The following is a 288,358-nucleotide window of genomic DNA, read 5'->3' on the forward strand; positions in this document are numbered from 1 at the left end:
TATTAGAAACTGTGAAAGCTACCTAACATTCAAAACAGATCTAAAGAAATGGCTGAAAGCAAACCAGTCATGTACTCACACTTAAATTCATCATCCTCTTGGGTCACTAAACTTCAGAGTGTCTTTAACAGTAAATAGTCTGTCCCTGTTGTGTTCTTATAGTGTATTGTCTGTCTGAAACTGTAGTCTGTTCAGTCTATGCATTTGTCACGTGTTGTGTTGTAACTGTTTCTGTTTTAACCTGCCTTAGGACAACAGATGAAATTTAGCTATTGTGCTAATTCTGGCATATTTATGTTTAAGCTGTGCAAAAACATTGATTAATATGCACTGTCCTAATTCAAATGAAATAAATAAATGTGCAAAATGAGTTTCTTGTCAGCTGATATCTGCCGAGTTTGTCAAAGTTTTGTGACTGTTCAAAACTTTGAGAAGAAATCAGGTAGTGAGCTTTGTCTTCGACTTTTCTTGCGGCTGTCCGATGGTTCACTATGGGCTTCTGGTCTGGGGTCAGTTCAGCACAAGTGGACATGCAGTACAACTTCATGTCTTGAAGAAAAACACAGCACTCTCTCTCTCTCTCTCTCTCTCTCTCTCTCTCTCTCTCTCTCTCTCTCTCTCTCAGTGAGGTGGCGTGGTGAATTTGCTTGATGTCCTATCACACGAACAGTGAGAAATTATGACATCATGCTTTTAGACCATGGCAAACTCTGATCAAATCCAGCATATATCTTGAAAAATTCTTCTGCTCAAAGCTCCGTGGAAATATATCATCTGCAGTACCCCAACTCCACGGGAGACGACAAGGACACATAAGGGATGCTGAAGCAATTACACCGAAAGGTGTTTTCACATCCCTTCTGTGTACTAGCAAATTCTTAGGAAACACAAAAGACTCCAAAAGGAGTAACGTGGTGTAACGTGGCCTTAAGGAATTATGACCATAGTTCCTCTATTTTCAGAGTAATGATGTAATTGGACAATCACAATGTAAGGATTATTCTTAATACAAATCATCACTTTTTTAAACAGTTTTCAATAGACAGGTCAGGGACATATGAACAGTTCCAAGTCAATGAACTGGGGATGGAGAAAAGACCAGGTACACTGAGTTCAAGTTGAGATCAAGACCTTCAAGGGTTGAGTGTGAGTCAAGACCATGACTTTTAGATTTTGTAATAGTCAAGACCAAAAACACAAGTCAGAACTTACATTTTGCACTGTGCTTCTTTTTGAAATTTGTGTTGCAAATGAAGTTTTCATGATTGATGAAACAAAATTTAATGACCGCGGTTTGTTCACTAATTCTCGCCATTCAGTGGGGCCAGCAGATTCGAGAGACTGTTGCACAATGCACTATGGGATCAATACAATGTGAATTAATTTCTAAATTTTTGGTATTATCATTTTTTTTAATGTGTGTACTTGTTTTGGCCTGAGAAAGAGTCAAAACTGAGGAGAACTGCTTTTGATTGTGAGACGAGATTAAGTGAAAAGGTCTAGATACCAAGACGGACTTGATTACTGCAACACTACACTAAACATGTTTTGGACTTCATTTACCTCAAACACAAAACACAAACAGTATGATACTGTATGGTTAATCTGTCTGGAGTGGCAGCTCTCAAAACGTGAGTGATTGCACAAAATGGAGACTAGTGAGGGAAGCTGCCAAGAAACCCAGGACAGTTCTGAAGAAGTTACACATTTTCTTGGAACACCGGAGAAACTAGTGTCAAGCACAAGTTTTGCCTCTTGCATCTGCCATCACAGCTTTGTGGTGATGGCAGATCTGTGCCATCCCCCTGCCATCCCCTCATTACCCCATCCCCGTAGAGACGGTGCCTGCTCCCAGACCACCAATAACCAGCAAAAATCTATTTAAGCATAAAAATTCAAAAAGAAAAAATAATATAGCAACTTCAACTGCACCACATATTAAAACAGTTAAATGTGGTCTATTAAACATTAGGTCTCTCTCTTCTAAGTCCCTGTTGGTAAATGATATAATAATTGATCAACATATTGATTTATTCTGCCTTACAGAAACCTGGTTACAGCAGGATGAATATGTTAGTTTAAATGAGTCAACACCCCCGAGTCACACTAACTGTCAGAATGCTCGTAACACGGGCTGAGGTGGAGGATTAGCAGCAATCTTCCATTCCAGCTTATTAATTAATCAAAAACCCAGACAGAGCTTTAATTCATTTGAAAGCTTGACTCTTAGTCTTGTCCATCCAAATTGGAAGTCCCAAAAACCAGTTTTATTTGTTATTATCTATCGTCCACCTGGTTGTTACTGTGAGTTTCTCTGTGAATTTTCAGACCTTTTGTCTGACTTAGTGCTTAGCTCAGATAAGATAATTATAGTGGGCGATTTTAACATCCACACAGATGCTGAGAATGACAGCCTCAACACTGCATTTAATCTATTATTAGACTCTATTGGCTTTGCTCAAAAAGTAAATGAGTCCACCCACCACTTTAATCATATCTTAGATCTTGTTCTACTTATGGTATGGAAATAGAAGACTTAACAGTATTCCCTGAAAACTCCCTTTCTGCCTGATCATTTCTTAATAACATTTACATTTACTCAGATGGCTACCAGCAGTGGGGAATAAGTTTCATTACACTAGAAGTCTTTCAGAAAGCGCTGATAACTAGGTTTAAGGATATGATTCCTTCTTTATCTTCTTTAATGCCATATACCAACACAGTGCAGAGTAGCTACCTAAACTCTGTAAGTGAGATAGAGTATCTCGTCAATAGTTTTACATCCTCATTGAAGACAACTTTGGATGCTGTAGCTCCTCTAAAAAAGAGAGCTTTTAAATCAGAAGTGCCTGACTCCGTGGTATAACTCACAAACTGTAGCTTAAAGCGGATAACCCGTAAGTTGGAGAGGAAATGGGTCTCACTAATTAGACGATCTCACTTAGCCTGGAAAAAGAGTCTGTTGCTCTATAAAAAAAGCCCTCCGTAAAGCTAGGACATCTTTCTACTCATCACTAATTGAAGAAAATAAGAACAACCCCAGGTTTCTTTTCAGCACTGTAGCCAGGCTGACGAAGAGTCAGAGCTCTATTGAGCTGAGTATTCCATTAACTTTAACTAGTAATGACTTCATGACTTTCTTTACTAACAAAATTTTAACTATTAGAGAAAAAATTACTCATAACCATCCCAAAGACGTATCGTTATCTTTGGCTGCTTTCAGTGATGCCGGTATTTGGTTAGACTCTTTCTCTCCGATTGTTCTGTCTGAGTTATTTTCATTAGTTACTTCATCCAAACCATCAATCAATCAATCAACTTTTTTTTTATATAGCGCCAAATCACAACAAACAGTTGCCCCAAGGCGCTTTATATTGTAAGGCAAAGCCATACAATAATTATGAAAAACCCCAACGGTCAAAAACGACCCCCTGTGAGCAAGCACTTGGCTACAGTGGGAAGGAAAAACTCCCTTTTAACAGGAAGAAACCTCCAGCAGAACCAGGCTCAGGGAGGGGCAGTCTTCTGCTGAGACTGGTTGGGGCTGAGGGAAAGAACCAGGAAAAAGACATGCTGTGGAGGGGGGGCAGAGATCGATCACTAATGATTAAATGCGGAGTGATGCATACAGAGCAAAAAGAGAAAGAAACAGTGCATCATGGGAACCCCCCAGCAGTCTACGTCTATAGCAGCATAACTAAGGGATGGTTCAGCTTTAGCAAAAAGGAAAGTTTTAAGCCTAATCTTAAAAGTAGAGAGGGTGTCTGTCTCCCTAATCTGAATTGGGAGCTGGTTCCACAGGAGAGGAGCCTGAAAGCTGAAGGCTCTGCCTCCCATTCTACTCTTACAAACCCTAGGAACTACAAGTAAGCCTGCAGTCTGAGAGCGAAGCGCTCTAATGGGGTAATATGGTACTACGAGGTCCCTAAGATAAGATGGGACCTGATTATTCAAAACCTTATAAGTAAGAAGAAGAATTTTAAATTCTATTCTAGAATTAACAGGAAGCCAATGAAGAGAGGCCAACACGGGTGAGATATGCTCTCTCCTGCTAGTCCCCGTCAGTACTCTAGCTGCAGCATTTTGAATTAACTGAAGGCTTCTTAGGGAACTTTTAGGACAACCTGATAATAATGAATTACAATAGTCCAGCCTAGAGGAAATAAATGCATTAATTAGTTTTTCAGCATCACTCTGAGACAAGACCTTTCTGATTTTAGAGATATTGCGTAAATGCAAAAAGGCAGTCCTACATATTTGTTTAATATGCGCTTTGAATGACATATCCTGATCAAAAATGACTCCAGGATTTCTCACAGTATTACTAGAGGTCAGGGAAATGCCATCCAGAGTAAAGATCTGGTTAGACACCATGCTTCTAAGATTTGTGGGGCCAAGTACAATAACTTCAGTTTTATCTGAGTTTAAAAGCAGGAAATTAGAGGTCATCCATGTCTTTATGTCTGTAAGACAATCCTGCAGTTTAGCTAATTGGTGTGTGTCCTCTGGCTTCATGGATAGATAAAGCTGGGTATCATCTGCGTAACAATGAAAATTTAAGCAATACCGTCTAATAATACTGCCTAAGGGAAGCATGTATAAAGTGAATAAAATTGGTCCTAGCACAGAACCTTGTGGAACTCCATAATTAACTTTAGTCTGTGAAGAAGATTCCCCATTTACATGAACAAACTGTAATCTATTAGACAAATATGATTCAAACCACCGCAGCGCAGTGCCTTTAATACCTATGACATGCTCTAATCTCTGTAATAAAATTTTATGGTCAACAGTATCAAAAGCAGCACTGAGGTCCAACAGAACAAGCACAGAGATAAGTCCACTGTCCGAAGCCATAAGAAGATCATTTGTAACCTTCACTAATGCTGTTTCTGTACTATGATGAATTCTAAAACCTGACTGAACCTCTTCAAATAGACCATTCCTCTGCAGGTGATCAGTTAGCTGTTTTACAACTACCCTCTCAAGAATCTTTGAGAGAAAAGGAAGGTTGGAGATAGGCCTATAATTAGCTAAGATAGCTGGGTCAAGTGATGGCTTTTTAAGTAATGGTTTAATTACTGCCACCTTAAAAGCCTGTGGTACATAGCCAACTAACAAAGATAAGTTGATCATATTTAAGATTGAAGCATTAAATAATGGTAGGACTTCCTTGAGCAGCCTGGCAGGAATGGGGTCTAATAAACATGTTGATGGTTTGGATGAAGTAACTAATGAAAATAACTCAGACAGAACAATCGGAGAGAAAGAGTCTAACCAAATACCGGCATCACTGAAAGCAGCCAAAGATAACGATACATCCTTGGGATGGTTATGAGTATTTTTTTCTCTAATAGTCAAAATTTTGTTTGCAAAGAAAGTCATGAAGTCATTACTAGTTAAAGTTAATGGAATACTCAGCTCAATAGAGCTCTGACTCTTTGTCAGCCTGGCTACAGTGCTGAAAAGAAACCTGGGGTTGTTCTTATTTTCTTCAATTAGTGATGAGTAGAAAGATGTCCTAGCTTTACGGAGGGCTTTTTTATAGAGCAACAAACTCTTTTTCCAGGCTAAGTGAAGATCTTCTAAATTAGTGAGACGCCATTTCCTCTCCAACTTACGGGTTATCTGCTTTAAGCTACGAGTTTGTGAGTTATACCACGGAGTCAGACACTTCTGATTTAAAGCTCTCTTTTTCAGAGGAGCTACAGCATCCAAAGTTGTCTTCAATGAGGATGTAAAACTATTGACGAGATACTCTAACTCCCTTACAGAGTTTAGGTAGCTACTCTGCTCTGTGTTGGTATATGACATTAGAGAACATAAAGAAGGAATCATATCCTTAAACCTAGTTACAGCGCTTTCTGAAAGACTTCTAGTGTAATGAAACTTATTCCCCACTGCAGGGTAGTCCATCAGGGTAAATGTAAATGTTATTAAAAAATGATCAGACAGAAGGGAGTTTTCAGGGAATACTGTTAAGTCTTCTATTTCCATACCATAAGTCAAAACAAGATCTAAGATATGATTAAAGTGGTGGGTGGACTCATTTACTTTTTGAGCAAAGCCAATAGAGTCTAATAATAGATTAAATGCAGTGTTGAGGCTGTCATTCTCAGCATCTGTGTGGATGTTAAAATCGCCCACTATAAGTATCTTATCTGAGCTAAGCACTAAGTCAGACAGAAGGTCTGAAAATTCACAGAGAAACTCACATTTTTATCAACATGTTTATTAGACCCCATTCCTACCAGGCTGCTCAAGGAAGCCCTACCATTATTTAATGCTTCGATCTTAAATATGATCAATCTATCTTTGTTAGTTGGCTATGTACCACAGGCTTTTAAGGTGGCAGTAATTAAACCATTACTTAAAAAGCCATCACTTGACCCAGCTATCTTAGCTAATTATAGGCCAATCTCCAACCTTCCTTTTCTCTCAAAAATTCTTGAGAGGGTAGTTGTAAAACAGCTAACTGATCACCTGCAGAGGAATGGTCTATTTGAAGAGTTTCAGTCAGGTTTTAGAATTCATCATAGTACAGAAACAGCATTAGTGAAGGTTACAAATGATCTTCTTATGGCCTCGGACAGTGGACTCATCTCTGTGCTTGTTCTGTTAGACCTCAGTGCTGCTTTTGATACTGTTGACCATAAAATTTTATTACAGAGATTAGAGCATGCCATAGGTATTAAAGGCACTGCGCTGCGGTGGTTTGAATCATATTTGTCTAATAGATTACAATTTGTTCATGTAAATGGGGAATCTTCTTCACAGACTAAAATTAATTATGGAGTTCCACAAGGTTCTGTGCTAGGACCAATTTTATTCACTTTATACATGCTTCCCTTAGGCAGTATTATTAGACGGTATTGCTTAAATTTTAATTGTTACGCAGATGATACCCAGCTTTATCTATCCATGAAGCCAGAGGGCACACACCAATTAGCTAAACTGCAGGATTGTCTTACATACATAAAGACATGGATGACCTCTAATTTCCTGCTTTTAAACTCAGATAAAACTGAAGTTATTGTACTTGGCCCCACAAATCTTAGAAACATGGTGTCTAACCAGATCCTTACTCTGGATGGCATTACCCTGACCTCTAGTAATACTGTGAGAAATCTTGGAGTCATTTTTGATCAGGATATGTCATTCAAAGCGCATATTAAACAAATATGTAGGACTGCTTTTTTGCATTTACGCAATATCTCTAAAATCAGAAAGGTCTTGTCTCAGAGTGATGCTGAAAAACTAATTCATGCATTTATTTCCTCTAGGCTGGACTATTGTAATTCATTATTATCAGGTTGTCCTAAAAGTTCCCTAAAAAGCCTTCAGTTAATTCAAAATGCTGCAGCTAGAGTACTGACGGGGACTAGAAGGAGAGAGCATATCTCACCCATATTGGCCTCTCTTCATTGGCTTCCTGTTAATTCTAGAATAGAATTTAAAATTCTTCTTCTTACTTATAAGGTTTTGAATAATCAGGTCCCATCTTATCTTAGGGACCTCGTAGTACCATATCACCCCAATAGAGCGCTTCGCTCTCAGACTGCAGGCTTACTTGTAGTTCCTAGGGTTTGTAAGAGTAGAATGGGAGGCAGAGCCTTCAGCTTTCAGGCTCCTCTCCTGTGGAACCAGCTCCCAATTCAGATCAGGGAGACAGACACCCTCTCTACTTTTAAGATTAGGCTTAAAACTTTCCTTTTTGCTAAAGCTTATAGTTAGGGCTGGATCAGGTGACCCTGAACCATCCCTTAGTTATGCTGCTATAGACGTAGACTGCTGGGGGGTTCCCATGATGCACTGTTTCTTTCTCTTTTTGCTCTGTATGCACCACTCTGCATTTAATCATTAGTAATCGATCTCTGCTCACCTCCACAGCATGTCTTTTTCCTGGTTCTCTCCCTCAGCCCCAACCAGTCCCAGCAGAAGACTGCCCCTCCCTGAGCCTGGTTCTGCTGGAGGTTTCTTCCTGTTAAAAGGGAGTTTTTCCTTCCCACTGTAGCCAAGTGCTTGCTCACAGGGGGTCGTTTTGACCGTTGGGGTTTTACATAATTATTGTATGGCCTTGCCTTACAATATAAAGCGCCTTGGGGCAACTGTTTGTTGTGATTTGGTGCTATATAAAAAAATTGATTGATTGATTGATTGATTGAAGAAGGGCAGAGGATGATTTTTAATACAGGAACATAGCTCAAATCTAGACTTCAGTCTCAAACAAGTCTTCTGGACAACACTGAAATTTCTTGTTATTTTTAAGAAAATATGAGGGATTTTAAAGAAAATAAAAATCACTGCGTAAGAGATGTACTGCAATTTTAAAGTATGAATGAATGTTTATTTTATTTATTAGCCTCACCACAAAGCAGAAAGACATTACTGAAATGGCTAGGTCTGTGTTTGTGTGTAAAATCCTCAAACCTCAAAGAGCAATTTGGATCAGACGTGGTGGAGAAACTCAGTGGAATGGCCTCTCACTACACAGTCATATGTCTAAGGTCAAATCAGAGCTCATTGTCTACTGTTTTCATCTACAATATATCTTCAATATGCAAAAAGCAATTTCGATGAAACTTCCTGGAAAAAGTGGACCATCTTGTCAGAACACAGGTGTCAAGGTCATAACTATCAGGTCAAGGTAAAATCAGCAGTCATCATCTACTTTCTGTGTCTATATCTTCAAAACACAACAATTTCAATTAAATTTGGTGGATAAACTCAGTGGAGTGTCCTCTCGCTACACAAAGTCAAGGGTCTAAAGTCAAATCAGAGGTAATCATCTACTGTTTACATCTATATCTTCAAAATACAAAGAAGTCTAAGGTCAAATCAGAGTTCATCATCTACTGTTTATGTCTATATCTCCAAAACAGAAACAGCAATTTCAATCACAAATCAAATCAAATCAAATCAATTTTATTTATATAGCGCCAAATCACAACAAACAGTTGCCCCAAGGCGCTTTATATTGTAAGGCAAAGCCATACAATAATTACGGAAAAATCCCAACGGTCAAAACGACCCCCTGTGAGCAAGCACTTGGCGACAGTGGGAAGGAAAAACTCCCTGTTAACAGGAAAAAACCTCCAGCAGAACCAGGCTCAGGGAGGGGCAGTCTCCTGCTGGAACTGGTTGGGGCTGAGGGAGAGAACCAGGAAAAAGACATGCTGTGGAGGGCAGCAGAGATCAATCACTAATGATTAAATGCAGAGTGGTGCATACAGAGCAAAAAGAGAAAGAAACACTCAGTGCATCATGGGAACCCCCCAGCAGTCTAAGTCTATAGCAGCATAACTAAGGGATGGTTCAGGGTCACCTGATCCAGCCCTAACTATAAGCTTTAGCAAAAAGGAAAGTTTTAAGCCTAATCTTAAAAGTAGAGAGGGTGTCCGTCTCCCTGATCCAAATTGGGAGCTGGTTCCACAGGAGAGGAGCCTGAAAGCTGAAGGCTCTGCCTCCCATTCTACTCTTACAAACCCTAGGAACTACAAGTAAGCCTGCAGTCTGAGAGCGAAGCGCTCTATTGGGGTGATATGGTACTATAAGGTCCCTAAGATAAGATGGGACCTGATTATTCAAATCCTTATAACTAAGAAGAAGAATTTTAAATTCTATTCTAGAATTAACAGGAAGCCAATGAAGAGAGGACAATATGGGTGAGATATGCTCTCTCCTTCTAGTCCCTGTCAGTACTCTAGCTGCTGCATTTTGAATTAACTGAAGGCTTTTCAGGGAACTTTTAGGACAACCTGATAATAATGAATTACAATAGTCCAGCCTAGAGGAAATAAATGCATGAATTAGTTTTTCAGCATCACTCTGAGACAAGACCTTTCTAATTTTAGAGATATTGCACAAATGCAAAAAAGCAGTCCTACATATTTGTTTAATATGCGCATTGAATGACATATCCTGATCAAAAATGACACCAAGATTTCTCACAGTATTACTAGAGGTCAGGGTAATGCCATCCAGAGTAAGGATCTGGTTAGACACCATGTTTCTAAGATTTGTGGGGCCAAGTACAATAACTTCAGTTTTATCTGAGTTTAAAAGCAGGAAATTAGAGGTCATCCATGTCTTTATGTCTGTAAGACAATCCTGCAGTTTAGCTAATTGGTGCGTGTCCTCTGGCTTCATGGATAGATAAAGCTGGGTATCATCTGCGTAACAATGAAAATTTAAGCAATGCTGTCTAATAATACTGCCTAAGGGAAGCATATATAAAGTGAATAAAATTGGTCCTAGCACAGAACCTTGTGGAACTCCATAATTAACTTTAGTCTGTGAAGAAGATTCCCCATTTACATGAACAAATTGTAATCTATTAGATAAATATGATCCGAACCATCGCAGCGCAGTGCCTTTAATACCTATGGCATGCTCTAATATCACACTTGCTGGAAAAACTTAGCAGACCATTTTGTCACAACACAGGTCATGTCAGGGTCATAACTATCACATTAAGGTTAAATCAGAGGTCATCATCTGTCTGCATCTATATCTTCAAAACGCACAACAATTTCAATCAAACATGGTGGATAAACTCAGTAGAGTGTCCTCTTGCAACACAAACTCAGAGATCATCATCTGGTGTTTGCATCTATATATCTTCAAATTTCAAAGAGCAATTTCAATCACACTTGCTTTGTATAAGAGACTGTGGTACCAGTGCTATGTAAACTGTAATTTGTGGATTTACGTCAGTTTAATACACCGAAACCTTTCCTGAGTTAAAAACAAAACCCTAATTTTATTTTATTTTAGACAGTATGGCAAGTTTATTAAAGTAAATATTTCATACTTTTCTTGATGTATATTTATCTTCACTTTTGTTTGTCAGTGGATCTAAATGGGTTAAATTTTATTTGCGTTTGAAGAAGCAACAGTTTCACATCATTACTGACATTAATATTCTTAAAATTGACCTCAGTTTAAATTTGCTGATCATTTCAAAAACAGTCAAAAGGTGAATCACATTAAACAAGGTGAAACTACACACAGACACGTGTGTGTTTTGAAAATGTGCACATTAAAATCAGTGATAATGACACACTGCTCACTGACTTATCAAACAGCACAGACACTCAAAATTGATGATGATTTCTTTAATAAATTTATGTAACAATTTTTTTCAGCCTCCCCAGTTACTTCCTGTTGGAACAAACCCCCCACCTCCTTCACCCTGTATGGAGCTAAATCCAGGCCAAAAGTTTTGTATATATTTAAACTGAAAAATATATATCTTACACTTATTTTTATTTAAATAATATGTTTTAAATGATTATAAAATTCAAGAACAAACATTGAATTTTCAGTTTCAAAATCAATTTTTTCAATCTTTTTTTATTTTCAGATTACAAAACGTTTGGCCTGGATTTAGCTCCATACACCATGCCCCCCCCCCCCAACTTGGCTGAGGAGTCCCTCCTGTCATCGTTGTCCTTCAGGGGAGATCCTGGTGTAGAGGATGATCTTCTTGGGGTCACCAGGTTGTGGACAGACGATGTCACAGACGTCTTTTAGTAGATCCAGGTTCTCCAGGATGTCTTCAGGCAGTTTGGTCTGAAAAAGATACAAATATATTACAGTTAAAAGTCCATCAGGTAACTTTTCAGAAGAGTTCTCACAGACACTCATTAAGTCTGTTTTTAATTACGTGGTGTTTTTTAAAGTCATTTATTGATCACAGCTGCTTTGACTGATGAAGAAGGTAAAAGCAGATGGAGTGTTTCAGAATGTCACTTACTTTGTATTTGTCCTGGAAAACCTTTGGCAGCGCCTTGGCCCACAGTCCATGAGGGAAGGTCTTCAGCAGCTCCTTTAGCCTCAGCTTCTGCTCTGGGCTGAGAGCTGCAGGGGAGGAAGGAGGGCTGGAGGAGGAAGACAGGAAAGAATTCATCAGATGATTCTCTCTGTGACACTTTACCATCACTTCACTGTGTGTGACATGAGTTTCATCTCAGCTTTAATTCAACATTTCAACTATTTCACTCCCTCACTGTTCCCTCTTCTTGTTCCCCACAGACGCTGATTTACCCTCAAACATCAGACCATCACCTGAACTTTTGTCCAAACTTGATATGTGGATGACAGTCAGCTCCAGAGTTTGTTTTGGCAAAGGTCAAGGAGAAAGGTCAAAATTTTGTGCAACAAACACAGCACACATTTGGAGGTGGATTCTGGAATTGCTCAGGTCAGATTAAATCGATGAAGGTCATCGTTGTCAAAAGCAAAAAATGTAAGTTTCTCAGTCTGATTTACATGAAACTTGGGACACATTTGGAGGTGTTTTTTGGAAATGACCAGCAAGTTCACATTTTCCTGACTTCCGTCATTGGGGCCGAGCTCATGTCTTCCCGTCATTGTTGGCTGACTCCTCCCAGGTCATTTTACTGATTTCTACCAAACCTGGCATGTCAATGAAAGCTGACCCTGAAATAATTACTTTTTACAAAGATCAAGGTAAAGGAATTTGATTTTCAAATCACAATTGGGTCTCCATGCAACCAAAGTAGGGGCTGTGTCCAAATTCTTGCTACTTCATTGGACCAGTTTCTTGTGGCTGTTGGACCATCCCAGGGCTGTCCCTTCGCAACAATCCTGTTTGTGATTTTTGTTTTTTCTTATGGACAGGATTTCAAAGCTCAGTCAGAAATTGGAGGGTGTCCAGTTTGGTGACCACAGAATCACATCTCTGCTTTTTGCACATGATCTGATTCTGCTGGTGTCAGACTGAGACCTCTGATGTACACTGGGCATGTTTGAGGCCCAACGTGAAGTGACTAGGATGACAATCAGCACCTCCAAATGGTCATGAGCTTTGGGTAGGGACTGAAAGAACAAGATCATGAATAAAAGGGAAATGAGGTCTCTTTGTACAGTATTCCAGTCTTACACTCAGGGACAGGGTTAGACATTTTAACAGTGAGAGAGACTTGGAGTAGAGCCATGGATCTTTCAGACTGAAAGCAGATCACAAAGCTGGTTCAGGCATCTACTGAGGATGCCCCCTGGTCATCTTCACCACCAAGTCTTCCAGGCACATGGGAGGAGGCCACAGGGAAGACCCAGGACACACTGGAGAGATTTTATCTCCAGATGTCTTGGGAACACAGAGGGATTCTCCAGAAGGGGGTTAAAGGTCAGAACAGGGAAGTTTGGGTTGAGCTGCTTCGTCTGCTGACACATGACCCAGATAACTGACAAAACTGAATGAATGAATGAATTTGTAGCAAATGTGAGTTAGACTCTGGAATCGCCTTGCCTAGGTCAGCAAGAGGTCAATGATTTGGGTGAAGTCACGGTCAATACGGTCAAACGTCAGACTGCTGTAGCTGTTATTGTCTTCATGCCCACAATAAGTCCTCCTACTGAGTCATACAAAAAAAAAAGGCACAAGGAACCAATGCAAGTGTGTAAGTCCAACTCTAAATCACATTATTTACTCACTGTGCTGAAGACGGGCGTGAGGACCGGCATTCTGTCGGGACCATTCTGATGTCCCTCGTCATGATGGCACCGGCATTCTCTCTGCTGGAGGTGGACGTCCTGTGAGGGGTCTGATGTTTGTCTGCAGAGAGAGAAACAGTCTTCAGCTAAAGTCCAGACCCACTGAGACAGAGACGTGTGTCTGTCTCTGCTAGAAACTCTACAGAAATCTGATCCATCAAACACAATAATAATTCAATTAAAGGTGGCAACATAACGAGACTCTGACAAAATAAATGTCCACGTCTGTCCTGGACTCAGCAGCTGCACACAAACATTTCCTCAGGTTTAAAGTTGTATCAGGTAAATTTGGCTCAGGGTTGTTTTATGCAAAGCACCAAACCAAAAGATTTACAGACTTTTCCAAACTGTCTAAAAACCTTTGTCATGACTTTGTCATTTTGTATTTATTCTAAGACAACGTTGCACATACAACATTCATACTGTCTAAAAATTAAGAACATGGATATGAAGAATGTTTTGTTTTTTTCCTGAAAAGGGGTTCGAGCCTCAGAGTGACTGACTCAGGAACATCTTGATTGTCTGTTCAGTTCTAATCCAGAAACGTCACTTATGGTTCAAATGGAAAGAAAAATGTAAAATAAACAAACAATCAGCAGAAAGAGCTGGAAAGGAGTTTGTTTTCAGATACGTTTATCTGTTTGTTTGTGAGATTACGCACAACTTTTCAAGAAGTTTCCAGAAAAATTTCAGAAGAACGAGCCCCTCGGCGACAATCGATTTACAATTTCTTTGTGTGCAGCAGCAACAGCAAAGTAAAAGGAGGGTGAATTAACGCACAATCATGTTATAAGTTCTTCACATTTCTCCCTTTGTCCTCGGGTCGTCACAGCAGATCCACAATGGAGCCGCATGACATGGAAAACCAGCTGGGGTGGCCTTGAACCAACAACCCTACGTGCCGGAAACAAGTGCACAAACCGCTTGGCCACCTTCATTTTAAAGAGCATTTTTTGACATTTACTGGGAAAAACATGCACACGCGTACATCCACAGAAAGTCTCTTCAACCAACCAGACGTGTCTGATAAGATTTTCGCTGATTTGGTTCCAACATTAAGGGGTTAACTTTGAGCTTGTCCCGTACCGTTACATTGTTTAGCTGTTTAGCCTGTGATGGTGTTCATGTTCTAACTCAACAATGGAACAGTTAAAATCATTTTTGTCCCAAGTGAAAAGTTGAATCTAAAAACATAAAAATAATGCTCAGGGTGAAAAATCCCACAGTTCCTAACCAAAATTTACTGTTGAATACTTGCGGTGCAGCCGGTCTGACCCTCACACTGGTGTTGACCTGGTGTGGTCGATTCATCTCCTTTGAGACGTGCTGAGGGCTTCTCACCTTGGCAGTTGGGGACTCAGTGGATGAAAAGCACATCATCTGCAAAGAGTCAAAAACAAACATTGATGTGTATAAACAACAATCACGACCAGCAGTAAAATATCAGTATTTGGTGTATTTATATGGATGTTGGATGGTGTCATAATGGCACATATTGTTTTATCAGGGTAAGTTAAAAATCACATTTATTTTCACATGTTGGCTGTAATCTTGATGTGAGACACCAACTGCTGCTTTCAGCATATCAAGGTAATTTGACAAAAGATTTCAGCTATTCTCCATAATTTATGTTTATTTTATGCACCTTTGTGTTATAGATGTTGTAAAACAGAAGCTACAGTCCCAATTTCATCACTTTCCTCTGTCTGAGGTTGGAACCTTCAGCATCTGATGGTTCGTAAAACAAACTAAACTTAATCCTGATGTGAAAAAAATATTCAACAGGCAGTAAGTATAAGCAAATTCACCAGTGTAAAACTAACACTGAGTGGGACCATATGTTCAATGGCAGTGTTACTTTAACACTGGTGATTTTACTGTGTACAGAAATATGTCCACAACATTGGACACATGACAGTTCTTCAGTCAGTCTGTTTTGTCCTCTTTCTTTGGTTTTCCTTTGGGATCTCACAAGATCACTTGCTTAATATACTCAACAAAAATATAAACGCAACACTTTTGGTTTTGCTCCCATTTTGTATGAGATGAACTCAAAGATCTAAAACTTTTTCCACATACACAATATCACCATTTCCCTCAAATATTGTTCACAAACCAGTCTAAATCTGTGATAGTGAGCACTTCTCCTTTGCTGAGATAATCCATCCCACCTCACAGGTGTGCCATACCAAGATGCTGATTAGACACCATGATTAATGCACAGGTGAGCCTTAGACTGCCCACAATAAAAGGCCACTCTGAAAGGTGCAGTTTTGTTTTATTGGGGGGGGGGGGGGGGGATACCAGTCAGTATCTGGTGTGACCACCATTTGCCTCATGCAATGCAACACATCTCCTTCGCATAGAGTTGATCAGGTTGTCAATTGCGGCCTGTGGAATGTTGGTCCACTCCTCTTCAATGGCTGTGCGAAGTTGCGACGGCGAACTGGAGTCAGGTCGAGACCCCGATGAGGACGACGAGCATGCAGATGAGCTTCCCTGAGACGGTTTCTGACAGTTTGTGCAGAAATTCTTTGGTTATGCAAACCGATTGTTTCAGCAGCTGTCCGAGTGGCTGGTCTCAGACGATCTTGGAGGTGAACATGCTGGATGTGGAGGTCCTGGGCTGGTGTGGTTACACGTGGTCTGCGGTTGTGAGGCTGGTTGGATGTACTGCCAAATTCTCTGAAACGCCTTTGGAGACGGCTTATGGTAGAGAAATGATCATTCAATACACGAGCAACAGCTCTGGTTGACATTCCTGCTGTCAGCATGCCAATTGCACGCTCCCTCAAATCTTGCGACATCTGTGGCATTGTGCTGTGTGATAAAACTGCAGCTTTCAGAGTGGCCTTTTATTATGGGCAGTCTAAGGCACACCTGTGCACTAATCATGGTGTCTAATCAGCATCTTGGTATGGCACACCTGTGAGGTGGGATGGATTACCTCAGCAAAGGAGAAGTGCTCACTCTCACAGATTTAGACTGGTTTGTGAACAATATTTGAGGGAAATGGTGATATTGTGTATATGGAAAAAGTTTTAGATCTTTGAGTTCATCTCATACAAAATGGGAGCAAAACCAAAAGTGTTGCGTTTATATTTTTGTTTATTTATATAGCGCCAAATCACAAACAGTTGCCCCAAGGCGCTTTATATTGTAAGGCAAGGCCATACAATAATTACGTAAAAACCCCAACGGTCAAAACGACCCCCTGTGAGCAAGCACTTGGCGACAGTGGGAAGGAAAAACTCCCTTTTAACAGGAAGAAACCTCCAGCAGAACCAGGCTCAGGGAGGGGCAGTCTTCTGCTGGGACTGGTTGGGGCTGAGCGAGAGAACCAAGAAAAAGACATGCTGTGGAGGGGAGCAGAGATCAATCACTAATGATTAAATGCAGAGTGGTGCATACAGAGCAAAAAGCGAAAGAAACACTCAGTGCATCATGGGAACCTCCTAGCAGTCTAAGTCTATAGCAGCATAACTAAGGGATGGTTCAGGGTCACCTGATCCAGCCCTAACTATAAGCTTTAGCAAAAAGGAAAGTTTTAAGCCTAATCTTAAAAGTAGAGAGGGTGTCTGTCTCCCTGATCCGAATTGGGAGCTGGTTCCACAGGAGAGGAGCCTGAAAGCTGAAGGCTCTGCCTCCCATTCTACTCTTACAAACCCTAGGAACTACAAGTAAGCCTGCAGTCTGAGAGCGAAGTGCTCTATTGGGGTGATATGGTACTATGAGGTCCCTAAGATAAGATGGGACCTGATTATTCAAAACCTTATAAGTAAGTCCTACATATTTGTTTAATATGCGCTTTGAATGACATATCCTGATCAAAAATGACAAAGATTTCTCACAGTATTACTAGAGGTCAGGGTAATGCCATCCAGAGTAAGGATCTGGTTAGACACCATGTTTCTAAGATTTGTGGGGCCAAGTACAATAACTTCAGTTTTATCTGAGTTTAAAAGCAGGAAATTAGAGGTCATCCATGTCTTTGTCTGTAAGACAATCCTGCAGTTTAGCTAATTGGTGTGTGTCCTCTGGCTTCATGGATAGATAAAGCTGGGTATCATCTGCGTAACAATGAAAATTTAAACAATGCCGTCTAATAATACTGCCTAAGGGAAGCATGTATAAAGTGAATAAAATTGGTCCTAGCACAGAACCTTGTGGAACTCCATAATTAACCTTAGTCTGTGAAGAAGATTCGCCATTTACATGAACAAATTGTAATCTATTAGATAAATATGATTCAAACTACCGCAGCGTAGTGCCTTTAATACCTATGGCATGCTCTAATCTCTGTAATAAAATTTTATGGTCAACAGTATCAAAAGCAGCACTGAGGTCTAACAGAACAAGCACAGAGATGAGTCCACTGTCTGAGGCCATAAGAAGGTCATTTGTAACATTCACTAATGCTGTTTCTGTACTATGATGAATTCTAAAGCCTGACTGAAACTCTTCAAATAGACCATTCATCTGCAGATGAACAGTTAGCTGTTTTACAACTACCCTTTCAAGAATTTTTGAGAGAAAAGGAAGGTTGAGATTGGCCTATAATTAGCTAAGATAGCTGGGTCAAGTGATGGCTTTTTAAGTAATGGTTTAATTACTGCCACCTTAAAAGCCTGTGGTACATAGCCAACTAATAAAGATAGATCGATCATATTTAAGATCGAAGCATTAAATAATGGTAGGGCTTCCTTGAGCTGCCTGGTAGGAATGGGGTCTAATAGACATGTTGATGGTTTGGATGACGTAACTAATGAAAATAACTCAGACAGAACAATCTGAGAGAAAGAGTCTAACCAAATACGGGCATCACTGAAAGCAGCCAAAGATAACGATACGTCTTTGGGATGGTTATGAGTAATTTTCTCTCTAATACTTAAAATTTTATTAGCAAAGAAAGTCATGAAGTCATTACTAGTTAAAGTTAAAGGAATACTCGGCTCAATAGAGCTCTGACTCTTTGTCAGCCTGGCTACAGTGCTGAAAAGAAACCTGGGGTTGTTCTTATTTTCTTCAATTAGTGATGAGTAGTAAGATGTCCTAGCTTTACAGAGGGCTTTTTTTTATAGAGCAACAGACTCTTTTTCCAGGCTAAGTGAAGATCTTCTAAATTAGTGAGACGCCATTTCCTCTCCAACTTACGGGTTATCTGCTTTAAGCTGCAAGTTATACCACAGAGTCAGGCACTTCTGATTTAAAGCTCTCTTTTTCAGATGAGCTACAGCATCCAATGTTGTCTTCAATGAGGATGTAAAACTATTGACGAGATACTCTATCTCACTTAGAGAGTTTAGGTAGCTACTCTGCACTGTGTTGGTATATGGCATTAGAGAACATAAAGAAGGAATCATATCCTTAAACCTAGTTACAGCACTTTCTGAAAGACTTCTAGTGTAATGAAACTTATTCCCCACTGCTGGGTAGTCCATCAGAGTAAATGTAAATGTTATTAAGAAATGATCAGACAGAAGGGAGTTTTCAGGGAATACTGTTAAGTCTTCAATTTCCATACCATAAGTCAGAACAAGATCTAAGATATGATTAAAGTGGTGGGTGGACTCATTTACATTTTGAGCAAAGCCAATTGAGCCTAATAATAGATTAAATGCAGTGTTGAGGCTGTCATTCTCAGCATCTGTGTGGATGTTAAATCGCCCACTATAATTATCTTATCTGAGCTAAGCACTAAGTCAGACAAAAGGTCTGAAAATTCACAGAGAAACTCACAGTAATGACCAGGAGGACGATAGATAACAACAAATAAAACTGGTTTTTGGGACTTCCAATTTGGATGGACAAGACTAAGAGTCAAGCTTTCAAATGAATTAAAGCTCTGTCTGGGTTTTTGATTAATTAATAAGCTGGAATGGAAGATTGCTGCTAATCCTCCGCCTCGGCCCGTGCTACGAGCATTCTGGCAGTTAGTGTGACTCGGGGGTGTTGACTCATTTAAACTAACATATTCATCCTGCGGTAACCAGGTTTCTGTAAGGCAGAATAAATCAATATGTTGATCAATTATTATATCATTTACTAACAGGGACTTAGAAGAGAGAGACCTAATGTTTAATAGACCACATTTAACTGTTTTAGTCTGTGGTGTAGTTGAAGGTGCTATATTATTTTTTCTTTTTGAATTTTTATGCTTAAATAGATTTTTGCTGGTTATTGGTGGTCTGGGAGCAGGCACCGTCTCTACGGGGATGGGGTAATGAGGGGATGGCAGGGGGAGAGAAGCTGCAGAGAGGTGTGTAAGACTACAACTCTGCTTCCTGGTCCCAACCCTGGATAGTCACGGTTTGGAGGATTTAAGAAAATTGGCCAGATTTCTAGAAATGAGAGCTGCTCCATCCAAAGTGGGATGGATGCCGTCTCTCCTAACAAGACCAGGTTTTCCCCAGAAGCTTTGCTAATTATCTATGAAGCCCACCTCATTTTTTGGACACCACTCAGACAGCCAGCAATTCAAGGAGAACATGCGGCTAAACATGTCACTCCCGGTGTATGACTGAAGTCTGATTTCTTCCGTTTACGGCGAATCATCCAAACTTCCATCATCTAATAAAGACTTCAGCATTCAGAGGTTTGGTTCATTTCTTTCAAGAAGAAACTTTAAAAGTGAATTTATAGGGTTTGATACAAGTTTCATTTCAAGACCATGTAGTTTTTGGATCAGCTTTGATGTAATCAACCTGAAGTGATGTACGTTTGATAGAGAAGTGTGTGTGCACATCGGACACACACACTAGCATTGCAATATAAATAACCCAAATTACTTACTATACATCTTTCCCTTCATAATGTTTTTTCACCGAATTAACAATTAAATTGACATCCTACAAATAATTAATAAAGTGTGTTGTGTGTGTGTTTGGCAGAAATTTGCCTGTTTAAAAAAGTTCTTTCTTGTTGAAATGTGGCCGACAGACACTATTTAAGTCGACCATTTGATCTAAACAAATCACGAACCTCTCCAAATCGATTCTTCTCCATGTGGACGATAGACGGCATGCTGAGGAGCAGCGACATCATTGTTCTGTGTCCCATTTGTCTGTAGGCGATGTTTTCTCCAGTCAGCAGCTTGTATTCTGACTTGAGTCGGGTGAGTGACAGTCGGCCCTTGTTCATGTGGAGGATGGCTTGGAGAGTCTTCTGAAACAGTTTAAGAGCATCCATCTGTGGAAAAACTAATTCAGAGATAAACAAACAAACTGAAGCAGAAACTCACAAATTTAAAGTTGAAGATGGAGAAAGTGAAAATTATCATCCGTGTCATGTCACATATAGAATGTGAACTTTATGCTCCACTGATGGATAAAGTCAAGCTTGAGTAAATCTGCAGTTACTTGGTGGAATATCACTTTAATTTCTCCAAATTATTTTAACATGGCTGAATATTTTGACAAATCTGTTATATGTCGGACGCGGTCGGAGCACCGACCCAGCGTTTGACAGGACCCAGCATAAAATAAGCAGAGCACGGTTCAAAGGATAACACAGTTTAATGAAAGTGAGTGAAGTGATAAACAACTAAAAAGTCCGCGGTCTGGTGAGGTGGAAACACGGCGCGCTCTCAGCAGCGCAAACGGTCCGGAGCCACAGCAGTTCGGACCCAGGGACCCCGCTGACACCCCCCAGGTGGCCGCGACAAACTGAGTCTGTGAAGCAAGAAAATATGAGGTGAGTCCAACACTCTCCACACAGAGAGACACAGCTCAAAAGGTGCACACAATCAGCAAACACTTCCTGGCTTAAATATATATATCAGCTTCTCACCCTGCAGGCACGGAACAACTCAGTTCAAATCTCCACTGCAGCAGAAGCTGATTAGACAATTACCATAACGTGACAGCTCAATACAGCAAGGTGTGAGGGACACCAAATCTACTGTCATTACTTCATAAAAGTCACCAAAACCAAATTACCTCAGGAAGTGTGCTGAAGAGCGTGAGACCTCACCCAATCCTCCTTCACAGACTGTGGCGTCAAACCTGGAGCGGTCTCTGCGTCCGTAATGGTGAGATTGTTCTCCTGACGTCGATCTCACACGTCTGCTCACAAGGTCGAGTCTCTGGCAATCACACACTGTGTATTCAAGGTTTAAATGCAGCAATCTCTGATCAAGACAGAATACACCACAGCTGTGAGTCCTGATGACCTGCACATGAAAACAAGCCTCAGGTGTTCAGGGTGAGGTCCTAATGCTCAGCCACTCAGTCCTGAATGCATACCACCTGGTGGGAGAAACAGAAAACAAAAACAAAGCCAGCCAAACACCCCAGCCCACAACAAAATCCTTTCCATTCTGTTATTTTAAAAATCTTATCATTAAAATGTGACTCAATTCAATGCATTTTAATCAGCAAACAGTTATCTGAATCAATGTCCCCTGTCTGTCTCTGTCTTTATTTACTTGAAGTAAAAATGTGAACTTGGTCACAGACCCACAGACAGCGTCAATTTAATTTAATTTTACCTTTATTTAACCAGGTAGGTCCCAATGGGAGACCTAAAGGGAAAGCATTACCCAAAACTCAGAGAAAGAGACACTGCATGTTCACAATAATTGGAAATAATTATTGAACACATCTGCTGCCCTTGATTTCTTGTTTGATTATTTTTTGTTTTTTTGTTTTTTGAAAGGTTTGATCGGAGGTGCCCAATGACAACTATACATCTGGAACAGTAAATAAACCAGAAACAAGTCGAATGGTGTGAATATTTTAATATTTTTTACTTTGCTGTGAATCAGTCAAGATGTCCAGATGGTTAGTGTTGTTCAAAGCGCATCCAACTACTAACTAGTTTTGTGAACTCCTACCTTGCCTTATAACTGAGTGACAAATGACGTTGGAGCAAGCTGACGTCTGGTACCCATGGCAACCAAAAACAACAACCTAACTATATTAAAATTAGCACTGGTACCACATACTCTTTGGAGGAGTGGAACTAACTTACGTTGTAAACAAAGGCTGCAGCCAATCAGAGAGCGGTGTGTCTCAGCCAATCAGCAAAATGTCAGAATCCTGACTAAAAGTCACATGATCAAATAACCCGACTCCTTTGCCTTGGCTGGAGGAGGGGAACCAACTTTTTTTTTTTAATATTTATTTACAACAATGTATAATACACAAGTGAGGCAGTAATAAACGTCTCAATAACATTACCAAAGCAGGCCGCACAAATAAAAAAATAAAGTGCAATACAACAAAAGAAAAGAAAAAAAAAAAACAATAGTATTCCAGTTGTTATACAAGGGGTTATGCGTTTGTAGAAAGTTTGCTCAATATATCATAAATTGTTTCATATCTATTTGATTTAACACATTTTAGGGATTTTAGATACATTTCAAATTCTATTAAAAAAACTTTGAAGTGTGTGTGTGTGTGGGGGGGGGGGGTGATTTGAGTTGTCTTTGTTTGTGTATAAAGAATTTGACTTGACAGAGGACTAAGTTGTAACACAGTTCAATGTCCTTATTTTGAAGAAGGGTTCCAAAGGTTACAGTGTCTGTTAAAATGTCTGCTGCAGCTAGAGTACTGACGGGGGCTAGAAGGAGAGAGCATATCTCACCCATATTGGCCTCTCTTCATTGGCTTCCTGTTAATTCTAGAATAGAATTTAAAATTCTTCTTCTTACTTATAAGGTTTTGAATAATCAGGTCCCATCTTATCTTAGGGACCTCGTAGTACCATATCACCCCAATAGAGCGCTTCGCTCTCAGACTGCAGGCTTACTTGTAGTTCCTAGGGTTTGTAAGAGTAGAATGGGAGGCAGAGCCTTCAGCTTTCAGGCTCCTCTCCTGTGGAACCAGCTCCCAATTCAGATCAGGGAGACAGACACCCTCTCTACTTTTAAGATAAGGATTAAACTTTCCTTTTGCTAAAGCTTATAGTTAGGGCTGGATCAGGTGACCCTGAACCATCCCTTAGTTATGCTGCTATAGACGTAGACTGCTGGGGGGTTCCCATGATGCACTGTTTCTTTCTCTTTTTGCTCTGTATGCACCACTCTGCATTTAATCATTAGTGATTGATCTCTGCTCCCCTCCACAGCATGTCTTTTTCCCGGTTCTCTCCCTCAGCCCCAACCAGTCCCAGCAGAAGACTGCCCCTCCCTGAGCCTGGTTCTGCTGGAGGTTTCTTCCTGTTAAAAGGGAGTTTTTTCCTTCCCACTGTAGCCAAGTGCTTGCTCACAGGGGGTCGTTTTGACCGTTGGGGTTTTACATAATTATTGTATGGCCTTGCCTTACAATAGAAAGCGCCTTGGGGCAACTGTTTGTTGTGATTTGGCGCTATATAAAAAAATTGATTGATTGATTGATTGAAAATGGGGCTTGGGATCGTAATTTCACTTTGCATCCAGTCCTGCAAGTGTTTCCAAAACATTTGCGTTTTGATGCATTCAAAAAAATATATGGTCTGTTGTTTCTATATTCATTTCACAAAAAGTACTTTTATTGTCATCTATATTAAATTGTCTTCTTAATAAATCTTTAGAAGGGTAAATAGCATTCATAATTTTAAAGTGAGTCTCTTTGACTTTTGGGTGAATAGGCATTTTTAAATATAATGTTCGCAATCTTGCAATAGATTTTTTTGTCAAATTTATAAAGTATGTCGTTCTTGTTTATTGTGCCAGGGAATATGCTCTCAGTGAAACAATGTCTAATGAACTGATTAGTGCATTTCTTTCAGTGAGAGAGATCCCCTGGATCAATATGGAGCCCAATTGTCGATTAATAGGTTGGTATACCATTATATTTTTGGTTTGAAAAATAAATTCTTTAGGTAGAGCTTTTACAAGTCTTGTAAATTCATGAATAGGAGGACTGAAATTATATTTCAAACAGAATTGTTCATAATTTAGCAGCTCACCATTTGTATTCATCAAGTGTACAAGAGACCATATATTCCTATTTATCCATTCTTCTTAAAACAGTAACTTATTTCTATGAAGTATATAATGATTGTTCCATATAATAGTACAGTGTGGTGAGTAATTATGCACAAACAACAATTTCCAATATAATAACACTTGCTTGTGGAACTCCGATAATTTGATGGGCAATTTGTTAATATTATAGTCCGATAAAAGTAATATTTTTAATCCACCCACCTTGTTAAATATGAAGTTTGGGATACAATACCAGAACAAATCAGATTTGCTCAGCCAAGATTTTAACCAATTAATTTTTAGAGTACCATTAAGGCAGTCAAAATTTATTACTTTCAAGCCCCGTCTTTTATGTCTTTGAACATTTGATATTTTTTTTTTAACATAGTGTGGCTTATTTCTCCAAATGAAGTTCAGATTTAAGGAATTAATTGTTTTTATTAAGCTGCTTGAGACAGCAATGCTACAGGTTGGATAAATAAGCCTTGAGAGACTTTCCATTTTTGTCAAGTAAATCCTGCCTAGTATAGAAAGATCTCATTGAAGCCATAAATTTAATTTAGATGTATATACATCAAGCTTATTTTTAATATTCTTATTGAGGTTAGAGTTTGAGTCCTTTGATATGAATGTACCCAAATATTTTATTTCTGATTTGACAAAAATATTACATCTCTTTTAATGGTGTGTCATGAATTGCTAAAAGCTCACATTTCTTTAAATTTAAGTTGAGCCCTGAGGCATCAGAGAAGAGTTTTATTTTTTCGAGAGCAATTGGAATTTGTTTGGCATCTTTTAGGAAGAGCGTTGTATCATCAGCTAATTGACTTATGATTATTTCTGTACCAAAGGGATTCATCTTTTTTAGATCAGCACTATTTTTTAAGTATATAGCCAACATTTCGCTCACCAAAATGAATAGACATGGTGAAATTGGACATCCCTGGGGGATACCAACAGAGACATCAAATCTGGGGGTGGTTCCTTTAGGTAGTAAAATACAGCTACTAATATTCTGATACAGCCCTCTAATCAAATTGATAAATTCTGCACCAAAACCAAAATGTTCCAAAACCAAGAAAATAAATTGATGTTCAACTGAATCAAAAGCTTTGTAAAAATCTAAAAAAAAGTATAAAACCATCATCATTTACTAAATCCCTGTATTCGATAATATCCATTACCAGTCTAATATTGTTATGGATTGACCTCCCCTGTAGAAAACCAGATTGTGAATCTGCAACAATATTTGAAATTCCGGACTGAAGGCGATTTTTGAAAATATATGTCAGTAGTTTATAATCTGTGTTTCTTAGAGTGATTGGTCTTCTTTTTTCAATAACTCTATGGTCTTTGCTTTTGGGATAGAAATAATTACCCCTTGGCGCATTGTAGGAGAAAAGCAATAAGATTTAAAGATACCTGTAAAAACATCAAAAAGTAATTCCTTTATGTCTTCCCAAAAATAACGGTAAAAATTACCAGTAAGGCCGTCTGGGCCAGAGGCCTTGTTCAAAGATAAGTGCTTAGAAGCTTTATCCAGCTCTGCTATTGTTATATTGTCATCACAATTTTCCTTAAATTTATCATCAATTTTAGGAATGTGTGTTTTTATACTTTTCAGAAAAGCATATTCTAAGAATTTGGAGGAATATAGGTTGGTGTAAAATTTGAGCAATTCATTTGAGATTGATTTTTCATCTGTAATTTCAGCATTATTTATTAGAATAGAATTTATAGTGTTTCGTTGCTGTCTTCTTTTTTCCAAGTTACAAAAGTATGCAGTATTTTTGCCTTCCTCTATCCATTTAGCCCTTGATCTAACAAAGGCTCCTCTTGCTTTTTGGATGTACATGTCATCTAATTTTTGCTGAAGACTTTGTATTATTTCCTTATCTTCATCAGTTGGGTTAGGCTTGTTACAGTAAAAATTTAATTGTTGCACAAGATCAAGTTCCTTCATTTGAAGTTCTTTAGTTATTTTTTGCCAAAGGAAATGTTGGGGAAAGTGAGGAACACGGACCCACAACAGGCGGCGCAAATGAACGGACAATGAAGAAGTCAAATAACAAGGTTTTACTGTTGTGAATTCGCACAACAAACACAACAGATCACAATTGTAAAAATAAACCAATTCCACTGGTGTCGTGTGGGCAGGCTCGACGATAGGAGACGTCCGTCCGAGTCGAACCGGAACCACCCGATTTCCTCTGCCACTGAACCCCGGGAATACTGGAGCCGCCAAGTCCCGAACTCCCAGGTGGCCACTGCCTCCGCTCGTCGGATCCGGTACTGCTGGCGAGGAACAGAAACAGTCAGATGTGGGTGCGGCTGCACCCAGCAACACGTAGGGTGGAAACACCACCTCCACCTCTAGTCACAAACAATACTGCAGTGTAGGGTACTTATCCGATATGAATCTAGTACAGTCTTCAGCTGTCTTAAGCACAAGCAAAAAGGTTATTCCTCAGAAATGAGATGACTGGCTGAGTGCGTTACCTTCCTGGTAGAACGATATCTCGGCAATGAGATGGAGATGCCGTCCAGCTGATATACCCCTCAGCTGATGGATGTCAGCTGTTTCAGGTGATGGGTGACGGCTGTCACCTGGGCTGCTCCTGTGAGGCGGCAGCGCCCTCTGGTGCCTGGAGCCCGCACTCCAGGCGGGGCGCCCTCTGGTGGTGGTGGGCCAGCAGTACCTCCTCTTCAGCGGCCCACACAACAGGACCCCCCCCCTCAACGGGCGCTTCCTGGCCCGGGTGGCGGCGGTAGAAGTCGGCCAGGAGGGCCGGGTCCAGGATGAAGCTCCTTTTCACCCAGGAGCGTTCTTCGGGGCCGTACCCCTCCCAGTCCACCAGGTATTGAAAACCCCGGCCCATCCGTCGGACATCCAGAAGCCGGCGCACGGTCCAAGCCGGCTCGCCGTCGATGATCCGGGCAGGAGGTGGCGCCGGACCGGGAGTACAGAGGGGTGAAGTGTGATGTGGCTTGATTCTGGACACATGGAATACAGGATGGATCCGCAGTGAGGCCGGAAGCTGAAGCCTCACTGCGGCGGGATTGACGATTTGGAGGATTTCATACGGTCCTATGTATCGGTCTTTGAGTTTCGGGGAGGCTACTTGCAGTGGTATGTCCTTGGTGGATAGCCACACTTCCTGCCCGAGGCGATACGTAGGGGCCGGGGTCCGCCGCCGGTCTGCATGGGCCTTAGCCCTCGCCCGGGCCCTCAATAAAGCAGAACGGGCGGCACGCCACACCCGACGGCACTTCCGCAGGTGGGCCTGGACCGAGGGCACACCGACCTCTCCCTCAACCACCGGGAACAATGGGGGCTAATACCCCAAACACACCTCAAAAGGGGAGAGGTCGGTGGCTGACGACACTTGACTGTTGTGGGCGTACTCGATCCAGGCCAGATGAGTACTCCAGGCCGCCGGGTGCGCGGCTGTCACACAACGTAGTGTCTGCTCCATCTCCTGGTTGGCCCGTTCTGCTTGCCCATTGGTTTGGGGGTGATACCCGGACGAGAGACTGACCGTGGCCCCCAGTTCCCGGCAGAAACTCCTCCAGACGTGCGAGGAGAACTGGGGACCGCGATCGGAGACGATGTCTGATGGTATCCCATGCAGCCGGACGACATGGTGGACCAGGAGGTCCGCTGTCTCCTGGGCCGTTGGGAGCTTCGGGAGGGCCACGAAGTGGGCCGCCTTGGAGAATCGGTCCACTTTTGTGAGGATGACGGTGTTTCCCTGGGACGGCGGGAGGCCCGTGACAAAATCCAGGCCGATGTGAGACCAGGGGCGATGAGGTACGGGCAGCGGCTGTAGCAAACCCGAGGACATGCGGTGGTCGGCTTTGCCCCTGGCGCAGGTGGTACAGGCCTGGATATAGTCCAGGACGTCGGTCTCCAGGGATGCCCACCAGAAGCGCTGCCGGACGACCGCCACAGTTCTTCGCACCCCAGGATGACAGGAGAGCTTAGAACCGTGACAGAAGTCCAGGACCGCAGCCCTAGCTTCTGGTGGGAAGTAGAGCCTGTTCTTCGGCCCGGTTCTGGGGTCCGGGCTTCGTGCCAGGGCCTCCCGGACGGTCTTCTCCACGTCCCAGGTGAGGGTGGCCACGATAGTGGACTCCGGGATGATGGGATCCGGGGGATCCGACGGCTCCGTTTTGACCTCATCTTCATGTACCCGGGACAAGGCATCCGATCTCTGGTTCTTGGTCCCAGGACGGTAGGTGATCCGGAAGTCAAAACGGCCGAAGAACAGTGACCAGCGGGCTTGCCTGGGATTCAGCCGCTTGGCAGTCCTGATATACTCCAGGTTCCGGTGGTCAGTGAAAACCGTGAATGGCACGGACGTTCCCTCCAACAGATGTCTCCACTCCTCAAGAGCCTCTTTCACCGCAAGGAGTTCTCGATTGCCGACGTCATAGTTCCATTCGGCCGGGGTCAACCTGCGGGAAAAATAGGCACACGGGTGAAGGACCTTATCGGTCTTCCCGCTCTGGGACAGCACGGCTCCTATCCCTGAGTCCGAGGCGTCCACTTCAACCACCAACTGGCAACTAGGATCGGGCTGCACCAGAAAGAGTGCAGACGAGAACCGATGTTTCAACTCCTTGAACGCGGCATCGCAACGATCCGACCAGGTGAAGGGGACTTTTGGAGAGGTCAGGGCTGTCAGGGGGCTAACTACCTGACTGTAGCCCTTAATGAACCTCCTATAGAAATTAGCGAAGCCGAGGAACTGTTGCAGCTTCCTACGGCTTGTGGGTTGGGGCCAGTCTCTCACCGCCGCAACCTTGGCCGGATCAGGAGCGACGGAGTTGGAGGAGATGATGAACCCCAGGAAGGACAAAGACGTGCGGTGGAACTCACACTTCTCGCCCTTCACAAACAGTCGGTTCTCCAACAACCGCTGTAGGACCTGACGTACATGCCTAACATGGGTCTCAGGGTCCGGAGAAAAGATGAGTATATCGTCTAGGTATACGAAGACGAACCGGTGCAGGAAATCCCGCAAGACATCATTAACCAACGCTTGGAAAGTCGCGGGAGCGTTGGTGAGACCGAACGGCATGACCAGGTACTCAAAGTGACCTAACGGGGTGTTAAATGCCGTCTTCCACTCGTCTCCCTTCCGGATCCGAACCAGGTGATACGCATTTCTAAGATCGAGCTTAGTGAATATTCGGGCTCCATGCAGGGGCGTGAACACTGAATCCAACAGGGGCAACGGGTATCGATTGCGAACCGTGATCTCGTTCAGCCCCCTATAATCAATGCATGGACGAAGTCCGCCGTCTTTTTTACCCACAAAAAAGAAACCTGCACCCATCGGGGAGGTGGAATTCCGGATCAACCCGGCGGCTAACGAGTCCCGGATGTAGGTCTCCATTGATTCGCGCTCAGGCCGTGAGAGGTTGTACAGCCTGCTGGACGGGAACTCACTGCCCGGAACCAAATCAATGGCACAATCATAAGGACGGTGGGGGGGAAGGGTGAGCGCCAGATCCTTGCTGAACACGTCGACAAGGTCATGGTACTCCACCGGCACCGTCCCCAGATTGGGCGGGACTCTGACCTCCTCCTTAGCCTGGGAGCCGGGAGGAACCGAGGAACCTAAACACGCCCGATGGCAGGTCTCGCTCCACTGCACCACTACCCCGGACGGCCAATCGATCTGGGGATTGTGTTTTACCATCCAGGGGAACCCTAAAATCACACGGGAGGTAGCAGGAGTCACAAAAAACTCGATCTCCTCCCGGTGATTTCCTGACACCACCAGAGTTACAGGTGGTGTCTTATGCGTGATCGGAGGGAGTAGGGAGCCATCTAGTGCCCGCACCTGCACAGGCGAGGTGAGCGCCACCAGAGGGAGCCCCACCTCCCTAGCCCATCTGCTGTCCAACAGATTCCCCTCCGAGCCCGTGTCCACCAGTGCTGGGGCCTTCAGGGTTGAGTCCTCATAAAGGATCGTAACTGGGAGTCGTGTGGCGATGTGGGTGTGTCCCACGTGAATGTCTTGGCCCACCCCTAGCCCAGTCTCTAGGGGCGGGCGTTGGTGTTTAACCGCTCGGGGCAGTCTCTTACGTGGTGCTCTATCGAGCCACAAACAAAACAAGCTCCGTGGGCCCGCCTCCTCTGTGCATCTGGTGCCCTAAATGTTGCCCTACTCGTGTCCATAGCTTCGTCAGCAGGGGGAGCTGTGGCCCCACGGAGCGCAGGGGCCGTGGAGCGTGGGGAAGGCGGAGCGCGGTCGGAACCAGAAGGGAGAGGGACGGCGCGTGCCCGGCCACGCCCTTCGTCTCGTTCCCGCCGACGTTCTTCTAACCGGTTGTCTAACCGCATGACAAGATCGATGAGCCCATCTAAATCCCGCGGTTCGTCCTTAGCCACCAGGTGCTCCTTAAGAACCGTTTACACATGCGGCGCGGAGGGCAGTGCTATTCCAGCCGGACCTCGCAGCCGCGATGCGGAAGTCGACTGCATAGGCAGCTGCGCTCCGACGCCCCTGTCTCATCGACAGTAGCACAGTTGAAGCGGTTTCTCCTCTATTAGGGTGATCGAACACGGTTCTGAACTCCCTCACAAACCCATCATATGTCTGAAGGAGCCGTGAATTTTGCTCCCAGAGCGCTGTAGCCCAAGCGCGTGCCTCGCCGCGAAGCAGGTTTATTACATAAGCTACCTTGCTAGCATCGGTCGCGTACATAACTGGACGCTGTGCGAAGACGAGCGAACACTGCATAAGGAAATCCGCGCACGTCTCCACACAGCCTCCGTACGGCTCTGGGGGGCTTATGTATGCTTCCGGGGAAGGTGGGAGGGGTCGTTGAACGACCAGTGGAACGTCAATGTTACGCACAGGGTCTACGGGAGGGAGAGCCGCAGCGGCGCCCGGAGGGCACGCTTCCACCTGCGCGGCGAGAGCCTCCACCCTGCGGTTAAGGAGGACGTTCTGCTCGGTCATCAAATCTAACCGAGTCGTGAAAGCGGTGAGGATCCGCTGCAACTCACCGATTACCCCTCCTGCGGACGCCTGCGCGTCCTGTTCTTCCATTGGCCGTTCAACAGCCGGTTGACGCCCCTCGGGATCCATGACGTTGGCCGAGATATCCTGTTGGGGAAAGTGAGGAACACGGACCCACAACAGGGGGCGCAAATGAACGGACAATGAAGAAGTCAAATAACAAGGTTTTACTGTTGTGAATTCGCACAACAAACACAACAGATCACAATTGTAAACATAAACCAATTCCACTGGTGTCGTGTGGGCAGGCTCGACGATAGGAGACGTCCGTCCGAGTCGAACCGGAACCACCCGATTTCCTCTGCCACCGAACCCCGGGAATACTGGAGCCGCCAAGTCCCGAACTCCCAGGTGGCCACTGCCTCCGCTCGTCGGATCCGGTACTGCTGGCGAGGAACAGAAACAGTCAGATGTGGGTGCGGCTGCACCCAGCAACACGTAGGGTGGAAACACCACCTCCACCTCTAGTCACAAACAATACTGCAGTGTAGGGTACTTATCCGATATGAATCTAGTACAGTCTTCAGCTGTCTTAAGCACAAGCAAAAAGGTTATTCCTCAGAAATGAGATGACTGGCTGAGTGCGTTACCTTCCTGGTAGAACGGTATCTCGGCAATGAGATGGAGATGCCGTCCAGCTGATATACCCCTCAGCTGATGGATGTCAGCTGTTTCAGGTGATGGGTGAGGGCTGTCACCTGGGCTGCTCCTGTGAGGCGGCAGCGCCCTCTGGTGCCTGGAGCCCGCACTCCAGGTGGGGCGCCCTCTGGTGGTGGTGGGCCAGCAGTACCTCCTCTTCAGCGGCCCACACAACAGGAAATGGAGAATTGTCTAACTTTACATTTGACAAATTCCCATTTTCTGACTGGTGTATCTAGTCCTTCTAAATTCAAAATGTCTGAAAAAATTGTTCTTATATTTTTACAGTAGATGTCATTATTTAGAAGATTAAAATTAAATTTCCAATATTTGCTTGCTCCTTGTTTTTGGTTTTGAGGTTTTAGTTGTAAAAGAATTAGGCTATGATCAGTCAGTGGGGCAACAGAAATATCAGAGCTAATTTCATAATTTAATAACTCATGCGCAACAAGCCAGTGGTCAATTCTAGATTTATAATTAGAATTGAACCATGTAAATCTAATTACCTGTGGGTTAAGATGCCGCCATGCAGCCACCAGATTTTGTTCACTGTAGAAGGTATTAAAAAGTGTATTTGGGTGACTCAGTGTGTATCTGGAAGGCCATTTATCCAAGAATTCATCCTGCACCAAGTTAATGTCACCACCAATTATAACATTGTTGGTAAGGTACATTAGTTTGAGACTGTCTAGCTGCAGGGATATTTCTTCTAGCAGTGATCGGTTTTGACTTATAGTATTATATCCATATATATTAATCAAAATGATCTTAAAATTACCTATGTCAAGAATAAGGGTTAACCAGTGACCATGTTCATCTTTGTGAAAGTTTGTAAGCAAAATAGCTACTCCTGCTGACTCCTGAAGCCGGAGCACCCGGAGGGAACCCACACAAACACGAGGAGAACATGCAAACTCCACACAAAAAGGCCACAGGTGGGAATCAATCCCATGACCTTCTTGCTGTGAGGCAACAGTGCTAACCACTATTCTACCCTCAAATCAGAAGTCATATAAAATTCATTAATGACCCACATCTCAGGAACAAGATGAGACAATGAAACGCGGTTTTCTGCACTCTTTTTGATCGCATGGTGCTAAGAAATGTATCGAAAAATTAGGGGTCATCAGCAAGACATTGTAATAGTTTGGATGCCTTCTTCATAGTGTGTTTTGAAATGTAAATTACGTCATATAAATATAGGCTTCAGCAGTGAATGAAGCCTTTCAGGTTAATTTCTGTCTTTAGGTATTCCTTTTATGTAAGATCTTTATTTTAATGCTTTTCTTTTTCCTGTAAATAAAAAGTGAGGACTTTCTGTCTTTGGCGCCTCAAACACCGAAAAGTTGACTGTACCAACCGTGTGAATGGGGAGGTTAAATGTGACAAATGCGTCAGGGCGATGTGTGCAAACATAAGTATATTGAGACAATTCAGGATATTATCATAATAATTGGTTGTTATTTTTTGTAATCCTTAAATGTGATAATTGTACTATGATTGCATCACATTAATACATATTTTTAAACCATATTTTATACCCTGTTTTTAGAAAATGGTACGGTCTATTTATCCCGCCCCCGTCGCCATTTTCCTTGTTGTTGAGTTTAGGCGCACGGTCTTTCAGTGCATTTGAATGCCTGTAGTTTACTAATATTGGATTTTGTAATCCCCGACATCTGCACTTTTGTAGAGCGGGGGACATTATCACCAACTTTATTTAAGCTTAATTTCTGTTTGGACAGCAATGTATATCAAACAGGTAAGCTAAGTTGTGTGTGCTGCTGTCCCTGGCCTACGTCTACATTTTATTTTTACTGCGTGCGATTAACACATAATTAAATAACATTAAATCACGTGTAATTGTAGTCATAATTAGCTGATTTGTCAACCTTGCGCAATGTAAATGTATTATCCTAAATGTTACGTTGGTGCGGTGGCTGCCCTGTTTGCTAACACGCTATGCTAACATTAGCCGGCTAATTGAGTGCTCGTTGATTAGTTCATCCGTTCTTGGTGCTGCACATCATGTTATGCGTTGTTGTTAATTTAACTCGTTTTGAACTGTGCGAAATGCAAATCTGTGACAGACATCACAAATAGTCACGGTTAGTGTTATTCAGTGTGGGGCTCGCGGGCCACATTTGGCACACCTTCACTTTGTTTTAATATCAGGCTTCAACACAGTTTTAATTGTCCGATTCCATAGTGAACCTGTCTGATCTTTTATTGACAGAGTTAAATGTTAGTGTCTGTGTCTATTTTACACGTGCAGTTATGTACAAGTACAGATTCAGTTGTTCATATATCAGAATGTATGTAAATGACAAGACCACTTGCTGATGTGCTGTGGCTTCCAGTTTGTAATTCCTTGTGTTATTTGAAGAGTAGATATCAGTAGTCTCTGAGCTGTTAAATGAAGCTTTGATTCATGAAGCTTTTAATGAAGCAATGGCCTGGGAGTTGACATTTAAACATGGCAGGAGAATTTCTGTAAGCACAGTAAGAGAAATATGGGACTTTGAGAATACTTCACATGAAACCTCAAACATATGAATCTCTCAAAGGCAGATAAAAGCTGGTTTTACACAATATGACCCTATAATAATTACTTTGTTTCATCTGGAGTTTACTGTGGATTGCATTAATTTCTTGTGTGATTAGCAGGGCAAGCATAGTCAGTCATTAAATGCATGTTCGACCTGGTCTGCAAAATTTCTGTCATTAAAAATTACTCTGTATTTAGCTTTGAAATTGGGTTGTGATACATAGGGACCAGTGAACCCTTATCGTGGGGCTTGTTTTAATGCAAAGTGTCCACAACATAAAATAAAGACAGACAGGTCTATGAAGCCTTGCTGCTTATAACTATATGAGGTCTGTTAGAAAACTATCCAACCTTTTTATTTTTTAAAAAAACTACATGGGTTTGAATCATGTGCGCTTGCATCAGCCAAGCTTGAACCTTCGTGCGCATGCGTGAGTTTTTTCACGCCTGTCGGTTGCGTCATTCGCCTGTGGGCAGGCTTTGAGTGAGCACTGGTCCACCCCCCTCATCGGATTTTCATTGTCAGGGAAATGGCTGAGCGATTGGAGCAGCGCTGAATCAAATTTTTCCAGAAACTGTGAGAGACAGCCAGGTGGAAACCATTTGGAAGATTCAGACGGCTTTCGGTGAGGATACTCTGGGCGTCACACAGATTAAGGAGCATTACAACTGGATTAATGACGGCCCACAGCGGCGGAGGGCGCGCCGCGCTCCGAGCGGCCATCGACAGGCTGAAACGACCAGATCATTTCCAAAGTGAATGCTGTGTTGATCCGGGACGTCGTCTGACTACCAGAGAAATTGCAGAAGAGGTGGACATCAGCACTTTTTCGGCACATTCCACTGTTACAGGAGATTTTGTAATGAAAGACGTGCGGAGGAATTTGCGCGTCGGGACGGAGCCGCAATGGCGCACAACAAAAAGCACGTCCATGTTGGAAGTCTCACAGGACAAGTTGTGACATGCCCAGTTGTTACACAATTTCTCGGATACTCAGTCAACTGAAAAGCCACCGAAAGCCATCTGAATCTTCTGAATGGTTTCCACCTGGCTGTCTCTCAGTTTCTGGAAAAATTTGATTAATCGCTGCTCCAATCGCTCAGCTATTTCCCTGACAATGAAAATCCGACGAGGGGGGTCGACCAGTGCTCACTCAAAGCCTGCCCACAGGCGAATGACGCAACCGACAGGCGTGAAAAAATTCACGTATGCGCACGAAGGTTCAAGCTTGGCTGATGCAAGCGCACATGATTCAAATCCATATAGTTTTTTACAAAAATAAAAAGGTCGGATAGTTTTCTAACAGACCTCATAATTGCAGGGTCATGTTGCTGAGATGAGACTTTAATTTGCTCACTTTGGGTTGTTTTATAGGTCATTATCCAAGGGTTCCGAAGTTACAGAGACCAAACAGTGGTTGACCCCTTTAGTCCAAAGCATAATGTTATTGGTAAGTGTGTTCTTCTTTTTACCCAACACTTTTACAGTGTGCCACACAGCTTTCACTAGTATATGCTTTTCATTTGATTGATATATGCTGGTTGTGGGCGGTATAGCCAAATTTCTCTATGTACTGCATTTAGGTTTTCAGTGTATTGGTAATTTCAAAAAGTGGGCCTTGAAATGTAGTGGTGTATGATATTAGGAAAAAGTGATGTTGCAATTTTTTTTTTTTTTGCCCATAGCGATATATATTGCAATATATGAATATCTTGTTTTAATGGAAATTTTCAATTAGTCTTCATTTTTTGTTTTTGCTTCTGAAAGAGACGGGATTATTTAAAGGACATGTTGCGTGTGTTTTAACGTTCCAGTTAGCAACACATCAAAGTACTCATGATTGTAAATCTTCCTGCACACATGCGCCCATAATTAGTGGTCTCTTATGTTTTTTTTTTTTTTTTTTTTTTTTTTTTTTTTTTTTTTTTAATTCCTTTCCCGAAGCTAAGAAACAGGTGCATTTCCGGAAAACATCTCTCTCGGTAGTTCTCGGAATTTCTCTACATTTGACCTAGTTAAGAGCAAAACAGAAACATCCCAGACAGATAGAGTAAAACGAATGAGGTTATGTCCGATAACCGGCTTCTGAGCTTTTCTTTGAAAGCAGTGGCTAGGATTTACAGAGGAGATGACACACTTCAGGCCGAAACTCTTAACTTTTTCAGAGTCTGTCGGATTTTGGAATTTAAAGTGTCGTAATGCTGCTTTTTGTGCCACAGCTGCTGGTTTACTGCTGCGGATATGCCTTGACACACAGATGTATGTCTCATATTGGAAAAACGTAGAAGAGCTAATGGACTATCTAATGTGCCGCGATCCTGTCAGAGGTTGAGTTGAAGGCAGAGCTGCGATCGGACATTATGTGGGCGCGCCCACGATCAGAACCTGAGAGCAAGTGGACCTGGCTGACTGGAACTGGGAAATGATCTCTGGCTGTGGATCCGAGTGTGGATGAATGAACCATTATATGGCTGGCGATCGCAATTGTGATTGTGCGCGCGTGATGCATGCGTGGGGGCTTGTTTTTGTTGTGGACTAATTTGGAAATCTTTACACTGGGGTGAGTGCAATGTTTTTTTTTTTTTTCATCTTTTGCTTTGTGTTCTTTTTAATGGAGCTTTCAATTAAAGTGTTTTTTTTAACTTTGAGAGTGTATGTGTATGTGCATGCACAGCAGCTGTTTTACCCCCAATTTAAATGGACTTCTGGCTGAATTTGAACAATATATAATCGGTATTAAGCTTGTAGACTCTCTCTCAAATGTCATAAAACTGTCAATCTCTATAAGGAACTTTATATAAGCTGCTGCTTTTACCGCGACTGCATCAACATGAACAATTATCACTTAAAAACGTGTCATTATAACACAACATCACACTTATGTAAACTTCGGAATTAATCTGTGCCTCAGCTCGTTGAAGCACATGCTGGGACGCTTGTAGTAACTACGTCACCTGTCGGAAACACTCAAGTACTCACGAGTACTTTGTTTTCGGACGTCTCCGTAGCTGTTTGCTGCGAATGCCGTATACTTTGAAATCGCTCACGGAAGTGCACAAAGTAATCCTGGTGGATCATCGGCTGGTCACTAACAGCCTAAATCCAAATTGCTATGATTTCAGTGTGACATGTCCTTTAAGTGAATTTGAATCTGGTCAGAATGCAATTCCTGTTCCACATTCTACTGCAGTGTTGGCAGTAATGCACCCGTAAATTACTTGCCAACCACCATTAAACAAGAAGAAGAGGAGCATGCACATAACAGGTCACTCGCTCACTCATCTTCAACCACTTATCGGGTCCCAGAGGCAACAGCTCCAGCAGGAGATCCCAGACGTCCCTTTTCCGGGACACATTGACCATCTCCGACTGGGGAATCCCGAGGCGTTCCCAGGCAGTGTGGAGATATAATCTCTCCACCTAGTCCTGGGTCTTCCCCGTGGTCTCCTCCCAGATGGACATGCCTGGAACCACCCCCTAGGGAGACACCCAGGGGGCATCCTTACCAGATGCCCAAACCACCTCAGCTGGCTCCTTTCAGCGCGACGGAGCAGCGGCTCTACTCTGAGCTCCCCACGGATGACCGCATTTCTCACCTTATGTCTAAGGGAGATGCCGGCCACCCTCCTAAGGAAGCCCATTTTGGCCACTTGTACCTGCCATCTAGTCCTTTTGGTCATGATCCAACCCTCATGACCATAGGCAAGAGTAGGAATGAAGATTGTCCAGTAGATCGAGAGCTTCGCCTTTCGGCTCAGGTCCCTTTTTGTCACAACACTGTGGTAGAGCAAATGCAATACCACCCCTGCTGCGGAGATTCTCCGGCCATTGTCCCATCACTCATGAACAAGACACAGAGGTACTTGATCTCCTTCACTTGGGGCAATACCGCATTCCCAACCTGGAGTAGGCAATCCATCGGTTTCCTGCAGAGAACCATTGCCTCAGATTTAGAGGTGTTGATCCTCATCCCAACCGCTTCACACTCGGCTGTGAACCGATCCAGTGAGTGTTGGGGGTCACAGGCTGATGAAGCCAACAGGACCACATTATCTGCAAACATCTGATGGGGGACATAACTGGTGTAAGGAGCTAATCAGTGTAGCAGCAGAATGCTAGAACATTTACACAACAGGAGACTGCCTAAATAAAGTCTTTTAATCTGACCTGTTTTGTCCTTTCAGACAAATTAGTCATGATACCCCTGGAAAACTGTTATCATTATTACGATTAACCACAGCCATCCGTTATTTATTTAGCTGTCTGCTTGTAATGAAAAAATATTATTATTATTATTAAATCACACTCTTAACTAGGGATGGGTATTGATAAGATTTTATCGATATTGATGCCATTATTGATTCTGCTTATCGATCCGATTCCTTATCGATTCCCTTATCGATACCTCGTGAATTTTGTACTAAAAGTAGGCTTTACAGGTTTTCTATGTATTTCATTGAGTCTGAAAGTAAATAAATATGAAATTTGTCACTGTATCCTTGATCTCTGGACATAAATAAAAATAAACAAAATGGTGTTTCGCTTTGAAGTTATTAATTCAGACTGGATTCTATCGTTCTAACTTGACTCCTCAGAGAGCCGCACAACGTTTGGAGCCGTGTGAACAGAACGGAGAACGATTCTCGTTTCTTTCTTGCAACAAGACAGGAGTCCCAGTTAGTAACTTTAATCCGCACAAAAGTGACTCACGATTGACATATTCAGGGATGAAAGTGGTGAAAAACAAAAAAAAGCTAAAACCCAAAATTACCCCCCAACACCACCTGCACGAAAATGTTTCAATAAGTGAAGTGCGCATCTCGGGCTGCGCGGTGCATTATGGGTAGGCTAAATTTTTCGACTACCGACCCACAAGCTATGGCGGTGGAAAACAGTGAGGAGTACTGTGATTTGAATCACTTCCACCGCTGGAAAGATGACAATTTAAAGCGTCTTTGTAAGCTCTGCGGATTGCCTGTTACAACCAGGACTACATACGGCAGTGGACAGAAATGGAAAGAAGAGCTGGTTGTGCTTGCATGTGCTGCATCTGTACAGAAAGTACCGTTAGTGCTGACAAAGGAGGAAGAGAGCGCTGCTGTCGAAAATGACCCGTGCTTGTTGATAGTTGGAGAAAAACAAATTTCTGACCCCTTGAAGGCAACTGACGGATGGTTAGGCGAAGTCCAGAGACTGAAACTGTGGATATTGCAGAATATTTGCTAAGCAGGGATGAGAAATCGTGACTCCGCCGGCTTCATAATGACGACAATGACAGTGAGTCTCACATATAACCTCTTTGGTGTCACGTTTGTGTTGATAAGTTGACAGACATACAATGATATGTGCATGCATGCAGTTTGTTTATAGAACATGTCAATTTTACAATATTACGTCATTCATGGCGCGACATTACAGTCATAAGCCGATGCACGAAAACAGCGGAACAGTTTCAGGATATTGACAAAATAAATGTGTGCAAGACACTTACAGTTTTATTCCGTCTTTTACGTCCATCTGGAACTTTCTTTTCTGTGGTGAAATTGTGTAGAATGAACAGAGGTTTACGACCACATTTCTTCTTCTTTCCGCCTTTGTTTGGACTCGGTGGAGATGTGCAGTCGTGTGTTTTCAGCCAACTTTCAAGCCTATAAATTCCATTTGAGCATTTGAAAACAGCACAATGCGCCCCTGTCATTATTGTGTCGCTTAGGGTGGTTCAAAAAAGTAAAAGTTGGAAATTCATTACTCTCACCCCTTCATTTTATGATGCTTTGGGAAAAAAGAAAGCCTGCCAAATATGTTTGTCATACATTAATATTTAGAGGTAGCACATCATAGCTGAAGGTTGTAAATATATCAGTTATCGCTGCCCGAGTGCCCGTGCAATAGGTTATCCATTATCCAGTATCTAATCACATCACTTATAAAGAGGATAGAAGTTAACCATCTGAGTGTAATTAAAGTATAATTTTATATTCAATTTAAAACTATACCTGGGTTTAAATATTTCTTACAAACAACATACTTTCAAAAATGTTATTTTAGGCTACAAGCTGAAAATTTTGCTTCAATTCACAGCTTCTTTTCTTTCAGATCTTTGGTGCTGGTGAATCTAACATGAGATAAATGTAAAAAGAGACACTTGCTGATGCTTAACCATTAACTGGAAACTTCAGTAAAACATGTCAGCTACTAGAAGTAGAACATTTGTATACCTTATTGGTTCCACCGACTGAAATAAAGGGAAACAAATTGCCCTCAAATGGGCAAATACTCAAGGTATTTTTCTTCAAACACACTGATTTGAAGAAAACTGTCCATGATGCTGCTGTGACCTCTATAGACATGGCAATTCCTTTTTGGGAGAGAGCTAGAATCCCACTGAGGGCAAAGCAGCATCTGATCACAAAGTTAGAAAAGGTGTTCGGAAAATGGAAAACATTGAAAAAGACCAAGAATCGCAATACAGACAAGCAGAAGAAAGATGAAACTGTTTTGTGAATCTTTGGAGGACTTGTTTGACATGGCACATCAGGATGTCCTAACAATGATAAAGTTTGAAGATGACAGACAGTTCCTACTTGCTCAGCGAGAGAAAGGTAGAAGGGGATGCATGGCAGGCATAGATAAAATACAAACTGCCAAAGAACAAAGAGCAGAAAAAAGGAAAGCTGCAGAAGCAAAATACAAAGAGAAACTGGAGGAGCCTGGACCATCTAATGTCTCACTACCTGACACTGTCTCCAGCCAGAGTGAAGAGAACACAGAAAGTCCAGATGAAGAATTTGTTATGCCAGTGCCACAAAAAGCCAGTAAAATGAAAGCTGCTGTAACACCAGGACTTGCAGCAGCATTGGATAGGACCAAAACAACAGACAGAAGTGCCACCTATATTCTGACTGAAACGGCAGCAAGTCTTGGTCATGATGCAAGCAACTTAAATATCATTATCATGTAAAGGATGTTCTCTTATGTTACACAGCTGTATAATTGGTTCTTGTGCTGATTCATACATTTTTGAATATTAAGTACTGCAAGGCATAAAGAATATTATTGTTTGGAGCTAGATCATAATATATGTGGAAATATATAAAGCATAGACTTATTTAAATTGATCAATAATGAAACAGTATTTCATCAATAAAATGAAAATGCAATGTTTGATTGTTACAAAATCTTTGCTACCCCAGTATGTAGGTATTGTAGGAGCATGATACATGTACGAGAAGAACTACATCTCACAATTCATGTTTTAGTGTTAACTATTTTATGGGATATGAAAAGATTTGATTTTCCAGTGTATTGCCATAATTTCTGTCCTGACATATCAATATTAAACTGACAGAAATAATTTGGAAATATCTGGAAATGACCATACTATATGACAAAGTTATTGCCAGCAAAATCTTTAAGGCCTGTGTGCTACCAGTAAAAATTATTAGAGTTTTATGAAATTGTACATGATGTGTTTTTATGTTAGGTACAACAAATTTAGAGGGTGAGACTTGAAGTTTTTTGAAAAAATTTTTTTGACCATTTTTATGGACCACCCTAGTGTCGCTTAAGGCTTAAAGCCTTTGAAACAATCCCTGTAAAAGCCTTAACTTTTACAGTCCGCTAATGCTACTGTATACGAAATTCAATGGGAGGAGTGTGAGTGTGGTAGCTGGGATTTTTGCCCCTGTTTGACCCACGCATGCGCAGATGCGATGCGCACGCAATCTGGGACTATTCCAGACAATAAACTGGAGTGAGTGCATCATCCATTTAGGTGAGAAAAAAAAACCAACTTTTTCAAATTCATTCCAGTAGTATTCTGCTCTTACTAGGATGCAGCAGTTTTCTAGCTTGGCAGATAGTTCTGCAGGAAATCACTGAAGAAATTAACACATTGAAAATATGGTTTGACCGAAATAAACAGTCATTAAACTTAAATAAGACAGGGATGAAATGGAGGTGTAAGAGTGACTAGGTGTTCACAGGAAACACTTATTTATTTCTGTGTGTATTTATTTATTTATGTTCATTGTTAGTTGCTTTTATATTTTCTGTTGTGTTTCTATTCAGGTTCTTTTTGTCTCTTTCTCTAAAATAGTATATAATAAGTATATATTGTATATAATAATCATTAGATTATTAATATATAAACAAAAATAAATTTAAGAAATATTACAATTTGAAAACAAATGCACCCGAACGTGATGACAGCTGCAACTGCTTAATGCTAACTTTTAACATTGAAAATGCCATAGGCATGCTAACGCGTTAGCATTGCTCCCGGTTTTAAGTTATAAAATACATCTATCAACTGTTTCAGAAGACCATAACAGGTCGGTTTAACATAGAAAAGGTAAATGATATTCACAGACGTATGCTCTTTAGGGTTTTAGCTGGGGAAAATTAAGCAAAAGAAAGAATAAACGAAGCAATAGATCGAAGCATTGCTTCAATCTGCAAACCACTGCTTCGATTGGTTCAAGGTTCAAAGCAAAGCCGTGCTGCAGAAAAGTTGCTTACGGACCCGCTGCAGGGTCTGTAATCAATGTAGAGAAATGATCATTTTCCTGACAAACACCCCCCAAAACAACGGCCACTCTGAAGGACCGATAACAGAATCGTTAATCAAGAAGCTTATTGATGTCGGTGGATCGAATCATTTCTTAACGATACCCGAAAGGAACCGGTTCTCGATACCCATCCCTACTCTTAACAGCAACAACATGTCATTTATTATGAGCAGCTGAGGTTACAGAGGCAGGGCTATGACATTGTCGTTTCAGAAACGCGTAGATGCGAATCCAGCTTTTTCAAATTTATCCACTTTGGAACTCCTTTTCACTAACTATTGTTTTCAGCCACTGAAAACAAGATGAGTTGTGAGAGAGCAGCCTGGCTTTTTTTTTTTTTTTTTTTTTTGCTGAGAACGTGATTGATGTGTGCAGCAAGGGAGATGGTGCCTGTCAAGAATTTGCATTACCAGCATCCTTTATTTGAATAAATTCAGTGTCTTCGACATCTTTTGTTGCTTAGTCATGAAAAACGAAAGGGATTTTTACACCTATCACCTGACAATGTAAACGTGCATGTTTAATTTAATTATGCCACATCCTGCAAATGTAACAGTTACACACATGCACGTTGTGATGGCGATGCTCAAATGATATATCGTACAGACCTACTTGAATGAGTACTTAAACATTCCCTGAATTAACCCTTATGAGTCTATACAAATTGCAAACCAAATGCAAATTTTGAAGCACTTTACCAGTTCAGTTGTTGTATTGTGAGTATATCTGTTAGGCCTGAAGGTTATGGCTTTACTTGAACGGTAACAGCATCATAGTTCTCCCTAGCATTCAAAATTCAAATGTATTAATTTATATAGCGCCAATTCACGATGATTGTCTCAAGGTGCTTCACACAACATAATAAAAACAGAAAAAACTGAATTAAAAATTTAAAAACACGATAAAAAGACAAAACCATAAAAGAATAAAATCACATCATAACACTAATGATAAAACAAGGAAAACAAATGGGTCTTTAACCATGATTTTAAAAGTCTCCACAGTATCCGACTGCTGTATGTGTGCATTATAACAGAGTAACAGCCTGTTACGCTGCTGCCTGACAAAATTATGCTGCAGTAGAGCCATTATGTTGTTTTCGAGGATGTGTAGCGGGAAAACTATAATTTCTCTGATTGTGGATTCACTGATTCAGAAGCAGCACATCCATAGTTTATTCATCAACCTTCATCAAAGCCATTTAAAGATGTCAGTAGTGACTCACCTTTCTGCTGATTAAAGTCGCTAACCGGGACTCTTGTCTATTGCTGCGGGCAAGAAGCGAGAATCGCCTACTGTTTCACATCACGCAGTTTTTATTCATTCCTCATTAATGTGCCTTTTTCGTGTGGCAGCACACAGCCGTTCTCTGGCCAAGTAAAGTTGGAAAGTTATTCAAAGATTCGACCTTCTGGAATCAATAACTTCAAAGCAAAATGCCATTCTAGATCAAAATGACACCTCTTTCCAAAGGTTGTAATGCAGACAACAAACTACAACTGACCGAAACTGTTTTTTTTCCCCCTCCCCAAAATGAGATTTCCCCTGTTCTTTGTGAATTACATTCAGAGGTGGGATGAAGTCATTCTCAAGTCATCAATCTGCAAGTCCCAAGTCAAGTCTCAAGTCAGCTTGCAAACAATTGGTGGCCATTATGACTTGAGACTTGACTTGGGAGTTACTGATTCATGACTTGAGAGTGACTTGATGGTGACTTTGTCTCACCTCTTACTACACTGATCTTGATGTGCAGCTGGCCGTGAGACCGGAGCTCCGGGACCATCAACAAATTACCGTGGCGAAAGGAAATGTTTTGATTAAAAAAAAAAAAAAAAGTTTTTGTTTGTAGTGCCGCCAAACGCACATCACATCAGTGAGCTCTCTCTGGTTGTACTTAGATTAAAATGAATGTACCATTATATAATTTCAGGATTTTTTTTTTTTTATTGTAATACGTTTGCATAAATTGTAAGCTTTTTATTTCTATCTTGTAGTGCAACCAGACTCACATGGCACATCAGTGAACGCCCTCTGGTTGTACTTGGGGCTGCGGTGGGGGAGGTTCTGATCAGTTGTAGTTTGTTGCCTATATTACGTTTGGAAGAGGTGTCATTTGATTTAAAATGGCAATTCGCTTTGAAGTTATTGATTCCGGAATGTTGAATCTTTGAATATCTTTCCAACTTTCCTTAACTAACAACAGTAATGTGATCATGACGACACACTGACTCACCAAATAAATTATCCTGGCACTGGTAGCTCATTTTACAAGTGAAAACTCTCAATTTCTGTTGAACTTTGCTAACTTCCAGACCATGTGAAGAAAGCGATGTCTGTATATTAAGACATAATGCAGAACCTGGTGGAATTGGCCTCAACCATTGCTGTAATTCCTATTTCAACAGCAGGTGCCTCAATACACATGCACTGTGTCTGACTGTCAGCCCAAGGCTGAGGTTTCAAGTCCAGTGGAACCTTGGTTTTAGAACTCAGTTCCTTCCTAAATGGTGTTCTTAAACCAAAACCAATTTTCCCATAAGAAACAATGTAAAATGGGTTAATCTGTTCCTGGCTCCAAAAAGAACACTGTGTTTTTACATTTTTAACAGCACTTCATGTATAAAAGGCAAACAAATACAAAGAATATCCATCCATCCATCCATATAGTGTGTCTGTATTAATGGAGGTGATGTAATTGCAGGCCGACAATAAATTGAGCTCTCTGCTGAATGAAAGTAGTGCTACATGGTCACCTTGTTTCCACAAGCAATTGATTTTGAATTATATTGATTCACTTAATATTGTGAAGTTGTATCATGTTTAGGGATGCATATTGATAAGTTTTTATCCACCGATGCCATTATTGAATTGAATTTAATTTATTAGACACCCATGCAACAAAATTTCAGTTATTCGAGGTCTGTTAGAAAAGTATTGGACCTTTTTATTTTTTGCAATTATTTAATACTTTCCTAACAGACCTCGTATACAACAACAAAACTCATAAACAGTCAGAGGAAAACAAAGACTAAGGAAAAAATAAATGTACGAGGTCTGTGAGAAAAGTAACGGACCTTTTTATTTTTTCAAAAACTATATGGATTTGATTCATATGTTTTTATGTCAGCCAAGCTTGAACCTTCGTGCGCATGTGTGAGTTTTTCCACGCCTGTCGGTTGCGTCATTCGCCTGTGGGAGTGAGCACTGCTCCACCCCTCTCGTCGTTGTTTCATTGCGAGGAAATGGCGGAATGATTTGGGCTTTTTTTCCATCAGAATTTTTTCAGAAACTGTTAGAGACAAGCAGCTGGAAACCATTTGAAAAATTTATCTGGCTTTCGGTGAAAATTTTACGGGCTTCACAGAGAATAAGGACTGTTACTACAGCTTTAAAGACGCCCCACAATGGCGCGCGCCGCGCTCCGAGCCGCCATCAAGAGGCAGAAAACACCACATCATTTCTAAACGGATCGCTGTGTGGAGTTGGGACCGTCGTGAGCAATTTCTCTGGTTATCACAAGAGCTGGACATCAGCCATTTTCCGGCAGATTTCACTTTTAACAAGATATTTTGTCATGGAAAGCCGCACGGAGGCTTCGCACGTCAGGACCGATTCGCTGATTGAGCGAGACAAAGGAACACCTCCGTTTCGGAGTGCCAGGTCCCACAAAACCGGAACGGAATGAAGGACGACTCTTGTTTCTTGCCAGCAACAAGACAGGAGTCCCAGTTAGTGACTTTAATCTGCACAAAGGTGACTCATGATTGACATCTTTAAATGGCTTTTAAGAGGGGCTAATGAAGAAATTGCAGACCTGCCGCTTCTGAAATGCAGAGAAGCAATAGGTCACAGCACTGCTTCAAGCAGAGCCACTGCAGAAGCAGCTGTCTGCAATTTCAGTTTCAATTTATTTATTTATTCTTTTACATGAGAATATACAGTACAGACACAATACATTCACAGTAAGAACAGGAGTAGGATGAAGCCCAAGTCTTATTTAATCCCTACCCCTTTCTCACACAGAGAATACAGTAAACAATTAACATAGATGGCCACATACAGTATGATTTTTTTTTTTTTACATTGTTTTTACAAATAAGACTTCAACATTTCTATTTTAAATTTATGTTTGAATTGAATAATATTCGAACATGATTTTAATTAGTTTCCCAAAGAGTTCTATAACTTAACTCCAGCATGTGAGACACTCATTTAAGTGTTGTTCTAGAAAAAGGTAATTTAAAATCAAGATTTCGTCTACTATTTTCATCATTCATAATAAAAAGATTTTGCAAAATTTGTGGTAACAAATTATGTCGAGCTTTGAACTTGATTATCAATGTCTGTAAAGAGATAAGGTCTTTAAGTTTTAACAGCCCTGACTTCAAAAAGAGTCCAGAAGTGTGCGCTTTTGGAGGAGCTCTTTGCAGAACTCGTATCACTTTTTTTTGTAAAATAAATAAGGGCAATAAATTAGAATTGTAGGAATTACCCCAGACTTCCAAGCAATACATAAAATATGAGAGAATTAAGGAGCAGTACAAAATTCTTATTGCATTATAATTAACCAAAAATTGTACTTTGCTCAAAATAGCAAAGTTTTTACTGACTTTCTTTTTTTTATATAGGCAATGTGTTGCTTCCATTTTAGCTTCTCATCTACGTATAACCCCAGAAATCTAAATTCTGACAATCTTTCAATTTTAATCCCACGAAAAATAAATTCAACAGTATGTCTTTGTCTTTGATTCGTAAATAACATATACTTTGTTTTGCTTAAATTCAATGAAGGTTTGTTCGCATTAAACCATTTTTGAAGTAGGGTCATTTCTTGCTCAACTATATTAAATAATTTATCCAAATTCTTTCCAGAACAGAAGAAATTTGTATCATCTGCAAAAAGTGCAAACCTTAATATTTTTGACACGTCACATAAATCTTTATATACAAAATAAAACCTTTCGGTCCCAAGACAGAACCTGCGGAATTCCACATTGAATCTTTCTACAATTTGATACCTGTACTGCTGTCAGTTTTCTAAGTAACTTGTCATCCATTTTAACACGACCCCTCTGATTCCATACGCCTGTAACTTGGTTAATAAAATTTGATGATCAAGAGTATCAAAGGCCTTTTTTAAGTCGATAAAGACTCCAATTGTATGTTTTTTGTTGTTAAATTCTGTAGCAAGGTCCTCTGTTATTTTCATTAATGCTAAGGCTGTTGATCGATTGCTTCTGAATCCAAACTGACTGTCATGTAACAGGCCATGTTTTTCAATAAAATAATCAAATTTATCTACAAATATTTTTTCCAAAACTTTGGAAAACTGTGAAAGCAAAGATATAGGCCTATAGTTGGTGAGACTGTGACAGTCACCTGACTTAAAAAGGGGTATGATTTTAGCCACCTTCATTTTATTTGGAAAAACACCAGTGTTGGAAGAAAGATTAATGATGAATTTCAGAGGCTTAGCAATGCAATAAACATATCCAAACCATCACAATCACGTGATTTTTTTTTTTTTTTTTTTAATACACTTCATTTTGGAATCAGTGGCAATTATGTCACACTCATCAACTTCGCCAAGATAGGATTTTAAAACTTTGCTTTCAAGTCTCCAGTTCTCCTCAGTATCATTTGCATGAATGGAATTTGCAAGAGATGGACCGACGTTGACAAAATATGAATTAAATTCTTCTGCCATTTCTGCAGCACTTATTTCTTTATTTTGATCATTAAATAAATAAGGTGGATGAGTATGAGACACTTTGTTACCAATTATATCCCTTAACACTTTCCATGTTTCCTTAATATTACTTTTGTTTTCAGATAACAACGATGAATAATAATCTTTTCTTGCATTTCTCAATATTTGTCAACTTATTTTTATACGCCTTATATTGTTTTTCAGCATATTCTGTTTTGAATTTTATGAAATCTCTGTACAATTTGTTCTTTGTTTTACATGCTTTTAAAATCCCCTTTGTTAACCAGGGTTTGCCATCAAATTTATTTTCTTCTTCTAGTATTTTAATTGGACAGTTCTTATCATACAACATTAAGTATCTACTCAAGAATTCATCATATGCCTTATTTGAATTACTTTTACATACCCTGTCCCATTCTTCTTTCATAAGATCTTTCCTAAATCTAATGAGATTTTCCTCAGTCCTAATTCTAATTATTTTGTTACCTTTTTTATGCTCGGTTTTCTTGACCTGGCAGGAATATGCTATAAATACAGGGAGATGATCAGTTGTGTCATTTATTAGAAGACCACTTTTAACTGTATTTTCTATTAGGCCTACATTTAAAAATATATTGTCTATTAATGTAGCACAGCTGGAAGTGACTTGACTCGGCTTTGTGATGGCTGGATAAAGACCTTTACTGTATATGATATCTAGGAAATTTGAACTATTCATATCAGTAGATACATTTAAAAGATTAATATTGAAATCTCCACAAATTATAATTGTTTTATTGTCATTCAGGCAAAATAAAATTTCATCCAATTTATCTGTAAATGTTTTTACACTACAACCAGGAGTTCTGTATATACATGAAACCAAAACATTTTTTTGCTTCTCCATTTCAATCTCAATAGTTAAACATTCCATAGTAAGTCCCTTTGGCTGCTCCCTTGTTTGCACTCGGGGTCGCCACAGCAAATCCAAGTTGGATTTGCATGTTGAATTGGCACAGGTTTTACGCCGGATGTCCTTCCTGACGCAACTCCACATTACATGGAGAAATGTGGCAGGGGTGGGATTTGAACCCCTAGCCTTCTGAACTGAAACCAAGCGCATTAACCACTTGGCCACCACCCCTGCTTAGTTAAACATTCCATCAAATCTTCAATTGCAGTGGTCATGCATTCGACTTTTTTGCGTTTAAAATCACTGCAAACAAATAAGGCAACACCTGGTTGGTCTGGTTTGAGTTTGGTCCTTTCAAGTAGAGACACATCTTCCAGCAGTCTCTGCCTCACTGCAGCAGTGGGGATGCAGGTGAACAACGATGTCACATCAAATGACACCATAGTTTCATCTGCCTCCAGCTGTAGGTCCTTGATCTTGTTCACAAAATCTTGTGTGTTCTCCACATGGTGGTCTGAGTTACCCACTAGAGGAGCACTGCTGTGACTCTTAGTCGGAGGTCCCCAGCTTCTGACTCTGACAAACTGTTATGTTAATGGCTGACTCTACTGCAGTGATGTAACCTACTGTCGGAATATGTTTAGACAGTAACCACACGTTGAGGACAAGGAAGTTAAAATATTAGCCAGAGAGAAGAAATGGTTTGAGAGAGGGGTCAAGGAGGCATTCTTTGTAAAACGTTTGAAACCCAGCCTTAACCGTGGAGGGGGTCTGAGACACCCTGTTTACAATGGGATACTCAGGTCAAAGGAGTTTCAGTCTTTTGTTCATGGTAATGAGTCATTCATGTCATCAAGGGAGCCATCAGAAAGGCATCCATCCCATCATTAGAGGGACAGCTGTCCTGTCATTAGGTGTGCTAACTAGAGCACAATAGTTGCTAATTAGAGCTATTGTTTAGTCACTAGCCTATAGCAGTCTGCCTCTCAGTAGGAGGGGTCTGGTTAGGTTTAAAACTCCAGCTTTTGTTGGCTTCTGTTTTATTCTTCTCTACAAGAGTCAGACAGAAGTCAGACTTCCAGAACAAGAATTTTAGCTGAGGAAGCTTCTGTGATTTGAAGCGAAACGTCCTCGCGTCAAGCAACCCAGTCCAGTCGAAGATTCAAGCTTCTCTTCTTAATCCACAAGCGTATGCCTTAAAATTAGACTGTGTTTGTCAAGGCGAGCTCACGCACCCCATGCTCACTCGGCCATCGGCAATCAACATGGAGAAATTATCATTTTCCCAATAAACACCCTCATAAACAACGGTTGCTCCTGTGTAATGTGAACTGAAGGACCGATAAGGGAATGGTTAAACAAAAAGGCTATTGATGTTGGTGGATAATTTCTTAATGATTCTTTAAAGGAACCGGTTTTCAGTACCCATTCCTAATTGGCTAGGGTTTTTTTCTTGACTTTTTTAGTACTTTCTCTTTCCATCCCTACTCCACAACATGTTTGCATTTGAGCTGATGGCAAAGCCAACCATTGTTGTCTAAACGTTGGCAAAGTATCATTTTCTGCTCACTGCCCGACTCCTTAAATCCAGGCCATGTCAATACAATGGACGTTCCACTGGCCTGCATGAAGCTTTTTGACATTTTTCCTCTCCATTGCAAAACAGTTCAGCGTGATGTCTCATATTTTCCATACAGTTTGCTGGTGCAGGCCGATTATGTCGAAGCCCACTCTACCATTTAATGCAGTATTAACAAAATCCATATCATAGAGCATTATACTGTTCATGGCATCCACCCCTTCATCATATTATAGTGTCTGCCTCAAGAGACAAGTGTTTGGTGGTCTGTCAGAGACACATTATTAATGTGCTGGGAGCCTGGGATATCCTCATTTTGGCTTTTCTGTCTTTTGCAGTTGGAAGAAATGGGTCAGGAAAAAGTAACTTTTTCTATGGTATGTGAAACGTTGTGCCTGTACCCATACAGTAAACAATCATTTTTCCACTGAGAGCACTGATTTTTATTGTTATAACAACATTTCATTTTGATTTCCTTAGCCATCCAGTTTGTACTCAGTGATGAATTCAGCCACCTTCGACCAGAGCAGCGTCTGGCCTTGCTCCATGTAAGTTGTGATGAATGACTCACTCTGGATTCATACATTATTTTGAAAGAATCTCCTAGTTACACTGATGTATGCAAATAAACACATAAAAGTCTGAACAGTGTTAGTTACGAGGTCTGTTAGAAAAGTGTCGGACCTTTTTATTTTTTGCAAAAACCTGATGGATTTTAATCACGTGTGCTTGCATGAGCCAACCTTGAACCTTCGTGCACATGCATGAACTTTTTCACGCCTGTCGATTGCATCATTTTCTGGTAAGCAGCCTTTGTGTGAGGACGTGTGTAGTGTGATTGGCGGATTTTCATTTCAAGGAAAAGGACAGAATGACTGGAGCAGCGCTGCATCAAATTTTGCCAGAAACTGGGCGACAGCCAAGTAGAAACCATTCGGATGATTCAGACGGCTTTCAGTGACTTTTCAGTCGTGTGACTATCTGAGAAATTATGGAAGAGGTGGGCATGTCACAGTATGTCCTGTGAGACTTCAGCACGGAGGCACTTTTGCTGCGCCGTCAGCAGCAGCATGAATTTCACCGCCACTCTTTTCATGGCCAAATCTTCTGTCACAGTGGAATGTACCGAAAAAGAGCTGATGTCCACCTCTTCCGCAATTTCTCGGATAGTCACACGACGGTCCCGCATCACCACAGTGTTCACTTTGAAAATGATCTGGTCATTTCAGCATGTTGCTGGCTGACCGGAGCGTGGCTCGCTCTCCACCATTGCGTGGCTCGCTCTCCACCGTTGTGCGGACGTCTTTAAACCGGTGGTACCACTCCTTAATCTGTGTAATGCTCATAGCATCGTCACCGAAAGCCGTCTGAATCATCCTTATGGTTTCCACCTGGCTGTCGCCCAGTTTCTGGCAAAATTTGATGCGGTGCTGCTCCAGTTGTTCCGTCTTTTTCCTTGAAATGAAAATCCGCCGAGCGCACAACACGTCCCACACAAAGGCTGCTTACCAGAAAATGACGCAATCGACAGGTGTGGAAAAAGTTCACGCATGCGCACGAAGGTTCAAGGTTTGCTCATGCAAGCACACGATTCAAATCCATCAGGTTTTTGCAAAAAATAAAAAGGTCTGATACTTTTCTAACAGACCTCGTACTTGTTAAATTGTAATGATTGTTTTTCAGAAATATCAAAATAACATTGAAGATGAAGTCATTTATTGTGCTGTATTTTTCTTCTCATCATGATAGGAAGGAACTGGTCCTCGTGTTATTTCAGCATTTGTGGAGATTATTTTTGACAATTCTGACAACAGACTACCGGTAGGGATGCTAAACTTTTTATATTATTTCTTTATGTATATTATAGTTGTATACAACTGTCAGCTTTTTTTTAAACAGAATTTCAAAACCCTTTGTCACTCACAACCAGCACAAAACCAGGCCGAAAAGTAAGGGGAGGGGGGAACCATAGAAAAGTGGGCCAATACCAGAACTCTAATTACATAAACATAAGAAAGGAAACGTTGAAAGCTCTGACATATGGATTGCTTTGTACTTGTGCATCGGCTCATCCCCACTTCAGGCAGAATTTCACGCAGAAAGCCCTGATTCCTAAATTCATGGGCAACAGCTCTGGTAGACACTCCTGCAGTCAGCATGCCAAATGTACACTGTACACTCCCTCAAAACTTGCAACATCTGTGGCATTGAAAACTGATCATTTTAGAGTGGCCTTTTATTCTGGCCAGCCTAAGGCACACCTGTGCAATAATCATGCTGTCCAATCAGTATCTTGATATGCCACACCTGTGAGGTGGGATGGATTATCTCGGCAAAGGAGAACACAGATTTAGACAAAATTGTCAACAATAAATGAGAGAAATAGGTCTTTTGTGTATATAGAAAATGTTTTTGATCTTTGAGTTCAGTTCATGAAAAATGGGAGCAAAAACAAAAGTGTTGCATATATATTTTTATTCAGTGTAGATGCTCAAAGTGCCACTCTTTCTCCCTCTCTCTCATTCATACACACACTGATATCAGCCTGCTGCCACACAAGGTGCTCAACTGCACACCATGAGCAACTTGGGGATTAAGGACCTTACCCAGTTAAATTTGTGATTCCCACCTGGCCTGAAGGGGAAATAGAACAGAGTATCCTCTAGTCACAACCCCATGTCTTTAACCTCTAGACCATTACCTCCCCAAATTTCCAGAAGAAATATGGGTGTTCTTTTGTGCCAAGGCCGAGAAACCTACCAGAAATTACATTGGTGTTGCTAATGTTCACAAGACGAGGTATTTCATTTCCAAGGCCACTCTGAATATTGGCTAGAAAAGTTGTAGTGCATTGCTTTGTGGCCAATTTGGGCTGTATAGTGGCTGTGACATGATGTAGAATATAAATTCTTGTTTTAAGTATGTACTGTTTCAGTTATACCAGTGCATGTTTGCTTTGGAAGATTGCTGTGGAGCTCCATTCACTAACGCCTTCTACTGAGAATACTGACCTAAAACGTGTAGTACAGTCTTGACTTGCTCCCCGATGAGCATGCCTGGTCTGCCAATTTTCCAATATGAAAGTCTATTTTCTAAAAGTTTCAGTGTCATAGGATTATAAGGTGAAACCTGGTGTACCTTGTCCTAGTGTTTTAAACAAACAGTAGATTACTTTTTCATTAAGCTGTGTTACAGTGTGCACCTTTTTTCTCATGACAAATGCCTCATTATTCAGATTGACAAAGAAGAAGTCTCTCTTCGCCGTGTCATTGGTGCAAAGAAGGACCAGTACTTCTTAGATAAGAAGATGGTGACGTAAGTGTTGGTGTTCACGTCATTGTATAATCACTTGAAGTATCAACTCTGAAGTTAACGGATCATGTCTTTGGTGTGTCTGGGATTGTTACAGTAAGAATGATGTCATGAACCTTCTGGAGAGTGCTGGCTTTTCCCGCAGTAACCCCTACTACATCGTCAAGCAGGGAAAGGTGAGAAAGGAGCAGTTGTCAGGTTGCACACTTGTATAATGTAGCTTTAATGAATTCTTTGTAAGTGTCGGATCAAACTTTGCTGAAAAAAATCCCTGATCCATTGTTCTCCGAGGCTTGGAATGATAAGATCATTGACAGGAATCCAAGCTCAATGTTCCTTACACCAGTGGAACAAAAAGAAATAATAAATATTTTTTAATAATAGATATTTTGTTTAAAGAATTATTGCACACTTTCTGTAAATCCTTTAAAGTTAATTTCACTTCTCAAATATCGCTTGTTTGTCTGCTGTATGATATATTTAACTGAAATTGCTGATCCAAACGACCAATGATTTATAAATTAAAATCATGGAAATCATCAGGGGTGCCCAAACCTTTACATACAACTGTATCTGTAACTTATCATTCCAAACCAGTAAATTTTCAAACAAAATGAAAATGGCAAAAGTTGTGCTACTGTATAAAACTGGGGACCACTTCCCAAATTGCATGCCTGTTTCTTTACTTCCACATTTCTCTAAAATTGTAGAAAAACCTTTCAGTAACAGATTAGACAAAGTCATAGTAAAACATAAACTAATTTCAAATGGTCAATATGGATTCAGATCAAACAGCTCAACTACAATGGCAATAATTGAATCAATTGAGGAAGTCACAAGCGCAATAGATAACAAACAGTATGCAGTGGGAGTCTTCATTGATCTCAAAAAAGCTTTTGACACAATCAATCATAATATATTATCAGTAAATTGGAATGATATGGTATTCGGGGGGGGGGGGGTAGTATTGCGTTGGGTGAGAAGTTATCTTGGAAGCAGGAAACAGTTTGTGAAGATGGGAGAGTATATATAATCATGCTTGCACATTGCTTGTAGTGTCCTTAGGGGGACAGTACCGGGTCCCAAACTGTTTATTCTTTACATAAATTATATTTCTAAGATATCAAAAACATTAAAACTAACATTGTTTGCTGATGACACAAACAATTTTGTTCTGGGGGGAATTTAAAGGAACTACTAGTGACAATCACTGTAAAAATGTACATATTAAAGAGGTGGTTTGATAGGAACAAAATTGTCATTAAACTTTATCTTTTATTCTTTTACTTCTGTTTTAATTATGTATTTGAATTTTTTTATTTGAATTTTTTTTATGTTGAACTGTTCTGTGTGAGGCACCTTGACGCAGCTTTTGTCGTAATTTGGCGCTTTATAAGCCGATTAAATTGAAATTGAACAACATTTTATTGAGTCTTAAAGCAAATAAATATGAAATTGGTCACTGGATCCTTAAACTTTGGACATAATAAACTCTACATGGGAGATCCTTAAACTTTGGACATAATAAACTCTACATGGGAGATCCATGATCTCTGGACATAAATAGAAATAAACAATCTGTAGTTATTGTCAAAAGCATTTCCTTTCAGACATTTGAATGTCTTTCCATACATCTGAGCTGAGCTCTTGCAGCTGTGCTGCGCTGCACGTCAGGATGTAATTTATAAAGAATGCAGGACATCTCCTTTTAGGAGGAAAAAAAAACGTTTTAGTCGAGTTACGCTGTTATAATGCTGGTGAGAACCCTGACTGATGATAAAAAGACTTAGGACAAGGGGTAGGATTGAATAAGCATGTGCTTCTTCCTACTCCCTTTCGGATATGTTATGTTGACATTGTTCTTTTGTTTTGTCTTTTTTTTTATTATTTGTTGCTTTTCTGTATTTCTTGTTCTTCATTTGTTTTGTTTTTCATGTCTGAAATAAAACTTTCATTCATTCACAATGTTTATCAAAGTTAAAGGAAATGTTGCATAGAAATCATAAAAACCTAGATTTAGGTTGTTAGTAACCGTCCGACGATACACCGCGATTACTTAGTGCACTTCCGTGACCGGTCTCAAAGTATACGACATTCGAAACAAACAGCTACGGAGACTGCCTAAAACAAAGTACTTGTGAGTACTCGTGTTTCCGACAGTGTTTACATAGTTTTGAGGAAATCTTCCAGAGCACCGTTGAATGGAATGTAGCTGCTGACGTTAAGAACAGAGCCACCGATTAATTGCAAAGTTTACATAAGTGTGATGTTGTGTTATGATGATGTGTTTTTAAGTGATAACTGTTCATTTTGATACAGTCACAGTAAAAGCAGCAGCCCCCCTCCACTATGAGAAGATGGCATATGTGTGCACGTCCATCATGAACACAGCCTGTTAAAAACAGTCTCTGCTACAGGCTCAGCTTTGTGCACGCTTATAAACAGTGGAGCGTTCTGCGTGCACGTTCACGGGAGCTACAACAAAGATAAACAGCGTGCTGCTCTGGTACAGGGAACAGACTCTGCACACATCGAGGTCCAAAATCTGACAGACTCTCTCAAAGTAAAATGAACAAAGCCTGCCAGCTTCACTGAGGAGAATAAAATACAAAAGGAAAAAACTGAACAGGGCACTCACATACTTGTAGATTGATTTCCAAGACTAACAATGTAAACTTAAAGTGGATATGACACCTAAAAAATACATGCCGCCGCCGTGTTTACATGCCGCTGCCATGTTTACTACGCAGGTTCCTTGACCATTTCAAGATTATTGTGAACATATTATTTGGGGTTGACATTTTATGTGTTCCTGTGATCGGTGCGAGAACATGGAGACGGTAGAGGAAAGTGTCTGCTGTCGGGAGCAAATGTGGGTGTGCGAGCAGAGCAAGCGGCAGCCGGACATTGCGTGCATCACACAACACCGCGGCTTTTGATCAATCTGCCTGGACTTGAAAAGGCTAAAACCTTTCGCCCTTGTGTTTGTGCAATATGCTGCGACTCACTGGTCAGGCATATCGACAAACAAGTCCCTGAGAGCTGTGTTTAATCACAGTTTCTGCTGCTAAAAAAAAAGTGTAAACAACGGCCGCCAGGCGTGCAAGCCGATACGTTCTACATGTAGTGACGTATTTTAGGCTTGGTGCTCAGCGGGAAGCTGGTCACGGGGCGTGCACATTTTTCAGTGGCGGGACGTTCAAATGTTATATATAATGGGAGAACTGCGTCCATTTTCCCAAAACGCTTAGGTTGACCGAATTGTCTTATCCACTTTAACACTATTAAAGAAGCCATCACACACAATTGCCAGCCAGACAGTATTGTCCAGGTCCACAGCATCAAAGCGGTCCCAACTGGCACCGTTGCACATGGAGGGCGCGTGATCACTAGCCAGAGTATCGTGTCCAGCTGTATGCCTGTGGACAGATGTCCTCCATGGTTCCTCTGTGTTTAAGCCTACCTCTGTGCACAGGGCTGACCATGGTTGTCAGCTAGGCATGGGCTGGTATGAGATTTGGATGGAATGATCACCGTGGGCAAAAATACCACAGTTTCACAGTATTATGTATAGCTTTAAAATGTGCTTTAACAATATTATAGCTATTTGCAAATGAAGCGCATGTAATTCAGGCGCACTAATTGACGCAATGTCTACCACTATGAGCACTATACCACTGATAACTTTAGAGAAAATACCAAAATGATAGTCTCTCTTTTAGACATGGAGCATCTGCCCCGTGGGAAACATGACTTACTTGCTTAGGGAGAAATGTGGCTGGAATAAGGTCCGGAACTCCGGATGCTCAATACTTGGCCCAGCTTCACCAACAAAGTGCTTGGAATAGATGTATTTGTCCTTCTTGACATGTTTGTGGGAGAAATTTGGTCGACCACAAACATGACTTGAGTCCACCGCTTGCACTTCTCAGTGGTTTCAAAGATGACAAAGTTTACTCCTTCCATGTAATCCTCTGCGGGTATCTTGAATCGCTCCGAGTCCGACATAGGCCATGTCTACGGTGCTTTGTTTCCACTATTTTTGGTTTGAAGGGCTATTCCGTGGAAAATAAAACGAAAAAGCCTGTATCTTTTTCTGTTAAATCATTAGCCAAAGTAATCCCATACAGCTGACTTGGTCTTTTTAAGACGGAGGGAAAATTTCAGTGCAGGCTTTGCCTCCTTCAGCCATGATGCAGAGCTAGCTAATGTTAGCTGCCTGTTTGTAAACAGATACAGAAGTGCACACCAGGGGGAAGGGCAGCAGCGGCCGCCTCCGCTCTGCCTGTCAAGAATTCTCATAACCCGCTTATACCGTAGGGACGGTATAATGGAAAATTTTAGTGGTTTTGATACCATGGCTTTTTCATACAGCGGTATACCGTGAAACCGGTTATGAGATGTTTCCCTATTTTGGTCCTGATTTAGACGAAAAAGGATATTCCCAGCTGGTACCCACTGACACCATGAGCCATAGCTGCTGGACTCTCTCGGCCATTTCCAAAAGCAGCTCTCTCTCCGATCATACCTGCCATTTTGGCGTGCTCCCACAGCAGCTCCGCCATCACTTCCTCACAAAGGTCTCTCATAATTCTGGCACATTAGGTAGAAAGTCCATTATCTCCTGGAAATAATGTATTCCAACATTTTTCCAATGTAAGAAAAGCATTTGTATGTTCAGGCAGCCTATAAAAACAGCGTAGTGGAGATGTTCCACATGCACATTCAGGGTGGCAGTAAAATAGACACAGTGCTGCTGTGACACAGCAGAGTCAGCACACGTTAGGATCCAAAATCCGACAGACTCAAAAAATGAAGAGTTTGGGGGTGAAGTGTGTCGTCTCCTCTCTGTACATCCTATGTCAATCTGAGCCATCACTTTCAAATGAAAACTTTATCGGGCATAGCAGCGTTCATTTCACTCTGTCAGCCATCGGAATGTTTCTGCATCTACTAAAATGTATGTCACATGCCGAGAAATGGCGAGAAATGCAGAATAAGATGTTTTCTGGAAATGCACCTGCTGACTCGCCAAGCTAGAGGGATAATTACCAATAAAATACATCAGCGGCCACTAATTATTTCCGCATGTGTCCGGATAGACTTACAGTCATGAATACTAGGGTTATGACTACAAAACGTTTTCAAAACTTTCATTTTCCTGATGTTGCATTTGATGAACTTTTACCCATAGATCACTTTTTTGAAGTTTATTTCATTGGATCATGAAAAACCTCCTGCACCTAGCACCACATCACTTTTAAAAATACACGGGTTTACACAATACTACTTAAAAATAACGTAACAAGAAAAGAATTAGCAAGTATCAAGAAATAACAAGAAAATATATACAAATAAATGTTGCTAAAATATATTATTAAACAATAATTAAAAGAAATGAAGGTAAAATAGATGATGGGGGAGGTGATGGTCTAGTGGTTAAGGTGTTGGGCTTGAGTCCAGAAGATCATGGTTTCAAATCCCCAGTTGACTGGAAAAGGGCCCTTGGGCAAGGCCTTTAATCCCCTATTGCTCCCTGTGTGTAGTGAGCGCCTTGTATGGTAGCGCCCTGACATTGGGGTGAATGTGAGGCATAATTGTAAAGTGCTTTGAGCGTCTGATGCAGATGGAAATGCGCTATATAAATGCAGTCCATTTACCATTTATATAAATGCAGTCCATTTATAGATAAACATGAACATTAGGGTGGTTCAAAAAAATAGAAGTTGGAAATTCATTACTCTCACCCCTTCATTTTATGATGCTTTGGGGAAAAAAGAAAGCCTGCCAGATATTTTTGTCATACATTAATATTTAGAGGTAGCACATCATAGCTGAAGGTTGTAAATATATCAGTTATCGCTGCCCGAGTGCCCGTGCAATAGGTTATCCATTATCCAGTATCTAATCACATCACTTATAAAGAGGATAGAAGTTAACCACCTGAGTGTAACTAAAGTATAATTTTATATTCAATTTAAAACTATACCTGGGTTTAAATGTTTCTCACAAACAACATACTTTCAAAAATGTTATTTTAGGCTACAAGCTGAAAATTTTGCTTCAATTCACAGCTTCTTTTCTTTCAGATCTTTGGTGATGGTGAATCTAACATGAGATAAATGTAAAAAGAGACACTTGCTGACTTAACATGCTTAACCATTAACTGGAAACTTCAGTAAAACATGTCTGCTACTAGAAGTAGAACATTTGTATACCTTATTGGTTCCACCGACTGAAATAAAGGGAAACAAATTGCCCTCAAATGGGCAAATACTCAAGGTATTTTTCTTCAAACACACTGATTTGAAGAAAACTGTCCATGATGCTGCTGTGACCTCTATAGACATGGCAATTCCTTTTTGGGAGAGAGCTAGAATCCCACTGAGGGCAAAGCAGCATCTGATCACAAAGTTAGAAAAGGTGTTCGGAAAATGGAAAACATTGAAAAAGACCAAGAATCGCAATACAGACAAGCAGAAAAAAGATAAAACAGTGTTTTGTGAATCTTTGGAGGACTTGTTTGACATGGCACATCAGGATGTCCTAACAATGATAAAGTTTGAAGATGACAGACAGTTCCTACTTGCTCAGCGAGAGAAAGGTAGAAGGGGATGCATGGCAGGCATAGATAAAATACAAACTGCCAAAGAACAAAGAGCAGAAAAAAGGAAAGCTGCAGAAGCAAAATACAAAGAGAAACCGGAGGAGCCTGGACCATCTAATGTCTCACTACCTGACACTGTCTCCAGCCAGAGTGAAGAGAACACAGAAAGTCCAGATGAAGAATTTGTTATGCCAGTGCCACAAAAAGCCAGTAAAATGAAAGCTGTTGTAACACCAGGACTTGCAGCAGCATTGGATAGGACCAAAACAACAGACAGAAGTGCCACCTATATTCTGACTGAAACGGCAGCAAGTCTTGGTCATGATGCAAGCAACTTAAATATCATTATCATGTAAAGGATGTTCTCTTATGTTACACAGCTCTATAATTGGTTCTTGTGCTGATTCATACATTTTTGAATATTAAGTACTGCAAGGCATAAAGAATATTATTGTTTGGAGCTAGATCAAAATATATGTGGAAATATATAAAGCATAGACTTATTTAAATTTATCAATAATGAAACAGTATTTCATCAATAAAATTAAAATGCAATGTTTGATTGTTACAAAATCTTCGCTACCCCAGTATGTAGGTATTGTAGGAGCATGATACATGTACGAGAAGAACTGCATCTCACAATTCATGTTTTAGTGTTAACTATTTTATGGGATATGAAAAGATTTGATTTTCCAATGTATTGCCATAATTTCTGTCCTGACATATCAATATTAAACTGACAGAAATAATTTGGAAATATCTGGAAATGACCATGCTATATGACAAAGTTATTGCCAGCAAAATCTTTAAGGCCTGTGTGCTACCAGTAAAAATTATTAGAGTTTTATGAAATTGTACATGATGTGTTTTTATGTTAGGTACAACAAATTTAGAGGGTGAGACTTGAAGTTTTTTGAAAAAAAACATTTTGACCATTTTTATGGACCACCCTATTGAACATGCCACTCAACAAAGTCTGCTGCCAAACTGGTGTCTAAACACTCTTTGTCAACCAGAAAAGCGCCACAGGTGCTTCAAAGTCTGGCTGAAGATGGAGTTAGTGTCCCAACACCATCACAGTCTGTTGTCTGGCGTCGAACAATCAGAGATGCAGAACAAGTTAAGAACCGCCTCATGGAACTGATCTCTGAAGAGAAATTTTGTTTGCATTTTGATGGTAAGAAAATTGACAATAAGAAGTACCAAGTTGTGTACTTGGAAAATGACAGAAGAACATTACAACTTGGCATTTTGGCTTGTGACAGTAGAACCACTGCAGGCATCTATATACCAAGATAGGACCTGCTTGATGGGTACAATGCATGGAACAGTATTCAGATGATCATCTCATAGATGGCCATCTATTGACTCTACTCTACTGCCTCTACTGGTGGTTGGCTCTCACTGCGGTATTGTATCACTTCCTGTTCCGGAGCACAGCGGTGTTTTGCTGTATCTGTTAGCTGTTTAATCTGCGCAGTTAGATTGATCTAGTTAACTAGATAACGATTTGTTTCACAGTGTAATCTTCACGTGCCTTAACTAAAGCACTCCCTCTGCTCAATCACCTCTAAATTATTTACACATTAGTCACTTTGTGTGTTTTTAGGAATCCGCTAGGTTAGCGCAGCTACTAGCTCTTAGCTGGTTTAGCATGGCGGCTTCTCCTGTCTCTCCCGCACTTTTCTGCTCTGGGTGTGAAATGTTTAGTTATTCCTCGGCCTCCTTTAGCAGTAATGATACTTGTAATAAGTGTAGCTTATTCGTAGCTTTGGAGGCCAGGCTGGGCGAATTGGAGACTCAGCTCCGCACATTGGAAAATCCTACAGCTAGCCAGGCCCCTGTATCGGTGCGGACCAAGGTAGCTTAGCCGCCGTTAGTTCCCCTCCAGCAGATCCCGAGCAGCCGGGAAAGCAGGCCGACTGGGTGACTGTAAGGAGGAAGCGTAGTCCTAAACAGAAGCCCCGTGTACACCGCCAATCCGTTGACATCTCTAACCGTTTTTCCCCACTCGGCGACACACCCGCCGAGGAACAAACTCTGGTTATTTGCGACTCTGTTTTGAGAAATGTGAAGTTAGCGACACCAGCAACCATAGTCAAATGTCTTCCGGGGGCCAGAGCAGGCGACATTGAAGGAAATTAGAAACTGCTGGCTAAGGCTAAGCGTAAATTTAGTAAGATTGTAATTCACGTTGGCAGTAATGACACCCGGTTACGCCAATCGGAGGTCACTAAAATTAATATTGAATCTGTGAGTAACTTTGCAAAAACGTCGGACTCTGTAGTTTTCTCTGGGCCCCTCCCGAATCGGACCGGGAGTGACATGTTTAGCCGCATGTTCTCCTTGAATTGCTGGCTGTCTGAGTGGTGTCCAAAAAATGAGGTGGGCTTCATAGATAATTGGCAAAGCGTCTGGGGAAAACCTGGTCTTGTTAGGAGAGACGGCATCCATCCCACTTTGGATGGAGCAGCTCTCATTTCTACAAATCTGGCCAATTTTCTTAAATCCTCCAAACCGTGACTATCCAGGGTTGGGACCAGGAAGCAGAGTTGTAGTCTTACACACCTCTCTGCAGCTTCTCTCCCCCGGCCATCCCCTCATTACCCCATCCCCGTAGAGACGGTGCCTGCTCCCAGACCACCAATAACCAGCAAAAATCTATTTAAGCATAAAAATTCAAAAAGAAAAAAATAATATAGCACCTTCAACTGCACCACAGACTAAAACAGTTAAATGTGGTCTATTAAACATTAGATCGCTCTCTTCTAAGTCCTTGTTAGTAAATGATATAATAATTGATCAACATATTGATTTATTCTGCCTTACAGAAACCTGGTTACAGCAGGATGAATACGTTAGTTTAAATGAGTCAACACCCCCGAGTCACACTAACTGCCAGAATGCTCGTAGCACGGGCCGAGGGGGAGGATTAGCAGCAATCTTCCACTCCAGCTTATTAATTAATCAAAAACCCAGACAGAGCTTTAATTCATTTGAAAGCTTGGCTCTTAGTCTTGTCCATCCAGATTGGAAGTCCCAAAAACAAGTTTTATTTGTTGTTATCTATCGTCGACCTGGTCGTTACTGTGAGTTTCTCTGTGAATTTTCGGACCTTTTGTCTGACTTAGTGCTTAGCTCAGATAAGATAATTCTAGTGGGCGATTTTAACATCCACACAGATGCTGAGAATGACAGCCTCAACACTGCATTTAATCTATATTTAGACTTGATTGGCTTTGCTCAAAATGTAAATGAGTCCACCCACCACTTTAATCATACTTTAGATCTTGTTCTGACTTTTGTTATGGAAATTGAAGACTTGGTTAGACTCTTTCTCTCCGATTGTTCTGTCTGAGTTATTTTCATTAGTTTCTTCCTCCAAACCATCAACATGTCTATTAGACCCCATTCCTACCAGGCTGCTCAAGGAAGCCCTACCATTAATTAATGCTTCGATCTTAAATATGATCAATCTATCTTTATTAGTTGGCTATGTACCACAGGCTTTTAAGGTGGCAGTAATTAAACCATTACTTAAAAAGCCATCACTTGACCCAGCTATCTTAGCTAATTATAGGCCAATTTCCAACCTTCCTTTTCTCTCAAAAATTCTTGAAAGGGTAGTTGTGAAACAGCTCACTGATCATCTGCAGAGGAATGGTCTATTTGAAGAGTTTCAGTCAGGTTTTAGAATTCATCATAGTACAGAAACAGCATTAGTGAAGGTTACAAATGATCTTGTTATGGCCTCAGACAGTGGACTCATCTCTGTGCTCGTTCTGTTAGACCTCAGTGCTGCTTTTGATACTGTTGACCATAAAATTTTATTACAGAGATTAGACCATGCCATAGGTATTAAAGGCACTGCGCTGCTGTGGTTTGAATCATATTTATCTAATAGATTACAATTTGTTCATGTAAATGGGGAATCTTCTTCACAGACTAAGGTTAATTATGGAGTTCCACAAGGTTCTGTGCTAGGACCAATTTTATTCACTTTATACATGGCTCTAGGCTGGACTATTGTAATTCATTATTATCAGGTTGTCCTAAAAGTTCCCTGAAAAGCCTTCAGTTAATTCAGAATGCTGCAGCTAGAGTGCTGACAGGGATTAGAAGGAGAGAGCATATCTCACCCATATTGGCCTCTCTTCATTGGCTTCCTGTTAATTCTAGAATAGAATTTAAAATTCTTCTTCTTACTTATAAGGTTTTGAATAATCAGGTCCCATCTTATCTTAGGGACCTCATAGTACCATATCACCCCAATAGAGCGCTTCGCTCTCAGACTGCAGGCTTACTTGTAGTTCCTAGGGTTTGTAAGAGTAGAATGGGAGGCAGAGCCTTCAGCTTTCAGGCTCCTCTCCTCTGGAACCAGCTCCCAATTCGGATCAGGGAGACAGACACCCTCTCTACTTTTAAGATTAGGCTTAAAACTTTCCTTTTTGCTAAAGCTTATAGTTAGGGCTGGATCAGGTGACCCTGAACCATCCCTTAGTTATGCTGCTATAGACTTAGACTGCTGGGGGGTTCCCATGATGCACTGAGTGTTTCTTTCTCTTTTTGCTCTGTATGCACCACTCTGCATTTAATCATTAGTGGTTGATCTCTGCTCCCCTCCACAGCATGTTTTTTTCCTGGTTCTCTCCCTCAGCCCCAACCAGTCCCAGCAGGAGACTGCCCCTTTCTGAGCCTGGTTCTGCTGGAGGTTTCTTCCTGTTAACAGGGAGTTTTTCCTTCCCACTGTCGCCAAGTGCTTGCTCACAGGGGGTCGTTTTGACCGTTGGGGTTTTTCCGTAATTATTGTATGGCTTTGCCTTACAATATAAAGCGCCTTAGGGCAACTGTTTGTTGTGATTTGGCGCTATATAAATAAAATTGATTTGATTTTATTTGATCTCTGACACAACAGCAGTCAATACTGGTCACAAAAATTGTGTTGTAGCCAGGCTGCAGAGAACATTTCGACACAAGGGATTCGCTGAACCTCAATACATCGGCTGCCAGCACCACATTCTTGATTTTGTTCTGCGACATGTGTTGGACTTCTTTTTTCCTATACGGTCACTGTCACCTAACATTAACTACGAGTTTATTGATGAGATTTTGGAACAGTATGATGATTTGCAAAATGCACACATGGGCACAGAAGTGATACCAGAATATGAGAACCTTGGCTGGAGACATGATTTTAAATTCCTTTTTGAGCTTTGTGAAGCATACAAGTTTTACAAAATGGAGGAAAAATGGCCTCACATCAAATGGCACAAGCTGCCATCACTTCACAGTGCCAGGTGGAACTCACAAGGAATTTTAGCACTTATTGCATTTTTCCTTCTTGCAAAGTGGCGAGAACAGCTGAGGGTAACTTGCGATTTCATTGCAACTACATGGTCGCGAGCCTTGTTTTCTAACCAACACTATTCAGAGACAGATTATGAAGTCCTGCTGTCAGCAATATCCAAACTTAAGTGTCCCAAAGCTGTGAAATGCTTCTCTACTCATAGTAGCTGAGGGAGCTGTAAGGTTGATGGAGGTTTGTTCTACTTGCAAAACAGACAAATACCTTAGCAGCAAATTTATTAACACTAATACACAAATCTGAAACACTATTAAAAACACGACAAATGCTGTATGTACTCATTTTCATGTATTCCTCATGTGTATTGTATGTAAAACTGACATGTTATAATAAATAGTGTTTGAGCCGCTAAGTGTTTTAATGTGAAATATGAGACTGTCTTAGGTGCGGGAGGTTTTTTCAAGGTCTGGCAAAACCAAAGTCATTTTTGTGAGTTTTAGGTAAAAGTTCATTATTTATAACCCCAGGCTAATAAATTTGAGATTTGTCATAACCCTAATGAATACTTTAATGTTGCGTTGCGAACCAGGATGTTAAATAACGTTTAACATGTCCTTTAAGTCTGCTGAATCTAAATGTAATTTTTCAGGCAAAAATTTCTAATGGGTACACTCCATCATGAAATATCTCGTTTTTCTTATTTCCTGCAGATCAACCAGATGGCCACAGCACCTGACTCCCAGCGTTTGAAGCTGCTGAGAGAGGTGGCAGGGACGCGTGTGTACGATGAGCGCAAAGAGGAGAGCATTTCTCTCATGAAAGAGACTGGTAAGAGCTTCTCAGCATGATCGATTTATGGCCAGTGTTTGAGTCATTTGTAGTGAACAGTGCATACCACACAGTATTGGGGGGGGGGGGGGGGGAGTGATGGTCTAGTGGTTAAGCGTTGGGCTGGGCTTGAGACCAGAGGATCCTCGGTTCAAATCCCAGCCTGACCAGAAAATCACTAAGGGCCGTTGGGCAAGGTCCTTAATCACCTAGTTGCTCCCGGTGTGTAGTGAGTACTGTTCATGGCAGCAGCCTGGCATCGGGGTGAATGTGAGGCATTGATGTGTAAAGCGCTTCGAGCGTCTGATGTAGATGGAAAAGCACTATATAAATGCAGTCCATTTACATTTACAGTAATGTCCATAGGTTGTTATGGAAAATGTTGTGTTGATCTTAATGTTGTAAGGGACAAAGTAAGCACATTAATCAAATAGTGAACATCTACACCAGGGCCAATAGGGCACCGCAGTCTCATTTGAATCCTGCGTGATATCGTGGGATTTGACCACTTGAGGGGACAGAAGCTCCAGTTGCGCAATATACACAGCATAACTTCACACAGATAAATGGTGTACTTTTGTTTTCGGCTGCAATCACCGAAACAGTTGCGAAAGTTGTTTTTTTCCTGTTCCCAGTGGAGAAGAAAAGATGACTCAGATGGGAGGTGTCGTGTCGGTAAGTGTTAGCCTACACAGCTAACACTGTGCTCGACACCTCGACACGTTTGTGCTCCACGTCATAAACAAACTGCAATAATGTCCACTTTCCCACCACAGTGTCACTTTTTCTTTGCATTTTCACTTTGTTTGCGTATAATTTGCCCAAAAGCACAATGAAAATGCTGTGGTTTGTCCCCCAGTAGTAGAGAAATTATGTCATATGCATCATATTTCCCCCCTTTAGCGCCTGCCCTCAATCAGACTGCAGTGCCCAAATACTCATTGATGATTGCATCATAGTTTTATTATTTTAATGTTCATCACCCTTGAATGAAATGTCATTTGATGATTGTCTATGATGCAGTATGTATTACTGGGGTTCCCCTAAAATATTGTGGCATAGCAGAGAGAGGTGCTTTTCTGTTAGGCCGCCACACTGTCACGGTTTCACCACACTATAATGTGCTACACTAATAAGACACCACTCTCAAAACAAAACACAGCACAGAGTACCTGCTTGATAAAGCATTGTTTCAAGAAGTTAGCTTTTGACAATCACACAAACTCTAATTCTGAGGCAACTGTGTGTGAGCCTGAGTTTACTGTGTGTGGGCTCAGACCTGAAATTGTCCATCAACGGAGATGGCAGCATGCAGTGTGATTGTCCCAGCTTCATGCAGACCTGTTCAAGTAAAATATTTGCATTTTGTAATTGAAATCGAAAATTGACGTTTAGTTTTATTTTACTTAAAAATAGTGTGGCGTCGCTTTAATTTTGTGCAATAGAGATCTCACTGTCATTGAATTCCTACAGTGCTGTTTGTGGCTCACAGAAAAATAGTTTTATGGTACCTATTTTACTTGAAATGTGGCAATGTTACATATTTACATCTTGTTCAAGTTTAAATCATTTCCTAGTTTTTCGTGACTGTCTTCATTTGTAAAATGATACATTTTGCGTGGAGTCAAATGTCATTTGTCTTGTTTTATGTTTATAGATACAGCAAGTAGGTCATCACAAGGTTAATAATTCTAGTCTAAGAGACTTGGTGTTTTTCTGTGTTGCGGCAAATGTAAAAATATCAATAAATCAATTCAATCAATTTTATTTATATAGCGCCAAATCACAACAAACAGTTGCCCCAAGGCGCTTTATATTGTAAGGCAAGGCCATACAATAATTACATAAAAAATATGAATGTCATGCATCTCTACAGTGGACTATAAGGTTCTGATTAAAAAAAGTGACTAAATTTTGAAAAGCTCATGGACAGCTTTTGTTGTATACCACGCCAGCCTCTCTCATATACCTGTATTATCAAGAACAGTATGATTTTATGTTCTGTGCTTAAAACATAGGGCTGCTAATAATCCCGGATCGGGCTGTACTACTCTGAACATGTTAAGGAACACATGCTGCAGTTTGCTACATTGTTGCTACACATGAGATTAATTCTTAGTACCACCTATATATGATTTCAAGGTAGGTGGATGTTTTTGTCATGCCTGAGTGTTGATCTTACCAGGAACCTGATGATGAGATTTTGACAACAGTCAACGATGTACACTGTAAAAAAAAAAAAAAGACTTGTTTTTACAGGAAAACGCTGGCAGCTGTGGTTACCAGAGAATTCCTGTAAAAAATACAGCAGCACAGTAGATAACATTACAGACATCATATGTAAATTGATTTACAGTGAATGAGAGCCTATGCTCTCTTTTTTGTTTTGTAAATTTAACAGTTTTTTTTAATGTGAGTCAGCCATGGCTCATTTACTGTAAATCCATTTACATATGTCTGTAATGTTATTTACTGTGCTGCTGTATTTTTTTTACAGGAATTCCCTGGTAACCACAGCTGCCAGCGTTTTCCTGTAAAAACAGTGTAACTTGGACTTAGTCCTCAGGTATATTGGTTGGTCAACAACCCACTCTAGCCACTGAGCTTTGGTCTGCTCAATTAGCAATGGCTTAGATTTAAAAAGAAAAGAAAAATGTATCTATATTCCTCAGAGGGCAAGAGAGAGAAGATCAATGAGCTGCTGAAGTACATCGAGGAGCGCCTGCATACTTTGGAAGATGAAAAGGAGGAACTAGCTCAGTACCAGAAGTGGGACAAGATGAGGAGAGCCCTGGAATACACCATCTACAACCAGGAGCTCAATGAAACGCGTGCAAAACTGGATGAGGTAATGAAGTACCAAAAAAGGAGCATGTGAATAACATGAATGCAGACCTATCAGGGTTTTTTTTAAATATAATTTTGTTTCTGTGTGCAAAGTAAAAACAATGTAAGCATCCAAAATAAAACTAGGATGTTTATACACTCAACAAAAATATAAATGCAGCACTTTTGGTTTTGCTCCCATTTTGTATGAGATGAACTCAGATCTAAAACGTTTTCCACATACACAATATCACCATTTCCCTCAAATATTGTTCACAAACCAGTCTAAATCTGTGATAGTGAGCACTTCTTCTTTGCTGAGATAATCCATCCCACCTCACAGGTGTGCCATATCAAGATGCTGATTAGACACCATGATTGGTGCACGTGTGCCTTAGACTGCCCACAATAAAAGGCCACTCTGAAAGGTGCAGTTTTGTTTTATTGGGGGGGGGATACCAGTCAGTATCTGGTGTGACCACCATTTGCCTCATGCAGTGCAACACATCTCCTTCGCATAGAGTTGATCAGGTTGTCAGTTGTGGCCTGTGGAATGTTGGTCCACTTCTCTTCAATGGCTGTGCAAAGTTGCTGGATGTTGGCAGGAACTGGTACACGCTGTCGTATACGCCGGTCCAGAGCATCCCAAACATGCTCAATGGGTGACATGTCCGGTGAGTATGCCGGCCATGCAAGAACTGGGAGATTTTCAGCTTCCAAGAATTGTGTACAGATCCTTGCAACATGGGGTCGTGCATTATCCTGCTGCAACATGAGGTGATGTTCTTGGATGTATGGCACAACAATGGGCCTCAGGATTTCGTCACGGTATCTCTGTGCATTCAAAATGCCATCAATAAAATGCACCTATGTTCTTCGTCCATAACAGATGCCTGCCCATACCATAACCCCACCGCCACCATGGGCTACTCGATCCACAACATTGACATCAGAAAACCGCTCACCCACACACGCTGTCTGCCATCTGCCCTGGACAGTGTGAACCGGGATTCATCCGTGAAGAGAACACCTCTCCCATGTGCCAAACGCCAGCGAATGTGAGCATTTGCCCACTCAAGTCGGTTACGACGACAAACTGGAGTCAGGTCGAGACCCCGATGAGGACGACGAGCATGCAGATGAGCTTCCCTGAGACGGTTTCTGACAGTCTGTGCAGAAATTCTTTGGTTATGCAAACCAATTGTTTCAGCAACTGTCCGAGTGGCTGGTCTCAGACGATCTTGGAGACGAACATGCTGGATGTGGAGGTCCTGGGCTGGTGTGGTTACACGTGGTCTGCGGTTGTGAGGCTGGTTGGATATACTGCCACATTCTCTGAAACGCCTTTGGTGACGGCTTATGGTAGAGAAATGAACATTCAATACACGAGCAACAGCTCTGGTTGACATTCCTGCTGTCAGCATGCCAATTGCACGCTCCCTCAAATCTTGCAACATCTATGGCATTGTGCTGTGTGATAAAACTGCACCTTTCAGAGTGGCCTTTTATTGTGGGCAGTCTAAGGCACACCTGTGCACTAATCATGGTGTCTAATCAGCATCTTGATATGGCACACCTGTGAGGTGGAATGGATTATCTCAGCAAAGAAGTGCTCACTATCACAGATTTAGACTGGTTTATGAACAATATTTGAGGGAAATGGTGATATTGTGTATGTAGAAAAAGTTTTAGATCTTTGAGTTCATCTCATACAAAATGGGAGCAAAACCAAAAGTGTTGTGTTTATATTTTTGTTGAGTGTAAATGCTGTGTTGAAAATTCCTTGCTCTGTTAATAAAGCACTTGAGAAAATGCTGAAGAAAAGGGGCTGATCATTTTGTCCTCATTTGTACATAATTTTTATACTCATCAAGCCATTCGGTGACCCTTTGTGTCATATGGTTGGGGACAGTTGTGTTTCTGCACTCATTTATTTAGTTTTATCTTTTTTATTTTAATTCATTACTCACTGTAAATTTATGCTCAAGGATATTTGCTTTTTTTCCAGCTGTCCACCAAGAGAGAGACTTGTGGAGACAAATCTAGACAACTCCGTGATGCCCAGCAAGATGCCAGAGACAAAGTTGAGGTAATGAATTGTGTGAATTGTGAATTATGAATAGCATTGCGATAATAACAGCAGCACTATCTGTCACAGTCATACAAAGTGAAATGTGCAACGTTTGGGGTCAACTCACCAGCTTGAATTTGCTTGCAACTTTCAGAAAGCGGTGTCCTTCTGCATGATTATGAGAGACCATAACTCAAAGCTTCTTTATTTGATGCTGTTTCATTTTTCCAGAAAATTATCGGCTTGGGCTGATTTTCACCAGTAAAATTGTGTCATTTGTGATTTTAATATTACTCAGGCTAGATCTGTGCACTTTATAATATATTAGTTAATTAGCAGCTTCACACCTAAAGTTTGCTTTTAAGCAGAATTGTTACACTTCGGATGCAATTGTGGTGTTCATGTGAGCCACCAGCCATACAGTTTCCCTTTTTAATTTCTGTGTTTATTTATTTTAAAGCAATTGCTAGAAGTGAGCTGTTGTTGCAGTGTTGTTGCAGCATTTCCCTTAACCCCCCCCCCCCCCCCCCCCCAAAAAAAAAATCTCTTATGTTGTGTAGGAGACGGAGCGTGTTGTGCGCGAGCTGAAGTCTAAGATCTCTGCTATGAAGGAAGAGAGGGAGCAGCTGTCGGCCGAGCGCCAGGAGCAGATCAAGCAGAGGACCAAGCTCGAGCTGAAGGCCAAGGACCTGCAGGACGAACTGGCAGGCAACAGCGAACAGAGGGTATGGAAGCCTTCCATCTGCGTCACTATGTGCACATGTTGTAGCACCAACATCACAACTCCACATGCTCTTTTTCAGCAACACCTATCAGCACTATTACAAATATGAAAAAGATGATTGCACATCCACAACTGATCCTGTTAAAAGGAAGTTTTTCCTTCCCACTGTCGCCAAGTGCTTGCTCATAGGGGGTCGTTTTGACCGTTGGGGTTTTTCTGTAATTGTTGTATGGCTTTTGCCTTACAATATAAAGTGCCTTGGGGTGACTGTTTGTTGTGATTTGGCACTATATAAATAAAATTGATTTGATTTGATACATTTATTCAGTTGAAGTTATCTTTACAGATTGCTTTTATTCAAGTGATTTTTCACTTAATTGATTCGTCACAAACTTGGATAATCTAGAAGGGGGTTTGGGGCACATTACTGCACAACTGTAGTTTAAATGTATGTTTTTTAAAACAAGGTATATTTCAAATAGTACAAAACGGAAGCTTATGAGGGGAAAAATGATCAAACGTTTGGAAATGAAAACTGGAAAAAAAAATGTATTATTTGATAAGAGCTTTAATTTCATTTCATATCTCATTTTAATTTTTGATTGTTTTTCTCTCAGTTCAAGTTTAATTCTAATCTATTTCTGAATTTCTAACAATTTGAAACACATTTACAAATTTTACATGCAAGAAATTAAACAATTTTAACACACAAAATGCAAATAAAACTAGGACTGCAAGCAGTCATATACAGGCCCTCATGCCACGCGTAGACCAGTGGTGCAAGAGACTTTTTTGTACGTCTACACAATTCACACATGTGTACCAATTTTCATCTCCCTACTCCAAAAAACCCATATGGGGAGGGGTTTTTGAACGTTGCAAGTGGCCGCTATAAGGCATTTTACACCGCTCATGGGGCAGTGCCCCTATGAATTGTAAGAAGTTGTCATGCTTGACCCGTGAATCAATTTTCTGGATGATATGCCAAAATTAAAGCTGTCAAAAGGAAGAACGTAATTTCATGGCAAAGGGGCGATATTTGGCACGCCACCACATGGATGCCGTTACTCATAACTTCATGGCGGTCATCTCCTATGCTCACCAACTTGTTCTGCATGTTTTAGAAGTGGGTTCCTGTTTAAGTATAATGTTCCATGGCGAAGGGTCAAAATGGCAGTGCCATAGTGGCCACACCCTTTGACATAGAAAAAAGCTTTCGATAACTTCTGATCAATATAGTCTCTGGATGATCTGAAAGAAATTCGAAGTGCATTGGACAAAATCCCTAGGAGGAGTTCATTCAAATACAACGTGTGGAAATCACTTTACGGCGTTCATCACCTACATTCACCAACTTGTTCTGCATGTTTTAGAAGTGGAATGAAGTTGATGGGGTTAACTATGTGACATCAGTACCTGTTAAAGTAAAAATAGGACATTTCCTGTTACCACTGGGGGGCGCTGTGCGTTAGGTGGGAAGTTAATATATGCAGACATTCACGGCGGCGGCCTCATCATGTCCAGCAAGTTTGAAGGATCTACGATTAAGTATGTGGGCGTGACAGCCGTTCGAAGTGAAATGGTGTGCTCCGAAACACTCTCCAAAGTTTGACGACCCCTAGCAGCATGAACACAGATAAAAGAAACATGAAAAGCTCGCTGCATTTTTGTGCCCTCAAGAAACATGGTAAGAATTTTTTTGTCTTGTCTCTGGAAAATAAACCTTGTGCTGTTCAAACAGGATTTCGGACAAGATTATGTGACTTTTTTAATTAATGTAGACTTTCTTTTATTGGAAAAAGGCATTGTGGCTTTGAATGGATTTACAGGAGTTTACACAAGGATATAAGTGACTTTTTTACTACAACCCCTGGCAAAAATTATGGAATCACCGGCCTCGGAGGATGTTCATTCAGTTGTTTAATTTTGTAGAAAAAAAGCAGATAACAGACATGACACAAAACTAAAGTCATTTCAAATGGCAACTTCCTGGCTTTAAGAAACACTATAAGAAATCAGGAAAAAAAATTGTGGCAGTCAGTAACGGTTACGTTTTTAGAGGGGGAAAAAAGGGAGAGAGAAAAAAATATGGAATCACTCAATTCTGAGGAATAAATTATGGAATCATGAAAAACAAAAGAACGCCCCAACACATCACTAGTATTTTGTTGCACCACCTCTGGCTTTTATAACGGCTTGCAGTCTCTGAGGCATGGACTTAATGAGTGACAAACAGTACTCTTCATCAATCTGGCTCCAACTTTCTCTGATTGCTGTTGCCAGATCAATTTTGCAGGTTGGAGCCTTGTCATGGACCATTTTCTTCAACTTCCACCAAAGATTTTCAATTGGATTAAGATCCGGACTATTTGCAGGCCATGACATTGACCCTATGTGTCTTTTTGCAAGGAATGTTTTCACAGTTTTTGCTCTATGGCAAGATGCATTATCATCTTGAAAAATGATTTCATCATCCCCAAACATCCTTTCAATTGATGGGATAAGAAAAGTGTCCAAAATATCAGTGTAAACTTGTGCATTTATTGATGATGTAATGACAGCCATCTCCCCAGTGCCTTTACCTGCCATGCAGCCCCATATCATCAATGACTGTGGAAATGTACATGTTCTCTTCAGGCAGTCATCTTTATAAATCTCATTGGAACGGCACCAAACAAAAGTTCCAGCATCATCACCTTGCCCAATGCAGATTCGAGATTCATCACTGAATATGACTTTCATCCAGTCATCCACAGTCCACGAGGGAGTTTCTGGCTATAGGCAGCTAACCCTGTGTCTTGGCGTGGCACCCGTTGTAGTTGTCGGCGTCTGTTTATTGCGATATCTCAAAAACTGTCTAACTTTTTGTCTAATTTGGCAAGAGTGTAATATGGGCTATTGACATTGTTTCCGTCTAAAAACCACATTGCTAGATGTATGTATGTATGTGTATGTATACATACATACATACATACAAGCCCCCTTTTTTAGATTCTGTCTCTCACAGTTGAAGTGTACCTATGATAAAAATTACACACCTCTCCAGTCTTTGTAGGTGGAAAAACCTGCATAATTCACAGTGGATCAAATACTTATTTCTCCCTGTGTGTGTGTGTGTGTGTGTGTGTGTGTGTGTGTGTGTGTGTGTGTGTGTGTGTGTGTGTGTGTGTGTGTGTGTGTGTGTGTGTGAAGACTGTGAGCGACATTCCGCATCCATATACAAAGGCAATAAAACAGCTGACATAGAGAGAGAGAGAGAGATAAGTATTTGAACACCCTGCGATGTTGCAAGTTCTCCCATTATTTAAAAATCCGGACATCACAATATATGATTTTTTTTAAATAATTATTTGCATGTTACTGCTGCAAATAATTATTTGAACACCTGTGAAAAATCAATGTTAATATTTGGTACAGTAGCCTTTGTTTGCAATTACAGAGGTCAAATGTTTTTTCACCAGGTTTGCACACACTGCAGCAGGGATTTTGGTCCACTCCTCCATACAGATCTTCTCCAAATCTTTCAGGTTTGGAGTTTCAGCTCCCTCCAAAGATTTTCTATTGAGTTCAGGTCTGGAGACTGGCCAGGCCACTCCAGGACCTTGAAATGCTTCTTACGGAGCCCCTCCTTAGTTGCCCTGGCTGTGTGTTTGGGGTCATTGTCATGCTGGAAGACCCAGCCATGACCCATCTTCAGTGCTCTTACTGAGGGAAGGAGGTTGTTTCCCAGAATCTCGCAATACATGACCCCATCCATCCTCCCTTCAGTACGGTGCAGTCGTCCTGTCCCCTTTGCAGAAGCGCACCCTCAGAGTATGATGTTTCCACCCCCATGCTTCACGGTTGGGATGGTTTTCTTGGGGTTGTTCTCATCCTCTAAACATGGTAAGTGGAGTTGATTCCAAAAAGCTCTATTCTGGTCTCATCTGACCACATGACTGTCTCCCATGCCTCCTCTGGATCATCCAGATGGTCACTGGTGATCTTCAAATGGGCCTGGACATGTGCTGGCTTGAGCAGGGGGACCTTGCTGCAGGATTTTAAACCATGACAGCATCATGTGTTACTAATGTAATCTTTGTGACTGTGGTCCGAGCTCTCTTCAGGTCATTGACCAGGTCCTCCTGTGTAGTTCTGAGCTTTCTCAGAATCATCCTTACCCCACAAAGTGAGATCTTGCATGGAATCCCAGATCGAGGGAGATTGACAGTCATCTTGTGTTTCTTCCACTTTCTAATAAATAATCATAACAGTTGTTGTCTTCTACCAAGCTGCTTGCCTGTTGTCCTGTAGTCCATCCCAGCCTTGTGCAGGTCTACAGTTTTGTCAGCTTAGACAGCTCTTTGGTCTTGGCTATGGTGGACAGGTTGGAGTGTGATTGATTGAGTGAACAGGTGTCTGTTATACAGGTAACAAGTTCAAACGGGTGCAATTAATACAGGTAAAGAGTGCAGAATAAGAGGACTTCTTAAAGAAAAATTAACAGGTCTGTGAGAGCCAGAATTCTTGCTGGTTAGTAGGGGGTCAAATACTTATTTTATCCAATAAAATGCAAATTAATTATTTAAAAATCATACAATGTGATTTTCTGGATTTTTGTTTTTAGATTCTGTCTCTCTCAGTTGAAGTGTACCTACGATAAAAATTACAGACCTCTCCATTCTTTCTAGGTGGGAAAACCTGCAAAACTGACAGGGGGTCAAATACTTATTTTCCCCACTGTATATATAAAGGGATTCCTCAACATTAATTCTCTTTAAAAAGTGCCTTATAGATATTGAAAGTTTTATGACATCTCAGAGAGTATAAGCTTAATACTGCTTATATATTGTTCAAATTCAGCCAGAAGTCCATATAAATTGGGGGTCATTTTCAGTACTCTGCATTTATGAATATGTATGATCAGACAGATGTGATCAGAACTGTGATATTTCACGTCCATGTTCACAGTGGCAATAAAACAGCACACACATTCACAGGCTCAAAGTAAAATAAAAATTTTGCTTTCATTGAAAGCTCTTTTGAAAGGAACACAAAGCAAAAGACAAAAAAAATTAACATGCCACTCACCCAGTTGTAAAGATTTCCAAATTAATCCTCTTCAGCCCAGGCAAAATTATAATTTTTTTTTTATATATATATTTTACAAACTTGACAGTAGCAAGTCTCCCCATTGTGACTTAAATGGGAATTGGTCGGTATTTTATGCAGATAGTCTGTCCACAGTAGGTTCTGTGATGAATGATATGTGCACAACTTAATCATTGGTCTTACCAGACGTTTTCACCGTGCAGCAAAGTACAGAAGAGTTGGGAGGGAGAGGATTTAAAAAGTCCACAACATCAAAGAAGCCCCCACACGAACGCATCGCGATGCCAGCCAAGGAGGTTCACTAGTCCTCACTTGGATTGACAGCCAAAGATCATTTTCATCTTCCACTTGTCCTCAGGTACGGATAGCCAGCCAGAGAATAATGTCCAGGTCCGCTTGCCCTCAGGTTCCGATTGCGCGTACATAATGTCCAATCACAGCCTTGTTTTCAACTCAAATTCTGTCACGATTGTGGCACATTAGATAGAGAGTCCATTGTCTCCTGAAAATGGTGTCTTTTTTCCAATATGAGACATACATCTGCGTGTCCAGGCAGTCTGTAAAAACAGCGTGGTGGAGACAATGTACGTCCCTGATCACGGCAGCAGTAAACCAGCGTCCTGTGGCACAAACAGCAGCGTCACAGTGCTTTAGGTTCCAAAATCCAACAGATTTAGAAAAGTTACGAGTTTCAGGGTGAAGTGTGTGGCCCCTTCTAAATCCGAGCCTTCACTTTCAAATAAAACATCTGAAGCTGTGTTGTCGGACATAACCGCATTCATTGTGCTCTGTCTGTCGGCCACCGGGATGTTTCTGTTTAGCTAATATGTATGTCACGCCGTGAAATGTAGAGAATTGCAGAGTGTGACGTTTTCTGGAAATGCACCTGTTAACTCACTCAGGGAGAGCAATAAACTATATTCATGACCACTAATTATGAGCACATGTGGGCGGAGAGACTTAAGCCCCGTTTACACATAGACGGTAAACTCTCCCGGAAGCGTCCCAGCAGAGATTTTGCCCCCTGTTTTAGGGATCAAACGCCGTAGTTAACGCCGGCGCATGGGGGCGTGGTTTGGTTCCGGCTTCACCGGGAATCGTCGAAAAAATTATTCAACATGTCGAATAATTCCGGGAGTGCTCCCGGAGAAGTGGCCTGACAACGGAGACAGCGTGAACAACGGCGTTTGATACTTTTTAATCGCGTGTCATCCCACCCCTTCCTGTCGTGCCGCAGTTTACACCGCCGTAATTGGCGGCCGGCGTTGTATCCCTAACCAACGGTGTGTAAAACGGCGATAGAGCCCACATTGGCATCCTCAAAGGCGTTTTAACCGGCGACAGAGGCAGACAAAACGGCGGTGCTAGCGGACAGTACGCTGTTCTAAACGCCATCTCCTGGTTAACGGCATTCCAAACGTCTGATAGGCGGCGGTCAGTATAAAAACACTAGCGCGCTGCATGCAGGTTTCTCACTCGCGGCCAGCTCCAGATATTTTTGCAGAGAAGCTCCAGTATACCTCCTAAAATAAAATTGGCAGCTGCAAGGACTTACCAAGAGGTCTGGTTCAGAAGCAGAGGGTAGCCCTGTGGTGGAAACGAGCAACACGTTGAAGAGGGGAAAAAGGAGAGAAAAGAAAAGGCTGAGAGATGAGCTCCCTCCCTCCCCCTGCAGTGACAGCTGCTTCAGCCTATTATACTCTGGGGGCGGTGCCTATATGCAGAAGTTCCTGGAGGAACGCAGGATTTGCCTGGATAAATCCAGCGGTACACCGCCGTTCTCACGCGCGTCTTAACCTGCGCTTGTAAAGGATAGAACTGGGTATTAACCCCCGTTGCCTGACGTGTGCCGGATGCTACGGCATCAAACCTCCGCTTTATTCGGCGGATTTAGTGGCGTTTTATCTGCGTATTTGCGGCTAGTATGGCGCTCAAAACACCGGCAAAATGCTCTGCCCCTTTCCACCGCGAAAACAGCCGGAACTCCCGCGAACTTCAGTCTACGTACTACCCGCCAACAAAACTGTCTGTGTAACCTGGGCTTTACAATCATGAATGCTTTGATGTTGTGTTGCTAAACATGTGACAGGTCCCTTAAAGGCGGTTCTCTAAAATGGTCTAACTTTTTCTAATTTGTGAACTGCGTAATAGGGGTCGTTCACATATTTCACATCAAAGAACTATAGTCATAGTCATTGTTTGGAAATGGTACAGTGATATCACTATCTGATTGAGGCGAAGCCGAGTCATCTATCACACCGAGTTATCTGTCATAACTCCCAACACTATAAATAGATAGGAAGCAGTAACATCAACACTGTCAAATATGTGATATCACCCCTCGGGTTTATAGTCAGAGGAATCACTCCACCAAGTCGTTTTACACAACAAACTAATATATGCAACTGTTGAAGTGACATAGTGCCTGAATGCACACTCCCCTTGTTGTTCTTCTTTCGAGTTTATTGGCAGTTTACAAACCAACACGATGCGTTACACTGAACTGTATTCTCTTGAATAACCCTGTCCATTGCATGCTCTACGCATGGTCAACATACATTTGTTTGACCTGAAATCTCATTTCCTCAGCGGAGCGCAATGCAGGACAAAAACAAATATGGCGGACTCGCTGAAGTTTAATGATACAAAGATGTGAAGAAATTCAACTTTGCTGCTGGAAAAAGTAGTAAAATAAATAGAATTTTGCGAAGATTTGTTGTGGCCCGAGTGGGCCATCATTTTCTAAATTGTACTGGCCCCTTAAGTTATGACCTGACAGTGGGCCAAATTGCTGCCAGGCCAGCGGGCAAATGGCAAGTTAAGCCCTGCTTGATTCAAGATTCCAAATGCGCTCTCCACCACGCGACATGCACTAGACATCCTGTACCTTTAGATCATTTCTCTGTGATTGTGGGAGCAATGAGAGATTGGTTCATCAGCCAACTTCTGAGAGCAAATACATCTGTTGTGAAATTACATATAGTGTGGCGTCAAGCGGGACAAAATGGGATGCATTGGCATGACGAACTGCGCAGGAGCGCAGGGATCTAATTTGTGCAAGTGTCAAAGTGCCTTAATGCTGCAGTCAGGTCTGCAATTAATTGGATAATAAAATAATGTTTGTAATTTTGCCTTTTTACATAAACCACGTCTATGCTCCCCGCATTTATATGTTGGAGCACGCAGGTCCTCAGTCAGCCGGGGCTTCTGTTGTTGTCATTCTTGTTAATTAAGTAATTGATGTATCACAAAGTGCTAATGCATGTAAATATTTTTGCTTCCATTTCCATTTAATACAAGAATTGTGTGCTAATGTACAGATTTTAAATCTTTAGTTTGTATGATTTCTACAATAGCTACGGGCAAGTAAAGAAATCAAAACTAGCACATCCAGAAAGCTTTACAGAAGAACCGGCCTGCATCAGAGTATATCCTTCAGACCCGCTATAGATCATTCCTGGCATGTGTTTGTGACTGTGGAGCTGGCATGGTTCGCTCTCCGTATGGCCTCATGTGCAGTGTGTTTTCTGTGTGCATGCTTCTGTGCTTGACAGATTGCAGTGAAGATGATAATCATGCATGTCAGATTTACTGGCTCAGTTCTGTGTGTGAGCCACGATGGATTCCAGGAAGTCCTGCTGGCTGGCAGTTGGATTAGCCCACCTGGCTAAAGCTGGCGCAGCATCAAACAAGTTTCACTAAACCAACATTAAAAGCCAGGAAAGCAGAACAGCAATCTAGATTTCTGTTGCTGATGGTCATAACTTAGATATGATGATGAAAATGACCTCTATAGGAAAAAGAAATGGGTGTAAAGCAATGGTTGTTTTAATTGATCATCATATAAACTACTTATGGTTTTAATAAATAGTCTGTCTGCTGTAATTGCCCAACATGATAGTATAAATGTGATTTTATGTTTATAACGTTAAATCACAAGACAGAAAAAACGCCAGCGACACAAGGAGCACAGTTGTGCTCCCCCGATGGAAATGTCAAATCTGCACCTTCCAAAATCAGGCTTGTTAGCTATCAAAGGGTGCACAAGCAATAATTCTTTGGACAATCTTATTCGACTATGATGGATACCAAGAAGAATTGTGCTTGTGTAGTAGATATGGGTTCATGCTGAGAGAGTACTACAGATGTGGTGTTTGTTCTCAGTGCTGCTGGAGAAGTACAGAGAAGGCTGGAAGGAGTTGCATTGTGTGTTTATGGATTTAGAGAATTTAGACTGGATGCCAAGAGAAGTGAGTGAAGAAGAGAGTGCAGGCAGGGAGCAGTGGATGGAGAAAAGTGGCAGGAGCGATTTGTGATAGAAGGGTATCTGCAAAAGTGACAAGGAGAATTTACAACACTAGTGAGACCAGCTATGATGTATGACTTGGAGGTGGTGGCCCTCGCTGGAATGAAATAGATGTGATTTTCCTTGGGAATTTTTTGAGGATGTATGGGAAAGCACACGTCTTGATGATTGGTTATCTCTCACAAGTCGGATGGTTTGGAGTCAAATTGACAGAGGTGAGATTGAGATGGTTTGGACATGTACAGAGGAGGGCCAGAGGGTATACAATACAGGGAAAAGGAAAAGAGTGAGGCCAAAGAGGAGATTTATGGATGTGGTGAGGGAGGACATGTTGGTGTCACAGATGAAGATACGAAGGACAGGGTAAGGTGGAGATGCAAAATCTGCTGAGTCAACTCCTAATGAGAGGAGCTGAAAGAAGATTAACAGTTAATTGTACATCTGCGTTTAGTGGATAGTTATCAGTAACTGAGTAATTATGCAAGATGCTTCTGTGGCTGTGATTGGAGAAACTGCCAGTTTTTCCTCACCTTTTGGACACAAAGTTAGGCTGCAGCCTGAGGGTGCAGTGCATGGGAAGGTGTACAATGTTTTAGATGTTCTGTGAGATTAAATGGAGCACTACTATTTGGTATTTTATGCCAACAATAAAAAAAAAAAAAATTAAGTCTGCAGTCAGGCGTACCACAATCCATCACTTATCAGATCATCTGATGAGGGATGGCTGTGGATGGAATGTTTCCTCCTGAAACCAATTTCAAGTGAAAGAAATTGCAACGAGATCAAATATTTTGAAGCAGATTCAGATCAGTACCACATTTGTTCACCCCTTCTGTGACTGATAAATTGTAATTTGTCCACTATTTTTGAATTGTGCCATCTGAGATGACATGATTCTCATCGTCTTCTGTTAGTTGCTGGATGTAATCAGCAATTTTAATATTGCTGAGCACCTGCCTTTGCATCTGAAATTCTTTTATTTTAATTAACAGTATGACTTTTACATATTTCTTGTTCTTCAATTAATTTTTTCTTCTAACATTTCTGGCTCTATATTTTGAATTATTTATTTTAAAATTGCTTGTTCTTGATCTTCCAGAAACGTCTGCTGAAGGAGCGCCAGAAGCTGCTGGAGAAAATTGAGGAGAAGCAAAAAGAGCTGCAAGAGACTGAGCCAAAATTCAACATGGTGAAAGAAAAAGAGGAGCGGGGTATTTCCAGGTAGGCATATGTCATTCAGCTGTATTCACTGGAGAGCTCATGAAAAATAAAATTAAATAAATAAATAAAAGTGGTGCCGGTTTTATTGAATTTTTATTTTCTGTTTCAAATATTTCTGACTCTGTAGGCCTTTGATGCAGAGATCTGTTGAATACAACCTGATTTATTTATTTATTTTTATATAAAAAAAAAGATATAATTAAAACAGTGAGTTTTAACATATGCAAGAAAATTCATCGAGTTTAATCTAAGTATTTGGACACATTTTTGTAAGGTTACTTTTAGAACTTGTTTCCACCGAGCGCTCCGATTTTGCACAGCATGCTATTTTGTGTATTTCCACATCCAGATTTAGGAACAGGTACCAAAATAACCGACCTGTACCATACCACTTTTTCGGCCCCTTCGGCTGGGGTCCCAAAATTATGGACCAGTTATAAAAGGGAGGTGCTAACCCACTGCTGTGTTTGGCTCAACAGCTAAAGCAAAAGCTGCAGTACTCATGTAAACACACCGTTTCAAATATTAAAACCATTCACAAACTAAGGAAATATAAAGTCTTTAATTTTACCTGTTACGTTCTTTGAGTCGGATTCATCATCTCAGTCTGACAAAAACGTATCCACTAAAGCGTCATTATTTTGGAAAACGTCTGCAAATACATTAATTCCTCATCATGGCTGAAGAAATGCTGCGTTTTAAAGACGTCCCTCTGTTTGTCTGCTCCAGGTGCGTTTCATAACCTGATCCAGAGGACACTGGCGCTTTGTCCCACAACAAGAAAATTAACTTATTTTAAAAGTTGAAAGACTCACAGTGCCTCATTCTTTCACGCAAGCGTTTACAACAAGCATCTGTCGACTCTTCAGCATTCTTTACGCGATGAAAATAAATCCCATGATCTACCAAGACAAAAAAAAAAGTTAAATTACAATGTGTGGACTTCGTGTGGAGGGAGTGAGGCTGCGCAACAGCGTATGCGCGCTCGATGACGTGCATATTAACATCTACATGCTCCGTCTACCAAACAAAAGGGTACTGTTGGTGGTGAAAATGCAAGCCACGCCAGACTTAACCGTTTGGACCTGTACCATACCATACTGGAGTTGACATGGGGGGTGGATGATGTGCTTGAAATGTCGACTGTTTAAAAAAATTGCATTCACCATTAAGGAATTATGGTCATTTGTATACATAGTGCCTCCATTTTCAGGGCCCATTAGTAATTGGACAAAGTAAATATGAAGATTATTTTTAGTAAAAATCATTTTTACAGCTGACTTTCTTGACAGAAGTCACATTTGACATTTCCATATCACTGATTATGTCTCGGAAATAATTTACACCAAACGTTAAGTACAGACAGTGCAGTAATCTACATTAACTCTGACTGCAGGAATGTTTCTCTGTGGTTACACTTCTGTCCAGACTGGCCCAGGCTACCCAGGAGAGGACAGACCTGTATGCCAAGCAGGGCCGTGGCAGTCAGTTTACCTCTAAGGAGGAACGGGATAAGTGGATTAAGAAAGAGCTGAAGTCCCTGGACCAGGCTATCAATGATAAAAAGAGACAGATTTCTGCCATCCACAAAGACCTGGAAGACACAGAGACCAACAAGGAGAAGAACTTGGAACAGTACAATGTAAGTTCAAAGTGTTAATCTTGTATGTTTTTTCTAAGACTTGACACATTTTTGTCACTTTTAATCTCAATCATCAAATTATCCACAACCATGCTGCTCTGTACACACCTGATCTCATCAGAGCTCAGAAGTGAAGCACAGTGTAGGTCCTGTTTAGTACTTGGTTGTGAGACAGTTTGGGAACACCAAGAGCCGTGAGCATGCTTCTCCATGTAGACAGGGCTGCAAAATCTCTGTTTGTATCCGGATTTCCATCAAAATTTGTTTCCATGTTCCATTTATTTCATCATATAAAACCACTATATATATATATATATATATATATATATATATATATATATATATATATATATATATATATATATATATATATATATATATATATATATATATATATATATATATATATATATATATATATATAAAACAATATGGCCTTATTTTGACATGAAATGTGCCCCTCTCAAAACGTGACCCTGTGGAGTAAATCAAGTGCACCCCTCTCTTCTTCTGTGGTGTTTAACAGCAACTTATTGTTGCATTGCTGTCACCTTCTGCATTAGTCCGTTATAGCAGTACTAAATCCTCTTGATGAGTCCAGTGTCTGTGCGTGTAATGACACGCAGTGTTTGCGAATAGTTTGCATATTCACAACTGGTTCATGCAAGTGGCACAAAGTTTGTGTGTGCCAGAATTTTTGAACATTTAAAAATTTTCTTTGCGCACTGGCACACAGCCTTGCACAGTTTACGATGAGTTAAATCATTGACATGCAAGATTGCGTGCTAGTGTGGAGATCAAATTTGTGCAAGCATCAAGATGGCTTTAGGATGGATGTCCGGCATAAAACGTCCAAGTATGGATCTGTACTGCATCCACTGTGGCGATCCCAAGCAATCGGCGGCAGCCAAAAGCAGGAAATGGTCTCAGTATATGTGAATATAATTTTATGTTGCACAAATTATTATTAATATTGCTTTATGATCTCATGCTTACCCAAGCAAAATTTTAGCAGGGGACATAATATAGAGCACAGTCTGTCCAGATATATGCTGTTCTATCGCCAACACGGTTAGGTCCAAACTAACCAAATATGGCACATGGGTATTCTTAGGAGGATGGGTAGGGAGAGTCATAGCAACATTAACTTGACTTGCTTATTAATTAGGTCACAGTGTACACAAGGGCACAGTCATATTTTGGCTGATAGAGATTATTGTGATTTATATTTAACAGATGAGATTACATGAGCTAGGCACACAATTTGCAACAGACTCCAAAATACCTGCACAGCATGGGATAACCTCACTGTTCAGTTTGTAAGGTCATTCATTGCAGATTTTTTACATAGAGCTGAGAAGGTGATTCATGGCTGCATGTTTTATCTACAGTTTAGTCCTGCTTTGTATTGGTTACAAAACTATTATGTTCTTGTGGTTTATTTCCAACCTTATTTCTTCAGAAACTTGATCAAGATCTAAATGAGGTCAAGACTCGTGTTGAAGAGTTGGATAAGAAGTACTATGAAGTGAAGAACAGAAAAGATGAACTCCAGAGTGAAAGAAAGTAAGAGACTTGGCTTAATTTGTAGTTTCATTTTGAATGCAAATCTTTGCCGAAAGGCAGTTTCAAGTTCAGCTGTGCTTTGTGGTATTTATTTTATTTTACTGTCTCTGACTGCATACAGCATCAGTAACTTCAGATGAGTCATACCTGCTTACTACATTAAGCTGAATGGTTGAATTGTTCCTTTCTTAAACCTAATGTGCCGTTTCCACCTGGCAACCTTTAGATGTGTGCTTGCATTGTCCCCTGTGAATGTCACATTACACTGAGATATACTTCTGTTCGGGATGGGATGACATCTTTGACCTCTGACTTTCAACATTTTGCTGCCCTCCAATTCCTCCTCAGAGACAAAATGCTTCACCAGTTTCAAGTAAAATATCAATAAATGATACATCTTTTTAGATGCCATATCAAACAAAAAAATAATTGCTTTCCATACATGCAATGGAAAGAATATTTTCGACGACTGAGAATATTCTTACCCATTACATTCATTATTTGTATATCATTAATAGTTGAATGGAAAACGTTGGCTGTCTCTGGGGCCAAATGGTTATTTGCAGAGCACCTAAGTGCAATGGACTATGTAAATTATTACAGAGAATGCATTTTTTTTTTCCCTTTTTTCCTCTTCCTATGTGACACCAAATGTTGTGGTATTAACAGAAACTGATGGACCGCTTCTTTTCAGCTTTTCCAGGTGTAAAACGACATGATGCCATCTGTGTAAATTACTTCATTATAAATAACAACAATCATAAATAGGGGTGTCACAGATCACACGAGCCACAGTTTTGTTCAGATAGTTTTTAAGCCACAGATGGGATAAATTTATTTTGGATCAGGAAAAAAGAGATACTACTATTGGCATTTTAAAAATGCAGTGAAACAAGGAACTTTTGCCTGTGGTCCTAAATGAAAACAGTGTGCCCAGTGCTTTACATAATATTTGGAAATAAAATAATGTTTATGTTAAATTGCATTATGAACAAGATCAGTGAATTAAATAGCCTTTGCCACAAAGTGAGCTGAAGTGATAACTTCAGATTCCCCCATTAAGAGACGAGGATGTCTGTGATTTCTGGTGAAAAGATAATTATTATTTGTAACCCTTTCAGGATAAATACATTAATCCTATCACTGATCTGAATTTATTTAGATTAGTGGTCAACAGTCTCTTCGAAAAAGTCTTGAATACTCTGATTCTGAATACTGAATTATTCTGTGGTGCTTTGGACTTGTAGCCACATTGCAAGTGCAATGCCCTGTTCAGTGGGCTGATGGCTGCAAATGGAAGACACTATGGCTATTTTGTCCCCAACTCCTTTCATGTTTGAGAAATTCTTTGTGTGATTGGATCCAGAAGTGAACTGAGCCCATTGTCTAGTGGAGTATGAGGCTCTAACAGGCTGCGTGAGTGTGCAGCTACTTTGGGAGCAGTGATGGGAGTTTTCCAGAAGTTTGGAAAACTCTCATCAGTGAATGTTTATGTTTAAGGTTTCTTCTGTTACATGGGCGTTAAATATTCATGTGGAGGCAAATATGATGAACATTGAACACGCTCGTAGAAGCCAAAAGTTGACGTGAAAAATGTTTGTGCATCGTTTTGTGCGACAAACACAAATTGTTAGTATCCTAGAAATGCTGACGTCAGCACTGGATGTAAAACTCTGTATTATTGTGTTTCCCATTTATATAAGTGGTTAACCTGTTTATGCCCAGATTTTTTTTTTTTCTATGTCAGTAGACAATGACAGTGATACACTTAAGCCCAAATCATTGTTCCTGAGAACTAAAAGTGATATTGGTGACTTGTGTGACTTGGTGATTGGTGATCTGCTGTGGTGACCCCGAGTGAAAACAAGGGAGCAGCCAAAGGGACTTACTTTTAAGACACTATCTGTATTATAATAGCCAAGTGGCCTCTGTGTTTGTGTGTGTGCATGTGTATGGCTTCAATCACGCAGAAATCTGGGAGAACTGACATTTGCTGTTTGGTATGCTTATGGATTTTGAGTCAAGGATGAAGGCTGCGAAAATGGAAAGTTGATGGGACAAATAGTTTTGTAGAAGTTAGTGCAGTGACATGGTGAGGTTAATGGCTGGTGAGGCACTGATTTCATCAAAGTCAGATTTACAAACATATGAACCCCACAGAGTAGCTTATTCATTGTTTTATTGGCAGCAGTTAATGGGTTATATTTAAAATCTCATATCAGCATTCTTTACACATACAAACTGTAGCACACAAAAAAGAACATTTAATTTAAAAAAAACGTTATTATGGACTTACCTTTACTTATAAATGAAGTCCATGTGCTGTTCCTTTTGGGCAAAAGCATTGATGACTTGCTTGTAGAAATCTTTCTTATCTTCCTTAAGTTTTAAAAGTTTTTCTGTCTCAGTGGAGATAACTGAAAGAAAGTTGTCCTTAATCAGTCCTGTCCCAACTGTATGTTTTGAACTTTTTCTGGCTTTAAATGTGAGTGGTCGACCGCTTGTGTTTGAGAAAATTCTTCAGGTCACAATATCCCATCTGAGTCCAGACATTGTCACAAGTTGATAAGTTAGCTGTTTTACAACTACCCTTTCAAGAATTTTTCATGTGTGTGTGTGTGTGTGTGTGTGTGTGTGTGTGAGAGAGTCAGTCAGAGCTGCGTGTCGTCAGAGCGAGCTGCAAAAAGTTTGTACCTGAGTTTTCAGAGGTGGTGTTTGTGGTTGCCATCTGCCACGCCGGTGTTTGCCAACCCGGACAGTGGGAATACCACCTCAACCGGCAACTTAGCCCCGTGACTGGACAGCAACAACGTCCGAGGCCCGCCCAACGTGGTGAATTCACTGAGGCCGCGCGCTGCGTCATTAGAGCCGCGCGTCACGAGTGCCGCTTCCCCGAGGCCTCGTGCAGCCACCGCGGATACATCAGTGCGGAAACACCGAGGCCGCGCGGCATCAGCGCAGTGCAGATCCATCCCGGTGACAAACAACGCAGGCTGTTAACATCGGCGATCGGCAAGCTGCTCATAAGCCGACCATGGGGCCTAAGAAGGTTCTGACAGCGGAGGAAGGTGACGATATTAAAAAATCTCTGGACTTTCTATCAGAGGAGATTTCTGTTGTGAAGCAGCAACAGAAATCAATCATGGATCTGGTGGAGGAGGTGAAGGCATTACGGCTCCAGAATGCTGAGAAAGACCGGCATCTGGTGCAGCTGGAAAATAGAGTGGCTGAATTGGAGCAGTACACCAGAATTAACGACGTCATCATCACAGGCCTTCACATCAAACCACGGTCCTACGCACGGGCGGTAACAGATGAGAGCGGAGGGGAGCCCAGTGAACAGGAGGTCAGCTCTGTGGAAAAACAGGTTGCTGATTTCCTCCTATCTAAAGGTATAGAAATGGATTTAAATAACATTGAAGCGTGCCACCCTCTGCCCCGGAGAAATGACGGTGATAAACGAACCGTCATCATGAGATTCATCAACAGAAAACACAAAACAGCACTGTTAAAACAAGGAAGAAAACTGAAAGGGACAAACGTATTCATCAATGAACATCTCACCAAACGGAATGCCGACATCGCCAGGAAAGCACGCTTCTTGAAGAAACAGGGAAAAATCCAGCACACATGGACTTCAAACTGTAAAATATTCATCAAACTGAACGGATCACCAGAACAAGCAAAAGTCATGGCAATAAGGAACATCGAGGAGCTGGACAAATATGAACAATAGTGTTTCTTAAAGCGAGGATCTGGACAAATATGACCAATAAGGTATGAGGACACAAACACATCACAACACCATGACACAGACCAGAGGAACCTATTCATCTACTACCTATTCATCTACATCTGGAGACAAGAAGGATATAACTCAAAGGATTGCTGATCATGGAAAAGTAGAACTGAGAACATTTAAATACACAGACCACAATGTACTGGACTTGGAGCACGATATAGACCCGGACAATAATTTCTTCTCAAATATCAATGACAGTTGTTGCTATTATACAGATGAACAGTTTAATCGGATCATTAGAACGGATAACAAATTAGCAATAATCCATTTCAACAGCAGAAGTCTATATGCAAACTTTAACAACATTAAAGAATATTTAAGTCAGTTTAAAAAAATATTTAACATAATTGCTATATCAGAAACATGGATCAATGAAGATAAAGGAATGGATTTTGAACTGGATGGATATGAATTTAATTGTGTAAACAGAAAAAATAACAGTGGAGGAGGAGTGGCTGTGTATGTGGATAAGAACATGGATTATAAAATAGTAGACAATATGACAACTGTGATTGATAACTTATTAGAATGTATAACTATTGAAATATGTGAAGAAAAAAGCAAAAATGTATTAGTCAGCTGTATATATAGAGCACCAGGATCTAGTATTGAAACATTCACTGACTGTATGGGAAAAATGTTCTCAAAAACTAATCAAAAAACTGTGTTCATTTGTGGTGACTTAAATATTGATCTGCTCAATCCAAATAAGCATAAAATAACAGATGAATTTATCAGTATAATGTACAGTATGAGTTTATATCCAAAAATCACCAGGCCAAGCAGAATTACATCCCATAGTGCTACCTTAATTGATAATATATTCAGCAATGATATTGAGAATAACACTGTGAGTGGATTATTAATCAATGACATTAGTGATCATCTACCAGTTTTCATCGTTTATAATAGAAACCATCGGCGGAATCAGCCACAGGAGAAAATAAAATACAGGCGAGTGCGGACAGAGGAAAACATGAACACACTAAAGAAGGATTTACAGGAGCAAAACTGGGAAAAGGTATACAGTGAAAGTGATGTTGATAGTGCATATGAAACTTTTTTACAAATATTTACATCATTATATGAAAAAAATTGTCCAATTAAACAAGACTACAGAAAACAAAAAATCCAAGCTCGACCATGGATGACGAAAGGGTTACGAAATGCATGTAATAAGAAAAATACACTGTATAGAGAATTCATAAAACTAAAGACTAAAGAGGCAGAAAATAGATATAAGAAATACAAAAATAGATTAACTAATATTATACGGGTATGTAGGAAGGAATATTATAGTAACATATTATATAATAACAAAAACAATATTAAAGGAATATGGGATATATTAAATAGCATTATCAAAAATGGTAATAAAAAACAGAGTTACCCTCAGTATTTCATTGATAATAATGTCAAGAAGGAAAATAAGGATGAGGTAGTCAACGGTTTTAATAATTTTTTTGTAAATATTGGACCAAGCTTGGCAGAAAAAATTCCCGATTCCCAATCTGAGGATTGGGATAATAATCTTATAGAAAGAAATCCCTGTTCAATGTTCCTCACAGCAGTGGATGGAAATGAAATTATAGACATTGTGAATAATTGTAAATATAAAACATCTACCGATTTAAATGAAATTGATATGGTGGTGGTAAAACAGGTCATTGAATGGATTGTAGAACCATTAACATACATCTGTAACTTATCATTTCAAACCGGTAAATTTCCCAATCAAATGAAAATAGCTAAGGTTGTGCCGCTGTATAAGACTGGGGATAGACACCACTTCACAAATTATAGACCCGTTTCTTTGCTTCCACAATTTTCCAAATTATTAGAAAAGTTATTCAATAATAGCTTAGACAAATTCATAAATAAACATAAATTACTTACTGATAGTCAATATGGATTCAGAGCACATAGTTCAACATCACTTGCATTAATAGAATCAGTTGAGGAGATTACAAACGCCATAGACCAAAAATTACATTCAGTTGGAATATTTATAGACCTTAAAAAGGCTTTTGATACAATTAATCATGACATATTAATCAATAAACTTGAACAGTATGGGATTAGGGGGTTGGTGTTGCACTGGGTGAGAAGCTACTTAAGTAACAGAAAACAGTTTGTGAAGTTGGGGGAATATACATCATCATGCTTGGACAATGCTTGTGGCGTTCCACAGGGGTCAGTATTGGGTCCAAAACTGTTTCTAATTTATATAAATGATATTGTCAATGTTTCCAAAATATTAAAATTAGTATTATTTGCAGATGACACAAGCATTTTTTGTTCAGGGGGGGATTTCCAGGAGTTACTGAGGAGGATCAGTATAGAAATGGGAAAATTGAAAATATGGTTTGACAGAAACAAATTATCATTAAACTTAAGTAAAACAAAATACATGTTATTTGGCTATTGTAATACAGACATACAGGTTCAGTTACAAGTTGAGGGGGTAGATATTGAAAGGGTACATGAAAATAAGTTTCTGGGGGTGATAATAGATGATAAGATAAACTGGAAGACTCATATAAAACATATACAAAGTAAACTGTCAAGAAGCATTTCAGTTCTAAACAAAGCGAAACATATTCTGGACCACAACTCACTCCGCATTCTTTACTGCTCACTGGTTTTACCATATTTACAGTACTGTGCAGAGGTATGGGGTAATACTTATAAAGGTACAACACAATCACTATCAGTAATGCAGAAAAGAGCTATAAGAATTATTCATAATACTGGCTATAGAGATCATACAAATCCACTATTTTTACAATCCAAATTCTTAAAATTCACAGACTTGGTTCATTTTCAAACAGTACAAATTGTGTATAAAGCAATAAACAATTTACTTCCAGCAAATATTAAAAATATGTTTTTTAACAGATCAGGGGATTACAGTCTGAGGGGGAAATTTAATTTAAAGCATCAGTGGGCACGAACAACATTAAAAGGTTTCTGTATTTCTGTCTGTGGGGTGAGGATGTGGAACAGATTGGGAGTGGGGCTCAAGCAATGTCCAAGCATGAACCAGTTCAAACAGCGGTACAAAAATATGTTTTTTTCTGGGTATAGGGAGGAGGAAGGGTAATGAGGGTTAGGGTGTTTTTGTTTTTTGCTTCGGCTTGTAAATATATAGTATTTTGTATGTAAGTAGGTATGTGTAGGTGTATATTTATGTTTGTGTATATATATATGTGTATATATGTATATGTGTGTATATGTGTATGTATGTTGATGTGTGTATGTATATATATATATATATGTGTGTATATATATATGTGTGTGTGTATATATATATATATATATATATATATATATATATATATATATATATATATATATATATATATATATATATATATATATATATATATATATTGATATCGGTTTAGGTGTGTAGGAATCTATGTGTATATGTGGCAAAGGGTATTACTGGTTGTGGGGAAGAAGGGGTAGGGATAAATAAGCTGATGCTTCACCCTACCCCTTTTCGGACATGTTGGGTACACAGTAGGAACTTTTTTGTTGTTGTCTTTACTGATCTATCTTGTAATTGTTGTTGTATCAAATGTTCGAAATAAACAGTTTTCATTCATTCATTCATTCATTCATTCATTCATAAAAGGAGGCAGAAAAAGGGGGTTTCTTGCTGGACATCTACGCAGCTAGAATTTTCGTGTGTCCCGTTCCATTTGAAAAGAGAGTGGATCTTGTGTACCACAGTCTGAAGCAAACCTTCTCGCTCCGGTGTTGGTCTTCCTTTAATTACTACCTCCTGCTTCGATCGAAAGTCCAGTTTAGAAAATTGTTTCAGTTTGGATATGTAATCCTCCAATCTGAAACTAAAGTCCAGGCGAGAGGAAAAAATAAATGAACGGCTGCTGTTGTAGCTTGCTGTCAGTTATTCTGCAGCTGAGGAGTTGCTGCAAGAAGAATTCCTGGGATCACTAGTGCCCCCTACCATGAGGCAGGAGAACTGCGTGCCTCATTTGGTGCATATTCGCAGAAACAATGTAACGGCCCAGCATAAGTTTTTTTCAAGTACACTGTTACAATGCTAGCGAGAAGTGCGTGCATATATATATATATATATATATATATATATATATATATATATATATATATATATACATACAGTGAGGAAAATAAGTATTTGAACACCCTGCGGCTTTCCAAGTTCTCCCTCTTAGAAATCATGGAGTGGTCTTTGAGAGACATAATCTAAAAAAAATAAAAAATCCGGAAATCACAATGTATGATTTTTTTTTTTTTTTTTTTAATAATTTATTTGTATGTTACTGCTGCAAATAAGTATTTGAACACCTACCAACCAGCAAGAATTCTGGCTCACACAGACCTGTTAATTTTTCTTTAAGAAGCCCTCTTATTCTGCACTCTTTACCTGTATTAATTGCACCTGGTTGAACTTGTTACCTGTATAAAAGACACCTGTTCACACACTCAATCTATCACACTCCAACCTGTCCACCATAGCCAAACCAAAGAGCTGTCTAAGGACACCAGGGACAAAACTGTAGACCTGCACAAGGCTGGGATGGACTACAGGACAACAGGCAAGCAGCTTGGTAGAAGACAACAACTGTTATTATTTATTAGAAAGTGGAAGAAACACAAGATGACTGTCAATCTCCCTTGGTCTGGTATTCCATGCAAGATCTCACTTTGTGGGGTAAGGATGATTCTGAGAAAGCTCATAACTACACAGGAGGACCTGGTCAATGACCTGAAGAGAGCTGGGACCACAGTCACAAAGATTACATTAGTAACACATGATGCTGTCATGGTTTAAAATCCTGCAGGGCAGCAAGGTCCCCCTGCTCAAGCCAACACATGTCCATACCCGTTTGAAGTTCACCAGTGATGATCCAGAGGAGGCATGGTAGAAGGTCATGTGGTCAGATGAGACCAAAATAGAGCTTTGTTTAGAGGATGAGAACAACCCCAAGAAAACCATGCCAACCGTGAAGCATGGGGACGGAAACATCATACTCTGGGGGTACTCTTCTGCAAAGGGACAGGACGACTGCACCGTATTGAAGGGAGGATGGATGGGGTCATGTATTGCAAGATTTTGGCAAACAACCTCCTTCCCTCAGTAAGAGCATTGAAGTTGGGTCATGGTTGGGTCTTCCAGCATGACAATGACCCCAAACACATAGCCAGGGCAACTAAGGAGGGGCTCCATAAGAAGCATTTCAAGGTCCTGGAGTGGCCTGGCCAGTCTCCAGACCTGAACTCAATAGAAAATCTTTGGCAGGAGCTGAAACTCCAAACCTGAAAGATTTGGAGAAGATCTGACCAAAGACCAAAATCCGTGCTGCAGTGTGTGTAAACTTGGTCAAGAACTACAGGAAATGTTTGACCTCTGTAATTGCAAGCAAAGGCTACTGTACCAAATATTAACACTGATTTTCCCAGGTGTTCGAATACTAATTTGCAGCAGTAACATACAAATAAATTATTAAACAGTCATACATTGTGATTTGCGGAATTTTTTTTTTTTTCTTTTAAGATTATGTCTCTCATAGTGGACATGCACCTAAGATGAAAATTTCAGACCCCTCCATGATTTCCAAGTGGGAGAACTTGCAAAATCGCAGAGTGTTCAAATACTTATTTTCCTCACTGTATATATATACGAGTATATATATATATATATATATATATATATATATCAAATCAATTTTATTTATATAGCGCCAAATCACAACAAACAGTTGCCCCAAGGCGCTTTATATTGTAAGGCAAAAGCCATACAATAATTACAGAAAAACCCCAACGGTCAAAACGACCCCCTGTGAGCAAGCACTTGGCGACAGTGGGAAGGAAAAACTCCCTTTTAACAGGAAGAAACCTCCAGCAGAACCAGGCTCAGGGAGGGGCAGTCTTCTGCTGGGACTGGTTGGGGCTGAGGGGAGAGAACCAGGAAAAAGACATGCTGTGGAAGAGAGCAGAGATCAATCACTAATGATTAAATGCAGAGTGGTGCTTACAGAGCAAAAAGAGAAAGAAACACTCAGTGCATCATGGGAACCCCCCAGCAGTCTAAGTCTATAGCAGCATAACTAAGGGATGGTTCAGGGTCACCTGATCCAGCCCTAACTATAAGCTTTAGCAAAAAGGAAAGTTTTAAGCCTTATCTTAAAAGTAGAGAGGGTGTCTGTCTCCCTGATCCGAATTGGGAGCTGGTTCCACAGGAGAGGAGCCTGAAAGCTGAAGGCTCTGCCTCCCATTCTACTCTTACAAACCCTAGGAACTACAAGTAAGCCTGCAGTCTGAGAGCGAAGCGCTCTATTGGGGTGATATGGTACTATGAGGTTCCTAAGATAAGATGGGACCTGATTATTCAAAACCTTATAAGTAAGAAGAAGAATTTTAAATTCTATTCTAGAATTAACAGGAAGCCAATGAAGAGAGGCCAATATGGGTGAAATATGCTCTCTCCTTCTAGTCCCCGTCAGTACTCTAGCTGCAGCATTTTGAATTAACTGAAGGCTTTTCAGGGAACTTTTAGGAAAACCTGATAATAATGAATTACAGTAGTCCAGCCTAGAGGAAATAAATGCATGAATTAGTTTTTCAGCATCACTCTGAGACAAGACCTTTCTAATTTTAGAGATATTGTGCAAATGCAAAAAAGCAGTCCTACATATTTGCTTAATATGCGCATTGAAGGACATATCCTGATCAAAAATGACTCCAAGATTTCTCACAGTATTACTAGAGGTCAGGGTAATGCCATCCAGAGTAAGGATCTGGTTAGACACCATGTTTCTAAGATTTGTGGGGCCAAGTGAATTTAAAAGCCAGAAACTAGAGGTCATCCATGTCTTTATGTCTGTAAGACATTCCTGCAGTTTAACTAATTGGTGTGTGTCCTCTGGCTTCATGGATAGATAAAGACTCCCCATTTACATGAACAAGTTGTAATCTATTAGACAAATATGATTCAAACCACCGCAGCGCAGTGCCTTTAATACCTATGGCATGCTCTAATCTCTGTAATAAAATTTTATGGTCAACAGTATCAAAAGCAGCACTGAGGGCTAACAGGACGAGCACAGAGATGAGTCCACTGTTTCTGTACTATGATGAATTCTAAAACTTGACTGAAACTCTTCAAATAGACCATTCCTCTGCAGATGATCAGTTAGCTGTTTTACAACTACCCTTTCAAGAATTTTTGAGAGAAAAGGAAGGTTGGAAATTGTCCTATAATTAGCTAAGATAGCTGGGTCAAGTGATGTCTTTTTAAGTAATGGTTTAATTACTACCACCTTAAAAGCCTGTGGTACATAGCCAACTATTAAAGATAGATTGATCATATTTAAGATCGAAGCATTAATTAATGATAGGGCTTCCTTGAGCAGCCTGGTAGGAATGGGGTCTGATAGACATGTTGATGGTTTGGAGGAAGTAACTAATGAAAATAACTCAGAACAATCGGAGAGAAAGAGTCTAACCAAATACCAGCATTACTGAAAGCAGCCAAAGCTAACGATATGTCTTTGGGATGGTTATGAGTAATTTTTTCTCTAATAGTTAAAATTTTATTAGCAAAGAAAGTCATGAAGTCATTACTAGTTAAAGTTAAAGGAATACTCGGCTCAATGGAGCTCTGACTCTTTGTCAGCCTGGCTACAGTGCTGAAAAGAAACCTGGGGTTGTTCTTATTTTCTTCAATTAGTGATGAGTAGTAAGATGTCCTAGCTTTGCGGAGGGGTTTTTTATAGGGCAACAGACTCTTTTTCCAGGCTAAGTGAAGATCTTCTAAATTATTGAGACGCCATTTCCTCTCCAACTTATGGGTTATCTGCTTTAAGCTGCGAGTTTGTGAGTTATACCACGGAGTCAGGCACTTCTGATTTAAGGCTCTCTTTTTCAGAGGAGTTACAGCATCCAAAGTTGTGCTCAATGAGGATGTAAAACTATTGACGAGATAATCTATCCCACTCAGAGTTTAGGTAGCTACTCTGCACTGTGTTGGTATATGGCATTGGAGAAGATAACAAAGAAGGAATCATATCCTTAAACCTAGTTACAGCGCTTTCCGAAAGACTTCTACTGTAATGAAACTTATTCCCCACTGCTGGGTAGTCCATTAAAGTAAATGTAAATGTTATTAAGAAATGATCAGACAGAAGGGGGTTTTCAGGGAATATTGTTAAGTCTTCAATTTCCATACCATAAGTCAGAACAAGATCTAAAGTATGGTTAAAGTGGTGGGTGGACTCATTTACATTTTGAGCGAAGCCAGTTGAGTCTAATAATAGATTAAATGCAGTGTTGAGGCTGTCATTCTCAGCATCTGTGTGGATGTTAAAGTCTCCCACTATAATTATCTTATCTGAGCTAAGCACTAAGTCAGACAAAAGGTCTGAAAATTCACAGAGAAACTCACAGTAACGACCAGGTCGACGATAGATAACAAATAAAACTGGTTTTTGGGACTTCCAGTTTAGATGGACAAGACTGAGAGTCAAGCTTTCAAATGAATTAAAGCTCTGTTTGGGTTTTTGATTAATTAATAAGCTGGAGTGGAAGATTGCTGCTAATCCTTCGCCTCGGCCTGTGCTACGAGCATTCTGCCAGTTAGTGTGACTCGGGGGTGTTGACTCATTTAAACTAACATATTCATCCTGCTGTAACCAGGTTTCTGTAAGGCAGAATAAATCAGTATGTTGATCAATTATTATATCATTTACTAACAGGGACTTAGAAGAGAGAGAGCTAATGTTTAATAAACCACATTTAACTGTTTTAGTCTGTGGTGCAGTTGAAGGTGCTATATTATTTTTTCTTTTTGAATTTATATGCTTAAATAGATTTTTGCTGGTTGTTGGTGGTCTGGGAGCAGGCACCGTCTCTACAGGGATGGGGTTTTGGGGGCATGGCAGGGGGAGAGAAGCTGCAGAGAGGTGTGTAAGACTACAACTCTGCTTCCTGGTCCCAACCCTGGATAGTCATGGTTTGGAGGCTTTAATAAAAGTGGCCAGATTTCTACAAATGAGAGCTGCTCCATTCAAAGTGGGATGGATGCCATCTCTCCTAACAAGACCAGGTTTTCCCCAGAAGCTTTGCCAATTATCTATGAAGCCCACCTCATTTTTTGGACACCACTTAGGCAGCCAGCAATTCAAGGAGAACATGCGGCTAAACATGTCACTCCCGGTCCGATTGGGGAGGGGCCCAGAGAAAACTACCGAGTCCAACATTGTTTTTGCAAAGTTACACACCGATTCAATGTTAATTTTAGTGACCTCCAATTGGCGTAACCGGGTGTCATTACTGCCGACGTGAATTATAGTCTTACCAAATTTACGCTTAGCCTTAGCCAGCAGTTTCAAATTTCCTTCAATGTCGCCTGCTCTGGCCCCCGGAAGACAATTGACTATGGTTGCTGGTGTCGCTAACTTCACATTTCTCAAAACAGAGTCGCTAATAACCAGTTTGTTCCTCGGCCGGTGTGTCGCCGAGTGTGGAAAGACGGTTAGAGATGTGAACGGGTTGGTGGTGTACAGGGGGCTGCTCAGGATCTGCTGGGGGACAGCTAACGGCAGCTAAGCTAGCTTGGTCTTCACCAACTACAGGGGCCTGGCTAGCTGTAGGATTTTCCAAGGTGTGGAGGCGAATCGCCAATTCGCCCAGCCTGGCCTCCAAAGCTACGAATAAGCTACACTTATTACAAGTACCATTACTGCTAAAGGAGGCCGAGGAATAACTAAACATTTCACACCCAGAGCAGAAAAGTGCGGGAGAGACAGGAGAATCCGCCATGCTAAATCGGCTAAGAGCTAGTAGCTGCGCTAAGCTAGCGGATTCCTAAAAACACACAGTGAATAATGTGTAAATAATTTAGAGGTGATTCAGCAGAGGGAGTGCTTTAGTTAAGGCACGTGAAGATACACTGTGAAACAAATCGTTATCTAGTTATCTAGATCAATCTAACTACGCAGATTAAACAGCTAACAGATGCAGCAAAGCGCCGCTGTGCTCCAGAACAGGAAGTGATACAATACCGCAGTGAGAGCCAACCACTCACGCTATCTATCTGTCTATCTGTATGTCTGTCTGTCTGTCTGTCTGTCTGTCTGTCTGTCTGTCTGTCTACAGTTGTGTTCAGAATAATAGTAGTGCTATGTGACTACAAAGATTAATCGAGGTTTTGAGTATATTTCTTATTGTTACATGGGAAACAAGGTTCCAATAGAGTCAGTAGATTCTCACAAATCCAACAAGACCAAGCATTCATGATATGCATACTCTTAAGGCTATGAAATTGGGCCATTATAAAAAAAAAAAAAAAAGCAGAAAAGGGGGTGTTCACAATAATAGTAGGGTGGCATTCTGTCAGTGAGTTCATCAATTTTGTGGAACAAACAGGTGTGAATCAGGTGTCCCCTATTTAAGGATGAAGCCAGCACCTGTTGAACATGCTTTTCTCTTTGAAAGCCTGAGGAAAATGGGACATTCCACACATTGTTCAAAAGAGCAGCGTATTTTGATTAAAAAGTTGATTGGAGAGGGGAAAACTTATACGCAGGTGCAAAAAAATATAGGCTGTTCATCTACAATGATCTCCAATGCTTTAAAATGGACAAAAAAAAAAAAACAGACGCGTGGAAGAAAACAGAAAACAACCATCAAAATGGATAGAAGAATAACCAGAATGGCAAAGGCTCACCCATTGATCAGCTCCAGGATGATCAATGACAATCTGGAGTTACCTGTAAGTGCTGTGACAGTTAGTGGACGCCTGTGTGAAGCTAATTTATTTGCAAGAATCCCCCGCACAGTCCCTCTGTTAAATAAATGACATGTGCAGAAGAGGTTACAATTTGCCAAAGAACACATCAACTGGCCTAAAGAGAAATGGAGGAATATTTTGTGGACTGATGAGAGTAAAATTGTTCTTTTTGGGTCCAAGGGCCGCAGACACTTTGTGAGACGACCCCCAAACTCTGAATTCAAGCCACAGTTCACAGTGAAGACAGTGAAGCATGGTGGTGCAAGCATCATGATATTGGCATGTTTCTCCTACTATGGTGTTGGGCCTATATATTGCGTACCAGGTATCATGGATCAGTTTGGATATGTCGAAATACTTGAGGTCATGTTGCCTTATGCTGAAGAGGACATGCCCTTGAAATGGGTGTTTCAACAGGACAATGACCCCAAGCACACTCGTAAACGAGCAGATTCTTGGTTCCAAACCAACAAAATGAATGCCTCGCAGATATGAAGAAATCATGAAAAACTGTGGTTATACAACTAAATACTAGTTTTGTGATTCACAAGATTGCTAAAAAAGCAGTTTGAACATAATAGTTTTGAGTTTGTAGCGTCAACAGCAGATGCTACTATTATTGTGACTATAAATTGATCTTTGGATGTAAGACTTGATCTGTGGGAATGAAAATGAGAATCAATTTGAAATTGCTGAATCGATCTTTTCAACCCAGCACTAATATTGGCTAACAACAGTGGTCTTATGCTGCAGTGCACCATGGGAGTTTGTGGTTTGGGGGTTTTAAATGTTGTGGTTTGCGTTACTTTAACAATGTTGTTAGTGTTATTGATTTTTTGTGGTTTTGTAGTTAAACTGGTTTAGTCAGTATAGTTAAATGTCATGTTGTCATTACCATGAGTGAGAAGTATAGTCCCTTTGTCTTCCGCAATCGTCTGCTTGTGGGTGTGTAAAAATCAAAGCACCTGCTTGCGGCAGAGTGCAGAAAAGACAAAAAGCTGTGTATGCTGCGTACAAGTTCAATCACGAAGAAACTAGGGAGAATGCGAGTGCGCCTCTATGCGGCCGTGCACGCGAGTGCGCAGCGCGCATATGTGCGTGGGCCATGCACCCCCTTAGTGCCACTGGACAGCCTCGCTGAATGTTTGCTTGCATTGGGCCATGCTGTCCCCTGCGTCAGATGGCGCATTACCAGCGAACTTCAGTTTCTTTTTTCTTTTTTGCTCACTTCAGCAGCACAACTCAACTCTGGACACCGCGATGGTTGGATTATCACATGGGAATTAATTTTTATTTTGGGTGAGAGGATTGATGGGTGGTGGTGAAATGGTTAGTGTGCTTGGTTTCAGTGCAGAAGGTTCCCGGTTCAAATCTCACCACTGCCACATTTCACCATGTGTAGTGGAGTTGCATCAGGAAGGCATCCGGCGTAAAACCTGTGCCAATTCAACATGCAGATCCACCTTGGATTTGCTGTGGCGACCCTGAGAGTAAACAAGGGAGCAGCTGAAGGGAGAGGATTTTAACCACAGGCTGCCAGTTTCGTCCGTGCTGTGAAACACTCCTGAATCACTGTTGGAGGTGAGATTCATGTTTATTAATGCTACCACAGCCTGGCACAACCGTTCCATGGCATATCTCCTACCGAGTTAGAAGTTGATCATGTTCCTGTTCCTTGCGCGTGCAATTCGGCGTTTCAGTGTTTCCCATAATGCCCTTGGTGGCCGCACTTCCCAGAATGCACCGCGGTGCCAGCAGAGTTCCTTTATCTCACAGTGCATGTAAACAATAACAAAGTGAGGATGTGGATGGCGGTAATTTAGCGAGTTCACAGGTGATTATGATGTTATATGTTCTCCCAAGCTGAGAGGCTTATCTGGAGGAGGTGTAGCACCTGTGATGGACTTCTGCTGTGCCCTGATATTGTCTTATTGTCCATACTTCACGAGATGTGTTTACACTGTGAGTGCTGAGCTCCCGACACCGGTACTCTGCTGAAACCGACTTCTCGCATGAGTTACGGACTGCCAGACGGCGCGAGATTCACAACTGTGAAACACTGAATGATGCGTTACTGCGCACCACGGAGAGGCACAGCTGCTCGCGTTATATACAGATATGATGGAGACAATAGCTCACATTATTTAAGTTGCCCATGGGAAGGAATGGACAAATATCTGTACTGTAAGGTTTGTTGTGGATATAACAGCCTTTTCAGATTTGCGGCAGCGCGTGCACGGTGCTTTCGGTTTGATAGCCACTGTTCACATTCACTACATTATAATCATTATGAATTATAATAATAATTATGAATAATAATTCTGAATTATTATCATGATGAAGCGTGCCACATACATTTCAACAGTTCCTTTGCACTCGGGGGTCCGTTAATTATATGTGGCACGTGCATGTCATACCAGCAGGATTTACTGTGCCAGATCCATCTCAAGGTTAGGGATGGGTAAAACCCCAATTCCAATGAAGTTTGAGTGTTGCTAAAAGGAAAGTTTATATTACACAGTGGTAAACATACCAATACCTGTTCGCCTGTAGAATGTTCAAAATAGGTGTTCTTTGAGCATTCATCAACTTTCCCTGTCTTTTGTTGCCCCTGTCCCAGCCTTTTTGAAATGTGCTGCATGCATTCATTTCAAAATGAGCAAATATTTGCACAAAAACAATAAAGTTTATCAGTTTGAACATTAAGTATCTTGTCTTTGTAGTGTATTCAATTGAATATAGGTTTGCAAATCGTATTCTGTTTTATTTACATTTTATTCAATGTCCCATCTTCAATGGAATTGGGGTTGTACAAACAAACATGGCAGGAACTGCTCATTCTTCTAACACAATAAAAATAACATCTGAATCGATACGGTACCGATACCCAGTACCTGGGAATTGATACGGTATATATTTTATGTGTTGTGTTTGAAGTCTTGAAGTTTTGAAGAACAGATTTATTTAACCCTTGTCCACTCTTCCACTCTCTCAAGCATAATGGTGCGTTTAAGTACTGAAATATGGTACTGTTTGATTTTACGTGAACAGATACCCGGTAGTACTGACGGAATTCAGTCTGTGCCAAAAAAAGTACCAAATTTGGTACCCATCCCTACTCGAGGTTCCCTAATATGCCCTCAAATTGTTTTGGATCCTTGTTTGCCACCATCAGGATATGTAAATTTCGGTCAGATGGTCGTCAGATTGCACATGGGCTGCCGTTGGATTTGTGTCCCATCTCGACGACACCTGGAGGGTTTTGAACATGGGCATCGCACTTGGGGCCGCCGGCCGATTTTAACCAACTGTGTGGACTTCCGCAGATGGTTGTCAGAACATTTTGGAACTGAAATCCGACACTTTTCGGATGTGCGCCGATTTGTAATTCTGACGCCATCCTGCCACCCTAACACAAAATCACACTTATGTAAACTTTGCAAGTAAACCGCAGTTGGGTGGTCCATATGGATCAACTATGATCCGTTTCATCACTAGTTGTAAAGCATTATTTTTTGGGGGGGCTATTTTAAAACGTGCATGATATTCTGTAACATTTTCATCGTCTGTGTTTTGGCTCGCATAATTAAACAAAGATGTTAAATTGTGCAGTTTGAAAGAAACCTCATCGGATCACTGACATAATAGTATTAAACATACAATGGAGTCATCTGAATTAAATTTTTTATGACGTTTGCTGCCTTTAACTTACAAATATTAAGATTCAGGAAGTGCATTCCTTTTTCTTTTGTGAAACTGTTCTAGTGCAGCTGCAGCATTAAAAATTGAGTTCATTTTCTGCCTGCTGCTGTGCTAGCAGATGCACATACTTTGTGCCACTTGGTGTCATTTGTAAAATGAGTGTTTCTCTTAATGAAGACTGCACAAATAATGAAGGTCTATTAATTTCTTAAAACAAAAAAAAAATGCACTTATTAATTCTGTGGTGAGCATTTGTAATGTAGCAGAGTCAAAAATCATTGTTGTAGTGGTAATCATTACAATGTCTTTACTGAATTTGAATTATGTAACTGGTCATTGCCATTTGTGAGTGACGTGTTTGATGAATATGGTAATCTAACCTTGTTGTCTGATATTCCCCACTGTGATCTGTTGTTTGGGTTTATTGGGTGAAAAGGCGTCCTAATGACAGCTTTAATGAACAATAGGCAGATCTCCTGTGCAAGTTATGACTGTTAGCATATGTGTGAAACTCAAAACAAGCAATACACTTCGCATAATGGAAATAAGAGGGAACTGGCATCTGCAGACTACCAAACAGTATGATTTCAAAGGATTATGGCAAATTAAATCATGACAGTGTAATGGAAAAAAGTATTTTAACACAAGTCCTCACAAAATTGCCCTTTTTTTTTTTATTTTTATTTTTTTATAATTTTGCCTGTATGCACCATGTACATGTAGTGTCTATTTTTAGCATTAGTACAAAGGGTTTAACAAAAGTACCACATCAGCCATTCAGCTATGACTGTAGAGCAACTATTTTCAGAGTGGTCAGTGGACCACTAGTGTTCTGTGAGGTAACCCTAGTGGTCTCTGAATGTATTGGTAAAAATAATCAGTTTTAATGAATAATTTGTAATGTGGTGTTGGAATGGTAAGCAGACCTTGGGCAGTTAGTGGGTCTGATAGAATGTTTTGTCTTTTTCCCTTTTGAGCTGCCCCTTTACTTTCAGAGAGTGTAATTAATTGGACAGGTGAGCATTTTATTTGTTACTATTTTTGTAGCCAGCGGGGCTTATTACCTTGTTATTTCATGGCATGTTGGGCAGGAAAATGGTTTTGAGTTGAATCCAGGTGTTGAATTGGCTTTTGGTAGCTGTTAATGGCAGCTCAAAATTTAAGGCACAAAGGGGTGATGCATGTGAAGAAGGATGGTGTAATACACATCCTGTAAGATGGAGCTCCTCATCAGCAATCGATTTGTAATGACAGTGGAGACCAGCTCCCTAGAGAGCCAGAAGGCTACTATAAACAGTAAAATGTATAATCTGCCATTTTGTAAAGTTTATCTACATTTACTGACGTAGGGCTGTGCAATATATCTCATATGACATGAAATACATTGTTTCATATTATGTAGTATAATTTTTTTTTTACAGTTACATTCCATTTTGAACAATTCTCATTTTGTCCTATGTAATAATTCCAGTACACCAGTCTGAGTCTTTCTGTGTCACTGTGACTCTGCTTTCTATCAGATTTGAGTGTCACATGATTTGATGCAGAAACTTTGCCAAAGCCTTCAGTGGCATTTATTTTATTGTAAAGCTGTCTACACTGATTGCACAGTTTTCTTACAGTCATCACTCATTCGCTGTTTCGCAGTTGTGAATCTTGTGTCATCTCATGGCCCATGACGCGAGAGGTCAGTTTCAGCAGAATTCTGGTTCAGGGCACAATTTAAACAAACCTCGTGAAGCATGGACAACAAGACATCGGGATACAGCATACGTCCATCTCCTCTAGATAACCCTCTCAACTTGGGAGAACGTGTCAACATCATAATCACCCGTGAACTCGCTGGATCAACACCATGCACATCCTTGCTAGCCATTGTTTATGTGCACTGTGAGACGTCGGAACTCTGCTGGCACCACGATGCATTCTGGGAAGCGGAGGGATCGCCAGAGGATTCTGGAAATATTAAAGTATGACACTTAAAGACAACATAGTCTTATTACATGTAACAAAGATTATATAATTCAGTCATCCTAAGCGTTTTGGGAAAATGGATGTGGTTCTCCCATTATATACAACATTTGAACGTCCCGCCACTGAAAAATGTGCACGCCCTGTGATCAGCTTCCCGCTGAGCACCAAACCTGAAATACGTCACTGCGTGTAGACCGTATCAGTTTGCGCCCCTGGCGTCCGTTGTTTACACTTTTTTTAGCGGCAGAAACTTTGATTAAACACAGCTCTCAGGGACTTGTTTGTCGATATGCCTGACCAGTGTGTCGCAGCATATTGCACAAACACAAGGGCGAAAGGTTTTAGCCTTTTCAAGTCCAGGCTGATTGATCGAAAGCCACAGTGTTGTGTGATGCACGAAATGTCAGGCTGCCGCTCGCACACCCACATTTGCTCCCGACAGCAGACACTTTCCTCTACCGTCTCCATGTTCTCACTGCTCACAGGAACACATAAAATGTCAACCCCAAATAATATGTTCACAATAATCTTGAAATGGTCAAGGAACTTGTAAAAATATCAGTGCAATACGTAGTAAACATGGCGGCGGCATGTTCACTGTTGTTTTCGGCGATCTTTTTCGAAACCTTCGCCGTTTATTTCCTATTCTTTTGTGAAAATAACTTAACTAAACACGGATGAATGCAATGCCAGGCACTCGAAAACAGCAAAAACCTGAAGGTAATAATGGTGGTCCGCAAGTAGTAGCTACACTATCGCGGCTCCAGAAAAATAACAAAGGCAGTAAACAGACGCTAGAATCGAAAATGCTATAATTATAATGTTATAAACAGCAGCAACAAAAATCAAAGCCTCCCTTACCATTCCGTATTCTGCAGCCTTTCAAAATCCATCGGAATTGGCACGTCTCTTGCCTCTGCTTCAGCTCCGCCATAAACACTGTCTGCATTATTTTCGCTGCCAGAATGCTCCTGGTTTGAATGTTCGTCCGAAAGATATGGCTGCAATCTGTAGGGTCTAATCACTGCTGTGACATCCTCAGGATCCGAGTCAGTCTCGATTTCCTCACAGAAATAATCCACACTTGAAGAGGAGTCAGAAAAGTTCTCAGCCTATCTGTTCCTGTTGTCAATCTAACAAGACAAAGAGGGGACTCTACACGTTGTGACATCACGGCATCACGTGACCGCTGATGGAACGCTGCCAGCGCGCTTTCCAAGAAACACACTTTTGAGAAGCTGTACAAACTTTATTTCTCAGTGATAATGATTAAAACCACTTTCAACTTACTATACTGTGTGTATATTTTGATATTTATATCAGTTTTACCTAATTTTTTAGGTGTCATATCCACTTTAAAATAGTGAATATACAACCCCTGGCAAAAATTATGGAATCACCGGCCTCGGAGGATGTTCATTCACTTGTTTAATTTTGTAGAAAAAAAGCAGATCACAGACATGACACAAAAGTAAAGTCATTTCAAATGGCAACTTTCTGGCTTTAAGAAACACTATAAGAAATCAGGAAAAAAAATTGTGGCAGTCAGTAACGGTTACTTTTTTAGACCAAGCAGAGGGAAAAAAATATGGAATCACTCAATTCTGAGGAATAAATTATGGAATCATGAAAAACAAAAGAACGCTCCAACACATCACTAGTATTTTGTTGCACCACCTCTGGCTTTTATAACAGCTTGCAGTCTCTGAGGCATGGACTTAATGAGTGACAAACAGTACACTTCATCAATCTGGCTCCAACTTTCTCTGATTGCTGTTGCCAGATCAGCTTTGCAGGTTGGAGCCTTGTCATGGACCATTTTCTTCAACTTCCACCAAAGATTTTCAATTGGATTAAGATCCGGACTATTTGCAGGCCATGACATTGACCTTATGTGTCTTTTTGCAAGGAATGTTTTCACAGTTTTTGCTTATGGCAAGATGCATTATCATCTTGAAAAATGATTTCATCATCCCCAAACATCCTTTCAATTGATGGGATAAGAAAAAAGTGTCCAAAATATCAACGTAGACTTGTGCATTTATTGATGATGTAATGACAGCCATCTCCCCAGTGCCTTTACCTGACATGCAGCCCCATATCATCAATGACTGTGGAAATTCACATGTTCTCTTCAGGCAGTCATCTTTATAAATCTCATTGGAATGACACCAAATAAAAGTTCCAGCATCATCACCTTGCCCAATGCAGATTCGAGATTCATCACTGAATATGACTTTAATCCAGTCATCCACAGTCCACGCTTGCTTTTCCTTAGTCCATTGTATCCTTGTTTTTTTTCTGTTTAGGTGTTAATGATGGTTTTCATTTAGCTTTTCTGTATGTAAATCCCATTTCCTTTAGGCGGTTTCTTACAGTTCGGTCACAGACATTGACTCCAGTTCACTCCCATTCGTTCCTAATTTGTTTTGTTGTGCATTTTTGATTTTTGAGACATATTGCTTTAAGTTTTCTGTCTTGACACTTTGATGTCTTCCTTGGTCTACCAGTATGTTTGCCTTTAACAACCTTCCCATGTTGTTTGTATTTGGTCCAGAGTTTAGACACAGCTGACTGTGAACAACCAACATCTTTTGCAACATTGCATGATGATTTACCCTCTTTTAAGAGTTTGATAATCCTCTCCTTTGTTTCAATTGACATCTCTCGTGTTGGAGCCATGATTCATGTCAGTCCACTTGGTGCAACAGTTGTCCAAGGTGTGATCACTCCTTTTTAGATGCAGACTAATGAGCAGAATGAGCAGATGAGCAGGTGTTAGTTTTGGGGATGAAAATTTACAGGGTGATTCCATAATTTACTCCTCAGAATTGAGTGAGTCCATATTTTTTTTCCCCTCTGCTTGGTCTAAAAAAGTAACCATTACTGACTGCCACAATTATTTTTCCTGATTTCTTATAGTGTTTCTTAAAGCCAGAAAGTTGCCATTTGAAATGACTTTAGTTTTGTGTTATGTCTGTGATCTGCTTTTTTTCTACAAAATTAAACAACTGAATGAACATCCTCGGAGGCAGGTGATTCCATAATTATTGCCAGGGGTTGTGCTTTTTTACATGATGAATGCCCCCTGGTGGCAATTGCGGGAATTACCGTACATCATGAAGGTGTCCCACATCTTCCGCACAATAAAATAAATGTTACGACGCCCTGTTGTTGAACTGTAACAGACTATGTGAAAGATTTATTTTATGCTTTTTTTTATGAACATGCATAGATGCATAGGTAGAAGATGCATGTATGCCATCCTTGAATTACCTCATAGTGGCGATTGGGTGATGTCATGTCTTCCCATCGGTGAACGTTTTCCCTTTTTGAAACAGATTTCCTTCTTGGAAAAATTCTTCCAGGCTGTTTCTATGACACATGTAAATCCAGGGAGCACAAGCGTGCCACTTTAAGTAAAAAATCCCCAACTTTTCAGTAAGACATTGTGACACCACTGTAGTGACTTGTTAGGCAACCAGTCAGATGGTGCAATATTTGCCACTCTAAGTGGAGGCGAGGTTTATTTTTGCCATTTTTTGGCTACAGTCAGCTGATTTGTTACTCAAAATCTATCACAATAGAGGCAAAAATTAATCTGGGTTACCAGATTGGACAGATGCTATGTTCCTGTTGATGGTGAGTGCTTTGTTGTACAATATAAGCTTTTCGTTGTTGTCATAGAAACAAATCCATTGAGGATCTATTTTTCCAAAAGGTTGAGATGAAGTCTCTGCTATGCACGTCAAAATCATCTTAGTCTTGCCTGTCTGACTTTTAGTCCTCAAGTCTGTCAAGCAACAGAAGGCAAATGTGGTGCCAAGCTTGCCTTGATTATTACGAGCCACCGATATCGTACAAAATAAATGGACTGCATTTATATAGCACTTTTCCATCTGCATCAGATGCTCAAAGCGATTTACAAACAATGCCTCACATTCACCCTGATGTGTGGGTGCTGCCATACAAGGTGCTCACTGCACACCGGGAGCAATAGGGGATTAAAGACCTTGCCCAAGGGCCCTTAGTGATTTTCCAGTCAGGCTAGGACTTGAACCGAGGCTCTTCTGGTCTCAAGCCCAACGCCTTAACCGCTACACCATCACCTCCCCAAATTAAGGTTTTTTTTTTTTTTTTTTTTTTTTTTTTTTTACAGATATAAACGCTATGTTTTGCGGTAAAATGCTTTGAAAACATGAGCAAGTTGGAAGCTGGACTTCTTTCTTATTTGCTACAAATTATCATATGCAAATTTTCAACAATCCATTGTGCTGAAATTGATATTTCATTGTTGTTGAATGAGGAAAGTTTGCTTGCATTGTGACATGCAATCATCTAATATTTTAATATTTGTGTAATCCGTGAAAGAATACAGATTTGAATGGCTTTTAATGCCATGGGAAAAGGTTAGTAATTCATCTAACAGTTCAACAGAATCACAATTTTTAAGGTCATTTTTGCAAAACATCCCTCAGTCACTTCACTCCTTTGCATTAAACACTGTCTTTTGCAGTCACCCATGTATTCCGCATATTCCGATGTGAAGGTTTTTCACAGACATACATACAGCTGCCTTTTATTTATAAGATGTATAGACTTGGGTTTGCCTCTTAGTCTTATTTACCGTCTGTGTCCCTTTGCGAGACACTTCCATCTTCATTGTCCCAGTCCACCCAGCTGAGTATACTTTGTCACTTAATGGTCCTTGTGAGTGTAGCTACAGTTTTGTGTATTCTAGTGACATGAGTGTAACTGCCACTGGTTATGTGTCTCCAGCTACCTGTGGCGTGAGGAGAACGCTGAGCAGCAGGCACTGGCAGCCAAAAGAGAGGACTTGGAGAAGAAACAACAGCTACTTCGAGCTGCCACAGGCAAGGTCTGTGTTCCTGGAGGTGATTGTGCATGCAGCTCAGGGAGACACTTGTGACAGGTACACTTACACATCATCACTGAAGTACAATGAAGGGAACTCAGCAAGTTTAGGGCAAATCCAACCCCTGGTGAGTAAATGATCTGAGACCTCTCCCACTGGAAGACTGATGTGAGAAGAGAGGCATTTGTCAGGCTAGGTATATAAAATTCATTCGACTCGCTACTGTTATCATAAATTAGTTAAATTCACACATGACTCACTCCTCACAGCCTTGTTCAGATCTGTCATTTGTTACTTATCAGTAGAACTATGAATCAGATACCCCTTCTCAATTGGCTCTGCAGAGATAAAAGCATGTTGTTTGTGGATTCTTCAATAAAAGGTGTGCGTGCATGCACATAATCATTGGCCATCCTGGCTCAGTCTTTGTTTCAGTGGGCTTTATGTAGGCTGGCTCACCATTTTGTCATGTTGAACAGTGGTTGCAAAATATCTGGTGGCATTCATGTGTCTGTTTTTACCTCCTCGCCACATAAGCTGCAATAAATGTGGGAACATTTATTTACCAGAATATCTGACCAGGGGTATTCAGCTTGTTCCAGAAAGGGCCGAGAGGGTGCAGATTTTCTTTATAAGTACACACTCCACCAGGAGATTTCCCTGATTAACTGATTCCATCTGCTCAAAGTGATGTTAATCAGTGAAAACACCTGGTGGAGTGGGTGGTTGCAAGGAAAACCTGCACCTTCTCTGTCCTTTCTGTAATGAGTTGAATACCCCTGCTCTAGACAGGAATTTGCTATACTGTGTCTGTATGTATAATATTTACATACTTTTCACCATCACATCAGACTGTTTATGTAATGCCTGAATAAATCTTTGTCGTTTAATTGGTGGTTTGGATGTCACGTGATATTGATCATTCATCCCATTTGCCATTGTGCTTAATTTATCTTGCAATATTTTTACCATTTAGCGTGCAAATTTGTTTCCATATATTTTGTACCATTGCACACTCTGACCACCACGTATGCGCACGCACTAGCGGAGACAGCCCTTAGCAGCTTATTCTTCTAGCACAAGAAAAAAACAAACCCAGTACGTTGTAAGTTATCTGGGGGCATTTGCAGTATTCGCTGGACGTAGCTAGCTAATGTAGAGCTGTTGTTGGATGAAGAGCTCAACAAATTTCTGTTGCAAATGTTAGCTGGATTGAGAAAGGCAGACGGCAGTCGAGTACACAAAGAAGTCACTGCATGCCATCAGCTATGGACTACATCGTCAGGATTGTTTTTCACTATGACTATTTTTGCAAGTTGACGCAAAACAATTTTGGCTTGGATTGCTTTTTAAAATTTGTGTTAGGAACGTCAAAGGGACTAGTGACACACACCAAAATGTAAGTCCCCTTTCTCTTCTTTATTATACAACTAATGAATGTTTATGAGTTCAATGGTAAGAATATTTCATGAGGTGAAAGATGGAACGTCTTTCACCTCATGAAATATTCTTACTAAACACAAATTTTAAATACGGATCCAATCCAAAATTGTTCTGAGTCAACTTGCAAAAACAATCAGATAGATCAAAAACAATCCTGACGATGTAGTCCATAGCTGAGGCTGTGCGTCGTGTACAGGCTGCCGCCTGCTTTTCTCAGTCCAGCGAAAAATCATGACAGAAATGTGTTCAGCTCTATATCCGACAGCGGTTCCACTTCACCTAGAGACATCTCATTGAATACTTACTGCAAATGCCTCCAGATTGCTTACTGCATACTGAATTTATTTTTGTTGTGTTAGAAGAATGAGCAGTTCCCGTTTGTTTGTACAACCCCAATTCCAATGAAGTTGTGATGTTGTGTGAAATGTAAATAAAAACAGAATACAGTGATTTGCAAATCCTCTTCAACCTATATTCAACTGAATACACCACAAAGACAAAATATTTAATGTTCAAACTGATAGACTTTTTTGTTTTTGTGCAAATATTTGCTCATTTTGAAATGAATGCCTGCAACACATTTCAAAAAAATCTGGGACAGGGGCAACAAAAGACAGGGAAAGTTGATGAATGCTCAGAGAATACCTATTTTGAGCATTCTTCAGGTGAACAGGTTAATTGGAAACAGGTGAGTGTCATGATTGGGTATGAAAGGAGCATCCCCAAAAGGCTCAGCCGTTCACAAGCAAAGATGGGGCAAGGATCACCACTTTGTGAACAACTGCGTGAAAAAATAGTCCAACAGTTTAAGAACAGTGTTTCTCAATGTTCAATTGCAAGGAATTTAGGGATTCCATCATCTACAGCCCATAATCAGAACTTTCTGCACGTAAGCAGCAAGGCCGAAAACCAACATTGAATGCCCGTGACCTTCCATCCCTCAGGCGGCACTGCATTAAAAACCAACATCATTGTGTAAAGGATCTTACTGTGTGGGCTCAGGAACATTTCAGAAAATCAGAATCAGAAGAAGTTTATTGTCATTGCCAGTGAATAGGATTCACAGACTAGGAATTTGCTTCGGTACAATGGTGCAACATTAAGAAGAGATAAAATGCTAAGATAAAATATAACATATGTGTCAAAATAAGATAAAATCTAAGATAAAAAAAAAAAGAAATATGAAATATGAAAGGCTGTGTGCAACAGAAAAACAGAGAAACAGAAAAAACAGTGCAGTGGGAGGAGTGCAATTAAAAACCAAAGTACACTGTCTAAAGTGACCCGTGATAAAATGATAAAGTGACAGAGTTAAGCTTAAGGTGACTGAGTTATGAGGAGTTCATGGGTCTAACGGCAGAGGGGAAGAAACTGTTCTTATGGCGGGAGGTTCTGGTCCGGATGGACTGTAGCCTCCTAACCGAGGGGAGTGGTTTGAACAGACCGTGTGCAGGGTGACAAGGGTCAGCTGTGATCCGACCTGCTCGGCCCAGAGTCCTGGAGACGTGTAGGTCGTGGAGAGATGGAAGGCTACAGTCGATCACATTCTCAGCAGAGGCCACAATGCGCTGCAGTCTGTATCTGTCCATGGCTGTGGCCCCGGCGTACCACACCGTAATGGAGGAGCAGAGGATGGACTCGATGATGGCCGTGTAGAACTGCACCATCAGCTGGACAGGCAGCTTGGCCATTGTCAGTTAACACAGTTCAGCACTACATCTACAAGTGCAAGTTAAAACTCTACCATGCAAAGCGAAAGCCATACATCAACAACATCCAGAAACACCACCACCTTCTCTGGGCCCGAGCTCATTTGAAATGGACAGGCGCAAAGTGGAAACGTCTGCTGTGGTCTGATGAGTCCGCATTTCAGATTGTTTTTGGAAATCATGGACGTCATGTCCTCCAGACAAAAGAGGAAAAAACCATCCAGATTGTTACCAGCGCAAAGTTCAAAAGCCAGCATCTGTGATGGTATGGGGGTGTGTTAGTGCCCATGGCATGGGCAACTTACACATCTGTGATGGCGCCATCAATGCTGAACGGTACATCCAACTTTTGGAACAACACATGCTGCCATCCAAGCAACGTCTTTCTCAGGGACGTCCCTGCTTATTTCAGCAAGACAATGTCAAGCCACATTCTGCACATATTACAACACCGTGGCTTCGTAGTAAAATAGTGCAGGTACTAGACTGGCCTGCCTGCAGTTCAGACCTGTTGCCATTGAAAATGTGTGGTGCGAAATACGACAATGGAGACCCCGGACTGTTGAACAACTGAAATCTTACATCAAGCAATAATGGGAAAGAATTCTACCTACAAAGCTTCAACAATTAGTGTCCTCAGTTCCCAAATGCTTGAGTGTTATTAGAAAGAAAGGTGATGTAACAGTGGTAAACATACCACTGTCCCAGCTTTTTTGAAACATGTTGCAGGCATCCATTTCAAAATGAGCAAATATTTTCACAAAAACAATAAAGTTTATCAGTTTGAATATTAAATACCTTGTCTTTGTGGTGTATTCAATTGAATATTGGTTGAAGAGGATTTGCAAAACATTGTCTTCTGTTTTTATTTAGATTTTGCACAGCGTCCCAATTTTATTGGAATTGGGGTTGTAGAACAGTCTGGTTCACTAATGTAGTTAATGTAGTGCAACTGTGAACCTAATTCTTGCTGAAATTAATTTAAAAGTAATGTTGCACTGAATTTGGCAAAGAGCAGTGGTGTGTGTTCCTGTAGGTGCACGGTCATGATGGGAAATTTTAGCAGCTTTGGAAACATGGTATTTTCAGACTGCAGGACTCTGGAAACTGGGCGCCAGCCTATGCTGAGTTAAGAAGGTTTTGTGTGGGGTTTATATGGTTTGTTTTAGTGATCAATATAGTTGAATGTTCCTGCTTTAATATTCCTGTTGTTTCTGCTTTGAACCTCCAGGCCATTCTAAACGGCATTGACAGCATCAACAAAGTGCTGGAGCACTTCCGTCGGAAAGGCATCAATCAGCATGTCATCAATGGTTACCATGGCATTGTCATGAATAACTTTGAGTGTGAGCCAGCCTTTTACACATGTGTGGAGGTTACTGCTGGTACCAGGTGAGGAAACCCTTAATTATGATTTTAAAACAATATGCATTAATGCCACTTCTATTCAGATCAGTGTGTGAAATTTTGCGTGAGGATAGATATATACCACCACCAAACAAAAAAAAAATGGGGAAGAGCCTTGTAAAAATGGTTTGGCAGATTTTAATGAAACTTCACACGATGGTCCCACACTGTGTGAAGAATAATTCTGGTTTGACGTATTCACGGAGTGATGATTGGGCTATGTTATTTTATTTTTTATAAATAAATACATTTTATTTGTCAATTACATGCATAGACAGACCTGGTGGCCTTTTCAGTACAGGATGTTCAGATAAGGATGTTTGTGCTGCCAGTTCTTTTTGTTCCTCATACACAGCTTGTTTGGTGCTGTATCCCCACGATAGAGCCAGTGGGAGCAAATGAGTTTTGTCAAAAAACACTATATTCGTGTCACGTTTGTGAGCAGGAACATGCAGTTACCTGCAATTTCAGGCAGTTGTTACTGTTGAGTGATATAAAGTAATACTTCTTTCATTTAAAGGGACAATGTGGAAGACTCATCCATTCATTCATAATTTTCTTTTTCCTCTTTGTTAATTTAACTTGTTTCACAGACTGTTCTATCATATTGTGGAGACTGATGAAGTAAGTACCAAAATACTGATGGAGTTCAATAAAATGAACCTGCCTGGAGAAGTCACTTTCCTGCCCCTCAGTAAACTGGATGTCAGGGACACTGCCTACCCAGAGACTAATGTAAGCACTTCGTGTCCATGATGTTGGTGTTAACTTGAAATAACAAAAGGGCATTTTATATCACAGATTTAAGAGTGTACAATTTTGCGGGGTTAATCACAGATCTTTGTTTCAGTTACTAGTGCAGAAAGTGTTTTTTTTGTTTGTTTTTTTTGCACCTGTTATAACGTCATTATGTGTTTGCTCTGTAAGGATGCTATCCCCATGATCAGTAAGCTGCGTTACAGCCCCAACTTTGACAAGGCCTTCAAGCACGTTTTTGGGAAGACCCTGATTTGTCGCAGTATGGAGGTTTCCACCCAGCTAGCCAGAGCTTTCACCATGGACTGCATAACTCTGGAAGGTAAGCAGACCTGCATGACACAGTACAGTCAGTTTTCTCACCTATTTTTGTGAGGAATATGGCTGTTGGTAGGGATGCCCTGATCAGTTTAATTATTTATTAAATGATATATTTTTTGCCAACCAACCAGAATCATTTAATATGGAGTATCTGCCGACAGAGTCTTGAGCCGATACTTGTGTTTTGCAAGATACTGCACTTGTACAGAGTACAATGCAATCACAGTAAAATCAATCTGATGTATATAGTGGGGCATTAAGTATTTGATCCACTGTCAATTTTGCAAGTTTTCGCACCTACAAAAAATGGAGAGGGCTGTAATTTTTGTCGTAGGTACACTTCAACTGTGACAGACAAAATCTAAAAAAAAACAAAAAAAACAAAATCACACTGTATGATTTTTAAAAAAAAAATTTTTATATTCATTTGCATTTTATTGCATGAAATAAGTATTTCATCCACTAAAAAAACAGACCTTAATATTTTGTACAGAAACCTTTGTTTGCAGTTACAGAACTCAGGTGGTTCCTGTAGTTGTTGACCAAGTTTGCACACTGTAGCAGGGATTTTGGTCCACTCCTCCATACAGATCTTCTCCAGATCTTTCAGGTTTGGAGTTTCAGCTCCCTCCAAAGATTTTCTATTGAGTTCAGGTGTGGAGACTGGCTAAGCCACTCCAGGACCTTGAAATGCTTCTTACGGAGCCCCTCCTTAGTTGCCCTGGCTGTGTGTTTTGGGCCATTGTCATACTGGAAAACCCAGCCACAACCCATCTTCAGTGCTCTTACCAAGGGAAGGAGGTTGTTTGCCAAAATCTTTCGATACATGACCACATCCATCCTCCCTTCAATATGGTGCAGTCGTCCTGTCCCCTTTGCAGAAAAGCACTCCCAAAAAATGATGTTTCCACCATGGTGTTCTTGGGGTTGTTCTCATCCTCCAAACACAGCGAGTAGGGTTGATACCAGAATGCTCTATTTTGGTCTCATCCGATGACATGACCTTCTCCCATGCCTCCTCTGGATCATCCAGATGGTCACTGGTGAACTTCAAACGGGCCTAGACATGTGCTGGCGTGAGCAGGGGGACCTTGCGGCCCTGCAGGATTTTAAACCATGATGGCGTCATGTGTTAATAATGTAATCTTTGTGACTGTGGTCCCAGCTCTCTTCAGGTCCTTGATCAGGTCCTCCTGTGTTGTTCTGGACTTTCTCAGAATCATCCTGACCCCACGAAGTGAGATCTTACGTGGAGCCCAAAACTGGGGAAGACTGACAGTCATCATGTGTTTCTTCCATTTTCTAAGAATTGCAGCAACAGTTGTTGTCTTCTCACCAAGTTGCTTGCTGTTGTCCTGTAGTCCATCCCAGCCTTGTGCAGGTCTACAGTTTTGTTCATGGTGTCTTTAGACAGCTCTTTGGTCTTGGCCATGGTGGATAGGTTGGAGTGTGATTGATTGAGTGTCTGAACAGGTGTCTTTTATAGAGGTAACAAGTTCAAACAGGTGCAATTAATACAGGTAAAGAGTGCAAAATAGGAGAGCTTCTTAAAGAAAAACTAACAGCTCTATGAGAGACAGAATTCTTGCTGGCTGTTAGGTGATAATATACTTACTTCATGCAATAATATGCAAATGAATTATTTAACAATCAAACAGTGTCATTTTTCAGATTTTTTTTTTATTTATTAATTTATTTTTTTATTCTGTCTCTCACAGTTGAAGCGTACCTACGATAAAATTTACAGTTCTCTCCATTCCTTGTAGGTGGGAAAACTTGCAAAATCAAGAGTGGATCAAATACTTATTTGCCTCACTGTATGCTTTTCAGTTTAACAGCTCTGCCATGCATTCAGGGAAGAAAAACACCTTTAATCCAAGCTGCTCGTTAATGTTATATTTATTTATTTGTTTATTTTTATTGTATGGCTCATCAGCTCCAGTTAGTGCAGCATTGTAAGATTTAAACTAGGGCACTCAGGTTAATATTGTTTGAACAATTTATTATTGTTGTTATTATGTGCAAAACTGTCTTTAAAAATGGACCTTAAACTAAGATGTGTGGGACTTCCATCCCCTTGCTCCTCTGGATGCATACCTGGACAGTGTTTGTGTACAGGAGGAAAACATGACAATGAGGAACAACTCATTTATTTGTATATAAAGCGTGACCTGATTGACCGATAAGGTTATATCATATATGCAATCCTTCATAAAGAGACTTGCATATTTGAAGCAAAGGAGCGTGAAATATGTTTTTTTAACTTGCAACACTGCAAGACTGTCAGTGAACCATGTTATCGCTACATCTGCACTGAGCTTATGAAAAAAGTGAGTCAGTGAGGCACACAGTTGATGATCTGGGTACAGGGATGAAAATTGTCCACTTTCTTGTGGATTTCTGCTCTTTTGCCATTTGCCTGGGTCATTTTTTTAGATCAGCATTGTTCAGCTTTTTGATCCAACTGAACAGGTTCACCACTTTAATCCCTGTGGGTGAATAAAATACACTTTTTGCACAATGTCTGTCGGCCTTCTTGCTGTATGTCTGAATTCTGTTCAAATGCTTGTGTTGTAGTAGCCATTGATCTCTTACTTGCATTGTGTGGATTCTGATAGGTGACCAGGTAAGCCATCGTGGAGCCCTGACAGGAGGCTACTATGATACTCGAAAGTCTCGTCTGGAGCTGCAGAAGGACATGAGGAAGGCTGAGGAGGAACTAGGAGAACTGGAGGCCAAGCTCAATGAGAACCTGCGAAGGAACATTGAGCATATCCTTTTGACCGGCAAAACTATGATCCAGTTAAATGATATTTCGTAAAGGTAGCATTGTACCATTGATGTCCATTATGACATCTTTGTTCAAGACAAGTTGCCATTTTGTTCAAATGTTTAATGTAAATGACACTTAAACGCCATTTCTTTTTAAATTGCAATTTATTCATTCAACATTCCTGCTGTAAATCTGGGGGTGTCATACAACCCCTGGCAAAAATTATGGAATCACCGGCCTCGGAGGATGTTCATTCAGTTGTTTAATTTTGTAGAAAAAAAGCAGATCACAGACATGACACAAAACTAAAGTCATTTCAAATGGCAACTTTCTGGCTTTAAGAAACACTATAAGAAATCAAGAAAAAAGATTGTGGCAGTCAGTAATGGTTACTTTTTTAGACCAAGCAGAGGAAAAAAATATGGAATCACTCAATTCTGAGGAAAAAATTATGGAATCACCCTGTAAATTTTCATTCCCAAAACTAACACCTACATCATATCAGATCTGCTCGTTAGTTTGCATCTAAAAAGGAGTGAACACACCGTGGAGAGCTGTTGCACCAAGTGGACTGACATGAATCATGGCTCCAACACGAGATATGTCAATTGAAACAAAGGAGAGGATTATCAAACTCTTAAAAGAGAGTAAATCATCATGCAATGCTGCAAAAGATGTTGGTTGTTCAGTCAGCTGTGTCTAAACTCTGGACCAAATACAAACAACATGAGAAGGTTCTTAAAGGCAAACATACTGGTAGACCAAGGAAGACATCAAAGCGTCAAGACAGAAAACTTAAAGCAATATGTCTCAAAAATCGAAAAATGCACAACAAAACAAATGAGGAACGAATGGGAGGAAACTGGAGTCAACGTCTGTGACCGAACTGTAAGAAACCGCCTAATGGAAATGGGATTTACATACAGAAACGCTAAAAGAAAGCCATCATTAACACCTAAACAGAAAAAAAACAAGGTTACAATGGGCTAAGGAAAAGCAATCGTGGACTGTGGATGACTGGATGAAAGTCATATTCAGTGATGAATCTCGAATCTGCATTGGGCAAGGTGATGATGCTGGAACTTTTGTTTGGTGCCGTTCCAATGAGATTTATAAAGATGACTGCCTGAAGAGAACATGTAAATTTCCACAGTCATTGATGATATGGGGTTGCATGTCAGGTAAAGGCACTGGGGAGATGGCTGTCATTACATCATCAATAAATGCACAAGTTTACGTTGATATTTTGGACAATTGAAAGGATGTTTGGGGATGATGAAATCATTTTTCAAGATGATAATGCATCTTGCCATAGAGCAAAAACTGCGAAAACATTCCTTGCAAGAAGACACGTAGGGTCAATGTCATGGCACAGGGTCAGTGTCAACGAGCAGATCTGATTTGATGCAGGTGTTAGTTTTGAGGATGAAAATTTACAGGGTGATTCCATAATTTTTTCCTCAGAATTGAGTGATTCCATATTTTTTTCCTCTGCTTGGTCTAAAAAAGTAACCGTTACTGACTGCCATAATATTTTTTTCTTGATTTCTTATAGTGTTTCTTAAAGCCAGAAAGTTGCCATTTGAAATGACTTTAGTTTTGTGTCATGTCTGTGATCTGCTTTTTTTCTACAAAATTAAACAACTGAATGAACATCCTCCGAGGCTGGTGATTCCATAATTTTTGCCAGGGGTTGTATGTGTATTCATGACATTATTTATAACAGCAGACTGTGCCTTTAAATTTGTGTTACAGTCAAATTCCACAAATATGAAAATAGGTTTCATAATACTGTACAGTTTAATTGCTTCAAATTATTCCAACCTGCTTAGTCATATGTGCATCACAATTTCAGAAACGGCTGCCTCAGATGTATTGGGCTGGGTCATTCTTGAAATGGCACTTCAAGAGCAGAAATATAGCGACCATCCCACAAAATATAATGCAGTTAGACTGGGAAAGCCAGATTGGCATTTGGGAAAAAATATATTTAAAAAGTACAAAGATGAGCCACTTCTTTTCTGGAACAAAGTTATGGACTGATGAGACCATTATTAACTCCTGACAAATTAATTGATCAAAAGTCCAAAGTGAGAAATATACAGGAGAAATATATAAGGTAATTTATGAGTCCTGTTGGAAGGAGTGCCATGATCTGGGCTGCTTCTGGAACAGACTCACAATTTGTTAATTTTTTTTACGGGATCTTTATTTATTTTTTGATAATATATCTCATGATGGCAGCAGCAGACAAGAGCATTTTGAAATCATCCAAGTATATTATAAATATAAATGATAATATCATACAGCCAAGACAATGAGCCAAAACACCCCATCCAACTTGATATAAGGCTTTGTCAGGTGAAAAAGTGGAAAATACAAGACTTTTTACATCAGTCACTAATACATTAAAATGCCACCTTTTGTAGAGGCGACTGTAGGAAGAAACCCCCTTAAACAAACCAATTCAGAAAGACGCTGCTGCAAAAAAATTGGAAAAGCACAACAAAAGAAACCAATAATTTGGTGATGTCAATGAGTTGCAGGATTGATGGAGTACAAGATAGGGAATCCAAATATTATTTACTTTAAGACTGCTCTGCTTCATTATTTCTGCTCACCCCATAAATTTATAATCTGACACAAAGTGCTATGTTCTACAAAAATAAAAATATATTTGTTTGATGGGCACTTTAATGCCAGCTATAAAGTGCTTCACAGTGTATTTTAAATAGTTTCAGAGAAGACTGAAACATTTTAGATTTACTGGCAGAAAAAACTGTAGAGGCATTAACAGGGGTCAGAAATGGTTTACAGTAGTGACTCATGCACATTCATTGAAAGCAAAGAGGATCCACCCCCCCACGACCCCATTGAAATGAGCATGTTATTTATGACAAAATAGGCTGAGTAACATGAATATCAAACACTAAAGGAATATAATGTAAATATGTCAGTGTTGACTTTATGAGCTGTCAGGATGAAATTTTGGAAATTTATTTCCACCATTTTGGGTAAAATTGACATCTATCCCCATGAAGTATTCACATTTATGTTAATTTCGTACAGCTAAAGTTAAACATTTAGTTGCCTGCTGATGTAACATTCAGGTTTTATTTGGGTCTCACTTTCATCTAGAACATGGGTGGGCAACTTGTTCCAGAAAGGACCAAGTGGGTGCAAATTTTCTTTGCAGCCACTGACTCCACCAGGTGATTTCACTGATTAATATCACTTTGAGCAGATGGATCAGTTAGTTCAGTTCAGATCAGTTAATCAGTGAAATCACCTGGTGAAGTCAGTGGCTGCAAAGAAAACCTGCACCCTCTTGGCCCTTTCTGGAACAAGTTGCCCACCCCTGATCTAGAACATTAAGATGAATAAAGAGTATGCAAGAGGTTCTACTAGATTTCTCTGACAACAAATTTCGTAGAAATGGTAAAATCGTGCATCCTTCTTTGGAAACAATTTTGTTACAGACCAGCAAAAAAAGCCACCATCTCTTACTGTTATCTAAGATGTTTTCATTCACATGCTAGAGTGCAGTAGAGTTTTGTCTAGGAAGCTGAGGGCAAAAAAAACAAAACAGAGAACCCTTAAGAATTGTGCTTGGTTAGTTGCAGGTTTGTCACATGGCTGTGCTTCCTTTAAAGATGGATTAAATTAATCTTAAATTGTGCAGCTACCCCAGCAAGAAGCTGCTTCAAGAAGGATTACATGTGTGAGGTCATACTGGCCACTGCCGTGACTCACTGGTGTTGAAACTGGTCTGGCCCTGAAGGAAACACAGGATGATCAGATGGTGTTGGCTTATGTGAACGTTGTGTCCATGAATATGCTTCAGTTATGGATTCTCTCTTTGTTTGCATGTCTGTGTGAATGTGTGTAATGTCAGAGTATGCATGGTGGTAAGTTCAGTTATTATTATTATTCACCTTTATTTAACCAGGTTAGTCTCATTGAGATTTAAAATCTCTCTTGCAAGAGAGACCTGGCCAAGAGGGCAGCAGCATACAAGTTGCAACTGAAAAAACAGATAAAACAAATTCAAAATTCAAAACATTATACTCTCACATAAAACATTTACACACAGACATGATTAATTGAAATGATTTCACAAGGGTTTTGAACTCATTCAGCGTCACAAGGGCTTGAAGCTGACGTTCAGATTGTAATTTGTTACAGGTGTTTGGTGCTGAAAATCTAAAACTTTTCTTGCCCATTTCAGTTCGTACATTGGGGACAACAAATTGTAGAACATCCATAGAACGGAGATTGTAGCTTCCTTGCTTTCTTATTAAAAGACTTGACAAATATGATGAGAGAGTACCAAGAATGGTTTTATAGATGAAGATATAGCAGTGAACGAGGCATCGGGCAGATAGTGAGGTCCAGTTTACTTTGGAGTAAAGATCACAATGGTGGGTAAGTGGATGACAGTTGGCAATAAATCTTAGTGCCCCATGGTACACACTATCAAGTCTCGAAAGGCAGTGAGCAGAAGCATTCATGTACAACACATCTCCATAATCAATTACAGGCTGATTTAATTACAGGTTGATTCCACCAATTTCCTTTTTGTGCTAAAAGAAAAACAGCAGTTATTTCTGTAATAAAATCCTAACAGAAGTTTCAGTTTTTTAGTAAGATAAAGAATGTGGTCCTTAAAAGACAATTGATCATCAATTAAAAATCCTAAATATTTAAAACCAGACACCAACTCAATTTGTTGACCTTTTCTTGTTAAAATTCTTTCAGAAAAGTATTTGTACTTTCAGTATTCAGTATTTGTGTGATTAAGCAGTAGAGATGAAGACTGAGCTAATAAACATGACGCCTGTTCTTCTATCCTGCAGCAATCAGTCAGAGAGGAAATCAGTTATTTAAAAGCCTCTTGTTGTTTACTCATCATCTCTGCCATGAAGATTACCAAGAGATTAGACTGATGTACTTCAATTCCTGTCTTCATTTGGCCACCACCAGCACATTGCAGCGGAAGTGCTGAGGTCATACATTTAGTATAATTAGTGCAGTGTGTCTCACTGACCTGCTGACATGGCTGTATTGCTGTTTCTTTCATTACCTTTGACACTGTTATGCAAGGACAGTTGAATTTGCAAATACTGATGATGTCACAATTCTGGTCTTTCCTTCTGCTTTGGCCCTTTTGCAGTCATGCTTTGGTTTTCAGTTCATGACGCAATTACTGGATTGAAGAGTCTCTGTGTTTGTCTTGTTTAACTTCAAAGCAACATACAGTAGTGTTTAGAATAATCGTAGTGCTATGTGACTAAAAAGATTAATCCAGGTTTTGAGTATATTTCTTATTGTTACATGGGAAACAAGGTACCAGTGGATTCTCACAAATCCAACAACAGCTTCAACGATGTGACCATTTTTAAAAGCATAAATGTTTTCAATGCAAAGAATTAAACGTAGTTGCTATGTACTCATCTTTAAAGACCAAAGGGCCAAGTTTTTTGACCCACCAGCGATACAGTACTTCTATACAGTAGTGTTCAGAATAATAGTAGTGCTATGTGACCAAAAAGATTAATCCAGGTTTTGAGTATATTTCTTATTGTTACATGGGAAACAAGGTACCAGTAGATTCAGTAGATTCTCACAAATCCAACAAGACCAAGCATTCATGATATGCACACTCTTAAGGCTATGAAATTGGGCTATTAGTAAAAAAAAAAAAAAGTAGAAAAGGGGTGTTAACAATAATAGTAGTGTGGCATTCAGTCAGTGAGTTCGTCAGTTGTGTGGAACAAACAGGTGTGAATCAGGTGTCCCCTATTTAAGGATGAAGCCAGCACCTGTTGAACATGCTTTTCTCTTTGAAAGCCTGAGGAAAATGGGACATTCAAGACATTGTTCAGAAGAACAGCGTAGTTTGATTAAAAAGTTGATTGGAGAGGGGAAAACTTATACGCAGGTGCAAAAAATTATAGGCTGTTCATCTACAATGATCTCCAATGCTTTAAAATGTACAAAACAACCAGAGACATGTGGAAGAAAACGGGAAACAACCATCAAAATGGATAGAAGAATAACCAGAATGGCAAAGGCTCACCCATTGATCAGCTCCAGGATGATCAAAGACAGTCTGGAGTTACCTATAAGTGCTGTGACAGTTAGAAGACACCTGTGTGAAGCTAATTTATTTGCAAGAATCCCCCTGCAAAGTTCCTCTGTTAAATAAAAGACATGTGCAGAAGAGGTTACAATTTGCCAAAGAACACATCAACTGGCCTAAAGAGAAATGGAGGAATATTTTGTGGACTGATGAGAGTAAAATTGTTCTTTTTGGGTCCAAGGGCTGCAGACAATTTGTGAGACGCCCCCCAAACTCTGAATTCAAGCCATAGTCCACAGTGAAGACAGTGACGCATGGTGGTGCAAGCATCATGATATGGGCATGTTTCTCCAACTATGGTGTTGGGCCTATATATCGCATACCAGGTACCATGGATCAGTTTGGATATGTCAAAATACTTGAAGAGGTCATGTTGCCTTATGCTGAAGAGGACATGCCCTTGAAATGGGTGTTTCAACAAGATGACCCAAAGCACACTAGTAAACGAGCAAAATCTTTGTTCCAAACCAACAAAATTAATGCCTCACAGATGTGAAGAAATCATGAAAAACTGTGGTTATACAACTAAATACTAGTTTAATGATTCACAGGATTGCTAAAAAAGCAGTTTGAACATAATAGTTTTGAGTTTGTAGGTTCATCAGCAGATGCTATTATTATTGTGAACACCCCCTTTTCTACTTTTTTGCTAATAGCCCAATTTCATAGCCTTAACAGTGTGCATATCATGAATGCTTGGTGTTGTTGGATTTGTGAGAATCTACTGAATCTACTGGTACCTTGTTTCCCATGTAACAATAAGAAATATACTCAAAACCTGGATTAATCTTTTTAGTCACATAGCACTATTATTCTGAACACTACTGTACATTAAGCCTGTGCACATGGTCTGTTGACCTGGGGTCCAATGCCCAGGTGCTGTACTGGAGCTGCAGCTGTGCTCTTGTAATTACGACAGGTTAAACACAGAGCACTAATTTGCACACAGGGATCAGGAAAGTATATTTAATGTAAATGGCCTCAGTTCAACCTTCTCAGCTTGACATTGTAAACACTGGTCTGTGTGACTTTGGCAACATTGTAAGTGTTGCAACTGTCTATTCAAGCTGTTTGGAGAATGGTTTATAGCAGGTGACTGAAGTTCTTACTGAAAACAAATGCAGGTATTTTGCTTCCTTAATGGCTGCCCCCACGTATCAACAATGAAATAGACCAACTCATGAACCAAATGCAACAGATTGAGACCCAGCAGAGAAAATTTAAGGCTTCCAGAGACAGTATTCTGTCAGAGATGAAGATGCTGAAAGAAAAGAGACAGCAGTCGGAGAAGACATTCATGCCCAAGGTGACCACTCCTGTTAAAATAGTGTACTTTAGCTTAAATAACTTGCACAATATTAGTATATCTGCTCACGCCTTTATAATGAAAGTTGTTTAAACACCCACCCTAACTTATTTTTTTAAATTAAAGTTGATTAATCACTTTCCCTAACATACATTCCAGAGTGTGGATCAGAAAGTAGCTCTTTTGGATTGGTGTCAGTTGTCACGTGTGTAAACTGTCATCTTGTGGCTGTAGAGAACAATGTAACAATGTTTTGGGGTTTTTATATGTATATATATATATATATATATATATATATAGTGCAGCAGATAACTGAAACCATCCTTCAAGTGGTCATGCAAGCACCAATTACAGCACAAATACTCCTTAGACATTACTATTTTGAGAGAAAAAAAAAAAGACGACTGGCCACTTGAATTTTCAATAGGCTGCTATGTAGGGGTCAGTTGAGGAATTACACAGGGGTCAAAATTTAAAAATGTTCTAATCATGTTGAAACCTTCACCTCATTATTTGCCTGATCATAAAGATTCCAAGAAGGTATAGTTTGGGCAATCTGACTGAATATTATGGCGTTATGGGGCTCTGCAGCAAGAATGGTGACAAAGATCAATTTCAGTTTGTACAGGGTCAAAAGTTAAAGTTGCTTCAATTTTGGTAAAAAGTGATGCAAATTATTGGTTAACTATAGGATTTTAAAAAGGAATAGTTTGTACCATGCGTCATGCTTAGTGCCTCTTAAAAAGAATGATGCACACGCTCTCATTTCATTAGTCAGGGGTCTTGACGGTGTATTGACCTTTGACACCATTCTTGCTGCAGAGCCCCATAACACTTACACTAACATTTAGTTATAGATAGTCCAAACTATACCTTTTTGGAGTCTTTATGTTCAGACAGATCCTGTGATATAGTTTTCATCATAATTGGAGTATCTTAAAGTTTTGACCCCTGTATAATTCTTCAATTGACCCCTGCCTGGCTGCCTATTGAAAATTCAAGTGGCCAGTTGTTTTTTTTTTTCCCCAAAAGAGTAATGACAAAGGAGTACTTGTGATGAATTTGGTGCTTGCATCACCATTTGAAGGATTCCTGTGTAAATATTCTGTTATCTGCTGCACTAATATAAGTCGCTTCAAAATACAAATCATAGGACCAGCCAAACAAGTAAAACAATCCTGACATAGTCTGGAAAATGTGGTAAATTAACATTTAGTGTTAGATAGTGATACTAATTCAGGGAGGAGAAGGCATTAAAGCATATTTATGCAAAATATTGTTAGTCAGCTTTTACACATGGGAAAAAAATTGTATCGTTGTAGCCAGGCAAGGTTTACTTGTGTGTAACATTTGGAAATAAGACTTCTCATGTTAAGAAGATGAGAAAAGAGATTCACATCTACTAACATCTCATGCGTTTTGTACATTTGTAGCAACGCAGTCTTCAAAGTTTGGAGGCCAGCCTTCATGCAATGGAGTCAACCAGGGAGTCACTGAAGGCCGAGCTGGGAACAGATCTGCTGTCACAGCTCAGCCTGGAGGACCAGAGGCGTGTTGATGACCTTAATGATGAGATCAGACAGCTCCAGCAGGTCAGGAGGACACAAATGCTTTCATAGACTTGATCTATTGCATAATGTGCTCCATGTAGAAGTTAATGGCATTATAAGGTAGTAGCATTAGCTTCGGGCTTCTTCCTCAGTGATGTAAAGTCTATGTTGGCCCAGACTTTATTTTTGTAAAATAAATTGTGCAGTTGCCAGTGGTACCATAAATCTTTTAAAGATGTCTCCTATGAAGGAACTTTATTGGAGATCCTAACAGTGGTTCAGAGGTTTTGCCTTAATTACTACACCCCCCCACTACCTAAATACAAGACATTGGTTCTTTAGGTAGACTCTTAAATGCAGCCAAAGATGTCCATATTACCCTTAAATGCAACAGAAGGTTCCCCAGTTGTCCCCATATTGGGCAAATTAATAAATCAGATATTTTTACAGCTCGTTCCATCAACTGCCGAAATCTCTCACTGGAATTGATCTTAGTTTATTCAAGCCCACTTAAAATTTGAGTTACTGAGGAAACAAATCTATCTTACTGTTATTTACTGTTATATTCATATGGAAATAAAGTAGACAATAAAGTAGAATTGTTTTTAGTGAAGATGTGTCTAAATGTATGCCCGTAACTGTGTCAACACAGTTGTGGTGTGCCTTATAGTCTAGAAAATGAGGTAGCATGTTTCAGCTGATGGAGGTGAGAGTAGCAGAAAGCAGCTGTGTGTGGGATGTTATGATCCATTGTTGTCCCCTGTCGTTTTTGGTGCAACATGCTCTCAGCTGAATGGGCTTTTATTCATTCCTGATTCTTGCACCACAGCTCCACCTACTCACAGAGCCTTTTATCTATGCTTCTACAGTATTGGCAGACATCGAATTATCTTGTTTACAACAGAGCACTTTTTTATGTGTTATTTAATATTACTCTCATCTGAACAATGTGTATGTACAGACGTGTTAATGTCCCATTTCACAGCGGAGACTGAAATGACACACAAATGATTCATGTTTTGTGAGGATTGTCAAGAGTGTAAACATAGAAATTTAATATGCTGTACTATTGGGCAATTGCAACCACACATTTACATACCCTGAGGCTAAACATTTTCAAACTTAATTTTCTGCTATTGCACACATTCCATTTCATCAGTCGTGTAATGTCCCCATTACACTCTTCCACATTTCCACAACATCCTCCTTATTATTTTTTTCAAAAACCATATGGATTTGAATCACGTGTGATTGCGTCAGACAAGCTTGAACCTTCGTGCGCATGCGTGAGTTTTTTCACACCTGTCGGTTGCATCATTCGCCTGTGAGCAGGCTTTGAGTGAGGAGTGGTCCAGCCCCCTCGTCGTTGTTTCATTGCTAGGAAATGGCGGAATGATTTGGGCTTTTTTTTCCATCAGAATTTTTTCAGAAACTGTTAGAGACTGGCAGCTGGAAACCATTAGAAAAATTTATCTGGCTTTCGGTGAAAATGTTACGGGCTTGGTAGAGAATAAGGAGTGTTACTGTCGCTTTAAGGACGACCCCCAGCGGCTGTGGGGCGTGCCGCGCTCCAAAGCTGCCATCGACAGGCTGAACGACCATTTCATTTCTAAATGGATGGCTGTCTGGATCCGTGACCATTGTGTGCCATTTCTCTGGTTATCACAAGAGCTGGACATCAACCATTTTCCGGCAGATTTCACTTTTAACAAGAGATTTTGTCATGGAAAGTCGAGCGGAGGCTTCGCGCGTCACAATGGATTCGCTACTGGAGTGAGAAAAAACCACCTCCGTTTTGGTCTCAGAACGGCTTTGAGATGGCGTTCAGACAGCTGTCTGTGGTTTTTCCATCGAGTGATTATCCGAGAAATTGTGGATGTGCCTGGACATGCCAGAACATGTCCTGTGAGGCTTCATCACGGCGTTGCTGTGCGCCATGCGGCACCGCCGCGACACGCGGAATTCCTCCGCACGGAATTCCTCCGCACGTCTGTCTCAATGTGCCGAAAAAGTGCTGATGTCCACGTCTTTTCACAATTCCTGTGTTAGTCAGACGACGTCCCGGATAAAACACAGCGTCCAGTTTCGAAATGAACGGCACATTCCACTGTTACAGGAGTTTTTGTCATGGAAAGAGGAGCGGAGGCTTCGCGCGTCGCGGCGGTGCTGCATGGCGCACAGCAATGCTGTGATGAAGCCTCACTGAATGAGGAAAAATCAAAGCAGGCAAACCATCAGCTCCATTCAAAACGTCATAGAGTGACTCTACAAGATAGAAAGCACGGAATCAAAGATAAATTTTGTTCAAGTTTATCTTGTGCAAAAGAGTGCGACTTGTGCAAGCATGCACCGAATACATTTCTGTGTCCCCCTTATGGCCAGTGAGGGGATGTTGTCAGTAAGTAAACACATATTATTTGATAAAGTGGAACATGTGCAGTTGGGGTGAAAATTGAGTTTGAAATTTTTTAGGCAAGGTATGTGTAAGCATTGTTTAGTGTGATCACACACCACCCATCCCCATGGACATCTGGTGGAGAACTGATCGATGGTTTGTGTCTTGTGTTCAACACTCTGTCCACCCCCAGGACAACAGACAGTTGCTGAATGAGAGGATCAAATTGGAGGGCATCATGACCAGAGTCGAGACTTACCTGAATGAAAATTTACGTAAGCGCCTGGACCAAGTTGAACAGGTACACAGTCTCTTTAATCATAACAGACTCTTGAGAATGTTGCAACAACAGCTGTAGGGTTCATGTAATACAAGAGTACAATTGCTGCCTCAGGTTTGTTGTTCTTAATGTGAATTGTACTTCATTACTTGCATAAGAAGCAAATTCAGGCTTTTTGTTCAGCAGCTGTTTCATTGAATAGAACAGTTAGTTTGAAATAGGCTACTGATGTAGATGCATTTATGAAACAAAATGGGGTGTTTTGGTTTGTTTGACCTGTTTTGCTGCAATGACATAATGTTCTTCAACACAGGAACTAAATGAGTTACGAGAGACTGAGGGAGGCACAGTGCTCACAGCCACGACGTCTGAGCTGGACGGCATCAACAAGCGTGTTAAAGAGACTTTAGCACGATCAGAAGGTACAAGCAGAATTAATGATACCACTGGGGTTTTGTGGTAGCCTACTTTTGAGAAGCTAGCTTGTCATCTGAAGATAAATGTTTTAAAATCTAACAAGCTAGAACATCTGAGAAATTAGGCCAAATATTCCCTCAGGATCCCTAAACAACATTTATACCCTTCAGGTTGTTGCAGCGCAGTTGAAATACCAGCACACATTGTACCAGTACTTAGATGTTTTAAAACACGAGTCCTCTTTGGCCGTAACTCTGTTCCACAATTGGAATTTATTATAGTCATCTGTGTTACATTTGGTAAAAAACTGTAGTCAGAGTTTTTGATAATCCATTCGCCTAATCTCCAACACACACATTTTTGAAATATCATTAAAACTGTGCTAAAACGGATGTTAAAATCACCAGAATAACATGAAAGGTGTTAAATCCAAAAGTCCATGCACATTACTGTTTGCATGGTTTGTTTCAGATTTATTTTAGATTTAGATTTACACGTATTGGTTACATGTAACAGACTCTTTATATTTGATACATTCTTTATTGATTTTGACTGTGGTCAAAAAATAAGTGTCAGTGGAAGAGCTGCCTTCACTGGGTTGAAATGGTGCTAATTGTGCGATGTCACCGTCGATTACTATTAAATCACTAGGAGGACCGGGGTGATCCACTGTCATTTGCTAGCTGTTACCAGAGCACCGCCATCTTAGTTGGCGTTTAACAATCAGGCATAAATAGAAATCGATCGGCATGATCAATGTTTTCATGAGAGTTTCACGATAAATCTGCATTTTCCCTGCTATTACTGTGCTGTTGCATTTATTCAAACTCAGTCCCACATTTGTACAGTCGCTATTTGTCAAAACAAATACATACGATCAGTGTGTGTGTGTATATATATATATATGTATATATATATATATGTGTATATATATATATATATATATATATATATATATATACGAGGGCTGTCAATAAAGTAACGGTCCTTTTTATTTTTTTCAAAAACTATATGGATTTCATTCATATGTTTTTACGTCAGACATGCTTGAACCCTCGTGCGCATGCGTGAGTTTTTCCACGCCTGTCGCTGACGTCATTCGCCTGTGAGCACTCCTTGTGGGAGGAGTCGTCCAGCCCCTCGTCGGAATTCCTTTGTCTGAGAAGTTGCTGAGAGACTGGCGCGTTGTTTGATCAAAATTTTTTCTAAACCTGTGAGACACATCGAAGTGGACACGGTTCGAAAAATTAAGCTGGTTTTCAGTGAAAATTTTAACAGCTGATGAGAGATTTTGAGGTGATTCTGTCGCTTTAAGGACTTTTCACGGTGCAAGACGTCGCGCAGCGCTCTCAGGCAGCATCATCAGCCTGTTCAAGCTGAAAACCTCCACATTTCAGGCTCTATTGATCCAGGACGTCGTGAGAGAACAGAGAAGTTTCAGAAGAAGTCGGTTTCAGCATTTTATCCGGATATTCCACTGTTAAAGGAGATTTTTTTTAATGAAAGACGTGCGGACGGATCCGCGCGTCGGGACGCAGCCGACGCGGTGCGGCAGCACAGGAAAAACACCTCCGTGTTGATAACCATTTGTAAAATCCAGGCGGCTTTTGATGGCTTTCAGTGGAGTGAGTATATGAGAAATTGTTTAACAGGCAGGACATGTTCCAACTTGTCCTTAAGGCTTTCAACAGAGGTGTTTTTCCTGTGGCGGAGCGTCGCGGCGGCTGCGTCCCGACGCGCGGACCCATCCGCACGTCTTTCATTAAAAAAATCTCCTTTAACAGTGGAATATCCGGATAAAATGCTGAAACCGACTTCTTCTGAAACTTCTCTGTTCTCTCACGACGTCCTGGATCAGTAGAGCCTGAAATGTGGAGGTTTTCAGCTTGAACAGGCTGATGACGCTGCCTGAGAGCGCTGCGCGACGTCTCGCACCGTGAAAAGTCCTTAAAGCGACAGAATCACCTCAAAATCTCTCATCAGCCGTTAAAATTTTCACTGAAAACCAGCTTAATTTTTCGAACCGTGTCCACTTCGATGTGTCTCACAGGTTTAGAAAAAATTTTGATCAAACAACGCGCCAGTCTCTCAGCAACTTCTCAGACAAAGGAATTCCGACGAGGGGCTGGACGACTCCTCCCACAAGGAGTGCTCACAGGCGAATTACGTCACCGACAGGCGTGGAAAAACTCACGCATGCGCACGAGGGTTCAAGCATGTCTGACGTAAAAACATATGAATGAAATCCATATAGTTTTTGAAAAAAATAAAAAGGACCGTAACTTTATTGACAGCACTCATATATATATATAAAAAAAAAATAAACTGGAATTAATTTGTTCGTCCCAGTACAGATGTGAAAAGGTCACCTGTGTAGTTATGAATTTTGTTCTATTTCATTCCTCCTGACCACCAGAGGGCGGTGCTTTAGCACCTGGATAACTACATGTGCGCAGCACAGAGGTCGAGAATATATACCAACAAAGTCACACCATTGGATGTGACCTGGGTGACGTCACTGGTTGTCTTTATATACCAGACGCACCCAGCGCTCGCTTCTTTTCTACATTCTCGCATTCTTAGAGGTTGAGAACGCATTTAGCTGCGATTGCCACTCTCGCTTGTATCCTCGCAACCCACCTTCGGTTGGAGCTACGTGCACTGCACATGTCCTCCAGAGGCTGCGAGACACAGCTTCACCGTTTTGTGTATTCTTTGACTGACGCCTGTCATGAGTACACCTTCCTAAACGCCGGGTGCACGCCTTTGCCGCTGCCCTGCTGGGTATTTTCCTCTGTGCACATTAGCTGTGTTGTTTCGACGAAAGCTGGCTATTTGTTTAGTTGTGTCACTAACCCCGTTAACTACGTGGTAGTGTGTGTATCAGAACCAGTATAGTGTACTGTGTTGGGCTTGCCGTGAGTGTTTTCCACTCCTTGAAGTACTTTGTCTGCGCTGCCGCCATTTTGCTAAGTTTAATAGCTCCGCTAGCAGCTAGTTTTGTCGTCGTTGCTCTAAGTGACTTAGCACTTGGGCTGTGAGTTTTTCGGCTTTGTGCATCGTGTTATTACTGTGGCTGTGAGTGTTTCACGCTCCGGGCCTTGTATTAGCTTTTACATTGTGAGTGTTTCATGCCTCGTACCGAGTCTGCGGCTGGACTGCTTCACGCTCCGTGCCCCGTGTCGAGTCTGCGGCTGGAGTGCTTCACGCTCCGTGCCTCGTGTCGAGTCTGCGGCTGGAGTGCTTCACGCTCCGTGTCGAGTCTGCGGCTGGAGTGCTTCAGGGTCCGTGCCGAGTCTGCGGCTGGAGTGCTTCAGGGTCCGTGCCGAGTCTGCGGCTGGAGTGCTTCACGGTCCGTGCCTCGTGTCGAGTCTGCGGCTGGAGTGCTTCACGGTCCGTGCCTCGTGTCGAGTCTGCGGCTGGAGTGCTTCAGGGTCCGTGCCTCGTGTCGAGTCTGCGGCTGGAGTGCTTCAGGGTCCGTGCGTCGTGCCGAGTCTGCGGCTGGAGTGCTTCAGGGTCCGTGCGTTGTGCCGAGTCTGCGGCTGGAGTGCTTCAGGGTCCGTGCCTCGTGCCGAGTCTGCGGCTGGAGTGCTTCAGGGTCCGTGCCTCGTGCCGAGTCTGCGGCTGGAGTGCTTCAGGGTCCGTGCCTCGTGCCGAGTCTGCGGCTGGAGTGCTTCAGGGTCCGTGCCTCGTGCCGAGTCTGCGGCTGGAGTGCTTCAGGGTCCGTGCCTCGTGCCGAGTCTGCGGCTGGAGTGCTTCACGCTCCGTGGCTCGTGTTACTATTTACACTGCGTGTGATTCACGCTTTGTCTTTCCATCTGTAACCGTCAGGGCTTGCGTTAGCCATCTGCACGCAGTCCACAATGTTGACAGGGCCTTTGTTGCATGGCTGTAGTACCTGTTTGGCTCCCTTGAGCCCAGATGATGGACATATGTTTTGCCCCTCATGTCTTGGGATCGGACACCTGAGGGAAGCCCTGACTGGCGATGCCTGCCTTAATTGTGCCAGCATGCCACTGGCAGAGAGATCTGCTAGTCCTGCGGCATTGGAAAGTGGAATATCTAGTGCGACTTTGGCCTCCAGCCCCAGGAAGGAACCAAAGCGCCGTAAACGCCCACATACAGGAGCCCCTTCTGCTAAGAAGGTTACTCATGACCATGCTTTGGCGAAAAGGTCGAAACGTTGACTTCTGAGTTTGCTCAGATTAAGTCCTTGCTTCTGAATCTACAGCCTAGGGATGCAGTGACAGTTCCTGTTGTCCCTAATGAGGCTGATCAGACCAGTGTAGTTACTCAGCAGGAGGAAGATGTCGTGTCTATTGCTGCGACTGATTCCTTGTACATGACAAGTGATATAAACTGTGTGGAGGATGAGGATGAAAGGGGTCTTTCTCCAAGCCATTCATTACTGGGCTCTCACACCTCTGAGGCAGAGTCCCTGCCGCAAACCGGACCTGGACTATCCTTTGTCAAGCAAGCTGTTCAGTTGACTTTATCCAGGCTTGGGGTCGACAATCCCCCTGTGGAAACCACCGCTTCAAGTGCCTTTTTCAAAGTCACTCAGAAGCCTGAGTTCAACATTCCAGTTTCACAACCATATATCGAGGAGCTCCACCGATGTTGGGCGGATCCGAAATCATTGACCCATCTATCGCAGGACTGCAGAGCCCTTAGCTCTATGTGTGATTCGGCGCAGTATGGTCTGAACCGTATGCCCGCCGTTGCGAGAAGAAATAAATATGCCAGTGATTAACAACTGCTGAACGTCAAATGGTTTTCATTTGGACGACGTCAAACAGCGACTTTGGTAAATGGAACATAAATAAAACATTTTCCAAAGAGGAATGCCAGCAGAAAGCATCATGGTCTTATAGCTTTGGATGCTCCGCCTCTTTGTCTCAAGTATTACAGTACACCAAACAACAGCACATCTCACGAATGGCCAGCATTATTGCGAACCTGGTTGTGGCTCCAGCTGATGCTGCTCGGCCGGATGCCCGCTGCCCACGACCTCATTGTAGGGTCACTGATGACCTCCTCACCAAAAGCTATGACATAGCTGCTCGCATGGGTCGCCTAGGCCAGTGATTCTCAACCGGGGTGCCGTGATCGATCGTCAGGGGTGCCGTGGGCAATTATCAAATATCACCATTATCGGGTGTATGTGCTGTAATAGTGTGGCAGATGGTGTAATGCTCTTTTATTCCAGTAGACGGCAGCAAAGCGCGCAGTAGCGCTGAGCCGTGTGCCGACAAGGACGCGTGATCACCATTTTAATTCCGGGCAAGTTAGTGATTTGTGTGCATAGAAGTTCACTTAGTCTCGTCAAGAAACAGGTGGAATATGCCGGAAAGCTGCGCATGTTGGCAAAGTCACAAACGGAGGAACACGGAAGACGATATTTCCTTCCATAAGTAAGTGGTTTTGGTTATTGTTGTCACTTTGTCCGTGATATTTGGATGATAAACAGCTGTGTGTCTCCTGCCATACCTGTGTCGCCCGATCACACTGATCATTAATTTCACTTATGTCTAGTTGATATTTTCCACTGCTAGACCAATGTCTAGTTAAAATTCTTGTCGTTAGTGACTAAAAATTGTTCGACAAGACTGGGGAGTTTTTTGTTTTTTTTTGCACCTTAAAATAATGAGATTAATGACCCGCGCCGTGCTGCCACACACACAGAGATGTGCGCACACACACACCGCTGACTTCATGAATGAAACTCGGTCAATAAAGGATAATTGTGTAAAAATATAATATATCTAAATGTATTGTAATGGTTTTAGGAGCCACGCTGCGTTGAACACAGCAGCAGCTCAGCCGAGCAGCGTAGCTTATCAACGCAGAACCGTGTAACTTTCAACACTAATATTTGTGAATGTGTGTGTGTCAGAGTAAGTTTAATACTTTCCTGACATAATTTAATGTAATTTAATTTTACTGGCTCGATATCCAGGACAAAATGGCATTTTAACACGTATTTTGCAAGCATTTTTCTGAGTGTGTTCAGTCGCGAATCTCCATTGAAAATGCATTAACATCCAGGTACTTCGTCAATATTTTGCCTGGTTAGGAGACGTCATGACGCTGTTCATGAAGGGACCTTTTCGTTTACAGCAACATGACTATAGTATACTATGTTACGTCATATCTGTACCGCACGTGTTGCTAACGGGACCTTTTCGTTTACAGCAACATGACTATAGTATACTATGTTACGTCATATCTGTACCGCACGTGTTGCTAACGTGCTAACGCACCGTGTAGAGACAGTCGAGTTAGTGGTGCGTGACACATGACAGTGGTGTGCCGCAGGATTTTGTAAAATGTTGGGGGAGGTGATGGTCTAGTGGTTAAGGTGGAAGATCATGGGTTCAAATCTCTGCCTGAGTGGAAAATCACTAAGGGCCCTTGGGCAAGGCCTTTAATCCCCTATTGCTCCCGGTGTGTAGTGAGCACCTTGTATGGCAGCACCCTGACATCGGGGTGAATGTGAGGCATTATTGTAAAGCGCTTTGAGCGTCTGATACAGATGGAAAAGCGCTATATAAATGCAGTCCATTTACCATTTGTAAATATAAAAAGGGTGCTGTGGCTCAAAAAAGGTTGAAAATCACTGGCCTAGGCAACTCACTGTCCCATTTAGCCCATGCCCTCTCAAAGTCTTTGAGGGAGGCAGAGGTTGATGATGCTAAGCAAAGTCTGGGTGATGCCTCACTCCAAACCTTTGCTTATATGTCCAGAGAGCATGGCAGACTGATGTCAACCCTTACCATCACTAGACGTCAGGTGTGGCTTGCGCAGTCCCCCTGTCCGAATCCTGCAGAGGCACATTCCGTTCGCTGCCGGTTCTTCAAGGCCAAGTATTTGGACCTGCGGCCCAACAAACTTTAGAGCGTGCTGTTGAGGCTAGTAAATCTCGGCAACAGTTGGTTGACCTACACCGGTCTTCCAGACCTCGGCCAGTCAGACGTGCTACAGCTTTTCACTCTACATCCAGGCTTTCGCCGACTCCCAGAGCTGCACCTGCTTTCGCAGTTGAGGGCCAGCTCTCCCAGCGGCCTGCCTTTCGGGAGCCTACGGGCAGACCCCCGAGAACTGAACGGTTTCACAGAGCTTCCAGTAATCGCGCCCAGAGGTCCTCAGGGATGCGAGGCAGAGGTGGTCGGGTCTGACTGCCAACGTTTGGCCCCCAGCCGTTTTTCACGAAGTCAACTCAGCCACTGGGAGGCTCAAGTTCAAGACCCATGGGTCATTTCAACCTTGTTCGAAGGTTACAGAATTCAGTTCAGATGTCGCCCTCCAAAGTTCAATGGGGTGAGGATGACTGTTGTTTCTGACTCGGTGCAGTCTGCCGCCCTACAACGGGAGATTTTGGAACTCCTGGAGAAGGGGGCCATAGAGCCAGTTCACAGTTCAGACCAGCTCAGGGGGTTCTACTCAATTTACTTCCTTGTTCCAAAGAAGGATGGCGGCTTTCGTCCTATCTTCGATCTCCGACGTCTGAATCGTTATATCAAAGTGCTGCAGTTTCACATGCTCCGCACAGTAGACGTCCTTCAAACTATCACACCAGGAGACTGGTTCACAAGGGTCGACTTAAAAGACGCCTATTTCCATGTGCCAGCGGCGCCTCGTCACAGGCAGTTTCTCCGCTTTGCTTTCGAAGGTCAGGCATACCAGTTCAGGGTGCTTCCTTTCAGCCTTTCTCTCACCCCTCGTACATTTACCAGATGTATGGCTGCAGCACTAGCACCACTGCAAGCTCTTGGATTAAGAATCCTACCCTACTTAGACGATTGGCATGTCTGCGCTCCGACTCGGGAGCAGGCATACAACGACACAGCTCTTCTACTGAACCGTGTCTCTCATTTAGGACTCACAGTGAACTTTGCAAAGAGTTCTCTTGTTCCCAGTCAACAAACGACCTTCATCGGCATTGCCATCAACTCCCTGACTATGACTGCATCGCCATCCCCGCAGAAAGTGGACGATGTAATTCGTCTCGTCTCACACATTCAACGGGCTGTGACGCTGCCTTTTGGTTTGCTGCTCCGGTTGATGGGCAGATTTACTGCAATGTCGCTAGTGGTATCTTTGGAACTTCTGTTCTTACGTTCCCTACAGATTTGGATCAACAACCTAGGCCTCAACTCAAAGTTGCATCAGCACAGGCTTGTACGACTCTCCAGCCAGTGCTTTCTGCACCTCAGACCCTGGGGGAACGTGGACTTCATCTGCAAGGGTGTCCCTCTAGGCTCCGTCCCTTCTCGCCGAGAGGTGGTTGTTACAGATGCATCACTCAAAGGTTGGGGGGCCGTGTGGAATCACAGGATGGTGAGGGGTGTCTGGAGTCCCCAGGAGAGACTCCAACACATAAACGTGCTGGAGCTTCGCGCTGTGCGACTGGCTCTCAAGCATTTCCTCCCGGCCCTGAGAGGAAGGCATTTTCTTGTCCGGTCGGACAACACGTCAACAGTCTATCACATAAACCATCAGGGGGGCACCAGGTCCAATCACTCATTGGCAGAAACTGGGAGGCTTCTCTTATGGGCATTGCCTCACCTTCAAAGTGTCAGAGCAGTTCATCTGCCCGGCGTACAGAACAGCGCTGCAGATTTACTCTCAAGACAGAAACCACCACCAGGAGAGTGGAGACTGAACCCGATTGTGGCCCAAATGATCTGGCAGAAGTATGGTGTAGCGGAAGTGGACCTTTTCGCTTCAAGCACCTCGACACATTGCTCACGGTGGTACTCCCTCTTGGAACCAGACAGCCCACTGGGGCAGGATGCATTGGCTCACCCGTGGCCGGATTGCCTCCTTTATACCTTCCCTCCTCTCCCGCTGCTGATGTTGACACTGCACAGGGTAGATCAGAGCAGCCACAGGGTGCTGCTGGTTGCTCCATTCTGGCCGGGGAGGATTTGGTTTCCCATGATTTACAAACTCCTCGAGGGGGAACCTTGGGCTCTCCCGGAGAGGAAGGATTTGTTGTCACAGCTACAGGGGAGGATTTGGCACCCTCACCCAGAACGCCGTCAACTGTATGTGCGGCCGTTGAAGGGCCGGACTCCTTGTTAAGTTCTTGTGACCAGGCTGTTGTTCAGACTATCCTTAATTCACGTGCTGCTTCTACCAGGGCTTTGTATGACAACAGATGGAAGCTGTTTGTGCGGTGGTGTGAGAACCAAAAGTTAGACCCGGAGCGTTGCCTTGTGCCTATTCTCCTCAAATATTTACAAGAACTGCTGGAGAAAGGACTTTCTGTCGCTACCTTGAAGGTTTATGTTGCTGCAATCTCTGCCCGGCACGTCTACGTTGATGGCCGGTCAGTGGGTTCACACCTCTTAGTGTGTCGTTTTTTGAAAGGTGCTCTACGTTTGCGGCCTCCAAGGCTTGCACGTGTACCTTCATGGGACCTTCCTCTAGTCCTGGAGGGTTTAAGCTTATCCCCTTTTGAACCAGTTGAAAGTGCTGATCTTAAATGGGTGTCAGTGAAGACTGCCTTTCTACTTGCACTGTCTTCAGCTAAGCGTGTGGGAGAGCTCCATGCCCTATCAGTCGCTGGTGACTGTTTGCGATGGAATTCTGATGGATCTGGGGTTACGCTGTGGCCTAATCCGTCCTTTTTACCTAAGAGAATTTCAACCTTTCATGTTAACCAGCCAGTTTCCTTGGCTGTGTATGCCCCACATTCTGATCCAGGATTATTTGTTTCAGGTTCCCTGTGTCCTGTCTGAATGTTGAAGCAGTACATTAGTGCGACTGCTGGGATCCGGAAAACGGCTGCCCTGTTTGTGTGTTATGGTGATCACAAAAGAGGCTGTGCTGTCTCAAAGCAGCGACTCTTTGGGTCGTGGATGCCATTTTACAAGTACACAGGTCCAGAGGTTTTCAACCTCCTAAGGTTACGTGCCATTCCACCAGAGGGGTGTCCACCTCCTGGGCTGCACTGAGAGGTGGCCCTTTGAGTGATATTTGTGCTGCTGCTACGTGGGCTTCGTCCTGTACCTTCGCCAGCTATTACAGACTGAATGTGGCTGCTCCTCCTGCGGTGACTTTGGTGGTGTTGTCTACCTTCACTCCCCACTGCTGATGCTAGGTGAGTGTGACTCTTCGTGACCTTGTTGGTATTAAGTCATCCAGGTGCTAAAGCACCGCCCTCTGGCGGTCAGGAGGAATGAAATAGAACGAGAGTTACAAATGTAACTACGGTTCTATGAGTTTCGGATGACCACCAGAGTTGCTTGTCACTCAGAGTCTTGCGAGTTCATTCCAAAAAGAAGCGAGCGCTGGGTGCGTCTGGTATATAAAGACAACCAGTGACATCACCCAGGTCACATCCAATGGCGTGACTTTGTTGGTATATACTCTCGACCTCTGTGCTGCGCACATGTAGTTATCCAGGTGCTAAAGCACCGCCCTCTGGCGGTCATCCAGAATTCATAGAACCATAGTTACATTCGTAACTCTCGTCTTGTACTATCCTGACCACAGGCAGCACAGTGGCTTAGTGGTTAGCACTGTTGCCTCACAGCGAGAAGGTCATGGGATCAGTTCCCACCTGTGGCCTTTCTGTGTGGAGTTTGCATGTTCTCCCCGTGTTTGCGTGGGTTCTCTCTGGGTGCTCCGGCTTTATTAGACAGTTTGTCTAACAAATATATTTATTGTGACAGACGTGTGCACGTGCCATTCCACTGTTTCCATTTCATTCCATCCACTAGTCTAGACGGTGGTGCCTGTCTTTAACATTCCAGTTAGCTTTCCTTTCTTATAACTGAAGATTCACAGTTGGCATTTTCTTCATAGTAAATGATCCAGCCTGTGACATTTTTCATCATTTTTTAGAACTGGTATTTACACATGAATGTCAGTAGTACAACTCACATCTAATGTTTGTCTCAGATCTGGACGCTCTGATTGACAAAACCGAAGGCGAGATTAAGGATCATATCAAGAGTATGGAACGCTGGAAGAACATCGAAAAAGAGCAGAATGATGCAATCAACCATGACACCAAGGAGCTGGAGAAGATGACCAACAGACAGGGCATGCTGCTCAAGAAGAAGGAGGAGTGCATGAAGAAAATCAGAGAGCTCGGCTCGCTGCCTCAGGAGGCTTTTGAAAAATACCAGACCCTCACACTCAAACAGGTGCACAGAGACACACATACTCAGGAAAACACAGCACTGAAGAATTCTGCTGAATAATACCTGATGCAGTAACAGTAAATAAGTAGAGTAGCTGAAGGCCCGTTTTCTGTGCGCTGTCTGTGACTACCTCAGTCGCACCTTATGAGTGTGTAGACACACGCAGGGCCAGTGCCCCTAAGGACTAAGGCCTGAGGATAACTCATCTCACACACACATACACACACACCAGTGACTCAGACATGAGTTTGCTGCTCAGTCTCTAATTTTTGTCAGCCAGCTATTTCTGGGGCAGAAGTGAGTTGAGTGGACTCGGCTGCTTCTCTCTCATTCTCCTTGACGATGCTGAAAATAGCTTCACACTTTCTCACAGATCGTCTTCACGGCTCAGGGGAAGCACTGTGCCACTGACAGAAGGGCCAAGTAACGATTTTCTTCTTCTTGTCCCCCAAGTCATCAGTGATTCATGTGCCTAAATATAAAGTTCAAGTGTGTACTTTGGAGGTACTACACTTGGCTGGCTCCTAAGTAATCAGATCACGATGCCTTCAGACATTAGCTGCGCGTGCATGTGTGCGTGCGTATGTATTCAGTGTTAAAGGACCCTGCACAGGACATGCCTTGTTTCTGTTCAGTGTATTCTGTTCAGAGACTATTAAATTGGTTGGGTGACGTCCTGAACTTGAAATAGCAGCACAAGAGGTGATAAGTGGCAGACCGCTGTAATAACACAGAGGCAGTCAAATTTGTTAAAATGCTGTTGATGTAAGTAATTACTTGGGTTAATTTATTCCTAAGCATATAAAAAAAATGAACATTCTGTTCCTGACCTCAAATAAACTGACTGTAATTAAAGAAATGTCTCATCACTATAGACGAAATGAAACTAACTGTAGCTGAAACTCTAGAATAATAACACCTTCAGATCTGCTTTCTTCTTAGTGTCATAGTTAAGTGATGTAGTGTCCCCCTTTTGTGTGTGTGTATTTGACCCTCTCTTTTGTTAATTCCTCTTCAGTTGTTTCGTAAACTGGAGCAGTGCAACACGGAGCTAAAGAAGTACAGTCACGTCAACAAGAAGGCGCTGGATCAGTTTGTCAACTTCTCTGAACAGAAGGAAAAGCTGATCAAACGTCAGGATGAGCTGGACCGTGGCTACAAATCCATCATGGAGCTGATGAACGTCTTGGAGCTGCGCAAATACGAGGCCATCCAGTTAACTTTTAAACAGGTACACAACACCGTAGACTCTTGCACTGCTGTCTTTTGTTAAAAATTTTGTGAAATTGCTCTTGAGCAAAATGGTGAACATTAAATTGCTCTGTCCTGTCTGTCCTGTGAATTTAATCTGTTACCTGGTTTGCTGTTTGTCACCCACTTTAAAAAATTTTCATACATTAAAAGCAGAAATCGTGATTTGATGGGTTCATTCTCAAGAAAATAAAGGGCTTCATGTCGGTTATTCTGCAAAAATGAAATGATAAAAGAAAAGTAAATCGACTAAGCTTCACAGCCATTTGAAGCTCGACCGCTGTGTAGCTGGTACAAAGCTACGTAAACGACGTCATGTGGCTGTGCCATACAATAGCAGTAAAATGACACCAGGTGTTCTGATCGGTGTGTCTTTTCCATTGACTTTACATTTAATCATTGTATTTATCAAACTGAGACTAATAGTAATGAAAATATTAAGATTATTTTTATTTGGTGTGGAGGTCAATAGATCATTACTAAACTGAAATTATGTGCCTGCTGCTCTCTCCCTCAGGTGTCAAAAAACTTTAGTGAGGTTTTCCAGAAGCTGGTGCCTGGAGGCAAAGCGACGCTGGTAATGAAGAAGGGTGATGCTGAAGGCAGCCAGTCCCAGGATGAGGGTGAGGGGGGTACAGACAGTGAGCGGGGCTCCGGGTCACAGAGCAGCGTTCCATCAGTGGACCAGTTCACTGGAGTCGGCATCCGGGTGAGGAACAGTCTGTTCCTCTGTTTGCTCTCCACACTGTCTCAGGATGCATGCTGATTTCAAATGTTGGTGTAATATGTGATTGTGTGATATGAATTGAGGTGACAGCGGACAACTTTTATTTGGTGTATGTTTTTTTTTGGGGGGGGGGGGTTCTCAAGTAAATTTTTAACATGTCACACACCACTGTTTGCTTTGAGAAATAAATCTACAAAATGATCAGCTGTAGACATGTTTGATCAGCTTTACTCTCATTTAAATTCATATCAGTGATGTGGGTAAATCACTTGATGTTGGGGCTAATAAACTGCTGCCTACATCACTGGACACCCATTATGATTCTTCTCATTTTCCAAAATTAACACGTTGACAGTTTGCTGTGATGAATCATTTTGGGGAAAATGATCTTTTGCAGTGATCACCCATCTGCCTCCAATGGCTGTTGAAGCTTTTTTTTTTTTTTTTTAACACAACACAACACCCTTTATATCTGGAAGTGACCTCTTGTCTGCTCTCTACCTGTGTGTAGGTCTCATTTACAGGGAAACAGGGTGAAATGAGAGAAATGCAGCAGCTCTCTGGAGGTCAGAAGTCCTTGGTGGCTCTGGCCCTGATATTTGCCATCCAGAAATGTGACCCGGCTCCTTTCTACCTGTTTGATGAAATCGACCAGGCTCTTGATGCCCAACACAGGAAGGCTGTCTCAGGTAAAATTCTGTGAGAGTGGGGATGCAGAATTTACAGAACTAGCAAAAGTTTTTGTTTCAGTTTTTGTTAAGTTTGTTTATTGTAATTTATACCATGGTCAGTGAGAAATCCATGTCTAACTGGCGTGCTTTATTTTTGTGTATACGCACACGTAGTTCGGCGATTTAAGTCACTGTTATAATCACTCCGCTCTGGTTGTCACCATAGCAACGCACAGATCAGCTGTGTTTTGACAGGTGAACGACAGAAACGCGATAAAACATGGATTTCCAAGTGAATTTTAATATTTTTGGCCAAAATAAAACGTTTGAGGAATGGAAAGAGGAGGAGAGCAAACGAGAAGAACAGCAAAAGCAACGGCGTAAAGATTTAACATCAGACGAACTGGACAAGATTGAAGACGGGAAAGAAGAAGAGATCCTCGCTCAGTGGCCACAGAGCTCTGCGGCTGCGGTATACCGAGACCCTGCGGCTCTGTGGATTTTTCCACAAGAAGTCTATCCTTGCGGGCTGCAGGAGCGCTCCGCATCAAAACACCGAGCGTAGTCTCTGGACCTGTTGCCAGAGTTGGCCGCAGCTCCACACAGCAGAGGGGGGGGGGATGTGTGAGTGGGCCGCTGCGGCGCTTACTGAGCCCGCAGACTCGGTAAGCGCATCGGAGGCAAAATATCTTGAGACTGGCATAAAATAGTCCCAAATACTTAAGCATTTTTATCAAATTCTGTTAACTTAAATAAATATTTGTGTTAACTCACTGTGTGGGACCATGGTATAAGCAAATTAAACAACTCGAAGCCGTGCATGTTTTAGACTCTGCGTTGTGCATTCAAACCGTATAATGCATGGCTTCTCGTTTAATCCTTACGTATATTGCAGACTCAGCGGGGTGCTCTCAGCAGTAAACCAACAGGAATGCTGAACACTACTGTGGAAGCATGAGTTTCTGTAATCTTTTACTAAGTCAGACTTTCGATAATAATTTATCAACTCTGTGTTTCTCTATTAGTGCAGGTGAATATTGACGAATCTTAAGTACAACTCTGATACTTTTACTGCTTTGCACATAATAAGTCTACCAATGGGGACAGATGTATATTATTTACTGAATCATCACCACGTGTAACTTTGCTAATAAATACTCAGACTGTCACAAAGTTTTCTCATGAAAGTCTCATGAAACGTCTTCAAGTGATTGCTCTAAAATACAGGAAAATGTATTTCACAGCATCAGAAACCTTTCAACTACGAGGGCCTGCCTAGGGCCCGAAATCCCCAGCCTCAGGGTTTACCGTTCCTTGGATTTCTCCATTACTGAATTACTGATTCACATCCCTCTTAATGCTATGTAGCCTTTTTGTAATTCCTTGTTTTTGACAGATTGGTCCAGAAATGCTGTTAACAAATAAAATAAATATTGCTAATAGAAAGAACAATAATTAACATATAAGATGATTTAGGTTGAAAAGAAAAAAAAAAAATAGATACTGTATTAACCATAACGCAAATATAAGCAGTTATAGAAAGAGCCACTTGTCAAGAGTCAGCTGACATGTCAGTCTCATCCGCTGATCTACGTCTGTTTGTTGCACCATTTTTATTTGGCTCCTTTATGCAATTGTGACTTTTTTCCTCTTTCTCTCACTGTGCTATTAATAGTATTATTTATTTGTTTATGTACTATTTATTTCAAATAAAAGCATTTTGCTTCTTTCTTTTCTTTTTTAATTCTTCATAAAATATGTCTTGAAAATGTGGGGAGGGGGGCTTCTTATAAATAGGCTTGTCCTATATTTGAGCCAATTTCTTAATCATTCAGCTGCTGGAGCACTAATCAAAGTTCGATGTGTGGGATTTTATATCAGCCCAGCAGGCATGACCGATGAAAGCTGCCTACATCAAGGTCCGGTGGTCTTATGGTGGACAGTTGGGCAGATGTTACAGTTGAGGTCTCCCAGCACTGTGTCTTCATATAAAAATTCAACCTTAAGAAGTTACAAACTTCACTTTCATTGACACTGTCAGAGATGTTAATTAACCTCTTGGCTGTGAGGTTTGCTGTTTTGCACTGTTTTAAGTCGTGCTCCCAGCGTTTTGTTCTGAACAATATGAAATGGTAGAAACACTTTTGCACACAGTCATCATACAGTAATTACTACTTCTGTTTTACAATACTCGAGTCAAGATTTTCTTTTTATCCCCAGCTGTGCATCTCTAACGCATCATATATATGTGCATTTCCCTTTCAGATATGATTGTTGAGCTAGCAGGCCACGCCCAGTTCATCACCACCACTTTCAGGCCAGAGTTGCTCGAGTCAGCTGACAAGTTCTATGGTGTCAAATTCAGAAACAAGGTAAGAAAGGTCTTGTTTTCCAATGTAGGGCTTTTGTGAAGTGTTTTATCATAGCTCAAGAGCCAATCTCTCTACAATTCCCTAAAAACAGAATTATATGCAACCTTGACTTTGGTCTGGGTGGGTGAAGTGCAAGATTGTAAAAAGACGTGCAGTGTTTTAGCCGTGTGAATTCACCATCTGAACCGTGTCGAATAACCATAGATTTGTTTTGTAATGTCATACCTTTGAGCAGGTACTCCACATTTTGGATCTGTGGTGTAACATGAAACTGAAAACCAGTGCGTGCTTAATCTTAAAGTAGAGCAGAGATTTCACCAAAATTTTGCATGGAAACGGTTCTGCTGTCAGGGATGTATTGGCTCAAATATTAATTGTTAAAAGGGCTGACCTTCAAAATTTTTCATTTCGGAATATTCAGTTCAATTTATTTATTATCAAATCGCAACATAAGTCATCCCAAGGTGCCTCATGAGGGTAAAGTCTAACCTTGCCCACCCTCCTGAACATATACCAATGGGTGACATTGGTAAGGAAACAGGGCTGTGAAAACTCCACGGATCCAAGGAATTCTGCGGATTTCATCATGGGGAGGAAGTGGGGTGTTAGTGTTGCACTCTGTAATCGTGATTGCCACTGAGTTTTTAAAATGCCTATCGCAAAGCGTTGTTCGTTTTTTTTTTTTTCTTTTCATCGTGCACGTTTTATAAGTCCGCAGATACTGATCTGTATAACAAATCTGTGTCCTTGGATCCGAGGAGAGCAATCCCTCTCTCAAAGCATGGCTGTTGTGACAGTTGTCATAAAGCGAGACTGGTTGGTTGCTACGGCGATGCTGTGTGGCTGCTTCAAGCTAAATGGAGCATGTGGACATTGCATACTTTTAAGAGCCATCAAGTTTTTAAAATAAGAATTTTGCAGCATGTCTGAGTCACGGAGCGATGTCGGACAGAGGGAAGATGGCGAGAAACGCGGTTTGAAAAGGTTTAATGAAGACAAGAATCTGTGGAATTGGCGCTGGGTTGAATTTAAAGTTCGTCATGAACACATAAAAGAAATGGGAAAAGCTCACTGCATTTTGTGCCCTCAATAAATGGTAAGATTTTTTTTTTATCTCTGGAAAATAAACATTGCACTGTTCACACAGGATTTCAGACAAGATTATTTGTCTTTTTTAAAGTTATTGTAGATTAGCTCTCATTGGAAAAAAAATACATTGTGGCTTTGAATGAATTTACAGGAATTTACACAAGGATATAAGTGACTTTTTTACTATAAGGTATGTTATTGACATTTTACAATGATTTCCAAAATATTCTACAAGCTTTAGCTGTGGTTTTTGAAATGCTTTAACAGTCCTTTCAGTCTTCCTAAATTTCGTGTAGTTTAATTGTTCTGAGTTAATGCATAATTTGGTTTACAATTAAAAGGAAAATCATTCCAGGTCCCACTTCCATGTCATATTTTGTTATTTCAACATGATCTAGGGTTGAATCTAGGTTGAATCTAGAATCATTTAAATATGCACTTCTTTTGAGATGTTCTTTCTTCCAGGAGATGCTGAAAATGTATCATTAGATACAAAAATAATTTGATTTCTAGGGCCCCACAGGGCCTAAACCCTGGCTCTTGGGGGTGCTTCGCCCCCCAGACCCCTTGCAAATTTTCTTCAGATTTCACAATTTTCATTTCACAGCCCTGAGGCAACACTCCCTCAGGTGTTTTTTGAGGAAGTAACCTAAAGCAGACCAGACTTGGACATGTAACAATGACAAAGATAAAATAACGGAATTCACTCAGTCATCACACACAAACTGAGTTGCATTTTTGATTTTGACAGGATCCAGAAGAGGTCTGAAGGGGCTCAGAATCCTGGCTGACCTGTGTTGTTGTAGTAATAATAATGTAATAACAGTTTTAGGAGTTTTTCTCCTGTGGAGTAACTATGTACTCTTTGAGTTCTGTTTTAAACGATGGACCTACTGAGAACTTCTTTCTGATGTTTATTTTCTTGACGTTTTTAGAGATTCTAATTTCAGTTCAGTTTTTTATTTTTTTTAATTCTCTGTAGATTAAGCCTGTTTCTGCTGAGCTGGTTTTTTGTATGTTATGTAAGAAATGCTTACTCACAGAGGCTAACATTGAATGTGTTGATTGCTCATTAATTGTGTATGTGTGTTTTTCCAGGTGAGTCACATTGACGTAATCACAGCCGAGCAGGCTAAAGACTTTGTGGAGGACGACACCACCCATGGTTGATGGTTTTCTGCTCTTCATCGCCCTCCTCTTCCTCTGTGTTCAGTGTACATTTCACCTCGAATCAATTCACTTTCTTCAGTCTGTTCTTGAAATATTAAACAGGTTTTCATATTCTCCACTTGTGAAGTTAGAGTTAGTCTTCTGTCGTCAGTGCAGCTGAGTGTGAAACGATTGTTTCTGGCTGATGAACCGACGTTAAAAAGAATGTTGAGCACAGGACAACTGTATTTGTGCATGTCATGTTTTTCTGTTTATCAGCAGCAATGCAGTTTTACATTGAAAACATTGGCTTGTAACACTGAAACGTCAGTGTTGATGAAGTCTGACACTTTTTTTTTTAAACGTGTACATCGTTATTGTTACCTTTGGAAACGCATCTGTTTCTGTAACATAATATTTACTCATAGCACACTGTTGGTCTTTATCTGTCATAATCGGCCACTTGGTTACAAGTGTGAGGCTTTTGTTCCCTTTTTTAAAAATGTCACTGTATTGTCATTTTCCGGTTTGATGCTATTTGAAGTTTTTAATTCCAGGAGAGCACATATCTGTTTTGGAAACTGACACAACTTCCTGAATTTGATTACATATTTCTATTTATGGGGGAAAAAAAATACTAATTGTGTCCTCATTTGACTTGAAAGAAAATTAATGCTAAATTTGAATTGGTGGATTGCTTTCAGTTCTCAAACCATTTTTCATTGGTGGATATATTTTTTAGAATTAAACGCTTCCTATATTGGACCTTGTTTCAGTTTGCATCAACTTTTTTAAAGATGTTTTTGTTCATTTCTTTTTTATGTTACTGGAAAAGTGCAAAAATAAGAATAAAGGAAAAACCTTAAAAATGACTGTGGCTTATGTTGGATGTGATGTCTTAAGGCCACTTGGTGGCACTGTATTACTGAGGCCTGATTCTCACACACTGACACTTGTTAATTAGATGAATACAAAATTACGAATTGTTAAAAAATTTAGAGCATAGATTTAAATTGTAAGAGTTGACACAAATAAGTAGATTATTTAGTGGAGGTGCTCTGACTCAGGAAACAGATCTTGTGCTACACAGAATGAGGGTGGCCGCCTTATTTTAGCAGCATGGCTACTCCGGAGATGGTGTACGTCAGAGGGACTGTTCCACTGAGGTCAGAATGTGGCTCTGAATGGTGGATCAGGCTTCCAGAGAAGAACACAAACCGCATTTCTGCTTTTGCTGGCCGACAGATTTGCAGAGGCTCAAAGGCCACAGAAATAACAGCCATTCCCACTGCTTCTCCAGTGTTCTGCTGCACCACCTCTGTAGTTGACATGAAATCACACTTATGAAGTGAAAAAATAGAAATAATCCTCCTCGCCACCTCACTTCTTTGCTCTTATTTCTGTGTAATTGATTGTGGGCAGTACTGAATAAAAATGCAAAGAACATGTTAATATTTTAGATTTTTATGACATTTTACATTTACAGCTTGTCTCGTAATGTAGTCCATACATGTCCCAAATAGCACGTGCACTTAGCCCCGCTGTGTCTGTTCAATGTGAAAATGGTGCTGTTTATATTACCAACAGGTCCATACGTATTTGGATGGTGATATGACATTTGTAGTTTTGCCTCAGTACACCACAGTGAAGAAGAAATGAGAAGCAAGACTATTAAACTTCAGCTTTAATTCAAGGGTCAGGTCAGAGAGCATGCTCTGCTGCCCAGTGCATTACAGTATCATCTTAGATCCTGGATGGCAACCACACAGGCAGGCAGCTGGTCCATCTCCACCTCTAAGTAAAAGTTTACATTTATAGATTAAATTTTCACACCTGTTTGTGGGAGAACTATAGCAGTTCATTAAGTCAGATGTTGCTTTGATTCTCAGCTACACCTGCCTGTGTCAGCGTCCTTTATCAAGACGCTGCCCAAAATTGTACAGAAACATTCTTGTGTAGGATTTGGGGGACAGTTTCTATCTTTGTATCTGTTTAAAAAAAAAAAAAAAAAAATAGCTGCAGTTGCTGAAAATGCCAGATGGTGGCAGGCTATGCAGGAACAACACGCGACGTGTGAAGGCCAAGTAATTTAAAGCTGTTAAAATATTAATGAAAATTTTAGTTGAATTCATCCCAATGCCTGGTGATGGTGCTACATGCAGTATTATCATGAAAACCTCATGTTCTGTCTATTGTATGTGAAACAATGTCTGAAATGAGGGGTTGCAATATAAAAGAAATGACAGGTTAAAAATTAAATACAACTTGAAAAGACACAAAGAAAACAGTACTGAAGATATGCTGACTTTGATTTTTCCCTCTTTTCGTTTTAAATAGTTAAAACTACAAAATGTTCTGAAAGTGGGAAGGCAAGATTGCAAAGCTCAGGCTTTCTCTGGGAGACCGTTTAACATTTATCGGTAAAAGAATAAACGGGTGGGTAGTAAGAACTTGGTGGTGTTGAATTGTGTGAAACCTGCATCAGTTTAGTTTTAAATGGGGAAAAAAATACATGGAATATTTTGTAAACTGAATTTTTATTAATTTGAATATGCTCAGAATATTAGAATATTGTAAAGTTAATTTGAGGCAGTCCCGGCACTAGACAGATGTTGTGTACCTCTCAGTTTTGGTTCGTAACCTTGAAGAAACGATGAAGTTGCACTGGGACTATTACACATTTATTTACAGCACTTCAAAAAGGAACAACCGTCTGGTCTTGTTCATCTCACTCTACTGTGACTGACTGCGCATGAGTCAGCCTTTTACATGCGCCTAGCGCCCCTGCAGGAAACCTTAGTTACTGCAGTCATAGAATGTTCCAGACACTACAGTCTTCACCTATAGATATTAACAGCACTTGCTTTTTTGTGTGTTTTTATATTACACGTGCAGTTCTTTATACACTCTTAATTACACTTTTTTTCACAAATCCAAGCATTGTGGAGGACGCACATTCCTTCTTGGATATTTTGCATGCCGTGTACCCTCCGGATTGTCCACAGCTTGTTCCATTTTCATCAAAACCTGAGGAATATCACTCTGATTATTTTGAGGACCAATGTTATCAGTTCACCTGCAATGTCCTTTGACTCTTTTCCTGCATCATTCATTTCCATGTCAAAATCAAAAACAAAATGATTGTCATCTTCATCATTTGCCACATCAGGATTCACATTCACACTCTTTCTCTTTTCTTCCAATAATTGATTCACGTGTCATTTTAAGCAATATCCATTTACCAACACCAGGTATGTGACCGGACCGGATCTAAAACTTGTGACACCAGAGTTGCCTCAAGGCGCTTCACACAACTAAGGTCTAACCTTACTAACCCCCAGAGCAACAGTGGTAAGGAAAAATTCCTTCAGAGGAAGAAACCTCAAGCAGACCAGACTCAAAGGGGTGACCCTCTGCTTGGGCCATGCTACAGACATAAATTACAGAACAATTCACAGAACAAATTCACAAAACAAATATACAGGAAATGCTGTTGGTGCACAGGGCAGGGGGGTCTCCAGGACAAATACAACTCCCATCTCTGGATGGAGCTGCACCTTAAACAGAGAAAAAAAACAGAATCAGGTATCAGACAAGAAACAGTATAATTTGCCAGCATTAAACAACAACAAAAACAGGAAATACTAAGGTGATCGCCGGCCGCTAGCCCTAAGCTTCACTAAAAGACCCAGAATTTAGGTAAAGTTGAGGCCGTGGCACACCTTACAAAGGAAGATGTCGGACACCAGGGAATGTTCATAATTGGATCTGGTTGTTCATGTGAAGCTGTAAAGGTGTTTTTCACTGCTCATCCATAAAAATGGCAGGCTTATCAGCCTCTGAAGGACAAAATGCCCCATTGTTTTCCTCCAGAAGAATTTCTATGGCCTTGGTGAACATTCGGCTGCCTTCTTATCTTCAACTCCAGTACACATGGACAGAAACTGACTCATTTGACTCACACATGGACAGAGACTGAAAGCATGCTCCCACCTCCCCCTACCCCCCTCCTGTCCTCGTCCCACACCCCTTCCCGGCCGCCGCTCACACCACTCCTTTCCCCCTCTGGGGTGCTGCACAGGTTTAGCTGCTGTAGGTCCCCGTTCCCCCCCCCCCAAGCTGGCGGTGGCGCGACTACATATTGCTGTGGCTCCCCCACACTCACATCACCTCAATTCGGAAAATGGACTGTTTTAAGTTTAGTGCACATAAACAATGTCAAATGTATATGTGTGTTAATTCTGATGTGTGCCATTATTACGGTAAACAAGTAATAATTGTGGATTAATTGCTGTATCTTGTCTGTGGCAAATTGAGTATGGACGTAATGTCGTTGTTGTTGCACTCGCATAATGACAATGACAATAAATCTCATCCATCCATCAATCCTTCTGTCTACAGCCCATAATATATTCAGAAGATTCAGAGAATCTGGAGAACTTTCTCGACACAAGCAGCAAGGCCGAAAATCAACATTGAATGCTCTTGACCTTTGATCCCTCAGGTGGCACTGCATTAAAAACTGACATCATTGTGTAAAGGATCTTACCGCATGGGCTCAGGAACACTTCAGAAAACCATTGTCAGTTAACACAGTTTGTTGCTACATCAGACAGTTCATCTAGTCCTCCTAATAAACGTATTCTGGATTTCACTGAATTGATCATGAAACACACCTATTTTTGCTTTAAAAATGTGTTTTATTTACAAACATGTGGTACAAGCATGGTACCATTTGTGCACCCATCCATCCATCCATCCATCTTCTACCGCTTAGTCCAATTAAGGGTCGCGGGGGGCTGGAGCCTATCCCATCAGTCAAAGGGCGTGAGGCGGGGTACACCCAGGACAGGACGCCAGTCTGCTGCAGGGCCACAAACAGACAAACAAACACAGACACACCCACACGCACACCTAAGGACAATTTAAAGATTCCAATCCACATAACCCGCATGTCTTTGGATGTTGGAGGAAGCCGGAGCACCCGGGAAGAACATGCAAACTCCACACAGAAAGGCCATGGGAATTGAACCCACAACCTCCTCACTGTGAGGCAACAGTGCTAACCACTAATCCACCATGCCGCCCATTTGTGCACCCAATTATGCAAATTTGTATGTTGGATTTTTTAAAAAGAAATTTGATTTCAATCATGAAAAAAATCTGTTCATTCGTAATATTCTTAAATGGTTCATTGGTGATATTTTTTGTGTCTTTAATGGCAGCCCACAAGAGGCCAATGAATTTGTTCATTTGTTGAACAGGTTTGAATCTAGTCTATTTTCCACACCACAACACAGTACTGAACAAATCAGTTTTTTGGATATGCTGGTTATGAAAGTTAATGGTACCATTTTTACTTCATTATACAAGAAGGAGACTGATAGAAATACTTTTCTGTTAGCTTCTATTTTTCACTCTGCATCGCTCAAAAAGGGTCTTCCCAGTTTTACAGACTTAAGCACATCTGCCACTCTGAATAAAATTTCATCGACCAGTCAGGGGAAATGAAAAAAAGATTCACAGAAAGGTGTTACCCATAAACTTGGGTCGAGAAGGGATCTGGTTCTAAAGAAAACATGTTCAGAACTGTTAAAAAAGACTGTTAAACAGAAAAAGGAATTCTCTGTCACCTACATTACACAGTATTCTCCTCACTCTGCTACCACCAAGGCCATTTTTCAAAAAACACTGGCACATCTTGACACCTGATCCTGAGCTCTCTCCAATTTTCAGACACCCTTCCCTTTTTGTGAGTAGGAGGGGTAGGAATCTTTGAAACTACCTTGTTCGTGCCAATGTTACCCCCAAAGTCATATCTATCCAGACTTTACTGGCACCTATTCCCAATGGAAATTACCGGTGCACAATGTAATAATATTTAAAAAAAAAAAATGTATTCAGAATGTAATAACTTGTGCATCCACACATGTGATCTACCTCTTGCGCGGTCCTTGTAGTTTAGCATATGTGGGCAAGACTATAAGACAATTAAAACAAAGAATAAGTGAACACAAAAGCTCAATCTGCAGAAATGACAGGGATTATCCAGAAGCTGTTCATTTCAGTGACGCGCATCACATTGTAAGCACTCTTCGTTTTTGTGGCATTGGACACGTCCCTCCTCCCCCTAGAGGGGAAGACCATGATAAACTTTTGAACAAAAAGAGAGGCCTACTGGATTGAAACAGTACAAACTTTGGCACCTAAGGGATTTAATGATGAACTAATTCTAAACATCTTTCTGACATTTTTCTATTACATTCATTTCCTCTGCCTAAGTTTATATATAGGTATTGAGGCAGGTCTCTTGTTGTGTGTACATATATATATATATATATATATATGTGTGTGTGTGTAAAGAGAGAGAGAGAGAGCTGTCTTATGTATCCATGTCTTTGATGTATACAACACTCTTCACTGTGGTATATAGGTATATATCTATTTTGTATATATTATTGTATTATGTATGAGTTTTATGGATATGGATGTGAATACTGTGAAAGGGTTTTTATGTTTTTTGTGACAACATCCTGTGATGTAACCAGCCACACCCTATTTAAGATGGCTTCTCATTCATAGAAACTGTTTGCCTGATGATAGCCAGTGGCCAGTGAGAATGAGTCTTTAAAATAATGCAATAATAAATGGTTGCATTCATTATAGTCACTGTGTAGAAGTAGTCAGCGTTATGATCATCCAGGTGGGTGTCAACAAGAAGACACAACAATACAGAGTCAATCAATCAATCAATTTTATTTATATAGCGCCAAATCACAACAAACAGTTGCCCCAAGGCGCTTTATATTGTAAGGCAAAGCCATACAATAATTACGGAAAAACCCCAACGGTCAAAACGACCCCCTGTGAGCAAGCACTTGGCGACAGTGGGAAGGAAAAACTCCCTTTTAACAGGAAGAAACCTCCAGCAGAACCAGGCTCAGGGAGGGGCAGTCTTCTGCTGGGACTGGTTGGGGCTGAGGGAGAGAACCAGGAAAAAGACATGCTGTGGAGGGTAGCAGAGATCAATCACTAATGATTAAATGCAGAGTGGTGCATACAGAGCAAAAAGAGAAAGAAACACTCAGTGCATCATGGGAACCCCCCAGCAGTCTAAGTCTATAGCAGCATAACTAAGGGATGGTTCAGGGTCACCTGATCCAGCCCTAACTATAAGCTTTAGCAAAAAGGAAAGTTTTAAGCCTAATCTTAAAAGTAGAGAGGGTGTCTGTCTCCCTGATCTGAATTGGGAGCTGGTTCCACAGTAAACAGAGTAAACTTACAAATGTGAAGAATGCCTGTGAAGTCCACGCCAATGAAAGGTACGTCCCTGGAACATCTCTGGGGGATGGGGCGGCCTGAAAGACAGAGTTTGGCAGAGGAAAAAAGTGAGTGATACTCACCAATTGCATTATAAGACTAATGACTAAAATGCCTCTAGATGACTTGGGTGATATTGCCTGCGTATCAGTATGGGGTTAAAATAAATTATTATTATTATTATTATTTTTTATTTTTTTGGTGGTAAGTTCTCCTTTGCCTGCAGGGGATGGCACAGTTTCTTCAGAGCTCTAAGGCGAGTACCTAGAAGTGTAAACTGTGTGCAGCAATACTGTGATGTGATAAAGAACAAGGCTTGATAACAACAACATGTATTACAGAAAAGGAAGTAGTTGAGGTTAATATATAATCTATTCTAGAAAAACTGGTGCCTTGCTGAATAAAAAGTGTATTGTTTAGATGTGAGATTGATAGTGCGGTTAAGGTCTGTTAAACTGAATGCTGACAGAAAATTCTGAAAATCTGTTGATTGTAGCTGTGTGGCCGTGGAGCACTGAACAGATTAATCCAATGTCACGTTTACAACACAATTCATGTCTGCCCCAAGGATGAGTGAGAATTCCTGAAGTTGTAGTAAAACTTCTGTTAAACTGGGAAAAAAAACTCTGGTTCATACTGGGATGGAGCATAAACTGAAATAAAAGCAAATTTGCATCCAGATATAATCCTGCCATCCTCACTACCAAATTGTTCAAGAATTGTTATTGAGAGGCTACGTCTCAGTACTGCTAGTGACCCCCTAGTTTTGGTGTCCAGTGATGCCGAGGCGGCTACATAATAGTGTTTGTTTGAAAATTGGCGGACATCAACTGTCCTTAACTGAGACTCCTATAAAAGGCCACATCAACAAAAAGATCTAAGCAGGCTGTGCGCTTAATTTGACCATTCAGCCTATTTACATTCCAACTAATTATATGTAGACTATTCATAATAACTAATAAAGGCTGGTGTTGTGATACATACAAATTGCAGAATAGAGAATCAACCTACAGTGCAGCTGACCGACCAAAAAATAAAATTAAAGTACTGAGAGAGATCCAACCCGCCCCACAACCCCTGTCACCATGAACTCGCCACTCTCCAAGGAACGAGAGAGGGCATAAGAACAAAACCCCCCACAAAATTAAAAAAATGGAAAAACCAGAACCAAAACTGACTCCTCCCTAGGAGCTTAATTTCGCCCCACAGGTTGGACCTGTGATCCTTGAGCAGCATGTTCTTTCCCAGTTCGCGTGCAGGTCCCCCCTCCCAATAAAGATTGCATTAAAATCATACCATAAAAATGATCATGGCAGTTATAAATGAGCTACATGAAATGTTCAAACATACTATGGATTATGAGTATATATTAAATGCTAAATGCAAATAAAGTGTGGCTGGTAAAACTGGCAACATACCGAGCCTATATAACTGGTCCTTCTTATTGAAAAACAGAACCCGAGATCTCAAACAAAAAACAAACAGCAAACAAACAACAGTAACACATTGTGCAGAATTATGAAATTTGTGTCTCTTATTACCAGTTAGATAAAAATTGATCTATTCACAGACAGAAGTGATGAAATCTTTTGCCTCCCCTGGGGTGTTGATAAAACGGTTCACTCCTCCTCATGTCGCCTTAGGTTTTGCAGGATAGAGGAGAAAGGTTCGGAAGTCTATCTTCTGCAAAGCATCCATCACCTCGGAGAAGGCCAGCCTGCGCTTGAAAGTGTGTGTTGGCTGTAGTCTGGGGTGAAGTGGATGGTTTTTCCTTCCAGCCCCACGGCCGCACCATGCGGCACTTTCAGGATCTTGTCTCTGTCAGTGAAGCACAGCAGCTTACAGATGATCGTGCATGGCACAGGTCTGCCATTTGCGCCATTTTTCAGAGGACCAATGCAATGTGTGAATAATTTCAACAGAGCCCATATGAGGAAACCACAGTGGAATGGCATCTGACAGCAATAACATGCAATGTCTCTTCATTTTCAGGGACTTTGTGCACCTGTAGGTTATCTCTGTGCAATCTGTCTTCCATGTCAGCAATTTTGTCCTCCAGATGGGCATGTTTTGTTGCCATTTTGCTCACCGACAAAGAGAGTCGGCTGTCCACCTCTGCCATATGGTTCTTGTCCTTCTCCATGTAATTCAAACACTTTGATATATCGGCCTGCATGGCTACCATCTCACCTCGAAACACTGCGACCTGTGTGTCTCCTTTTATACCCAATCATGAAACTCACCTGTTTCCAATTAGGTGTTCTTTGAGCATTCATCAACTTTCCCAGTCTTTTGTTGCCCCGTCCCAACGTTTTTGAAATGTGTTGCAGGCATCCATTTCAAAATGAGAAAATATTTGCACAAAAACAACAAAGTCTATCAGTTTGAACATTAAATATCTTGTCTTTGTGGTTTATTCAATTGAATATAGGTTGAAGAGGATTTGCAAATCATTGTAGTCTGTTTTTATTTACATTTTACACAACATCCCAACTTCATTGGAATTGGGGTTGTATTTGTACATTAAGCTTCATGGGCTGTGTCCAAATTCAGCGGCTGCATGCTTTGAAAGCTGTAATTGTTGGCCGTTTATATCTTAACTGATGTGACTGTCAGAGGCTGTGAAATTTCAAAGATTGGAAAAAAAAATAGCAGCCTTCTTTCCTATGTTGGTCATTTTTAAAGGAGACTTTTAGGCTCTGCATGTACAATTGTAAATGAGTAATATTTGTAAGTGCCCCTTCACACATAGTACGAATAAGTACAAATCAGGGCGAATCACAAAAACATCGAGCCGACGGGCAGGCGTGAATGAACCCGCTGCAACAGTGTCATGCAAGCGACGGTGTTGTGCGAGCACGAACACAGTGTGAGCAGCTGGGACGTGGTTTAAAGTAAACTGGGACGCAATCCAGAACCCCGTGGTTAAATAACCCTGGCTATTAAAAAATACATGCCACTCACTGGATATGAACCTGCAATTTACAAAAGCTCTGATTACCAGACAGAAACTTTACCACTGCGCTACCATCACTGTCTTATAACAAGAGTGTCAAATGGCTAAAATCAACAAGGAGATAAAGGTATTTTTTAGGAAAAGAGAAAAAAGTGCCATGATAACTGACTAAACAGCGTTTGTTATGGTGTATTTCTGCTGATGCGTGGCTAAAAGTGGCGTATTTTTTGCACTGTTGGCTTGTCATATAGTCCTGTGCCACTCACAGGACATGCGTGTCCTGTCAGACAGACGTGACATTCAGATCACCTGCTGCGTGTCCACATGAACTGACTATCCATTTCTCCAGCCCATCACAAAAGCAATATATGTTTTTACTTATTTCCACGTGATGACAGCAAGAACAGACACGCGTGTGTCTGTCAAAACATGGTACGTGTTCTGCAACTGTGACGTCCAGAACCAGAGATGTTTCAACAGCTGTTGGCAGCCAGCCATGCCCCCGTCCATTCAGCGCACAGACCAAGGTGTCACTCTGTGAGCAGATGAGAGGCACCTCACCTGCGGGGGTCACAAACCACACGCATGCACGTGTTGGGGGGAGGGAGGGGGGAGCCGACACTCTAGCACACCACATGCATACTTGGCAACTTCACAGTCGTGGGGGCACTAAGACACATTTCACCACCAGCTTGAAAGTGATCGTCTGCTGACTGTTTTCGTGCTAATAGCGAGAATGGCCACACATTTTCGAAGTGCCAAGTGAGTGGTGTAGATGTTTGTATGTGTTACCTGGAATTTGGCCGACACCTGCCACAAGAGGGATCACATGGGCTCTCATAGTACACACTCTGTCTTTCGGCCGCTGGTGTGCGCAATTAGTTGTAGCAACAGGTGTACGAGCGTTGGAGGCAGCTACGATTTTACACGTATTGCATACGGGTGTGCACTTCATGCCCACTTCATGTGCAATTCGACCACATTCGTACTATGTGTGAAGGGGCCCTGAGTAAAGCATAAGTACTGAAAAATGATTACTAAACTGCTACGCCCAGTATGCGAGCTTGGTGTGTGCAGCTGTCCAGGTTGGCAGGCGGCAGGAGATAGGGGCGGGGAAACAGTAAAATGCTCTGTGTGTTAGACAGTCTCATTACAGAGTGGCTTGTTCTGCCTATGTCTGAAGGGCTGAAGCCTGAATAGTTTTGTGGGACACAACACTCAGAAGGCTGCAGACCCTGAACTGGGACACAGCTACAGCCTGTTACAAACCAGGCCAATTCAGACGCAGACGTTACCATGCATACAGTGCATCCCAAAATTATTCACATTCCACATTTTGTTATGTTACAGCCATTCCAAAATGAGGAAAATACTTTTTTTCTGTCAAAATTCTACAAACAGAACCCCATAATGACAATGTGAAAGGCAAACTCAACATTGCAACCAGTGAGTCAAAACTTCACACATTCTTGAGAAATATTGGTTTCTCAGAATGCAAAATATGCAGAACCACACCCTACATTTTTCTGGGTCAGGCTCAGAACTCCTCAATTGTGTTATGTGTCGACGCAGATTGAGGAGCGAACCTGCGTCAGACAGGACCCAGCACTAAAAATAACCAGAAAGCGGTTCCTTCAACAAAAAAACAATTTATTTTTCACCTGTGCCTAAATAAATTATACAAAAAACCCCAACCCAATGTCCTTCAAGAGGAGTGACTGCTGGCACGCTCTCCAGTGTTCATAGGGAGAGAGGTCCGGTGCTCCTGGACTCACTACCATCAAACAGACACCCCCCAGGTGGACACGACAAACTGACTCTCTGTTGAAGCACAGAAGATGTGAGGTACGTTAGCAGTTATAGCAATTTCTTTCACAAAACACATGCTATCAGCAACACATCAAGGTCTGTACTTTTTACCTTTATGCACATGAGCAGCTTCTCACAATAAATGGAGGATCACTTATCCTGCATGCCACAGCAGTGAGAAGCAAGCCACACCATTCTCATCACAATTTCACGTATACTATGTAGCAAAACATCAAGTTACTATCTACAATTAGTCCAACAGTTAATTACCTTTACTGTGTGCTGACAGCATGTGTCCTCACCCTTCCTTGCTTCACAGGCTTAATGTGTCAAACCTAGGTGCGGTCCTCAGCGTCTCACAAACGAACATCACAAGGTCGAGTTCCCGGCAGTTCTGCTTGATTCACACATGCCTTAAAAGCAGAACACCATCCAATTATCCGCTACAGCTGAAAGTCTTTAGGGCTGCACGTGAGCACCAGTCCCAGGTGCCTCACATGATATTGACGAGGGTGAGGATTCTTCAGCCAGCACCTTTTTTCCACAGACAAATCAGCTTCCATGCTACCTGAGGAGCAAAGAAAAGAAAACAACACCAAAACCTCCAGCCACACCCCCCAACACACAACAGTACCCCCCCATCAACGGGAAGCCCCCCGGCGACCGACCAGACCAGGACCGAGAACAGCACCTCTCTCCGGGGTCCATACCAGGAAGCAGACAGCACCACGCTCCCGAGGTCCACCACAGACAACAGGACAGGCACCGCAGCTGGAAGGCCGGCTGGAGTCAACAAAAGCCCCAAAACAAACCCCAACAATCCAACACACACAAAAACACAAAACCCACCCAACAACCTCCCCAGGGGACCGTCCCATCAAACCCCGGGAAGAAAAAAAATCATCCCAAACACCAAAACCCAACATAGTCCCACAAACACAATATAAACAGAAATACACGAAAGAAAAACAACAAACAACCCTCCCAGAATGACCTGCAAAGACCAACCCCCCCCAGAAGGCCTTCATCACCCGTTCCAGGAGGAACAGCCAGAACCAAGATCCCACACAGGTCCCCAGGTGTACATAGAGTAAAATGGCGCCCCCCAGGGGACCGTACCATCAACCCCAGGAGGCGCCCCCCCCACAACCCCGGAACCCCAGACCCAGGCACACTCGGCCAGTTAGCCCCAAGCCAATTCCCCCCCAGAGGACCGTCCCATCAACCCTGGAGGCGGAACCCGGAAGGAAACAAAACAAAAGCAAAAATCAACCCCCGGAGGACTACCAAAAACAACCCCGGGGGATGGTAAAACGACTCTAAACCCCGTTACCCCCCCCAGCACCCCGAAAGACCCTAGGTCCCACCCAGAGCCCTTCGGCGGCTCAATAGCAGCGAATCGCTCGCAATACTAAGCCGGAGAAGGGAACAGGAAAAAACTAGCCCGGTTCCAACCCCAAGGCGCAGCGGAGAACCGGAAAAACGTCCAGTGCCTCAACTCAACCATACCCCAGCCCCTCGGGAGGGGTGGAACCACCAAAATGGCAAACGGCAACAGATCGGGCCACCCCTCCGACTGAGGTAAGTCCCCGCAGCACCATACCCCGGCAACACCAGTGACAAACGGTACAAAGGCACGCCGAGGCTGGAGTGGAACCGGGCCCTAACCAAAACAAAAAAAACGCCTCTAACACCCCCCCCCCCCCCCCCTAGGTGCAGAGGTCTTCCGAGAATACTCAGTGACCAACCTGCACCACCCCACCACCCACAAGACAAACGGTCTTGGGGCAAGTGAGGCCGGGGTTAGGAATGTAGAGAAATAAAAAACAACAAAAGAAAACGACCCAACAAGCCCAAACAGAAAATACCTAAAAACACATAAAAAAGCAATAAGGACAAGAGTCCAGGCGGACATCCAACCGCAGAACAGCCACTCCTCCCCCTCCAGAAAAACCTACAAATCACCAACCAAAAATAGAAAAAAAAAAGAGAGAAGAAGAAAAAAAAAACAATTACCCGTGCTGGGTTTTTTTTTTTTTTTTGTATATATGTGTATTATATTGCCGGTCCCAGAACACTTGGAGTCATGTCACCATTATTCTTTTTGACGTCTAATAGTCAGGGTAATACAGAAATCTCTGCTCGACCGAGCTGCATGGGCTCGTCGACAGGAGGAGCCAGAGGTCCCGTCGGGGGAGCCTCAGTGGGGCGAAGAAGAGGCGGCCCAGACCTGTGTCGGGGAAAGCCCCGAGACGAAAAACCCCGCTCTGATGGGCGTCCTCTCTCGCGTCCACGCTCCCTCATCCGATCATCCTGACGAATTACCAACGATATTAGCTCATCTAAATCGTTTGGTTCGTCACGGACCCCCAGCTCGTCCTTTAATGACTCATTTAACCCGTCCACAAACACGCCCCGCAAAGCTGCGGCATTCCAACCTGACCGGGCAGAAAAAATCCGAAAGTCCACGGAATACTCCGCCGCACTCCGCCTCCCCTGCCTAAGATTCAGTAACTGTTGAGCAAGGGTATTCGTTTTCACCGGATGATCAAAAACCAGTCGGAACTCCCGGGAGAAACCCTTAAAGGACCTTAACAATGGCGAGTCGTTACTCCACAACGCTGTGACCCAAGCTAAGGTGTCACCTCGGAGCGAATTTGTCACATATGAAACACGGCTCCCATCAGAAGAGAAGGAAGCCGGTCGCTGAGCAAAAACCAGAGAACATTGCATCAAAAACGAAGCACAAGCCTCGACATCTCCCGTATAAGGCTCCGGATGACAGATAATCGGTTCGAACACCGAATCCCTGGGTGACGGAGTTATCTGCCCCGGTATCGCTGATGCCACAGCTGATGCAGCAGGAAGCGAAACGACTTGCGCTGCAAGCTCCGTAACACGGGCGTCTGTTTGTTTAATTTGATTTGCCAGATACTGTAATTGCTCCCATATTTTCTCCAAGTATTCTTGGACTTTCTCAGCAAAAGGAACCGCCTCTGCCGCTGGGTCCATTATGGAATGGCCGGGAACTACTGTTATGTGTCGACGCAGATTGAGGAGCGAACCTGCGTCAGACAGGACCCAGCACTAAAAATAACCAGAAAGCGGTTCCTTCAACAAAAAAACAATTTATTTTTCACCTGTGCCTAAATAAATTATACAAAAAACCCCAACCCAATGTCCTTCAAGAGGAGTGACTGCTGGCACGCTCTCCAGTGTTCATTGGGAGAGAAGTCCGGTGCTCCTGGACTCACTACAATCAAACAGACACCCCCCAGGTGGACACGACAAACTGACTCTCTGTTGAAGCACAGAACATGTGAGGTACGTTAGCAGTTATAGCAATTTCTTTCACAAAACACATGCTATCAGCAACACATCAAGGTCTGTACTTTTTATCTTTATGCACATGAAGATAAAATATAATATAATATATAATAATATAGCACCTTCAACTGCACCACAGACTAAAACAGTTAAATGTGGTCTATTAAACATTAGGTCTCTCTCCTCTAAGTCCCTGTTGGTAAATGATATAATAATTGATCAACATATTGATTTATTCTGCCTAACAGAAACCTGGTTACAGCAGGATGAATATGTTAGTTTAAATGAGTCAACACCCCCGAGTCACACTAACTGTCAGAATGCTCGTAGCACGGGCCGGGGCGGAGGATTAGCAGCAATCTTCCATTCCAGCTTATTAATTAATCAAAAACCCAGAGAGAGCTTTAATTCATTTGAAAGCTTGTCTCTTAGACTTGTCCATCCAAATTGGAAGTCCCAAAAAACAGTTTTATTTGTTATTATCTATCGTCCACCTGGTCGTTACTGTGAGTTTCTCTGTGAATTTTCAGACCTTTTGTCTGACTTAGTGCTTAGCTCAGATAAGATAATTATAGTGGGCGATTTTAACATCCACACAGATGCTGAGAATGACAGCCTCAACACTGCATTTAATCTATTATTAGACTCTATTGGCTTTGCTCAAAAAGTAAATGAGTCCACCCACCACTTTAATCATATCTTAGATCTTGTTCTGACTTATGGTATGGAAATAGAAGACTTAACAGTATTCCCTGAAAACTCCCTTCTGTCTGATCATTTCTTAATAACATTTACATTTACTCTGATGGACTACCCAGCAGTAGGGAATAAGTTTCATTACACTAGAAGTCTTTCAGAAAGCACTGTAACTAGGTTTAAGGATATGATTCCTTCTTTATGTTCTCTAATGCCATATACCAACACAGTGCAGAGTAGCTACCTAAACTCTGTAAGGGAGATAGAGTATCTCGTCAATAGTTTTACATCCTCATTGAAGACAACTTTGGATGCTGTAGCTCCTCTGAAAAAGAGAGCTTTAAATCAGAAGTGTCTGACTCCGTGGTATAACTCGCAAACTCGTAGCTTAAAGCAGATAACCCGTAAGTTGGAGAGGAAATGGCGTCTCACTAATTTAGAAGATCTTCACTTAGCCTGGAAAAAGAGTCTGTTGCTCTATAAAAAAGCCCTCCGTAAAGCTAGGACATCTTTCTACTCATCACTAATTGAAGAAAATAAGAACAACCCCAGGTTTCTTTTCAGCACTGTAGCCAGGCTGACAAAGAGTCAGAGCTCTATTGAGCTGAGTATTCCATTAACTTTAACTAGTAATGACTTCATGACTTTCTTTGCTAACAAAATTTTAACTATTAGAGAAAAAATTACTCATAACCATCCCAAAGACGTATCGTTATCTTTGGCTGCTTTCAGTGATGCCGGTATTTGGTTAGACTCTTTCTCTCCGATTGTTCTGTCTGAGTTATTTTCATTAGTTACTTCATCCAAACCATCAACATGTTTATTAGACCCCATTCCTACCAGGCTGCTCAAGGAAGCCCTACCATTATTTAATGCTTCGATCTTAAATATGATCAATCTATCTTTGTTAGTTGGCTATGTACCACAGGCTTTTAAGGTGGCAGTAATTAAACCATTACTTAAAAAGCCATCACTTGACCCAGCTATCTTAGCTAATTATAGGCCAATCTCCAACCTTCCTTTTCTCTCAAAAATTCTTGAAAGGGTAGTTGTAAAACAGCTAACTGATCATCTGCAGAGGAATGGTCTATTTGAAGAGTTTCAGTCAGGTTTTAGAATTCATCATAGTACAGAAACAGCATTAGTGAAGGTTACAAATGATCTTCTTATGGCCTCGGACAGTGGACTCATCTCTGTGCTTGTTCTGTTAGACCTCAGTGCTGCTTTTGATACTGTTGACCATAAAATTTTATTACAGAGATTAGAGCATGCCATAGGTATTAAAGGCACTGCACTGCGGTGGTTTGAATCATATTTGTCTAATAGATTACAATTTGTTCATGTAAATGGGGAATCTTCTTCACAGACTAAAGTTAATTATGGAGTTCCACAAGGTTCTGTGCTAGGACCAATTTTATTCACTTTATACATGCTTCCCTTAGGCAGTATTATTCGACGGTATTGCTTAAATTTTCATTGTTACACAGATGATACCCAGCTTTATCTATCCATGAAGCCAGAGGACACACACCAATTAGCTAAACTGCAGGATTGTCTTACAGACATAAAGACATGGATGACCTCTAATTTCCTGCTTTTAAACTCAGATAAAACTGAAGTTATTGTACTTGGCCCCACAAATCTTAGAAACATGGTGTCTAACCAGATCCTTACTCTGGATGGCATTACCCTGACCTCTAGTAATACTGTGAGAAATCTTGGAGTCATTTTTGATCAGGATATGTCATTCAAAGCGCATATTAAACAAATATGTAGGACTGCTTTTTTGCATTTACGCAATATCTCTAAAATCAGAAAGGTCTTGTCTCATAGTGATGCTGAAAAACTAATTCATGCATTTATTTCCTCTAGGCTGGACTATTGTAATTCATTATTATCAGGTTGTCCTAAAAGTTCCCTAAAAAGCCTTCAGTTAATTCAAAATGCTGCAGCTAGAGTACTGACGGGGACTAGAAGGAGAGAGCATATCTCACCCATATTGGCCTCACTTCATTGGCTTCCTGTTAATTCTAGAATAGAATTAAAAATTCTTCTTCTTACTTATAAGGTTTTGAATAATCAGGTCCCATCTTATCTTAGGGACCTCGTAGTACCATATCACCCCAATAGAGCGCTTCGCTCTCAGACTGCAGGCTTACTTGTAGTTCCTAGGGTTTGTAAGAGTAGAATGGGAGGCAGAGCCTTCAAATTTCAGGCTCCTCTCCTGTGGAACCAGCTCCCAATTCGGAGCAGGGAGACAGACACCCTCTCTACTTTTAAGATTAGGCTTAAAACTTTCCTTTTTGCTAAAGCTTATAGTTAGGGCTGGATCAGGTGACCCTGAACCATCCCTTAGTTATGCTGCTATAGACTTAGACTGCTGGGGGGTTCCCATGATGCACTGAGTGTTTCTTTCTCTTTTTGCTCTGTATGCACCACTCTGCATTTAATCATTAGTGATCGATCTCTGCTCCCCTCCACAGCATGTCTTTTTCCTGGTTCTCTCCCTCAGCCCCAACCAGTCCCAGCAGAAGACTGCCCCTCCCTGAGCCTGGTTCTGCTGGAGGTTTCTTCCTGTTAAAAGGGAGTTTTTCCTTCCCACTGTATCAATCAATCAATCAATCAACTTTTTTCTTGTATAGCGCCAAATCACAACAAACAGTTGCCCCAAGGCGCTCCACATTGCAAGGCAAGGCCATACAATAATTATGAAACACAGTCTACGTCTAAAGCAACATAACCAAGGGATGGTCCAGGGTCACCCGATCCAGCCCTAACTATAAGCCTTAGCGAAAAGGAAAGTTTTAAGCCTAATCTTAAAAGTAGAGAGGGTATCTGTCTCCCTGATCTGAATTGGGAGCTGGTTCCACAGGAGAGGAGCCTGAAAGCTGAAGGCTCTGCCTCCCATTCTACTCTTACAAACCCTAGGAACTACAAGTAAGCCCGCAGTCTGAGAGCGAAGCGCTCTAATGGGGTAATATGGTACTATGAGGTCCCTAAGATAAGATGGGACCTGATTATTCAAAACCTTATAAGTAAGAAGAAGAATTTTAAATTCTATTCTAGCATTAACAGGAAGCCAATGAAGGGAGGCCAACACGGGTGAGATATGCTCTCTCCTGCTAGTCCCCGTCAGTACTCTAGCTGCAGCATTCTGAACCAACTGAAGGCTTTTTAGGGAACTTTTAGGACAACCTGATAATAATGAATTACAATAGTCCAGCCTAGAGGAAACAAATGCATGAATTAGTTTTTCAGCATCACTCTGAGACAAGACCTTTCTGATTTTAGAGATATTGCGTAAATGCAAAAAGGCAGTCCTACATATTTGTTTAATATGCGCTTTGAATGACATATCCTGATCAAAAATAACTCCAAGATTTCTCACAGCAATACTAGAGATCAGGGAAATGCCATCCAGAGTAACGATCTGGTTAGACACCATGCTTCTAAGATTTGTGGGGCCAAGTACAATAACTTCAGTTTTATCTGAGTTTAAAAGCAGGAAATTAGAGGTCATCCATGTCTTTATGTCTGTAAGACAATCCTGCAGTTTAGCTAATTGGTGCGTATCCTCTGGCTTCATGGATAGATAAAGCTGGGTATCATCTGCGTAACAATGAAAATTTAAGCAATACCGTCTAATAATACTGCCCAAGGGAAGCATGTATAAAGTAAATAAAATTGGTCCTAGCACAGAACCTTGTGGAACTCCATAATTAACTTTAGTCTGTGAAGAAGATTCCCCATTTACATGAACAAACTGTAATCTATTAGACAAATATGATTCAAACCACCGCAGCGCAATGCCTTTAATACCTATGACATGCTCTAATCTCTGTAATAAAATTTTATGGTCAACAGTATCAAAAGCAGCACTGAGGTCCAACAGAACAAGCACAGAGATAAGTCCACTGTCCGAAGCCATAAGAAGATCATTTGTAACCTTCACTAATGCTGTTTCTGTACTATGATGAATTCTAAAACCTGACTGAAACTCTTCAAATAGACCATTCCTCTGCAGGTGATCAGTTAGCTGTTTTACAACTACCCTCTCAAGAATCTTTGAGAGAAAAGGAAGGTTGGAGATTGGCCTATAATTAGCTAAGATAGCTGGGTCAAGTGATGGCTTTTTAAGTAATGGTTTAATTACTGCCACCTTAAAGGCCTGTGGTACATAACCAACTAACAAAGATAGATTGATCATATTTAAGACTGAAGCATTAAATAATGGTAGGACTTCCTTGAGCAGCCTGGCAGGAATGGGGTCTAATAAGCATGTTGATGGTTTGGATGAAGTAACTAATGAAAATAACTCAGACAGAACAATCGGAGAGAAAGAGTCTAACCAAATACCGGCATCACTGAAAGCAGCCAAAGATAACGATACATCTTTGGGATGGTTATGAGTAATTTTTTCTCTAATAGTCAAAATTTTGTTAGCAAAGAAAGTCATGAAGTCATTACTAGTTAAAGTTAATGGAATACTCAGCTCAATAGAGCTCTGACTCTTTGTCAGCCTGGCTACAGTGCTGAAAAGAAACCTGGGGTTGTTCTTATTTTCTTCAATTAGTGATGAGTAGAAAGATGTCCTAGCTTCACGAAGGGCTTTCTTATAGAGCAACAAACTCTTTTTCCAGGCTAAGTGAAGATCTTCTAAATTAGTGAGACGCCATTTCCTCTCCAACTTACGGGTTATCTGCTTTAAGCTACGAGTTTGTGAGTTATACCACGGAGTCAGACACTTCTGATTTAAAGCTCTCTTTTTCAGAGGAGCTACAGCATCCAAAGTTGTCTTCAATGAGGATGTAAAACTATTGACAAGATACTCTAACTCCCTTACAGAGTTTAGGTAGCTACTCTGCTCTGTGTTGGTATATGACATTAGAGAACATAAAGAAGGAATCATATCCTTAAACCTAGTTACAGCGCTTTCTGAAAGACTTCTAGTGTAATGAAACTTATTCCCCACTGCAGGGTAGTCCATCAGGGTAAATGTAAATGTTATTAAAAAATGATCAGACAAAAGGGAGTTTTCAGGGAATACTGTTAAGTCTTCTATTTCCATACCATAAGTCAGAACAAGATCTAAAATATGATTAAAGTGGTGGGTGGACTCATTTACTTTTTGAGCAAAGCCGATAGAGTCTAATAATAGATTAAATGCAGTGTTGAGGCTGTCATTCTCAGCATCTGTGTGGATGTTAAAATCGCCCACTATAATTATCTTATCTGAGCTAAGCACTAAGTCAGACAAAAGGTCTGAAAATTCACAGAGAAACTCACAGTAACGACCAGGTAGACGATAGATAATAACAAATAAAACTGGTTTTTGGGACTTCCAATTTGGATGGACAAGACTAAGAGACAAGCTTTCAAATGAATTAAAGCTCTGTCTAGGTTTTTGATTAATTAATAAGCTGGAATGGAAGATTGCTGCTAATCCTCCGCCCCGGCCCGTGCTACGAGCATTCTGACAGTTAGTGTGACTCGGGGGTGTTGACTCATTTAAACTAACATATTCATCCTGCTGTAACCAAGTTTCTGTTAGGCAGAATAAATCAATACGTTGATCAATTATTATATCATTTACCAACAGGGACTTAGAAGAAAGAGACCTAATGTTTAATAGACCACATTTAACTGTTTTAGTCTGTGGTGCAATTGAAGGTGCTGTATTATTTTTTCTTTTTGAATTTTTATGCTTAAATAGATTTTTGCTAGTTATTGGTGGTCTGGGAGCAGGCACCGTCTCTACGGGGATGGGGTAATGAGGGGATGGCAGGGGGAGAGAAGCTGCAGAGAGGTGTATAAGACCACAGCTCTGCCTCCTGGTCCCAACGCTAGACAGTCACAGTTTGGAGTTCCCAAACAGGGAATCCGACACTAGACAGGCTGTGGAGCAGCACAGGTAACGCACGACAACAGTGCTAAAACAAAATAGAAATCCACTAGACAGGCTGTGGAGCAGCACAGGTAACGCACGACAACAGTGCTAAAACAAAATAAAAAGCCACTAGACAGGCTGTGGAGCAGCACAGGTAACGCACGACAACAGTGCTAAAACAAAATAAAAATCCACTAGACAGGCTGTGGAGCAGCACAGGTAACGCACGACAACAGTGCTAAAACAAAATAAAAATCCACTAGACAGGCTGTGGAGCAGCACAGGTAACGCACAACAACAGTGCTAAAACAAAATAAAAGCCACTAGACAGGCTGTGGAGCAGCACAGGTAACGCACGACAACAGTGCTAAAACAAAATAAAAATCCACTAGACAGGCTGTGGAGCAGCACAGGTAACGCACGACAACAGTGCTAAAACAAAATAAAAATCCACTAGACAGGCTGTGGAGCAGCACAGGTAACGCACAACAACAGTGCTAAAAAATAAAATAAAATAAAAATAAAAATCCACTAGACAGGCTGTGGAGCAGCACAGGTAACGCACAACAACAGTGCTAAAACAAAATAAAAATCCACTAGACAGGCTGTGGAGCAGCACAGGTAACGCACGACAACAGCGCCCAAAAAAATAAAATAAAAATCAAAATCCACTGGACAGGCTGTGGAGCAGCACAGGTAACGCACGACAACAGTGGTAAAAAATAAAATAAAAATCCACTGGACAGGCTGTGGAGCAGCACAGGTAACGCACGACAACAGTGCTAAAAAATAAAATAAAAATCCACTGGACAGGCTGTGGAGCAGCACAGGTAACGCACGACAACAGTGCTAAAAAAAATAAATAAAATAAAAAAAATAAATAAATAAATAAAATAAAATAATAAAATAAAAATCCACTGGACAGGCTGCGGAGCAGCACAGGTAACACACGACAACAGTGGTAAAAAATAAAATAAAAATCCACTAGACAGGCTGTGGAGCAGCACAGGTAACACACGACAACAGTGCCAAAAAAAATAAAATCAAAATCAAAATCCACTGGACAGGCTGTGGAGCAGCACAGGCAACGCACGACAACAGTGCTAAAACAAAATAAAAATCCACTAGACAGGCTGTGGAGCAGCACAGGTAACGCACGACAACAGTGCTAAAATAAAATAAAAATCCACTAGACAGGCTGTGGAGCAGCACAGGTAACGCACAACAACAGTGCTAAAAAATAAAATAAAATAAAAATAAAAATCCACTGGACAGGCTGTGGAGCAGCACAGGCAACGCACGACAACAGTGCTAAAACAAAATAAAAATCCACTAGACAGGCTGTGGAGCAGCACAGGTAACGCACGACAACAGCGCCCAAAAAAATAAAATCAAAATCAAAATCCACTGGACAGGCTGTGGAGCAGCACAGGTAACGCACGACAACAGTGGTAAAAAATAAAATCAAAATCCACTGGACAGGCTGTGGAGCAGCACAGGTAACGCACGACAACAGTGGTAAAAAATAAAATAAAAATCCACTGGACAGGCTGTGGAGCAGCACAGGTAACGCACGACAACAGTGGTAAAAAATAAAATAAAAATCCACTGGACAGGCTGTGGAGCAGCACAGGTAACGCACGACAACAGTGCTAAAAAACAAAACAAAAATCCACTGAACAGGCTGTGGAGCAGCACAGATAACACACGACAACAGTGCTAAAAAATAAAATAAAAATCCACTGGACAGGCTGTGGAGCAGCACAGGTAACGCACGACAACAGTGCTAAAAAATAAAATAAAAATCCACTGGACAGGCTGTGGAGCAGCACAGGTAACACACGACAACAGTGGTAAAAAATAAAATAAAAATCCACTGGACAGGCTGTGGAGCAGCACAGATAACACACGACAACAGTGGTAAAAAATAAAATAAAAATCCACTGGACAGGCTGTGGAGCAGCACAGATAACACACGACAACAGTGCCAAAAAACAAAACAAAAATCCACTGAACAGGCTGTGGAGCAGCACAGATAACACACGACAACAGTGCTAAAAAATAAAACAAAAATCCACTGGACAGGCTGTGGAGCAGCACAGATAACACACGACAACAGTGGTAAAAAATAAAATAAAAATCCACTGGACAGGCTGTGGAGCAGCACAGATAACACACGACAACAGTGGTAAAAAATAAAATAAAAATCCACTGGACAGGCTGTGGAGCAGCACAGATAACACACGACAACAGTGCTAAAAAATAAAATAAAAATCCACTGGACAGGCTGTGGAGCAGCACAGGTAACACACGACAACAGTGCCAAAAAACAAAACAAAAATCCACTGAACAGGCTGTGGAGCAGCACAGATAACACACGACAACAGTGGTAAAAAATAAAATAAAAATCCACTGGACAGGCTGTGGAGCAGCACAGATAACACACGACAACAGTGGTAAAAATAAAATAAAAATCCACTGGACAGGCTGTGGAGCAGCACAGATAACACACGACAACAGTGGTAAAAAATAAAATAAAAATCCACTGGACAGGCTGTGGAGCAGCACAGGTAACGCACGACAACAGTGGTAAAAAATAAAATAAAAATCCACTGGACAGGCTGTGGAGCAGCACAGGTAACGCACGACAACAGCGCCAAAAAATAAAATAAAAATCCACTGGACAGGCTGTGGAGCAGCACAGGTAACACACGACAACAGTGCCAAAAAATAAAATAAAAATCCACTGGACAGGCTGTGGAGCAGCACAGGTAACACACGACAACAGTGCCAAAAAACAAAACAAAAATCCACTGAACAGGCTGTGGAGCAGCACAGATAACACACGACAACAGTGGTAAAAAATAAATAAAAATCCACTGGACAGGCTGTGGAGCAGCACAGATAACACACGACAACAGTGGTAAAAAATAAAATAAAAATCCACTGGACAGGCTGTGGAGCAGCACAGATAACACACGACAACAGTGGTAAAAAATAAAATAAAAATCCACTGGACAGGCTGTGGAGCAGCACAGGTAACGCACGACAACAGTGGTAAAAAATAAAATAAAAATCCACTGGACAGGCTGTGGAGCAGCACAGGTAACGCACGACAACAGTGGTAAAAAATAAAATAAAAATCCACTGGACAGGCTGTGGAGCAGCACAGGTAACGCACGACAACAGTGGTAAAAAATAAAATAAAAATCCACTGGACAGGCTGTGGAGCAGCACAGGTAACGCACGACAACAGTGGTAAAAATAAAATAAAAATCCACTGGACAGGCTGTGGAGCAGCACAGGTAACGCACGACAACAGCGCCAAAAAATAAAATAAAAATCCACTGAACAGGCTGTGGAGCAGCACGACAACAGTGCTAAAAAATAAAATAAAAATAAAAACGAAAGCGTTAGCAAGCTAGTTAGCTTGCCAACGCTGATGAAGGTTAGCTGATAAAAGAGCTCCGTCGCGATGCTTCGACCGTTAGAGGTCTTCTTTAGGCGTTGGAGCACGGTGAAAAAGTAAAAAAGTCTTGAAAAAGACTGTTAATTCAAAGAACTCAAACAGCTCAGTTCAAACAGCTAACAGATACAGCAGAACACCGCTGTGCTCCGGAACCAGAAAAAAGTCCACCCTCCACCACAATAACCACAATACACTGTAGCCAAGTGCTTGCTCACAGGGGGTCGTTTTGACCGTTGGGGTTTTACATAATTATTGTATGGCCTTGCCTTACAATATAAAGCACCTTGGGGCAACTGTTTGTTGTGATTTGGCGCTATATAAAAAAATTGATTGATTGATTGATTGATTGACATGAGCAGCTTCTCACAATAAGTGGAGGATCACTTATCCTGCACGCCACAGCAGTGAGAAGCAAGCCACACCATTCTCATCACAATTTCACGTATACTATGCAGCAAAACATCAAGTTACTATCTACAATTAGTCCAACAGTTAATTACCTTTACTGTGTGCTGACAGCATGTGTCCTCACCCTTCCTTGCTTCACAGGCTTAATGTGTCAAACCTAGGTGCGGTCCTCAGCGTCTCACAAACGAACATCACAAGGTCGAGTTCCCGGCAGTTCTGCTTGATTCACACATGCCTTAAAAGCAGAACGCCATCCAATTATCCGCTACAGCTGAAAGTCTTTAGGGCTGCACGTGAGCACCAGTCCCAGGTGCCTCACATGATATTGACGAGGGTGAGGATTCTTCAGCCAGCACCTTTTTTCCACAGACAAATCAGCTTCCATGCCACCTGAGGAGCAAAGAAAAGAAAACAACACCAAAACCTCCAGCCACACCCCCCCAACACACAACAAATTGCCTCGCATGTGAAGTGTTTTGGTGGTTGTTATGCAGTTTCCACAAAGGCCTAACTGATGTGCTCAAATCTGTGTTTTAAAGCAGAATGTAGAAGAGTTTGCCAAACTGTGAAAATGCTAATAACAAATTGTGCTATCGTGTCTATTGGGGTGTCTCTTTTGTTGTCACGGCAGAATATGAGCGGTAACAAACAAACAAACAAACAAACAGCAAAACATGGTCATGTTGTAGCTCTTGTGACCCGTGTGTTTCCAAAAATCATCAGTAGTGACTGTGAGCCACTTTGAAAATGCACAGTGGGTCTGGGTTTGGGAAAAATTACAAGCCCCTTTCCCAAACGATGACCTTCGTTCCTATGAAAGTCTGTCAGCTCAGATCATTTAAACCTATAAGATGCTTTCAGGAAACAGGACTCCATGTTGTGTTTACAGTCCTCCCATCAGTAAACCACGCCTGTCTGTTTTTGCACTTGATTTCTTGACCAGCACATCATTGAATCCCTCTGCTGTTTGATATCACAAGGTTATGTACAGTAACTAACGCACGGCGTTAAATCAAATAGTAATAAACTACCCTGGATTTTACAGTCTACACTTCAGTTTGTTTGATTCCTACTAATTTGACATCGCGGCTTTTTGCTGGCTCTGTTTTTACACTTTGTGTTGTCTATTTGCCATTCGGGTGTGATGGGTTATCTGTCTCCCCTCTTTCTGCTTCCCAAAATCATCTCCATGTCTCTGATAACGTATCAGTCAGGCTTTTTCCTGCCTGCTTATCTTCGTGTCCCCGGGCAGACACACAGCTGGTGACTCTGTTCTGTGTGACGTCTCAGTGTATTTTTGTCCTGAGGGCTGACTGCATTTTACGAGAGGTGGGGCATGTAAACGACATGTCCCAGTAAAGGATTACTGTTGAGAGTTGCTGCTTTACAAGCAAGACAAAAAATCTTTTTTTTTAAAGCTATAAACAGCAAGTAACTAGAGCACCATGCTCATAAAGTGAAAACATCCACCAACACTAGTTTCCAATTCCACAAATTTTTCCATTGGAAAAAATGTTCAAATTCAATGTCCTGTCAGACGTGGCTTTTCATCACCTGAATTAGATGTGATTAAATGTCAGGGGTATGTATTTAGTTCATGCACTTGAATAAAAGTTTTTTGTGGTGCTATTGGGATTATTTTTTCAACTTTTTCTGTTTCTGAAGTCTTTTTCAGATAATTTTCACAGAATATTGGTTATCTTTGCCAGTGATTTTTGGCACTTGGTTTCTGACTGATAACCGGAAGATAGACAAACAGGCATAAACTTAGAACCACCATCCAATTTTGGTGGTGTAGGTAAATCCATAACAGAAAAATGAGAGTGATTGAGGCACAAAATGTACACAAAATGGGCTGTATGATATATTAAATGGGGTTTCCAATGTTAAATTTAAATGGCCACAAAATCTGTAATGACACAGAGAGCCAGGTACATACACATAGTGTGGAGAGCACCGGCAAGGTACAACTGAACAGGTGTGAGGAAAATACCTAAAAAACTAAAGAGAACAGGTGTGCAAAATGAAAACAGGAAACAAAAATGCATGTGGAAAATAAAGTGACAGAACTAAACAGACAATGCCAGTGAAAAATAATATAATGGACAACAACAGGTGAGCAGAAAATAAATATCAATAACCAAACATAACCAGAGATGAAGAGAATAAAATTATACGTTAATCAATGACAAACTCAGAGATAACGAAGAACAAACCAATATGGAAAAACTAAGAACAAAAACACAAATGATAATTAGAACAAAACTATGACAAAAAACAAAATCCAGAAATACAATGTGGAACTAAGAATAAACAGTGAGCACACAAAGCAGGCGAAAGACACAGGGGCACAGACCGGGGACTGAACACACTAACAGAAACAGATGGACAACACATGCGGCGAACTTGCCACAACACATACACAAGACAGAAAAAAGGCATGAAGACAGTGCACATGACAACCACACACACAAGGCCAGGAGATGGACGGTATCCTCCCCCCCCACACACACACAAAGGAGGCAGGGGGAATGGACAGTACACACGCATGACAGGCCAGTGAGGACATACCCACACATATACACACGTGGAAGGTGGACAGAGGAGGGGAGACACAGCCACACACGTATGCACCATACAGAAAACCAAACAACATGGAAGGATGGACGTAACCACCACTGCAATACTCTCCGCTAAGCCACCGTGCTGCTCAACTCTTTCACATAAATTGAATTTATTATTTCTGCCAATGATGTAATAAAATCATCAGCGTATGTTTATTTATTTATTTATTTATTTGTCTGTCTGTTAGCAAGATTACATCAAAACTACTGCATGGATTTTGAATAAAATTTTCACCACAGATAGATATTAGAGCAAGGAAGACTCCATTAAATGTTGACAGTGATCCAGATCTGGATCCAGATTCTGGATCAAGTTTCACTTTATATAGGTTTTGAAGGATTACTGTTAACTGGATTACGTCAAAACTACTGCACGGATGTTGACAAAACTTTCAACACAGATACATATTAGGCCATGGAAGAACCCATTACATTTTGGAGGTGATCTGGATCTGGATTCCAAATTCCGGACCAAGTTTCCCTTCATATAGGCTTTTAAGGCTTTTTATTATTTTTTTTTTAACCACGGACACATATTAGGGCATGGAAGATGCCACTGAATTGTGGAGGTAATCTGGATCTGGATTCTGGATCAAGATTTCACTTTATATATGTATTGAAGGATTACGTCAAAACTACTTCACGGATTCTCACTTCTCACCAAATTTGCACCACAGATAGATATTAGAGCAAGGAAGACTCCATTAAATGTTGACAGTGATCCAGATCTGGATCCAGATTCTGGATCAAGTTTCACTTTATATAGGTTTTGAAGGATTACTGTTAACTGGATTACGTCAAAACTACTGCACAGATGTTGACAAAACTTTCAACACAGATACATATTAGGCCATGGAAGAACCCATTACATTTTGGAGGTGATCCAGATCTGGATTCCAAATTCCGGACCAAGTTTCCCTTCATATAGGCTTTTAAGGCTTTTTATTTTTATTTTTTTAACCACGGACACATATTAGGGCATGGAAGATGCCACTGAATTTTGGAGGTAATCTGGATCTGGATTCTGGATCAAGATTTCACTTTATATATGTATTGAAGGATTACGTCAAAACTACTTCATGGATTCTCACTTCTCACCAAATTTGCACCACAGATGGATATTAGGGCATGGAAGACTCGACTGAATTTTGGAGGTGATCTGGTTTGGTGCATGTCAGAAATCTCTGTTTGTTCTTGTTTATATAGTGCCAAATCACAACATAAGTCAGTAAAAATGGCAATGTACTTAAACATATGTGGGGATGTGCACTGGTGGACATTCATTGATGAATGGGTGCGGTCTGTGACGACACCTGTGTGGATGTCAGTACAGTCAGGAGGTGGGCATGGAGTTTGCAGATGCGAAAATCCATCCATGATCAGTCTGCATGGCTCGGCCTGTAGTGGGCGCTTTATAACAACAACAGGTGCACAACATCAAGTGTGGGTGGACAAGCTTCAACTAATATGTAGACACTTTGCAAACGTTGCGTGCACGGTTGAATTGGCATCCTCCTGGAACAGATGTAATTCTTCAGCATGACAATGCTCATGCATAGGAATGGACCAATTTTCCGAGATCTTACCATACCCTCCGACTGTTTCCTTTTTGTACTGAGCTGAAAGAACACCTGAATGTACATATTACACTAATGATGCAGAGGTGCAAGCAGCTGTTGCAGTTCCTCGCTCTCCCCTCAAACTCTTTCATAATTGTGTTAAATTAAGGACAAAAAGGACATGTCCTGCTCACAGGCTGATTGCCGGAGACAGGACATGTCCACATCCAGTATAACTCCAGACATCTCCACATTTACACACAGACGGTTCATTCACACGCGCAGCTAGTGGTCAAAGGAAGAAAGATAAACTATAACAGAAATCAAAGCACAGACCTGCAGCTCAACACAAGAACAAACATAAACTAGAAGAGAAATCAGAGTGCACAGTCTGGCTGCAGATCCTCCTCTGCGTCCTCACCTCCTCTCTGCACCCCTGCTGCACACAGCTGACGCAGACATTCTTCCGCTGCTTCCTCGGTCAGTTCCACACTTCAACTGAACACAGATACACTTCAGATGGCTGAGTCCAGGAAGTCTTGATCCAGGACAATCACACGTTTATAAATGTGAAATTAGTGCCATGAAATATTGAGACGTAAAGGAGAAACATTGCATATAAACCAGAATTACGTATTTGTCCTTGCGTATAAAATTTTACTCACCATGGGCTGGTTGTCAATCTCAATCCTTTAAAGGACACAGTCATTTGCTCATTCCATTATTTTATTTTTTTTGTTTGTTTTGTAGTCACATTACTCCATACATACGCTACATATTCATCATTAGTTTCACTTCAGAATTTATTTCCACTTTGACATGAAATGGCTTTCTGAATGAAACATTCACATTGCTTTGCCAAGACTGCTTGTGTTGATTGTATTTTTGTTTAGGATGGAGCATCCTTAAGTAGACTGATGAAGTCAACCACTATACCAACTACACCTGTCAGGGTTTGGCTTTTTGCCTCAGTTTTGTATGTTCTGTTTTAGTTGATTTGTTTTATTGTTTTTGTTCTGGTGTTAGTTCTCTTGTTGGGTTTTTCCTGCTTGGGTTTTTTTTCTGTCCCTGTCTCTCTTATTTGTCTCTTGGTTCTTGGTGGTGGGCGTTTCACTCTCTCTGGCCACACCCTTGTTCTGGTGCTTTCCACGCACACCTGTTTTTTGCAGTTGTAATTTGCAGCTCATCACCGAGGCTTATTTAAGGCTCACTGGGTGCTTTAGTCCCTTGCTAGATTGATGCGCCTTGTGCCTTTTCAACAGCTCTGTTCCTTGCATTCCCATAGCCCTGCCTGCCTCATTGTGTTTCTGACCTCCTGCCTGTTTGATCAACCACACCTAAGCCTGATGATTTTTGTACTGCTGTTTTTGGACTGCCTACTCGTGTACCAACCTCTGCTATCCACCTCAGTAAACCCTTTTAAAGACCATAGGTGTTTGTTTGAGCCTTGCATTTGTGTCCAGTTGTTCCTGACCAACCATCCTGTCAACACCAAGTCCCAATGGGATTTTGGGTTTCATTTAGTTTAGTGATGTCAGGATTTGGACTTCTGCTTGGTATGTGTTCTGTTTTATTTTTATTTTGTTTGCTTTTGTGATTTGTCTGTTCTCTTGCTGTCTCTTTCTGCTTGGGTTTTTTCTGTCTCTTCTCTCTTGTCTTTCTCTTGGTGCTTGGTGGTGGGCATTTCCCTCTGTCTGACCACACCCCAGTTCTGGACGCTTCTACTCACACCTGTTCTTGAATTGCAGCTCATCATCTAGGTGTATTTAAAACTCACAGTGTGCGATTGTCCCTTGCCAGATCAGTGTGCCTTGTGCCTTCCTTCCAGCTCTCTCTCTCTCTCTCTCTCTCTCTCTCTCTCTCTCTCTCTCTCTCTCTCTCTCTCTCTCTCTCTCTCTGTGTGTGTTTAACATTTTGGTATATATTTTTAAAAAATATATTGCTATAAAACATCCCATTTGTGGACTGCAGAAGTGTAAACATAATAAAACCCATTATCAATATTTCAAATTATTGTTTAATTGTGCACAATCTGCCCATGCTTGGATTTTTAGAGGGTACATGCCTAGGGCTTTCCAAAGAACATTGAAATATACACTGAAATAGAACCTAAGTAGGATTTCCTTTAAGTAAGTCTGCATTACTTTTGTGTTCGAAATGGCATAAACAAATTCAAATATGTAAAAGCTCAAGGAGGTGAATACTTTTAAAAAGCACTGTATGCATGACAGTCCTACCACAGTCATGTAATTTTTATAACAAAGGAAGACAGTCTTATAAATTTGATGCAACATACGCAACACTGTCACACAACAATGATGAACATTGTGAATATAGTTGTGCTCAAAAGTTTACATAGCCTGGCAGATTAATTTTTTTGGCTATTTCTCAGAGAATATGAATGATACAACACAAAACATTTTTTTTTTGCATTCATGGTTAGTGGTTGGGTGAAGCCATTTATTGTCAAACAACTGTGTTTACTCTTTTTAAATCATAATGACAACAGAAACTAACCAAATGACTCTGATCAAAAGTTGACATACCCCTGTTCTTAATACCATGTATTGCCCCCTTTAACATCAACGACATCTTGGAGTCTTTTGTGGTAGTTGTGGACAAGGTGCTCTGATAGTAAAGCTGCCACTGAATAAGTCTTGGACTTTATTTACATTAATTACAAAGAAATACAAACAGTATGGGACTTTATGGTAAATCTGCATGGAGTAGACAGTTCTCAAAAACTGAGTGACTGTGCAAGGAGAAGAAGAGTGAGGAAAGCCACCAAGACACAGACAACCCAGAAGAAGTTATAGGCTTATGTGGCTGTGATTGGAGAAATTGTGCACAGTGCAAATTTTGCATCACTACTCTTAGCTTCATAGTGGAGTAGAGCGGAGAAGGATTTTCTTTCACCAAAACAGATCATATCTAGGTTTGCATCTCAGATGTACCTTCTGGCAAAGTGTAGCTAAACTTTCAGGTCTTATTTTTTTGGAAAATCCACCTCTACGTACCACTTCACCGTGAAGCTGTATACATGTTGATCATGTATTGGTACCAGTGTTTCCCAATCCTGGGCCTGAGTAACTAAAGTACTGCACATTTTCCATTTGTTCCTGAAGTAATCGGAGCCGATCAGCTTCATCGGGTATGTTCAGCTAATCAGCACCTGAGTGAGCTGTTCTGCTCTGATTAGTTCAGGGACAATTGGAAAATGTGCAGTACTTTGGGTCCTGAGGACCAGAATGTGGAAACACTACATTAAACAGTGTCAAAGCCAGAACAGTAATGAATATGTATTTGGTTGGACTTGCTAAGTGAACATGTTAACAGTCTGTCTCCTCATCTCAGCTGGTTAAAGTGACTTCATTAAATCCATTTATACAGGATCCGGTGGAGGGCTCTCTCTCTCTCTCTCTCTCTCTCCTTCTCTCTCTCTCTCTCTCTCTCTCTCTCTCTCTCTCTCTCTCTCTCTCTCTCTCTCTCTCTCTCTCTCTCTCTCTCTCTCTCTCTCTCTCTCTCTCTTACTCACTTTGGCTTTTTGAATTGTGGCCTTTGCTGATGCTTATCAAACAGACATTTTGGCAAAACCTTGTATGATGCGGTACAGCACTGGGTTACTTACTGCACAATTTTAGACCAACAATTAAAGACAAACAAACAAACAACAACAAAAAACATTTGGCTTGTGAGCAGCAGCAGAATAAGATAAGATCTCACAGAGGAGAAATTCACATGTTATGTCAGCTGTTAAAAACACACAAGATGGGTGCAAGTAGAGGAAAATGTTCATTTGCAGGTTGTTGTTCCCAGCGATTGTTGGTGATTCTGACACCTTTTTAAATTAATTTCATGATGTCACATATTTTCTGGATCCTGGTCTAAAGGTTAATAGCTCGACTGCAAGTGGCAAACTGTCCTTGTTTTTTTCTTTGTTTGTTTGTTTTTTTGGTTTTCTGAAGTGACTTTCAATGCAATTTTTTTTCATTGTACATTTTAACATTCATGCATGTGCTCTGGTTGGACAGATCTGTCATTGTGATAACAATGCACGTATATGTATATACATGTGCATATATACACACCCATGTAAGTGTGTGCATAAGTGAGGTGTGTATTTTAATTTTAAGTTATTTCTGTAAGCTGTTAAAATTGTATATTAGATTATGGATAATGTGCAATATGTTGTTGAATTTTCCATTGGCATGCAAGCATTGTACTGTTTGTTGTTGTATTTATTTATTTCTTGAGACAGAAATGTCTGCAGAGCACTTGAAGTCCAAGACAGGGACAGATAGGAAACTATGACAATCTGTTTCACTCTGTGACACTGGCGCAGTTGACAATTTTAGATCAAGAATTAAAAAATAAAATTGTGGCAGCTGGCGAGCAGTGGACTTTTGCAGGCTGTTGTTGCCAGCCATTGTTGGAGCCTCCATCCATTTAAAAAACTTGGTGGAATAACTGAGGGTCAGCCAAGAACATAGTGGTTTCATTTTCAGAAAATGCAGTTTAAACTCAGTATCCCAGGACATGCCAAGGTCAAACCGTTAGCCCAGTGTCTATTCTGAGAAAGCGGTTTAATAATAATAATGCATTTTATTTGTAATGCACTTTACATTCCATGGAATCTCAAAGTGCTAAGACCCACCTATGGTTACTATTAAACACACATGAAGTCATATATCACTTGTCTATTGTTAACATGGCCTTTGACCTTGTGTGACCTTGAAAGCTCAAACTCAAGGTCATAACTGAGGGACTATATGGATTATATTTTGTGGCTTCACACCTTCAAAGACAAATCAAAATTTCACATGAATGTTAAACATTCTTACCACACATCTTTGTGTGTGGTTTTGTCAAATGGATTATATGATTGAACACATCATGAATAAATAAATAATAAACCAAAACTTCAAAAAGGAAAATGGCACATTTTTATTTCTTTCTGTGTAATCATCTTTTTTGGTGCTATAAAGGTGGTTCCCCTATGATTATAAGTGCTGTTTAGTGCTATTTGGCACCATTTTTGTATTGTGTGTAGCTGCACAGATCTACAGTCACGTGATCAGTTTTGCACTGATTAAAAAACAAAACAAAAAAAAACAGCCTCTTGTGCAGCTTGTGCTTCAGTGAAATCACATCTGCATGCTGAGAAGCTTAAAATCAGAGAACTGTGACATTTATTGGTTTGAAAAGCCTCTTGTTTGCACTCCTTCTCATCGTAAAGTGGTTATAGCTCAGCTGGTAAAATAAGCTGCCTATTAAACAAAGGGTGAGCAGACTGATTCCCAGCTGCTGCTGTTTGTCAGCATCCTCAAGCAAGGCACTCGTGTATGTTGTACAATAATATAACAGTATAGTCATAATGTAATAGTATCATAACATGATTTATGTAGCACTTTTTAGTGCAAAATTATGGAATTCAAAGTGCTTTAACATTAACAATTACACAGTGAAATGATCATGATTAAAAGCAATACAAATTAAACAAACATAAATTACAACAACTATAAAATTAATTGTAACATGCAAGCAGAATTATAGTGACAAAAGTGAGGAATTATAAGTCATAGAGAACAGATATGCGCCACGCTCACTGGCACCTGGCTAAAAAGTCACACTAGCACCAAGAGGCAGGAACGTGATGTTTTTTATGTGGGAAAATATGAAACAAAATATACAACAGAATGGGAATGCAAAAAAGGAATTAAAGAATAAACATGTGGCGAGAAATGATGCCAAATCTTTTTGTCGATACTGCAAATTAGTGATGGGCAACGTAAAACTGTTCCAGAACATTTCAAAACATTAGCAACACCTAGTTATCAAAACACTAGGTGTTGTGCTAAATGGGGTCTCATTATATCACACGCATTACGGTTGATTTTTAGTGTTAAAAGAATAAAAGATGAATGATGGCTCCAGTCAGCAGCAGGGTCTGTGTGTGAACGAGTGTGGGTGTTGGTTGTATTTAATGTCATGTTTCCGGCGGGTGTAGGAAAAAAAAACTCCAGTGGGGGAGGAAAAAAACCATGAAAAGAAACCCCACTAGAAACTCCAGGAACAAAACTTGTATCATTCATCACAATTTATTGTCAAAAGTGTAACAGTAAATTTACATAGAATTTACATCCACCGAATGCAGTATCCAGCCGTTCTGCCACCCTAACCCCTAAAACCCGACCCTCTCTTGAAATAACTCTTTTTTCATGGGAGATTAAAATCAGTTTTAATGTTAAACTTTGCATGATACAAGCTGAGTTCCTGGGGGTTTTTTTTCCATTGTTTTTTTCCGTCCCCTATTTCAGGCACACATGTCCACAGTAAACGTCACAGATCAGTTTTCTGGATTTCCTCCTATGTGCCATCGCTGTATATTGTATTTTTCTCTTTAAGACAGAATATTTTTGGATAGCCAACACATATGTGGCCAGAGGCACCTAATCATAGAAGGGTTCTGCGCAGGACTGATTGACATCATTTTTGTAAGAACAGATAGTTTTTTTTTTGTCAGATGTAATTTGATGGTTTCTGAGATTACGGCGCGTTTAATTGTGATAAACTGATCTTACCCCCATGCTTAACACTGATTCTCTGAGCAAACACTGTTATAGAAAGCACTTCACTACAGTGGTATCTTCTTTCTCACAGCACCAAAAATAGATGAGAGACGATTGTTATCCAGAGTTGTCACACAAACGCATGCATGTGCTTGCATGTGTACATCATGTGTAATGAAAGTTTCCTGTTGGTTGCCAGCAGGAACTACGTCAGATGTTTGTTGGAGTGAGCCATTTGTCATTGCACCAGACACAGTGAAGATGGAGAAAATGCTACACCTGTGTGACTGATTGCCTCGAACATTTACTGACATGAAAAACAAGATTTTTATATCCATTAAGAGTGCCTTCATGCAAGTACCCACCCACTTAACTTTTCAATGATTTGTTGTTATATAATAAATAACAACAACAACAATGACAATAATAAGAGCAATCAGAGATTTCTGACGTCCGTTAGTCTGCATCCAGATCACCTCCAAAATTCAGTGGCATCTTCCCTGCCCCAATATCTATATGTGGTGCATATTTGGTGAGAATCTGTGGAGTAGTTCTGATGTAATCCTTCAAAGCCTATATAAAGTGAAATCTTGATCCAGAATCCAGAACCGGGCCTGAATCAGCTTAGAAAGTTAATGGAGTCTTTCATAGCTTAATATCTATCTGTGGTGAAAATTTTGTCAAAACGCATGCAGTAGTTTTGATGTAATCCTTCGAAGTCTATAAAGTGAAATCCTGAGCCAGAATCTGGATCCGGATCCAGATCACCTCAAAAATTCAATGAAGTCTTCCATGGCCTAATAGCTGTCTGTGGTAAAAAATTTCATCATAATCCGTGCTGTAGATTTGATGTAATCCTGCTAATAGACTGACAGACAAATTATTTTTTTTACAATGATTTTATTACGTCCTTGGTTGAACATAATTATTATTTTTATAATTGTTATCATTATTATCAGAAGTAGTATTAGCTTTATTAATAATATAATAATGAAGATGATATTGTTATTATTATTATTGTTCATAGTAGTAGTAATGATAATATCATGATAATAATGACGACGATACAGTAAAAATAAGGGTTCTTATAACTTTATTTCCATGATGTGAAAATAAATTAAATAAAAAAAATGTAAAACACAAAAATTGTGTATTTCAAATAAATCATCACTTTTACAGACTCATTGCTTGAGATATATTGGTGCATTTTTTTTTTTTGAAGTCACAGAGTTCAGTTAATCAGACATCAAAAATGGAAAGGGTCTAATGAATGGTAAATCTGTCTTGACCAGGTCATCCACATAAATCAATCAATCAATTCAATCAATTTTATTTATATAGCGCCAAATCACAACAAACAGTTGCCCCAAGGCGCTTTATATTGTAAGGCAAGGCCATACAATAATTACGTAAAAACCCCAATGGTCAAAACGACCCCCTGTGAGCAAGCACTTGGTGACAGTGAGAAGGAAAAACTCCCTTTTAACAGGAAGAAACCTCCAGCAGAACCAGGCTCAGGGAGGGGCAGTCTTCTGCTGGGACTGGTTGGGGCTGAGGGAGAGAACCAGGAAAAAGACATGCTGTGGAGGGGAGCAGAGATCAATCACTAATGATTAAATGCAGAGTGGTGCATACAGAGCAAAAAGAGAAAGAAACACTATGGGAATTTATGGGAACCCCCCAGCAGTCTAAGTCTATAGCAGCATAACTAAGGGATGGTTCAGGGTCACCTGATCCAGCCCTAACTATAAGCTTTAGCAAAAAGGAAAGTTTTAAGCCTAATCTTAAAAGTAGAGAGGGTGTCTGTCTCCCTGATCTGAATTGGGAGCTGGTTCCACAGGAGAGGAGCCTGAAAGCTGAAGGCTCTGCCTCCCATTCTACTCTTACAAACCCTAGGAACTACAAGTAAGCCTGCAGCCTGAGAGCGAAGTGCTCTATTGGGGTGATATGGTACTATGAGGTCCCTAAGATAAGAAGGGACCTGATTATTCAAAACCTTATAAGTAAGAAGAAGAATTTTAAATTCTATTCTAGAATTAACAGGAAGCCAATGAAGAGAGGCCAATATGGGTGAGATATGCTCTCTCCTTCTAGTCCCCGTCAGTACTCTAGCTGCAGCATTTTGAATTAACTGAAGGCTTTTCAGGGAACTTTTAGGACAACCTGATAATAATGAATTACAATAGTCCAGCCTAGAGGAAATAAATGCATGAATTAGTTTTTCAGCATCACTCTGAGACAAGAACCTTTCTAATTTTAGAGATATTGCGTAAATGCAAAAAAAGCAGTCTTACATATTTGTTAATATGCGCTTTGAATGACATATCCTGATCAAAAATGACTCCAAGATTTCTCCACAGTATTACTAGAGGTCAGGGTAATGCCATCCAGAGTAAGGATCTGGTTAGACACCATGTTTCTAAGATTTGTGGGGCCAAGTACAATAACTTCAGTTTTATCTGAGTTTAAAAGCAGGAAATTAGAGGTCATCCATGTCCTTATGTCTGTAAGACAATCCTGCAGTTTAGCTAATTGGTGTGTGTCCTCTGGCTTCATGGATAGATAAAGCTGGGTATCATCTGCGTAACAATGAAAATTTAAGCAATGCCATCTAATAATACTGCCTAAGGGAAGCATGTATAAAGTGAATAAAATTGGTCCTAGCACAGAACCTGTGGAACTCCATAATTAACCTTAGTCTGTGAAGAAGATTCCCCATTTACATGAACAAATTGTAATCTATTAGATAAATATGATTCAAACCACCGCAGCGCAGTGCCTTTAATACCTATGGCATGCTCCATAAACTGAGGGATTATTAGTATCTGTCATTTTTAAAGCCGATTTGCCAATAAGACAGTTTCACTCCCTGCTCTTTTTGTGTGAAGGTCATGTTTAAAGATTCTGTGAATTAACCACATGCTCTTAAGCAATCCTTTAAAATCTTTTAAAACAGTACTTTAAATGGTGATAATGAAGGCTTGTAAAATTGTAAAAAAAAAGAAAAGAAAAAAAGACAGGCTTGAAAAACCAAATACCACTGTCATTCAGATGACGTTAAAGTCTTTGTGGGGACGTGTTGCTGTCACGCTCCCAGTGGATCATGATTGGCTCGAGCAGTGATTTAACACTTTGTACCTTTTGGCACGTAGAAGTGAAACCTCAGACTGTGCAGCCATCACAAAATGTGAAAACCTGACACTGAGGCCAGGGGATGGAGACAGGAGCCGTCCAATGATTCAGCAGCTAAATTGTTGCCAACACCTACTGAGTGACTGATGGCATTCCCAGAACCTTGTGCGTGTGCGTGTGTGTGTCTGTGTGTGAAAGAGAGGGTGTGGAGGTGATAATCAGCAGTGGCTGTGGGGACCGTCTTGTCTGTGTTGTCATGCTGTGAGGACTCGTCCTAGGCTGGGAATCCCACTTGGTGCCTTTTGGCGTAACCCCTCCTGCCATCTCCTGAGCCCACCGAGTCTAAATTTTCCCTCAGCCTTCCGTTGCAACGGGCACTGCTGTGACTTCCACCACTTTTGGACAGGTGTCAAAGGACAGTTCGATAGGGACGGATTTGCCTCAGAATTATTTTTATAGGGAAAGTTAATGTGAGAGAAGAGGTGAAAGGATTTCTGCCGCCGTCGATCAGAGCCGAGAGGACGAGCCCCAAAGACCTCAGCTGCCACTTCCTTTAACCCCCCGTCCTTTCTGTCATCTGTCCAATGCAGTCAGAGGAGTGAAAAACGGAGACGGGGAGAGAAAATTGCCTCATCAGGATCTGCTGTCTTTGGATTGGGGTAGTTATTTTTGACGAGGGGGTGGTGAGTGGGGGTGAGGGGTGTTTGGGGAAGTTAGGGGGTGTGAAGGCTGCAGGTGGTGCTAAGGAGTTTGTTTTGTCCTGCAGCAAACGTGGGACTGAACAAGTTGCAGTGTAAGTGTCAAGAAAGGCCAAACAAAAATGTTGGGAAAAGGACAAGCTGGCGGAAACCCCCCAGATACAACTGGTGAAGCCATGCAGAGGTAAGGCCGAACTCAAGTCCACGGTGAAATCAGAAGGGTTTAATATATTATATAGACACATTTTCCTGCTCTACATGGGAAGGGCAATTGTTTCAAGGGTATTTATACTAAAATATTCTTGTAGCTGTGTTGGTAAATTGCATTGGGCTGTTCACCAAACCTCGTCAAGATTTGATGTCAGTAACTGCCCAGGGTCTGTGTATCATCACAAACTGTATATCAACACATGCCATCTTATGAAAGTTTCACTGAATTGTCAATGTTGAGTTAAACAGAATTATATGTTTTAAAGTTCTATTTACACACTAAACTGAAAGACGGTAAAAACGCATTTCTGTTAGTATTAATACAGTTATCATAACTATTATTGTTGTTATTTTATGATTAATAATAATAATAAATAATTTGCCCATTGATAAAGTAATTTGCTGAATATAAAATGATCATTTAAATTTAACAACTGTCCTTTTGTCCAAATTAGTCTTAGAAAATCAAAGATGCTGAAACTAAAGTGACATAAAGTAAAGAAAAGTCAAACATGCTATGTATTTGAAAAAGACCAAATTAGCTGAATTTTGACACGTCTATTTAAAAAATAATAAAAATGTTAATGGATGATCAAAATTGTGGACAGTTGTGTAAACTGAAGAATCAGTTCACTAAGTAGTTCTTTCAGCTCTACACTGCTCAATAATATTTGCTTTCTAAAATTTATTGGCCTGTTTTTTACTTATTTTCAATTAAAACAATAAGTATATACATCATACTCCAACAAAAATGTTTTTGCATAGCTATTGTTTAAAAATAAGATGTGCTCACTTTGAATTATTATTGGATACAAACACTTTTAAAGTGGTGGATACCTTTAAATATTTTGCTAATAATTTTATTATTATTATTATCATCATACAATTTTTTTTTCAAACAAAAGCTGTCACTCAAGGTGACACAAAAATGCAAAATACATATTGGCTTTTAAACTGTGATGAGAAATTTTTATTTTACTTTTGTAATTTTTAAAATATTTTTAATATTTTTTGTATTTTTCTTGTATACATTATTAGAAATTGCAAATATTATTGTGAAAGAGATGATTACTAAAATGTTACAACTTTCTTGGTTATGGCATATGATGATTTATAAATGGCTAATGAACCTTGTTGTATAAAAAAAAATTATGTAACAATAAAATAACCCATAGTTACTTAAGAATATATTTTACTAGTACAATGTATTTAAATATCAAATACCATGCACAAGTACCTATAAATTACATATAAAAGCATAACCTTTATTGTACGGGCTTTGGAGCTTATCCTCAAGCTTAAATTGTTTTGTATTAAGTAGGATTTCTAAACTAATCACTCTTATGTCTAATTTTCTAATATCCAGACAAATGAGGAATGTTGCTGAAAAAATGTTGAAGCCTTAATTTCAGTTTGTGAGCAACTTGCTACTTCATGGAAATAACTGGAGTTACATAGACGAATTGGTGTTATACTGCAATGTAACAAAAAGAAAGAAAAGCCATAAGAAAAGCAATTATACTAAAGGAGATATGTTGCATACATTTTTAGCAAATCTGTACTGAAACTATTTTTTATATTCAGTGTTTTACCACAGACAATGTTACACAAGTTTTCCTTTGCAGCATAGCTTATTTTTGTTTCTTAAATTAAAATTATAATATCAGTTTGAAAAACATAAAGTGATCTTTGCTACATGCTGTGTATCACATTGTGACTATTTTTGTAGCTGATAGTTTGGTAGCATTTTCCACATATTTGAATGACAGTGCTGTTGATTTTATTGGTCAAATGATTTGAATAAGTCAGCAGCTTCTATTATAAATCATCACCAAATTAAGGATCCATTGCTCTGTCCGAAATGTAACAAGGTTGTGTATATTTTCTGTTATCAGATTAGTTTGAACTAATTTTTGCTTGTATTTGTTACCATAACATTTTAAACATCTCTCAATTATATTAACATATCTAAAAGCACGTCTTGAACTTGTACATTTATATTATTATAAATGGATACTTTTGTAACTATAAATTAGGCTGTATTTAGTCTGTAGTTACTCTGGTAATGCTGCAGTTTTTATTTGATTTACCTTATAAATGATTTAAGAATTGCAGTTTAGTAGCAGTAATGAAATTGTCACATTACAAATAGCAAATAAATAAAAATAATAAAAAACAAAATGCAGTTTATTGTATATGTGGAGCTCCATGTCGCCGTAGATTCCTGCTTTCAGTGTGCATTAAAAAGTAAAAACATAACCTCTGTCCAACTTTGTAGATGGAGGTTATGATTAATCTCTATAAAGTAGTGTTCAAACAAAAACATCATGTTGAAGACTTTAAATATCCACCTTATAGTTTACTATTGTCTAAATATATAAAATAAATAGATATTTGTTCATACTGAATTTTAGGTTGTGAAAAGAGATTTAAATTGTGAAAACATCTGTTATGTTAACATATTAATATTTAGTCATTTAGTTTAGTTATTGCAAAGAAACACATTTCATTATGGACTTTTTTTCAGTCAAAATGCACTTAAGCCTGTGTTTCAAAATGTTTGAACACAGTGTGTAAGATAAAGTCACAAAAATGAATCATAAAGGCATAATTAATTTAGATTTTTAAAAAGTTTACATTATTTAAAACATTTACATTATTTTGGGGAGCGGGTGGAGGGCAAAGCCGAGTGAGAGGACAAGTCGATGGGGCAGGAAAACACTGTAAATCTATTCTGTAACTAGTCAATCATTATGCCATTAATTGTTTATAGGATGGTTAACTATCAATTGATTACTGTATTTATGATTTCTGGGCTAAATGTTTCAGGTCTTAAATGTCATGATTTTTTTTTTAAATGGGTATTTAAATCTTTTCAGACTGACATCTAATCTTCAAATTACTTTTTCTCTCAAAATCCTACATTTACATTACAAATACAATCAAATTGGAAAAAAATGAAAATGTGTTATTTTTGTGTGTGTGTGTGTGTGTGTGTGTGTGTTTTGTTTTTTTCATGCTCCTGTGACAAAATGAGTCAAATTTTTGTGATGGTTTTTTTTTTTAACTCACTATTACTAACCCTGTTCTTCCTCCCACCCTAACCTTAACCACCCCTGATGCCCCCCCTGCTTCACTTTTAAATTCATGCAGCCATCACGGAATGAATTAGAATGAATTCGTGCTGCTGTGATGAAAATGAGGAGCTTTTTGTCACAATATCAGGAACCAACAGATTAATGTATATTTCGTGCTGCTGAATCACGACTTGCCATGGGACTGGGTTGTATTTTTGATAATCCATCCATGTGCTGTGATTCCTCGACCAGATTGAAAATAAACCCACTGTGGCATCGCGGAGTGAATCCGTTTTCATGGCTTTCGAAGATGTCCAGCAGTCAGCAGTCTAAGACAAATGGGGCCATCCGTAATCATGAGACAGGAGGTGATCAGAGGTTATTGATGTGGTTTTTTTGTGTCCGGTGATGAGTACTTTAAGATGAATTGTTCATCAATCATTTGATGGGCCTCGAGGTCAGTGACATATGGTCACCATGTTTTGTGTCGGTGGTGTTTTCACCTTAGCAGTCGTGCTCCCTGTTTTTCGGCTGGGTTTTCCTCGTCTTACCTCTTTCCCAGCTGCTGCCTATCTATCATTGTGACGGCTTGTCATAGGAGAGAAAGTGGCTTGGGGCCTATTACGGGGCTTAACAGATCGCCATAAGATACTCAAAGCAATTTCTACCTAACACCACAGAGTCTATGGAGCTCTTCATCGGCGGCGCTGACGTGTGAATCAGCTATACGAAAAGCGTAGCACTTATGCTCACCTCAGATTTTCTTATTTTACAGATGTTATATGTATGGTTTTAGTATTTTTTTTTCCCTTCAAAGTGGTGTTAGCAAAGCGAAGCTGTGATTTATAGACAATCACTCGCTGACTGCCTCACCAAGTGTAATATTACCTGTCTGATGCAATATCATTTGAATTAGTTTGGTGTAAAATGGTTCAAGGGCCAAGAACATGTGCACATTTGTATTCCTTTACATACTAACCTCATGTCTCTGTGTTTTTTGTTTCTTTTTTTTTTTTTTTTTTACCTCACCTAAAGAGGTAATATTTTCATAGCCATTTGATTTTATTTTTCTGGTATGTGTGATTATCATTAATCTTGGCAGAGGTGTGCAACATGAGTCAAGTTGAAATCCGTTACATTTTAGAGTGGATCCATAACAAAGTGTAGATCCACATTTAAAAAAAAAGAAAAAACTTTTGAACCCTTTGGGCCCTATCTTGATGATCTATAACATGCATAGCACAAGTTCATTTAGGGCTATTTACACAGCACGTAAAGAACATAAAGAAAGGTTCAGGGTGCAAGAGGTTGTATTAATCTCTAAATTAATTATGGGTGTGTTTTGGGCATAACATTCCCTTTATAGAGGAACACCAGGATTTTTCAAGATGGCCCTTATTTTTAAATTTATTTGGAGTTTACCTTTTCAGTCTGGAGCAATATGATTATAGACACCGAGTTGTGGCTATTTGATGTCCACCAACACCATCAAGGGCTAAACAACAGCAAATAAAGTAAATCAATGTAGTGTGACAGAGGCCAGCAGGAGTCGCAGTGCCCTGACTGCCAAAGGATAATCTGGTCACTAAGGCCAGAGCCCGGGTTTTAGCGTCCACCTCCCATGTTGGAGATCGTGAGTTCACATCCCGAGGGGATTGAGTAGGAGGAGTCAAAACACACAACACAGAGAAAGCTGCTACAATAACAAGCTAAAAACCTAGAAGTAAACCGCTTCTTATTGCTAATGAACAGGTGAAAACATCAGAAGTGTCTGGCAGCATGGAGAGGATTTGTATGGAAGTACAAGTGCATACGTATGTTTACCTCAATGGATGGAAAGACACTTTTTAAAAGGATAGATTATACAGTCAGTGGCCGATTTTCCTCTGATGTGGAACAATTTGGAACTGGTTAAAAAATTTGGAACAAGGATGATTTAGGGCTGGTGATGAGGGTAATTAATAAATAAATAATAACATTAAATAAATATATAAATAAATAACTACTACTACTAATAATAATGATAAACTTAAATAATGATGTTATTTCAAAAAGGTGATGTCAAGAATGTGATAATGATCCGGTATCGCCGACCGAACGGTCCCCTCTAAAAATTGGTCCACTCTGCCTTCACTGCACATGCGTCTGACTCTCTACACCCAAAGCAATCCAAGAGAAAATTGTTATTATTAACCATCAGATGACAAAGTAAAACCCTCTTAAATCATTCTAAAGTCAGTTTTAAGCAGAAACGAAGCCGTTTTATGCAGAAACCAGGTGATAATCAGTGAGTCCCTACTGATGCTCAGAAATGACATAGGCACAGCAGCAGCACGTCAGACTCAGATGTACTGCTGTGGCGCTCTGATCGGTCCCCTGTCTTTTATGATGAAATAATGCTAAATTTATGTGGAAATGATCGTTGTACAAAAGCTTCAAATATTTGTCACTGAGATAGATGATGACTGGAGTGCAGTTTTAAGCAGAAACAAGATGATAATCTGTGAATCGCTCAGAAATGACGTATGCGCAGTGACGGCAGGGTGGGGCGATTTTTAGGGGGAGCTGTTCGATCGGCGACACCGGTACTAAACTGCATCCTAAGATGGACAGAGGATGTCCAGTTTGTCAACAAGTTATTATTTACAAATTATTGAAATTAAAATTAAAAACAATGTTCCTTGAAGAAAGACTGGAAGGAATGTGCATTTTTTTCTCTTTACAGAGCACAGTACTTCAGTTCATAAAGGGCCTAACTCTAAAAATATGGGCACAAGAAAACTTTGGGAAACCCTTGTCACAAACAAAGGCCACTTAAAACCTGACTGTGCAAAACAGCCTTTAACAGTCTTGCGTGCCAGTGAGTAAACTCATTATAAACTGTTGTAAACTGTGCGAGGCCCTGCATGCACGCATTGATGTTTGCAAATAGGTTGCGCAATGTTCACGCAACTGGCACAAAATTTATGCAGCCTTGCACAGTTTACGATGACTTTACTCATTAGCATGAAAATTCAGTAAGGTATATCTTATATATTATACGAAGTCTGTTAGAAAGGTATCGTACCTTTTTATTTTTTTCAAAACCTATATGGATTTGAATCATGTGTGATTACATCAGCCAAGCTTGAACCTTCGTGCTCATGCGTGAGTTTTTTCACGCCTTTCAGTTGCGTCATTCGCCTGTGGGCAGGCTTTGAATGAGCACTGGTCCACCCCTCTCGTTGGTGTTTCATTGCGAGGAAATGGCGGAATGATTTGGGGTTTTTTTTCCATCAGAATTTTTTCAGAAACTGTTAAAGACAGGCAGCTGGAAACCATTCTAAAAATTTATCTGGCTTTTGGTGAAAATTTTACGGGCTTCACAGAGAATAAGGAGTGTTACTACAGCTTTAAGGATGGCCCACAATGGCGCACGGTGCGCCGCACTCCGAGCCGCCATTGAGAGGCAGAAACCACCACATCATTTCTAAGCTGATGGCTCTGTGGATCCAGGACCGTCGTGTGCAATTTCTCTGGTTATCATAAGAGCTGGACATCAGCCATTTTCTGGCATATTTCACTTTTAACAAGAGATTTTGTCATGGAAAGCCGCACGGAGGCTTCGTGCGTCATGACCGATTCGCTTTGGAAGCGAGACAAAGGAACACCTCCGTTTCGGAGTGTCAGAGGACAAGTTTGGACATGTCTATCTCGGCTTTCAATGCTTACCAGTCCAGTAAGTATCAGTGAAATTGTGGAGAGCTGGACATGTCCAAACTTGTCCTCTGACACGTCGAAACGGAGGTGTTCCTTTGTCTCGCTTCCAAAGCGAATCGGTTCAAGCATGTCTGACGTAAAAACATATGAATGAAATCCATATAGTTTTTGAAAAAAAGTAAAAAGGACCGTTATTTTATTGACAGACCTCGTATTTCGTGCTGCTGAATCACGACATGCCTTGAGACTGGGTTGGATGAGGAAGGCAAAGTAAAAGTCATACACAAATTGTACTCTGCCAAATATATTTTGAAATAGTATTTAGGGGAGCATTCACGGGCAGCGTGGTGGTCAACACTTAATATTTGGGGGATTGTTCTTGCATAAGCATAAAGTGCTAACTTCTCCTAAGAGTAGATGTTGGATTTGATCTTGACAGTGGTATAAACTCCTATTATGTGGAGCATTTCCAAGTTCTAAAAGGCAAATAAACGGAATTCAAATGTGAACTCTGGTCACAAAGGGGTTGGATTTGTTGTCTTCAATCAGAGTGTCGCCTGTCATCCCCTTATATGTGCTGTGCAAGTGAGTACAAGTGAGAGATGTGAGAGGTTTTCTGGCAAGGACATTGACCTGCACTCTCACAGAGCGTGTGCACATGGAGACAACACTGGAAATCGCTATGACACTTGGTGAACATGTACAGTAAAGACTACATACTTTAAAACCTCTTGCATCTTATATTAGTAGGAAGATTTTTCAACATGTACAGTAAATCTTTATAAGGTTCTTTTCCAGCCTTTGAGATAGACCTCTTCTGTAAATTATTAAATTCATCATTATATTTATTTTAAAACAGCCCCCAATGTGTTTTCAACATGTTGTTGGTGTTTCCACAAGACAAACCAACTACCCCAACACAGCCGGGGTTCCTGACACTTCTGTGAGGTTTTGTATCAGGAAATATGTCTTAATTCCCACCAGAGTAGGCGAGTTCACTCCTTTGGGCCCATAACTGTATGCAGTATTTACAGTATTGTATCACTTTCATCCCTGTACCTTGTCACCACTCTAAGCATGTGTTCATTGCTATGTTGGCACGTGGCTCCATCTTTGGCTGATGTTGATGTTAAATGACAGACAGTCGGGTGGCACCGGGCAGGAGCCTCTGAGGTCTCACAGTCACTGTGCATACGCAGGCATCTGCTGCTTTTCATCATATAATTCAAGACACGTTGCATCCTGCAGTAAGATAAATATATATATGAGATAAATCTGCTTCAGGTTGTTATAAATCTGCACCTGTTTATAGCCATTCAAATATAGTCTGATCCCTTTTACTGCGACCCAATAAGCTTGTCTCATTAAACCAAATGAAATTATGACAGCTGCATAAACCCCAAGAGCAATGTATCACTTCCAAAATAATTAATTTATTTATTGGATATATTTGCTGGGCTCCAACTATGCAATTACCAGTACATGTTTCCCATCTCATTTAACATACATATCATTACACCACCAAAAATGTTAATTGCTAATGATTTTCCTTGGCTCACAGTCTGTAAAACATGTTTATTAATTAAAAAAAGAACAGGAATAGGATCATCACAACCAGGATCTTGATGTCCTCAAGAGGAAATTGTTTTGTTTCACTAATGCAGTAGTGAGTGTTTCACATATCAAAGAACGTTTTGTTCTGAATTTGTTGAGATTCTGCAACTTGGCTACTCCACATTTGAATTAAAAACAAATCACCCAGTATTCACGAATACCTTTTTGTGTGTCTGGCTCTTATCAAACAGAAATTTGTATTCTGTCCTCTGGTAGTTGTTGACTTGGCAGATTTGGCAGAGATAACTTTTTGGAACAGTGGGAAGTGATGGCACTGAAGAGTCTTAAAATTTATTTGAAGACTCTTATGCATAAATATTGGCTGTGTGAAAAAGGGATGAGCATTGTCAAATATTTCCATCTGTGTGTGTGTGTGTGTGTGTGTGTGTGTGTGTGTGTGTGTGTGTGTGTGTGTGTGTGTGTGTGTGTGTGTGTGTGTGTGTGTGTGTGTGTGTGTGTGTGTGTGTGTGTGTGTGTAGACTGGCAGCCTGCACAAAGCAGACCAAGCCTCTGTCACGCTGAGTGGAGGCTTGGCACAAACAGAGCTGGACACAAATGCAAACTCTCTCAAGCAGATAGGAATGAAAAAGGTTTAATATGGTTAAGCGAACAGGGATTTGGTACACAGGTGGTCCAGCAGCAAGGCAGAAAAAAAAGCTGAGGTGTGGCCAAAAATAGGCTGAGGTCAATAATACACGGTGTCGTGGAGTTCAGTGGCAAAGATAAAATCAAAGTCGAAGACAAAGCAAAGTCAAAACACAGGCAGGCAGATTACGAGTTAAAACAGGACTAAGTACAATGGCTGGAAAGCGAAATGAATTTCACAATCTGGCAGGGGAGAAGAGAAAGTGAAGGGCTTAAATAATACCAGCGGTAATTAGGAAACGAGACACAGGTGCTGGAGAACAATCCAGAAGGGAGTGTGGCAAATAGAAGGGACAGGACACACTCATGCCAAACCCTGAACACCAGACAAGAGAGTGCAGTTAAACAAAAGCAAAGTGAACAGGGCCCAACTCAAGGATGAACGTAAAACCACAGTGATCTAAACAAAAGGCCAAAACCACAAATGAACAAAACCAGTTCTACCAAATAAGAAATAAAATAAGGAAGACCTAAGATGAAAGAACAAAGGAATAACCAAGAAATCATGACAGAATGATGACAGCCTCTTTCTTAATAACCGGTGGGATATATATATATATACGCGTATATATATATATATATATATATATATATATATATATATATATATATATATATATATATATATATATAAAAACCGGGGTGAGCTGACCTTTGGTATGTTTATGTATTTTGGGTCAAGAATGAATGCTGTGAAACTTTAGTATTTATAAGCAATTTATAAATACTAAGACTAAGACTAAATTAACATTAAAAATTACATAATTAAAAGGAAATAAAAGAGTTGAGTTCTTAAAAAACTGTTGAGGTGTAAGGTCTAAGGTTCTAAAAACTTTCTATATTGTAATAGCCAAGTGGCTATTATAATATGTAATGTTATGTAAACTTATTCAGTGGGCACACTGCAAAAACTATGAAAATATGAAGGGAGAGGAAGGAGTGAAAACGTAAAAGTGACATATCACAGCCCTTGCAGTCTATCATTTAGCAGGTGCACGTAAGGCTCCGAGGAGGGTTCACAGCCAGGCAGAGGGCTCTGATCTAAAGCGCTTTGGTTTGTCACACCCAGGGATATGTGTGAAACTTAACACCATATTACAGTGCAGGCAACAAGCAGCATTTTGTTAATCATTGCCAGTCTCGAATTACACTCTGCCTCATTTAGGTGTCGGGTTGAGCACAATTTGAAAAAAATAAACCCACTTTCCTTGAATTGACGAGTGTCAGTGCTGAGCTTCATTTTGTACCTTTGTTACTGGGCACGTTCAGACTGCTCTGTTTGATTTTGTCTGATGTGAGTGAAAATCTGTTATAAAAAAATCCATTATATATGGTGTTTATTACATGGAAAACTATACAAAAGCATTGGGACTTTTGCTTTTGTCTGGTGAGTGTGAATATCCGGTTTATATGATGACGGTTAGGCGTGTTTTACTGTGTGTGTATGTATAAAAGTGTGTGTGTGTGTGTGTGTGTGTGTGTGTGTGTGTGTGTGTGTGTGTGTGTGTGTGTGTGTGTGTGTGTGAGACTGGATGACATAACTTTGTGACCACTCGTACTTGAGACCAAGGCTCTACCATGTCGCCAAAGGGGAATTCCCCACTAGCCAAGCTAGTAGGAACATCTTTTCAATCTGTGCTTCACCTTGTTACATATTTCCCCCACTATTTTTGACCTCACTCCAAGGTCACAGGTGCATTTATGCATGTTCTGTAACTACCCTGTCAACTATCACATCCTAACCACAATACCGGTTTGTAACCAGAACACCAGGGGAATTCTCCATGAGCAAAGCTAGTAGGAACATATTTTCACTCTGGACTTCACCTTGTTACATATATATATACCCCAACCCCAACCCTAACCCTACCCTGAACCCTAACCCTAGGATATTGGGATTGAGCCTTAGTCTTTAGAGTCCTGGTCTTTCCAGACTTATTGTATGGTTGTTGTTGGGTATTTTCTCCTCCAAACATTTGCATAACCTTTAACAAGACAAACAGAGTCAAGAAACACCAGTGAGACAGAAAGTCAAATATTACGCGCGGAGTGCGGCCAGGCTGTACACCAAGGCTACACTAAAGTCTGGCCTGCTTTTCCGCTCTTTTTATTAAGAGACGCCCTCATCACATAAACAAGAAACTTGTCCTAAGGGTGGGGGTAATGACGCAAGACAAGTTTCTTCCCATAACATAAACGCATACGTCAAGTGCAGCTGTAAGGAAGAACACTTCAGGTCAGCACATCTCGTTCGTCTGTTGCAGGTATCAGCTGTTCTGCATCTGCCTGAAGTGTCCTGTCTTCCACACTCCTTCACACTAAACACCACATCACAATAGTCAAAACGTTCTCTTGCTCCCAGTCGTTAGAGGCTGCGAAAACAAAGTTATGTTATAACAATAAGTACATCCAGTCCTTCATTCCCAGCTCAGATTGACCCCAGAGTGCTAAAACAAAATTGAATTCTCAGGCTTGGTTAAGACAGGTGCAAAACAGCACAACACCGTTCTCATGAGAAAGAAGACAAAGCTAAAACAAGGTTGAATAACACATACATTCTCAGGGTGAAGTGCAAACAGCACAACACCGTTTTCATAAGACAGAAGACGAAGGTACAAATGTTTAACAGTGATAACATATATATATATATATATATATATAAAATCCTTAACATTTCCCACCTGTTTATCACCTGTTAAACGTATAGCAGGCATCACCCAGCTTAGTTAGTTAGTTTATTAACTTAGTTTATTCTGTCCACGTTTTTATTAATTGAACACCACCAACAGATGGAAGATTCGAATCCAGCTGCTATTTGATCAACCAGTTTATACTCGTCAGGCACTCCTCTGGGGACTCCTATTGCGTCAATATATGTTGGATTTCCTACTCCTTTCCAATCTCTTTTTACTCTATGTCTGGCTATGCCTTTCTGCCAATCCTCAGGAATAAGAGAGGCTGCATATGTCGTAACGTCTTCAGGGGTCATGGGTAACAATAATGATATTAATGCACAATAACCTGACACATTTCGTGGCAGTCTATCAAAGATTCTGTTATCACCACACCGCCACCATACATCACTCCTACCGACTGGTATAAATGAACCGTTTTTCTGTATTATTCGACTACACCACTTGTCTTATTACTTTTTCAGCTAAAGCTTCATAGGCTAAGAGTGTGTTAACTCATCACGTCAACAGTTCAAGCTTGAACTGGAGTTGTGAGCTTTTCAATATCATCATAATTCTCAGTACAGTCATTACAGTTTTCTCCACTAAGGTCTGACTGTTTCAATGCTTGATATTTTGGCATAGTTTGTTGGAAGGCCAGATTACACTGTACAAATGTATTTGACACCATTTTGCCAACCATTGTTTTGATATAAGGGATCACACAACACATGCAAAGTCCAATCAGAATTAGGACTATAATAACTGGTGTCACCATTTTCAATAGTAACTGCCAACATGGTCCTGAAATCAACCAGGACCAGGGATTCCACCGGTTCACGGCTAGGGTGTCTTTATGCATTGCATCACGAAGTTCATTCAGCTCCTCCAATGCGTCCTGCATATCCACTGAATGAATGGAGTCTGGGATGAAAGTACAGCATGTTGTGTTCAGCAGAACACAAACTCCTCCCTGTGAACCAGTAAGCAAGTCTAAAACCATGCGATTTTGCATCACCATGGTACGTAAAGCATCTATTTCAGTGTTTTGAGCTGCTACTATTTTTTTTTGTTACATTCATGAACAGACCCAATCAATAATTCAGAGTTTCAATCATTAATGAATTTTTTCCCACTCCTATCCAGGGGAACAATGAATGTGCTATTTTATCTCCTACAGACCACAATTTTTTGGCCCTTTAGTACATCCGAGCCCCACATGTGATTATGTGGTAACACATCTGGGTATATCAATCTCCTCCGTCTGGTGCTGCCATTCTTCTCTGTGGAGGTCTTACCACATATGTATGGTCAGTCACCTGGGTAGGTGCACACACACCACCCCAATTTGGTGGGAGACTCATGTACAGTCTGGAACCATAAAGCCAATAGATGTCATCATACACCGGAGTACCATTTATAGGTGGTAGCAAAACTTACTAACATAAGCACATGATTCATCCGTTCCCCATGGACAGGAGCCTGTATAATTACATCCCCGTCCAATGTGATGAAGATAAGTACCATCCACATATTATGTTTTGGTTAGGCTTAAATTATTTGATAAAACATACGTTTGGGTACACAGACGTTTCTTAATTTTACCTACATTTTTATTCCCTGTCCCGTAAAAGCAAATTGGGAATGGCCGTTGTGATGACAATTTAACGTGATGATATTTTTGCGTTTCCCTTCAGTCTAGTCAATGGAGCAGCACTTGGGCACGCTTGTACGTCCTCTTCCTCCCAAAATGCCACTAAATCTGCCCCTACTTTCTGCATCTTTTTCTCATCACCTTTATGTTGCTGTTCTAACTCCTTCTTCAGCTTCTGTATACTGATCAGGTTCAGTCATCCGTCAAAGTCATGTTTATTAATCCAGGTCTCCAATTTTTTGTTGTTTTTGGATTTTTTGCTTCCATAAATTTCCAGTCGTCAGTTGATAAATTTTCCTTATTTATAGACGTCTTACCCCCCATTTTTATTATCCCTTGTTATAATTTGGACTTCAGACGGGGGCACACCTAGGGTGTTCTAAATCTGAAGTTTTCACACTTTCTTTGGACGTGACAATTAATTTGCCATCGTGTGGTTGATTCCTTTCACCTCCCCGTAGGAAGCGGAATCACTTGCCTCTGCTTCCACACGCACGGTTGTCACTAACGTTGTCCAAAGTATTACACACACACAGTTTTCACACAGTTATTTACACTTGCGCAAAACACTATTTACACATAGAAACACTCCTAATAATCGTACGCGTATTCTTATGTCAGGGGAGCTCGCCCTCCCGTGAAATTTAACTAATGTCCTGCCTTAGGGGACTCCGCCGTCCCTGCCAAATTTAACTACTTTTTTACAGTGCACATATTTCTACCCGGGATTTCCTATACGTATTAAAACAGAGGAGTCCGTATCCTCCTTCCGGAATTTAACTACGTGCGTCCCTCGCAACCGTAGAGGAGTCCGCCCTCCTTACAGAGTTTAACTGCTTTGCATTAACAGACGATTCTGTATCATCGCTTACGGAGTTTAACTGTTTTATGTGATCACTTTTATCCCCTACCGGTACGCGTATATAAACAGAGGAGTCCGCACCCTCCTTACAGAGTTTAACTGCTTTGCATTAACAGACGATTCTGTATCATCGCTTGCGGAATTTAACTGTTTATGTGATCTGATCACCACTCACTCAGTACTATTTACAAAGAAATTCTACTCACTGACTCGACTTCCTGTCTGTCTTCTTCGGGAAAATCTCGTCAACCAGACGATGCCAACGGTGGTCGACAATTGCAGACACGATCAATCGATCAGACCTTGGCCAAGGATTTACGTCTGGACTTGACGACCTCCGCTGGACACCTCCGGTATTGTTGAGATCCCGGACGAGCCCCCAGTCAATGTTGGGTATTTTCTCCTCCAAACATTTGCATAACCTTTAACAAGACAAACAGAGTCAAGAAACACCAGTGAGACAGAAAGTCAAATATTACGCGCGGAGTGCGGCCAGGCTGTACACCAAGGCTACACTAAAGTCTGGCCTGCTTTTCCGCTCTTTTTATTAAGAGACGCCCTCATCACATAAACAAGAAACTTGTCCTAAGGGTGGGGGTAATGACGCAAGACAAGTTTCTTCCCATAACATAAACGCATACGTCAAGTGCAGCTGTAAGGAAGAACACTTCAGGTCAGCACATCTCGTTCGTCTGTTGCAGGTATCAGCTGTTCTGCATCTGCCTGAAGTGTCCTGTCTTCCACACTCCTTCACACTAAACACCACATCACAATAGTCAAAACGTTCTCTTGCTCCCAGTCGTTAGAGGCTGCGAAAACAAAGTTATGTTATAACAATAAGTACATCCAGTCCTTCATTCCCAGCTCAGATTGACCCCAGAGTGCTAAAACAAAATTGAATTCTCAGGCTTGGTTAAGACAGGTGCAAAACAGCACAACACCGTTCTCATGAGAAAGAAGACAAAGCTAAAACAAGGTTGAATAACACATACATTCTCAGGGTGAAGTGCAAACAGCACAACACCGTTTTCATAAGACAGAAGACGAAGGTACAAATGTTTAACAGTGATAACATATATATATATATATATATATATAAAATCCTTAACAGTTGTGATGCTTGGACTCTATTCAGTGATCTAAGGTGACAACTGGATGCCTTTGGTACCAGGTTTCTGTGGAGAATCTTTGGCACTTGACACATATCACAGGCTGTAGATACTTTAGTGTAATAACTGCAGTCCAAACGTCTGTACAAAGAAAAACATTGTTTCAAATTGATTTTTTTTAAATGTCTTCCCAAAGCTCATGTGGTATATCACCCTGTAGTTCTGCCTCCTACATTGACTTTAGAAAATAAAGCAGCTTTATATTCAGATTGATTAAGATTATATTCACCTGTCAGTCTTGATGTGTCTTCCTCTTTGCACTCCGTCCCATTTTTGAGTTCATATTTGTTTCAGCCCTGTTGGTCTTGGTTGGTATTTGATTATGCTGTGGTTCTCCTTTTAGTGTTTATGTGTATTACGTTTTTGGTTTTATTTCAACTCACCCTTGTGTTGAGTGGTGTGTCACTTCTTGTGTGTTTGGTCTCGCGTGTGTTCTGTACCCCCCCATCTCTTTGCCATAGTTTGTCTGTTGTTTGATTATTTCTGTGCCTCCTCTGTTGTTTTGCCTTTATAGCCTCCTGTTCTTTTTTCCTTGTTTGTTGCCACCTTAGGGAGTTTGGTTTGTATTTTTGTTGTGGACACTCACCATTTGTTTGGACTATGTTTTTTTTTATATGTGCTTGGGCAATAAATCTCTTGTGTTTTCACTTATGACCCCAATTCCAGTGAAGTTGGGACGTTGTGTAAAATGTAAATAAAAACAGAATACAATGATTTGCAAATCCTCAACCTACATTTAATTGAATACGCCACAAAGACAAGATATTTAATGTTCAAACTGATAAACTTTGTTGTTTTGTTTGCAAATATTTGCTCATTTTGAAATGGATGCCTGCAACACATTTCAAACAAGTTGGGACAGGGCAAAAAAGAATGGAAAAGTTAATGAATGCTCAAAGAACACTTGTCTGGAAACAGGTGAGTGTCATGATTGGGTATAAAAGGAGCATCCCCAAAAGACTTCATTTCGTACCTCTGTTATTGGGCACATTCAGACTGCTCTGTCCGGTACATGTGTGGCACATTATGAAGCGCAAAACACAACAACAGAGACCCCGGACTGTTGAACAACTGAAGTCGTACATCAAGTAAGAATGGAAAAGAATTCCACCCACAAAACTTCAACAATTAGTGTCCTCAGTTCCCAAATGCTTATTGAGTGTTGTTAGAAGGAAAGGTGATGTAACACAGTGGTAAACATACTACTGTCCCAGCTTTTTTGAAACGTGTTACAGGCATCCATTTCAAAATGAGCAAATATTTGTACAAAAACAATAAACTTTATCAGTGTGAACATTAAATATCTTGTCTTTGTGATGTATTCAATTGAATATCGGTTGAAGAGGGTTTGCAAATCATTGTATTCTGTTTTATTTACATTTTTCCAACGTCCCAACTTCAATGGAATTGGGGTTGTACATCCATGTTTTGGTTACCTTTTACGTTTGTGGGTTTGTTTTGAAACTGAAATCGCAACACCTTGAGCCTATTGGGTCGGGACGTATCCCTGCATAGTGTAACATGAAGAGGATGATAGCCTGTGACTCCCCTGGATGGGATGCCAGTCCATCACGGGTTACTTCACCAGCCGAGGCTGTTACTTATTTACAGCTTGAAGGACTGAGACAATGTAGGTGAAATGTCTTGTTCAAGGACAAGGTTGGTCAGGTTTGACCTTACTTGTGTGAAGTGCCTTGAGGCAACTTTGTTGTGATTTGATGCTATATGAATGAAAATAAATTGAAATTGAAATTCAAGGACACAGACTGGTACCATGAACCACAGACCTAGAATCAAATCCATCTCACAGAGCCACCTGCCATGAAATCAAAGAGTTTTCAGGAAACTGTCAAGCTGTAAGTATTCATGTATACTCAACAAAAATATAAACGCAACACTTTTGGTTTTGCTCCCATTTTGTATGAGATGAACTCAAAGATCTAAAACTTTTTCCACATACACAATATCACCATTTCCCTCAAATATTGTTCGCAAACCAGTCGAAATCTGTGATAGTGAGCACTTCTCCTTTGCTGAGATAATCCATCCCACCTCACAGGTGTGCCATACCAAGATGCTGATTAGACACAATGATTAGTGCACAGGTGTGCCTTAGACTGCCCACAATAAAAGGCCACTCTGAAAGGTGCAGTTTTGTTTTATTGGGGGGGGGGGATACCAGTCAGTAACTGGTGTGACCACCATTTGCCTCATACAGTGCAACACATCTCCTTCGCATCATCCGTGAAGAGAACACCTCTCCAACGTGCCAAACGCCAGCGAATGTGAGCATTTGCCCACTCAAGTCGGTTACGACGATGAACTGGAGTCAGGTCGAGACCCCGATGAGGACGACGAGCATGCAGATGAGCTTCCCTGAGACGGTCTCTGACAGTTTGTGCAGAAATTCTTTGGTTATGCAAACCGATTGTTCCAGCAGCTGTCCGAGTGGCTGGTCTCAGACGATCTTGGAGGTGAACATGCTGGATGTGGAGGTCCTGAGCTGGTGTGGTTACACGTGGTCTGCGGTTGTGAGGCTGGTTGGATGTACTGCCAAATTCTCTGAAACGCCTTTGGAGACGGCTTATGGTAGAGAAATGAACATTCAGTACACGAGCAACAGCTCTGGTTGACATTCCTGCTGTCAGCATGCCAATTGCACGCTCCCTCAAATCTTGCGACATCTGTGGCATTGTGCTGTGTGATAAAACTGCACCTTTCAGAGTGGTCTTTTATTGTGGACAGTCTAAGGCACACCTGTGCACTAATCATGGTGTCTAATCAGCATCTTGGTATGGCACACCTGTGAGGTGGGATGGATTATCTCAGCAAAGGAGAAGTGCTCACTATCACAGATTTAGACTGGTTTGTGAACAATATTTGAGGGAAATGGTGATATTGTGTATGTGGAAAAAGTTTTAGATCTTTGAGTTCATCTCATACAAAATGGGAGCAAAACCAAAAGTGTTGCGTTTATATTTTTGTTGAGTAACTTGCAATTATATCTTAGAAAAAAGTACCTTAGGAAGAGGGAAAGGAGAATGTGACAGATGTGGAAAGGATGCAAAACCAGTAAAAATCTTATTATTGCTCCCTGTTCAGCGTGCCACTCTTGTTGGAGCAACAACACAGAATGTGTCTCTTTGTCCCAGATAGACCTCTTTCAGTGCAGCTTCTTGTTCTGACTTTAACATGAAGTTAACACCCAAATCTTTCATTGCCAACTGTAAATGGTAATCAAAACATTCCATTAATATGTTTCTGAACTCTTCCACATCAAACTCCATTGTGGCAATGTTTACAATGAGCTTGAGTGATAACAGGTAAAGTTGCTCATAAACTTTAAGTTTCTTAAATATTTATTATGGCCACTCTTCAGTTATCTTTATAATTTTATTACTGGTAAATTTTCTCACAGGAATTATCACAGTTATCTGGAACCTACTTTTTGCACAAGAATTCATTAAGCACGTCGGCCATGGGCACGTACTAATACAGAATACCCAGAAGCTTGACAGTTGTTCGGCCATAACAAGAGCATCCACTTTTAGTCTCTCGTGAGAGTGTGCCTGAATGCATGTCACCATCTCAAGACAAATTTTTTTCCCCCCAAAACAACAACAAAAACAAAGGAAATTTAAAGGATCATAGTGGAAATGTTTGAAACTATGTATTTAAAACAGTACTTTCTACTGATTTACTGTGACATGTGTCACATCTGTAGTCCACTGGAAGTGCCGCTAATGGATTTCTTGATAGCCTGCAGTCACATTTAAAATTGATCTTTTCATAACAAGCTTTGTTTTCCATATTTTAAGACTTAAGGAAATGCAGGTCGGGGTGTGAATTATTGAAACACTTCTGGTGAATTTTAAGAAATCACATGTTATGTGAAATGACAGTGTAAAGTCTTTTTACACACAAGAACCTTCAGCCAATGTTGAACTCAGCTCCATCTGCACAAGGTAATTGTTCAGCTCTTCTAGGATCAAGTCTTCATCACCACTTTAATGTTTAAACTTATGAGCTGACACGTTCTAAAGGTCTCTGTAATTTCAGTCTAATTTTAAAGGGCAGTTCATATGAAACAAATGAGGTTCGCAGGGTGCAGCCAGTGAACAAACTCTCCATTAAAAATGACATGTGTTCAATCTCATAAATACACTGTGATAATTTCAGACATCTTTTTAAGAGTATGTTAAAGACTTTTGGGTGGAAGGGGTAGTGTAGGGGACATGCACTGTAAGGCTGTGCACTTTAGGTAATACTTTGTTATAACTGGGAAGTGTAACTAGACTTATTACTTCAGATTATACAGTGCATCCGGAAAGTATTCACAGCACTTTGCTTTTTCCACATTTTATTATGTTACAGGCTTATTCCAAAATGGAGTAAATAATTTTCCCCCTCATAATTCGACTCACAACACCCAATAATAACAAAATAAAAAAGTTTTTTTTTATTTTGCAAATTCATTAAAATAAAATTAAAAAAACCCTAAGAAATCACATGTACATAAGTATTCACAGCCTTTACTCAATACTTTGTTGATGCACTTTTGGCAGCAATTACAGCCTAAAGTCTTCTTGAATATGATGCCACAAGCTTGGTGGACCTATCTTTGGGCAGTTTTGCCCATTCCTCTTTGCAGCACCTCTCAAGCTCCATCAGGTTGGATGGGGTGTGTCGGTGCACAGCCATGTTCAGATCTTGCCAGAGATGTTCAATCAGATTCAGTTCTGGTCTCTGGCTGGGCCACTCAAGGACATTCACAGAGTTGTCCTGAAGCCACACCTTTGATATCTTGGCTGTGTGCTTAGGACCATTGTCCTGCTAGAGCAGGGGTGCCCAAGTTCAGTCCTTGAGAGCTACCTTCCTGACAGTCTTAGTTGTCTCCCTGCTCCAACACACCTGAATCCAATGAAAGGCTCATTAAAAATCTGCTAACGAGTCTTTCATTGGATTCAGGTGTGTTGGAGCAGGGAGACAACTAAGACTGTCAGGAAGGTAGCTCTCAAGGACCGAACTTGGCCACCCCGTGCTAGAGATTTGCCCCAGGTGGACTGCAATTAAGATGTAGAAATGTCTCAAGGATGATCAGTGGAAACAGAATGCACCTGAGCTCAATTTTGCGCTTCATGGCAAAGGCTGTGAATACTTATGCACACGCGAATTTCTTATTTTTTTTTATTTTATTTTCAATAAATTGTCAAAAATATAAAACAAAAAACTTTTTTTCACATTGTCATTATGGAATATTGTGTGTTGAAGTTTGAGGGAAAAAAGGAATTCCATCCATTTTGGAATAAAGCTGTAACATAACAAAATGTGGAAAAAGTGAAGCTTTCTACATACACAGTATTAACTGCTCTCTGTTTGGTTCCAAATCAGATCTTAATTTGTTCTTCTTGTTGTTTTGCTTCTGATAAGGAAGGCATGAGACGTTCACTGCTACTCCATTGTCAGTAGCTTTTGTTATTGATTCAAATTATAGATGGATTAAAAAAGAAGTCCTGCTTTGAATATACAGCAGTGTAGAATTACACTTTGACACAACAAGAAGTGGTATAAAGACATTCCTGACCATAAATTGTCTTGTTGTGTCATATCATATAACATTGGATACCAAAATCCAGCTCCTTATCTGCGTTATGACATCAATCAATCAATCAATCAATCAATCAACTTTTTTCTTATATAGCGCCAAATCACAACAAACAGTTGACCCAAGGCGCTCTATATTGTAAGGCAAGGCCATACAATAATTATGAAAAACCCCAACGGTCAAAACGACCCCCTATGAGCAAGCACTTGGCTACAGTGGGAAGGAAAAACTCCCTTTTAACAGGAAGAAACCTCCAGCAGAACCAGGCTCAGGGAGGGGCAGTCTTCTGCTGAGACTGGTTGGGGCTGAGGGAAAGAACCAGGAAAAAGACATGCTGTGAAGGGGGGCAGAGATCGATCACTAATGATTAAATGCAGAGTGATGCATACGGAGCAAAAAGAGAAAGAAACAGTGCATCATGGGAACCCCCCCACAGTCTACGTCTAAAGCAGCATAACCAAGGGATGGTCCAGGGTCACCTGATCCAGCCCTAACTATAAGCCTTAGCGAAAAGGAAAGTTTTAAGCCTAATCTTAAAAGTAGAGAGGGTATCTGTCTCCCTGATCTGAATTGGGAGCTGGTTCCACAGGAGAGGAGCCTGAAAGCTGAAGGCTCTGCCTCCCATCCTACTCTTACAAACCCTAGGAACTACAAGTAAGCCTGCAGTCTGAGAGCGAAGCGCTCTAATGGGGTAATATGGTACTACGAGGTCCCTAAGATAAGATGGGACCTGATTATTCAAGAAGAAGAATTTTAAATTCTATTTTAGAATTAACAGGAAGCCAATGAAGAGAGGCCAACACGGGTGAGATATGCTCTCTCCTGCTAGTCCCCGTCAGTACTCTAGCTGCAGCATTCTGAACCAACTGAAGGCTTTTTAGGGAACTTTCAGGACAACCTGATAATAATGAATTACAATAGTCCAGCCTAGAGGAAATAAATGCATGAATTAATTTTTCAGCATCACTCTGAGACAAGACCTTTCTGATTTTAGAGATGTTGCGTAAATGCAAAAAGGCAGTCCTACATATTTGTTTAATATGCGCTTTGAATGACATATCCTGATCAAAAATGACTCCAAGATTTCTCACAGTATTACTAGAGATCAGGGAAATGCCATCCAGAGTAACGATCTGGTTAGACACCATGCTTCTAAGATTTGTGGGGCCAAGTACAATAACTTCAGTTTTATCTGAGTTTAAAAGCAGGAAATTAGAGGTCATCCATGTCTTTATGTCTGTAAGACAATCCTGCAGTTTAGCTAATTGGTGTGTATCCTCTGGCTTCATGGATAGATAAAGCTGGGTATCATCTGCGTAACAATGAAAATTTAAGCAATACCGTCTAATAATACTGCCTAAGGGAAGCATGTATAAAGTGAATAAAATTGGTCCTAGCACAGAACCTTGTGGAACTCCATAATTAACTTTAGTCTGTGAAGAAGATTCCCCATTTACATGAACAAACTGTAATCTATTAGACAAATATGATTCAAACCACTGCAGCGCAGTGCCTTTAATACCTATGACATGCTCTAATCTCTGTAATAAAATTTTATGGTCAACAGTATCAAAAGCAGCACTGAGGTCCAACAAAACAAGCACAGAGATAAGTCCACTGTCCGAAGCCATAAGAAGATCATTTGTAACCTTCACTAATGCTGTTTCTGTACTATGATGAATTCTAAAACCTGACTGAAACTCTTCAAATAGACCATTCCTCTGCAGGTGATCAGTTAGCTGTTTTACAACTACCCTCTCAAGAATCTTTGAGAGAAAAGGAAGGTTGGAGATTGGCCTATAATTAGCTAAGATAGCTGGGTCAAGTGATGGCTTTTTAAGTAATGGTTTAATTACTGCCACCTTAAAGGCCTGTGGTACATAACCAACTAACAAAGATAGATTGATCATATTTAAGATTGAAGCATTGAATAATGGTAGGACTTCCTTGAGCAGCCTGGCAGGAATGGGGTCTAATAAACATGTTGATGGTTTGGATGAAGTAACTAATGAAAATAACTCAGACAGAACAATCGGAGAGAAAGAGTCTAACCAAATACCGGCATCACTGAAAGCAGCCAAAGATAACGATACATCTTTGGGATGGTTATGAGTAATTTTTTCTCTAATAGTCAAAATTTTGTTAGCAAAGAAAGTCATGAAGTCATTACTAGTTAAAGTTAATGGAATACTCAGCTCAATAGAGCTCTGACTCTTTGTCAGCCTGGCTACAGTGCTGAAAAGAAACCTGGGGTTGTTCTTATTTTCTTCAATTAGTGATGAGTAGAAAGATGTCCTAGCTTTACAGAGGGCTTTTTTATAGAGCAACAAACTCTTTTTCCAGGCTAAGTGAAGATCTTCTAAATTAGTGAGACGCCATTTCCTCTCCAACTTACGGGTTATCTGCTTTAAGCTACGAGTTTGTGAGTTATACCACGGAGTCAGACACTTCTGATTTAAAGCTCTCTTTTTCAGAGGAGCTACAGCATCCAAGGTTGTCTTCAATGAGGATGTAAAACTATTGACGAGATACTCTAACTCCCTTACAGAGTTTAGGTAGCTACTCTGCTCTGTGTTGGTATATGACATTAGAGAACATAAAGAAGGAATCATATCCTTAAACCTAGTTACAGCACTTTCTGAAAGACTTCTAGTGTAATGAAACTTATTCCCCACTGCAGGGTAGTCCATCAGGGTAAATGTAAATGTTATTAAAAAATGATCAGACAGAAGGGAGTTTTCAGGGAATACTGTTAAGTCTTCTATTTCCATACCATAAGTCAGAACAAGATCTAAGATATGATTAAAGTGGTGGGTGGACTCATTTACTTTTTGAGCAAAGCCGATAGAGTCTAATAATAGATTAAATGCAGTGTTGAGGCTGTCATTCTCAGCATCTGTGTGGATGTTAAAATCGCCCACTATAATTATCTTATCTGAGCTAAGCACTAAGTCAGACAAAAGGTCTGAAAATTCACAGAGAAACTCACAGTAACGACCAGGTGGACGATAGATAATAACAAATAAAACTGTTTTTTGAGACTTCCAATTTGGATGGACAAGACTAAGAGACAAGCTTTCAAATGAATTAAAGCTCTGTCTAGGTTTTTGATTAATTAATAAGCTGGAATGGAAGATTGCTGCTAATCCTCCGCCCCGGCCCGTGCTACGAGCATTCTGACAGTTAGTGTGACTCGGAGGTGTTGACTCATTTAAACTAACATATTCATCCTGCTGTAACCAGGTTTCTGTTAGGCAGAATAAATCAATACGTTGATCAATTATTATATCATTTACCAACAGGGACTTAGAAGAGAGAGACCTAATGTTTAATAGACCACATTTAACTGTTTTAGTCTGTGGTGCAATTGAAGGTGCTATATTATTTTTTCTTTTTTAATTTTTATGCTTAAATTGATTTTTGCTGATTATTGGTGGCCTGGGAGCAGGCACCGTCTCCACGGGGACGGGGCAACGAGGGGACGGCAGGGGGAGAGAAGCTGCAGAGAGGTGTATAAGACCACAGCTCTGCCTCCTGGTCCCAACGCTGGACAGTCACAGTTTGGAGGATCCAAGAAAATTGGCCAGATTTCTAGAAATGAGAGCTGCTCCATCCAAAGTGGGATGGATGCCGTCTCTCCTAACAAGACCAGGTTTTCCCCAGAAGCTTTGCCAATTATCAATGAAACCCACCTCATTTTTTGGACACCACTCAGACAGCCAGCAATTCAAGGAGAACATGCGGCTAAACATGTCACTCCCGGTCTGATTGGGGAGGGGCCCAGAGAAAACAACAGAGTCCGACATTGTTTTTGCAAAGTTACACACCAATTTAATGTTAATTTTAGTGACCTCCGATTGGCGTAACCGAGTGTCATTACTGCCGACGTGAATTACAATCTTACCAAATTTACGCTTAGCCTTAGCCAGCAATTTCAAATGTCCTTCGATGTCGCCTGCTCTGGCCCCCGGAAGACAATTGACAATGGTTGCTGGTGTCGCTAACTTCACATTTCTCAAAACAGAGTCGCCAATAACCAGAGTTTGATCCTCGGCGAGTGTATCGTCGAGTGGGGAAAAACGGTTAGAGATGTGAACGGGTTGACGGTGTACACGGGGCTTCTGTTTAGGGCTACGCTTCCTCCTCACAGTCACCCAGTCAGCCTGCTTTCCCGACTGCCCGGGATCTGCCAGGGGGGAACTAACGGCGGCTAAGCTACCTTGGTCCGCACCGACTACAGGGGCCTGGCTAGCTGTAGAATTTTCCACGGTGCGGAGCCGAGTCTCCAATTCGCCCAGCCTGGCCTCCAAAGCTACGAATAAGCTGCACTTATTACAAGTACCGTTACTGCTAAAGGAGGCCGAGGAATAACTAAACATTTCACACCCAGAGCAGAAAAGTACGGGAGAGACAGGAGAAGCCGCCATGCTAAATCGGCTAAGAGCTAGTAGCTACGCAACCTAGCGGATTCCTAAAAACACACAAAGTGAATAATGTGTAAATAATTTAGAGGTGATTCAGCAGAAGGAGTGCCTTAATTAAGGCACCAAACAGGCCATGAAGCAGCACAGGTAACGCACAACAACAGCGAACGCACGACAACGGTGCTAAAATAAAATAAAAATTGACTAAACACGCTGTGGAGCAGCACAGGTAACGCACGACAACAGTGCTAAAAAAAATTTAAAAAAAATCAAAACGAAAGCGTTAGCAAGCTAGTTAGCTTGCCAACGCTGATGAAAGTTAGCTGATAAAAGTGCTCCGTCGCGATGTTTCGACCGTTAGAGGTCTTCCTTAGGCGTTGGAGCACAGTAAAAAAGTAAAAAAAGTAAAAAGGTAAAAAAGTAAAAAAGTAAACAAGTCTTGAAAAAGACTGTTAGACATCTGGTTAATGGATCAAGTAGGGGATTGCCTGTTGGGGTGAAATACGGTGAGGACTTTGCATATTCCGTTGCTGCTGTGGCAACCATGAAGCCCCATCAGGAACCCTGAACACGAGGCGGTTAAAGGAGTTCTGTTGAAAAAAGAAGTTCTCAATGGCAGATCAGGCAGAGAAGATGAAGGCTTGTAACCCAATGACTGTGACAGTGGATGAAGGTTGCTGCTTTGACCCGGCACGGAAGCGGCAGATGCGTGATTCAGTTGTCAGACCCTTGGAAAAAGTAGGAGGTTTTTTTGGCAGCTGCATTTGCAACTAAGCAGCCCTAATTAGGATCCACAGTGCTTACCCTGAACCGAGAGGTAGCAAGAAAAGGTGCCCTAAACACAGTCTGCTTCACTTAGCCTGTTTGGATTACCTTGTTCAGAGGGTCACTTGCTCTGCGACAGAAAACAAAAACACAACTGATGAAATTTAGTCCATGGAACATAAGAACTTTGATGGACAACAAAAATTCAGGCTGACCAGAAAGGCGAACAGCACTTCTCTCTAACAAACTCCAAAATCTTGCCTTAGTAATCATCGGCTTGAGTGAAATACAAAGAAAAGGAGGTCAGGTCTTCCATAGACTCACCGACCCAAAGCAAAACACTTTCCTTGACCTACAGAATGATCTGACCTCACAAGAGGAAAAAGTCTTGACTCCAGCAAAGCAAAGCAACTTCCAATATTCCACCCACGGCAGCTGAGAACTTCATGAAGCCGGATGGGAAGACGTGACGCACCAGAGGGTGGACTGTAGTTCTTGGTTCACCCGTTCTGTCTGGCCATTGGTCTGGGGATGGAAATCGGGCGAGAGATTGCCTGAGGCCCTGAGTGCAACACAGAACATCTTCCAAACTTGATATGTGAACTGGGGTCCTCTGCCCGACACAATGTTCAAAGGAATGCCATGCATACGGAAAACATGGTGGACAGTTTAGGCAGGGCCACAAAATGTGCTGCCTTGGAGAAACAGTCCACGATGGTGAGTATGGCAGTGTGGCCGTTGACTGGTGGAAGTACAGTGATGAAGTCCAGACAGACGTGAGACCAGGTGTGAGTCGGCGTGGTCAGAGATCGGCTGGTAGCTGGTGCAAAGGTTTGCCCATGGTGCAGATGATGCAGGCGTGGATGAAGTCCCTCACATCTGTCTGGATGGTGGACCACCAAAAATGGTGTGATACCAAGTTGAGTGTCCTACAGATTCCAGGGTGGCATGAGAATTTGGATGAATGACAGAACTGCAGAACCTTGATGGAATGAATAGTCAGCTGGGCAGTCCATCTCTGGGATGAGGATGCTGACGTTGAGCCTCCCAGACGACTCTCTGAATGTCCCAGGTGTGGCTGCCCACTACTGTATTAGTGGGCAGGATCCGGTCCAGTGGTGATGGTTGATCTGTGGGCCTGAATTGATGAGAGAGAGCATCCGGTTTAACATTTTTGGAGCCTGGACAGTACGTGATGGTGAAATTGAATTTTCAAAGAATAGCGACCTACTAGACTGTCGGGAGTTGAGCCTTTTGGCTGACTGAATGTAAGTTCAGTTTTTGTGATCTGTACGAGGTCTGTTAGAAAACTATCCAACCTTTTTATTTTTTGCAAAACTATATGGATTTGAATCATGTGCGCTTGCATCAGCCAAGCTTGAACCTTCGTGCGCATGCGTGAGTTTTTTCATGCCTGTCGGTTGCGTCATTCGCCTGTGAGCAGGCTTTGAGTGAGCAGTGGTCCACCCCCCTCGTCGGATTTTTATTGTGAGGAAAAAGTCTGAACGATTTGGAGCTTTGCTGCATTAATTTTTCCAGAAACTGTGAGAGACAGTGAGGAGCGGAGGAATTCACCACGGAGCCGCTAATGGGGCGGGACAAAAGCACCTCCATGTTGGTCTCACAGGACATGTTGTAACATGCCCAGCTCTTGCACCATTCTGAAGATTCAGACGGCTTTCGGTGGCTTTTCAGTCGTGTGACTATCCGAGAAATTCTGGATGAGCTGGACATGCCACAACATGTCCTGTGAGGCTTCATCACGGCGTTGCTTTTTGTCCCGCGCCATTAGCGGCTCCGTCCCAATGCGTGAATTCCTCCGCACGTCTTTTCATGACAAAAACTCCTGTAACAGTGGAATGTGCCGAAAAAGTGGTATGTCCACCTCTTCTGCCATTTCTGTAGTAGTCAGATGACGTCCCGGATCAACACAGCGTTCAGTTTGGAAATGATCTGGTCGTTTCAGCCTGTCGATCGCCACTCGGAGCGCGGCACGCCCTCCGCCATTGTGCGCCGTCTTTACACTGGTTGTAACACTCCTTAATCTGTGTGATCCCCATAGAATCATCTCTGAAAGCCGTCTGAATCTTCTGAATGGTTTCCACCTGGCTGTCTCTCACAGTTTCTGGAAAAATTGATGCAGCAAAGCTCCAAATCGTTCAGACATTTTCCTCACACTAAAAATCCGATGAGGGGGTGGACCACTGCTCACACAAAGCCTGCTCACAGGCGAATGACGCAACTGACAGGCATGAAAAAACTCACGCATGCGCACGAAGGTTCAAGCTTGTCTGATGCAAGCGCACATGATTCAAATCCATAAAGTTTTTGCAAAAAATAAAAAGGTCGGATAGTTTTCTAACAGACCTCGTAAAAACAGTAAATGGAACAGCAGTACCTTCTAGCCAATGCCTCCACTCCTCCAGTGCCTCCTTGATTGCCAGGAGTTCCCGGTTATCCACATCATAGTTACACTCAGCGGTAGACAGATGCCAGTAAAAGAGTGTGCAGGGATGGTGGTGAGTGTCACCCTCAGCTCACTGAGTCAGGATGGCCCCAATCCTGATGTCAGAGGCATCGACCTGTTATGATGAACTGGTGGTCTAGGTCTAGCTGGATGAGGGTTGGAGCTATGTTTGAGAGTTTTTTGGAGAAAACGAAGCCCAGGAAGGAGATTGTGTCTCTGTGAAAGTCACATTTCTCTGCCTTGACGAACAATTATCCAGCAGATGCTGGAAAACCAAACTGAACTAACCCTAACCCTGATTAACATCACTTTGAGCAGATGAAATCAGTTAATCAGTGAAATCACCTAGGGTGTCATGTACAAAGACTAACGTGGACTTTCTACTAAAACATGGCGTACGCCAAAAGCCTAAATCTGGCGTAAGCACAAATATATTCAGATGTATCAAAGTGTGCATAGCCATAAATCCATGCGCATTTTGTTTGTACATCCCACTGAACGTGGAACTGAGCGTGGAACCAAACTCCTCCCTTGCCACGCCCCATTTAAATATGCAATTTCATGTAAATAGGCCCTTGGAGCAGGGATTCCCCACGACATCACATCAGACAACATGAACACAGGAAAGAAATGTCTGGAAATTATGTGCAGACATGCAGGGACAATTTATTTGGTATGCTGTTAAATGGATTAATATCAATTATGAAACTGGAAAAATGTTCATGGGAGCTACAGAGTGTGAGTGTGTAAGGCTAACACGCAAAACAGCGCACACACACCGAAGGTAAAAAGGTGAGGCGTGCCTCCACTGACATTGTGACATTCACAATTTACACACGTGTTTACTGATAAATACGGAACACAGGAAGCCTGTTAAGAAGCTCTACAGCTCACCATCAAGCAAAAATAAAAAAAGACATTAATAATAATGGAAAAAAACATATTTGAATGTGCACATGCCTAAATGTGTCCATGCTGGTTTTCATTCAGAACATCCATCCATCCATCGATTTTCTTCCACTTTATCCGGAGTCGGGTCGCGGGGGCAGCAGCTCAAGCAAAGCCGCCCAGACCTCCCGATCCACACACACCTCCCCCGGCTCCTCCGGGGGAACCCCAAGGCGTTCCCAAGCCAGCCGAGAGATGTAATCCTTCCAGCGTGTCCTGGATCTTCCCCGGGGCCTCCTCCCAATGGGACGTGCCCGGAACACCTCTCCAGCGAGGTGTCCAGGAGGCATCCTGAAAAGATGCCCGAGCCACCTCAACTGACTCCTTTCGACGTGGAGGAGCAGCAGCTCGACTCCGAGCTCCTCCCGAGTGACCCGAGTTCATTCAGAACATTCAGAACAATTACTTGAATAAACTATTTTACACAAGCAGCCCCCCCCCCCCCCCCCCCCATGACTCGGTGTGCCAGCTGCTTGATGCAAATTTGCACAACACATGATTTGAACACTGGTGGAATGAAAATGTTTCCTATTAACAGAAACAAATTCATCACGTGATGCCACCTTTATAGCGACATGTGTGCAGTAGCTCCGATTACATTCAGGAAACCTGCTCTCGCTGCAAAATGCGCTGTAATGTTGGAATGTGATGTACCTGGGCCACATTCGGATAATTGTGTTTCACACAGCTGATGGCTCGGTGCAAGGTTGACTGGCACATGCCGGACCGATCAGCCAGCTCACGCTGGAATGCCACTGATGCCAGGAAGCCCAGGGTGGTGGGTGTGGGCACAGACAACCCCTGGGTCCACATTGTATTGTGCTCTGGGCTGGCCGCAGTTCTGTGCGCACCTCCAGTAACAGTGGTCTTGGTAATTGAAATCGGTTTATGAGCCAGTTATCATCAGAGTGATGTGTACTTCAGAGATGTGCACATCACTCTGATGACTTCTTGTTTTCACACTAGTAACGGTTCCCAGCATCACCTTTACACGTCCACAGTGGAACAATAGCTGTAGAAACGTGCGTACGCCAGCCTGGATTTTTGCGTGATGCACTGTACATTTCCACGCTCACGTCACTTTTCATACATTTGCACATGGATGCAGAGACGGCCGTACGTCAGGTTTTTGTGCATACCCACGCTTTGTATATGAGGCCCCAGGCGGAGTGGGCGGTTGCAAAGAAAACCTGCACCCTCTCTGCCCTTTCTGGAACAGGTGGAATACCCCTGTGCTTTGGTGTTTGAGAAGATCAGAATGTCATCCAGATAAATGAATATGAACTGGTTAAGGAAGATTTGGAGTATTTCATTCACGAGGACTTGAAATGTGGTGGGAGCATTGGTGAAGCCGAAGGGCATAACCAAATATTCAAAATGACCTAACGGAGTGTTGAACGCGGTCATCCATTCATCACCTTCCTTGACTTACTTGACGCCCACATGGCAGGCGTTGTGGAGGTCTAATTTTGTAAACACTGCTGTCCCGTCCAGGGAGTTGAACGTCGAATCAAGGAGGGAGAGCGAGTACCGATTGTGGACTATGATGGCGTTCAACCCACAAAAATCAATGAACTGGTGCAGGGTCCCATCCTTCTTGCATACAAAGGAGAAGCCTGCCCCCAGAGGCAAGGATGAGGGACGTATATGACCCTCAGCCAGAGTCATTGATGTAATGCTCCATCGATTCCCTCTCCGAACACGAGAGATTGTAAAGTCGTCTGGTGGGGAGAAACATGCCCGGATGTAAATCAATGGAGCAGTCATATCCTTACTAAATACCTCTCCTAAATCATGGTAACAGTCGGGATGTTGGTGAACTCCAAGGGTGAAATCACAGACTCTCTGGCACAAGGACTGAGGGGCACGGAGGATCACATACGCCTGTGGTGGCAGGCTTCACTCCAGTGGGTGATTGTACTGGATGGGCAATCTAAATTCAGGTTGTGGAGTGTGAGCCATGCGTGCCCTAACACCAATGGAGAGGAAGTGGGATAAACAAAAAACTGAACACTCACCCGGTGATTGTCTGATACATGTAACATGACAAGTTAGAGGTTAGAGGTTTGTGGGTTGCTAGTGGCAAGGCTGGTGGTGCAGCTGCAGGTGGGGCTCATGTGGAGGTAGAGGTGATCTGGGACAGTTGGTTTGTGAGTGTGGAGAATTGGGTGTACATTTGCAATACCTGTATGGCAAGTGATTGTTGTTGGACGGTGAGAGTCTATAGATGTTGCTGATGGCCCGAAAGAGTCCTGAGGGGTTCGTGGAGTGGATCTGCTCCAGCAGGGTCCATGACGTGGCCAGAAACCCCTGTTACGATCGAGCCAACCAAACCAAATAATGATCCAAAATACTGATTGGTTTGACCACAATACACATATCCACTGTGTGATCTGTCACCTCAGATGCCTCTGAGCTTGGTGACATCAATGCCGCTTCTGCACAAGGTTGACATAAGGCTTTGTTTTTACACAACAAAGTTTTAATTGGTATGTGTGAATGTACCTCTGTATTTTCAAACTTGACATAGGTTTTGGCTGTATCAGCTGTTGATGAATGATGATTCTTGCATTATGGTCTGAGGGATGGGAGATCACAATTGTTCAGCTTATTACGCTTGTACCCTTGCCCTTTTATGCACTGAAATTCCTCCAAATTCCTTGAAATGTTTAATGATATTTTGCACTGCAGAGGGAGAAATATGCAAATCCTTTCCCATCTTTCTTTGGGGAACATTGTTTTTAAAGCTTCGATAATTATTTGCATACATTTGTTGACAATCTAAAGATCCTCTGTCCACCTTTGCTTGTCAAAGACTCAATGGACACTGATTTTTGTTTTAGCAAATCACGATTACAGTCACATAACATTATTTATTTTTTACTTCATTGCCTCTGTCCCAACTTTTTGTGGAATGTGTTATTAAATAAATCTCAAAGTAAATGAAAGGATCACTGTTTTTTTGGTTTGTTTTTTTGTTTTTTGCATTTTCTATATCATCCCAACTTTTTTGATTTGAAACTGTACTACACAAAGCAATAAATAGTATAGGGTTTGATATGAAACAGGCCACGTCATATATGTAGGCATCAGTAAAGCACCTGATGAATGTACAGAATTTAACGAATGCATGTCTGGATCCAGATTTAAGAGCAGGAGAATAGGGCTATCAGTGTAACAGATCAGCAGTCTCTAATGTCTCACACAGCCGCTGTCTTCTTTTCTGTTAGGCTGACACAAACAGCTGAAGAGAGGTAACGTGCACTCACCCCAAAGGCATGTTGCTTTTATCCACAAAGGGAGAGGGCCTCAATACAGGAAATCTAATATAACGTGATCCCTCACACTCAGGTGCACACACAAACATGCACACCCAGTATAGAAATTGTTAAAAATAGGCATTCAGCAGTTACTATTGTTCTTGGTATTCTGGAATGTTCTCGAAGTGGGGTATGCAACCTTTACCTTCAAAAGAGCCATTTTTGTCACGTCTCCCAGAAATAAAATTTGTGTGGAGCTGCAAAGCATATTTCACTCTTAAAATGAATGAATAAAGACAACAATTCATAAAGTGTTATTGCTATAGGTCAACTATCAGAAAAAGTTGAAACATATGAAAATGTGGGTGAACCCCCTCCCCCCGCCACCACCAAAATCCTTACATTTACTTTGACTTCTGTTTCATTGCAGACAGCATGAACACAAGATATTTCATATTTATATTTATATTTCATATTTATATGTGTCCATCCCTGACAGGTGGTTTTGTCTGGAGACAAATGCAGGACTCAGGTAGGCAGTTAGGGTTTGAGCAAAACTTTAGTGAGGTGAAGAGCACAGGTCGGTACACGGAGAGACAGTCCAAAAAACACAGCAAAAGTACCATAGACATCAGGCTTAAACAAGGTCAGAGTGAACAGGCTGGAGGTCGGTAATACACAAAAGCAGGCAGGACAATGGACACAGGAATCGGAGGCGGGAATGAAGGCACAGGGCACATCAATCTGGCGAAGAAGCAGAGCAACATGAGCAATATATATATCTTCCAATAATGAGAGGCAAAGAGACAGGTGTGCGCAGAAGGCACCTGAAAGAGGGCGTGGCCAGGGTGAGAAAGAGATAGAGAGAGGGAGACAGAGAGACATGCCCACATCCCAGAGAGCCAGAAAACCCAATACAGGGAAAAAGTCAACCAAGAACATAATTAAAAGAAAAGAAAACAACCAATCAGATAAAAACTAATCAAAACCCCACCGCAGATAAACTCATGACCTGACAGGAAAAATGGAATATTTTACAAAAGCACATTTATCTTTAAACACCAACACACGACAGACATCACATTAATGTGTTGGTTTACATAATGAATGACTGAACCAATCAGTGTTTAGCAGAGGCACTTTTACCCAGAATCCTTTGCGATCTGTCAGAATTAGTGCATTATTCAACATTAAAAGATATATGTTATATTTTAACTTTGTACAAATGACAGAATTAACATTAATAGAGTTATTCTATCGGTATTAATGTTATTTATCAATCAAAATCATAACTCAGCATGACTTTATTTTTCAAGACCTCCGCCTGACCGGAGCATTGTAATTGATAGAGAGCTGGCCTTATGGCTGCTCTCGGGGTGCCTCTGTGCTGGGAGAGCTGTAGTAAACAACCGCTTCCAGCAGGGGCAGAATGCTGAAAGATAAAAGTGCGGTCTCATTGTTTGGGTCTGTTGTTACTTTTAATATTACTAGAAGCTATTAAATTTGTTTTACTAGAGATAATATTGGAATTTATCATTTATCTGTAACTTCCGATACATTTTTGGGTGGTTTATTGTTTTATCTTTATCGAAGATAACTTTTCAGTTATCTGATTATCTGTGCCCACCACTGCTGACATCAATCAATCAATCAACTTTTTTCTTATATAGCGCCAAATCACAACAAACAGTTGCCCCAAGGCACTCCATATTGTAAGGCAAGGCCATACAATAATTATGAAAAACCCCAACGGTCAAAACGACCCCCTATGAGCAAGCACTTGGCCACAGTGGGAAGGAAAAACTCCCTTTTAACAGGAAGAAACCTCCAGCAGAACCAGGCTCAGGGAGGGGCAGTCTTCTGCTGAGACTGGTTGGGGCTGAGGGAAAGAACCAGGAAAAAGACATGCCGAGAAGGGGGGCAGAGATCGATCACTAATGATTAAATGCAGAGTGATGCATATGGAGCAAAAAGAGAAAGAAACAGTGCATCATGGGAACCCCCCCACAGTCTACGTCTAAAGCAACATAACCAAGGGATGGTCCAGGGTCACCCGATCCAGCCCTAACTATAAGCCTTAGCGAAAAGGAAAGTTTTAAGCCTAATCTTAAAAGTAGAGAGGGTATCTGTCTCCCTGATCTGAATTGGGAGCTGGTTCCACAGGAGAGGAGCCTGAAAGCTGAAGGCTCTGCCTCCCATTCTACTCTTACAAACCCTAGGAACTACAAGTAAGCCCGCAGTCTGAGAGCGAAGCGCTCTAATGGGGTAATATGGTACTACAAGGTCCCTAAGATAAGATGGGACCTGATTATTCAAAACCTTATAAGTAAGAAGAAGAATGTTAAATTCTATTCTAGAATTAACAGGAAGCCAATGAAGAGAGGCCAACACGGGTGAGATATGCTCTCTCCTACTAGTCCCCGTCAGTACTCTAGCTGCAGCATTCTGAACCAACTGAAGGCTTTTTAGGGAACTTTTAGGACAACCTGATAATAATGAATTACAATAGTCCAGCCTAGAGGAAATAAATGCATGAATTAGTTTTTCAGCATCACTCTGAGACAAGACCTTTCTGATTTTAGAGATATTGCGTAAATGCAAAAAGGCAGTCCTACATATTTGTTTAATATGCGCTTTGAATGACATGAAACATGGGATGGACCCGCATGGACCAGGGAAGACGAAGATGGACAGAAACGGGATTTATGACCTTGGAAACAGAAAATGGGCCGACAAATCTCAGAGCTAGTTTAGTGGGCACACCCCTAAGGGTAAGGTGACGCGTTGAGAGCCATACCTTCTGACCTGGGATGTAAGAAGGGGCAGGGGACCGCCTCCGATCCGCGGAGGCCTTATAGGACACCCCGGAATGTAGCAGAACCACCTGCGCCCGTTCCCAGGCCCTATGGCAACGAAGGATAAGACTTAGTGCTGACGGAACAGAGGAGTCGCGATCAGCTGAGGGGAACAAGGCGGGCTGGTGACCAAATACTACATAAAAAGGGGAGTAACCGGTGGACACTGAGGGCAAACAGTTATGGGCAAGCTCAATCCAGGGGAGCTGGTCAGACCAGGATGCGGGGTGCCGTGACGCGAGCAACCGAAGCCCCTTTTCCAATTCTTGGTTAAGCCGTTCTGCCTGCCCATTGGCCTGTGGATGGTAGCCTGAGGTAAGGCTGGATGAAACCCCAAGGAGCTGGCGAAATGCCCTCCAAAAATGGGACCCGAATTGCAGCCCCCGGTCCGACACAATGTCTTGTGGTAACCCGTGCAACCTAAAAATCTGTTTCAGCATTATCTCAGTGGTTTCCTTAGCAGATGGTAGCTTTCTCAAAGGAATGAAGTGGACCATCTTAGAGAGGCGATCCACCACCGTCAGGATGGCTGTACAACCTTTAGAGGGAGGAAACCCGGTTACAAAGTCTATCGCTATATGCGTCCATGGTCAAGTCGGGACTGGTAATGGCAGTAATGTGCCTGCTGGCGGGCGATTGGAAGATTTGTGTATGGCACATTGCTGACAAGCGGACACATACTCAGTGACATCTCTAAATAACCCTGGCCACCAAAACCTTTGTTTAACTACAAATGCAGTTTTCTTGACCCCTGGGTGACAGAGCATCCGGCTCTCATGACACCACCAGATGGTTTCCCCCCTGAGTGCGGGGGAATGTATAGTTTTTCCCATGGACATCCTGTGGGAACAGGCGCCTCTCCTACTGCAGACTTTATTTTGGATTCGATGTCCCAGGTTAGCGCAGCTACGAAACATGATGAGGGTAAAATTGATTCTGGCTCTGTGGCAGCTTCAGCCGGATCCCCCTGTCGGGATAGCGCATCGGGTTTCCTGTTTTTAGAGCCCGGCTGATAGGACAAGGTGAATTGAAACCTACTGAAAAAGATTGCCCAACGGGCCTGTCGGGAGTTCAGTCGTTTGGCGGAGCGAAAATATTCAAGGTTTTTGTGGTCGGTATAAACTATGAACAGAAGCTGTGCCCCCTCTAGCCAGTGCCGCCACTCCTCCAAGGCCACTTTTACCGTTAACAGTTCGCGGTCACCGATGCCATAGTTTCGCTCAGCTGGGGACAGCTTCTTTGACAGAAAGGCGCATGGATGCAGCCTGTTGTCGGATGGACTCCGCTGGGACAGGACTGCACCCACGCCTACATTGGAGGCATCGACTTTGACCACAAACTGCCGTGCGGGGTCAGGGAGGTGAAGCACAGGGGCCGTGGTAAAACAATCTTTTAGGACTCTGAACGCCTCATCACACTCCGGCGTCTAGGAGAACGGGCGGAGGGATGAGGTGACTGCATGTAAAGGAGCTGCGATGGTGCTACTGTAAAACCCCAAATGAATTTGCGATAGAAATTGGCAAAACCTAAAAATCGCTGCACCTCCTTGCGAGACGCGGGGACTGCCCACTCGCGCACCGCCGCTATTTTTGCAGGATCCATCTTAATTTCTCCGGCCAAAATGACAAAACCTAAAAAGGAAATAGTGGATCTGTGAAATTCACACTTTTCGCTTTCACAAAAAGCCCATTTTGCAGCAGTGTTTGAAGGACCTGACGGACATGACGGGTGTGGGTTACCTGATCTGGGGAAAAAATTAGAATATCGTCCAAGTAGACAAAGACGAATTTGTTCAGGAATTCATGTAGTACATCATTGACCAGGTTTTGGAAGACGGCGGGTGCGTTCGTGAGTCCAAACGGCATTACGAGATATTCATAATGTCCGGAGGGAGTATTGAAAGCTGTTTTCCATTCGTCTCCATGTTTAATTCTAACTAGATGATAAGCATTTCACAAGTCGAGCTTGGAAAAGACTGTGGCACCCTCCAATAACTCAAACGCAGAGGAGATTAGCGGTAGTGGATAGCGGTTCTTTATGGTAATATCATTAAGGCCACAGTAATCGATGCAGGGGCGGAGTGTTTTATCCTTCTTTTCGACGAAAAAGAAACCCGCCCCTGCAGGTGATGACGAAGAACGGATTAATCCAGCTGCTAAAGATTCCTGAATGTACTCATTCATTGCACGACGAAAAACGTTTTCCCCGAGGCGGAGTTGCTCCTGGCAGTAGCTTGATCGCACAATCATATTTGCGATGTGGTGGTAACGATTTCACTCTGGCCTTACTAAAAACGGCTGCAAGGTCATGATAACACTCTGGGACTCCTGCAAGGTCAGGATTAACCTCTAGTGGAGTGCATTCGGGAGCAAGAAGACTTACATTAGTACATGACGGATTAATATATAATATAATTTCACATTTCGCCCAATCAAAGTTGGGACCATGACGTTGCAACCAGGGGTGCCCCAGTATGAGAGGTTGAGTCATGTTTTCCATTATGTGGAAACTGATTAATTCTTCACGTCTGTGTGAGATTAACATTTTAACTTGCTGAGTGCGGTGAGTAATTTGTCCTAAAATGTGACCATCCACTGCACGTACCACATCTTTAGGTGAAGGGACCTGGCAAGAGAGCAAAATTAGATTGGCATCTGATCCGGAATCAACAAAAGCAGAGACAGTAACTGAGGCATGATCAGACGTTAATTTGGCCGGGATCATATTTTGACTTGACACAGAAATGGAACTTACACTCACCCGCAATTCTGTTTTTGGCCGCATGGTGGCGCCCCTGGCTTGATAATGGGATATGACATGTCCAGACTGTCCACAGTAAAAACAGAGGCCGTCCTCTCGCCGGCACTGTAGTTCTGTAGATGACAGGTGCATGCGTCCCAACTGCATGGGTTCCTCTGAGCTGAAGGGTGGGATGTCGGCCCGAGCAGGAGTGGAGGCGGAGGGACGGCTTGGGTGTGTGTCGATCCGCTGAACTGGATAGCGGATCCCTCAGCGCGGACGGTCCTGAAGGCGACGGTCAGTGCGGATTGCCAGCGCAATTAATTCATCGAGCTCTTCCGGCAAGTCGACCGCTACCAGCTGATCCTGTATCTCAGCTGACAAACCCTGGAAAAAGACATTGATGAGGGCCGCTGGGTTCCATTCACTTTTTGCAGCAAGAATGCGGAAATCAATGGCGTAATCGGTGACCCGGCGGCTGCCCTGCTTCAGTCTCATGAGTGTGCGCGCTGCCTCGTGCCCAGGAGCCGTATGCTGGAACACTTGCTCGAGTGCGGTGGTGAATGCTGGAAGTGAAACACAGGCCGGAGACTGACGTGCCCACTTGACAGTAGCCCAGGCTGCCGCGCGACCGGAGAGGTGAGTGATCATGTACGCTATCTTGGTTCTGTCGGTCGGGAACATGGATGCCATTAGTTCGAAGTGGAGCTCACATTGTGTGATGAATGGTTTGACATCTCCGGTATCGCCGGAGAAGCGTTCTGGACGTGACAGCTGATTGCAAGCGACAGGCGCTGGTGCTGGCGTGGGTGCCAGAGAGACGGCAGTCGGCCCCAGGGCAGGTGGGCTGGGATCACGGGCGCCTGTCTCCGACGAAGCCTGAGAGTCGAACCGTGACAGCAGCTGACTCATCTGTGCGTTGACAGAGGACATAAAATTGTTCTGACATTTGGCGAGTTCGAAGATGCCGGAGCTCAGTGATGCAAACGCTTCTTCCTGCTGTGCAAGCTGCTTGCTGTGGAACCGAACTGCCTGCTGGAAGGGATCTGAGTCTGCTGCCTCCATTACTGCCCAGATTGATCTGACAGGTGGTTTTGTCTGGAGACAAATACAGGACTCAGGTAGGCAGTTAGGGTTTGAGCAAAAATTTAGTGAGGTGACGAGCACAGGTCAGTACATGGAGAGACAGTCCAAAAAACACAGCAAAAGTACCATAGACATCAGGCTTAAACAAGGTCAGAGTGAACAGGCTGGAGGTCGGTAATACGCAAAAGCAGGCAGGACAATGGACACAAGAATCAGAGGCGGGAATGAAGGCACAGGACGCATCAATCTAGCGAAGAAGCAGAGCAACATGAGCAATATATATATCTTCCGATAATGAGAGGCAAAGAGACAGGTGTGCGCAGAAGGCACCTGAAAGAGGGCGTGGCCAGGGCAAGAAAGAGATAAAGAGAGAGAGGGAGCCAGAGAGACACGCCCACATCCCAGAGAGCCAGAAAACCCAACACAGGGAAAAAGTCAACCAAGAACATAATTAAAAGAAAAGAAAACAACCAATCAGATAAAAACTAATCAAAACCCCGCAACAGATAAACTCATGACCTGACAATCCCCTGTGGAGTCAGGGGATGGACACATTTCCAAGTCAATGAATAGCCTATGCATTGGACTTCATTTATTTCAATCATTAAGAAATACAGTGTGATTCTGTGTGGTAAATCTGTGTCAAGCAGGCAGTTCTCAAAAACTGATTGACCATGCTGTGTCTGAAAGCAAAGTTCTGTCCTTTGTGAGGATGCTCCTTGTGATTGAAAAAATAAAAATAAAAAATAAAACAAAGGATTTGCAGACACAGAGCCTTGTCACAGGTTTGACAAGAAGAAGGGTTAAAGAGTCTACATGCGGCTCCAGAGCCGCAGGTTGCTGACCCCCTTTCTAGAAACTTGATCTATTGGTAACTGAACTGGTCTTTCTCAAGAAAGAAATTAAATGTTCTAAAATTTACATCTAATTAGTGTATATCCTGACTCATTACCATGTTCGGGAAAATTGCTCTCTGTTGTTTTTACCATCTTATAAGCTGGTATTGGATTCAAGTGTTCCCCTCAAACCTATCTCAAGTTCCTTGACTCAGTACTGAAACAGCAACAAGAACTACAGGTTATGAGCTGAGACGTACCACTGTAGCATAAAGTTGAAGACATCTTGTGTCTTGCCAATTAAGTGGAAGGATGACAGGAATCAGGGACAAGTAGAAGACTGAGAAGTTGAAACATCTGGTGCATAGTGATGTCTGTGGCCATACAAAGCTTAAGCACAAATTGTTACTTTGTCACCTTCTTTGATTAATTTTGTCAATGCATCAAGGTTTATTTCAAAAAATAAGTCAAAGTTGCAGCACCTATGCACAATATATGCAGTTTAACTTCTTCACGATATAAATTTGGCCGACGGTAGAGATTTGGACTCCACCAACTAATCACGATAACGCCCGCAGAGTTTTTCAATCCAGGAAAACTTCTCTGTGAAGCATCTCTGTTGTGAACCACTGCTGCAGAGGGGAGGGGAAGGCAGGGGGTGTTGGGGGCTTGTGAGGAGTGAGACGCCTGAGTGTCTTTTGCACTTGGCAGTTCTGTCGCTGAACACCACAAAACTAATGTAGCAACATGCAATATTTGCAAAGCAGTTTTTTATTTCAATGAATGCTCCGGGCAGAGGCAGAGTCTCTGTTTCGACCTGAATCAAACATTTGAGAAAGCGCCACATTAAATAATGCAAGGATTTTTTTAACCAAAGCAGAAAAACAAAATCAGCCAGGGAATGACAATTTACCCAGACTGACTTCAAATATGAGTAAATTAAGTATTTATATTCATTTTTTTTTTTTTTTTTGGTGGTGGTGTTTTGTAAATGAGGAAATGCTCTGAAAACTCTTCATGTATTCAGAGCGGGTGTGCCATCTAGTGTTAAAGAGATGAAACGTCAGCCACTGACGCAATAATAAATAAATTTAATTCTTTCACCAAAATATCAAATCTAGGCTTGCATCTTAGATGTACCTTCTTGCAAATTGTAGCTGCAGTTTTGAGATCTGCACAATAAATGTTCTCAAAATTGCATTATATCTGTTTTTATTTTTTATTTCTTTATTTTTGCCATTTTTCCTTTGTTAAGGCAGTCATTCAGAAACACTTACATTCTATTTTTTATACTTAAGTTTATATAGCACTATATACCGCTACTATGAAAGGATTCAATTTATACCGCAATATGAATTTTAGGTCATATTTGCCAACACTTGCAGCACCTTAAAAATTCTGAATGGCTTTATATCTACTTGTAATAAAATGTTAGTAAAAATCATATATATGTTGTTATCATTAAAAGACTAGCAATAATCTTACAGTGGAAAAAGCAGCAAGGTAAATGACAACAATGGCAAGGCATACTTCAGATTTATATTTTAATACATAAGGATTTTTTTATCCAGGTATGTATGGGTTTGTTAGAGCTATTAATCAGCTTGAATACAACTTACAAGGCTTTATTTATAAAAATCCATTGAGAATTATGATGACAGGGAAAAAAAAAAAAACAGTAAATGACAGTAAATGAACAGAATGGCACATTTTCCCCAAATTTCCACACTTTTTTCTACTCAGGCATGTATGGGTTCATTAGAAAGATCAATTAAAGGGCTTTAAAACAAGCCTACTTTTATTCAAATCTGTTAACAAATAGCGACAATAGAGCGAGAAAAGCGGCACAGTTTGTCATATTTCCCCAAATTTCTGCATTTTACATAAAAGCTTTTTTTCACCCACACATGCATAGGTTCATTGGAAAGAGCTTTCAAAGGGCTTTGAAACAAGCCTACATTTATTAAAATCCGTTACGAAATAGCGGCGCTAGTGCAAAAAAACCTGTGATGGTTCTTGGAGCCCAAACTGTCACGCGTTATTACGAAGTGACACGGAAACTGTCAAGTTTTGACACGACTTGTAATGCGGCGTCACATTTCACTGCGCGCCACGACAAATCAGTTTTCTGTCACGTGCGCACAATTAAACTCGGCTCCAAATGTCGTTCCACAGTTCCTGCTGAAGCTCCTCAGGATGCTCCTGCAGGTGTTCCACCTGCTGTTGTAAGCGATGAGTGGGAGAACGAGTCTGAGCAACCAGAGGAGCGAGAGGAGACTCACATGCAGCCAGACATCTCTGCACCTCCTCCAGTCTGGCGGAGGAAGAAGCGTGCGCACAATTAAACCCTGCTGCACAACATTCAGTTTGATTGCTGACACCAAGTCGGCTAAAAGTCTCATTTCAGTGCTCTTCAGCGCGCTCCTGCAGGTGCTCCACCTGCTGCATGTACCTGATGTTTGGGAAAATGCGCCAGACAAGAGCCGCATGAAGCCACACATCTGGCTCTGTCCTCCTCCTCCTCTCTGAGCCACTCCAGGGCACAGAGCCCAACTACGCATGCAGTCACAAAGTTCTTCTGAAAAACTGGAGCGATCTGAATTCGGTTGGATGAATATGGGTGTGTGTGTGTGTGTGTGGAGACAATTCACCTCGTTCACAACGTGACAGAACTTACCGATGCGCTGTTACGCGCTATCGCGCGCGTAACAACGCGGAACACTATTCTTGAGTGTGCGTAATGGTTCCTGATAATTCTCCGGCAACATGTGCCATTAATCGTAATGTGTGGTAACAGGTTGCAGCAGTTCCTGAGGACACCTGACGCCTCTGCCCCGAATCATCACGTTCGTGATCAGCGGCCAAGAATGTGTACTTCGTGGCATTCGTGACTTGTCGTTATGTGTAAACGCAGCATTAGGGAGTGAACGGAAACACTATACTACAAGCACAGTCAGGCAGACCCTTGCAGGTTCATGAAAAGATCCCCGGATGAAAACAACCTGACAAGCATTGCTATATATGTAGATGATGTAATCATTGTCACCGCTAATCAGGAGGATCAAGGACCTGATCAAAGCCAATCTCTGCAAGAATTTCAAGATGAATGATATGCTCAGTCTCAACTTCTGTCTTTGAGTCAATAGTGAGCAGAGTGAAGCAGGTTTAAGACTCTTTCAGAAAGTGTATACTGACCGACAGCTGGAGTGCATCCAACTTTAGGATGCTGTACGCAGCAAGCAAGTGTACAGCGTGGACATTGACAGGCTGTCCGAGGTGAAACAGACCATCAGATCATGTGAACACGCAGTGGGCGATCTGAATGTCACGTCACCCACATGACCTCTGTTCCACATGCATGTCGGGCTGGACATGCGCGCGGGGGCCGACTGGACACACCAGACTAGCAGTTGTGGACATGATAAGAGTGCACTGCTTCATTCATGTCATGTCATGACTGTACGTCTATGACCATGGGTCATCTACAGAAGAACAGACGGTTCATACTTGTATTGTCCGCTCGATAAGAGGGATTCAATAAATTGTGGCGTTTTTTTATGGTGTGTGGTTTTCATTTATTTTTTCTCCATAGCAGAGGCGCGATGTGGGGCAACACGTTCCAACTGCTCACACTGTGTTCCGTCACCGGTGTATGGTGCATGCCTGTCCGACTATGCATCCCTCCTGACAGCAGGTGAAATGTTTTGTGGTTCCCCATTTTGTTTTTGGTTCACGGATTTTCTGCAACTTTCATGTTATGTGTGAAGGAGCCCTTAGATATAGCTGTGTGTTTGTTATAATATTTTATTTTTTACTATACCAAGTATTTGCTATGCTTAAATTGTTATATTTTTAGTCAGTTTTAGTTATCTGTTTTAGTATGCATGTCAACTGGTTGGACTGGTTTTATCGGACCAGAAAATCCTGCAAACAAAGAGTTAGGTTCCACCAGGTACCGAATAACTGTGGGCTTAAGACAAGGGGTGGGGTTTCCCCTCGCTCTACATGAGCCAATAACGTTAGGTGTTGTGGGAATAAAACCTACTGTACCACCTACATTGTCTTTTATAAGAACTACTTGTTGTTCGGGGTCTCTCACAAGATGGATCCCTTGTGTGAGTGCAACAAAGAGCGACCATGTGATATTTGTGTGCTATTTACACTCATATCCAGTAGATGGCAATGTTGTATGCATTTTGACTCATCTATGGCAGTGTGAATAGCGCCCAAATATCACACGATCGCTATTTGTGGCACTGAATCACACTGAACACACATAATTTTCAGTTTTGCAAATGCCTATTTTTTTTTACAAATGAAAAAAGTTTACATATTTACAAATACACATTTATTTATTAAAAACCAACACACATGTTACAGTAATGTATGTATTGGTTTTTACATACTATTCATAGAATAGTATGTAAAAAGTATTACATAAATTCTAGAATAGAATTTAAAATTCTTCTTCTTACTTATAAGGTTTTGAATAATCAGGTCCCGTCTTATCTTAGGGACCTCGTAGTACCATATCACCCCAATAGAGCGCTTCGCTCTCAGACTGCAGGCTTACTTGTAGTTCTTAGGGTTTGTAAGAGTAGAATGGGAGGCAGAGCCTTCAGCTTTCAGGCTCCTCTCCTGTGGAACCAGCTCCCAATTCAGATCAGGGAGACAGACACCCTCTCTACTTTTAAGATTAGGCTTAAAACTTTCCTTTTTGCTAAAGCTTATAGTTAGGGCTGGATCAGGTGACCCTGAACCATCCCTTAGTTATGCTGCTATAGACGTAGACTGCTGGGGGGTTCCCATGATGCACTGTTTCTTTCTCTTTTTGCTCTGTATGCACCACTCTGCATTTAATCATTAGTGATTGATCTCTGCTCCTCTCCACAGCATGTCTTTTTCTTGGTTCTCTCCCTCAGCCCCAACCAGTCCCAGCAGAAGACTGCCCCTCCCTGAGCCTGGTTCTGCTGGAGGTTTCTTCCTGTTAAAAGGGAGTTTTTCCTTCCCACTGTAGCCAAGTGCTTGCTCACAGGGGGTCGTTTTGACCGTTGGGGTTTTACATAATATAAAGCGCCTTGGGGCAACTGTTTGTTGTGATTTGGCGCTATATAAAAAAATTGATTGATTGATTGATTAAATAAACCAACCAACCCATTTAGCTCATTACCCATTTAAATGGGTGATAAGTGGAGGCTCATTTTCCCATAATGCCTTTTGGCATCTGCATGTGTTAATACTCTAACTTTCAGAATTAGCACATTACTTGAAAAGTAAAAGATATGTGTTATATTTTCAGTTTGTAAAAATGACATTGACATTAATGTAGATAAACTGTCCGGAATTAGTTTTGTTTATAAATCAAAACCATAAGTGAAAACTGTTTTGTGTGTGATGTCTTCTGCCACAGATCTGGGGCACTATATGTTGAATGTAAATAACATTTCCTTACAGCAGTGGGCAGGGCACACAAAGACAGAAGCTCTGACTCATTGTTTGTGTTGGATTTGTGATCACCTTTGATTCTACTCAGAAACGTTAGTGGTGCTTAAACTCAAAACTGGCTTTTCAGTAGCTGACAGTGTACCGGAGTGAATATTAAAGGTTAGCGGTTACCTATAGCTTCCACTATTTTTTTTGAGTGGTTTATCGGTTTGGCGTTATAAAAGTTAACTCCACAATTAGTGGATTATCGGTTATCGAAGCTAACCTTTTGGTTAGATGTGCCCACTACTTTACACACACACACACACACACACACACACACACACACACACACACACACACACACACACACACACACACACATATGTGTGTGTGTGTGTGTGTGTATACACAGAGAGAGAGCAAAAAAAAGAGAGAGAGCGAGAGAGAGAGAGAGCAGATTGGTGTACTTCACACACACACACACACACACACACACACACACACACACACACACACACACACACACACACACACACACACACACACACACACACACACACACACACACACACACACACACACACACATACTCTCTAAATGCAGTAACATGTCTTGGAAAAACTGAGCCACCTCAAGATTTCTTGACAGCTTTGGAAGATCCGACAGGAAAACAGATACAGTCTGTTAGATGGAAACAATTAAGACCTTTTTTTTTTTTTTTTTAACCAGGATTTTACACTAACAGGTTACATAAATGAAATGAGCTAATCTTCTGGTGATCACTGAAATAAGGGTGAGGACACTGTCATCCATCTACAGCAATTTGATATATTATATTTATTAATATTAATTATATTATACTATAATTAGTATAGGTCTGGAATATCAGAGATAACAGGGCAGCTTCTCGGGCTTGAATGAGATGGTTAGCTCAAGAGGGGATGATGGACATGATTAGGGGAAGCAAGGGGTGATAATTACCTCCCTATACAGTGCTGGAAAAAAGTATTTAGTCAGTCCCTGATTGTGCAATTTCTCCTACTTAGAAAGATGACAGGGGTCTGTAATTTTCAACATAGGTACACTTCAACTATGAGAGACAAAATAAGAAAAAAATATCCAGGAAATCAGATTGTAGGATTTTTAAAGAATTTATTTGTAAATTATGGTGGAAAATAAGTATTTGGTCAACCACAAACAAGCAAGATTCCTGGCTCTCACAGACCTGTAACTTCTTCTTTAAGAAGCTCTTCTGTCCTCCACCTGTTACCTGTATTAATGGCACCTGTTTGAACTTATCTGTATAAAAGACACCCGTCCACAGCCTCAAACAGTCAGACTCCAAACTCAACCATGACCAAGACCAAAGAGCTGTCGAAGGAGACCAGGAAGAACACTGTAGACCTGCACCAGGCTGCAGGTCTACAGTGAAGGGATCAGGAGGAGAAAAGAAGGGATTATTAGTTTAGTTTAGTTTCTCCCTTCTTTCTGTTTTTTATTTCTCAAATCACACTCATTCGACCACATGGCAAAGGCGGTATAACATTTCTCTATGTCTGCCACGTCCACTGTCCTCACTCTTGTTTTTGACATAACCTTTGCCTTCTGTTTATCCATATTTTGTTTTAGTTTTTCCAATTGATTTCTGCTTAAGCTACCTCCTGCTGGGAACCCAAAATCTCTCACCCATGTATTCATATGTGTGAGAAAACTGTCCCCATATTTATCCAGCATTATTTGCACAATTGGAGAGCACCAGTTGATTTCATCAGGTTTTTCTTTCCCTGAATTGTTCCCAATTTCACTCAGAAATAACACACTGCAGTATGATTATTTTCTACAACTCAGAGTCACCTTTGTCCCTTACATAAACTCAGAGAATCAAAATTCTCCTGCAACTTTGAAATAAAATGTCTTTTATTTCCTACAACTCAGAGGTCTCTGACCTTCTACACTTGGAGTCAGCTCTTTTCTCTCTCTCTCTCTCTCTCTCCCTCTCTCTCTCTCTCTCTCTCTCTCTTTCTTTTCTTTTTTTATGCTGACTACTAGCTCAGAAACTCAGACCACTCATCTTTAAAGAGTTTCTTACCAGGGCCCACACTCAGTTAAAAATAAAGTTTTATTTTAACTTGCAACACCTGGTTGTCAAACAGTCAATTTTAACTTCCACAAAAAAATGACTGCCTCTCTTACCAGTGTTGTTGGTACAACACCCACGGTTCGTGGGAATGCTGCACTGATGAGGAACCCGGAGCCAGTCGGTCCTCTGTCCATTAATAGTGGGTACGAGGCAGATCTCTACCTACTAGATCTGTTTGGCCATCTGTCTGGTCCGGTCCGACAGTCCAGAGAGCATCCCACTTCTGACACCAAGTTGTGGAGGCAAAATTTCAAACTTTGGACCAAACGGTCTCTGGCTGTCATGGAAGGAAGAGTCAGGAGGTTGAATGTTTGTCAAAATGAACAGGTTTATTAGACAAAGCACTTTCAACACACCAACAAACAGCATACAGCAAGTGTCTGAGCATGTGTGTGTGAATCAGCACTTAGAGTGCACCCTTATGTACACGTCAGGATGGTGTTTGTGCACAAGTTCTTATGAGCTCATCTCCCCAAACTGATACTGGTAGCTATCTGAAAATGACTTCATCTGGAAACAGGCTACGGAGAGACGAATTCCCACAAAAAATGTTTTGTCTCAAGGCTGCAGTTAGGCATGATCAGAATAGGGAGTCAGAAAAGACTGTGTCACTCTGGGTCAGACAGAAATAAGTGGCTATCAGTCTTTGTGAGCAAACTGCATGAACAGTCTCTGGATTAAGCAAGAAGATTTCACAGTGCATTCCAACAGTGATGAACACAATATGAAATAAACATGGCATCACATGAAAACATTTATTTTGCTTTCACAGAAGAAACAAGAGGCCAACTATACCACACAGAGTGGAATAATCCGGCGGCATCCTCCCGCTCAGCTAGGCCTTAAGAAGACGCCGCTGTTTACCGACACACAGGGGCGTGCTGGGAACATTTTTCAGCCCGGGAGTTTCATATCCAACCAGCCCACAAACCGCCAGCGCACAGAGATAATAAGAGTTCTGCTGTGGCATTTAAATCCAGCATTTATGTGCTGACTGACTGTGAAAATTGGGTGGCTTATAATAGAAAGTAAAAGTTAGTTAGTTAAAACAAGAACGGTATTGTTAACTCACCAATACACCACCTAAGCAGTGAAGTCCCATACTGTAAGCAGCTGGAAGAGTTGGTACAGTGGTCCCTCGCTATAACACGGTTCACCTTTCGCGGTCTCGCAGTTTCGCTGATTTTTTTAGTGCAATTTTACATGCTTTTTTTCTTTTTTAAACAGCGCATTGTGTTCTGCGTCCTTATCAGGCGGGCCGGTCGCGACACCGATCGGCATCACTGCGATTGCTCTTACTGCCTCCGATTCGCTTACTGAGTCTGCGGGCTTGGTAAGCGCAGCAGTGGGCCGGCCAAAATCTGGCAACAGGTCCAGAGACTACGCTCGTTGTTTTGATGCGGATGTTGACCACAGCCGCAGAGCTCCGTGGCCACCGAGAGAAGACTTGGATTCTTTGCGGGTCCCGCATCCATACCTCCAGAGGCAGTGGGCGAAGGGAGAGTTCTGCGTGTGTCTGTTTATAATCTTCTCGCCCAGAAGAAAAAAGAGAGAGTGAGAAAATGTTAATGCCTGTTTGAGAAAAGTGTATAAAGTGTGTAGTGAGGGGTTTTACAGCCTTAAAACATCTATAATAATTGTAAAAAATAGCGCTGACTACTTCGCGGATTTCACTTATCACGGGTTATTTTTAGAACGTAACTCCCGCGATAAACAAGGGACCACCAAATGTTGATACGGCTGACATCCTGGCATCAACAGGCACATAGCCTGTTACGCCCGGCCCTATTTACCATTTCCCTCTTTGCTCTGTCTTCTTGAAAAAAATATCTGTGAGCTTTGCACACTTGGCAGCATCCTGTTAATTCTAGAATAGAATTTAAAATTCTTCTTCTTACTTATAAGGTTTTGAATAATCAGGTCCCATCTTATCTTAGGGACCTCGTAGTACCATATCACCCCAATAGAGCGCTTCGCTCTCAGACTGCAGGCTTACTTGTAGTTCCTAGGGTTTGTAAGAGTAGAATGGGAGGCAGAGCCTTCAGCTTTCAGGCTCCTCTCCTGTGGAACCAGCTCCCAATTCAGATCAGGGAGACAGACACCCTCTCTACTTTTAAGATTAGGCTTAAAACTTTCCTTTTTGCTAAAGCTTATAGTTAGGGCTGGATCAGGTGACCCTGAACCATCCCTTAGTTATGCTGCTATAGACGTAGACTGCTGGGGGGTTCCCATGATGCACTGTTTCTTTCTCTTTTTGCTCTGTATGCACCACTCTGCATTTAATCATTAGTGATCGATCTCTGCTCCCCTCCACAGCATGTCTTTTTCCTGGTTCTCTCCCTCAGCCCCAACCAGTCCCAGCAGAAGACTGCCCCTCCCTGAGCCTGGTTCTGCTGGAGGTTTCTTCCTGTTAAAAGGGAGTTTTTCCTTCCCACTGTAGCCAAGTGCTTGCTCACAGGGGGTCGTTTTGACCGTTGGGGTTTTACATAATTATTGTATGGCCTTGCCTTACAATATAAAGCGCCTTGGGGCAACTGTTTGTTGTGATTTGGCGCTATATAAAAAAATTGATTGATTGATTGATTGATCTTCCTCCAAAGCTTTTCTTTTTCTTAATCTAGCATTTTCAGCTACACCTGGCTTTTTTCTGTCCATCTTTTCACTCACGGGTAGTGCAAGTCCCATCTGAGCGCACAGGGCTTGATTGGACTGAACTAACTGTAATGAATGCATAGGGGTGTTAAACGTGTAATGGGATGTCCCTGCCTTAGGCTTTGGAAAAGATAACAGCGTTGCAAAAGAAGCAGTCTTAAGTTATTTTCTTGTGAATTTTCATGATTGTAAAATATGTATAACACTTAATGTCTTCTCTTTAAGATACAGCAGTCCAAGTGTCTTGCTGTGTAACCTAACAGTTAGTGGTGGTCATATAACACCCCCTCACAACGGCCCCAGGTAGGACCAGCCCACCAGGAAAACTCCCGACTCTCCCGATTACCCAGCATGCGGTAGCCGACAGGTGTGTCTCATAATCAGCTCCACTGGAGGGAAAGAGAAAAAACACCAGAGAAAGGAACGGGGGCTGACTTTTACCTGGCTGAAAGTCAGTCCGCTGCATGTCTGGCAAGTTAGTTTCATGCTCAGTGTTGTGTGTTGGGGGGGGTGTGGCTGGATATGTTGGTGTTCTTTTCTTTTCTTTGCTCTCCAGGTGGTATGCAAACTGATTTATCGTCTGTGGAGAAGGTGCTGGCAGAAGAGTCCTTCACCCTCATCAACGTTATGTGCAGCACCTGTGGATGGTGCTCACGTGCAACCTTAAAGACTTTCAGCTGAAGCAGATAATGAGATGGCGTTCTGCATTTAAGCCATTTGTGATTCAAGCAGAATTGCCGGGAACGCGACCTTGTGATGTTCGTTTGTGAGACGCTGAGGACCGCGCCTGGGTTTGACACATCGTGCCTGTGAAGGAGGAAGGGTGAGGGACACATGCTGTCAGCACACATCAGAGGTGATTAATTGTTTGACTAATTGTTGATAGTAACTTGGTATTTTGTTACGCAGTATATTTGAATTGTGATGAGAATTGTGCAGCTTGCTTCTCACTGCCGTGGCGTGCGGACTGGTGATCCTCCACCTGTTGTGAGAAGCTGCTCATTTACATAAAGCTTAAATACAGACCTGAATGTGTTGCTGATAGTGTGTGCCTTTTGAAGGATATTGGTTGTAGCTGCTGACTTACCTCACCTCTTCTATCCTTCGCAGAGAGTCGGTTTGTCGTGTCCACCTGGGGGGTGTTTGGCGGTAAACGTGGGTCCAGAAACGCCGGGCCTCGATCCTTTTAGGCGCTGGAGAGCGTGCCAGCCTTCACTCCACCAGACTGACGTATTTTTTTGTTCATACACTTTGTTATGCACCAGAGGGTGAAAAAATAAATTGTTTTGTTATTGGAACCGCTTTCTGGTTATTTTAGCGCTGGGTTCCGTCAGACGCAGGTCCGCTCCTCAACCCGCGTCGACACATAACACTCAGACTTACAAACGCACATCAATCTGAGTTGCTTTTTGTATTCAGAATAAATCCTCACATCAAATTTATATGAATAAGTTTGAAAAGCACATATGAGGGCTGTCCGTAAAGTATAGGTCCTTTTTATTTTTTTCAAAAACTATATGGATTTCATTCATATGTTTTTACGTCAGACATGCTTGAACCCTCGTGCGCATGCGTGAGTTTTTCCACGCCTGTCGGTGACGTCATTCGCCTGTGAGCACTCCTTGTGGGAGGAGTCGTCCAGCCCCTCGTCGGAATTCCTTTGTCTGAGAAGTTGCTGAGAGACTGGCGCGTTGTTTGATCAAAATGTTTTCTAAACCTGTGAGACACATCGAAGTGGACATGGTTCGAAAAATTAAGCTGGTCTTCAGTGAAAATTTTAACAGCTGATGAGAGATTTTGAGGTGATTCTGTCGCTTTAAGGACTTTTCACGGTGCGAGACGTCGCGCAGCGCTCTCAGGCGGAGTCATCAGCCTGTTTCAAGCTTAAAACCTCCACATTTCAGGCTTTATTGATCCAGGACGTCATGAGAGAAGTTTCAGAAGAAGTCGGTTTCAGCATTTTATCCGGATATTCCACTGTTAAAGGAGATTTTTTTAATGAAAGACGTGCGGGCGGATTGCAGCGTCGGCTCGCAGCCGCCGCGACGCTCCGCCACAGGAAAAACACCTCTGTTGGAAGCCTTGAGGACAAGTTGGAACATCTCCAGCTGATAAACAATTTCTCATATACTCACTCCAAAAGCCGCCTGGATTTTACAAATGGTTATCAACACGGAGGTGTTTTTCCTCTGCCGCCGCGCCGTGTCGGCTGCGTCCCGACGCGCGGACCCGTCCGCACGTCTTTCATTAAAAAAATCTCCTTTAACAGTGGAATATCCGGATAAAATGCTGAAACCGACTTCTTCTGAAACTTCTCTGTTCTCTCACGACGTCCTGGATCAATAGAGCCTGAAATGTGGAGGTTTTAAGCTTGAAACAGGCTGATGACGCTGCCTGAGAGCGCTGCGCGACGTCTCGCACCGTGGAAAGTCCTTAAAGCGACAGAATCACCTCAAAATCTCTCATCAGCTGTTAAAATTTTCACTGAAAACCAGCTTAATTTTTCGAACCATGTCCACTTCGATGTGTCTCACAGGTTTACAAAAAATTTTGATCAAACAAAGCGCCAGTCTCTCAGCAACTTCTCAGACAAAGGAATTCCGACGAGGGGCTGGACGACTCCTCCCACAAGGAGTGCTCACAGGCGAATGACGTCACCGACAGGCATGGAAAAACTCACGCATGCGCACGAGGGTGCAAGCATGTCTGACATAAAAACATATGAATGAAATCCATATAGTTTTTGAAAAAAATAAAAAGGACCTATACTTTACGGACAGCCCTCGTATTAATAAATGCATACCTTGAGAGATGCACCCCACTGAGTTCTCCTTCTCTGTTTGCACACAGTAGTCATCGCACCTGCTCCCATTCCAAAGTCATTATCTCCTTAAAAAAAAGAAAAAAAAATCCAGATTATAGGGCCACATGACTGTAATGATCCGATTGTTGTACTTGTGTTGCTTCCATCTGTCATTCCTTTATTCTCAGTCATTGATCCAGTAAGTACGGTACGCTATTAAACGGCTGGGGTCGGGTCCGATGTCCATGGCATGTCTCTCATGTTACGATTGCAAAAAGAGGCACTTTCTCTCAAAGCCTTTGTGTTACCAACTATAAACACCTGAATAAAATCTTTCTTTCTCCGCAACTCTGACTCGAAGTGGTTTTTGAGGAGCATTTCTCATGTTGTGCTCAGCTGCATTTCTCCATGCTTTATGGGAAACAGATAGAAAACACTTCCACTTCTTCCTCAAAAATCTTTTCCTTGGGAAACTGTACAACTAATAAACACCATGACTGGTTATGATGGACCATCCCAAAACACACCTATTCACCATTCTGACGTATTCACCATCAAAGTCCACAACAAACACAGATTTCAAGCTGCAAAAAGTTACGGTTTTCCCATTTGTTTCAGCAATGTCTCTGAGAGGGTGCGACTCCACAGTCAACTTTTTTGACAGGCAAACATTTCTGAGCATTTATTAGCGACAGATGAAATCAAGCTTATTTTCCCATGTTTCTGACTTAATTTCTCAGGGCATATGGCACCAAAAATAAAGCACAATTCATCAGTATTTCCACAATTCTTTATTCTTTATTTATTTGGAATAGTCAGCTCATTTGACATTTCATTTACAACCCCAATTCCAATGAAGTTGGGACGTTGTGTAAAATGTAAATAAAAACAGAAGACAATGATTTGCAAATCTTCTTCAACCTATATTCAATTGAATACACCACAAAGACAAGATATTTAATGTTCAAACTGATAGACTTTTTTGTTTTTGTGCAAATATTTGCTCATTTTGAAATGGATGTCTGCAACACGTTTCAAAAAAGCTGGGACAGTGTTATGTTTACCACTGTGTTACATCACCTTTCCTTCTAACAACACTCAGTAAGCATTTGGGAACTGAGGACACTAATTGTTGAATTCTTTCCCATTTTTGCTTGAAGTACAACTTCAGTTGTTCAACAGTCCGCGGTCTCCGTTCTCGTATTTTTCTTTTCATAATGCACCACACATTTTCAATGGGCGACAGGTCTGGACTGCAGGTAGACCAGTCTAGTACCCACACTCTTTTACTATGCAGCCACACTGTTGTAACACGTGCAGAATGTGGCTTGGCATTGTCTTGCTGAAATAAGCAGGGACGTCCCTGAAAAAGATGTTGCTTGGATGGCAGCATGTGTTGCTCCAAAACCTGGATGTACCTTTTTAGGCATTAATGGTGCCATTACAGATGTGTAAGTTGCCCATGGCATGGGCATGGGCACTAATACACCCCCATACCATCACAAATGCTGGATTTTGAACTTTTCGCTGGTAACTGCCTGGATGGTCTTTTTCCTCTTTTGTCCGGAGGACACAGCGTCCATGATGTCCAAAAACAATTTAAAATGTGGACTCATCAGGCCACAGCACACTTTTCCACTTTGCGTCTGTCTATTTCAAATGAGCTCGAGCCCAGAGAAGGCGGAAGCATTTCTGGATGTTGTTGATGTATGGCTTTTGCTTTGCACGGGAGAGTTTTAACTTGCACTTGTAGATGTAGCAATGAACTGTGTTAACTGACAGTTTTCTGAAGTGTTCCTGAACCCACGCTGTAAAATTCTGCCGCCTGAGGGACCTTCGATCCCTCAGGTGGCATGTTGGTTTTTGGCCTTGCTGCTTACGTGTAGAAATCATGTCCAATCAACTGAATTTACCTCAGGTGGACGCCAATTAATCTGTAGAAACATCTCAAGGGTGATCAGTGGAAACAGGATGCACCTGAGCTCAATTTTGAGCTTCATGGCAAAGGCTGGGAATACTTATGTACATTTGATTTCTTAGTTGTTTTTTTATTTTTATTTTTAATACATTTTCAGAAATTTTAAAAACAAAACAAAACAAAAATCATTTTTAACATTGTCATTAAGGGGTACTGTGTGTAAAATTTTGAGGAAAAAATTAATTTCATCCATTTTGGAATAAGGCTGTAACATAAAACTGTGGAAACAGTGAAGCACTGTGAATACTTTCTGGATGCACAGTATATCAAGATAATGCATCTCTTATCCTGTGGGTATAAGATGGAAGGTGAGGACTCTTACAGTGCATCAAAATAACCTGCCTTACTAACAGTGTGAGAAACACAATATGGACAGCCAAATTAGAAGTGACTGACACTAAAGACAGGTCAAAGACAGATCTCCAAAACAGAGACAGAGTAGGACAGGACCAAAACGTGGGCGAGATTAGCTGGTCCCAAATGACATTTGTGTGCAGCACTGACATCGAGTTCACTCCTGCAGAGTGTGGCGGACCTCAGCGCTAGTCGACAGTAATCAGCAAATGTCAGACTAATCGTCAGAATTGTAGATTTACATAAATTGAGAAGGTCTCTTGGAGCCATTTCTAAACAACTGCAGATTCCAAGATTGTCAGCTCAAACAAATGTACAGAAATACAACTTAGTTGGATGCGTCAGCACCTTTTCCAAGGTCTGGAAGAAGACCCAAACTATCATCCTCAGATGAGAGGAAATTCCTTAAGACATTAAGGAACAAGCCAAGAACCACCGAGGCTCAGGCCTGCCACGAACTGGAAATTGCTGTAACACCACCGTCACTGTCCACAGTTAAGTGAGTCTTACATTGCCATGGACTAAGAGGGTACCAATGAAGACAAAAGCTCCTGCTCCAAAATCGATGCCTTCAAGTGAAACTGAAATTTGCAGCTGCCCACAATGGACAAGCCAAATGCCTTCTGGAGAAACGTTTTATTGTGAGATGAGAAAGATTGAGCTGTTTGCCACAATGACAAGAGATATATTTGTAGCAGTGAGGGTAAGGCATTCAAACCTAAGAACGCTGTACCAGCAGTCAAGCATGGTGGTGGTAGCACCATGCTCTGGGCCTTTTTCACTGTCAGTGATACTGGTCCATTTCACAAAGTGGATGGAATAATGAAGGAGGACTACCTCCAAATTCTTCAACGTCACCTCAAATCAACAACTAGATCATTGGAACTTGGCCACAATTTGGTGTTCCAACAGGACAGTGACTACAAACACACATCAAAAATGGTTATGGGTTGGATAAAGCCAGCAATCATTAAGCTTCTAGAATGGCCTCCCCAAAGCCCTGGCCTCACTTCACTTAAAAACCGGGTCGTGCCTGGAAGCCAACCAATTTAAATGAACTCTGACGTAACAAATATTAGTTGGAAATATATATATATATATATATATATATATATATATATATAGGCCTGCAATTGGCCTGCTGACTGAAGGAATGTCCACCAGAGCTGTTGCCCGTGAATTGAATGTTCATTTCTCTACCATAAGCCGTCTCCAAAGGCATTTCAGAGAATTTGGCAGTACATCCAACCAGCCTCACAACTGCAGACCACGTGTAACCACACCAGCCCATGACCTCCACATCCAGCATGTTCACCTCCAAGATCATGTGAGACCAGTCACTCGGACAGCTGCTGCAACAATCGGTTTGCAGAACCAAAGAATTTCTGCACAAACTGTCAGAAACTCAGTGATCAGCACTGGCACCAATGGGCCTCTCAGTATATACAGTGAACTTCACTCTTTTTCTTCTATATGTCATGAATTCCCGTATAGACCCTGAGGCCCATTGGTGCTAGTGCTTATCTTAGGACACCATAGTGTCACACAAATGAGAGTCTCTGCCCACCTGGAGGGGACTCTGGTCCATTGCAGGATAATTTCCCAGCCAAGGTTGGTATCTGTTAACAGCTGTGGAACTGGGACAACACATTGTTTTGTCCAAGGACACAAACAGGTAGTGTGACCATGAATTGAATCCAGGTCTACATATTGGTAGTCCAGCTCATATTGCAGTGAGCTGCCTGCTGCATCTACAGTACCTATCTCAATCTTTGCATATATCCAGTTGATATATTGGGCGTTCCTGTATCAGTAGATAATATCTCCCCCCTCTTATTTTGTTATATTTGTGAATTTGAGTGTGATTATTAAAGCCACAACCATTTTTGCAGTTATTTTCCATTAAGCATAGTCAGCCTTGGTGTTTTTATTGGCTGTCGCTCTCAAGCAGCATCTGTGGTTTCACAACCAGCTGTAAATGTCTCGCAAAGTTAGCGATTCAGTTCGGTTAGGTTCAACATTGTCTCTCCAGGACCACGCTGAGTTTCAACAAAGAAAAGCTGTTCCCAGCAAGACAGTCTTAATCTTATTAAGCTTCTTTGTTATTCTTTCAAATTATTTCTCTGTTTGACTTCATATATGCATTGTTGACTTACAGAACTTGCTGACTTGCTGTGGTATTAATAGTTACATGTGATCGGACTGGCTCCCGTTGCTTTTGGAGGACTGACGGCTGTGGAGAGCCTCTCGATGGTAAAGTCGACACTCAGTCTAGTGTTTTCACAACACATGCTATCTGAAGGCCACCAGGTGGGCAGTGTATAAATGATCACACATACCACTCGTTCCACTACCAACAGGTGTGCTAAGAAAGCTCAGCGGGATGGAGTTAGGCATTGACATAAAGCTTTGCAACTTTCCTCGAGTGGTTTTAGATTATCTAATATATAATACTGAATATCTAAATGAGCTCTAACTCCACATTTATGTTAAATAGAAACCAATGTATTATATCTACTGCTTCACTTTCTGACAGGTTACTGTTTCAACCTGTGTCAGGATAAATGCCACCTTTTTGTACAGTGGGTTCTCCTTACACATTGTCACACATATGACTGATTTGTGCAACACACTCACCACTGCCTGGAAAATAATTATATGTTGCTCCCTGATTTGTAAAGTACTTTGTACCCTAACCTGCGTGACTGAGCCAAACATTGTATCTATATGAACCTGAATGTCTGCAGAGTGTGAAAAGCAGCATGACAATGTAACTGAACTCATGTTCGGCTTTCACACACCTGAACATGTTTTTTTTCCCTGGCATGTGAAGCTACAGCTGAAAATACTGGGTGAGTGTAGCTCAGGTGAGAGCAGTTTGATGGCTTGAACACTGGCTGCAGCTGTCTTTGCTCTTCCAGATTGAATGACTGCAATGTTTTATTTTCTGGTTTACCACAGTCCAGTATTAGAGGTTTTCAATTGGTTCAAAATGCTGCTGCCAGACATTTGACACAAAGCAGAATGTTGGACCACATTACACCCATTTTGTCATCTCTTCACTGGCTTCCCATCTCTGTGAGGTCAGATTTTAAGGTTCTGCTATTGACCTATAAAATAATTCACGACTAGCACCTCCCTACTTAGCTGACCTAATCAAACCCTACATTACTGCCCGGTCTGTGCATTCTCAGGGTGCGTTCTCGGGTTATTTTGTGTCCCTAGGGTGAATAATAAGTCTGAATAAGAAGTAACAGAGCTTTCTCTTATCATACACCTGTTTTGTGGAATGATCTCACTATGGAGATAAAACAGTCAGATTCTGTAGAAACATTCAAGTCTAGACTTAAGGCACATTTATTTCCCCTTTCGTATGGTTAGCATAAGGGTTTAGCATGGAACTATGCTTTCTGTCCTTTTAAATTGAGTTTATTAGTAATGGAACAGGTCAGCCTCAACTTTACCTAAATTTTGGGTTTGTTAGTGAAGCTTTGGACTAACGGTCGGCGATCACCTTAGTATTTCCTCTGGTTTCCTGTTGATTTAATGTTGATGAATTATACCTTTGGTTTGGGTTTTCCAGCTGGCTGATTCTGCTCTTTTTCTCTCTGTGGAGGGAAATGCACAAAAGTGGCGTCTGACTTATTTGAAGTAAACTGGCAATAAAACTGATTATTATTTACAGGTATTATCAAGTTTTAGAGATTTGCTTTCAGTTTGAGTTTAAGGAAGATAATTTTAGAAATTTTTATTCTTTATATTTTTTATTTCTTGTATTTAAAATGGCATAAACAAATTAAAATGTGTGAAATAACCAGTGGTGAGCACAGTTCCGATAAGCCAATAACAGATAATTACCAAAGATAATGTTTTCATTATCGGGTGATCTTTTTAGATAACTTTAAAAACCATTATCGGACTAATTATCTTCCGATAAATTTTTGTCCGATAACTTTTAGACCGATAACGCAGTAAACAAAGCTGAACAGTGACAAACATTTTTAAAATTTAAAATCAGTTGAACACCTACCTATTAAAAGTTTCATAACAGATGTGTAGTTCTACCCTCTACAAACAGAAGAGAGCTGCTTCCAGGAGAAACTGCTCTATCCTCTGCAGGCAAAAGAGAACTGGTCACAAAAAAAAAAAACATTTACTTTTAATACCATACAGATACGCTGGCAATACCACCCAAGTCATCCAGAGGCATACATTTTTAACTTATGGTTAAAATTTTAACCAAACTAATTTCGGACAAGTTGTTTAAAATTACTGTTACGTCTGACATTTTATAAAGTGAAAATATCAGATATATGTTTTAGTTTGAAAGTAATGAGCTAATTTTTAAGGTTTTAGTGAGCACATGCTGTGCCCAGCAGTGCATTATGGCTAGGATAGGGTAATCTCAGTATGTTCACGACAGGACAAATGCATTTCAGACACTCTGTTCAGGCTCCACGGACAACAGCATTAAACTCTAATGCCTAAAACTCTCGTGAATATGTTCTCTGGGTTTATAGACATTGTTATTGTATTTGCATTTGTTAAATTCCATGTATCTTAAATGTACCAGACACGGATTATCTGGAATTTTGTTTTGGCAAGTTTTCACAGTCTCTACTGCCATCTACTGGCCAGTAGTGTTCATGGCAGTTCATGGCAGTATTCGTCCTGAAGCTGGGCAGACATTGTATGATATTTTTAATCACTGTACTCGGTTTCAGTTCAAACTGTACCGCAGAACCACACGGTGTAAAAGTTCAGAGCGCCCGATTTATGTTCTCACACACATTGTACGTTCAAAAACCACGTCGGACTCGTGTTTCCAGAAGCAAAACGTAAGATAAGCTTTTTTTTTCAAACTTAATTTACAAAAACTCTTGATGGGAGACATCAAAGTTTAAAAACAAAACAAAACAACAACAAAAAAACATTACAAGACAGGTCTATATGCACAGTGCGAGCGGTTGGATGCTTGTAGCTTTTCAGCAGTGGGATACCCTCATGACGGCCAACCAGAATAATATCAAACAGGTTTGATTTTCATTCGACCATACGATCGGCGATCAGGAGGTGGTCGTGAGATGTTAAACGCAGCTTGTTACTCCATGTACACTACACGATGCAGGACGCGCAATTAACCTGAAACTCGGTCCAAAAAAGTCTTGCACAAATGAAAAATCATCTGAAAAAGGGCCAAAACTCCCACAGTGTAAAGCCAACATTTGTGTCAAGACAATATTGAGTGCACATTTTACAATATAATAAAACGTGTGCACAATATAATAAAACGTGTGCACAACATCATAAAACGTGTGCACAATATAATAAAATGAGTGCACATTCTCTCCACATGCAAAACATTTTGCGAAGACACTTCCAGGGCTCCGTAAAAATGCCTGTTTTTACAAATAAAAAATGGAATATTTTACAAAAGCACATTTATCTGTAAACACCAACACACGACACACATCACATTAATGTGTTGGTTTACATAATGAATGACTGAACCAATCAGTGTTTAGCAGAGGCACATTCTACCCAGAATCCTTTGCGACCTGTCTGTGTTTGTTACAAAACCTCAGAATTAGTGCATTATTCTTTATTTAAAAAATATATGTTATATTTTAACTTTGTACAAATGACAGAATTGACATTAATGGAGTTATTCTATTGGTATTAATGTTATTTATAAATCAAAAGCATAAGTCAGCACTGCTTTATTTTCCAAGACCTCCGCCTGACCAGAGTGTTGTGATTGGGTAGGGAGCTGGGCTTTGTGGCTGCTATGCTGGAAGCTGTGTAGTAAATAAGAGCTTCCAGCAGGGGACAAGATGTTCAAAGACAGAAGTGTGGACTCATTGTTTGGGTCTGTTGTCGCTTTTGATGCTGCCAGAAGCGATCGTGGTGTTAAAACTCAAATTCAGTTTATTAGTAGTTGCAAATGTACCAGAGACAATACTGGAATTTATCGATTATCTGTAACTTCCGATACATTTTTGGGTGGTATATCAAAGATAACTTTTCAGTTATCTGATTATCTGTTAAGTTAATTTTTTGGTTATCTGTGCTCACCACTGGAAATAACAAGTGTTCCAATGCTGTATCCTAACCTTATGATGAGTGCAAATGAGTGTGGTATTATTACTGTTTTATTTAAAAATGTTTAATTTTCATTGTTGCTGCACTTTGTGTGAAATCATAGTCATATTGTACTGATATGACAGTATTGAGATACAATAATTTGGCCATATTGTACAGCAGGGGTGGGCAGCAAGGGCCGAGACACTGCAGGTTTTCCTTGCAACCAATCACTTCAGCAGGTGGTTTACTGATGACCTTCTCCCCTGAACATAAACACCTGATCATCATTGAAATCACCTGCTGAGACACCTGATCATTAATTAAATCACCTGCTGAGGTGATTGGTAGTAAGGAAACCCTGCAGTGTCTCGGCCCTTCATGGCACATGATTGCCCACCCCTGTTGTACAGCCCTACTGTGAACTAGCTGAAAACTTTGATTATTATTTACATCTACATAAAAAAAAATGCTTAAAGTGTCAGGGGGTTAAGAGGGCTGCCATTAGGGGGTCTGTGGGGTCAAGCCCCCCCAGAACCTGAAAGACAAAAAAAGAAAAATGCTTACAAAGGCGGGGGGGGGGGGGGGGGGTCTGGGGGGAGGGGTGGAGCCTGCACAGAAGCTGAAAGGCAAAAAAAGAAAAAATGTTTAAAAAGGCGGGGGGTCTGGGGGGGCAGAACCCCCTCCCCCAGAAGCAGTTTTAGCCATGCTAATGCTCCCCTGAAGCATTTACTCAAAAAAGTCTGAAGGACCTAAATGACATGGTGAGATGCTGAAGAGCTTTGCTCTTTCATGTCCGCAACATATACATATTATGCTGAAGCCTGTATTTTAATGTCATTTCAAAATAATTGAAAATAATTATTGGTCAAAAGGTCCCAAACCTTTGCTAACCACTGTATATAAAAACTCAAACTTCAAATGGAACAGCTTTTGCTGTCTTCAACAACAAACAGACCAAATGTATAAAAGAGGGTAAAAACATTGCAGCTTCAAAGTCTCACTGAAAATCAAGCCCAACAGTAAGGTTTGACCATTTATTTTGTGACCAACCAGAAGTGATTTTGGGAACTTGTCTCAGTGTGACAGCAGTGAGATGCACAGCAGGAATGACAGATTCATTCAAGGTGGAGGTGGGATTACACCAAGGATCAAATCTTTTCTTGTTCACAGTGGTGATGAACAAGTTGACAGAAGAGAGGAGCCTCCATAGACTATGATGTTTGCATATGAGATTGTGATCTTTAATGGCAGTAGAGAGCAAGTTGAGTCTAACCTGGAAATATGGAGGTATGCTCTGGAGAGAAGGGGAATGAAAGTCAGTCAGAGCAAAACTGAGTATGTGTGTGTGAATGAGAGGGAGCCCGGTGGAATTGCAGTTACAAGGAGTAGAAGTGGTGAAAGTAGATGAATTGAAATACTTGGGGTCAGCTGTCCAAAGTAATGGAGAGTGTGGTAGAGAGGTGAAGAAGAGAGTCAAGTCAAGTGGAGTGGGTGGAGAAAGGTGGCAGGAGTGATTTGTGACCAAAGAATATCTGCAAGAGTGAAGGGGAAAGTTTACAAGACAACAGTGAGACCAGCTATGTTGTATGGCTTAGAGACGGTGGCACTAACAAAAAGACAGGAGGCAGAGCTGAAGATGCTGCGATTCTCTTTGGGAGTGAGGAGAATGGGCAGGATTAGGAATGACTATATCAAGGGGACAGCTCAGATGGGACGGTTTGGAGACAGAGGTGAGATTGAAATGGTTTGGACATGTGCAGAGGAGGGACCCAGGGTATATATGGAGAAGGATGCTGAGGATGGAGCCACTAGACCCTGAGGAGAAGAGGGAGGACATGCAGGTGGTTGGTGTGAAAGAAGAAGATAGAGAGGACAGGGTGAGATGAAAATGATTGACCTCCTGTGGTGACCTCTAATGGGAGCAGCCAGAAGAAAAAAACCCCAGTCTGAAGTTTTATCTGGCATGTTCAGTCTCAGAAACTGTCAAAGGCTGATCACAGTCACTCTCAGCCTCTCTCATATGTGCAGTTGTCTCATCTAAATCAGTACTGAAGCAGTTGTCCTCCTTGGCGGGAGTGCAGGGAGCTTGTGTGTCAGAAGATGTTGTGGGGCTGTTTGTGTAATGGCTACATATTCACAACATGAAACACACCACCATCGTTACCACTATCAACCTTACTGAGTTTACAGTTAACATCACTCAGCTTCTGGGAAAGTCAAAGAGGACCAGAGAAAAGGGGAGCGAGGTCAGCAGAGTCACCAACATTGTAGTTAACATGTCCGCCACTGCGGTCATGCTAGTGCTTTCATCAATCATGGATGTGCACGAGGGTTGCCTTGGCATGATCATGACTTCCATAAAAAGACTATCTCAAGGCCTCTCGATAGTCCACATGTGTCTCATTCACACTGCTGGAAGTGAGCAGAGTGACAAGATGAAGGATTAATCGGCACATGAAGTGAAATATAAATGCAATGTACAGCACCCACAATTCTTCTTCTTATTATTATTATGTTCTTATCATTGTTAAATGATCAATTGAAGTATCTTTCAGTTGCCGAGGTGGTGAGAGTGGTGTTTTAGGTATTGAGTTTCAAAGTGTCTTGTGGGTCCCGTGAAGTGATACTTATTATAAAAGATAAACTCCAGTTACATATTTAACCCACACGATTGCTTTTAGCGAGTTCACATTTTGGCACAAGGTTTTACACCAGTTGACTCCCACACAACGTCAGACTAGATTTATGTTATGGGGATTAGACCTAAATGGGCTGAGCCGGACATCCAGAGGAAACACTGCTTCTCATGAGACCACAATGCCACCAGTGAGAACCGTTCAGTCTGTCACCAGGAGGTCTTTGGATTATCGTTCCGGTAATCAAAGACCATGGCACTTTGCCAAAAGTTATTTTTTAATGTATTCTTTCTTTTAGCGACTCCAGAGATGCCACAGCAGATCTGACATGGAGTACTATGTTGATTTTGCACAGGTTTTATGCCAGATGCCTTTCCTGACACAATTCCAGATGTGCAAGGAGAACTTGGCACAGGTGTCTTCGAACCAAGGACCTTGTCTTTCGGAGGCAAGCACACTAGCCGCTTGCACCATTTGTCTCAGTTACTTAAATGTCAAACACAGTCCTGAGACACATTAGTGTTGGTGCTTATACCTGGATTCTGTAGCTTGAAGACGATAACAGTCTCCAACTCACCCTGGCCAAGCCTCTGGTGTCATAGCCCTGTGCCATGTCGACACTGACCCACAAGCCCAAAGTCTGCAGTGTCAGTTGCAGAGATTGTTTTGAAGCTGCAGTCACAGAGGTTACACAGTGATGTCTTCATCCACTCACAGTCTCTGCCTTTCTGCCCTTCTTGCTTGTGCCACTCACCACTTATCAAGTGGATTATTTTCAAGTGATTTCACACTGTGAGTCATGTCCATACATTTGAGTCCAAGACTCAGGTCACTGAAGATGGCCTCTAGACCCTCCTAGTTCCTGATCTTGTTTATTCTGCTGTGTGTCTGTGCAGAAGGCAAGGCAGACCTCGAAAATCCATTCCATTTTATGAATTTTGTTTGTTTGTTGTGCTGAATAATCGTTGTTTGTTTGACAACATGAAAAAAAATCACTAAAGAAATTGCTTCCATTGGTAACACCTAAATAAATTAACTTTGTCTAAATTATGTATATATATATATATATACGAGGTCTATTAGAAAAGTATCCGACCTTATTATTTTTTTCAAAAACCATATGGATTTGAATCACGTGTGATTACATCAGACATGCTTGAACCCTCGTGGGCATGCAAGAGTTTTTTCACGCCTGTCGGTTACGTCATTCGCCTGTGGGCAGTCTTTGAGTGAGGAGTCGTCCACCCGCTCGTTGATTTTTTTCATTGTTTAGGAATGGCTCAGAGACTGTTGCTTTGTTTGATAAAAATTTTTTCAAAACTGTAAGGCACAACTGAGTGGACACCATTCAATAAATTCAGCTGGTTTTCGGTAAAAATTTTAACGGCTGATGAGAGATTTTGGTCTGGTAGTGTCGCTTTAAGGACGGTCCACGGCGCCTGACGGCGATCTGCGCTTCGAGGCAGCAGCGTCTCGCCGTTTCAAGTTGAAAACTTCCACATTTCAGGCTCTGTTGACGCAGTAAGTCGTCAGAGAACAGAGAACTTTCAGAAGAAGTCGGCATGAGGAATTTATTCGGACATTCCATTGTTAACGGTCATTTTGTAATGAAAGAACGTGCGGGCAGAGTCGCATGTCGGGCTGGACCCGACCGCGGGGGGTCGCGGCAGGAAAAACACCTCCGTTGGAAATCTTAACGGGCAAGTTGGAACATGCCCAAGCTGTTAAACAATTTCTCAGTTACTCACTTGTTGAAAGCCATTAAAAGCCGCCTGAATTCTACAAATGGTTTTCAACACGGAGGTGTTTTTCCTGTCGCGGCGCACACAGATTTGCCGAGTGGTCACGGAAACGACTCGGCGAATTTGCGCGTACGTCTTTCATTAAAAAAATGTCCTTAAACAGTGGAATGTCCGCATAAATTCCTCATGCCGGCCTCTTCTGAATCTTCTCTGTTCTCTCACGATGTCCTGGGTGAATTAAGCCTTAAATTAGGATGTTTTCAGCTCGAAACAGGCCGACGACAGCGCCTGGAAGCGCTGCAGGACGTCCCGCTCCGTGGGAAGTCCTTACACCGACAGAAACACCCCATAATCTCTCATCAGCCGTTAAACTTTTTACAGAAAACCAGCTTAATTTCTCGAATAGTGTCCACTCGGATATTCCTCACAGGTCCAGAAAAAATTTTGATAAAGCAACGCGCGCCGTCTCGAGCAGCGTGTGAAACAAAGGAATTCAGCCGAGAGGGCGGGACCACATCTCACTCAAGGCCTGCCCACAGGGAAATGACGTCACCGACACGCGTGAAAAAACTCACGCATGCGCACGAGGGTTCAAGCATGATTGGTGTAATCGCATGTCATTCAAATCCATATAGTTAAAAAAAAAAAAAAGGGTCGGTTTATTATCTAAGGGACCTCGTATATATATATATATATATATATATATATATATATTTAGTAAGGAAAATAAGTATTTGAACACCCTGCAATTTTGCAAGTTCTCCCACTTAGAAATCATGGAGGGGTCTGAAATTTTCATCTTAGGTGCATGTCCACTGTGAGAGACATAATCTAAAACAAAAAAATCCGGAAATCACAATGTATGATTTTTTTAATAATTTATTTGTATGATACTGCTGCAAATAAGTATTTCAACACCTGTAAAAATCAAGGTTAATATTTGGTACAGTAGCTTTTGTTTGCAATTACAGAGGTCAAACGTTTCCTGTAGTTTTTCACCAGGTTTTCACACACTGCAGCAGGGATTTTGGTCCACTCCTCCATACAGATCTTCTCTAGATCTTTCAGGTTTGGAGTTTCAGCTCCCTCCAAAGATTTTCTATTGAGTTCAGGTCTGGAGACTGGCTAGGCCACTCCAGGACCATGAAATGCTTCTTACGGCGCCTCTCCTTAGTTGCCCTGGCTGTGTGTTTGGGGTCCTTGTCATGCTGGAAGACCCAACCATGACCCATCTTCAGTGCTCTTACTGAGGGAAGGAGATTGTTTGACAAAATCTTGCAATACATGACCCCATCCATCCATTTTAGAATGATTTAAGAGGTTTTAGTTTGTCATCTGATGGTTAATAATCACATTATTCCCTTTGATTGGTTTGGGTGTAGAGAGTGCTGTGGTTCGAAGTGTGCAGTGAAGGCAGGGCGACCGATTTTTAGGGGGGACCATTCGGTCGGTGACACCGGCTTGTTGCCACACCCTCGCTTCAGTTCCCTATGAGACAGGAATCTCACAAATGTGTCCTTGTGTACTTCAATTGTGCAGTTGACTTCCTTAAATGGCATCACTGGTACATCATTGTAAAGCACTTTGAGTGTCCACATCAGATGGAAAAAGTGCTACAGAAATGCAATCAATTTAATGTTGCAGTTGCTGCAAGATTGGTATACTCTCCTCTTCTCAATTTTCTTTAGTTTCTGTTAAATTGTGGGTCTTCACATTTTGTGTGATTTCATTCATTCATTCATTTTCTGCTATTTATCCGGGTCTGGGTCATGACGGCAGCAGACTGAGCAGCTCACCCCACACTTCCCTATTCTTGACCAAGTCCTGTTACTCTTCCTGTGCGATCTTGAAGCAGTCCTATCCAGCTGAGAGAACTAATCCCTCCAAGGTCGCTGTGATAAAACCTCCTCAGAAGATCAACACTTAAGCCTCGCTCCCTGGTCTTCCCCCCTCCCTTCAGCTTCTCCAGCTCTGACGTTGACTGTGTTAGAACTGTTCAGGACTACTCAGACTGCGCAGGACTGCTCCCTCCCCCTCCAGGATTGTCGGACAAGGCCGTTAACGGCACCAAACAGGCTGCCTCCGGAGTGTTCTGATAAACTGGTCCTTTTCAAATCTCGGTTGTCGTCCTATGTCCTTGTTTTTGTCTGTGTGATTATTGTTTTTCTGTGCTGATGGGGATTTTTTTCCTCATTGCCGCTGTGTAATGCAGAGGCTATGAGGTTTTTTTTTTCTCCTTTTCCCTCGTGTTTTGCTTTCATATATATGTTTTATGTACCGGGCCGGCCTATGTGTTGTGTGTTGTGTGTGTGTTGTTTGTTATGGGTCGGTGTTGGTTTGCTCAGCCCTGCTGTTGACCAAGGCAGGGATGTACATCTGGAGCTGGTCCCCGGGCGCCTAATGGCGACTTCTGCTCCTACTGGCAATTAGGATGGGTTAAATGCAGTAGACACATTTCATTGTGCAGGGAACATGTTCTTCTGTGCATATGACAATAAAATTTCTTTGAATCCTTGAATCCTTTGAATCCCAGTGTGTCCTGGATCTTCCATGGGTCCTCCTGCCAGTTGGACATATCAGGAAGATGTCCCTAGGAAAACAACCAGGGTGGATCCTCACTAGATGGCCAGACCACCTCAGCTGGCTCCTGTCAGTACAAAGGAAGGGCACGTCTCCTCTGAATCCTTCCTGAATATCTGAGCTTCTCACCCTCTTACTGAGTGTATCCTATGGAGGAACCTCATTTCCATTGCTTGCATCTTTAGTCTTGCTCTTTCGGGTGCTCATGACCATATTAGAATTTGATGTTTGACTGCTGATATGATTTGTTTGTTTTCCCTTTTTACATGGGCTTGAGTTTTAGAAATAAGTTTTGTTCTCCTTGTTTTTGTTGATCCTTCTGCCAGATTGATATCTCTGGTGCCAACCAGTGGTGGGCACAGATAACCAAAAAATTAACTTCGATAACAGATAATCAGATAACTGAAAAGTTATCTTTGATAAAGATAAAACGATAAACCACCCAAAAATGTATCGGAAGTTACAGATAACCGATAAATTCCAGTAATGTCTCTGGTACATTTGCAACTACTAACAAACTAAATTTGAGTTTTAACACCATGGTAGCATCAAAAGTGACAACAGACCCAAACAATGAGCCAGCACTTCTGTCATTGAACATCTTGCCCCCTGCTGGAAGCTCTTGTTTACTACATGGCTTCCAGCACAGAAGCAAGCTGAGAGCAGCCGCAAAACTCAGCTCTCCACCCAATCACAATGCTCCGGTCAGGCCATCTTGGAAAATAAAGCAATGCTGAGTTATGGTTTGGTGTATAAATAAAATGAATACTGATAGAATAACTCCATTAATAGATAGATATATACTTTATTGATCTCACAATGGAGAAATGACATTTACACTCCAGTTACCTCAGACAGCAATTAGTCCACAGTTATTATTTGTTTACCGTAATAATGGCACACATCAGAATTAAAGGCAACACATACACATTTGACATTGTTTATGTGCACTAAGTTTGAAGAAGTTCATTATCCAAATTGAGGCAAGTGGGTGAAGGCGACGCAGCAACCCTGAGTTGCGCCACCATCAGCTTGGGGGGTGGGGGGGTGGGGGGAGATGTGGGCTTGCAGCTAAAACTGCACTGCCCCCGGTGAAGGGAAATGGAATGACGATAAGCAAGCACCGGAAAGGGTGGGTGTTGATGGGGGAAGGAGGGGGTGGTGGGGAGGGAATGGAACATGCTTCAGTCCTGTGAAAAGCAATTTATTGTCTTTGTGAGATGAGATAAGAAACAGCCAATGTTCCCCAGGCTGAAACAAATCCCTATGGAGGAGACAGTCGGGCAATTTGACCTTCAGGATTGATAAGCCTGTAATGTTATTGTTACAGCAGTGAAATCACTTTTTAACAGTTCCACTTGCACAACCAAATTCCAATTATGAATTAAGAATATTCCCAATTATGAATTAAGAATATTCACCGGCCTCTGAAATCTTCAGCTTCAACTGCAAGGCACGCATCAGCTCCCAGATGTCATCCAATTTGCGTCTGAGTTCAAGAGTCATCGCAGTCTGAGAATGCACTGCCTTGCCAACCTCGTTATTCATGACGGCCAAGCAAGGGGCCATGGTTCTTGATGCCACCGTCTTGCCAATTTTCCGGTAGATCAGGTCAGCACATAAGACCATGATACCAAAAATGAATAAATCCTCGATGTCCTCAACGGAGAAAGGTGTCAAGCATGCAACACGCCAAGACCCACAGGAGTCGAGGACATAGCCCGCAGGATACGTTCCATCTGGGCAGGTAGGATCCCCCAGTCCTGACCTTCTTGTAGAAAAAATGGTGTCAATAGCGTTCAGAGACCAGCTGAGCAATTCCATGGTTAATCCAATAGTAGTACAATAGAGCCAGAATCCAATAGAATTTGAGGAATTCACAGTCTGGTGAAGTAGGGACTTGAAGGTTAAAGGCAGAGAACAGAGATAAGGGAGAGTGGAGGAGATGCGACTGCCCTCGATGCGACCCTAACCCTAACCCTAACATATATCTTTTAATGTTGAATAATGCACTAATTCTGAAGTTTTGTAAAAAAAAAAACACAGATCGCAAAGGATTCTGGGTAAAATATGCCTCTTCTCCTAAACACTGATTGGTTGAGTCATTCATTATGTAAACCAACACGTTAATGTGACGTGTTCGTGTGTTGGTGTTTACAGATAAATGTGCTTTTTAAAAATATTCCATTTTTTTATTTGTAAAAACAGGCATTTTTACGGAGCCCTGGAAGTGTCATCACAAAATGTTTTGCATGTGGAGAGAATGTGCGCTCATTTTATTATATTGTGCGCATGTTTTATGATGTTGTGCGCATGTTTTATGATGTTGTGTGCACATTTTATTATATTGTAAAACGTGCACTCAATATTGTCTTGACACATAAACGTTGGCTCGCCGCACTGCGAGATCTCAGTAACACTGAGAACTGCATTGAGACGCTCTGATCACGCTGCACTTTAACCGCTGCACACAGACAACACCATTAAAATCGCAACATAAAACTATTTTTATATTGTGCCTAAAACTCAATCACAGGCTGTCTCTCCGTTATTTTCAATGGGAGCTGCTGTGAGCTACGCTCGTTTCCTGATCATGTCGTTCTGGGAGAAAGTGAAGTTTGCTCTTTAACGTCTTGATTATTGTTCTTTACAACACTGTTTGCCCTCTTTGTTTGAGACTAATATATATAATATGTCTGAAATTCAGTTTGCCTTTATTAAATTCCACGCAGATTAAACGTAACAGACACGGATTATTTGTTATAATTGTTTTAGCACGTTTTCAGGGGATCATGCAGCAGTCTCTTATTAACGTGATGAAAAGCATAGAAAATACAATTTGTAGTATAATATTAATTTACAACTATCATCGTGTTGATTCTGTATATGTTGTTTGACTGCAGCTACTCTCTGGCACGCAAGGGATTATTGGATACGTCAATAGGGTGAATGAACACTACTGGCCAGTAGATGGCAGTAGAGACCTTGAAAACCTGCCAAAACAAAACTCCACATAATCCATGTCTGCTACATTTAAGATGCGTAGAATTTAATAAACACAGACACAATAATGTCTAGAAACCCAGAGAATGTATTCATGAGAGTTTTAGGCACTAGAGTTTAATGCTGTTGTCCATAGAGCCTGATCAGAGTGTTTCAAATGCATTTCTCATGTCGTGAACATACTGACATTACCCTATCTTGCCCATAACGCACTGCTGGGCACAGCATATATCCACACTAAAACCTTAAAAATTAGCACATTACTTTAAAACAAAAACATATATCTGATATTTTCCCTTTATAAAACTTCAGACATGACATTAATTTAAATAACTTGTCCAAAATTAGTTTGGTTAAAAGTTGAACCATAAGTTAAAAATGTATGCCTCTGGATGACTTGGGTGATATTGCCCGCGTATCAGTATGGGTTTAAAAGAAATTAGGTTTTTTTGGAGGGGGGGGGGGAACAATTCTCCTTTGCCTGCAGAGGATAGAGCGGTTTCTTCTTAAAGCAGCTCTTCTCTGTTTTGCAGAGGGTAGAACTACACATCAGCAACGAAACATTTAACAGGTAGGTGCTCAACTGATTTAAAGTTTTATAAATATTTGTAGCTGCCAGCTTTATTTACCACATTATCAGTCTAAAAATTTTCAGACAAAAATTTATCGCAAGATAATTACTCCGATAATGGTTTTTAAAGTTATCTAAAAAAATAATCCGATAATGAAAACATTATCTTTGATAATTATCGGTTATCGGATTTTCTGAACTGTGCCCACCACTGGTGCCAACACTCTTTTGGCTGATCTGCCAGTCACCTGTGAACCATTGAGTCTCAGTGGAAGGGATCTGTGGTGTCAGGGCCGAACTTCTTTGGGAAGGTGGGGATACTGTTCTTTTGGCCTCATAAGAAAGTTTCCATGTGGGAAATTATCCCAATAGACAGAAAGAAGGATATGTTGTCCCTCTGTGAAAAGGAGAATGTGATCACCTGAATTGCACAATTGCAGAGGTATTACACTGCCCTTCCTGTTGAACAATGTACTGGTCATTGTCAATGTCATTATCAGTAGAATTCTGTGCCAGGTGCTTCCTGCTCACCTGTTAAATTAGTCTAGTTTTACATACAAGAAGTCATCTGTTGATGACATCTTTGTACTCACTGACTGCAAGTGTCTGCATCCACATGGTTTCATTACAGTCTATGTTGAGTTTCACAAAGCATTGTTTCAGATGATCAGACTGCTTTGTGAGACACCCTGAGACTCCACTGAGTTGACATTCTAGTGGGCATGTCCCTGAGCACTGCAAGTGCTATGTGGAGTAGAGGAATTGTCCATGACCTGTGTTGTACGTAAGCATGAACTGGGTGCTGGATAAAGTTGAGGAGTCCAGCAACTTGCATGCCATTGTTGGTAAGGAAAGGTTCACTGACAAGGACTTTGCAGATGATGCTGTGATTTATGTGAAATCAATGCACTTCCTGAGTGCAACACATGAGAAGCTGAGAGTAATTGTCTCTAGGTTTGTGATTGTCCTGGATCAAGACTAAAATCCAGGGTTTCAGTGACTTCCTGGACTCAGCCATCAGACATGTACCAGTATATGAGAAATTTGCTGAGATTCAATGAAGTCGAGAGACATCTGATAAGAACATATGGAGTTACGAGGTTACTGGACAAAGGTGTTTCACCAGTGCTAACATCTTTGCAGGAGAAAATGTTATGCTTAGAGGTCCGGACGGAACCCGACCGTTTTAGGCAATGGACCCAAATGCTAGGGAATAGGACACAGGAAGGATTACAAAGGAAAAGATATTTATTGGTAACAATAAAATAAATTATGCTGCGCTGGGGATGCCTACAGAATGGAGAAATGGCCCGCCTCCAGTGGTGAAAATAGGGAGCTGCAGTATCCCGAGCCTGTCTTGAAGATAAATTGAGGAAAGTGGTTCAGGGACCAGGACCAGGTGGAAGGCTCACCTCCGAGACCAGGAACTACGGGAATGGAGACACAGATGGTGAGTGAATGCACTCGTAACAATGAAACCAACAAACAGTCACTGTTCACGAAAGGCTTAACACAGAATTCTTCAGAGGTGTGGAAATAATGCTCTCTTCTTAGGAAATAAGGTTTACTGTTTAGGAATCGTTCACAGTTCATAAATTGTATCCACAGATCCTAATTTGTATCCAGAGATCAGAGGTCAAGTGCTGCATGTTGTGATGCAGTTCCAATTAAGCAGGACTTAGACAGCTGGGCTCAACAACGTTTGATATCAAATTTCATGCAGTTCTTAGAAAGAGTTCTTGGAACAGTTCTTTATCATAGCACAGTCCAGAGAGAAACAAGTGAGAATGGGATCCCACTGATACGAGAAGGAACCATCCCAAAGATGTATCGTTATCTTTGGCTGCTTTCAGTGATGCCGGTATTTGGTTAGACTCTTTCTCTCCGATTGTTCTGTCTGAGTTATTTTCATTAGTTACTTCATCCAAACCATCAACATGTTTATTAGACCCCATTCCTGCCAGGCTGCTCAAGGAAGTCCTACCATTATTTAATGCTTCAATCTTAAATATGATCAATCTATCTTTGTTAGTTGGTTATGTACCACAGGCCTTTAAGGTGGCAGTAATTAAACCATTACTTAAAAAGACATCACTTGACCCAGCTATCTTAGCTAATTATAGGCCAATCTCCAACCTTCCTTTTCTCTCAAAGATTCTTGAGAGGGTAGTTGTAAAACAGCTAACTGATCACCTGCAGAGGAATGGTCTATTTGAAGAGTTTCAGTCAGGTTTTAGAATTCATCATAGTACAGAAACAGCATTAGTGAAGGTTACAAATGATCTTCTTATGGCTTCGGACAGTGGACTTATCTCTGTGCTTGTTCTGTTGGACCTCAGTGCTGCTTTTGATACTGTTGACCATAAAATTTTATTACAGAGATTAGAGCATGTCATAGGTATTAAGGGCACTGCGCTGCGGTGGTTTGAATCATATTTGTCTAATAGATTACAGTTTGTTCATGTAAATGGGGAATCTTCTTCACAGACTGAAGTTAATTATGGAGTTCCACAAGGTTCTGTGCTAGGACCAATTTTGTTCACTTTGTACATGCTTCCCTTGGGCAGTATTATTAGACGGTATTGCTTAAATTTTCATTGTTACGCAGATGATACCCAGCTTTATCTATCCATGAAGCCAGAGGATACACACCAATTAGCTAAACTGCAGGATTGTCTTACAGACATAAAGACATGGATGACCTCTAATTTCCTGCTTTTAAACTCAGATAAAACTGAAGTTATTGTACTTGGCCCCACAAATCTTAGAAGCATGGTGTCTAACCAGATCGTTACTCTGGATGGCATTTCCCTGATCTCTAGTAATACTGTGAGAAATCTTGGAGTCATTTTTGATCAGGATATGTCATTCAAAGCGCATATTAAACAAATATGTAGGACTGCCTTTTTGCATTTACGCAATATCTCTAAAATCAGAAAGGTCTTGTCTCAGAGTGATGCTGAAAAACTAATTCATGCATTTATTTCCTCTAGGCTGGACTATTGTAATTCATTATTATCAGGTTGTCCTAAAAGTTCCCTAAAAAGCCTTCAGTTGGTTCAGAATGCTGCAGCTAGAGTACTGACGGGGACTAGCAGGAGAGAGCATATCTCACCCGTGTTGGCCTCTCTTCATTGGCTTCCTGTTAATTCTAGAATAGAATTTAAAATTCTTCTTCTTACTTATAAGGTTTTGAATAATCAGGTCCCATCTTATCTTAGGGACCTCGTAGTACCATATTACCCCATTAGAGCGCTTCGCTCTCAGACTGCGGGCTTACTTGTGGTTCCTAGGGTTTGTAAGAGTAGAATGGGAGGCAGAGCCTTCAGCTTTCAGGCTCCTCTCCTGTGGAACCAGCTCCCAATTCAGATCAGGGAGACAGATACCCTCTCTACTTTTAAGATTAGGCTTAAAACTTTCCTTTTCGCTAAGGCTTATAGTTAGGGCTGGATCGGGTGACCCTGGACCATCCCTTGGTTATGTTGCTTTAGACGTAGACTGGGGGGGTTCCCATGATGCACTGTTTCTTTCTCTTTTTGCTCCGTATGCATCACTCTGCATTTAATCATTAGTGATCGATCTCTGCCCCCCTTCTCGGCATGTCTTTTTCCTGGTTCTTTCCCTCAGCCCCAACCAGTCTCAGCAGAAGACTGCCCCTCCCTGAGCCTGGTTCTGCTGGAGGTTTCTTCCTGTTAAAAGGGAGTTTTTCCTTCCCACTGTGGCCAAGTGCTTGCTCATAGGGGGTCGTTTTGACCGTTGGGGTTTTTCATAATTATTGTATGGCCTTGCCTTACAATGTGGAGCGCCTTGGGGCAACTGTTTGTTGTGATTTGGCGCTATATAAGAAAAAAGTTGATTGATTGAGTTGATCTGGTGGAAAAACTAACACATGACAACTGGTTAAAAGACAGCATTAACACCAGGATCCGGGGGAAATCCTGACAGAAAAGGCAGAGGAGACACCTACTTACCATCTGGCTATGGTAGGGAGGTGAATACGTTTGAAAAGTGGGGAACAGACCAGTGATCTGTGCGGGTGGTTCCTTTTTAGGCCCAGGGTAATCCATATTGTGTTGGATGTGTGAACAGTGGATGTTTACTGACCTTAACTTTCTGTTGATTGTCTTCTTGTCTTTTCTGTACTCTCTGTTTATACTGTTTCTACACCACAAATTAAACAATTTCATCTCTCTATGTAGCCTTACAGGAGAAAAGGAAGATAAAAATCTTATTTTGCATTAAACTTAATGATTTTCGTGTCAATCTTTGCGACAAATAAACCTAAAACACTTACAATTACAATAGATCAACAACTTTTCCAGTTCCATAAATTGAGGAGATAAAACAGTGAAAACTATGACAGTGTTTTAGGGCCACATTGAGTTTTTTTTTTTTTTTTTTAGACTTCGAGAATAAAGTCATAATATTACAAGAATAAAGCTGTTTATATTAAATTCATTTTGAAATCTTAAAGATTCTGTTTTCTTCCCCAAGTATAAGATATAATCCAGTGAAAAGTCATATGTGTAAAGTAAATAAATACTGTATTATTCCTGCAAAGATGTGCCTTCTTTGAAATTCTTGTTCAGTCTTTAAAGCAAGAATGTGGCTTTGTAGAAATCAGGTCATTGTAATTGCAATGCTAAATACGGAGAATTACTCACTGTTTGTGTCAGACAGTAGCTCGGGGGTACAGCACGGGATTCCGGTTACTTCTTTTTTGCATTTTGAAGTGTCCTTGAACAAGACTTTGAACCCCAACTGCAGCTCGGGAGGTGGTCCCCAGAAATCCCTTCATGGGATTAGTGGTGAGATTAACACTCGTGCTACTGTAAAAACACTCACCTATCTTGAAACCATGAGGGCATGACTCCCGTGGTGCTAAGGTGTCATCCGATATGGAAATGCACATCCACAACTGCAGCCTGCCATCAACCCGGAGCAGAAGCCACACTGTGTCTCCAGTCCTCCTTCCATAGCTACAGGGATCTGTGACTCCTGTCTACAAGAAGCAGCAGGGGTCTGAATTTTGTAAACTTTAGCTGTCATGTTTTCTGTGTCGAGTGTGTCACTGCATGAGCAATATTTGTGCAACAGTGATACATTTGAAGAAAATTTCATTTTTTCTGAGGTTTGAGGAGTGATTTAGGGTCTGCTTCTTTCTCCACCCCTGAACAAGGGAGCGTCTCTACATGTAGAGTTGGTTCCCGGGAGCCAGACTGTGGCAGCCCATTGCTTCAAGTAGTTAGATTCTGTCTAATTGTAATTAGGATCAGTTAAATGCAGAGGACAAGTTTTGTTGTATGTAAGTACAATGACAATAAAGGCCCTTCTTCTGATATTTTTGATTAGGAAATATGCTTCGACACTAAGTAATTACACTTTTTATGTTCTGTCTTCCATCCTGACTGATTGTTTCTGGAGATAGTGTAAGTACAGTTATAGTTTTGCAATAAACTGTGCAGTATAATTGCTGTTATACATACAGTAATAATACAAGTTATCTATTTCCAGGAAGATGTGAATGTTGCAGATCTTCTCCCGTTGCACATATCATACTACGTGATGCTACTGCAGTATAACTACATTTAAAGTGTTAGGGTGTAGAAAAGTCCAGATATGTACCTTTTGAAAATAAAGTTAACATTAGGAGTGTGGTGGGGAGGGGGGGGTGTTCTTCACTGCATCACGACATACATGTGGATGATTCTGAATCAATCTACACACAAATGTCAGTAATTGATTTTGTAAATGGTACTTGCAGTGGTTGGAATGCAGCTCAGCTACTGGGCACCGTTAATGAGAACTTTTTATGTTCCTTCTGTAAACTTGTGTTTCCAATTTGACACAAGTCATTTTGTGATTCAGTAATGTTTTCCAGAGTATAAGTTGTGTTGTTTTTTTTTGTTTTTGTTTTTTTTACTAGTTTGAGAGGTCCTGCGACTTAAAGCTCGTTGCGACTTGTATACTGATTCACACGATTCACAAATAGTGGGAAGGAGAAACACATCATTATACTGCATTTTTGTTTTAAATAAAAAGAGAGACAGAAACTGTATAACTGGGCTCAGTTACTTTCATTATGCGTTTAAAACAGTCGGGTCACACATAAAGAATTCCTTATTTGAGCGATCGTTAGGGCCCTGTCTCACTGGGGAGACAGTTAATTGCGCATGAATTGAGTATACAAATTATGGGTGTTTGTTGTCGTCCGCAACAAAATTGGCCAAAAATGACAAATGTCCCAGTATGAATTACGGATATATTAATAATGTATAGTGAATATATGAGGAACAATCACGGATGTATAAAGCATGTTTTGAGGAAACAGATCGGACGCATTGCGATTATCATGGAAATATTACAGATGTATTGTGAATGCATCGCACTGGTCTGCTCTGTGTCAGCCTGATCCCGTCAGATCTCAGAAGCTAAGCAGAGCAGGATCTGGTTAGTACTTGGATGGGAGACCTCTTTGGAACACCAGTGGCTGTGTGTGTTTCTCCAGGTGAAACTGGAGTTGCGTCAGGAAGGGCATCCGGCGTAAAACTTGTGCCAATTACCTATGCGGATCTGGCTGTATCCGCTGTGGCGACCCCGAACAAAACCGGGAGCAGCCGAATGACCAACAACATTGTGAATGCATCACGCACGTGTGGCAGAAACAGCAGTTGTATTGCACACGCGCGGCATCTGCATTGCGGTCATAAAAGAAGCGCACTCGGGCCGTTCGGCATCACTATTCATACCAACACCACAGCCTCTGGAGCAACTGCTGGACTTGTACACATTAATTGGTATGTTGTTGGATGGCAGCAACTATCACACTACGTCTTTGGGGATCCATAACTACATCTGTACGTCTCCACAGCTGGACTGGCATGACTGGCAAGTATGTCAATTTCTGTTTGTTATGCATTCGCAAATTGTCCACAAAGCAGATGTAAAGCAGATGTAATACAAACGCTTTATTCGTGGCCAATCTGTATGCATTCACCACAACTTATTTTAGTTTATGTTGGGCACGCTATATATCCATTTTACACACTGTCTCTGTCCGCTGCCAAGCCCCAGTACCCCGTCAGTTGTGGATATCAGCGGATAACGGCAGATATGCAGCACATAGACTGAGTATGTATTGAGTATGTAAGGCGGATGTCATCCGCAACCAAAATTTTGTGCAGCTCAAAAATCCTGGCAACGGAAAAAGGTGCCTCTGCGGATAATTGCGGACGTGTGTGGGTGTAGCGAATATAAACCACTTTTGTGCGCAATTCATACGCAAATCTTCCTAAACGCCAGTGGGACCGGGCCCTTATGGTGTCACTACTTTGAGCTTTTCATCATGTCAGATAAAATACAATTAGCAGTCATTTCAAGCAAATGAATACAAACAAGAGCAATCACAGATTTATGACATCCGCCAATCCGGATTCGGATCACCTCCAAATTTCAGTGGGGTCTTCCATGACTTAAACTCTATCTGTAGTGCAAACGTGGTGAGAATCCGTGAAGCAGTTTTACCATAATCCTTCAAAGCCTATATAAAGTGAAATCTTGATCCAGTATTTGGATCCAGATCAAGGGTGGACCGATTTTTAGGGTGGGACCGTTTGGTCAGCGACACGGATTACCTCCAAAATCAAGTGGAGTCTTTCATGCCCTAATATCTATCTGGCACGCTCAATGAATAGACTAAGTTTAATCCGCATCTGATCCATATTGCAGATTTAGCAGATATTTGATTTTTAACATTGAAAAGCCCTTTTGAAGTATATTTTGTATTATATTTTATCTAATGAAAAGCCACTTCTAACAGGACTTTGACCTTAAATTTGTTACAAGGTCAAAATTTGTGGAATTTGAAACTAGCGTTGGTGAAGGTTTGTGCTCTATGAGCGCAGTGCTCTAGTTACTAATACTTTGCTTTGAAAAGTACCAAGAAGTCACACAGTGGAAAAAAAAGAAAAAAATGTATCAAGGTGCATCGGTAATAGCTTTATAATTGAATCACACCCCTCTGAATTGTAAGGTGCTGAAAGATTCTCATCCCTAGTGAACAGTAGTCATCCCATATAGGCCCTGTGTTGGAGCTGCTGTTTGTTCCGGGATTCTATAATGTGTGAGATTCTATGGCTCCCCCCTGGAAGGGACAGCAGTTCGATGCAGATTATTTCCCCGACAACGTAGATGAAGTGTCAAATGACAAAGACAGGTAGCTTGACTGAGAATCAACTCCAAGTCTACATATTGGTAGCCTAACTCCTTATCCATCTGCACTACCACGGCCAAGCAACCTAATCTTTCAGTCTACTAAACTTTCTTAGTGGACTACAGTTAGTCACCCAACATTATCTGTCTAATCACTGTTTCACATCGATGGCTAAACTTGCAGATTAGCTGTCTTAGCTTAGTCGACTGTTTTCACAGTTATAACGGCCTCGCACATGCTGCTGCTGATAGACAGCTCCATGCACGACAGTTTTGTTTACTTCCGGGTTGTCGTTGTCATGAACTAGCCAGCCTTTGTTTCGTTAACTGGCTTTATTAACATTTATGGACCCATACAAACTGCAGAACGACGTGCTTAGCACTTAGCCTAGCAATTTCACTCTTCAGTTTATACTTCTACACTTTCATCAACCTTTTTGTGCACACAACACTGCTTAGCATAACAGCGACGCCCGGTGGCTCATATAAGAACTGTCACAAACACATCATGACAGTCTGCTGCAACCACGGCCAAAAGCAGAGGAAGTTCTCCTTTTGAAGGAATACGAGCAATGTAGGGGTGCTTTTGAGTGTTCGATCAAGTGATGGTACATGGTAGCTGCCATTTTTTGAGGAAAGACAATGAAGTTTTAGTGACTAAAATAAGATTAGTCCCTCTGTACCAGGCTAAAAAGTTTAGTCGGGTAACATGAAACTTCAGCCAACTAAGTGCTTTGTGCAACAACTAATGTCAAGAAACTAGTCAAGTAAGTGAGTTTATTCGACTAAACAAGATTAGGTTGCTTTATGAAACCGGATCCTGGTCTGCTAAGTGGTCTGCTAGATAGATAACTGAGTCCATTCCCTCTTGTTTGTGACTGCAGCAGATCAATCCAAAAAAGCAACTTTTTTGCTTTTGTAAAAAAGCCAAAAAGTATTATCATCGCAGGTATGATGGAAATAGCAGCACGTGAGAGTGAAGTTTCTTGAAATGAGTTTGTCAGTCTATATTATAATAGCCAAGTGGCGTCTGTGTGCGTATGTGCATGCATGCATGTGTATGGCTTTGATCACGCAAAAACTTGGGAGAGCTCACATTTGCCGTTTGGTATATTTATGGGTCAAGAATGAACACTGCAAAAATGGAGAGTTGATAGACCTAATACTTTTTTTTTTTTTTAGAAATTACCAATTTTAGCTATCCAATAAACAATGGACATTGTGCTGCAATTAGTTCGAGGTTTTGGGGTTTTAAATGTTATTGTGGTTCATGTTAGTTTAACAGTGTTGTTAGTGTTATTGATTTATTGTGTTTTTGTAGTTTGATTGGTTTAGTCAGTTTTGTTAAGTGTTATGTTGCTTTTACCATGAAGGGGATAAGTGTAAAATTTTTTTGTCAAAATAAAAGCACCTGCTTACAGCAGCTGTTCATGTATGTGTGCGTGTAATTTCAATCAATCAATCAATCAATTTTTTTATATAGCGCCAAATCACAACAAACAGTTGCCCCAAGGCGCTTTATATTGTAAGGCAAGGCCATACAATAATTATGTAAAACCCCAACGGTCAAAACGACCCCCTGTGAGCAAGCACTTGGCTACAGTGGGAAGGAAAAACTCCCTTTTAACAGGAAGAAACCTCCAGCAGAACCAGGCTCAGGGAGGGGCAGTCTTCTGCTGGGACTGGTTGGGGCTGAGGGAGAGAACCAGGAAAAAGACATGCTGTGGAGGGGAGCAGAGATCGATCACTAATGATTAAATGCAGAGTGGTGCATACAGAGCAAAAAGAGAAAGAAACAGTGCATCATGGGAACCCCCCAGCAGTCTACGTCTACAGCAGCATAACTAAGGGATGGTTCAGGGTCACCTGATCCAGCCCTAACTATAAGCTTTAGCAAAAAGGAAAGTTTTAAGCCTAATCTTAAAAGTAGAGAGGGTGTCTGTCTCCCTGATCTGAATTGGGAGCTGGTTCCACAGGAGAGGAGCCTGAAAGCTGAAGGCTCTGCCTCCCATTCTACTCTTACAAACCCTAGGAACTACAAGTAAGCCTGCAGTCTGAGAGCGAAGCGCTCTATTGGGGTGATATGGTACTACAAGGTCCCTAAGATAAGATGGGACCTGATTATTCAAAACCTTATAAGTAAGAAGAAGAATTTTAAATTCTATTCTAGAATTAACAGGAAGCCAATGAAGAGAGGCCAATATGGGTGAGATATGCTCTCTCCTTCTAGTCCCCGTCAGTACTCTAGCTGCAGCATTTTGAATTAACTGAAGGCTTTTTAGGGAACGTTTAGGACAACCTGATAATAATGAATTACAATAGTCCAGCCTAGAGGAAATAAATGCATGAATTAGTTTTTCAGCATCACTCTGAGACAAGACCTTTCTGATTTTAGAGATATTGCGTAAATGCAAAAAAGCAGTCCTACATATTTGTTTAATATGCGCTTTGAATGACATATCCTGATCAAAAATGACTCCAAGATTTCTCACAGTATTACTAGAGGTCAGGGTAATGCCATCCAGAGTAAGGATCTGGTTAGACACCATGTTTCTAAGATTTGTGGGGCCAAGTACAATAACTTCAGTTTTATCTGTGTTTAAAAGCAGGAAATTAGAGGTCATCCATGTCTTTATGTCTGTAAGACAATCCTGCAGTTTAGCTAATAATCACAGAGAAACTGTGGAGATCTGACATTTGTCATTTGGTATGGTTATGTTGGCTGAGTCAAAAGTGACGGTTGCCAAAATGGAATGTTGATAGGACTAATATTTTTGGAGAAGCTACAGATATTAGCTCACAACACTGAACAATGGATGTTGCTAATTACATTCTGGACTCACAGGCCATTCCAGCAGAGGATGGTGCATCATTAGATTAAAGCGTGAGTGCGGTGAGTGATTTCATTTAGTAAGCTCAATGTAAGTACAGAATATAACTGTAAATGCATTAAAAATACATGGATGACACAAGAAGGTGAAAACACCTGTGGTCCATTTAAAAATCAAATGACAAAATAAAAGTAAATAATAATAATCGTGTGTATATGATAACAAGAACCTAAACAATTTATAAATACATTAAGACAAGGAAATTAACATTAAAAACATGACATAAGTAACAGGAAATAAAAGGGTTGAGTTTGTCTTCTAAAAACTGCTGAGGTCTAAGGTTCTAAAAACATGCCATTACAACTCATTATAGAAACTTTGCTTAATTTATTACCACCCTTGAAAAATGTCAGCTACCTATTTTATAAACATTACCCAATGTAGAGCCCCTGGATCCCCACGGGCAACACGCTAGTTTATTTTACTTCCAAAGCTGAGGTCTGGTGGCCACCAAGGCCACTGCTGCTTGTTGACAAAACATACAAGCGCTCATGTTAATGCACTCGGCATAAGCTATGTAAGATCTGGTAGACTGGGCTGCATAGCTCAGAGAGATTTAAAGGCAGTGTTCCCACCTGAATTTCAACCAAAGAAAAATAAAAGGTCAGACTATCTTTAATGTGAATATATACAAAGTGCTTATTTTTTGTCTGTATTTGAAAAAAGACATTAAATTTGCTGTATCATAGGATGACGTCAACTCCCACTTTCCAGTATTAACTCATGGTGCCGGCTGCAAGGAAAAACAATGGGACGTGTAGCGCTATTCCTGGTTCCTGCTGTCAGCCTCTCCACTATGACTGTCATGCCGTGTCAAGGATGAATGAACACACACCCGTGCTTTGTTGCCTTTTTTTCCCTCAGGCAAATATGTTGTCTAGGTAAAAACAAAAGTATGATAAAGTGGTGAAACAGAAACCAGGTCAGCAAAGGCACAGCCATGTGTGCATTCACAGACAAACAAAGAGAGGATGGTGTTGTTAAGCTGCCAAACATGAGGCCAATCTGGTACCTTCACAACAGATTTTAAATAAGAAACATTAACAGGAGACCTAAAATATCCAGAGTGAAGAGAGGGGGTGGTCTGGGAGGCATCTGTTTGTCAGCATAATGTCAAAGCCCATTCCAAAAGGCTGTCATCAATTAACCTTCCAACTAATCAATGAGACCTCAGGGACGCGGCTGTCCTTTCAGATCGGTATTTAGTAATTAGCTGTAATTGCACAGATGATACGATTCAGGCTCCACTTTATCCAGAGGAACATCAAATGTGTTGATTGAACTTCTTGCAGTGGTCTACACTGTGTGAGTGTGTGTGTGTGAGAGAGAGACATAAATCCAGATAAAAATGCTTGTCTGGAGTGTGTATATGTATATGTCTGGAACAGTTCGGATACAGCTGTCACAGTGAAAATGGAGAGTGGTGACCTTCCGGCCTCCCTGCAGTGTGCAGATTTATCAGTTTCCTTTTCCAGAAGTCTGGAGGGGGTAAAAAAAACATGCATTTCCCGGCTGAGTGTATGCTTTATGGCTATACTGAAGCAGCGCTGCCAACCGCCCCGCATTAGGTGGGACTGTCCCGCACATACCCATAAGGGACGCCCATTAGTCCCGCAATTGTGTGGGTCTGGGCACACCCCCGGACCCCCCGACTGGAAAAACAAGGGAGCAGCCAAAGGGACTTTCGTTATGTTGAACACTTTAATTTAATTGTAATCATGAGGTACAACTAGCATGTAATCAAAACTTTTAAGTTCTGGGAACAATTGACTTTTAAGTTTCTGAACTCGAAATTTTGTGGCAGATCCTCTGTGTTTTTTTCCAACACCCAACAATATCCTTAATTCAGTTTACCAGCTCTCCTCCCAGGCCTTCAAGATGACGTCTTTTCCAGGGATGTTCATGCAATTTTCATCAAGAGTCTGCAAAACCACCTTCTACACACACTGCAAAGCCATGACTGCGATGGCAAAGCATACAGATACTGAACTGGCCTGCCTGACGTTCTGACCTGTCTCCTAAAAAGAATGTGGAGAATTTTGAAACAAAATATGCGTCAATGGTGACACCGCACTGTTGCACACCTTAACGTGTTTGCAGGAAGAATGACACAAAATAACACCTGGAATGCTTCAGTACTTATTGTCCTCAACTCCTAAATGGCTTTTAGGCATTGCAACACTGCAAACTGATAAATGCTTTAGGGACCTAACTTTTTTGGAATATGTTGCAGGCCTGAAAAGCAGAAATTGACATACATAAAATGTGAAATGAAACTGACCACAGAAAACATGAAATATCTTGGTTTCATACTGTCTGCTGTGAAGTTGAAGTCAAAAGTAAATTAAGAACCACTGCACCCCCTACACACACACACACACACACACACACCCCTGGTCATACCAGTGGAACCAAATAGCCATGTCACATGCCACACTTGAAATGACTGCAATATTTATTAATGTGCAATATCCACTGCCACTGAAATATCCAGTTTTGTACATACTTTTCTCTTTACACACACACACACACACATATATATATATATATATATATATATATATATATATATATATATATATATATATATATATATATATATATATATATATATATATATATATATATATATATATATATATATATATATATATGTCTTTTTTGGTGTGGTTTGGTATACGAGGTCTATTAGAAAAGTATCCGACCTTATTTTTTTCATAAACCATATGGATTTGAATCACGTGTGATTACATCAGACATGCTTGAACCCTCGTGGGCATGCGAGAGTTTTTTCACGCCTGTCAATCGCCTGTGGGCAGTCTTTGAGTGAGGAGTCGCCCACCCTCTCATCGATTTTTTCATTGTTTATGAATGGCTCAGAGACTGCTGCTTTGTTTGATCAAAATTTTTTCAAAACTGTAAGGCACAACTGAGTGGACACCATTCGATAAATTCAGCTGGTTTTCGGTAAAAATTTTAACGGCTGATGAGAGATTTTGGTCTGGTAGTGTCGCCGTAAAGACGGCCCACAGTGCCTGACGGCGATCTGCGCTTCGAGGCAGCAGCGTCTCGCCGTTTCAAGTTGAAAACTTCCACATTTCAGGCTCTGTTGACCCAGTAAGTCGTCAGAGAACAGAGAACTTTCAGAAGAAGTCGGCATGAGGAGTTTATTTGGACAATCCATTGTTAATGGACATTTTGTAATGAAAGAATGTGCGGGCAGAGTCGCATGTCGGGCCGGGGCCGACCGCGGGGGGTCACGACAGGAAAAACACCTCCGTTGGAAACCTTAACGGGCAAGTTGGAACATGCCCAAGCTGTTAAACAATTTCTCAGTTACTCACTTGTTGAAAGCCATCAAAAGCCACCTGAATTTTACAAATTGTTTTCAACACGGAGGTGTTTTTCCAGTCACGGCGCACACAGATTCGCCGAGTAATCAAGGAAATGACTCGGCGAATTTGCGAGTACGTCTTTCATTAAAAAATGTCCTTAAACAGTGGAATGTCCGCATAAAGTCCTCATGCCGGCCTCTTCTGAATCTTCTCTGTTCTCTCACGACGTCCTGGGTGAATTAAGCCTTAAATTAGGATGTTTTCAGGTCGAAACAGGCCGGCGACGGCGCCTGGAAGCGCTGCAGGATGTCCCACTCCGTGGGAAGTCCTTACACCGACAGAAACACCCCATAATCTCTCATCAGCCGTTAAACTTTTCACCGAAAACCATCTTAATTTCTCGAATAGTGTCCACTCGGATATTCCTCACAGGTCCAGAAAAAATTTTGATAAAGCAACGCACGCCGTCTCAAGCAGCGTGTGAAACAAAGGTATTCAGCTGAGAGGGCGGGACCACATCTCACTCAAGGCCTGCCCACAGGCAAATGACATCACCGACACGCGTGAAAAAACTCACGCATGCGCATGAGGGTTGAAGCATGATTGGTGTAATCGCACGTCATTCAAATCCATATAGTTAAAAAAAAGTGTCCGTTTCTTATCTAATAAACCTCGTATATATCTTTTTTTCCTACTACATATTTATATATTTTTTTTTCTATTTTAATTTGCACCTTTTCCATTCTGTTAAATCTTATGTTTCTTTTCTTTTCTTCCCTAGTCCTTTTAAGTCTGCATGTGGTTTACTCAGGTTTATATTTGCACTGAAAGGCTTGCACCTTACCTTTTGTTGTACCCGTTACAATGACAATAAAGTATCTGTATCTATATCTGGTGGTTAGCTCTCACTGCGGTATTGTATCACTTCCTGTTCCGGAGCACATCGGTGTTTTGCTGTATCTGTTAGCTGTTTAATCTGTGCAGTTAGATTGATCTAGTTATCTAGATAATGATTTGTTTCACAGTGTAATCTTCACGTGCCTTAACTAAAGCACTCCCTCTGCTGAATCACCTCTAAATTATTTACACATTATTCACTTTGCGTGTTTTTAGGAATCCGCTAGCTTAGCGCAGCTACTACCTCTTAGCCGATTTAGCATGGCGGCTTCTCCTGTCTCTCCCGCACTTTTCTGCTCTGGGTGTGAAATGTTTAGTTATTCCTCGGCCTCCTTTAGCAGTAATGGTACTTGTAATAAGTGTAGCTTATTCATAGCTTTGGAGGCCAGGCTGGGCGAATTGGAGACTCGGCTCCGCACCGTGGAAAATTCTACAGCTAGCCAGGCCCCTGTAGTCGGTGCGGACCAAGGTAGCTTAGCCGCCGTTAGTTCCCCTCCGGCAGATCCCGAGCAGCCGGGAAAGCAGGCCGACTGGGTGACTGTGAGGAGGAAGCGTAGTTCTAAACAGAAGCCCCGTGTACACCGCCAACCCATTCACATTTCTAACCGTTTTTCCCCACTCGGCGACACACCCGCTGAGGATCAAACTCTGGTTATTGGCGACTCTGTTTTGAGAAATGTGAAGTTAGCGACACCAGCAACCATAGTCAATTGTCTTCCGGGGGCCAGACCAGGCGAAACTGCTGGCTAAGAATAGCGTAAATTTGGTAAGATTGTAATTCACGTCGGCAGTAATTGTATGGCTTGGGGCAACTGTTTGTTGTGATTTGGCGCTATATAAATTAAATTGATTTGATTTTGATTTGATTTAATGACACCCGGTTACGCCAATCGGAGGTCACTAAAATTAACATTGAATCGATGTGTAACTTTGCAAAAACAATGTCGGACTCTGTAGTTTTCTCTGGGCCCCTCCCCAATCGGACCGGGAGTGACATGTTTAGCCGCATGTTCTCCTTGAATTGCTGGCTGTCTGAGTGGTGTCCAAAAAATGAGGTGGGCTTCATAGATAATTGGCAAAGCTTCTGGGGAAAACCTGGTCTTGTTAGGAGAGACGGCATCCATCCCACTTTGGATGGAGCAGCTCTCATTTCTAGAAATCTGGCCAATTTTCTTAAATCCTCCAAACCGTGACTATCCAGGGTTGGGACCAGGAAGCAGAGTTGTAGTCTTACACACCTCTCTGCAGCTTCTCTCCCCCTGCCATCCCCTCATTACCCCATCCCCGTAGAGACGGTGCCTGCTCCCAGACCACCAATAACCAGTAAAAATCTATTTAAGCATAAAAATTCAAAAAGAAAAAATAATATAGCACCTTCAACTGCACCACAGACTAAAACAGTTAAATGTGGTCTATTAAACATTAGGTGTCTCTCTTCTAAGTCCCTGTTGGTAAATGATATAATAATTGATCAACATATTGATTTATTCTGCCTTACAGAAACCTGGTTACAGCAGGATGAATATGTTAGTTTAAATGAGTCAACACCCCCGAGTCACACTAACTGTCAGAACGCTCGTAGCATGGGCCGAGGCGGAGGATTAGCAGCAATCTTCCATTCCAGCTTATTAATTAATCAAAAACCCAGACAGAGCTTTAATTCATTTGAAAGCTTGACTCTTAGTCTTGTCCATCCAAATTGGAAGTCCCAAAAACCAGTTTTATTTGTTATTATCTGTTATGTGTCGACGCGGGTAGAGGAGCGGACCTGCGTCAGACGGAACCCAGCGCTACAAATAACCACAAAAGCGGTTCCAAAAACAATATATTTATTTCACCCGCTGGTGCATAAAAAGTGTAAAAACAGAAATAGCGTCCTTCTGGTGGAGTGAAGGCTGGCACGCTCTCCAGCGCCCAAAAGGATCGAAGCCCGGCGCTCCTGGACCCACTACCACCACCAAACACCTCCCAGGTGGACATGACAAACCGACTCTCTGCGAAGCATAGAAGAGGTGAGGTAAGTTAGCAGTTACAACTAATATCCTTCAAAAGACACACACTATCAGCAACACATACAGGTCTGTATTTTAAGCCTTATGCAAATGAGCAGCTTCTCACAACAGGTGGAGGACCACTTGTCCGCATGCCACAGCAGTGAGAAGCGAGCTGCACAATCCTCATCACAATTCAAGTATACTGCGTAACAAAATACCAAATTACTATCAACAATTAGTCAAACACTTAATCACCTTTGATGTGTGCTGACAGCATGTGTCCCTCACCCTTCCTTGCTTCACGGGCTCGATGTGTCAAACCCAGGCGCGGTCCTCAGCGTCTCACAAACGAACATCACAAGGTCGAGTTCCCGGCAGTTCTGCTTGAATCACACATGACTTAAATGCAGAACGCCATCCAATTATCTGCTTCAGCTGAAAGTCTTTAAGGTTGCATGTGAGCACCATTCACAGGTGCTGCACATGATGTTGATGAGGGTGAAGGATTCTTCAGCCAGCACCTTCTCCACAGACAAATCAGTTCTCATGCCACCTGGAGAGCAAAGAAAAGAAAAGAACACCAAAATATCCAGCCACACACCCCAACACACAACAATTATCTATCGTCCACCTGGTCGTTACTGTGAGTTTCTCTGTGAATTTTCAGACCTTTTGTCTGACTTAGTGCTTAGCTCAGATAAGATAATTATAGTGGGCGATTTTAACATCCACACAGATGCTGAGAATGACAGCCTCAACACTGCATTTAATCTATTATTAGACTCTATTGGCTTTGCTCAAAATGTAAATGAGTCCACCCACCACTTTAATCTTAGATCTTGTTCTGACTTATGGTATGGAAATAGAAGACTTAACAGTATTCCCTGAAAACTCCCTTCTGTCTGATCATTTCTTAATAACATTTACATTTACTCTGATGGACTACCCAGCAGTGGGGAATAAGTTTCATTACACTAGAAGTCTTTCAGAAAGCGCTGTAACTAGGTTTAAGGATATGATTCCTTCTTTATGTTCTCTAATGCCATATACCAACACAGTGCAGAGTAGCTACCTAAACTCTGTAAGGGAGATAGAGTATCACGTCAATAGTTTTACATCCTCATTGAAGACAACTTTGGATGCTGTAGCTCCTCTGAAAAAGAGAGCTTTAAATCAGAACTGCCTGACTCCGTGGTATAACTCACAAACTCGTAGCTTAAAGCAGATAACCCGTAAGTTGGAGAGGAAATGGCGTCTCACTAATTTAGAAGATCTTCACTTAGCCTGGAAAAAGAGTCTGTTGCTCTATAAAAAAGCCCTCCGTAAAGCTAGGACATCTTTCTACTCATCACTAATTGAAGAAAATAAGAACAACCCCAGGTTTCTTTTCAGCACTGTAGCCAGGCTGACAAAGAGTCAGAGCTCTATTGAGCTGAGTATTCCATTAACTTTAACTAGTAATGACTTCATGACTTTCTTTGCTAACAAAATTTTAACTATTAGAGAAAAATTACTCATAACCATCCCAAAGACGTATCGTTATCTTTGGCTGCTTTCAGTGATGACGGTATTTGGTTAGACTCTTTCTCTCAGATTGTTCTGTCTGAGTTATTTTCATTAGTTACTTCATCCAAACCATCAACATGTCTATTAGACCCCATTCCTACCAGGCTGCTCAAGGAAGCCCTACCATTATTTAATGCTTCGATCTTAAATATGATCAATCTATCTTTGTTAGTTGGCTATGTACCACAGGCTTTTAAGGTGGCAGTAATTAAACCATTACTTAAAAAGCCATCACTTGACCCAGCTATCTTAGCTAATTATAGGCCAATCTCCAACCTTCCTTTTCTCTCAAAAATTCTTGAAAGGGTAGTTGTAAAACAGCTAACTGATCATCTGCAGAGGAATGGTCTATTTGAAGAGTTTCAGTCAGGTTTTAGAATTCATCATAGTACAGAAACAGCATTAGTGAAGGTTACAAATGATCTTATGGCCTCGGACAGTGGACTCATCTCTGTGCTTGTTCTGTTAGACCTCAGTGCTGCTTTTGATACTGTTGACCATAAAATTTTATTACAGAGATTAGAGCATGCCATAGGTATTAAAGGCACTGCGCTGCGGTGGTTTGAATCATATTTGTCTAATAGATTACAATTTGTTCATGTAAATGGGGAATCTTCTTCACAGACTAAAGTTAATTATGGAGTTCCACAAGGTTCTGTGCTAGGACCAATTTTATTCACTTTATACATGCTTCCCTTAGGCAGTATTATTAGATGGTATTGCTTAAATTTTCATTGTTACGCAGATGATACCCAGCTTTATCTATCCATGAAGCCAGAGGACACACACCAATTAGCTAAACTGCAGGATTGTCTTACAGACATAAAGACATGGATGACCTCTAATTTCCTGCTTTTAAACTCAGATAAAACTGAAGTTATTGTACTTGGCCCCACAAATCTTAGAAACATGGTGTCTAACCAGATCCTTACTCTGGATGGCATTACCCTGACCTCTAGTAATACTGTGAGAAATCTTGGAGTCATTTTTGATCAGGATATCTCATTCAAAACGCATATTAAACAAATATGTAGGACTGCTTTTTTGTATTTACGCAATATCTCTAAAATTAGAAAGGTCTTGTCTCAGAGTGATGCTGAAAAACTAATTCATGCATTTATTTCCTCTAGGCTGGACTATTGTAATTCATTATTATCAGGTTGTCCTAACAGTTCCCTAAAAAGCCTTCAGTTAATTCAAAATGCTGCAGCTAGAGTACTGACGGGGACTAGAAGGAGAGAGCATATCTCACGCATATTGACCTCTCTTCATTGGCTTCCTGTTAATTCTAGAATAGAATTTAAAATTATTCTTCTTACTTATAAGGTTTTGAATAATCAGGTCCCATCTTATCTTAGGGACCTTGTAGTACCATATCACCCCAATAGAGCGCTTCGCTCTCAGACTGCAGGCTTACTTGTAGTTCCTAGGGTTTGTAAGAGTAGAATGGGAGGCAGAGCCTTCAGCTTTCAGGCTCCTCTCCTGTGGAACCAGCTCCCAATTCAGATCAGGGAGACAGACACCCTCTCTACTTTTAAGATTAGGCTTAAAACTTTCCTTTTTGCTAAAGCTTATAGTTAGGGCTGGATCGGGTGACCCTGAACCATCCCTTAGTTATGCTGCTATAGACTTAGACTGCTGGGGGGTTCCCATGATGCACTGTTTCTTTCTCTTTTTGCTGTGTATGCACCACTCTGCATTTAATCATTAGTGATCGATCTCTGCTCCCCTCCACAGCATGTCTTTTTCCTGGTTCTCTCCCTCAGCCCCAACCAGTCCCAGCAGAAGACTGCCCCTCCCTGAGCCTGGTTCTGCTGGAGGTTTCTTCCTGTTAAAAGGGAGTTTTTCCTTCCCACTGTAGCCAAGTGCTTGCTCGCAGGGGGTCGTTTTGACCGTTGGGGTTTTACATAATTATTGTATGGCCTTGCCTTACAATATAAAGCGCCTTGGGGCAACTGTTTGTTGTGAATTGGCGCTATATAAAAAAAAATTGATTGATTGATTGATTGATAGCTATATATTTTCCATATTGTCCCATGTTTTTCTGATTTAGCATTGTATTTCTTTCTTTCTTTTTTTAAGTTAGACCTTAAAAAAACAATGCAGTTTGAGCCATTTACAAAATATATAAGTAATTGCCTCTCTTTGTTTTAATGAGATAAATAAATCAAAAATACATTTCCATAAATGGTAGGCAATAAATTACTTTTTTCAATACATTTGATTAGTTGATGGAGTAGATACCTTGATATTGTGTATTTATAGCCATAAAATAATAAAGAGCAAAATGAGTAGGTAATCTTCAGATGTGGTCCTGACTTGTTTGATGCCTTCTATTGTATCACTGAGTATTAGTGCGATGGACAGACTGGACACAGAAATCCCATGATGGCCATTATGTCTGGGCCGAGCCAACAAATTCTGTCCACTGGCTTTGAAGGGAATTTCTCACTGACACTCGGGGGTTTCCCTCTGTCCTTGGTGATTTTTTTTTTTTTTTTCAATCTTCATTTTGGGAGCTTTACAGAGCAGCTGTTGGAAGATTTGTTATGTTGATTTGCTTTCATCATCTGGGCTGATTTGAGCGGCTACTTCATGCTGCCATGCCGTCCCTGTCACAGTCGGACCATACATCATGACTGCCGTGTGTGTGTGTGTGTGTGTGTGTGTGTGTGTGTGTGTGTGTGTGTGTGTGTGTGTGTGTGTGTGTGTGTGTGTGTGTGTGTGTGTGTGTGTGTGTGTGTGTGTGTGTGTGTGTGTGTGTGTGTGTGTGTGCTGTTTTCTGCTCTATGATTCACCCGTCTTGTCTTCACCTCGAGCAGGCTGCCTCATTGCTTTGTCTTGTGATGTGCTCATTAATATTATGACATGGTGTTTTTTAGTATACAGAGACATCTGAGACAACCTTACTGTACAAGAATAAGAATAAGAAAGTACTTTATAAATCCCAAAGGAAATTATTTAAAATATATTCAAGTATAAGTCGACTTTTATGTTTTATAAAAGACTAACATGCTGCCTGTGGGGATCCACGGGCTCTAGATGGGGTAATGTTTACATAATAGGTAGCTGAGAGTTTTCAAGGGTGGTAATAAATTATTCAATTTTCTATAATGAGTTGGAATGGGGCGTGAGTCCAGAATGTTTTTAGAACCTTAGACCTTAGCCTCGCTAATTTTTAGAAAAAGAACACAACCCTTCTATTTTCTGTTAATTGCGCAATTTTTAAAATGTTAGTTTACTGTCTTTATGTATTTCTAAATTGTATATATTCTTGTTATCATATAGACATTATTATTATTATTATTATTATTATTATTAATGTATTTTGTTATTACTTCTATTTTGTCATTTGATTTTTAAATGGACCACAATGAAAATAAGTTTTCACTTTCTTGTGCCATCCATGTATTTTTAACATACTTAAAATTATATTATGTACTTACATTGAACTTACTAAATGCATGCATGCTTTTAATAAGATGATTTACCGCCCCCTGCTGGAATGACATGGGGGTCCAGAATGCAGTTATCAATACCCATTGTTCAGTGTTGTCAGCTAATATCAGTAGTTTCACCAAACATATTAGTCCTACCAATGTTCCATTTTGGCAGCGTTCATCCTTGACTCAAAACACAAAAGCATACCAAACGGCAAATGTCAGCTGTCCCCAGTTTGTTTGTGATCGAAGTTATACACATGCACACATGCCTGCACACACGCACGTACAGCTTTTAGTCTTTTCTGCATTCTTCCACAAGCAGGTGCTTTTAATTCTACACACCCAAAAACAGAGATGGAGGTGGAAGACATCAAACGCAGTACAGTTTTCACTCATGGTAACGGCAACATGACACTTTACTAAACTGACTAAACCAACTACAAAATCACAATAAATCAATAACACTAACACCATTGTTAAACTAACATGAACCACAATAACAACAACATAAGTTAATGTTTAAGGTTGTCACACATTAATTAGCATCCCAATTTACAACACAACATCACAGTAGTCATGACTGTAAGTCGATCTGTGGACATGTGGTAATAATTAGTGGTCGCTGATGTACTGTATTTAGTGACAGAGAAAGCAAAGCGTTTTGAACCACTGAATCAAGATGAAGCAATGGTTCGGTGTTTTGAAGCTTTTAATACAACTGGTTATGGCAACATCTGCTGGCCAATTTTTAACCCCTTCTAAGCCTGTATATCCCATCGATGGGAAATTTCACTTTTTATTTGTGAGATACTGACAAGCTAAAATAAGGCGGGTGGTAACATTTGCCTGGAAAAATAAAGCGCAAGATGTCATGTATCAGTCAGGCTCTGTTATATATGTTTAATAATAAGGGGTCTATGTGCTTTTTAAAATTTTTGACGTTTTTTGTTTAAAAACATTAATAATATACTTGTGTTAAAATCCTTGAAGGAGTCTTTCCAAGGGATTAATAAAGTTCTAAATAAGGTTCTATCTTATCTAATCTAATGTGATTGTGTCATCATAAAATACTGTATGTAATGGAGATATAAATTGTGAAATACTTGTGCAACTAGGGACTGTTATGACCATTTTACATATCTGAATTTACATTGATTTGTTCTCTCCAAAATTTTATCACTTTATTCTTGACTATCATGCAGGTGCTTCCTCCATGTCTAATCCATATTGATTTCAAATTGAGTTAAATTGATTGGAGCTTGAGTTTAACTTTTAACAGCAAAGTGTGCAGTAGTAGGGATGGGGTGATATCACTTTATCATGTTCGATATCATACCGATACTGTAACCATCCATATCTACCAATGTGTTTCAAAACGACTAACATTTTGAACAATGCAATTGCCTGGGTGTACTTGTATTCAGGCCATCAAATTTAGGGAATTAGTTGCCCGAGGGTCCCATACTTGAAAATATTAATGGCGATCCCTTAGACTGTTCAACTTGACTATTATCCAGTTTTTCTCAAAATCACATCACTTCAATTTAATATAAGTTATTCACACACGGAGGGATACAAAGAGCTGAACACAATATGTCCACATTTGCTACTGTGCGTGAGTGCAAAAAGAATGATGGGATGTTGGACAGGAGTGTAGACTGTCAGTCTGTACTGGGTGTGATTGGTATTTGTGACAGCAGCGTCAGATTGAAAAACAACACTCACTCCAGACAGAGATGAAGAGAAGTGGGAGTGAGGCAAGAACAGAGAGATGGTGATATGAAAAGAAGGATGGGCGAGTCTGAAAGAGGAATCATTGCTACGTCATCCTGTGCGCCAATATAGCTCTGATGTTGCTGACCACACCAAGGGAAGACTTTCATGATGCACTGTAACTACTCATCAACACAACCATCACGCGGTAATGATAGTAGAAATCAGCGCCCTCGTCTACACGTTTGGTGTAGTTAAGAAAAATTATACCCTTTGAATGCATCAGTGAACAACACAGGAGCAGCTATTGTAATAGAAATATACTGTCTACACCCGAGCAG

At 41.3% G+C, this 288,358-nt stretch overlaps 1 protein-coding gene and 1 long non-coding RNA gene across 2 annotated transcripts; one reads left to right on the forward strand and one right to left on the reverse strand.

Annotated features, from left to right (window-relative positions):
- The first annotated feature begins 33,714 nt into the window (after positions 1-33,714).
- smc3 (structural maintenance of chromosomes 3) lies at positions 33,715-151,720 on the forward strand. The gene is made up of 29 exons (XM_034187548.1): positions 33,715-33,868; positions 36,030-36,105; positions 51,745-51,783; positions 51,887-51,954; positions 53,156-53,227; positions 54,642-54,721; positions 54,816-54,894; positions 67,341-67,458; positions 70,131-70,306; positions 72,293-72,373; positions 72,916-73,080; positions 83,576-83,697; positions 85,126-85,339; positions 86,802-86,905; positions 111,946-112,045; positions 116,426-116,586; positions 117,195-117,336; positions 117,529-117,679; positions 120,297-120,449; positions 127,748-127,899; positions 129,333-129,491; positions 132,038-132,145; positions 132,438-132,546; positions 143,453-143,700; positions 144,716-144,928; positions 145,466-145,657; positions 146,187-146,364; positions 148,612-148,718; positions 150,906-151,720. Exons 1-29 carry the CDS (start codon positions 33,854-33,856, stop codon positions 150,975-150,977), a joined length of 3,654 nt encoding a protein of 1,217 aa, XP_034043439.1. The 5' UTR covers positions 33,715-33,853; the 3' UTR covers positions 150,978-151,720.
- Positions 151,721-241,592: 89,872 nt separating this feature from the next.
- Positions 241,593-255,210, reverse strand: LOC117526421. The gene is made up of 3 exons (XR_004565284.1): positions 255,055-255,210; positions 250,415-250,417; positions 241,593-241,603 (listed from the first exon to the last, which is right to left on the reverse strand). It is a non-coding gene; the product is annotated as an uncharacterized LOC117526421 (long non-coding RNA).
- Between the last annotated feature and the right edge of the window lie 33,148 nt (positions 255,211-288,358).

The sequence above is a fragment of the Thalassophryne amazonica genome, chromosome 15 (genome assembly GCF_902500255.1).
Source record: "Thalassophryne amazonica chromosome 15, fThaAma1.1, whole genome shotgun sequence".
NCBI lineage: Eukaryota > Metazoa > Chordata > Actinopteri > Batrachoidiformes > Batrachoididae > Thalassophryne > Thalassophryne amazonica.

Bases quoted from the DNA above. Each gene is read 5' to 3' on its own strand.
- smc3 (XM_034187548.1), top strand. The intron at 116,587-117,194 runs GTGAGGAAACCC...CTTGTTTCACAG, and splicing joins GAGGTTACTGCTGGTACCAG to ACTGTTCTATCATATTGTGG. The intron at 148,719-150,905 runs GTAAGAAAGGTC...GTGTTTTTCCAG, and splicing joins GTGTCAAATTCAGAAACAAG to GTGAGTCACATTGACGTAAT.